Genomic DNA, 288,358 nt, shown 5'->3' with positions numbered 1-288,358 from the left:
CAACAAAAGCAAAGTCTTTGCATTCACAGAGCTTCTATTCTGCTATGTGTATAAAACAAACATTTGAGTATCAGGACAAGGCAAGCATCTTAAATTCCTTTACCCACTTACCAACACAATGTGATCCTATTTTTGTTCTGCTAAAGCAAATGCAGAATAAAAGCTAACTAATGTTCAGAATTCAGATTACAATAGTAAACTGACCAGCTAAATAAACTTTTTGTCATCTGAAATTGTCTTTTGCTCAAGCCCTTCCAATTCTAAGAGGTCAGTGATTATGTCAACATTGTGTGCAAGCACGCCCTAACTGTCTATTGAATGTTGTTTATTGAATGCTGAATGAAGAGCAGGCATAATTAATGAATAACCAAATATCACTAGAGAATCTATCCACAATCATCGAACCAATAATTTTAGTTCATTTTCATCTCCACAATGTCATCATTTGTGCCTCCCAAAGCGACCTTGTCAGGTGACCTTAACAATTATATTGAGCAGCTCATCAGGCCCTAAGTAAAAATTATAAAAGCATCTGTCATAGATTAAACTGCTACTTCTGTGTTCTTTATTTCCCAATACATCTTCACTCTCCCAAGAGGTGAATCTTTTGCTGTGACAGGCATTGAATTTGCTCTGAGTTGGGGCAAAAGAGACAAAAGACTACATACAGTAGCTGCAGGAGTAAACCAAAATATCATTTATGGTATCAAAAGAATAACTAATTTGAAAGAGTTTCTATTGTTCTGGTCTTTAGGGATCTAGCCCGCATCTGATTCACTTTCGTCTTTTACCATAACACAGTGTTCCGAGTCCTTAGGTTGGGAAATACATGTTTGTTTAACAAATGATGGCATCAATAAATCAGTAGCTACAGGAAAAAAAAAAAAGAATAACTGCCTTGTTTCTTCAAACTACAGTGTCACCATCAGGTCACTGCTGAACCCTATAAACTCTATTCCTATTTTACTAGCTTATAATGATTGCTTAATATTTTTCTTTATTTTTTTCCATTTTTTATTATTATTTTATGACACAGTTCCATAGGTTCTGGGATTTCCCTTATCCCTTCCCAAGTCGCCTCCCCTCACACACATGATTTACCCTGTGATTACAATAGCATAGTGCTTAATAAGCAGTCATAAGTCTGACATTACGGACAAGGCAGAATTGAGCATCGATTGTCAAGATATATGCCGCGGTTTCATTAGGAGTTAATCTCTGATTTGGAAGTAGACATGCACACTGTATTGTATTCTCATATCTGAGTATGATAATATCCATTACACAGTTACTGTACATCTTTTAAGAGCAAAGACACAAAATAAAATCAACAACAGGAAAAAAAAATAGAAACAATAACAGAAAGTTAAATAACATGCTACCAAATGACTAATGTATCGCTGAAGAAATGGAAAACAAAATCAAGAACCTTCCTTAAGAAAACGATGCTACAGTATGACCTATGAGTCTGTGGAGAAGCTAATTAATGGGAAAAAAAAAACTGTTTTGAAGAAATGAAGGTAAAAACAAAACCATCAAAATTCATGAGATATAGTTTTCACTGATCTTTGTTGCTGAGATGTGTCTCCTATAGGCAACAGACAAATGGGTTTTGTTTTTTTGATCCAGTCTACTAAATTATGATGTTTGATTGATTAATTAAATCCATTTACATTTGGGGTTAATATGAATAGGTGACAATTTGGTGCTGCCATTTCAGCAGTGGATTGTTCATTGTTTGCGTTACTCTTCGTTGTTATTTTACTGGGATGTTCGTCACATTTGTCTGTGCTTTTGTTGGGTGCTATTCCTTTTCTCTGTCAAGAGAACATCTTTTAAGTGTCATTTGTAGGGCAGGTCTAAAAGAGGTATATTCTTTGAGTTTTTCTTTACTGTGGAAGCATTTTACTTCATTTTCTTTTTTTTTTTCCATTTATTTTTTTAATTGGAAAGTCACAAAACAGAGAAAAGGAAAGACAGAGAGGAAGATCTTCCATCTGATGATTCACTGCCCAAGCAGCTGCAATGGCTGGTGCTGTACCAATTCGAAGCCAAGAGCCCGGAGCCTGTTCCAGGTCTCCCAGGCAGGTGCAGAGTCCCAAAGCTTTGGGCCATCCTCCACTGCTTTCCCAGGCTACAAGCAGGGAACTGGATAGGAAGCAGGGATCCCAGCACATGCAAGGCACGGACTGTAGCTCCAAGGCTACCATGTCAGGCCCTTTCATTTCATTTTCAAAGACAAAGGAAAGCTTTGCTGGGTATGTTATCCTGGGCCAGCAATTTTTTGCTTTCAGAATCTGGAATATGTTGCCCCATTCTCTTCTGACCTGTAGAGTTTCCTGTGACAGTTCTGTGAGTTTTATTGGCATTCCTTTATATATCAGTTGATTTTTTTTTCACATACACACTTAAGGATGTTTTCCTTATGTTCAATTGAAGTGAGCTTGATTATCATGTTTTGTGGAATGAAGATCACTTTTGGTCAGTCCTGTTGAGAGTTCTGTTCCACTCCTGGATGTTGTTTCCCAATTCTTTCTCTAGATTAGGGAAGTTTGCCCTTATTATTTCATTAAATACATTTATAAACCCAGCTTCTCTTAGTGCACCTTCCAGAACTCCCTAACTCTTATTTTTGGCTTTTTAATAATGTCTTTCAATTCTTGAATACTTTTTTTAGCTTGACCCAGCTCTGCTTCCAGCTTTTTGTTTGTGTCCCCCTGGTGACAAGAAATATCTTTCAATTCTTTCTTCTGCCTCATTGATTCTATTTTGGAGATCTTCCATGGAAATTTTATTTGTTCTAGTGCATCCTTCATTTCCAACAATTCAGATTGATTTTGTTTCAGTGTTACTATTTTATGTGTGACATATTCCTTAAATTCCTGCATGTGCTTCTTGTTGTTGATAAGAAGCTTTTAGCAGGTGATTTGAAATCTGTATCCCCCATTTTATCAACATATCCCTCAGTTTACTCTGAGGTTGACAAAGTCTTTGTTCCTTTGCTGGGGAGTCTTCAGCAATATCCATCTCATCTTTGGCTCTTGGTCATTGTACTTCTGATTATCAGATTCTTCTCCTTAGGACAGGTTTCTAAGCTGTGTTACCCATAGATTTACAGTTTGATTTTATTGATTAGATTTGGTATCCAGTTTTTTGAGGGTAGGCGGGGAGCAGTCACTTGTGCCACTCCCTCCAGCAAGTTTCAGCTCTGAACTTTTCTATTAGGCTTCCGTCACGGTCTCCATAACCCTACTTCCTAGCTCACCACTCCAACTCCTATGATATAGTGCTGAGTTTGCACCATTGTCTACAAGCTTTTTCCAACTTCCGGTTTGAGCAATTCCCAGGATTAGGGAGACACAAAGTGTCTTAAATGACTTGATTGTTCGTGGGGTTGATCTTGCCAGAACCTGCTAGCCAATAGGTCTGAGAGCTGCACAGACATATTTTGACCTGTACAATGCCAAACTCAGTATTATTTTCCCTGTGGGACTATTGCAATGCACTGAATTGGGAGTGGTTTTGCTCCCAACTCAGCAGATGTGCAGTTCGTTGTTGTCCCTCCAGTCTTACAGCCTTTGGCACACCGTACAAAATGGCACCTGATGTGCATCTGGTAAAGTTCTGGGTCTGCTGGCCATTAGGTCTCTGGGCCACCCGGACCTACTTCAGTTAGAACCTGTAGGATGTCCCATTGGTGCAATTCACTGAGGCAGAAATGAATTCACTTCCACTTTAGTGCATGCATAGTCTCATCCCACAGCCTTGGCTTTCCTACACAATACAGCACCTGTTGTGGCTCTGGTGATGGTCTCGGCTATGAAATCCACCCCTGTTTCTGCTCCTCCTGTTAAGGGTCTGCTGCTCTGTCTCTGCTCCTGGTTGGATCAAACAAATCAGCAGGATGGGCAATTTTTTGCATGGGTTCACCTACTGAGCTCCCAGTGAACTCCCTTTCCCTCCTGGCTGCTGGTGGAGCTCTGGCCACCAGTGTAGCCCAGATTGCCACTCACTGACTGCCACTGGAGTATCTGGTCACTGCAACACCACACCATTGCTTTCCTGTGTCCATCAGTCTCCAGGCAACCTTCTGTCATTGGCCTGTCCTCTCCTATTTCCTGGAATATGCCCTTTCTACTTCACCCTGCCTAATGATTCTGTATCTGTTTAAACATTTCCATACCCTATTCTCTCATCCTGATTCTCCAATGGTTTAATTTTTTTTAATTACAAAATCTTAAATATAGTCAAGAACCAAATTAAGATCCAACTCCAATAATTGTCCAGGAAAATCTCTTCAAGGATAATGGGAATAACTTCTACTTGATGTAAATTCTTCCTTAAGCATGAAACCGCTTTATAGTGGAAGCTTTGACTCCACCTGGGACTTTGCTGGACAGCTTCTTTGTAAAGTTGCATTTTAATTCTGACTAGAATAAAGAGATGCTTTGTAATGTCCCTTCTGGAACACCATCTCAGCCATCAATTCACCCAAGTAGGATCACAATACTTTTCTCCTGATCAGCCACACATAACAAAAGATTTCAGCATAGTGTAAACACAGCCTACTGTTGCTTCAAACTGAATTTTCTGCCACATAGTCCTTACTACAAACTTTGTTAAGATCATTTACATTCAAAACAAATTAATTAAAATGGTTATTTTACTCACACAAGATCAAATTCATTTGCCTCACTGAAGATTTCCACCACTGAAAATAAGCCAGATGTAATGCCTGGACTACACTTTAAACATAGTGAGCAATTAAATGCATGAGTTATTGATTTCCATACTGCAAGGTTTCATTTCCTCAAGTCAGACAGCTTGCTGTGTTAGACAGAAGCACAATGATTTTTCCACCTGTATTTTTAACTAGTCTAGATTTTCCCTGGAATGTGAGTTCCTTCAAGGCCGGATGTTTGACTATGTTGCTCGTCCACAGAACAACACTCCACACATGGTAGTCATTCACAAAATATTTACTGATGAATTATTTAGTCTATGATATCCTTAGGTGTAACAGATGCCACCTATAACATAAGAATGTTTCAACATAAGCAGACCTGCTAATACAAAACACAGGTCAAAACACAGATCAACTTATCCCAGAAAATTTTGAAAATTAAAATTCAAATCCTAATGTTGTAGTATGATTTCTTACTATTTTTTATTTCATCATTACATCACAAAATGAATGTAGAGCTATTTAATGTAAAGATAACATATAAAAAAACTTTTGAAGAAATCTCATTAGTAACAAATCCAGTAGATAATAGCTAAAATTTAAAAAAAAAAAGATTTAAAGGTGAGCAGTTTATGAGTGTGAAAACTCTAAGAAATCACAGACCACATATTACTTGTGTGTTGCCTGTCCATTACACAGATCCAAGCCAAATACAGTTTCACAATACATGCTAAATAAATAAAATGAATCAAAGAATAAGTGAAAATGTATTCCAATTGCCGATTTTATTCTTATTAGTCAAACTCATGTTTAAACTGGTAACATACTACTTTCAGGATCAAATTCTTGACTCTCTTTTCCTACATGCTAAAGCAAAATCACACCCCAATTTTCAATGTTAGTTATTTCAGATTCTACTGTACAACAGTGCCAAGCTACTTTAAGAATTTGGCAAATCACTAGTCTGTTTTTGACCCCTAGACAGCAATGTTAGAAAAGTTACTTTGTTTCTGTCTCCTCCACTACTGTTGGTAGGATTGCAGGGCAGTTGGTTTAATTTTCATTTTCCGCCTCCCCCACCTCCAATCCCATCACCCCTCTTAAGAAGTAAAAAGTCAAATGGCAAAGTTGATACAGCCTTAAAAGCTATAGTAGCCAAGTTTATTGTCATGGCACTGTGGATATCCTTGATTTAAGACAGCTTCTCTGAATAAATAGACCACATTCCTCATAACTTAACAGAAAAGGGTGAAGGAGGATGTTCATGGCAAGGACCTGAGAACTTGTTGGCAGGTGACTGCTTCTCTTAGGACCTTTGGATCCCCTATGGCTCAAAATATAGCCAAGCATCTATAGTATGCAGGACAGCTGGATCAATTTCTTGCTGGAATAGATTCCTCACAAACAAGGATAATCTTCTATTTGAGGCTTAGTCACTTGAACTCCTCTTCGGATTTTCTACTGCCAGGCTCTGCAGTTTTTATTTATTCTTGGTAGAATGCACTTCCTATTGTAGTGATGGCACTTCTGACTCTAAGCCCTGCTTCTCATCATTTTCAAGAAAGAAAGGTCTTTAGCTAGAATTTCCTCATGCTTGTCGGCAGTTTGGAAATGATTTCTTCTAAAAAAAGAGCAGAGGAGAAAGAAGTTGAAAAAAAAGATTCTTTATGCCACCAACTTGGAAAAGTGATTTATCAATTCATCAGAGGTTTATTGTTAGATGAAATGTGTTGTATGTCAACATTTTATTTCATGGATTTTTATCTGCAAAGAGTAATGCTAAACTGTTTTTAAAGTCTCATTAATAGAGTAAATAAAATAGATTCAGAAATTCCTTAGGCCAAAAATAATGCTGACATGCTCTCCTTCATACTGATGCAGAGAAATGGATTACCGTTATAGCAGACAGGAAACGCATGCTTAAGTGACACCACTCTACATTTACAAATGCATGTATATTTATTCATACATGTATCTATATATAACTCAATATTGATTTATTCTATTTTTTCAGATATTTTCAACACTAGCTTCACCTTGGAAAGATCCTTCCTAACAAAATTTGTCACTGTTTAAGACCTCTATGTAATATCCTGACATTTTAATCTATTGCTTTAACAAAGTGTTTGCTCTCTGGCAGTTACTGTATATATATTTACAATTAAGTTATATTGTCATTTTTGAAGCAATTATTCAACAGCAATTCAAAATGCATCTAAGTCACTCTGGGGCTCTCTGATTGTGCTACATAGAAACAAAATATTTAGACTTAATTTCTTTAGAGAATAGCAAGATTCAATTCAATTTGTTACTCTTGTCTCTTCCAAGTAGAGAAATTTTTCAAAGCAACCTTTTGCCAATTAGTTATAAGTACAACTTGGAAAAAGAAAAGAAAAAACAATGAATGACTTTGTCTAGCAGAATATTGCCTAGAAGACTTTTTGAAGTTTTCATTGTCACCTATTATATAGTAAAAAGATTATGATACAAAAGACACAGAAACTAAATCTAAAACTAAATCTATATGCTAAGAAGTTAAAGGAGATTTGCTGTTTTCTTTAAAAGATGCTAACAACAGGTTACTTATGAATCCAAAGTCCTTATCTATCCTTATTTCTGATTTTTCATTCTAAACTTGGCAACTTTACAATGAATAAAACCCACTGAGAGACTGAATGCATACACAGATAATGATTTCTTAAAAGCAATTTTTATACCAGAAAGAGAAATGGGGAAAATGTACAAATTCCATCTCAGATTTGCCATGACAAATATAAAAATAAAATAAAATGTTTTTACTTAAAATATTTGACTTAAGGAAAGGCTAAAAGAAAGCCATTACTAATTTAAATTTTTCTTCCTTCTACAGCATAGGACTGCAAACAAGACATACATTGAATGAGAGTATTTTCAGTAAATTCCCCTAAAGAAACACATAGTATCCCAAACAGGGATTGAGATTTTGTGTAAAGAATATGCTCAAGCTAGGCTCACACAAATTGGAATGGTCTTAGCTTTTATACCACAGAACACAAGCAGGAATATTTCTAAAGCATTAGAGGAAAATTGGTCTCATTTCATTCATATTCAGAATGTCACATTGATATCGCCTTCTGGGATATAAGCAGAAAACAATGACTGTTGCCAAACTTCCCAATATTGAAAACTATTACACTTATTTGAAAAATCTTTTGTCAATACAAAGGTATTACTTCTCATAAATTTGCAAATGGTCTGTAATTTTTTGTTTAATCGCACATTATGATCATTATATATAGGGAGCACAGTAGGACCATCTGTCAGGCATATTACTTGGAATACAATTCTCAGTTCTTTTTTTTTTCATAAAAGCATTATGTAAAATGCTTAGCTAAATGGTATCCAGGTACAAAATGAAAACATGCAAGAGCCATTCAGAACTTACAAATGAAAATGGAAAGCTCAGCAAAGGTCAGCAATGTCTTTCTTTCTCATTGGTTCAGCCTTTGAAATGAGCTCGGGAAATGTATGCAGGTGGTTTTTGATTAATTTGATAGAGGTATATCCATGGAAGCAATTTACAAGTGATTTGCAGACAGGCTGGCAATACTGAAATAAAAGGTGCTATTACTATGATTTATGCTACTATTCCTAACACAAATGATCAAGTGAAATTTGCACTCCTTAATTACCACCATGAAAAATTGGGAGGAAGAGAAAAGAGTGAGATTGGCAATTTGCAAACTTGTCAGTGAGGCAAGATTCAAAAATCCATTTTCTTTATTATTTTTAAAAAAGATATTGTAAAAATGGGCTTTACTATATTGTTATCAATCCATTGTGGGAGAGGAAGGGACTCAGAAAAAACAAATGATCAGCCCTAACCTTGGAATGCCAAGAAGCCTGGCTTAAGAAAGCTGCTGACAAAACAGAGCTTCTAGTCATAAAAAGCAGAGAAGTGATGAGACAGAACTGTACAATGCTTTGGTGACACATAAATCAGCTGGCTCTTCAAATCCCTTTCATTCTAATACATTATATATAATTGTTAAGTTTATTTGTTTTATTATTTTATGATACAGTTTCACAGGTTCTTGGATTTCCCTTCCTTCTACCCAAGCCCCTACTCATCAACCGATTTCCCCTATTTCGTTACAATAGTATTGTCTTTCACAAAAGATCATAAGTCCATCATTCTGCTATTTTTTTTCCTTTTTCATTTTTTTTTTTATTTCATTCTATGACACAGTGAAATAGGCTCTGGGATTCCCTCAACCCCTCCCCATGCCCTCCCCCCATGTTGGATTCCTTCACATTGTTGCAGTATTACAGTTCCTATTCAGTCATGATTCCTTCATTGCGAGCACATCATTCTGCTATTTAAGTGTATCCTGACATTGTAGGTATGGACATTGGCAGAGAGTTCAGCATCGATGGTCAAAATATACTTAAGTTTCACTGGGAGTCCATCTTTGATCAAGAATTAGAGATGAATACTGCATTGTATCTTCACATCTGGGTATGAAGATTCATAATTACTATGCATTTCCTTAAATGAAAGGCCATAAAACAAAACCAACAACAGAAAGAAAAAGTAGAAAATTAACAATAATATGAAGTTAAATAACACACTACTGAATGTCTAAGTGTCACTGGATAAATGAAAAAGAAAATCAAAAACCTTCTTGAAGCAAATGATGCTACTGTGTGACCTATGAGTCAGTGAGAGAATTAATAAGAAAACAAAACTTTTAGAATGGATGAAAATAAAAACAACAATATCAAAACTACTGATATGTAGCACAAATAGAACTGAAAATGTTACTGATATTGTATTTTGCATGAAGGTTGCCTTATATCAGAAAAAAAAAAAGCATGATATTTGTCCTTTTGGAATTTAGCAATAATGGTGGTTAGTTGGTAACATTTGGTTGCAATTGGTAGAATTTCATTCTTTTTAATGACTGAGTGTCTTTCGATGGAGTAGAGGTATCACAGTTTCTTTACTCCACTTTCAACAGGCATCTAGGTTGTTTCCATGTCTTTTTTATTATATTATTTAAAGACTTTTAATTTGAAAAGCAGATTTATGTAGAGAGAAGCAGAGACACGCACACACACAGAGCTCATTCACCCCTAGATCACTCCCTAAACAGTCAGATTGGCCAGAGCTGGGCCATTTGTTGCCAGGAGCTAGGGGCTTCTTCCAGGTCTCCCACATGGGTGTAGAGGCCCAAGTCCTTGGGCTATCTGTTTCTGTTTTCCAATAGCAGAGAGCTGGATCAGAAGTGGACCAGCCCAGACTCAAAGTATTCCACATGGAATGCTTGACCTACACACAATGGTGTCAACTCTATTTTTTTTAAATGCTTTATAACAATAAATAAATGCAAGTTTTAGGAATATTATCTGAAATTTTCATCTAAATGTTTTTCTATTCCACCATTTTGTCTACCCAGAATTCGAAGTCTTAAGGTATTCGGTTACCAAGACCTTGTTACCTATAGACTACTAACAAAGCTATATGGAGAACTGATACTGAGAAACATAGGTCAGCCTCTGTAGTTGTCTTCAGAAGTTTGGGGAGTAGAGGGAAGGCCCGTAGGCTGGGCCTGTGGCTATGCTAACTCCCATCACTCCCTGCCTGTAGAGGATGTTATGTTCTACTCCTTCTACTCCCTTATATAACCAATCCCCTGTGAAGGGATGAATGCCTGGAGTTCCAAGAGACTTTGGAATCCTTACCTGAGAGTTTTGGTCAATCAACACCAATTACCTACTGGAATCATTCACACTGTCTGCCTTTTATCAAGCAGTATCCTCCCTAGAGATCCATGTGTGGCTTTAACTGTTCCTTCCTTCTGTCAGTCCTCTGCTTTTATGTATCCCAATTATTCTGATGTCATCTTCATTGATTGAAAAATATGCATAGGATCAAGGCAGCTTAGAAAAGATCTTTAATTATCGTTAAGATGTTTATATAGTGAATCTATAATGTGAATATATATGCATTATTGATAATAAAGTCAGGAGTATACCCTTAAATAAACAGCTTAGTGTAGATTTACTGATTTCTTTTGTATTACATATACATATCTACAAATATGTACACACTCAACACAGAGTTATATATTTTAATAATACTGAACCAGCAGTATATCTACATATTAAACACTATGCAAAAAATTCATGTTGATTTCAGTATTATTGTCATTATTAAAAAGAGAGAGTTTGGGGTAGAGAGGGAGAGAAAGAGAATGTGCTTAATCTGTTGGTTCACACTCCAAATGCTCATATCAGCTGTGGCTGACCCAAAACCAGGAATCAAGAATTTCAACTTTTTTTTTTAATCTATTCATTTTTATTGGAAAGACAGATGTACAGAGAGAAGAGACAGAGAGGAAGATCTTGCATCTGATGGTTCACTCCCCCAAGCAACTGCAATAGCCAGAGCTGAGCCTATCCAAAGCCAGGAGCCAGGAGATTCTTCTGGGTCTGCCATGAGGTGCAGTGTCCCAAGGCTTTGGGCCATCGTCGACTGATTTCCCAAGCCACAGTAGGGAGCTGGATGGGAAGTGGGGCTGGCGGGATTAGAACTGGTGCCCCTATGAGATCCCAGGCCTGCAAGGTGAGGACTTTATCCTCTAGGTTATCATGCCAGGCCCAAGAATTCCATCTCAGTCTCTCATGTATGTGACAGGAACTCAGACACCCGAGCTATCATCTGCTACCTTCCCAAGAGCATCAGCAGGAAGCTGGGAAAGAAGTTAAGCAATGTGTCTGGCATTGGGGGCATCGTCAATGAAGCCCCTGCCTGCAATACTGGCATCTCCTAAGGGGGCCGATTCATATCTCAGCAGCTTCACTTCTGATACACTTCCCTGTTCATGAGAAAAGCACCTGGACCCCCCACTACCACTGTGTGTGACCTGGAAGAAGATCCTGACTTCTGACCTCAATTTGGTCCTGTCACAGCAACTAAGGCCATCTGGGGAGGGAACCAGTGCACGGAAGATCTATCTGTGTCTGTAACTCTTTTCCCAAATAAATACTTAAATAAATGCATAAATAAATAAATCATTTAAAAGAAAACTGAGAAGCTGTATAGCTATGCTTGAGCAAAACACAATGCTGGCATCTGTAATGGCAGCCTAACCCACCATGACACAATGTCCAACTTTATTGATTGGTATATCCCTTTCTTTACTGTCATGTCTGCTGTTCCAATTGTAACGCTGCTTTTATTCCTATCTTCTCAAACATGTTATACTTTGGAGCTCACTCTTATATTTAAAAGAAAAATAAAATCACAATTGCATCTCTCAGGAGTGGGGACTGTAGGGCATACAGGATGCATAAGGCCTACAGAGCCATTTGATCTGGCCCTGCCAGAGCAATAACAGGCAAAATTTGAAATGCAATAAACCTATAGCAGGACAGTTTTTAAGCTGATAATTTTGTATAGCCTATGGATATTACAAATATCATACTGGCTGAGCTGGAAAAGAGCTCAATGTTTGTGTTCTGGGTAAGCAGCAGAGGATGATCCATCGACACTGCACCCATGTGGGAGACCCAGAAGAGGTTCTTGACTCCTGGCTTGGAATCAGCTTAGCTCTGGAGTTTGCAACCATTTGGGGAGTAAACCAGCAGATGGAGGATTTTTCTTTGTTTCTCGTTCTCTCTGTAAAGTTACTTTGCAATAAAAATAAATAAACCTTTTAAAAAAATAAAGCAGAGACATGTGCACATGTGTCAGCAGAATGTATTTAAAAGATAGAATATACATCCATGTATATTGTGGGCCACAACAAATACAGATATACCTGTCATGAGGAAGCCAGAGAGCTGGTTTTCAGGAGAGGGTGAGAATGCCAGAAAAGGCACTTTAAGCAAGGTCAAGAAAAAATAAAAGTCCTTCCTACATTATGTCTCACGTGAAAGAGACGGTAGTACTTTGATTGCATATACAAATTGGGTGGAGCTTAAAATGGGTGAAGATTTCTCGGGATTTCACATGGAGTTTAACTTCCACTTGGTTGTCATGTCATCTCCTTCCTGGTCCTGGATGAGAAAGGTTAGTCATGGTAAAGCACACATACTACGTGAACAGGGAATGCAGGGCTGGCAGAAATTCTCACCCGTTACTGCTATAACCCTCCACTAGTCTTCCCATATCAGTTTGATTTTTTAAAGAAGAGATAAAGAAATGGACAGCGAGAAAGTGTTTCAGTCGGCTGGCTTCTTCCTAAATGGCTGCAACAACCTGGTAGAGAAGCCCAAGAACCTAAGCTTTCCTCATCTGTTTTCCCAGGCACATTAGCAGGGAGTAATGGAGCAACTGAATTTTGAAGCTGCACTCCTATGGATGCTATCCTTAACCTAATGGCCACAAATTTTATTATTCAAACCTGCGTCTTCCAGATATAAAGGCTTGAGGTTGAAAGTCATTGTCTTAGGTACAATTTCCCAACTATAAAGCTTTTGCCTTTTCGTTTTATTAAAGATTAAATCAATTAAAATAGACATAAACCCTCTTCCCTTTTGTAAAATTGTAATTGTAAAAACATGGCCCAAATATTGTGTTCACAATACTTTATTCATCTTTGAGAAAGCAGGGAAATTTTCAGAAAAAAAAATATGTTAGTACATTTTTAGGAGGTAAAAGTTAGATGGAGGGGAGCTAATTTATTAACCTAGAACAGCAGATATCTTGAAATTTAAATGCATGTGAAGGCAGAGGACAATGGAAAGCAAATTAATTTACAGAACCTTTGAAGGGCTGAAGCATTAGGAAGATAAAATATACTTTGAAAGACAAGGATATGTTTCAGTGCTGAACTCAGGAGTTCAGCTGAAAGAAATAGTGGTTAAATCCACAGATCTTTGTAAACTCAAGCAGCCAGAGATACTATTCCCACACCAGGAGACCAAAGCTCTCTTATTTAGAAAATTAAAGTCAAGCTCTCTTATTTAGAGAACACCAGGCTGGGAAGATGTTGAAAGTTTAAAAAATAGATGGCAAATGCAGTGGGCTAAACAAGCTTGTATACTGAATGATAGGAATCCCAGAACCATGTGTAATCTTTCATATGGTTTCAAACAGAAAGAAGTCCTGACACAGGACAAAACCAGCGCCCAGGAGTTCAATCCAGGTCTTTCACATGTTTTGCAAGGTACTAATACTTGAATCATCATGTGCTGCTTTCCCATGATGCACATTAGCAGAATCTGGGGGCGACGCAAAGGAGGCACTCTGGTACAGAATGCTGGTGTCCCAAATGTAGCCCAGTAATTTCATTATTATTGATGAGACTTGTAGTCCTATTTTAATTCATGTTGCTGTTGTTTCTAATAGTTTTTTTTCTTTTGAAAACTTTTACCATCTTCTCTTTTCTCTTGGGATACTGGAAATGTAGACCCTCTAAACCAATGTGGTTTTAATGTCATTCATAATACTGGTTACTCCAAACTCCCTCGAGTATGTTTTTCTTTCATTATTGCTTTGTCCATTTTTCTTTCCTATTTCACTTTTCTAGATACACTAGTTAGGTATAGGACTAGGAGAATCATGTGCTTCTGAAAAATATGATAGTAAATCAAGAAAGAGAATGCTCCACAATGCAGGGAATGCAACACAATAGGCACCAAAGGGAAGCTTCTGTAAGACCACTGTACAGCCCACATCACAGCGAGAGAACAGCCAATCCATCATAGCAAGAAAACTCAAACCAGTGGAGAAGAATAGAACAAAAAGTGTATTTGAAACTGAGTTTTAGGATTTGTAAAATTACTAAAATACTTATGAACAATCTGCTGAATCATTTGGAAAAAGAATCATCATAGACAAATGGAAATATAAAGCAATTGTAACCTTCAAGAAAAGGTCATTCAATAAAAGAAATATTATTGAGTACACCACTATCTGCTTTTGTAGTGAGGAATATGTTTTTCAAGATTTATTTATTCTTATTGGAAGGATAATCTCCAGAGAAAGGGAGAGATAGAGAGAAAGATCTTTCATATACTGATTTACTCCCCAAAAGACCACAACAGGCAGGGGCTGGGCAGGTCTGAAGCTGGGAACCAGGATCCTCTTCCAGGTCTCCCAAGCAGAGAAGGGTCCCATGGATTTGGACCATTTTCCACTGCTCTCCCAGGCCATAAGCAGATAGCTGGATTGGTAGCAAAGCAGCTGGGAAACAGGCAGGCACCTGTGTAGAATGTCATCTCCACAGGGTGGAGGATAAACCTGTTGAGCCACCATGCAGGCCCACAGAACAATAATTTAAAAAGTAATAGCGTCTATACTGATAACTTAATCATAATTATAGTAAGTCTTCTGAAAAGATAAGCTGAGAGAATGTGATAAAAGAGAACTAAATCCTCCGCTACCATTATAGAATGTTAAAAGATTAAGCTTGTGCTTGATAAAATAGGAAAGCCCAATGTGTGTATATTATTTAAAAACGAATAGGATAAGAGAATATAAAGGTAAAACTATTGAAAGCAGTTGCCTTTGGAACAAGATAAACCAAGGACTAATGGGACCAAAAGTGGTGCAGTTAATCCTAAGCACTCCATTTAACTTCTTAAACAATTGTGTTTTCTAAATAATTTTTAAACTTCCTTCTATGTTTAAGGATTTATGGGAATAATCTGATTGCTCTTGAAGAACATATGAATTGTACCAAAATAAAATATAGCAATTAAAGCAAAACATTGCAAAATATGACTGCAAAATATTTGGCTTTCATATATATTTGAGTATATATTACCTATCAATTTCATATAAATTTATTTACATTTTCCTAGGATTCTTTCATATATAAAAGCATCTTAGCAGTTCTTCAATCTATGAAGAAGAAAACATTGTTTCCTAAACTTTCAAAGTGTACAAGAGATAACATTTTCTGCAGATACACACCAAAAGCATGGAAATGGTGCAGATCAACTGTAGAATGGTAAGTGTGGCAAAAACTAAATAAAATGGAATGAAGGAAGACAGGAACGGAGAGAAATAGATTAAGAAGTGGTGTCTGATGTTTCCATGCCATTCTTAAAATTTTATTTAATTGTTGTTGTTTTTATTTGAATGTAGGGGAGAGAGGCTTGACGAGAGAGGGGGGAATCATTCACCCCTAGTTCACGTCCCAAATAGCCAGGTCTGGAGCAGGCAGAGCCAGGAGCCCAGAACTCCATCTCAGCCTCCCTTGTAGGTGGAAGTCATTCAAGCCCCACTGCCTCACAGGAGACTGGAAGCTGGAGTAGTGAGCAGCCAGGACTCAAACAAAGGCTGTGATATTGGTTGGGGGAATGCCATATTATTTCAGTATCTGTTAACTGTAAGCGATGAGTACGAAATGTAAATGATGGGTGTTATTATTATCTGTACCTTTCAGTCATTTTGAAATATTTGACTTTAAAAAAAAAGATTCTGCTTGTATAATGATAAATGTGTCCTTGGTTTTTGCAAGATCTTCCAATCAAAAACATACTATTCTCTGCTGTTTAGGGAACTAAGCATAAACTATTCCCAGAGAAGCAATTATCATTAGCAACTATAACATATAAGAACACATGTCAGGTGTTTAGTCTAATGAAGGGCTCATCCAAATCAACAGCTCATGATAAAACAAAACCAAAATTGATCTCACTCATGCAACCTTCACAAGTCCTCAAACTCTTGTTTTGCTTCCATTTCCCATGACCTTCCAAAAGAAAGTAAAGGTTTTAAAGCAAGTATGTAAGTGCTCAAATTTCCAAAAATATATAAATATTAGAACTCTTGAAATGTGGTTATTATAAAATAATGATCAAATCAATTATGTAAAAATTTGTGTTGCTCAATGCAAAGACTTCCCCGCCACAGGAGACAGTTGCTATCTAAGCCCACTCAAGCAAAAGAAAATCAGAAGCACAGAGCTGAAACTAGGCTGATAGCTCATGCGCTTTCAAATTAAAATGTCATCCAGTTTTTACTTTTTTCGTCTAATCCTATTCATGATTTTCTAGCAGTTTATCCTCTGGAAACAGCAGGATATTTAACTAATTGAAGCTGAGAGCAAGCAAGGGTGTGTCACAGATGATGTGCACACCAGAAGGAAGAGCTTTGTCTTTTTGCATTTTGTACAGTTTATGCATTTTTTCATTTTAATAAATGTACAACTAAAGAGGTGCTACACACTGTTCACAAATGTATATTTCATTAATAAGGAAAGTTGCTGATTAAGTAGAAGAGAACCAACTTCAGGACCAGCTGTTTGGATTCATGTGGGTTATTTTTTTTAGCATTATTATATAATGTTTAATGAAATCAAAAGGTAACAAAATTGTAGTGGTTTTAAGGGTATTTTTTTCATCTTCTACTTATATTATTTGGATAATCAATAAATTCTATCAAATAAATCATGTTTCGGTTTTGATTTTTGAGAAGGTTTTCATTGTTATTGTCCATGGTAAGGTTTTATAGGTAAGGGGATTCCCTTCTCCAGCTTCTTTTCCTCCATGCCCCCACCATGTTCCCCTGTATTATCACAATATCACAGTCCTTCAGCAACAGTCTCAAGTCTAACATTCTGCTATTTAGTCTATCTTGGCATTGTAGGTGTAGGCAAAGCTAAAAAGTTTACTCTCTTACTGTCAAGTTATTTTTGACAGTTTCATTGGCAGTCCTCCTTTTATTCAGGAATGGAAATACGTACTGCAACATACCTTCATAAACATGTTTTAGTAACAAAAGGTAAGCTTTGAACTAGTAATGATGATAACAAAAGCAAATTACATTGCAGAGTTTTGTTGCTCTATTTATTTAAATCATTATTTATCAGGCTTAAGCTTATAATAATGGGCAAAAATATGCTCAATTTAGTGTCATTTGATCTCACCATGTAAATTTCTTACAGTGAAATATATGACTTACATTTTTTTTTTGTATTTTGATACTTTAACCAAGCTTACTGATGAAAGGAGACTCTGTCCCCCCTCTAGGAGACAGTCAATTTTCAGGAATATCAAAAGGCTCAGCTGGGGAATATATGTTTGATATGCAAACGAATCAATCCAGACCTCTGCATTCCATATATGGTTCATGCACCCGGGGAGAGCAATATTCCTTGCCTTATACATCCCAGGGCCAAGTTCAAAGTTAACAGGGACTACCCTGTGGCTTACCGCCTGTTAATTCTTTATTGCAGAAATTCCAGTAAAGGCTCTGATATGGCTGTCACCTGATTCCTGTCCCTGTCGCCTTCTGACTAATACTAATGCTTTCCCACATGTCCCTGCGTGGTTTGCTGCGTCTGCTGTTTCTAGGACCTGTAAGTATAGTAAGCTTCATTTTCCTGAGCTTGTGGTTTACCTCTTGCTATGGCTGCACCTGACTCACCAATGTGAAGGTGCTTTCTTGTTTTCCACATGAGGTATTACTGTTAGTTGTCCATCAGTAACTATTATCTCCTGCTAACTTCTAATTACTGATATCATTAGAGTTAGCTGATCTATAACTTCCTGGCTATTTTGCTATTTTCTAGCCCTTCTTGCAACCAGGTAAGGTCTTGTGATAATGTTTGGTCAAACATATCACTGAAGTCAGAAATAAAATTGTTTTTCTGCTCATCTAAAAGACAAAGCAAGGAACAATATTTATCATGTATATAGGTAAATTTCTCTTAAAATTATTTCAGAAGTTTTAAATCTGCAAAGCAAAAAATTGTGAGGTGCTAAAACAAAGAATTCCTACACATCTTTTACACCATTTCACCTATTAACATCTCATACTAGTCATATTTAATTAGCTATACCCAGCTTCCTGTTTTTTAACCCAAAGACCTGTGTTTTTTTGTTTTTGTTTTTGTTTTTGTTTTTTATTCTTATTGGAAAGTCACATATAGGAGAGGAGGAGAGACAGAGAGGAAGGTATTCTGCCTGATGATTCACTCCCCAAGGAACCACAACAGCCAGAGCTGCGCCAATCTGAGGAGCTCAGAAACTCCTCCAGGTCTCCCACGCAGGTGCAGAGTCCCAAGACTGTGAGCCGTCCTCAACTGCTTTTCCAGGTCACAAGCAGGGAGCTGGATGGAAAGCAGGTCACCGGGATTAGATCCGGCACCCATATGGGATCCCAGCGTTTCAAGGCAAGGACTTCAGCTGCTAGGACCTGGGCCCAATCCAAAGAAATTTAATCTGAGCTACCCTTCCCAGTCTGTACTAATCAGCAATGCTATAGGAACATAAATTGTCTTTTCTTTTTTAGCCCCCACCTATGAGGGAGAATATGTGACCTTTAGCTTTACTCGTATGGCTTGTTTCACAGAACAACATCTTCATTTCCAACCATTTGGCTGCGAATTACAGCATTTAATTCTTTTTCAAAGATGGGTATATTTTCATTAACCATTGATCTGATGACCGACACCTTAGTTGATTCAATACTTTGGCTATTGTGAATAGCATTGCTATGAACACAGTGAAGCAGGCAGCTCCTTGAAATACACAATGAGTTCATGTCTTTTGAGTATATACCTAGGTTGGGTAGCTGCATCACATGGCAGTTCCATTTCTATTAAGATTCCTCTGCCCTGCTTTCTGAAGTGACTGCACTAATTTATATTCCTACCAATAGTGGGAAAGCATTCCCTTTTCTACACATCCTTGACAGCCTGTGTTATTCTCTTTGTGATAATAGCCATTCCTCAGGGCCAAGGTGTTATCTCACTGGAGTTTAAATTTGCACTTCCCTGATGACCAGTACTACTGGGCGTATTTTGACTTTCTCTTCTCCAATTTAGATGTCCATTCTTTCTCCTCCCTTACTGTTCTTGCTAATAATACCAGTACTGTATAAATAAGAGTGGTGAAAGTGGACATCTTTGCCTTGTTGCAGATTTAATAAAAAATGCTTTCAGTTTTATCCTGTTCAGTTTAACAGTTGCTATCAGTTTGTCATATATAACCTTTATAATTGTGAGATATGTTCCTTCTAGACCTAATTTGCTAAGGGTTTTATCCTGAAGGGAGGTTAAATCTCATGAAATGCTTTTGAATCACCCTTGCTGTTCTGAAATAAATTCCATTTCATCGACCTTTCCTATGTCTTTTTAGATTCAGTTCTCTTATGTTTTGCTGAGAATTTTTGTATTTCTGCTCATCAAGAATATTGTGGTTTGTGGCTTAAAGTACGGTGTATCCTAGGAAACTTTTTGTGGGTTGATCAGAAGACTGTGTATTCTATAGCTGTTGGGTGAGATGTTCTAAATGTCTGTTAGTTCCACTTACTCGGGAGTATAATCCAACTCCAATGTATCTTTGTTGAAAAAAAATTCTATTAACATAAAAATTGTCTTCTTCTTAAAAAAGAGAGAGAGAAGCAAAGCGAGATCTCTCATCCACTGATTTCTCTCCTCGAAAGCCATAGCATCTAAGTTTGGGCCAGTCCAAAGCCAAGAAGAGAAGATCAAGCCAAGTCTTCCACATTAATAAACAGGACCAAGCCACCTAAGCCATCTCCTGTGGCTTCTCAAAGGGCATGCCAGCAGGAAATGGAATGGAGAACACAGCTACGACTTGACCCAGGAACTCTAACATGGGATATATGCCTTCCAATTGGCTGCCTAATGCTGTGCCAAATACCCCAGTTTCCAATGCTAGCTTATCTCTGCAAACAAAAGCTGAATAATGTGTTCCACCAATGAGACGAAATAAAAGAACAGATGGCCTTTAAATTCTCTTAAAATTGTAATATTTTATGTTTCTACACCAGATAGGAAAAAAAAGTTGGAAAGGGGAGTGATAATGGGAAGCAGACCAAAAAAGCATGAAAAATGAGACAACATGAGAGAGTAAAGAACAGACCGTTGTAAAAACTAATTAATTTCTAGCCAAGAAATATATTACTAAGTTATGATTCTTAGTAATTAGGGGAAATGATTTACTCACAATTTCTTATTATATCAAGTTTCATACAACTGTATGCTTTTTAAAAAATTAAAATCACAATATTAGGATGCTGGTTTCTCCCCCTCATCTATACCTGTAATGTCATAATACACCTAAATAGCAGAAGGATGGACTTATGACTATTGCTGAAGGACTATATTATTATAATAATATAATGGAAAACAATGAGGGAGGTGGAAGCTAAAGTCCTCGCCTTGAACGCACTGGAATCCCAAATGGGTGCTGGTTCTAATCCCGGCAGCTCCACTTCCCATCCAGCTCCCTGCTTGTGGCCTGGGAAAGCAATCGAGGACGGCCCAAAGCTTTAGGACCCTGCACCCATGTGGGAGACCCAGAAGAGGTTCCTGGTTCCTGGCTTCAGATTGTCTCAGCACCAGCTGTTGTGGTCACTTGGGGAGTGAATCATCGGACGGAAGATCTTCCTCTCTGTCTCTCCTCTCTGTATATCTGACTTTGCAATAAAAAATAAAAATAAATCTTTATTTAAAAAAAGCAAAACCAAGCTATTTGTTGCCTACAGGAGACACATCTCACAACAATGATCAGCGGAAACAATATCTTATGAATTTTGGTGTTCTTGTTACTTTCATCTCTTCAAAGCGCTTTCTTCTCATTAAATTCTTCAATGACTTACACATCATAGAGTAGCATCATTTTCTTCAAGAAGGTTTTTGATTTTCTTTTTCATTTGTTCAGTGACATATTAGTCATTCAGTAGTACATTATTCAACTTCATCATTTTGTTGATTTCTTTTTTTTTTCCTGGGTGATTTTGTCTTGTGGTTTTTCACTTAAGGGGATGTATAGTAATTATGTAATGGAGACTGTCATATCCAGATGTGAGGATACAATGCAGTATGTATCTCTACTTCCAGAGTAAAGATGGATGGCCAGTGAAACTATTGCTGTCTCTTGACAATAGCCTGCCAGACTCTCTGCCATTGTCCATGCCCACAATTATGGACATATGACTGCTTATGAAGAATTATACTATAGTAATAATATAAGGGAATTCAATAAGGGTGGGAAATTGGGGCTGAGATAAGGAAATTCCAGGGCCTGTGAAACTGTATCATGTAATGATGATGATGATAATAATAAGTAAAAATTTTTAAAAGAAATTAAAAATTACAAATAATAAAATATTTCTTTTTATTAATCTCTGGAATTACTTATGACAAATGTTTTTAACAAAGAAACTTAAATACCAACAACTTCTAAGCAACATGTTTTAATATTTTCTGATATGGTGAAAGTTATTTATGTATATGCAATTTGTCTTTCTATCAGTACTGCAGAAAAAATTGCCAAAAAGATGAGTTCCTGCTTAAAAATAAGCAACATAATCAGATTTGAATATCCTACTCAAAACACATTTGGTGGTTTCTGATATATAGTGAAGAATATTTATGTATATTTATTTGTTTTTCCATTCAGTAATGCAAGGAAACAAATATTGCCAAAAAGCAGAGTTCCAGCTAGAAAAGAAGCAACAAACCAAGAATCTCATAGCAGGCAAGGATTTATGCCTAGGAATTATGTAAGGAAGGTACTGCATGTGATGAGATGCCAATGGACTCCAGTCATTTCCTTCTTTCAGCTGATAATGCTCTTTTTCTCAGAATCCTCAATATCTTAAAGTACGGCTCCTCTCCCTTTGAACTGTGTTATTCTGGCAATGCCAGCAACTAATGTGTCCCAGAGTTCTTACCTCCTTAGGTGCTGAAGTAGAAGGTGATCAAAGATAGCTACACAAGAACTGGTACATATTTTGAACTCCTCATATGAGCCCACTCACATCACCAAATGGTGGAAGCTCCTTTCTGCAGGAGGAAAGAATAGATGAAGTCACATCCACACAGATGCGGCGATCATCCATAGAGTAAACGGTGGTTATTACATGAGGATATGAGAAAGGGGCAGAGTAAAAGAGAAATATCCTTGGCATCATTTCAGTCTGGATTGAGGCAAGTTTGGGCTGTCCAGCTAATCCACTTGTAATCTAAAAACTTGAACCAACAGTTCTGTTCTTGCTCAAGTTTCTTTGAATTGTACTCCCTTCACTGATAATTAAAACAATTCTGATCAACACAGATACTTTTTTTTTACTTATTATGAAACATACACAGGGAGCCAGCTAATTTTATAAATTAGATTTCAAGTATAATTGAACATTCAAGATTTTCAACCATTGGCATTATTTTTCATTTTAAATTCATATGAGCAAAAATGCAAAACAAAGCTGGGTGTTGTGGTACCCCACCTTAAGTCACTGATTTAGATGCCAACATCTCATGTTTGAGTGCCTGCGATCAAGTTCCACTTCCTCTTCAAGCCCAGTTTCTTGAATATACACCTGGGACGCCAAAGGTTAGTTCAAGCACTCAAACTCCTGCCAACCACATAGGAGACACAGATGGAATTCCTGACTCCTAGCTTTGGCCTATCTTGGGCCTGATTGTCGTCGGCATTTAAGGAGAGAACCACTGGATGGAAAAATGGGAGATCATTGCCTTTTTCCCTCTTTGCCTTTAAAAGAAATTTAAAAATTCAAAAACAAGAATGCAGACAATTTGGCTTTTATTAATTAGAAGCATTATCTTTCAGAAGTGAATTTGTGCAAAATTAATAAACGTAAAATGGTAACTCCTTTATTTTGAAAAAATTAGCAACTCCAGCTAACATGGAGGTGGCAGGAGAGCATAAGGATTAAAGAGCATTACTCTGAAGGTGATACGGCAGGATTCAAATTTAGGCTTTATCCTCTACCAGTTGTGAGATCCTGGTCAAGTTTCTCAACCAAAATACAGAGTTCTTCCTGTATCCAATGAATTATGGAGTGTTCAAAATGTTTAAATATGGAAAGTTCCTAAACCAATCTCCAAAATAAGGCAATCATTATATTAGTGTTCATCATTGCTGTTTTTATCTGTAGCAACCAATTTTACAAAAAGCAGATTCTAGGTTTCCATAACATGTTGTGACAATAACAATATAATGTTTGCTCATCGGTTGTCTTTCTTTATCACCTCAGACTTTGCTGCAATTTGAAACACAAGGTTCACTTCTATCTGATACATGCAAAAAAGTTCAAGTGTACACGCACAAAATAATGATGCAATCCATCAATGCTAATAGTGGCAAAGCTAAAATCAGTGTAGTGACTCCCTTTGCTAATTGTCTCATTTCCTTTTGCAGAGAGCAATGCAAGGGAAGCCAAATTACCTGACTAGAAACTTGAGACAAGAAATGAAAACATAATGTTTATGAATTCTAATTTTCCATAGCAATAGAGCAATGTGCTTAAGAAATGTCCCACTGGGCCTGATGCAGTAGCTAGTAGTTAAAGTCCTTACTTTGCACACACCTGGATCCCATATGGGCATCGGTTCATGTGCCAGTGGCCCTGCTACCCATCCAGCTCCCTGCCTGTGGCCTGGGAATGCAGTCAAGGATGGCCCAAAGCCTTGGGACCCTGCACCTACATGGGAGACCTGGAAGAAGCTCCGGGCTATAGGCTTTGGATCAGCTCCCAATGTTGTGGCCAGTTGGGTAGTGAATCAGTAGACAAAAGATAATCCTCTCTGTCTCCTATTCTCTGTATATCTGGCTTTTCCATAAAAATAAATAAATCTTAAAAAGAAACGTCACACTATGATTCTAGACACAGCTTGGTCACGTATGCCCAAGATCCTGTGTATGCACTATAACTGTGTGAGCTCTCTGAACATAAGCACTGAAATTCAAATCTGTAAAAGGACACTGGAAGGTTAAGAAAATTCTGCCAGTCATATTTGGCCATTGAGATGTCCAACTGCCAATGATTTGAGTTGCCCAATTATATAGTCACAAATAAATAATTACTTTTACTGAGCAGTAGTATCACAGATGATTTTTATTTTTCTTTACCTTCTATTATTCTCTAAATGTTTCTAACACACATGATTTCCTTTTGTCATCAAAGAATAAAAACGCATAATATGTGATTTCAAAAAATTGCAGTTTAAGTGAGAACTGTACCTCATTAAGTGAATTTGTTATCTTTTGCATCTTAGAATAACAAACAGTAAGTTTTATGAGAAACAGACAAAATGAATGCGTGCTTTAAGAAACAAAAGAGAGAAATCTGTGGATGTGGCAAATTGGAGTTACACCCTTAGATGAATGCCTATTTTAAAGAAAAATCTAGGATACAATTTCAACAAGTGGAACTTACAGGGATTCAATACACCGAGCATGGTAAGTGGTATTTTATATGTGGCAAAATGGTATTAAACTATACAAAATGACTATCTAAAGAATCAGTTCTTTCTCTAAAGCTATAACTATGCAATGCATCTCCAAATCACATTCCTTAATTACCCTTCCAGGTATCAGCAGCCTTTGCTCACCACGGGCAATGTCACAGCACGCTGATGGCTCCAGCAATCCATGCCTTGCAGCGACTCTGTAGAAATGTGGGAGATGTCAGAGTTGAATACATTGCTTTCTAATTTAAAGTTTTAAAATTCAAAACATATGCTTCGGAATTCAGAGTTCATCTTCTAAGGAAATGATCTAGATTTACTGGTTTGTTGACTCAAAGACGTAGAGCCCATAAAGCTTAAAGGGTGTGTGTGTGTGTGTGTGGTGTGAATACATGTCAGAAATGTCCAAATGGGAAGTGCGAACACTGGATAGGGTCTGGCACTGTGATACAGTGATACATGCCACTACTTATAATGCTGGCACCTCATATGGATAAAGGTTTGTGTCCCAGCTACTTCATTTCCAATCTATCTCTCTGCTAAGGTGCCTGGAAGACAACAGAAGATGACCCAAATGCGGGGGTCCTGTTGCCCACATGGGACAACCCAATGAAGCTACTGGCTTTGGTCTACTCTCACCTTGACCATTGCAGGCATTTGGAAAGTGAACCAACAGATGGAAGATTCTCTCTCTGTCTCTCTTTGTGTATCTGTCTCTCCCTCTTTCTCTATAACTCTGCCTTTCAAAAAGTAAATGAATCTTTTTAAAAAGAAATAAAACTGGATAACAATGCAATACTATAAATTCTACTGCTTTGAAATTTATAAAACTAGTTTCATGAAAAGGCACCAGTCATAATGAACCTAAGTTAGAAAGTAGGTCAGCCTTAATAAAACATCAACAGCTCAGTACTGTGTGAGATTTTATATTTCAGATGAAGTGCATAGTCTCTCTAATATTCTGAATTTGGTATTATAACTATAATAATAAATATTAGTAAGACTCACATATATTATGTAAGCCAAATTCAGCGAATTTTTTTCGAGCCTGTTTGGGAAAGCAAGAAGCTTTGGGTACTTAAGGCAGAGTTCCACCTTGAGCTACTGTTCAGTTTTGCTATCCAGGAAAAATGACTAAATAACTGAATATCTAAAATGAATATCATCTTAAGAGATTTAATTTGGAAAATGTCAATAATGTAAACATGTCAAAGGTCATGCCCTAAGAAAACAAAGTCTGATATGTTACAAAATGAAAATTTTATGTTGAACATTACCACAGACTATCTTAAAAAACGCAATGTAACCTCCTCAGGAACTTATGAATATTAAATGTGAAAAGAATTAACCTATTACCCATGTGTTACATTCTGCTCCAATTGCTTCCCAAAGTGATTTCCTGGAAAAAATTAATTCCACAGAATTTGTACAGGTTGTAACATGAAACATGGGAGGCAGTTCAGAGTAGTAGTTAAGTATGAGTTTTCAGGGAAGGCTTTGGGTGCAGTGGTTAAGATGTTGCCTGGACACCAACATCCTAACCCTACTACTTGGGTTTGGATCTCAACTCCATCCAGGATTCCAGCTTTCTGCTAAGTGCACCCTGCGAGATAGCAAGTGATGGTTCAAGAAGTTGGGTCCCTGCCACCCATATGACATTGCTGAATTGAGTTGCAGGCTCCTGCTTCTCTTGACCCCAGCTGTGACAGGCATTTGGTGAGTGAACCAGCGGATAGCTGTGCTCTTTTTCTCTGTGTCTCTTTCAATTAATGAAATAAATACACAATTTTAAAAACACAAGTCAGGAGTGTACATAGAGTTTCTGGCTTCTAATGTTCACCTGGCTCTGCTCCAGTTGTTGCAGCCATTCAGGGAGAAAATCCACCACTGGAAGATCTCTGTTTCTGTTTAAACAGACAAAAAAAAAATCACTAATGATTAAAAAAAAAAAAATGGTTCTAGGTTCAAAGTATACCTGCAACCACTTATATTTCTTTGGAAAAATTTTCTGAATTATCTTATACCTTAGCTTTCTAAACTATGAAATGGGCATAACAATGGTATTTACATTATAGAGATAATGTATGAATTTCTTAAAATAGCATCTGCCGTTATGGTAAGTACTCAACAAAATGGTAGCCGCCATTGCTGCTACTAGTAATTCTATCACACTTTAAACAATTAACATGGCCAGGGCCAGCATTGTGGTACAGAAGGTTAAGCCATTGTCTGCAACACAGGCATCCCAATTGCTCTGCTTTACCATCCAGTTCCCTGCTAATGTATCTCAAAAAACAATGGAAGATGGCCCAAGTGCTTGACCCCTGCACCCATGGATGGCATTCAAGATTCTTGGCTTCAGCCTGGTCCAGTCCTAGCTTTGAGACCATTTGGGGTATAAACCAGGCAAATGAAGATATCTCTCTTTCCCTACCCCTCACTTCTCTCCTCCCTCTAGCTATCTAACTGTGCCTTTCAAATAAATAAATAAGCCCCTTTTTAAAATTACAATGATCAAATATGTTTGGATGTGTTGGGCTAATAAATCAAAGATATTTCTTCTGAAGAATTTTAGAGTTACTAATATAATACTCAGAGTGATTCTCCAAGGGATAAATAGAATTTGCAGTGTTTTCTAATCTTATCTTCACTATTAAATTTATTTTTACTCTACACATTTTTCAAATCTAATATCAATGAACAGACTTGAGGAATAGGAATAAATAAAATAGGGGTTTCAAAAATAATTTTTAGAAAAAGACTAATTCCTCTGTTTCAACTCTAGTGAAGAATATTTATGGGTGTCCCAGGGTTTTACACAATGACTTAAGTTGTGCCACTATTGCCCTGCAGGACAGAGCCACCAGTCCTGATGTTGGACACTGAAGAAGTGGAGACTTCACAAACTGTGTAGGAACAGAATGGGAAAACGAAAGAGTGTACTACCAATAGAGGAAGTAGAAAGAACGTAAGTCCAGACCATGGGGAGTGAAGGAACAGACACAAACAGCACAGGTACATGGAGTGAGAGGAGCGATGGTAGTAGGGGTGCAGATCAGGAGGGGAATACCAGCATTAAGCTGGAAGAGACAGGAAAGGATTTCAGTAACAAACTTACGGTGAGGTTTCTGTTTTAGAAAAAAAAATCATTCAGAGGAGCTATATAGAACAAAAATAACCTAAGAAATTTGAAGTCTCATTCAAAACTTGTTTTTCTATCCCATTTTTTTCCTAACTAAAGTAGTGAGCTTTTATTTTTAAAATCATGCTCTTTATTCTTAAGCTATGCCTATAGCAGAAAAAGAACTTTGAAGAATAGGGTTGAACTCAATTCAATGGAACACTTTATTCTCTCTCTACAACATAATACTCCTTGAGTCTCCTAGTGCTAGATACACTCATGCATTTGCAATTATTCATTCCTCATTGTGTAAAGAAAATTAACCAAAGGAATTCTGACTGAAGGAAAGAAAGTAAAATTTAGAGCCAAGAATAAATTACCATAAGTATTGAATGCTATATATCTAAACAGCCATTGTGAAAGCAAGCCTAGCATCAAAGGAAAAGAAAATTTCAGACACAAAAGTTTAAAAAATTTCACATATTCAGGAGTATGACTATTATTTTGTGCTGAATTTTACCAAATTGTTGCGCATTGGACTACTTTTGCTTAGAAATAATGTAGAAATAATTATTTAAATTATTATCCCCAAAATGTCCTCTTTCTTTACAAAAAAAAAATAAGCTTTTCTAATATTCCAATATGGTCAAAGGTATTTCCCTTGGAAACCACAAATTACAGTAAACGCATCACCTTTAGTAAAAATTTAAGGTGTTAAAATATTTTTTATTCTAGGGGGAAATTTCAATTGTTTTTCCATGTAGGCTAGAAATATCAGATAGTAACAAAGTTTAAACACAGTAAAATAAGTATGGACAAGTAATGCATTTGTCTTATGTTGGTATATCAATTATTTTGTCACATGAAGTTTAACTTAAGATTTATATTTTATGTATCACTTAAAAATATGTATTTATTTATTTATTTGAAACACAGACATGAAGAAACACAGAGAAAGAACACTTAGTTTTCTGTTTCACTCTCTAAGGGCCTGCAACAGCCAGGGCTGGGCCAGGCTGCTGTCAGAAAACAGGAACTGTGTTGGTTCTCTACAGGAATGAAGAACTCAGTCTTCCGCTGTCTCTCAGAATGTGCATTTGCAGGCAACTGGTAGTGGACTTGAAATTCAAACCTAAATACACAATATGGGATGCAGGTGTTCCAAACAGCAGCTTGACTGCTGTACCCAATGCCCATCCTTGACATCTCCTGCTTATTCCTAAGATGTATTTGTTTGAGAGGCACAATGATGGAGAGAGAAACAAAGTCAGAGGCAGAGAGGTATGGAGACTTTCTACCTACCGGTTCAACTCCAAATGGCTGCACTATCAAGGGCTGTAACAGTGTAAAACCAAGAGCCTGGAATACCTTGTGAGTCTCCCACATCGATGTTAAGGCCCAACCACTCAGCCCATCTCAGACTGCTTCACCAGATGCATTACCAGGGAACTGGGACTTAAACCAGTGTTAATATGGGATTCTGGCATTGCAGGCAATTGGCTTAACCCTATGTGCTGCAGCAACAGCTTGCAATTTCTATTTTATCAAACCCATGTTGTATATAAAGTAAAACTTGCGAGCAAAAACAGAAATACAGCATCCTTGGGCACTCAATGCTCAGCCAATGGTAAAACTATGTTGGCCCCTGACTAAAGTAGCTTGATACTTCTTCAACAAACATCTAAAGTCATGTTTTACTTAAAGTGTGAAATTCCTGTTTGATCCCTGTATTCCACAGAATAGGATTTGATTGGGTTAGTGAAATTTTTGGCTTCTGTTTTTACATCAGGTTTCCACAGAGGAACACTGTTCTACCTGTGGTCAGAGAGTGGAATTATTTGCCCAAAATGCTATGATCCCTGAAAGATAAAATTAAATTTCTCCACACTGGAAGAAATAAACTTCAAAATGTCAATAAAAGAGCAGATAGCACTCTTTTAATGGCTATGTTTTGTTTAGCTATATAGCCTTTTTTGTCAGATTTCTTTTGTAAAAAAAAATCACTGTAGGAAAATCACCAAATGATCTTCAAAGTTAATAATAGGAAATCAAGCTGCATTACATTTAGGGCTGAGATGTAGAAGAACTAAAGAACACTATTTCTAGATTTTCCACCTGCATCCATAAAGGCAAAGAATTACAGAGTTGTGCAATTACACTGGGTCAATACAATCAATGTAAATACTGTTTGGATAATGAGGCTAACAATTCCTTGCTATTTCATTTCCTCAATTACAGAGTATTAAATTTTTACTCTGTTTTTTTTTTTTACAAATAATTCCCTTTATTCTCCTCAGCTTTTCCTATGAATACACAGCCCTAAAAGAAAGCCAGTAATACATGCATGCTTCATGTGCCATTTTTAATCCTTTTTGTAAGTACATTTTCATACATAATACTAACAGGAGTTACAATGTTTCAAACATTTTAAGTGTAGATGGGAAGAAAAACATAAAATATAACTGAGATCATTCTTGCAGGGGAGTCAGCTTATGTTTTGTAAAGTGTAAGTATAAATTGGTAATAAAATTAAACTACTAGCTTTATCTAATGAGATCCAACATGGCTGATATCATTTTATAGGTATGTTAAAATTACCAGTATTATTGCTTTCAACTCAGGAAAATAGGCTTGAATAGCTATTGACTCAAACTTGCTTTGTGAAAGAAAAAGGTAAAGTTGTTTTTCATGTGAATATTAATTTGAAATTAAGTAGATATGTGTATTTTAGATAATCTAGAAACTAGCACAGTTTCTCACACACCTAAAATTTAAATAGCATTTATATGTGTAGCATTTATGTTTTATCAAGATATTGAATAATATTTAACTTTAGCTTTTACTTGTTATGGCATACTTGTAAGATATAAAGTGAAACAGAAAAATAAGGCTTAAATTGTAGGAAGTCTCAAAGACTTTTACTGAGAAAATTAGATAAAGTCTCATATATATTTCTAGCAATTATAATGGTGATGAAGCAGAAACAACTAACAAAGATAACAGAAAACTTGAATTTGGAAAAGAAAAAGTTATGAGATGCTCATCAAGTTATGCAAAATTGCAATACTATAAAGCTTGTCCCACTGGAGAACAAGGTGATCTCTCAAATTACAAGGCAGTGAATTCACAACTCTAAAAAGGAAATATTACTTCATAACCTTTAGCTAACCTGTAGCTACAGTTCCACAGGAGGTCATAAAATCAGAATCTGTGGCTAGATTTAAAAGCTGGATAATTTTATAGCCACACATAATATCAGGGTTCAAGCTCATTGCCTTCAGCAGCTGAAATAGAATTCTTTGATCATTCACATGAATAGACTGCTGGTTAAGAAGGTGGGTGTTACAGGTGTTGTCCTAAAGGTTAAATACTAGTTCCTTAGAGTAAAATGACCCTGTTTAGCACCTTAGCCTCCTTTCTAGTAGGTTTAAGAGCAATGAAGGAGAACAGAAGCAGCAGGGAGCTTGCCTTTGTGCGGCAGCACTCATAATTCCCTTTTGGAGTCTGCCCATCATTTTCCAGACTCAGGTGCAAGGTACACCCACCTCTGATTAAACACTGGCATCAGATGGATGCTAGGAATCCCATTTCCAGGTAATTTCCACTTATGTGATATTCCATTTCTAAACTGAAGCTTCATTTTCTGAAAACTCCCTGTCTTCCTGGCTACATGATGCATTAGCTTACAAGGCTACATCCTGTATCATCCACTTAAATAATACAAACTACAACTGAAATTTTTAAATTGCATTTTAAATGGTATTGCCCTTACATCTTTAAATATTTTTGTTTCCCTTGCTATCCCTTGCACCTATGCTTTTTTGTTGCTCATTCTGTCTCTGTCACTGGAATGCCATTCCCTGCCCTTTTGTCATCAAGCTTCTGTTGTATTTACGGTCTCATTGCAAAGTTATCGCTCATATTCTCTGGCAGAAGTGGTCCTCTAAACTACTCTCCTGACCTGCACATGTCCACAATATTGAGTCTGTTTTTTGGTATGTATACATTTCTACCTAATTCTAGAAGTATGAGTATTTGAATTTGGCTTGCCTGTTGATCAGCTCCCCTACAGAACACAAACATCTTATAAACACAGCTATATCAAAGCCATCCATTGTGCAGTCTACAGCACCTAAGCTAGTATCTTCAATGTGTCACTCACTTAGCATTTTTTAGCAAATGGTTGAATGAATAAAATTTGATGTTTATGTTGATGTGGCTATTGACAACATGTATTCTAAGAATGGCTTTGTTATTATCAATATCTTTACAACATACTTAGTTTTCATCTTCCAGGTAGAAATTGCTTTATTTCTTGATTTCTGATAATCTCAGTATTTCAAAAATCATAAAAAGAAAATCTCTCGAAAAAATACAGACTTTTAGATTCTGTGTTCATATGAAAAGAATATGACAGAAAAGAACAGATAAATAACAGAATGCTGGATTTTCATTATTTTTTAGGCAGTTTTATGGTTGTTTCTGGGTGAAGGTGAATGAAATCCTGAAAATATCGTTTTGTTAACCTGCTTCTTCCATCTAGTGGCAAAAAGCAGTAAGAAACAATGTCCCAGAATAAAACACCATGATCAAATGATTCTGAAAGCCATTTCAAGTGAGAATCCAACAGCCGAGGTTTAAGTTACAAGTCTCCAATAATTACAAAAATAATTTTAGCCGATTTTACTGTTCAGTTGGGATAGCAAAAAAAGTTACATGCAGTGTGTGTTATTTGTATGCTTCTACAAAGACTTCAGCTCTTTTTTTTTTTTACATTTATAACAGGGAACTGTGGTTTTATTATTTATAGATTGACTTCACATTTGATTTCTTTTTAATAATCACAGTGTTTAGTGAATATATTTATACTTATATATAACTATGTCCTTCAAAATGAAAGGATACTTTAAATTCTACCAGTTTCATAGGTGTTACAAATGAACTTAACTTCCTTCTTGTATTATTTTTCATGATGTGGTTGCACAGGCGCAGGGGTTGCTCCTTCCCCTTTCTATTTTCCCCCACATTAGAGTATAGTGACTCAGCAACAGACACGAGTCCAACATTCTACTATGTATCACAGTATTGTAGGTATAGACAATGGTAGATGGTCTAGTATATTATTGTCAAGGTATATTTAACAGTTCCTTGGGATACCTCCTTTGATTCAGGAGTAGAGCTTCATACTGCAATGCACTGTATCATCACTTCCTAGTGTGTTAGTCTCCATTATACAGTTCACCTATCAGAATGTACATATATACATGTTTACCTATATGTCTAATTATCTTGTATTTTGCATGGGGGTTGCATTATTTCAAAAAGAACATATATTTGCCACTTATGTTCACCTATACATCACTCCACATTAAACTGGGATAAATTTATTTAGACATACATAGTTACATATTTGGAACAAATTGATAGATAAATATTTAGAATTCTATTAGTTCCTCACCTATAGACACAGTACTACTGTTAAGCTTTAAAAGGTACAATTTAGAAACACTAAAATTGAACAAGGTCATTGGAATTTTGAATTAAAGTACTTTGGTAGGTGTGGATATGGTAGAAATGTAGGTTAAACTACTCCTTGGAATGTCAACATCTCATATAGCGCTGGTTGAAGTTCCAGCTACAGTGTGTTTGATCCAGCTTCCTGTTAGTACACCTGGGAGGCCACAGATGATGGCTCAAGTCCTTGAGTCCCTGCTGCCATGCTCCTGACTTCAGCCCGGCCCAGCCCAAGTTGTTACAGACATTTAGAATGAACTAGCAATGGAAGATCTGTGTGTGTGCCTGACGTGAAAATAAACGCATATTTATAAAATACTTTGGCAATAATGGGCAGTGCAAAACATTATGATCTGGGGTGTTAGGTCGGGTGGAGGAGGTAAAAGAAGCACAGGAGGTAGAATCAGCTGCCCTACATTATTGGAGCTGCCCCCAAACTCATTATTGAAAAACACTAGGGCCCGGCGCGGTGGCGCAAGTGGTTAAGGTCCTCGCCTAGCACGCCCGGGATCCCATATGGGCGCCGGTTCTAATCCCGGCAGCCCCGCTTCCCTTCCAGCTCCCTGCCTGTGGCCCGGGAAAGCAGTCGAGGACGGCCCAAGGCTTTGGGACCCTGCACCTGCGTGGGTGACCCGGAAGAGGCTCCTGGCTTCGGATCGGCATAGTATCGGCCCGTTGCGCTCACTTGGGGAGTGAATCATCGGATGGAAGATCTTCCTCTCTGTCTCTCCTCTCTGTATATCTGCCTTTCCAATGAGAAAATAATAAAAATAAATCTTTAAAAAAAAAGAAAAACACTAAGCAATGCACAGCATAATTGTGCATTCTATGCACTCTCAAAGGCCACCAGCTTATCCCTAATACATGAGACTGCCCTTCTAACACATTCTGTTTGCCTGACTGCAAATGTAATTAATGTTTCAAAAGTTAAATATGAGTTATGCAGAAATGCAAGAACACTCTCCAAGACACCAATTTTTTTCCCTTTCCTGCTTAAATGAACCAATGAACAAAGTGTAATGGTAACATAAATTAATAGCATCAACATATTAAAATACATTATGACTCTTAGGAGATGGGTAAGTGTTCATAAATAGCATAAATATTTCAAATTCAGTATTTTTAATTAAAAGCATCCAATTGTTTTAATTTTTAAGAAGAAAAAAATATCCTGTCCTAAAAATCATCAATCCCCTAAAGAAAAATTGAATACAATAGGGTTGTATGTTGGATTCCTCCTCCATTTCAAATGAGAACAGGCTACATTTATTTTCTGCTACATTGGACAAGGTAGTTACAAGGAGCAAGACAAATGAGGCAATGAAAAAAGAGGCTGCAGCAAAGACAAGATGGTGGGGGCAGTTCCATCTAACGAAACAGATTGGCAGGAAGTAGTTCTCCTGTCCACAAGAGTCTGCTAGTCAATTTCCCTCAACAGAGACAAGGAAACGGTACCAACCACCCAGAATATTGTTGATGCCACCATGTCAATGTCTCAACAGCCACTAGACTGACATTTATTTATTTATATAGTGCAACAATTTATTTATATGTGTAATATATGTTACATATTACATATGTATCATGCAATAATTCTTGCCATATGGCACCAGTGAGAAGAAACACGGGGACTGAATTTGGTGGCTCAGTAGGATTGCTGGCGCTTGGTTAGAACCAAGGCTGATACTGTTCATTGCATTTACTTCACAATCCTATGTCCCCACATTACATGCAACTGAAATGTACAAGTCACTTTCATGCGCTATAATGTGGTTTTACTAGAACTAGAGACCTTGAAATTTAAAAGCTTTCTCCCCATAAACCAATTTGGTTTCTGAGACGTGAAATTTTAAAAATTATATACATTGCCCCTGGAACTAATATTTTTTTCACTATGTTTTGGGAAATACTATGCAGTAACAGTTATAAGAATGTACACTGTCACCTGGTCTCCTGAACTAGATACTTGGCTATCATTTACCAACTCTGGGAGTTTTTCGAGTTTTGTAACTTCTTTCTAATAAATGGGAGATCCCTGGATCTCTCATTCTTTCTCGTTCCCCCCCTCTCTCTCTCTCCCTGTGTTTCAAATAAAATAAATACACACTACTAAAATGAAAAACAGAAAATTAAAGAAAAAAGAATACATTCATTAAAAACAAAAAAGTAGGAAGAATAAATGAGGACTAAAAACTTGTAATTGCTGGAGAATAGAGACAGTATTACAATCTATATTGTATACAAAACTATGAGATTACAACATAAGGAAAGAATCATTCTAAAACACTGAATATTTATATCCATATCTAAGACTGTGTTAAAGCAAGATTGTAATATAGCTAAAAATTATTTTGTAAAAAATATGTAGAGAACAGTGGCATGTTTTCTTTGGATGAAATTCTTATAAAAATAAATGATTACTCAGGATTTGAAGCTTTATTTTTTCTAGTGAATGAAAAAGACAAGAAAAAGTATTGTCACAGTTCACACACAACTGCATCTGGGTTGTGATCCCTACTCATGATCATTCATCTTTCTGAGTCTGAAGTCAGCTGAAAAATTAAAATTAGTCACCTCGCTATGAAATTTAAAAGATCAAATGGAATTAAATATGTTATTTGGAAAATAATGTCCTACAGGGTCAACACTGCCTGATGCAATGAGCACTACAATGAGGACTGCTTGATTTTTAAAAACTTTGAATAAAAAATATTTTGTACTTCTCAACACTTTAATATGTCTTATAAAAGTTAAGACATTAAGTTTAATTATTCACTAGATAGTTTATGATTTGTCATATTTACCGACCTTTGCTGCATTACTCTATTGATAATGATCACAGATCAATGTTGCAAATACACAGTCAGAACATGACAATTCTTGTATTACATAGCCTAACCCCAAAATGGCCATTTATAATTAATACTAGCAATGCTTATTTTGGTTAACATTCTGAGTTCTTTCAAAATAATATAAGAACATTAGGAAGGAAGGCAAACTTCTCAATGTTTGCATTAATCTAGAGAAGCATTTTTAGCACTCTTGCAATCAGCCTCCAGCTTTTAGAATGACATTTGTCACACAAACTGTACTAAAATTTGAAACAGCTTTTCATTAACTAAATTATCTTCATGTATTCACAATTCTTTTCGAGGCCTAGTAAGCGCTAAATATCCACCCTTCACTGTAGTGGGGGGAAAAGCAAGTTAGGCACAAACCATATCCCCAGGGAGCTCAGGGTTTTTAATTGAGGAACTAACTGAATAGATAATTAAGTGCAAAATGATGACATGTAGTGAAAAATACACATAGAGAATGTTTCATGGAGTTTTGGGGAGATAAATAATAATAGTAAGGAAAAGTTGAAGATTGGATAAGAGAGATGCTGGTCTAAGGAAAAAGTTTATTTATTCACTCACTTACATTTTGGTCAATTGCACTACTGGGACATTATTTACATGTACCTACATGCAGGAGAAAGCTGGGGTTGGGGGAAAGTGCAGTAGTTTCCTCCTAAACAGAATAAAACTAGGATGAGCATACAGTTAAGAGCTTCTTGACTTCTGTGTTGTATGCCGAGGGCAGAAGTTTCAAAGTCAGAATTCAACCAACTCCAGCGGGTGTGTGTGTGTGTGTGTGTGTGTGTGTGTAGCAAAGAGATAAGACAAGGCACATAAGTGTTTAAATGATCAACTTGCCAGAAAGAGGGTTTGAGAGTTTCCTGAACGGCGAGTTTCCTCACAAGTAAAATCTAGAGGATTTTGTGCAGTGCTGGGTCTTGCTTCACTCCTATTTGTAACTCTTGTATGATAACTGAACCTTTGATTCAATAGTAAGGAAACATAAAGAAGTTGAAACACAGAAGTCTTTAAGTCCAAGCTTGAGTAGGAAGCCGTGGAGTCTTGAATTCAGCAAAACACCTTGGTTTCCACAACCAGAATGTGGATAGGTCTCTGACTTGGTGCTTAAGATGCCCTTACTCCATATCCTATGCCACATCTCAAATCAGAGCACCTCAGCTCAACACCTGGCCCAACCCCAGCTTCCTGCTAATGTACCTCTTGGTCCATGCTACCCAATCAGGAGACACATTTTGAAGTTTTGTTTCCTGGATTCAGCCTCCAGCCCTGCCAGAGACCAATGTGGGTATCTAGGCACTGTACCCGTAAGTATGAGCATTCTCAGTCCACAAGCCTCACATTCTCACTCAAAAAAAATTTTTTTTAAAGAAGGCACTATTCTGTACAAAATGATCAGAGGAAGCCTATATGATCAGCAACACTTAAGCAAGTTGCATCTTAATCAGTATACAGAATATCTGTGTCCCTTGAATTTTTAAAATGAGGGGACAGGCATTGGATATACATTCCAATTCCAAAAAAGAATGAATAAAGAAGATAATAACAGACCCCAGCCAAATCTAAAATCCAAGACAGTAAACATCAAATCTTAAAGTTTGAGAATGATCTTCAGCTTCATGTCCCAATTCCAGATTCCTTCAGGGCTGCTAGTGGAGCCCAAAGGCCCTGGCGCGCTCTGTCCCAACAGCTTTGCTGAGTGTTGCTCTCATGAGCTGGGATGGATTTTCACTGTATTTCTATAGTTATGCATTCACAGAGGCAGTCCCTCTCACAACTCCACTAGGCATTGTCAATAGTAGGAACCCCCGTACTACCCCTGTTTCCACAGCTTTACTAAGCTCTGCTTTTGTGGTGGCCTGCCTGGGGAGGCCCTTATCCATGGCTGTACAAAGAATTGCCTTAGCAAGGACCCTGCCTAGACTGTACCATTCTCTAAGGCATACATTGATATCTGGGTGCACGTCCCTCATGCACTCTGCCCATCGACACAGCAGCACAGGGATTGCCACGGCTGATGTTTTGTGCCCTCCAGCAGCAGCTTGAGCTTCATCTGATCCCACTTGAGCCACAGATAGGGCAGCCAACGAGCACTGTACTGCGAAGCAACAGACTTGAGGTTGCCCTGGACAATGAGTTTTAAGCTCCCACAGGTGCCCCGGTCTCCGTCCTTGAAACATCTGCCCTGAAGATCTTGGTCGTCTAGATCTGCGGTGGGAACAAGGACTTCACAGACCTTCTGTAGTCGTCTTTGCTTTTCTGGGAAGACACCCATCCGTGCTTTTCTCCTTAGTGAGGGCAGCTGGGCCTTACCCATGGTTTTCTCTCTTAGAAACTCGCTTTTTTATTTTTTACGTATCCAGGCCAAGAATTTTTAGTATCTTTTTATATTCCTTTTTACGTTATAAATTCTGCTTTCAACCTATTTCTTACTTCTCCCATTCTACTATATGCAGTTTCAAAAGCTATGCTGCAACCTGAACAATTTGCTCACAGATGTCCTGCTCTAAAAAGCCTAGTCCATGCCTCCTAAATGCTACCTTCTAAAAATGAGGACACAGGCACAATTCAGCTAACTTGTCTGCCACTTAGTAACAAGAATGGCCTTTATTCTAGATTCTAGAATATCTTTCATGTCCATTGATGATATTTATCCGAATGGCCTTTACTCTGCATTTCTACCAATATTCTAATCATAAGTGCTAAGATAATCTCTAAGGTTAACACATGACCTCATGAGAGTGGCTCTTAATTCTTCACTCAACAATGTAGGCTTTTCCCCAATCTTCACTGCAAAACTATCCCAGCTTCTACCCATTGCTCCATTCCAAGACACTTCCATGCTTTTATGAGTGACAGCAACATTCAACAGCTCTGTCACCAATTTTAGACTTAGTCCATTTGTAGTTCTATAGCAAAATACCATCTGCTAGGTAAAGTTCAGATAATAAAAGTTTATTTTTCATGATTTTGGAAGTTCAAATTCAGATATCAGATTTCATATAAACCAAGAAGAAGAAGAACTACTATTACTACTACTACCACCACTGTCATTTTAGGGCTTTGAGGAGGCCATGAGAAACGGCAGCATTTGAGTTGTGAAAATCTGAACGTATTTCAAAATTTCACTTAACGGATTTGCTATTCAATTGGATTGAAGTCAATATTGTGTTGAATGGGAATACGCTTTTTTTCTGCCAGAGCTACAGAAGACACCATCTACAAAAATGAGAAAGTCTCCTGGAGGATCAGAATGTAGAGACTGAAAGAACTTAGCTTGGGACAAATATGAGATGATTATCCCATATTTGCATGTCTTGGATATCTTAATGACACCAACAAGACATGTTATGAGGAATATATATATACACATATATATGCACATATATACATACACACACACACACCTACCCTACAAATGATACTTCAAGATGTTCTCTTGACATAGAAGAGGAACATCACCCACCAAAACCAAATGCAAATGGGAAGAACATCCCAGTAAAATAACAACAGAAGACTAAATCAATGAACAACCCATTCCTAAAATGACAAGACCAAATTACCACCCATACATATTAAACATGAATGTAAATGGCTTAAGCTCAATCAAACATTATAGATTAGTAGATTGGATTAAAATCAAAACTCATCTATTTGTTGCCTACAGGAGACACATTTCACCAACAAAAATCAGCAGAAACTATATCTCATGGATTTTCATTTTTTTGTTTTCTGTTAGTTTCATCCCTTCAAAGCACTTTCTTCTGATTAAATTCTTCAATGACTTACACATCATAAAGTAGCATCATTTTCTTCAAGAAGGTTCTTGATTTTCTTTTTCATTTCTTCAGTGACACATTAGTCATTCAGTAGCATGTTATTTAACTTCATTGTGCTGTTAATTTCTTTTTTCTTCCTGTTGCTGATTTTGTTTTGTGTCTTCATTTAAGGGGATGAATAGTAGCTGTGTAATGGAGACTGTCATATCCAGTAACATGTTATTTAACTTCATGGCATTGTAAATTTCTTTTTTTTCTTCCTATTTTTGATTCTGTACCATGACTTTTCATTTAAGGGTATGTACAGTAACTGAAATGGAGACTAACATACCCGGATGTGAGGATACAATGTAGTATGCATCTCTGCTTCCAGACAAAGATGGACTTACAATGAAACTATTTACCGTATCTTGACAATAGGATGCTGGACTCTCTGCCATTGTCCATGCTCACAATGATGGACGTATGACTGTGTATGAAGAGTTATGCTTCAGTAACGATATAGGGGAACTAGGTGGGGGGTGGGAGGTTGGGAAAGGGATAAGGGAAATCCCAGGAGCCTCTTTAACTGCATCATAAAATGATAATAATACTAAGTAAATAAAAATTTTAAAAAAGAAAAGGAACTAACCAAGAGGGAGAACGGAGAAAAGTGTTATCCTGGAGGGAAACAAGGGAAATGCTTCAGGAATGAATGATGGGCATTGTCAAAATCTCCTGACACATGAGCAAGATAGTACCTAACTAGCTTAGAAAAGGGAGGTGCAAATGATCTGAGCCACCATTGATCACTCCAGAACAGCAAGAAGTCTCACTGGAGAAGCTGTGCCATAACAGCAATCGTCACACTATAATGGTGGAAATGTGAATTTTCCAATGAAGGGTAATTTTGTATGTTCTAACAAAATTGAACACACATTTTTTCTTTGACCAAAAAAAAATAGCTTTTTTAGAAATATATTTCAATCATGTACTGGCAAAAACAGAAAAGGTTTTGTAAAGTAAATAATTAAACAGCAACTTATGTTCTATTACATGTGTATGTCGTGGGAAAGAAAAAAAAAACAGCAAAAAATAATAATAATAGTATTTGCTAGCAGGAGAGTCCTTATCTATGGAATTCTTTTAGCAGGTATGTTTGGTTGGCTTATAATTACCTATAATAGAAAAAAGAGTCTGAATATTTATAGTATATAGTCCTTGGAAAGTATCACTTGAGATATGTAATATTCTCAATACAAAATGGAAGTGCTGATTAACTAAAATATTGCCTCTTTGGTATAAATCCTATAGTCAAAAACATGGTTCATGTTGCTTTACCCTTAGTAAAGGGAATATTAGCCAGCATTATCCTTCATCCAATTTTAATTGAGAAAACAAAAATCTTGGAATTAGCAGCTAAAATCTTCCTCTAGTAAATATTAACCAATGCAGAATTTGAAAAGGGCAAAACTGATCACTTTCTAAACTAAGAAAGTGATTTAAGATGGAAGTTTGATTTTCACTAATTCTTTTTTAATGCTGATTCTAAGTAAGATGGTGATGAGTATAGGAAATGAATAAGTTAAAAGGGAAAGGTATGTTGTCACACACTTAATTTCAATTTCAGTTTCAATCCTAGACTCAGAGTCTTGCCAAGCACAGTTTTCATTGTCATGGGATGGAAATCAATATAAAATCACAGTACTACCACAGCAATATGTAAAATCCCTGGTGAACTCCAATCTAGAGAACCAATCTAGTGAAGTTACTAACCATTAAGAGCAAGTTAGTGAACTACACGGATGCTATCAGGCTAATTTCCCCTGCAAGAAAGAGCGGTCAGGAGAAGTTAAGATACACAATAATCACCAGTCAAACGTGCAGTCCAGTCTGAGAAATGTATGGAGCAGCTGGAGCTATTCCTTAACTGTGAGAAATGAGTTACTGTTTCTTGTAGAGTAACAAGCATGAACCTCTGAGCTAACAGTGTATTTGGGTTTTAGCCAGGACTCATCACTAGTAAAGAACACTGTTGGATCCCGTCATAAAGTCAGCAAAATATGGTAGGAGCTGGTGCTATGGCTTAGGAGGCTAGTCCTAGGCCTGCAGTTCTGGCGTAACGTAAGGCTAGCCGTTCTTGTTCCTGGCTCTTCCACTTCTAATCTAGTTCCTTGCTTACAGCCTGGAAAAGCAGCACAGTACAGCTCAAGCACTTAATTCCTGCAACCTTATGGGAGATCCAAAAGAAGCTCCTGGCTCCTGGCTCCTGGCTCCTGGCTTTGGATCAGCTTACCTCTCACCATTGCGAGGATTTGGGGAAGAAAATTTCTCTGTAACTCTGCCTTTCAAATAAAAATAAATAAATCTTTAAAAACTGTCATAAACAAAGGCCTTTGGACAATCAAGCATTAAGAGTTATAGATAATGACACAGCCCACCAAGACTTCGTGATCCATCTGTTCAGATTACCTGAGAATATGTGCCCCCAGAACATTCACAGGTTTGAAACCATCCTGAGAAATGACATAGGCTGCTTAGCACAGACCTGTTGGGTTTGGGACATGAAAACTGTCTGTAAGAATTGCTCATGCCAGCCCATCTGAAAGACAATTATTAGTTTCTTCAAAACTTCCTCTACTACAGAAGAGAATCAAGTAATTCTGTGGCTAAAATCAATCATGTATTGAAAGATGTCAGACATGGAACAGAAAGAAATAGTATGGCAAAGTGTGCTGACAAAAAGGCCATGCTGCATAGATGGTCGTGTTCGGGTGGGAAATGCAAGGGGAATACACAGCATACCTGAACGAACTCTTAGAAGAAGCATCTCCTTCCCCACACTGCACTGGGGACCAAGTCATGTCATTCTTCTCCAGCCCCAACAAAGCAGATGCCTGGTCACTAATGGGAGTTGTATTACCGCTTGGAAACTGACAGTTGTTGCCTCATGAATAGAAAAAAACAAAATTGATGAGAAGGACAAGCCTGCAAATTTGGCAGGAGTGAGAGTTACTAATCAGCATTGAGAAAAGAATTAAATTCCTGATGTTGGGGTATTTATAGTCCCTGGGCTGTAGCCAGTGGCAATGGGTCCTAGATGACTAGAAAATAAAGAACATCCTATGTGATGCTAAGTTAAGAAAATCATCATTGGAATTAAGAATTAAAGTTGTGTCATGAGGGCTCATAAGGATAATTGAATTTCTAAGGCAGGTGCTTTAATTAGATTCCTGAGCCAGCTGACTACTCCTAAACCCAGCAGATAAACAGATTTAGATTAAAAAACACAGCATATCTCGCACTTTCTCAGAAGTAGATGCTACATAATGACACCTATAAAATATGTCTGTAATGTCTAATGGGATCCAGAATTTACAAATGGACTCTAACCGCCACGCCAATGGAAAGTGTGGCATTTAGGGAGAATACATGTCCATTGGAAAGAAAGAATGATCCTAAAATATTAGCTGATAGGTAATGTGTCAAACATCAATCTCTCTTCAAACCAGACACAATAGATGTTTTGTATGTTTCTTTATCCCATAAAACAAAAAGCAAGGGCCCGGCACGATAGCTGAGTGGCTAAATCCTCACCTTACATGCACCGGGATCCCATATGGGCACCAGTTTGTGTCCTGGTTGCTCCACTTCCCATCCAGCTCCCTAATTGTGGCCTGGGAAAGCAGTGGAGGATGATACAAAGTCTTGGAAATTTGCATCTCCACAGAAGACCTGGAAGAAGCTCCTGGCTCCTAGCTTCAGATTGGCTCAACTATGGCCATTGCGGTTGCTTGAGGAATGAACCAGCAGACAAAAGATCTTTCTCCCTGTCTCTGCTTCTCTTTGTAAATTTGCCTTTCCAAGAAAAATAAATAAATCGTTAAAGTCTTTTAAAAATATGGGCCTGTTGCAGTACCAAAGTGGCTGAAGTCCTCGTTTTACATGTGCAGAATCCCATTTGCCAGTTTGTATCCCAGGGGCCCCACTTCCCGTTCATCTCTCTGCTTGTGGCCAGGGAAAGCAATAGAGGATGTCCCAAAGGCTTTGGACCCTGAACCCACATGGGACACCTGAAGGAAGTTCCTGACTCATGGCCCTTATGACCACTTATGGAGTGAACCAGTGAATAGAAGATCTTTCTGTCTTTCTCTCCTCCTCTCTGTAAATCTGATTTTCCAATAAAAATAAACAAATTTATAAATAAATACAATAAAATAACTAAAAAGCAAGTCATATTGAAGAATGATTTCTCATTATAAGAAAACATTTGCGGGCCCGGAACAAGAGTGTAGGGGTTAAAGGCCTTGCCTTGAACACACGGGGATCCCGTATGGGTGCTGGTTCTAATCCTGGCAGCTCCACTTACCATCCAGCTCCCTGCCTGTGGCCTGAGAATGCAGTTGAGAATGGCCCAAAGCTTTGCTCCCACTGCACTTGCGTGGGAGACCAGAGAAAGCTCCTGGCTTCAGATGCCTCAGCCCCAACCTCTGCGGCCACAAGGGGAATGAACCATCGGATGGAAGATCTTCCTCTCTGTATAGCCACCTTTCCAATATAAATAAATCAATCCTTTTTTTTAAAAAAAAGGAAGCATTTTCAAGGTGAATTAAACATTTTACTAGATGTAATTAATACCTAGTAAAACTTGCTGGCCATAGAAGAAAGTAAATTTAGCTTTAGAAAAACATATATTCACAGAAAAATTTCTTATCAACATAGAAATTTCAAATATTTGTGGATGATGGAAGGAAAATATATTTAAATAAAAATATTAAAAATGAATGAAGTAGTATGATCATTAAGGTGGCTCTTGTAATTTTTAGAAAGAATCCTGACTCTGCATTGGATGAATTGAAATTTGATGGTTATCACATTTCACTGGTGTAGAGCTTATGAAAAATTTCACAGAAATTGTTTAGGAGCTGGTACAATAGCTCAATTGGCTAATCCTCTACCTGCAAGTGCCAGCATTCCACATGGGAGCTGCCAGTTCACATCCCAGCTGTTCTACTTCCTATCCAGTTCCCTGCTTATGGCCTGGGAAAGTATCAGACAGCCCAAAGCCTTAGAACCTGGTACCCATGTGGGAGGCCTGGAAAAGGCTCCTGCCTCCTGGCTTCAGACTGGCACAGTTCCAGTCATTTTGGTCATATGGGGAGTGAATCAGGAGATAGAAGATCTTTCTTTCTATCTATCATTGTTTCTGTAAATCTGCCTTTCCAATAAAAATAAATAAATATTTTTTAAAAAGAAATCATTGAAAAACAACTAATGACAGGTACCCAAGAAACTTATGGCAGGGCGGCTCTGACTGAAATTAGAAAGCGGATTAAGGAGAAAATTATTGAAGGCATTGGCCTGAGATTCATTCCTCTTCGATGACCAGGAAAACCTTTTCCACCTTCTGGAAAAGAGGAAATACAGGTGTCTAAGTCTGATCATTGTGAACAGACTTCCTTAGGCTAATGATATTCACCAGCAAGATCATCCTTACCTGTGGAATGTTCTTATCAATCTTGTAATGGGAATTCTATACGTGTTAGATGTGGCTCATAAGAAAATGCTTAACATGGAAAATATCAGACTCATATAAATCTGAATACAAAATAAAAATGTTTCATCACTTAACCTCCCCTTGAAATAATAGGTTCTCCACATGCTTCATTTAAAGACTGCATCTATACATTTTTCCTAGGTCAAGATTAGTGTCCAGTGCAAAAATAAAAGCAAATAAGCTATGACTAGAAGGATGATGCTAAAGACAAGAACCAATTTAGAATCCCACTGGCCAACAATGGAGCACTTAAGCATCAATTAAAAATCTGCCATAAATTGATAATCAATTTTTAAAATCTATTAGTTCGTATTATTTTTTTTAAATTTCATTGGTCATACTCAGAGTGTGCTCCAAAATCAATTCTAAAGACACTAAATAAAGAAAACAATCCATCATTTATCCTGTAAAAAAACAGTGTTTCATGATATCCTAAAAACTGACTCATGAAAGCATCTATTTAGAGAAATGCTTCAATTGAGACATGTGGACATAATTTTTAAAGTTGGATCATTTTACAAGCTGTCATAAATGTATGGATCTGTTCAATGTTCATATCAATAGTTTCCAGCATCATAAAATGAGAAAACAACCCAACATTGTATTCTGGTAGAATAAACCACCACCTATTAAATATTCTTATCAATGACTGAACTCGAAAGTTATCAAGCTTATGGATTCAATTCACTGCAAATACAAAAGACAAGTGAATGTAAGAACACATGGAAACACAGCGATCAAAACACAGATTTAAGAAAACTCCCATTTTCTAAAATATGTGGGCAATATCTAGAATGGTAGCATAACGCATAGGCTGTTTTTTCTTGTGCTCGACTTTGTGGTTCATAAGCCATAAATTAAACCTTGAACATTGATAAATATTTTGCAGCATGAAGGAAAGCTGTCTTTGGCTGAAGATGACACAACAAGAAAATCATACATAGCTGAAGCCAGAGATAAGAAGATCGTCTGTCTCTAGAATATACACAGCTGGAAGTTCACCAACCTCCTCTTATTAATTTGGTTTGAACTGGCTTTGTTTTTGCTTTAAGTTTCATTTAACTACTTGAAATATAGAATGACAAAGAGGTGGTTGCGTGCTAATTCAATCCTTAAGTGCCCACAACACCCAGAGTCAGGCCAGTCAGGAGCCAGGAACTACATCTGAGCTTTCTATGTTGCTGATAGTAACTTAGACACTTGAACCATCATGAGCTACACCTCAGGCACACTAGGATGAAGCTGGATCAGAAGCAAAGGTGGAACTAAAATCCAAGCACTCCAACATGGGATGCAGGAGTTTAAGTGGCATATGTGTGTGTGTATATATGTATACGTAATATACATATACATATTACATATATATAGACAACATACACTAATATTTTCAATTGCATTTACTTAATTGCTGATTTCAATCCATGATACAGAATCTATAATCCACTCACAAATGGGTTTATGTGTTACAGTTTGAAGAATCACTAGCAAATTTCCAAGGTGGCTGATCAGGGTGTAACCACACTAATTTAATATAAAAATACAGAATACAGAAATATTAAAAATACAAAGGAAGCATCATGTTCCCGAAGGTCTGACAAAAATTTTCAGTGCAGAAGTGGAAAACAATAACAACAATAAAGCTCAGTGGGACAGAAGACGACAGAGACCGCTGCAGCTTAGTCACACAGCACAGACAGCTCTACCTCGAAGCAGGAAGCAACTGCCTCGCATCCCACCACTCACGGTTTAAACTGGTAAGGAATTCCACAGTCACCTACTGAATTATTTCAGCCTAGAGAACTGTCTGGTGCAGGAGCCTTGGCAGGCTTGAGGCAGAGAAGCACCACGGCTTTCCTTTCTTCCCCAACCAACCCACACTCAAAGCAATATTCCACAGCAAAGAGCCTCGCAGTTCATCTCTGTACTTATCCTACCAGCACCACAGTCAAGGTCAGGGTATTGTGGTGCTGAGGACAGATCCCCTGCATCCTTTGCCTATGGGGGGTTTGGGTGTTAGCCCCAGAGTTATGCTCATGCACAGGTGAGCCAGGGCAATTCACCTTAGCTGTTGGAGGCAAACACCAGAATCAGCCCATTAAAAAAAAAAATTTGCTGCTACCTAGGTAATGACATCACTCTAACCTGAAATTTATAACTATAATAATTTAATTCTTTCTTTATGCCACAGCAATATACTCAGTGGACAGAGGGAATGACCTACCCACATTCCGCCTGTCCAGAGTCATACTCTCCATAGTAAAATCTCTTGCAAAAGTGGAACTGGACTCAGTTCATATCCCCTGGTGTGAAGACTAGGGCAGAAGGTATTATAAGTTACAGTGCAAGTTGGACTCTCCTAGCAGGACTTGAGGAAGTGTCCGTCTGCCTCACATAGCCCTAGTGCCACAGCAATTGATGCCATAGCCATGGCATCATACAGGCTTGCCAGTAGGACAAAGGGAAAGCCAGAAGCAAGGCCCTGGCTATCATATTCACCAGGAAGACCATTACAAAATTTTCTGGAGTCAAAGATACACACCCAAGGAAATCCATACTCATGCCAAAGCCACACTTCTATCTCTATAAACTATAGCAAAGCACACCATGGTGTAACTTATAGACAGAGCTAACACTAATTAAGACAAAAAATCACTCAGAAACCACACACCCTGGGCCCACCTAGAAACAAAGTCTAAGTAACAAGACAGATGATATTCCTACTAAACCATAAAACCTTCTCCAATAAAACCTTCCTAAATAAGAATAGTAGAGTGGGAGGGCAGGGATCAATATTGGGGCCCAGGGCAAATGCAGATTCCTACACTATGATGCCTCCATAAGAATATAATTGTCCACCATTTTATTAAATCTAGTAATTGGATCCTGAAAATTAGACCTGGAAATCCATGAATTGACACATATAATTCAAAATAATGATTATAAGAAAATTCAACTGGATGCAAGAGAATATAGATAAAGAAATGAGGAAACCAATGACTTCCAAGAATGATATCACTACTAAAGGGAGTCATTAAGAAGAACCAAATAAAAAACTTTGAGATGAAATCATAAATCAGTGAACTGAAACATATCACTGACAATTTTAAAAGTAAATATATCATGTGGAGGAAAGACTTTCTGACTTCAAGGATAAGAATTTTGAAACAACCCAATCAGAAAAAAAAAATAAGGAGAAAAGAATAGTAATTTTTAAAAATGAAGAAAACCCATGGAAAATATGGGATATTATTAATTGACCAAATGTTTGTACTATATGTATTCCTAAAGGGGAAGAAAGAGAAAAGAGTGTTGAGAACTTGCTAACTGAAATAATATTTACAAATTTCCCAAATCTTAGAAGAGGCATCGGTATCCAGATACAAGAAGCTGAAAGAACCCCAAGGGTACTCGATCAAAAATGTTCTTCTTCAAGGCATATTGTCATAAGTTAAATGGGAGAATCTTAAACACAGAGAAAGGCATCCAATTACATATAAAGGAAAATCAATTAAATTAACATCTGACGTCCCAGCAAAAACACTCGAGGTCATAACTGAGTGGGATGATATATTTTAGGTCTTAAAAAAAAAATAGGACCTGGCACAGTAACCCAGTGGTTAAGATCCTCTCCTTGCACACACCAGGATCCCACATGAGTATCAGTTCGTATCCCAGCTGCTCCACTTCCCTTCCAGCTCCCTGCTTACGGCCTGGGGAAATACTAGAGGACAGCCCAAAGCCTTGGGATCCTGCATCCACAGGGGAGACCTAAAGGAGGCCCAGGCTCCAGACTCCTGGCTTTGGATCATCTCTGCTCTGGCTGTTGCAGACATTTAGGGAGTGAACAGGCAGATGAAAGATCTTTCTGTCTCTGTCTCTCCTTCTCTATGTAAATCTGACTTTCAGATCAAAAATACATAAATCTTAGAAAAAGAAAAGAAAAAAATAAACTAACAAACTTCTAAGAATATTATAGTCAGCAAAGCTATCTCCTTTAAAAGTGAAGGAGACATAAAGTATTTTCCAGATAAGCAAAAATTAAAAGAATTCACCATCATCAGACAAGTCTTGCAAGAAATTCTGAAGGATTCCTGCATAAACTAAAAATCAAATGCCTTCCACTATCAAATTCACCATCAGAAAAGATAGAATCATTATGCAATCACAACAAATTACAGGCCTTAATTCTTAACTATCAATACTAAAATCAAATGTAAATGGATTAAAGTCATCAACCCAAACATGTAGAGTAAAAGAATGGATAAAAAACCGCTACCCCACTGTGTGTGGCCTACAAGAAGCTGACTTCACAGATACACACAGACACGAAGTGAAGGGTTGGAAAAAGACAACCAAACAAGTGGAAAGCAAAAGCAAGCAGGTGTATTTATCCTGATATCAGATAAGATAGACTTTAAATCAAATACTGTAACAATAGATAAAAGTTCAATTCAGTGAGCAGACAGCAACCATCAACACATTCACACTCAACACAAGGTCACCAAGATATATACAGCAAATACTATTTCACCTAAACAGGGCAATAGCCTCAGATACAATAGGAGTGGGTGACTTCAACACTCCACTGTCATCAATGGACAGGTCATTCAGACAGAAAATCAATAATGCTACAACAGAGTCCAAACTACTGAGCAAGTAACCTGAGAAGCATGTACAGGACATGTCACCTGATGGCTACAGAATACACATCCTTCGCAGCAGCACATCAAACCATTTTCTAGGATATACCATGTATTAGGCCATAAATCAAGTTTCGAGCAGTTTAAAAATATTGAAATTGTATCATGTATTTGTTCAGGTCATAAAGGAATAAAACTAGAAACCAAAAAGAAGAAAATCAGAATATGCATAAATACTTGGAAACCAAGCAGCATGCTGCTGAATGACCAACGGGCCATTAGAGAAATTTAAAAGGAAAACAAAAATGTCAAGTGAAAATGAAAACACAACATGTCAAAATCTGTGAGCTACAGCAAAATTTGTATTAATAGAGACTTTTATAACATTAAGTGCTCACATTTTTTAAAAAAAGGGAAAATATCTGAAAGATTTAATGGTGCATATTGGGAACTTAGAACAGTGATAACAAACCAAACCTTAAATCAGAAGGTAAGACATAATAAGATCAGAACAGAAATAAAGGAAATTGAAACTAAACAATATGAAAGATCAACACAACAAATAGTTGGATTTTTGAGACTATAAGCAGAGTTGAACCTCTAGCTAGATACCTAAAGAAAAAGAAATCAGAAAAAAACTCAAATAAAATTAAAGATGCAAAACATGTTACAAACTGACAGCACAGAAATACAAAGGATTGTAAGACACTACTGTTAATAAACTAGAAAATTTTGAGTGAATACATACATATTTAGATTCAACATCCTGCCAATATTAAATCTAAAAAATATATAGACAACCTAATCAGATCTATAAAAAGCAATGAGATTGAAGCAGTAATCAAAAGTTTTACATGTAGGCTGGCACGGTGACATATCAGGCTGATCTTCTGGCTGCAGCATGCCATGTCAGCACCAGTGCATGTCCTGTCTGTTCATTTCTGACCCAGATCCCTAGTTGTTGTCTGGCAAAACAGTGGACACTGATTCAAGTCACTGGGGGCCCTGCACCCACATGGGAACCTGAAAGAAGTCCTGGCACCTGGTTTCAGATCAGCTCAACTCCAGTTAATGCAGCCATTGGGGATGAACCAGCAGATGGAGGACCTCTCTCTGTGTCTTTCCTTCCTGTAAAATCTGCCCTTCAATAATAATAATAATAATAATAATAATAATAATAATAATAATAATAATAATAATAAACAATCTTTTAAAAAAGAAAGCTTTACATCAAAAATTCCAGGACCTGATGGCTTTACTACTGAGCTCTATGAAACATCCATGGAGGAAATAACTTTAATACTATTCAAACTATTTCTACATATTGAACAGAGTAGGACTATGCCAAACTTTTTATGAAACCAACATTACTTTGATACCAAAACTACACATGACATGTAAAAACTAGAGTCCTATATCCCTAATGAGCATAGATGCAAAGATCCTCACTAAGATACTAGCAAACTGAATCCACAACCACAAGCTGATGGTAGAATTATACAGTTCCTTAAGCCAAGGTAACTGATATGTTTACAGACATCACCAGCATTGATTATAGCTGAAGAAACAAATCCTACCGGGTCCAGAGGGTGCCAGACTGGGCCACTGGTCACCCACTGGTACTCATGAGAGGAAAGTTAGTTGTAGAATAGGATGGAAAAGACAGATCCATGGATGCACATGGAGGGTATGGCAGCCCATTGGGGTCTGCAGAGGACATTTGCTAATATAGCAGAGGAAGGAGAACAGAACAAATTGGACAACTAGACAGCCAAATGATGACAGCAAATATCTGGCCAAATGGAGACTCTAAGGTAGGCCATGTCAGCTAACGGACATTGGAAAGGATTCCTCATCCTTGAATCAATGAGATCAACAGCATTTCAGAACTCTAGAAACCACCCATGCAGAACCCTCAGAGCATGCACCACATCAGGATCCTGGGTTGATATTGATGGCAGTTTCCCATCCTTAGATCCTGGTGCCGTTGGGAAGCTAAGTATGGCTTCTCCCCTTATCTCCTCCCTTCCCCCAGAAACAGGAAGAAAAAAACACAAAATTTGAAAACAATGATCACACCCACTTTTCCCTAACCCCTGTTTCTTCTCACTTTCATCAACTATGCAAACATCATCAAAAATAAAATTTTTTAAAAAAGAAGTGAGTCCTAAAAAGACAAATATTATATGTTCTCTCTGATATAAGGTAACCCCATAGATGTATAGGTAAACATATATGCATATATATCCATCTAGAGGAACTGTATAATGGAGACTAGCATATCAAGAGGTGAGAATACACTGCAGGGTGCATCCTTTGGAAAGGATGGACTCCCAATGAAACTGCTGACTGTATCTTGACAACAGGATGCCAGACTTTCTGTCATTGTCTTTGACTACAAGATACACTTAAATAGAATGGTGGACTTGCAGGTGTTCTTGAAGGATTATACTTTTGTAATAGTATGGGGGAGATCAGTGGTGGGGAGAGAGAATGGGTAGAGTGGAAGGGGAAATCCCTGAGCCTATGGGACTATATCATGAGAAAAATTAAGAATTTAAAAATGAATTAAAAAAAGAAACTGAAAATATGTAAAGACAAAGAGCCCACCTTGTCTGTTTTAACAGATTACCCAGCAACACCCTAGGACACATTATCAGGATATAATCTCTGACTACAAAAGTCACCCTATAAAACGGTAACTACAATTGATCTGCAAAGTACACCAAGGTTGGAACAAAAAAAGCATGAAAAAAGCAAATAACAACAACCACAGGCTACAGAGAAGAGGAACACTGATGAACTGCCTAGAATAAAATTCAAAATAATTATTTTAAGGAATCTCAAGGAGACAAAGGAAATACAGATGGATATGTAAACAAAATCAGGAAGACAATTCTTGATATGCACAAGAAATGTGCCAAAGAACTACAGCTCATAAAAAGAACTAAAGAACCAACAAATATAAAAATATACTTGAGGGCCCGGCGCGGTGGCGCAAGTGGTTAAAGGTCCTCACCTTGCACGCCCGGGATCCCATATGGGCGCTGGTTCTAATCCCGGCAGCCCCGCTTCCCTTCCAGCTCCCTGCCTGTGGCCTGGGAAAGCAGTCGAGGACGGCCCAAAGCTTTGGGACCCTGCACCCACGTGGGAGACCCGGAAGAGGCTCCTGGCTTCGGATCGGCATAGTATCGACCCGTTGTGCTCACTTGGGGAGTGAATCATCGGATGGAAGATCTTCCTCTCTGTCTCTCCTCTCTGTATATCCGCCTTTCCAATGAAAAAATAATAAAAATAAATCTTTAAAAAAAAAAATATACTTGAGAGCCTCAAGAGTAGTCTGGATCAAGTAGAAGAAACTCCGAGCCAGAAGATAGGTCTTTTGAAACAACTCAGTCATGCAAAAGAGAAAAAAAAAAATTAAGAAATGAAGAAAGCCTACAAAACTGGTGGAATACTATTCAATAAGCATTAGGCGGTTGCACGAGCCCAGGAAGGGCTTGTGGAGGTTCCCCTGCTGGGCTACTGCTTCCACTGGTGAGCTTGGACTGGGGTCAGACTGGGCTGGGCTAGGCTACAATCACTGAATGAGGGGGAAAAACCAGGTTGGGTTAAGCAACCATATCCACTGGTGCATATATGAGCCAGAGTAAGCGCAGGCTGGCCAGCTTTTGCTGAAACATTAGCTGGCAAGTGCTGGGAATGAGTGAAAGTCCTGTCTGGATAGATCACAGTACCACCTGGATGCAAGATCTGGGGCCAGGAGTGGGCCGAGTAGAGAAAATGTGGGCACTCCTATGATGGGCTGCAGCTCTCACCAGTGAGCATGAGAGCAAGACTGGGGCTGGGACTGGCTGGACAGGTAGCAGCACCCCCCAGGATAGTGGGTAGCCTGGATAGCGGGGTTTGTCAGGCTGAGTTAGGCTACAGCACCCATCGATGTGTATGAGAGCTAAATGGGATGCAGGGTGGACTGGACCAGTCGACAGCAAATACTGACATGTGCAGGAACTGAGGCTGGGGGGCAGGCCTGCTGGGATTACTGAGGGTTGCTCCCAACTGAACTATAGTTCCTACTAGTGTGCGTGAGAGCCAAGTGTGTGGTGGGCAGGGCTGGGCTGGGCCACAGCACCTGTTGGCTTGCATAAGAGATAGCGCTAGGGACAGAACTGACCAAATGACTACAACCACCAGTGTATGTTTAGGCTGATGTGGGTGACAGACTGAGCAGACCCCATAGTAGCTGGCACACACAGAAGTCAGGTCTGGGGTCACCTCTAGTGAGGTTTCTTTGGATACTCCCTCAACTGGACCACTGGCCACAAAACCCAAAAATAGGGAAAATCTCAGGATGGTGGTCTAACCATGAAGGCATGTGTCAGAAGTGGGCCTCCTCAGTTGCTGAAATCTCTGCAGCAGACACATGCCCAGATGCATACAAGGGACACAACAGATCATTGAAGTCTGCCAAGGAAATAGAGTACCTTGGATGACAGAACAAATTCAACAACTCTTCCAGTAAGCTTTGACCGTAAGTATCTGGGTGAGTGGAGACACTAGGGTGGCTGTGTCCTTGGAAGGATTTCCTTAACCTTGGATCAATGAGATCAAAAACATCTCAGAACCATCGAACCACTATAGTAGTACTCTCGGGACATGCTCCACATCTGGGACCCTGGGAGACATCAGGTGGCCATCTCCCATCCCCAGCTATTGATGAGGTTAAGCTTCTGACTGCAGTCCTCTCCCCTTCAACACATTCTACCCCCAAATATACAAAGAAAAAAAGTTGAAAGGAAGCAATTGTCTCACCTGCTTTCCTTCATGCCTTGGCCCTTACTACCCTAATCAGTGGTCCACATGGGTATACATCCTTCTCAATTATGTAAACATCATCCAAAGTAAAGAAAATGTATTTAAAAGTAATTATAATTTTAAAATAAAATATTTAAAAACAAAAAAAGGGAAATAGGAAGTCAAATTATTACTGTTGGATCATCAGATGATTTTACATACAAAAAAACCCTGTATTCTCCACCAGAGAAATGTTAGAACTAATAAATTAACTCAATAATGTTTCAGAATATCAAATCAATATATAAAATCAGTAGCTTTTAAAAATATTTTATTTTACTTGAAAAAAATTACAGAAACAGAAGGAGAAACAGGTACAGATTTTCCATTCACTGCTTCACTCTCCAAATGGCCACTATGGCCAGAGCTGGGCCAATCTGGGAGCCAAGGACATCTTCTGGGTTTCCCACATGGGTGTAGTGGTCCAAATACTTGGGCCATTCTCTCCTGCTTTCCAAGACCATCGGCAGAGAGCCTGATCAGAAGTGGAGCAAATGTGATGCTGGTGCTTTGGGCAGAGGATTAGCATGCCATGTTACTGTCCCGGCCCCAACATCAGTAACTTTTTAAAATAGCAATGATAAAATCACTGAAAAAAAAAAACCAGGACAGCCATCATTCCATCATTCACAACAGTCATAAAATAACCAAACACTTAAGAATAAATTTAAGAAAGGTGTAAATTATCACTACAATGGACATTACAAAACACTATAGAAAATAATTTAAAATGACAAAAAAAGACCCGTGTTCATGGATTGGAACATTTTTAATGTTGTTAAAATGTCAATAATATCTGGAGTAACCTACAGATTCAACATGATTCTTACTCAAAAATGAAAAGCATTTGTCACAGTAATATTTTTGTACTTTTCATAGAACCACAAACCACCCTCATGAGTCAAAACAACTGTCACAAAACAAAACGAAATAAGCAAACAAAAAACTCAGGGCATTACAGCACCTGACTTCAAAACATACTAAAAAGATATTACACACTAAGTGTACTGCTCTATACAGCAAAGCTAATAATTAACAAAATGAAGGGACAGTCTACAAAAGGGAGGAAACATTTGCAAACTAATGATCCAACAAGTGACAAGAATGCAGGAGTAGCTCCAATGACTCAACAAAAGCAAACAATCCAATTTAAAACAGGCAATTAACCTGACTAGACATTTCCCAAAATAAGATATATCAACATCCAGCAATTATATGAAGAAATTCTCAAGAGCACTGACCATCACAGAAATGAACACCTAGGCAACAGTGAAATACCACCTGAGCTCAGCTGGAGTGGCTATTACCAGACAACAAATGCCAGAAAGGACAAAGAGAAACGGGCAACCCCATACATTGTTGGTGAGAATGTAAACGAACACAGCCATTATACATTTTTTTTAAGTATATTAGAAACACTCATAGAACTGCCATAGAACCCTGAAATCCTTCTATTAGATATACATGCAAAGGGAATGAAACCAATGTGCTAAGGAAATATCGGCACTCATGGATTTCTTGCAACACGCTTCACAGTGGTCAAAGTTTGGAAACAACCGATGTGTCCACTGGCAGATGAGCAGATCTATTGACAGATGGACATACAAAGGAAAAGTGGTAGATCTGCACAATGGAAAATTATGTAATCATAAAAAGAACAAAATTTTGCCATTTGAAGCAACATATATGAAATTGAGGGACATTACACTAAATTAAATGTTAAGCACAGGAAGACAAACACTGTACTTTCTCACAAGTGGAACTAAAAGGTTAATTTTTCAGAAGTAGAGAATGGGTGGACCTGGCACAGTAGTCTAGTGCCCAGGTCCCATATGGGTGCTATATATATATATATGACTTTCTATAAAAATAAAATAGCTCTTAAGAAAATGCTATGGGAAACTAAATGGGAAAGAAGAGAAAATCCTTGGGCTTTGAGGTGTGATTTAAGCACTGAGGGTTTGTTCTAATTGTTTCATTATCCCTTTGTTACTGATTATTTTTCTTCTTAAATATCAGATTCATTAAAACCATTGCCTTTCACCTCCCAAAAGCTGAACATGAAAAAAAGAGCATGGGGAACAATTACATAATTTTTCTGTGACAGAAAACATTTATTTAATATTAGAAGGAAATTCTCTGGAGCTAAAAATAAAACACATACATTTCTCTTTGGACCGTTAATTATACTTTGACCGAGTTGGCAAAGCATGAGAAAGCACCTGAATAAAGAACACAAACTGTGTCATCTGGTTAGGAAGTAACAGGAGAGAACCTGTTTGCTACTGCAGTGAGCAATTCCAAACAGCACCAGGAAATGCACCTGCATATTTTAAACAAAGAAATCACTGCACTTGCACGAGGCTGAAGTTGAAAAACAAATTTGAAACCATTGTTACAAACACCCACTTTCATATAATAAGTTTCTAAAAGGTGAATTATTATTTGTATCTATATAATGGAAGAACTTTGCCAAATCCTGTAGATAAACTGCATGCTCCTTTCAGAAAAAAAAATGTTTATAGAGTTTGCTTGTTTGATAGTGTAAGAAGTAAAAATAATTTTTAATCACAATGAAATAAAGCAGAAGCTTGAGAAAAATCTTTAAACAAGTAAAAGAGATAAAGTTTTAGAAGGCTCAAAAAGTATAATATTCAAATTCTGCATTATATATGATTTTAACTATGTCCATATTTGTGCATTACTTTCTTCTACATTTGAGCTATGATTGCAGCTAAAGCTGTGACTCAGATGACAGGATACTCTAAAGTGTGCCATATTATTGTTTTCATAATTTTATTTGTGCTTATAAAATTACCTCAGGTAACTTATAAATGAAATATCCCACATTATTTTAAATATGCCTTTCCTATTAAAAAAAAGCATACTGCATATACAATTATGCTATTTCATGTCTACTTTATTTTGCTTAACATAACATTATCAAGATTCATCCAGGTTTCATATGTATCAGCAGTCCCTTTTCAAATCAGTATTCTATTGTTTGACTAAATTCCAGTTTGGTTCCTTGCCTGTGGATGAAATTTGGTGGTCTATAATTTTATGCTATTATGAATAAAATTGCTCTGACTATTCCTTTATCCTAGATGTGATCTAAAAAGAAATGGCTAAACCCTAGGGTAATACAGGTCAGTCCTTTGAATGACCTTGAACAAATCTAAGCCTCCCTCTCCCCTTTCTCAAGTATATAATTTTCATGGAAAACTGTAGAATGCGCAGAGGATGTAGCCTGAGACAAGGAGCCAGTGGCGGGGATCAGCCCCAGATTCTGGTCCAGTCCCTCCTAGAAACAGAATGTCCTTTACCACCATAGACCACGAATCCCTTTTGCCCTGAAAATAAAAAATCCAAGCAAAGCAGGTTTCCCAGGATCCCTTTGCTGTCTGTCACTCAAGTTGAGCACATAAACCTGAGACTCCATCCATTCCAGGAAAATGCCTTAAGAGTTGAAAGACCAGCTTGCAATAAGACCTATTTTTCCCTTGTCCCTTGACTGCCTATTATAATAAAGCATCTTCCTGTAACTTACTCTGTGTGGAGTTCTGTCTCACCAGACTAAGAAATGCGAAATTGTTAATAACCAATATATAGGTTCCTATTTCCTGCATAGGTTTGTATCTAACTTGAAAGCTTCCAAAGTATTTGTAGCATCTTATATTTCCACCCAGTTGCTATACAACCTCATTACTGCTTTTAAACTTTCAGCCCTTTAGCCATTATATGTATTTTGTGTTTTCAGTCATGGAATGGTAACTTGTGATTTTGTGCTTGCTTGATGGGCAAATGCACAGTCTTTCCATTACTTATTGATCTGTTTGTATATTTCACCCACTGAAGTATCTAACACTTCTGCCCTTTTAAATGCCTTGTCTGACTTTTTATGGGTACACTGTAGCAGCACTTCATGATTCTGGGTAAGAATACTTTGCTAGATACATGTGTTTGAAATATTTTCTCTCCTTACATTTGGTTTGCATTTTTACTTTCTTAGTGGATGCTTTTGATGAGCACAGATGCTTTTTTTAAATATTGAAAACTTTTGATTTGTTGTCTCCTTGTGGGTGTTTTTATACCATATTTGAAAAAATCTTTTTCTTTTTAGGTTGTGCAGATTTTTTCCTAAAATTTTTGTTTTAATAATGCCAATCACGGTTAATTTACCTCTTGGTTGACAAATCAGATAAAAGTTTTCTTTTTCCTGTGTTTTCCTAGGTATTCTAACAATCTTTTCACTTACACTAACATTTTCATCCAAAATTAATTGCCCGTATTTATGTAGGTTTTCCTATCTTATCAATTGTTGTATTTGTCAATAGCAACACTGTCTTCATTACTGAGGATTAATTTCAAAAAAAAATCTTCAAGTTAGGTTATACACATAAAGAGCCTCAAATTTCATTTCCATATTTAATTTGGTTGAGATTATCAACATCTCTCCTCCCAAAAATAGTCTTTTGAGATTTTCAACAAAGATTTCTTTGAATTTCTAGACATTGGGAAATGTTAATATCATCTAATCTAATTGATATCAACTTTTCACTCACTTAGGTTAAATTTAGTCTTGGTTACCTCACAGGTTTTAAATTTTGGTTTCAAATTATTTACAATATACTGAAGTACAACTAAAATTATTTAATATACTGGCATTATAGCTATAGAAATGTCTTATACATTCCTTTCAATTATCTACACACTATAATTTCAAATGCAAATAAGACATTACAAAACCTTTTTTGCTCTTTCTGAAACTATTTTTCTTCATTGCACAATGTTGAACTGAAGTTGTACAAGTAGACGCTCTCCTGTTTCCAACCTTAAGGATAGCTGCTTACACTTCCCACCTAATTGAAAGAATAAGGTATCAGTGCTACGGTTTAGATACAAGATTGGTGTCTCCCAAAGACCCATTGTATTAGGTGATGGTACCTAATGTTCTATATTAATGGTTAATAGGTTATTAATGGCTAATGGACAAATGGTATAGACCTATTTCAACTGTACCGCCTGAAGTGTAGGGCCTTGTAGAAATGATTAGTTTAGATTACGTTGCTGAGGTGGTACCTCCATGATCAGAACATGGTGGCATTATAAAGAAAGACATATGGACATGGAAAAGACTATGTCCCTATCTGTCTGCCTCCTGGTTCGTCATGCGACCCTTCTCCTGCATTTGTCCTACCATGCATCGCATTCATCAGCTGTCACACCAACAAGATCACTCATGTGAACTTCCAAAAAGTGAGCCAAAATATATATCTTCTTCCTTCTGAAGAAGTGTTTCTTAGGTGTTTGTTGCAGAGATGCAAAACACATACAGTACATTTGCTAAATTTAATGGAAGCATGCAGTATTTTAAAAAACCTCACCCCTGTGGAACTGCAATCTCTGCTGGCTCACCCAAGAGTTGTGGATGGGATCAGGCTCTGCTGGGAAGCTAAGGGGGCATCCCAGCTTGGGTTAGGGTTCCCACTGGGGAGAACAAAAGTAGGATGGGGGACAGCAGGCTTGGCTGGACATGGTACAGACTGCACTGGCATAGGTGTGCAGTGGGATTGTGGAGTGATAGATTGGGCTAAGACTCCAGTCCCCATTGGTACTCATGAGAGATAGGTTGGGTGCAGAACAGGCCAGGATAGGTCTTGACTCCCACTAAACTACATAAATGCTGTGGCTGGGCATGATCCAGGCATCACTGGACTGCAACAATCAGCAATAAAAATCAGAATAGGTGTGGCCAGTTGAGCAAGACCACTGCTCTTGCCAGGGTAGGAGGTGAACAAAGTCAGCCTGGGCCAACGAGCCATGGGTGTGCGCAAGAACTGCAACTGGAAGGAAACTTGATGGAGAAGCTTGGGAAACTCTTTCATTGGGACACAGTCCCTGTAGGTGAACACAAGAAGCAAGGCAAGGAGCAGCCCAGACAACGCCAGGTTATAGTAACAGCCAGCATACATGAAAGTCAAGTCTAGGGACAGACCAGTCTAGGCCAGCACATAACACCCACTGGCAGATCTGAGAACCAGGGTAGGGGGCAGAAGAGGACAGATTGGGCCACAACACCAGCCAGTTCACATTAGGACCAGGACAGCAATCAGACTGAGCTGGGATAGGCTGCAGCACCCACCAGCAGGAGCTGGAACAGGGAGCAGACTAGACTACGCCAGGCTGAACAATAAGATTGAAGATGCTCAGGTGAGGCGAGTTATGTCAGGCTGGGCCCAGCAGGAGCCAGGTTCATGAGTCCCAGGGACGGAGAAATCTGACGGGACTGGGGTTGCCTGGCCCAGGTCCTGGGACCTGCCTGTGAGGTTGGTGTTGGGTTTATAAGCCTCAGGGGTGGGAGATCTGGTGATGCTTGGGACACCTGATATGGATCCTTGGACTCACCTGCAAGAACATGTCCTGTTTATGAAAAAGTGGAGCAGTAGACATTGTAAAGGGAGAATATGGCAGCCCAGATGGTGCTGTAGCAGAACAGAACTAACTGGACAACCATCCCAAACAGCAAAAAAACCTCAGTGAATGGAACCAATGGACATTGGGAGAGAAACATCATCCCAGGATCGCTCAAATTGGCAGCATTTCATATCCAAACCACTTGGCCAGAACCCTTGCAATATTTACATATTGAGACTCTGGGTTGATATGAAGTGGCGGTTCCTTATCTCAGGGTACTGGGACATGTTGAAAGTCATGAGTGGTTTCCTCCTTTGTCCTTCCCTCTCCCCCAGATATAACAAGAAGAAATAGCAAATTTGGAAGCAATGAGTTCACCTAATTTTCCCTAAACCTCGATCCTTCCCATCCTGATTAATCATGTAATCATTATAAAAAATAAAATGTCTAAATAAAAAAGAAAATATATACATAAATTAAATGTAAAAAGCTAGTATACATAAATAAATTATGTACAAACTACACTAAGTTTGTAGTTTGGCAAAACAAATATATTACAAGTATTAAGTATTCTGCTATTTGGAACCCAGCATCTGTCTTTCTACTTAGCCATCCCTGTGTTATTTCTTCATTGTCACAATGTAGTTACCATACTACCTTGACTATAAATTCTACAATTATGAAAAAGAAGAGGAGGGGCAAAGGTTTATAGCTTTATAGCAGCTGATATTCATCATTTTTAAACTATCCTTCTTGAAGTCCTAATGTTTCACTCACATACAGTCACAGATCACTTAATGATGGGATATGTCCTAGGAAATGTATCATTAGTCAATCTTATCATTACATCGATATCATACACGTATTTGCATAAACCTAGATGAGAGTAGGCCAATCATTCAACTTGGTCACATGATGCAACCAAAAGTTGTGATAAACATGAGAAGTATTAGGTTACTGTTAGTACAACACAGTGCTGTTAAAAAGTGTTTATAAGTAGGACAGTTACACTCTAAAGTAATTAAAAGTATCATATAGTAGGTACAAAATCAATAAAATTCTTATTTATCATTAAACATTATGTATTACACATGAAAGTATGTTGCTATACTTCTATTTGACATAGTAGGTGTATTTATGCCACAATCACAATAGACATGTAATGCATTGTTTCATAGCATTATAAAAGCTAATGGCACTACACAATAGAATTTCACAGCTCCATGATAATATTATGGGACCATAATGTTACATATCATCTATTGTTGATTCACACTTCATTTTGCAGTACAAGACAATACGTACAGCTTACTGGATAACCCAGTTTATAGCCTTTCTATCTAAAAAGAAAGTGAAAATTTAGATTTGAATAAAGTATCAAAATTTCAAATTTTGATAAAAAAAAAAGGTAGAGAAAGTGTACTATAAGGTAGATGACTGGGGACCTCCATAACTGCCAAAGCTGACCACCAAGACTCCTAAGCTCTGAGTTGAGAATTCTGGAGAAACACCACATTTGGTGGAAGAACTCACAGACTGTCTGTCAGACAGCTCCAGCCTCTGAAGCATGATAGCACACAAACTCAAACAAACAAACAAAACAAAACAAAAAACCTTGGAACTCAAGTCCCAACCACCTTCCTGAACCTCCCACATGGGCATGCATCCCATCCCTCTCAGCAATGTAAACAATATTAAGAAGAAATTTTTTTTTAATTGAACTGGAAATTAAAGAAGCTTGCTTTGGTGCAAAATCTTGAATTTTTTTTTAAGCCTTGAGAACTCCAGACCAGGACTACCTAATGCTTTCAAAATAAGATTGAGACTTTCTAAATTTTGTTTAATAACATTAAGAAAATGGCACTGACCTATAAATAAAAGCAGAGCCTGTTGCCTGAATCCAAATCTACCATTCAAGCAGAAATGGTCACAAAACAGAGGTACTAAGCAGTTTGAGTAACTCATCTATCTTTTTTTTAACTCTATAAGGACTTCTGATTCAACTGAAATAGATCATTATTTTCTACTAACTTAAAGAATAGTAAGAAGATTTCTGATTTTAAAGTTACTATGTATTATTACATGGAGTTCAAGAATGTTCAAATAAGCTATCCCAGTCTTAGATTGTCTGAGGTTTAAGGAAGTGGGAAGAGAAATAACGACTTTATTTGACAGAGTCAGAGACCAGAGTGATGGAAATACAGAAGGAAGGTTGAATCTATGGATACCCTGACGCCTGCGCTAAATGGCTTTTAGATACATTTGAACCTTATTAATACAATAAAGTACATTTTTATTTTCTTAACATTACATGATTTCTATAGAGAAATTATATTTTCAGTGGCCACCATGAAAACACCTTGTTGAAATGTGTTCACAGTGTCTTAAAAAAGATTGATACTTATCTTTGGCTTACCTTCAAATATATAGAGAAAAGATATTGACGTAATAATTTACTCCTTAGATATCACATTTTCCATTAGCCAAATATCTGAAGCTGGTTGTTTCCATTCCTCTCCAAGTACAGTGTTAAAAGTTAAAGGTTTAAAGTATTCTAGACGATGGCTAGTGGCAAAGAAAACAAAGGTTGGATTGAACAAACTATGCATATACAAAATAGTTACCCTCAAGGGCTATTTATTTTGTCACATGTTTGATAGGACAACATTCTATTTCAAAAAATAACAAAAGCAACACGTATTCTATATGAATGATCAAACAGTTCTGAAAACATTCATCCATATTTCAAAGCCTTTGATTCTGCAAATAGCAGCCTCATAGCTGAAGGGAGAAATAAAACTAAACTCTTAAAAACTCAACTCATTTGATGGACTTAAGGCTGTTTATCCAGAACTTTACCATTGTAGTAAATATATATATTATACTATTGTAATAAAAAAAACTATACTAGTGTAATAATAATAGGGAAAATCAGTGGGTGGTAGGGGAAAGGAATATGCTGGAGAAGCTGAACGTACAGTTGAGTGAAGAGCATGACAGGGAGGGAAAGGCGGGGAAAGGGAGAAGGACAGCACATGTCCACACTCGGACTACAAACTCCAAGGGTTGAAAGGCAGGTAGCTCAGCCTCTGTCAGGCTCTTCTAAATATTGATTCCCAATACCTCCAAAAACAGATACAGGGGAGGAATCACAGGTTGACCCCAGGACAGCATCTGGCTTTCCTCCCTAAAGGAGCAGTCTTTGTAGAAGTGCAAAAAGCCTCCCTAAGGTTGGTCAGAGAGTTAAAGTCTCTCCTGGCAACAGCTCCAGGCTTAAGGAGACAAGACTTAAATTAGCAACGTTTTGGAGATATCTTGGTTTGAATGCCTGTTGCCTTAAAGGGGGCAATATCTTCTGTAATAATCTCATAGGGATAGTCCCCAAAGAACACAACTGCTGTAGGGGAATCTCAAAGCCACTTTCCATCATGTATTTACAGTTCATTCAAAATTACTCAGTTCATGGGGCTGGTACTGCAGTGCAGCAAGTTGAGCTGCCACTTGGCAGTGCTGGAATCCCAAATCAGAGTGCAAGTGTTGAGTCCTGGCTGCTCTGTTTTTGATTTGGCTTTTTGCTGATGTGCCTGAGAAGGCAGTGCATCATGTTCCAAGAACTTGGGCCCCTGTTAACCATTTCAGAGCCCCAAATGGAGTTCCTGGCTCCCGGCTTTAGCCTGGTCCAACCTTAGCTTTTGCATTCATTTGGATAGTGAAGCACCAAATAGAGGATCTCTTATCCCTCCCTCTCCTTTCTCTCCACACCCCTCCCCCTGACTCTCCTTTCCTTCTTTCTCTCTCTCATACACACACACACTCTCTTTCTCTCTCTCTCTCTCTCTCTCTCTCTCTGTCTCTCTCCCAAAGTCTCTGTCATTCTGCCTTTCAGAGAAGTAAATAAACAAATCTTTTCTGAAAATATTTAGAAGGTAGCGGAAAAAAATCTACAATGTTTTAATTAAAAATATTTTAAATTACTATCCTGACATAATTTCCCAAATAAAGGTCAGTCATTATTTATCATATCAATGTTACCTACAAACATAGTTGATATGTTTTTCCCATGAGATTATTGAGAGAAAGAAAACTAGAAAGATAACTGAAGATAAGATTTTCTCACAGCAGGTAAAATGATTTATTACCCCTTCATTCACTCCAGGAAACTCATGTCTCTTACCATTTACTTCTAAATACTACCATGAATAAATTTGCAATTGCATTTCCACATTAGCTGTTGTAATATATACTCAACAAATCTTTTCTCATACTGATAAGGAGGAAAAAGTGTTCTAGTAGCAGTAGGAGAGGTCAGATCGGTCCATCAAAGTATTTAAGACTCTCAGAGAATGAAGGACTCCACCAGTTCTGTACACACATGGTTTTCTTTGACCATAAATGTTACCACTGCTCTACCAAGAACTAACATCCAAGGAACTCTTACAGTTGGGACACATCCTCCATTACTTACTACTTACAAATCGGGCTTTTGTCCTTCTTGCAACTCATGCTGAGGCACAGGGTACAGAGCTTCATAACTTCTTTTCTCTTTCGATCCATGAATTGCATATGAATTGAATTTTGTTACATTTGGTGGAAAATAATTCCAAGGAAGATAAGCTTTGCCTTCCCATCTTGTCTGTGCTCTGGATACTCTGAAGGATAAGGCAAGTTCTTGCTACAGAAGTGATATGTGAAACACAGAAGAAAAGTTAAAATCTCTATTTTCACATACCTACACACTCACATACAGAACTTGTGAATTTAAAAATTTTTGTCTCACACTTTTTGTACTTACTTTCCACACGTTTCTTCTTCCAGACAGTAAAAGCACTAAATGCTGTCCATGGCTGTCAAAATTAAGGTTCTTTGTGAATATTTGAAGGGAAAAAATGTCATATTCTTTCCTACTATTCTTCACATCTAGAATATGGGTGCTCACAACTAAATTTCCAAATAACCGAGAGATGTAATACACATGTGAAACAATTATAGGGAGGGCAATGTGTTCATTATTTACAGATGACCTTCTAGATTTTGCAATATTCCAAACAGTTGGCAGCATGTGCATAAGCCTTCATAACCAAGATTGCCTCTTTTTGTAGACAAGAAAGAAAGAAAGAAAGAAAAAAGAAAGAAAGAAAGAAGGAAAGAAAGAAAAGAAGGAAAGAAAGACTTAAAGTAATATTCATGTAGCTGATGATGCCAGAAAGGGATAAGTGATACATTATTTGAGGTTTTTTTATTTTATTTTATTTTTTTAATATGATTACATGGTTGATCAGGATGGGAAAGATTGAGGTTTAGGAAAATTAGAGTGAATTCATTGCTTTCAAATTTGCTATTTCTTCAGGTTTATTTTTTTCAAAAGTAAGGTTTCCTAAGCAGGGATCATTTCTAAGCCTGAATCCAACAAGTTTACTAAAGCTGTAAGTAAACTATCTTGAGGCTCAGTTGGAAGAGAGAATATATAAATACAGACTGCCTGAGACTAGTGAACAGGCCCAACACTTTGCAGGTCGATTTCCCAGTTGAAAATTAGCATGTGTATTCCCACACAACTGTCCTCAACCTGAGTCTTGTGTCTGCCTGCTTTCTATCCTTAGTTCAGGTACCATGATCACACTTGCGAAAAGAAATACATACAATTAAAAAGGAAATTCTAACAAGAGTTTTTAATTGGCCTTAGCCATGTCTGTAAGGCTCAAAGGTTCTCATGAAATAAGCTTATTGTCTCTGGAAAGAACTGTATTAAACATTCCTATACAAATGGTCTTTTATGAAATTTTCAAGGAAAATTTTCTTCAGTAAAGTATTCTAACAGAAAACAAGTAATCTTTTTCATCTCAGCCTCCTCTGATTATTTTTATTATTATTATGCAGTCCTGGGAATATCCTGGGATGAGTAACAATTCTCACAAATTAAAATTATATTCTTCCTGTTGCTTTCCTAGAGGCCTATTAAATTTTATAGGAAGTGAATGTTGGACACAAAAATCATGATTCTTGCTTATTACCTATTCTGAAGTATGTGAAACCAAATAGCCCTGAGGAGTCTAAGCACTGAAAATTTATTAATTCTATGCTCTGATCACTGTATAATTTCTTAACAAAAGAGAATCTAATTAGTCCTTCAATATTAAGTCATCACTTTAGTCATAAAGTGATTACTACTATGTAATAGAGTTACAACTGATAATCAGACTTCAGAATTCTGAGATTGAAATAATTGCAAAACAGTTGAACTTTTCTTAACTTTCAGGACGGTTCATGAAAATTTCCTACTTTTTCAAGGAAAATTTGGCACACTGGTTGAAAGACGATACATAACATTTTGTAACTACTATTTGTAAAAGGCATGTGCTGTGTTAGACACCTGACCCAGCAGTTAAGACATGACTTGTAATTTCCACCTCCCCTATCTGCGTGTACTCAGTTCCTGGCTCCACTCCTGATCCCAGCTTCTGGCTATGCACATCCCCTGGGAAACCAGCAGCTGATGACTCAAATCATCAGGTCTCTTCAACCCTCATCAGAGACCCTGACTGGGTCCTTGGTTCTTGGCTAAGACCTGGCCCAGCCTTGATTATTGTGATCATCTATAGAGTGAACCAATGGATGAGAGATATCTCCTCTTTCTCTCTCATTGTCTTTCAAGTAAAATAAAATAAGTAAATGCTAACAGCTAGATTTTTTTTTTACAGTACAATAGGAAAAAAAAGAAGGGAAAAACAAAAGGATATCTAAAATTTCACTTAAATCTACTGTTTGAGTCTTACTGGCATGCACAAGAAAACAAATGCCATTAGATATTGATATCAACAGGCATTTTCAATGAATAATAGTAGGGCACAGGTTAAGGTGACAGCTAACACATCCTACAGTGAAGTGCCTGGGTTAGCTACCTGTCTCTAGCTCCTAACTCCAGCTTCCTGCTAATGATGCCCCTTGAGGGGAGTGATGAGTTCTGCAACCCAACTGAGAGATCAAAAATGAACTCCTGTCTCTTAGTTTCAGCCCCAGCCAGGACTGTCAGGCCGGCATTTTGACAATGAACCACTGTATGGGGGGTGGCTTCTCTCATCTCTTCCTCTCTCCCCAAACTCCATTAAAAAAATTTATAGGAAAAAATTTGGGGGGAATTTTTTATTATTATTAATTGTGTTGCATTATGTGACACAGTGTTATAGGCACTGGGATTCCCCCCACCCCTCCCCGAGCCCTCTCCCCAGGGTGGATTTCTCCACCTTGTTGTATTACCACAGTTTAAATTCAGTTGAGGTTCTTTCATTGGAAGTATTTACCAAGCATAAAGTCCAGCATCTTATCATCTTGATGAGTTCAACAATTTCTTGGTGAGACCATCTCTGGTCTGAAGGTAATGCCGGCAAAGTATCATCCCAATCAATTAAAAGCTCCAACATAACATCAACAACAATTTACAACATTATGGCATAATTGACATGTTATTGATTAACAGTATGTTAATAGGAAAATGCAGGTTCTTAACTACATCCTGTGACTTCTTCATAGACATTTCAATTTTGGATTATATTCGGCTGGGTTCTATATACCTCAAAATGGCTATAGATTATTATTCAGGTGTCTCGTGTCTGTTTTCATTTTAGTATTTAGCTGTTTATCATGTTGAAGCATGATTTTGCTGAACTTGGTTGTTTTTCGGATGGTCTGAACTGGCTTATAACTCTAGCAAGACATGTGTCATCGGTTTAGGTACGGAACATTTTTTTAGGAGGGATGTGCAGAAAAATCCCCAGTATCCCAGTGAGGCGTAACTAATCTTTGTGTCCCACCTAGTGAGGTATGAGTGAATCCACGCTGGCCATTCCCTGCCTGATTGTAAGCTTTCCTTGGTGTTGTCTGTTTGTTCTAGGTTTTTTGTTTGTTTGTATGTTTGTTCAATTGTTTTGATGGGTTTCTGGAGTGATCCTAATGGTCATTGCGAGAGAGGGTGGGGACCCAGAGCTGGAGCTAGGTGAGGACCAGAGAAAGCTCCTCTCCCTAGTCCTGAAGGAAGTTTATTATTCTTCTGTTTCTGCAGACCGCTCAGGGCTCCTGGTTGTTGTTCCAATGACACTGGTTTCTGCATGGCAGAGTTTGGACTTCTTCCATTCCAGCTCCGGTTGGGGGTAGGTGACCTCAGAGTTCTCGGCTTCTGAAGGCACTCCAATTCCCCATGGTCTCCTTGGCAGTTGGGATGTAGTCCTTGGTGTCCGTACCGATAAGTCCTTGGTGAGGATCTGGGAGTCTTCAGGGTTGGGATACGAGCCTCCTCCTGTCCACCTGCTCCACTCTGGGGTCCCCCCCTGCTCTGTGCATATGACCTCCTGTTAAGAGGCTGTCAGGATTGCTCCCGATTCCCCCTTTATGCCTGTGTAGCTTTACTATTGTCAAGTGCCGACTCGAGTCTGTTGTCCATGGGTTACCAGATTTGATCCTGACAGGCTATATTTCACGTCTTCCTCACACTTTTTAGGGAAATGGAAGATTTCTCTCCATTCCCTCCCCATTACGGAATAACATAGGGTGTTAAGAGTGTTTTAGGTTTTACAGTTCTTTGATGTAGATCATAAGCATTCTGACTCATATTAATTGTTGTATTATAGGTTACAATGCATTATATTGCATTGGATACAGGCTGTCAGAGATCGCAATTACAATATACAGGTACTATTTTCCAGATTGACATATTTTCATCTCAGATTAAGGCAAACATGTGGTATTTAACCTTTTGGGATTGGTTCATTTCTCTTAGCTTATTGGATTCCAGTTGGGCCCATTTGGCCACAAAAAACTGCATTTCATTTTTTTAATAGCTGAGTAGTATTCTATGGAGTAGATGAACCATAGCTTTCTTAACCAGTCTTCTGTTGATGGGCATTTCGGTAGAAAAAATTTAAAAGGTGAGTTTTCTAAAGTAAATCTCAGCACTATGAAAGAACATGTTGATTATTATATGCCAACATAAATTTGCTATAATTTAGGTGACAGATGGGTATTAAGTTTATTTATTTCATGTCTATAGGAAAAAAGGAGTTTTTCAACCAAATAAAGAGGCTGTTCAAGGAAATTGTTAACCTGAATAAAGAAATTGAGGGTAGTATTTTTAAAAATCTGGGAAAATGCATATGTAATTTAGTTTTTATTTCTGAAACTGAATGCAATAATAATATAGAATATGCTCAATAAATGAATCATTAATAAAGGAAGGAATACACAAATATATACTATGTCAGACATAAAAATAACAATTTGTATAATGATTTTAAAATGCCATAAAAGAAATATTTTCATTGGTTATTTCTTTTTTTAAGATTAACTTATGAAATTGAAAGTCAGAAATACAGAGAGAGGGAGAGACAGAGATAGAAAGCGACCTACACACTGGCTCATTCCCCAGATTGCAATAAGGGCCACAGCCGACCCAGCCAGATCCAGGACTCAGGAGTCTCATTTGGGTCTCCCACATTGATAGCAAGGGCCTAAATACTTGAATCATTCTCTGCTTTTTCCTAGGCCATTAGCAGGAAGCTGGGTCCCAAGTGGAATGGCCAGGGTATGAGACAGAGCCCTTACTAGGTGCTGGCATCACTGCTGGCAGCCTTATCCACTACACCACAACAGAAGCTCCAATATATCAATTCATTATCTTGATGCTTCCCTTTAATCATGTAACAGCTAATATACGACAATGCAAATTTTTAGAGTAAATAATTAGGAAAAGGGCTTTGTTTTATGTTGGTTTTCATTTTTCAAAAATAATATTTATATAGGAATTAGAAAAAATAATTGAGTGAATTAAAATTAACAACAGAATATTTGCAAATGCTGAGAATATATTCTAAATATATACATTATATATGAAAGGTAAGCAATTATATAAAAGTGTATGATTCAATTATTGGTTTCTCTATTTGAAGTTAGTGATCTTTTACCAGAACCATATAATTTATCACTAGAAATAATGTGTTCAAATCATATAGTAATATTTTTTTAATATATACTTACGGACAAAGTTCAACTTCTAAATACTGCTCACTTGCATCATTCAAGAAAAATGCTTCTACAACTGTTGAAAACAGAAATGACATATTGAGACTATAATTTTGCTTCAATAATAAATCATTGATGTATTTTTAAAGGAAAATGAATTAACTAATAGTTTAAAAAAATACACACAGGGGCCCGGCGCGGTGGCGCAAGTGGTTAAAGGTCCTCACCTTGCCGCCTGGGATCCCATATGGGCGCCGGTTCTAATCCCGGCAGCCCCGCTTCCCTTCCAGCTCCCTGCCTGTGGCCTGGGAAAGCAGCAGAGGACGGCCCAAAGCTTTGGGAACCTGCACCCGCGTGGGAGACCCGGAAGAGGCTCCTGGCTTCGGATCGGCATAGTATCGGCCCGTTGCGCTCACTTGGGGAGTGAATCATCGGACGGAAGATCTTCCTCTCTGTCTCTCCTCTCTGTATATCCGCCTTTCCAATGAAAAAATAATAAAAATAAATCTTTAAAAAAAAAAAAAAATACACACAATACTATCTCTAAGAGAAAAGGGAGCAAAAACAACAGACATTTCCTCATAGAAAAAGTACACAGGAAGTAAATCATCATCAATTATCGCCCATGTCAGATTGCCATAAATTTAAAAGATTAAGAGGCTTTCTACTGAAGAAATGATAAAGAAACAGGTATCATTGCATAGACCTTGAGCCAATAATCATCTTGTAGGAATTTACCCTAAAAGAAATAATCAATTTGGAAAAGAGGTTAGTGCTATTCACCCAAGTAGTGTTTAAAAATTGAAAATGATCTAAAGGAACATCTCTTCTCCTATAAATCTATCATATAAGAGAGCTGTTGCAGAGATTATATTGTAGAATAAAATACAGACTTTAAAGTCACAGACCGAGTTATATATCTGTGGACATGGGAAGATATTTATGGTATGTGATAATTAGCCTGCACAGCAACAATGAAATGTACATGAAATTAAACTGTGCCTACGTGTCTGGGCCCAAATGTCTTCAAATTATGCACAGAAATGTTAAGACTGGCTATTTGTGATAGTGGCATAAAGGTATGTGGACTTATTTTTTTTATCATTTATAATTTGCATAATTTTCTAAGTATGTATTATTTTTAAAAATTGCTTAACCATGAAAATAGTACCTCTCTTCAAAATAATTAAAATAATACAAATACACATGAAATTAAAAATCCTTCCTCTCCTCTTTGATCTAAAATTTATCAGACTTTTCCTATGCTTCTACAATCTATTTTACTTACTTAGATTGAAAAAAAAATTAATACTGTGCCATATCTGATGATAGCTTTATTTTTTGCATAAATTTTTCAGTTGTATTCTATTTTACCTAGTTTTGCTACATATGAATAGATACTAATTTTGATTTTCTTTAATAACACTTAATTCTAGATGTTTCTATGAAGATATTTTCTTTACAAGAAATGAAGATTTAAATCAACAGACTTTTAGTAAAGCAAGCTACTCTCCATACTGTGGGTGAGTTTTATTCAATCAGTCAAAAGTCTTAATTAAAAAAAAAGACTGATCTCCAAAAGATGAATTCTGCCAGCAGTCTTCAGATTTTAACCGAAACTCAGCTCTTCCGTAGGCCTCCAGCCAGCCTCTTCTGTAGAATTTAGACTCACAGGCCTCCACAAGGAGCCAGTTCCTTAAAACCAGCCTCTCTTTCTCTCTCTCTTTTAAAGACATACACACATCCCTGTTGGTTTGTATTTTCCATAACTATTTTAGAAATGCTTTTGTATTTTTTCCATATTAAACATTGCATCAGATTCTAAGAATAAATTAACGGCTCACAATTGAATTAAACACAAAAGTGAAAAAAATTTTGGGGGGGCAGTGAATGCGAACTGCAATTAGAAAAAAAAAACCACAAGTATTGGATTAACAAAAACAGTTGAGGAAAATTATTGACTATACCTTAAAAGATGGGACCAAGTGAAATGCGAAAATGATGCAAATAGCATTCTGGGGTGAAAAAACAGCACAATCAAAAGCATACACTTAAGAAATGTTGTTGCTTATTTAAATAACCATAAGCAGCTTGGCGTTAACTCAGCCAAACTTTGAATGCAGAAATAAAAGGCAGTGCAGCAGAGAGAATGGGGGCCAGGCCATACACATTCTCATATAGAGTTCATACAAAAAAAGGCAAAACTTTTCTTGGGGCATTTAGAACCTGAGAAGTGTTTCGGTCTCTGAATGAGTTTAAACTTCTTTTAGTTAGATCACTTTGGCTTCTATGTTAACAACATACTTAAAGACAATTACACTATTTAGAAGATTATGCCCTAACCAAGGTAAACAATGATGAAAGCCTAAACTATAGCAAGGATTGCAGGAATAAAAAGGAGATATTGACTTACACAAACATTTAGAAAGTGAAACTGATAATCTTAATTTAAAAAAAAAAAGTCCAAGTCTGGAGAATGAGAGGGAAGAGTATCACAGAGAGATGTCATAATTTCTAGATGGGTGATTTGGTTAGTGTCATCAATTGAAACTGGAGGACTAGAAAAGTGACGGGTCAGCAGTAGATAAGTTCAGTTTAAGATTCATTGAAGTTGGTGTTTAAAATACTTAACAGGTAAGTCACACTGGTGTGTATACCTTTGGAAAGTTGGCCTGTACAAGTTCTGTATAAATTAAAATATCCTTTAATATGCTACAAAAAAATGTTTGTCACATTGACAAAACTTTGTGCTATACAAATGTTGCTGAAAAAGTAAATGCCAGTAATGACTTATCAGTTATCAAGGCTTCTTTGAAGAAGTAAGACGTGAACTAGACCTTGGACTAGTTGCACTAGAGTCTGGGAGAATTGAAAATTACACCCTTGAGGACATACATGAATTCTAAGATAATGAACATTTCAGAAGAGTTGTTGATGGAGGGGGCCAGCATTGTGGGCTACCAATTTTGATGCCAGCATTCCAAATCAGTGTGTTGTTTTAAGACCTGGATGCTTTGTTTCCAATTCAGCTTCCCTCTGCTACATCTGGGAAGACAGTGGGAGATGGCCCAAGGCCTTTGGCTACTGTCACCCATGTGCAAGAAGAGGATGGAGTTCTGGGCTCCAGGCGTGGTCCTGATGCAGCGCTGGCTGCTGCAGCCATTTGGGGTGCAAATCCATACATGGAATATTTCTCTCTCAGTCTCTTCTTTTTCCCTGCCACTCTGCCTTTCAGATAAATAAATAATTTTTTTTTAAGTTTTTGATATAATAAGGTGGCCTAATCCATGATTATATGGAAAACTTAGAGTAAGGGTTAGAACCTTATCTTGGTTTATGACCTGGAACTATCCTCATGGAAAACTGCATTTCATTCTGCATTTTATGATGATTTCACAATCAATAAAATACACAAGCTTCCAAAAATATGATTTAAACATTTAAAATGACAATTTCAATATAGTTGTACTAAACGGAAATGCTGAACTCTTTTTTCTCTCAAGATTTATTTATTTTTATTGGAAAGCCAGATATATATAGAAGAGACAGAGAGGAAGATCTTGTGGCTGCAACAGTCAGAGCTGAGCTGATCTGAAGCCAGGAGCCAGGAGCTTCTGGGTCTCCGACATGGGTGCAGGGTCCCAAGGCCTTGACTGCTTTCCCAGAGCAAAAGCAGAGAGCTAGATGGGAAGTGGGGCCTCTGGGATTAGAACTGGCGCATACAAGGCGAGGACTCTAGCCACTAGGCTACCGTGCTGGGTCTGAAATGCTGAACTCTTAGGACAGGTGATAGAAGTTGAGAAGGAAAGAAATATGGCAGCAATTAAAGATGTGGACTTGTAATTACCATTTTTCACTGTCTTAGTTACATAGTTGAGGTCCCATATGTAAAACAGAAAAAGTCAAAATGAGAGATTGGTAGGAAATATGAGAAACTACACATGACAGTTATGATATAGCACTTCCTAACAGCAAGATAAAATAACAGCTCTGTGAGATTATTATTACAAGATTTATCTTTGCAATAAAATACAGTTCTTCCACTTACCTTCATAATCCCACAGTTCATTGAAGGGCTTTCCTGGTTCTCCTGGAGGGGCTGGTGGATCATTGAAAAAAGGAGCACTAACTTCCAGCATCACGCCTCCCCCGTCTGGAGTCAGCCTGACAAGAACTGGCTCGTGCTTCACTGGCAAACCATCCCAGGTGTGTTCGATTTTAAAATCCATCGGAATACACTAAAGAGGAAAAAAAATGTTAACATGTTAAGCAACAAACAAATGCTTCCTTTAGTTACAAATAAAATGTTCAAAGCCAAAAAGCAGACAGGAAAGCATCAAAGTGGCCAGAACTTGGTCCTGGGAGTCAAAAGCCCCTTATGTTGTAAATCATGGACTCAGAATTCCGTTCTCAAATAGGTAGTATGACTTCCTAGGATAGGAAATTTCAGATTCAGACCCAGCTCTCATTCTCTCCTAAAGAGTATAACAAATTGATTTTTAAAAACTAGAATTAAGTCCACAGTAGGAATTATTCAGACTTAACTGCAGCTGCAAGCACCATGAGTGTAGGCATCATCTTTCATCTTTCATCGTGACATGTGCAGATGCCTGAGCTTCTCCTCTGGGAGTCAAGGTCTTTATAAGAAAGTTCAACTTGATTCTTAAAAAACAATAATTAATAAATCCATAGATAAGTAGATACAGTGTTATTAACACCTGTTCTTTCTGCTAAAAACATTTTCTGGGAAAGGGACTTCAACCTTTGAAGCTTAGTAAAGTTCAATTTCATCTTCTTTATTCCATTGTATATACCTTCTTTCCTTTTTTTTTCCTTTTTTTTTTTGTATTATAACTGATAAATGACTATCCCCAAGGTTAATTACATCTCTTTGTTAAAAATGTAGGGGCATGGACCTGGCTAAAGTCCTTGCCTTGAACACGCCGGGATCCCATAAGGGCACCAGTTCTAATCCCGGCAGCTCCACTACCATCCAGCTCCCTACTTGTGGCCTGGGAGAGTAGTTGAGGACGGTCCAAAGCTTTGGGACCCTGCACCCGTGTGGGAGATCTGGAAGAGGTTCCTGGTTCACAGCTTCGGATTGGTGCAGCACCAGCCGTTGCGCTCACTTGGGGAGTGAATCATAGGACATCTTCCTCTCTGTCTCTCTTCCTCTCTATATATCTGACTTTGTAATAAAAATAAATAAATCTTAAAAAAATGTAGGGCAAAAACTTTGAATGGAACAAGTATCCCTTAATTGTTCATTGAAAAGACACAGTGTTGTATTAATAACATTTTTTTTGCACTCATGAATGGGGAATTTTATAAACATTAACTATTTCATTACAAACCTGCAAAGAAATTATTTTTGTTCACATTAAAAATGAGACTTTACCAGGGTCACATAGCTAGTATATTAGAAAATGAATCCACATTAGCCATGTCTCCCCAGATGAAGATTCTTTAGGAACCTGCTAGGAGACGAGAGATTCATTTTGAGAGTGGTATAATCCTCAAATTATATCTTACCCAGAACAGAATATTTGTGTAAGATTTATTTATTTATTTGAAATGCAGACTAACAAAAAGAAAGGATGAGACAGAGAAAGATTGGGGGGTAGAGACCTTCCACCCATGGCTTGCTCTCCATGTGACTGTATTAGTCAAGGATAATAGGCCAGGTCAAACCCAGAAGCCAGCAAGTCCATCTGTGTGGAAGGCAGGCCCCAAGTTATTGGCCCATCACCCACTGTCTTCCAAGGCACATTAGCAAGGGGCTCGATCCAGTTCCAGAGTCCAGCAGCCAGGACCGAGACTGGCATATGGGATGCCAAAGCTATTAATCTTTAGCTTTCCTGTTTTCTTTTTAGAACAGCAAAACTAAACAGTATGGCAAGGTAGAACTCTACCTGAAAGTCTTCTTTTGAAATGCAAAGTCATTGGAATCCTGGCTCCTGGCTCCTGGCTTTGGCTAGGCCATGCCCTGGGTATTGCTGGGCATTTAGAAAATGAACCAGTGGTGAAAGATCTCCAAGTGGCTTTTCTTCTTCTCCCCACCCCCCACTTTTTGTCTCTTCCTTTCAGAGATGGAAAATCTTTGTTTCTGTCACTCTGCCTTTAGACATAAATAAATAAGGTTTTGATAATACCACACATTTGTGAAGAACCAATAGTATTTCAGAAGAAATACATAGTCGTCCTCAATAATACATAGTCCTCCCTATTGAAATACACTCACTGAGTGAAGACTGTATAAATTGAATCTGATTTATATGAAATGCAGTTTTCCTTTGTATGGAATAAAATACCTTGATAATATATTTGTTTTCTTTAGCAGAAACATTGAGGCACACTCAATAGAAGCAAATGGATAACCCTCTAGCTCAAATTTTGCTAGTACTAAAGAGATTCTTTGCAGCATATGGAAAAAAGAATAAATTAAGATGCTAAATGTGAGGAGTGACTCAAGATTGATAAGACCCCCGCCATTTTAGACCCAGCGCCATTTAAAAAAATGTGCTTCCCTTAGTTTTCTGTGTTCCCTAAGGTTTGCTTCTATAAGTTTCATGCCCTTTGGATTCAAATTTTGTTCTCCACCAACTTGCTGTAATCTCATAACCCTGTTTTCCACCAATCCGCTGCAGCCTCATGGCACTGTACCTGACGGCTCCATCCACAAGTCCCTCATCGCCCATATCCCTGGCACCTGCCATGGCCCTATCCACCAATCCCTCCAGAACCCTATTCTCAATACCCACACTTTGCCACAAAAGCATGCTCCCACATGTGTGCTTCTCTGCTCTCTCTCTCTCTGCCTTCTCTCTCTCTCTCTCTTGCCGCAGCCACTTTCCTCTCCACTGAACAAAGACCTCTTGCATGACTCACTGGCATCTGGTGTTTTGGGCTTGTGGCAAAAATTCCTAACACTAGAAATATCGATTCACGTTTAATCTGGCATCATTCGCTTGAAAGCATATAAAGAATATGCCATTCTCCTCTCTTGCAGATTGGCAATTCTTGGTAGTCCTATCAACATATGACTCAGTGAATAGGGAGTTCTGGCTGATCAGCTAATTCTTTATACAATCACCATGCTCACAAGAGGACTGCAAGCAAGGAAAAGATCCATGGCCTAGACAGTGGGCTTCCACTAGCATCTTTCCAATTCCCAGTTCATTCAGGCACCTGCTTTTAGGTAGGATGAAATAAACATTACCCAGGGAGTAGTTTAAGATTGAACTGCCAGTTGGGTGGCGTGCCAGGTTCCTATGTTGGAAGGTCTTGGTTGAAATCCCAGCTCCTCTCCCAAAGCCAGTTTTCTGCTGATCAACATCCTGGGATGCAGCAGGTGATGGCTCAAGTGGCTGGGTCATTATTACCCATTAAGAGAGATCTGGATTGAGTTCCTAGCTCCAGGCTTCACTCCACAGCTGTTCTGGCTGCTGTGGGCATTTGGGGAGTGAACCCATGGATGGCATTTCGCCAGGGCTGGCACTGTGATGAAGTTGTCAAGCCAGCATTAGGGATAGTTGTGTCCAATATTGAAGTGCCTGCATTTAAGCTTTGGCTCCACTTTCTATTTATCCTGCTAAGACACATTTTCAGAGGCAGCAGGTGCTGTCTCTGGTCCCTTCCATCCACACATGAAGCCTGAGTGGAATTCCTGGTTCCTGGATTCAGCCTGGCACAGTCCAACTGTTGTGGGCACTGAGGCAGTAAATCCGTTGATATTTCTTTCCTGCCACTCTGCCTTGCAATTATATAAACACACACACACACACACACACACACACACACAAACATTTTTAAAAGAAAGAAAAATTACCTTCAAAAGTAAAAAGTATTCAACAAAGGCTGGCGTTGTGGTGTGTCCGGTAAAACTACCTCCTACAACTCCAATATCTCACACAGGTACAGAACCTAACTGATGCACATCCAATCAAGCTTCCCACTAATGTTCTGGGAAAACCACTGCAAGACACCCAAGTGCTTGGGGTCCTGCCATCATATGAGAGCTCCTGCCTCATGGTCTCAGCCTGGCCCAGCTCTGACCACTGCAGCTATGTAGGGAGTGAATTAATGGATGGAAGACCTCTCTCTGTCCTAGCTCCACCCCTAACTCTGATGTTCAAATAAATACATCTCTTTTTCTTGACGTATCCAGTGGTATTTACCTAAACATGGTCTGCTATTTCCATGTACTAAAGATGAGTCTTGCAGTCAGAAGGAGGTATAGGTTTCAAATTATATCAAAATATAATCCTACCTGAAAGGTAGAAGCAGAGACAAAAACAGAGCCACCTACTGAGAATCAAGTAGCAAGTTGTACCGCAAACCTTTCCAATATATTTTTGTCTACCTTTCCCTCTTGGGGTGCCTTTAAGCATTGTTTGAAAAATTGCTCCCCAAGAAACAGTGGCTAGAATTCAGGAAACAGTACCGTGGTTCAAATGCCTAAGGACAGAATATAACTGGATTTTATTGTATAAAATGATTTTAGCTTCTTACTAGGATGACAAACATTGCTTAAAAAACAAACAAAAAAAGCACAGTCCTGCCCATGAGTTAACCAGATCTAAAAAAAACCATGCCCTTAGAGTTCTTCCCTCTGCCTCTTCGTTATTTGCTGAGATTTAACCCCCATTGCCTTTCCATTTCTTTGTTTGCACATTTATTCATTAAGTGGTGAGAATTTTAATTTACAATACCCTTCACCACCTGTGCTAGGGCTCGCCTCACTGCCATTGCTTCTTCTATGCTATTCCACTTCCATCCAAAGCACTTGTACCACATAATATAATTATTCACTATCTCCTCCCCACTGGCTAGAATGCTTATGGGAGAGAGTTCCCTATTTGTTTAGCAAATAAAATGTTCTAGACTCTTGATAAAAATTTCTGTAAAAAATAATTTGAGAAATCTGTGTAAGTTTAATCTTTACCTATTTTAACACTGGGAATCAACACAATGGGTAATTATAAACATGACGCAACACATCTAAAAATGTCCTTTCAATTTACTCAGGCACCACACCAGGTGCTAGGGAACCAATGTGCAAAAAGGTTATAAGGAGTTATCAAGCAGCTCACCACTGCCATTACCAATTGGTTTCTTTTACAGCTCAATTCAATATAGTAGAATCACTTTAACAAACCAAATTTTCAATAAATCATAGATTTAAACCCCAAAAATCACACAAAAACAAAGAAATTATTTTTTTTTTTAGAAAAAGATATTGGGGCCCCAGCACAGTAGTCTGGCAGCTAAGGTCCTCGCCTTGAACACACCGGGATCCCATATGAGTGCCGGTTCTAATCCCGGTGGCCCCACTTCCCATCCAGCTCCCTGCTTGTGGCCTGGGAAAGCATTTGAGGACGGCCCAAAGCCTTGGGACCCTGCACCTGTGTGGGAGACCCAGAAGAGCTCCGGGCTCCTGGCTTTTGATCAGCTGAGGTCTGGCCATTAAAGCCATTTAGAGAGTGAATCATCTGATGGAAGATCTTTCTGTCTCTGTACATCTTCCTCTCCATATCTGACTTTCCAATAAAAAAATAAAACAAATCTTTAAAAAAAAAAAAAAAGATATTGGTGGAGCAGGAACAAAATGTTAAATTTAGTTCAGTTCTCTGCTTAGATGAGGCCAGATCCTACTGTGTTTCCCACCATGTTTCTCAGTCCCAGCAGCTACAATCCCCTTCTTCCTGAGGTACCTCTCTGGTCAACACCCTGGCCCACTGAGTCAGGGTAACCTGGCCACTTTGCCTCCACGGAAGTGCTCTTCCCTGATGTCTTCCACAAACAGTAGCCCATGCCATGGAAGACACAGAGAGCAGAGCCCTGCCCCACTGCGATAGTCTCCTGCTATCTCCTCCAAGCATCCAGAATTCATCCTACCTCCTACTCATCCCCTCACTCAACTCATCATTCACCTCATCTTTGACCCCCAGAAGAAAAGAAGAAAAGAAAAAGAAAAAAAGTGCAGGCCAGCACAGCAATGGCCTTCCCCATTAGGGCCCTCAGCTGGTGTATGTAATACACACTTACATAACTCCATCCCTGCTCTCTGCCACGTGTGTATACTGCCAGCTAGCCCCTCTCAGGCTTCTGCTTCTCCGGATTAATAAGCCTTTTCTAGCTGTGAGTTTGTCTCTTGTCTCCTCTCTGTCCTACTCTTATTTCCTTACAGGTATCATAGCAGAGAAAAAAAACCTTAACAAATATAACCCAAAATTTAACTATATTAAAAATAACAAAATTGAAAACAAAATTCTCACTTGATCTTCCCACTCCTACCTTATCACTACCAATGAAAGCTACCATGAAGAAACATAAATTAAAAGTCAAGGAAAAAGTACAGATACATGCCATTCATATTTCAGAAAAAAATTTTTAATGGTTCATAGAAATAAAAAAAAAAACCCACCAAGACTCAAAAGAAGCAAAGCATTCTACCTCATTTACAGTGACAGCCATGCAGATGAAGCCGGGGTAGGACTGAGATGGTAAGACCCACCTTGGGACATCCATGGTCCAGGCTGGAATAGCTGAGTTAGAGTTCCACCTGGCTTGGAACTCTAGCTACTTGCTACTGTACACCCTGGGAAGCAGGGGTTAAGTTTCAAGCCTTTGGGCTCTGTATCCCATGGGAGGGTCAGATTGAGTTCCAAGATCCCACCTTTGGTCTGACCATGCCATGGCTATTGCAGGCTTTGGGGAGTGAATCAAGTGTATGAAGCCCTCGCTCTGTTCCTACCTTCCAAATAAACAAGTGTCTAAACAATCAATGACTGTTTTTCACTTAAACTGGTATCATAAGGTTGATATCATTTTGTGCTAATGAGAAAACTGAAGAAATAATACATGCATTACTCTAGGGACAGTATAATTGCAACAGCCTCGGTGATGAGCAATATTTCAATATCTATCACAATGAAAATGCAAATATCCCTTAACTCATTAAATCTAATTTAAGGAGCTATACCTCACCTACCCAGAATGACAATAGTATAGTGATGTTAGTGGTAGCACTATTTACAATAACATAATATCAGACGTTACTTAAATGTCCCTCAGAAATAATAAAGAAATTAAGCTATCTCACACCAATGAATGTGGCAGGTGCCTGCATGCAGGTAAAGTTGTTGCCTGCAATGCTGGCATCCCACATGGGCAGCTGTTCCTGTCTCAGCTACTCCACGTCCTATTCGGCTCCTGTGAGTGGGTCGGCAAAGCAGCAGAAAACAGGCCGAAGGTCTGGGACTCTGCCATGTGTGAGAGCTCAAAGAAGCTCCTGGCCCCTGGCTTTGGTATTGTGGAGGCCAGAGTTCCCCATGTCTCTCCTTTCTAACTCTTTAAACAAATAAATCTTCATAAATTCAAACTAATGAGACAGCTTTGTATTTATATAAAACATATTATGAAGCGAAAAGGGCACAAGAAGTCACTTACTGAACAAAAAAGATTATTTCCATACAGGCTTGTGAGATGCACAACAGGCAGCATAGGATGGAGTCAGAGGAGACAGAGATGGCTTCTCTGGAGGGAATAAAGCGGGTGAGACTTGGGGCGGAGGGAGCAGGATTATTTTTAACATTATCTTGTTTCAATGTATTTAAATTTTATATTTTGCTAGATTCACATTAAGTTCAAATGAAGGATGGGGCTCTTAAAGATTATAATGTCTGTTTTGTTCTATCATCTTTAATAATGCACATATATGCTGATCATTTTCAAAAAGACAGAATGCATATTATCAAGTCAGTCAGCCTACAATGTAACACACTCATCATCCTACAATGCAATTTTAGGGTTGGCCAGTTTCGTTTTTTTTTTTTTTTCAAGATTTACCTTTATTTACTACAAAGGACTGAGAGACAGAAAGAGATCTTGCATCCAAAGCAAGGAGTCAGGAACCGCATCTGGGTCTCCCTGGTGGCTGTCAGGGATTCAGCCCTCAGGGACTCAGCTTCAGCGGCTTTCCTAGTCACAGCAGCCGGGCTGGGTAGTAGTGGAGCCGCCAGGATGTGCAGCTCACTTCAACAGACAGGCCAGCGGCCCAAGCAGTGCCGTATCCGTGCCCCTGCTCCAGTCTAAGGTAAGAAAGCAATCCCAGAAGTTTAAAAGAAGAAAGTTTTGGAAGGTGTTTCCTCAACAAAAAGAATATTTCTAAATTCCCCTATGGAAAAAAAAAAAAAAAAAAAAAGCCTTCCTGTTGGCTCCTCCTTCCGACCCTGCCCATTTAAAAAGAACTGAAGAAGTCCGGCTCAAAATGGGAGTAAACCATGCCAGCAGGAAGCAGCTGAAAAGTACAACTTTTAAGCGTTTTGGTTTTGCTTTCAGGGAAAACGCATAAGAAGACCGGGTGACAGCGCGAGGCAGGACAGAGCAAAGAGGACAAAACAAGAGAACACAGACCAGGAAGCTCTTCCCGTCCTCACGGTCGCTGTTCCTGCAGCCAGGAGTTCCCGGGAAGCAGAGCCAGCCCGGGCCCCGCCCAGCGGCTCACGTGCCCTGGGGAGGCGCTTGGAGGACTGAAAGACTTGATTTAAGAATCATGGGATAAACACCTGAAGACTTCTAATCATTCTCCTGAACTTTGGGTGGTTTTTCTGGAAGAAGGAAGTTAATTCAGACATACAAATCAATCTGAAAATCAACTGTAAATCATTAAGGTTACAATCGAGCATACACAGTAATTATTCATTTAGCGAATTCAAGACTCCCTGACCAGAAGCAAAAACTATCAATTACATTACACTGAATTTAAATTATACTGCTAAGAGACATCTACACAGTTGTTAATGATTTTGACATGGAAAGCATATTGCCTGAATTTAAGTCCCAACTGAGCCAATTCCCAACTATGTAATCAGATTTGACCTTTGCTTAAACTTGCAAATTTCTACTGTTTATGCTACTCTGCACGTAGCACTGAATTCTCAGTGTCAACTGGTTAACAACTTGGTGAAATTTGTCACTAATTTTCAGTCTACACAATTTCCTAGGGTGGTTATTATTATTATTGCAGAAAAGTGTCTAGCAAAAAAAAAAGAAAGTATGAAATAGTGGCTTGAGAATGGTTAACTACATGTGCAGTGCTTTGCCTCCACACTTCTTATTCCTTTCACTCACTTTGTATCGGGGCTTCCCTCTCACATTCACTGAGTTATTGAATTATTTCATCACGTTTGTGTCATGCATTGGAGTGTGGACACAAACTACAAAACATGGGAGACTACAGGGAGACACACTCAACAGCACTAAAGCCACTAAAGCGGCATTTGCTGTGGGAGAAGAGGGTAGAGCATCCAGTGGGAGTTTTTACAAGGAGCAGTACTAGGGGGATACTTAAAGCATGAGTGTATTCCTCACAACTTTGTTTCCTGATGATGACATTATCTTGAAGGTATTCTGTTAAAACTCAACCAGTAAAGTCAGTTAACAAACATAAAATAACTATGGCTTTTATTGACCCTGATTATTAATTTGTATTGCAACATAGAAGTGCCCAGACACCAAATTTATGCAAAAAACACTCTTCGTTTATATTCAGAAGATGCTCCTGGCTTTCTTCATCAGCAATATATCTTAGCAACTTGGAACAGAAGTGAAAAGTTTGGGACCATTGGTTGTATGCCATGATGAATCACAACTTGGCTACACACGAGGTGCAAATTGCAGGGGAAGGTACATAGAACGATATGTCCAGCAAGTCAAAGCTAAGTGAAACCTTCTATTTATTAACGACATCTGCCGTTCATGGCCAGTCTTTCCAGGAAGGGAGTATCTTGTTGTTTTAATAGTGAGTGATATGCCTTCAATAAGCCATAATAAGCCTTCAAATGAGATGCTGAACACACTCAGCCTCAGTTTTTTTCAAACGTATAACATTCTTCTGCTTATGTAACCTTACAATCAACAAAATGTCTCAATCTGCTCAACAGAAAGCCAGCCTCAAAAGCAGCTGCCTCTGTCTTCTTACTGAAGTCTTCTTACTGGAACTTTTGTTTAAACCATAAAGACATTACCTCAAAACGAGCAGACTGGTGATTCACTTCAGACAAACTAACGTTTTCCATGGTTAGCATTGAGATTTCCTCCAATGGTTATTGTCTTTTTTTTCTTTTTTAATATGAGCTTTAGACTCATCAAAACCATTTTTCAAGAAGGAGAACTTATTCACAAAGGTCAATTTTACTGTTTGTTTTTTTCTCTTTGCAAAAAGTGTAACTTTTTCTTCCTGCTTGAGGAAACAATTTCTGAAGAAATAACTGGGGAGTTTGTACTATCCTGGGAGGATTTCCAGCCACACTCTCCCTAGCACACAGCTCACCGCCAGCCTTCTCCGGAGCCTCGAGGGGCAGGGCCCTCATAGGCTTCTGGGGAGGAGCAGACACCCTCCGGGAACAGCGCTGGAGGCGGCTCAGACCTGCCTCAGGAACCGGGCTGTCCACCCAGTGCTCACTGAAAGCACTGCACGCTCTTCTCACGTTGCATTCTTAGAGGACTTAAAAAAAAAAGATTCATACATGGTCATTTTCATCCCTGTTACAGATTAAAATATTGCAATGACTGGGGAAAAAAATCAAAGCAAACGGACTGCAGCAGATTCAAGCAGTGACAACAGATATGACTCGAGTGTTTAGGAATTAAGAACAATGCCAGGACAGAAAAGGATAAGGTTTTCTTAAAATACTCAAAAGCTTAACTTCGCTACAAGCCAAACCTAAACAAACGCTGGGCCCACCACCTGTGGACACCAGCCCGCCCACCTGCCGCTGCGCCAAGCCGGGGATTCAGCCTGCAGTCCACCCGGTCCTCCAGGGTCCGCCCATCGTTTGACAGCCAGCCAATAGCGTGCTAGGGCTCCTGGGGGCGCAATGACGCGTGGCCGACGCTCGCGCGATGACGCAGGCGGCGTCACCGTCTCCAAGGAGCGGACCGGGGCACCGGTTTCAAAGTCGCAGGGCGGGCCGAGCGGAATTGGCGGCCGACCTGCGGCTGCTCTCCGTGTCGGCGTCGGAAGCAGGGATGCCGCCTCCAGGCCGCCCGCCGGCTCCCTCGGTGCTGTCCTAGCCCGTCCGGCCCGTGGGATTCGGCTGAGCGTGGAGCGCAGTTCCCCCGGCGTGTGGCCTGGGGAGCGGGAAGGCAGCGGGCGCCTGAGCGGGCTGCGGATGACACCGCTCGCGAGCTGCACGGCCTCGCCATCCCTGCCCGAGTTGTGTTCTCCCGCAGAGCGAGAAGGTGGTGAAAGCGCCAAACTAAAACTGCCTCGACATGGCCACGGAAATTGATTTTCTGAGAGATCAAAGTAAGCTCCTTATCTCTTCTTCCCACCTTTTTTTTTTTTTTTTTCAGAATTCATACTACATATGGTTTGCTGTCGCTCTCGAGGACCAGCTAATGTTTTTCGAATGCCTGTGCGGTTCATGAGGTTTGTGAGAACTTAACGAAGTTAGGTGCCGATGAGTGTGGTGGTCCCGGGGAGGGTGTGTGTACCCTCAACCAGAGCCGTGTGCTACTTGTGTGTTCCTTAAGCTTGCAGGGGACTCTGCTAGACGCTACACGGGATTGTTATGCTGCTGTCGTGCTCTGAAGAGACGGCAGGGCTGCTGGCTGGCCAGGGTTTCCAAGCGTGCACTTAGAACCGAATCCAAAGGCACAGCTCTGCTCTTTTGTTACAGAGATGTTTACTGAGCTCATTTCTGTTATGTGCCAGGCACTGCTGGAACGTAGCTAGTGCGGTGGGCCTGGGGCTTCTCTCCCAAGGACATTTTTACCCTTCAAAGATTTCATTTGAACAGGGAAATAGATACATTTCCTCAATTACACTTAAATAGTAGTAGCAGCAACTATCAGCCTGCCTTAATTCCTAGGTCCCTCAGTTGCCAGAATGATGAAATGAGCTGGAAGATATGTGAAGGATTTAGAATAGTACTTGATGCATTGTGGCAAACAAATATAGACTTATTATTGGGCCATGATCAAGGGAAATACCATTCAGACTGAAATTTAAAGTACCAATGTCAATTTACTTTCTCTATATAGTTTTTTACATATACATCATCTATATATATATTTATAACCCTGCATGAGCATCCCAGATGGAACAGTGTTTGCAACACTGAGGCCGTTAGAAGAATCCTTTATTAGATACTTGCAGCAAGGTTGGCTAGAATGGAATGTGGAGATTTAGAGAATTGGTAAGTGAGCTGAAAGAAGCTAGAATGGTGCTGGATGGTGAAGGGTTTCATCTTATTGGTGCAAAGGAGTTTGGCCCAGCGCACAGGTTACAGGAACCATTGGAAGGAATTCAGTACGTGTGACATGATCAAATTGGGATTGGAAAGACTTGGTCTGGCTTCAAGAGGAGTTTGCCTTGTAAGAGTAGTTAGGTGGCTGTTGTTGCCTAGGGGGAGAGTGAGCTGAAGAGATTGGAGATGAAGAGGTTTGAGAGAACAGGGTAGAAGGCAGCTGGAGTTTCGGCTTGAGCTGAAAGGTAGGACAGGTAGAAAAGAGGTGCTAAGTTTCATTTTGGAATCGTTGTGGATCAGCGGCCGAGAATTCAGCCTGTGTTTAGTCTACCTGGGCGTAGAGTCATGTTCTTCTTCTTTCCAGGTCTTTGGTCTCAGGAAGTTTCTTGTCTTTTCTGTGCTTTTTCTTTTCTCTTCTTTTCTTTTCTTTTCTTTTCTTTTCTTTTCTTTTCTTTTCTTTTCTTTTCTTTTCTTTTCTTTTCTTTTCTCTTCTCTTCTCTTCTCTTCTCTTCTTTTCTTTTCTTTTCTTTTCTTTTCTTTTCTTTTCTTTTCTTTTCTCTTCTTTTCTTTTCTTTCTTATAAAGTTAGTATAGGAAAAGTTACCCTCAGAGTTACGAGGCTTACATGAGGCGATGCACATGAAACACTTAACATGGTGTGTGGTACATGTTAAAGACACGGCATATCACTGACATAGTAATGACACTTTAATAACAGCAGCATTAATTTTTAGGTTTCAGGAAGGACTAGCCCCATCCTCAGAGGTAGCTGGGCACCCTCAGTGGAATGGGACATGAATTCGGTGATAAGGAGTTGGGCTAGGGTCAGCAGTGTATGTATGACTTGGGTTTATAGAATGATCAAGCCAGAATTCTCAGATAAAACTGAGGTCCAAACACCAGAGAGCCAAGTAAGGGAGTTGAAGCACACTTACTCACTTCCTGACCAGTGAGTAGCAGTCAGTAGAGGTGACAAAAGCAGTCTCAAGCAGCAGGGGCAGAGTGAGCCAGCACAAAGGCTTGAGATTAACTGCGTGTATTCAGAAAACTGGGGCATGCAAAGGTAGGGTACACATGGAGAAAGGAGAGTGAGTGCTGGTTGCCTAGGACCCCCTCTCTTGTTCTCCAACTTGCACACCAGTTGAAAGTAGCTGGTTACTCCATCAGGTGAGCCATCTAAACATTAGCTCAGAGAAAAATGGGTTGTTTGCCATTCTCTTCATCTCTCTCTGATTTCTCCAGTGACTTTTGCTCTCGTTTGCCTCTATTCGCTTATTCTGTTTGGATCTGTAGCCTGGTCAAAATCATTTGTTTTCCTCACTCTCAGCTGGCAACTCCACATCACACCGTCTCTGCTAATTACTGTTTCAGTTCTGTATGTATTTAACTATAGGCAACTCCACACCGAGCTAGGCTTCTAGTATAGTAAATTTATAGAGTATTTGCAGTGTACCATAGTGAAAATAAGGAGATGATCGAACTATGATTTCACTAATTTCACATTCTACTACCTTGCAGGGATTTTGTAGTTTCACACTTCTCAGGGACTATACTCCTTAGACAGAGATTATTAACCACATAGTGATTCAGTTCCAAAATTATTACAATCCAATTGGTCAGTTAGGTTGGAATTGGGCTTTTGAGGGCCAACTTTATTTTGGCTTGCTCACCACCGTGGAGAGCCACAGCGGTGCTTGGAGTTGTGTGATGCTGGAAGCACCTGTTGGTTTGGAGATGGAGCGTCAGCGCTTCAAGGTCTGTTGCAGCCTAAGCCTTTGGCATGCGGAGAAGTGGTCGACATGTCAACCGAAGATGTCCTCAGGAGAAGCAGCTGGCAGTGCGACTCTGATGCGGCTTATGCCATACTAGTGGCAAAGTCTTGAGCTCATGTGTATTTTGATGCCTTGTGTTTCACCTGTGGGAGGTCCAGTAAGGTTTGAACTCAAGAAGAGTTTGAGTTCTCAGGTACGGAATCTGATGTGACATTACGGAGGGTGAGAGGGATACACAGCAAAACAAGAACATCATGTGACAGAGGAGGGATGTGCTTGGCTTGCTGTCAGAGCTCACAAGCTCCGAGGAAGAACTCATAGTCCTTTGGAACCTGTTCAAAAAGGACTTGTATGTCCTTGTATTTAAGAAAAGGTTTTTTTTGTTTGTTTGTTTCTTTCTTTCTTTGGAAGGTGGAGTTAAGAGTTAGAGATCTTCCATGTACTCATTCACTCCTTTGATGCCCACAAAAGCCAGGGCTGGGCCAGGCTCAACCAACATTCAGGTCGCCCTTGTGGGTGACAGGAACCCAAGTATTTGGGCATTCATCTACTGCTTTCATAGACACAGTAAGAGGACGTTGGATTGACTAAGACTCAAACTGTTTAAAGTGGTTGCTTGGAGCTGGTGCATTGGCTAAATAGGCTAATACTTCACTTTCAAGAGCTGGCATCCCATATGGGCGCATTTGTGTCCCAGCTGCTCCAGTTCCAAGGAAAAGCAGCAGAAGATGGCCCAAGTCCTTGGAACCCTACACCCACGCTGGAGACCCAGAAAAAAACTCCTGGTAGTTGGTTTCCGATCAGCCATTGGAGCCATTTGGGGAATGAAGCAGCCTATGAAAGATCTTTCCCTCTCTTTCTCTCTATAAATTTGTCTTTCCAATAAAAATAAATGAATGTTTAAGAAGTGGAGGCTTAACTTGCAGAAGCTCCAGAATTCATTTTTATGAAGAGGGTTATGCTAGTAGTCATGAATTTTTTCTTTTCATTCTCTTAATAATGTCTTTCATGGAGCAGAAATTTTTAATTTTGGTAAAGTTAGTTTGTTCTTTTGTAACTATTGATTTGGTGTCTAAGAAATCACTACCTCATCTGAGCTTGCAAAATGCTTTATGTTTTTTTTGAAGATGTTTTATGATTTTAGGTTTTGCATTTTAGTCTATGATTATGGATTTAATTTTGAGCAAAGTCTGAGGAAAGAGATCAAGTTTACTTTTTTTGCATATATATGCCCAATTAGAAAGATCATTCTTTTTACTTTGGATGGCATCTGTTCTTTTGTTAAAAATTAGTTGTCCATATATTAAAACCTATTTCTGAACTCTGTTCTGTTGATCCGTTGATGTTACCTGGATAGCAATCTTAAAATCAAACAAAGTTAGCTTTTTAAATTTTTTTTTTCAGAATTGTCATACTGTCTTTGACCCTTTGTGTTTCCACATGAATTTGAGATTCAGCTTCTGAATTTTTGTAAGAAATGATATAGTTTTGATTATGTATATTATAAACATAAGTCCTTTATTAATTATATGTATTGGAGGTGTCTTCTCCCTATTTATGGTTTGCAGTCTTATTTTCTTAAAGCTCTCTTGATCAACAGAACTTCTGAATTTTACTGTAGTTCAGTTTATTAGTCTTTCTTTTCTGATTAGTGCTTCCTTTGCAGTGATTAAAAAAATATTACTCTCCTGTAAGATTATGAATATGTTCTCATTTTGCTCTTTCTGAAGTCACTATTTTGGCCTTCACACATGTCTCTCCAGTTGCTCCTGAATTCTCTTTTGCGAATGATATTCCCTTTTACTCCCTGTAAGGCTATCTGTTTGACTCAGACATTGAACAAAAAGATTGTCACTGTGAGAACTCCTTTTCCCCTCTTACCCCATTTGCAGGCTTTGGATTTAACCACTAATCAACATTCACAGCTCATATACATGCACATGTGTGTTTTTCTAGATTCTGAATTCTGCTTTGCTGGTCATTTCTGTTAATTCTTTTACCGCTATGATGCTGTTTAAATTATTATAGCCTTGTGTTACATTTTGCTTTCAGATAAAGTAAATCCTCGCCCAGTTCTCTTTTTTCAAAAAATGTCTTTCTCATTGCATTTCCATGTATTTTTTTGAGTCAGCTTTTCAGTTTCCATATCCTCTTTTTTGTATTGATTTGGTTTGAGCTGAACTGTGAGATCAATTTGGGAAAAATTAACAACTTTAGAATTTTTGTTTATTCCAACCTTGGATATCCCTATTCACTTATTTCAGTCTTAATTTCTCTTCTGAATGTTTCATAGTTTTCTGTGTAAGAATCCTTTACTAGATGTCATTCTAGGCACTGATATTTTTGACGGTACTGTAAATAGCTCTTATTGTTTTGTAACTTTATGTTATCAGGATATGGAAATAGAATTCATTTTTGTCTATTGCTAAACTTCATTATTGATTTTTAAAAAAATTTTATTTATTTTTATTGGAAAGATACACAGAGAGATACATTGAGAGGAGAGACAGAAAAAAAAGATCCTCCATCCACTGGCTTACCCCCCAAGTGCCTGCAATGGCCAGAGCTGATCTACTCCGAAGCCAGGAGCCCGGAGCCTCTTCTGGGTCTCCCACACAGGTACAGGGTCCCAAGGCTTTAGGCTGTTCTCTACTGCTTTCTCAGGTCACAGGTAGGGAGCTGAATGGAAGTAGAGTATCCAGGATTTGAATCTGTGACCATATGGGATCCCTGCAAGTGCAAGGTGAGGACCTTAACCTCTGAGGTACCGTGCTGGGCCCTTCATTATTGATTTTTAAGAATTTATCTTACCCAAGGGCAGAGGAGATCGCCACCATGGCCGAGCAGTTCCGAGAAGTGACGTGCTGCCTTGTCTGTTCAGAATACATGCAGAACCCTGTGTACCTGAAGTGCTGCTACGCCTGCTGCAGGTGCTGCATGGACACTCTGCAGAGGGAGCCTGGCGGAGACAGGATCCAGTGCCCCAACTGCAATGAGGTCTTCCGGCTGGAGGACATCAAGACAGCTTTCCAGCTGGGGGCACTGGTGGAAGCCGTCCAGGCAAAGGATCCCTACCTGAAGGAGGCTCTAGAGATGGACCGGAACATCCTGAGGTTCAAAGTGGACATGATCTTAGACGTGGACACAGCCAACAATTACCTGTTCATTTCTGAGGACCTGAGGAATATGAGCTCTGTGTCTTCCACTCAAAAATGGAGGAAGTGTGCTGAGAGATTTAACTCTGTGCATGCTGGGCTACCCACACTTCAGCTCTGGCCACCATTACTGGGAGGTGGATGTCGGGAGCTGCCAGGAATGGGACGTGGGCATCTGCAGGGACTCCATAAATTGGAAAGGGTCCGTGACACTGAGCATGGAGTGTGGCTCCCGGACCTGAGAAATAAGGACAGGTTCACCCTGTCCCCATCATGCTTTGGGTGGAGCCATAGCTACAGTGGATGAGCATCTTTCTGGCCATGGAGTTGAAGAGTGTGCCCTTCTACCACACCATAGACGGAGTCACACCTTCACGTTCACCACGGTACCCACAGACAGCCCACTGTGGTCATTTTTCTCCACTGGGAAAGCACCAGACGGCCAGCAGGGCTTCCTGAGCTTGCCTCCTGTGGCGGCTGGGACACTCTGCCCGCCCCCAGCCCCTCTAGGTCAGGATGAGTCAACCTCTCCAGAAGAGCCCTCTGAGGAAACGGAAATGTGAACCATCAGACTTAAGATCTTTCTGTAAATCTGCCTTTACAATAAAAATAAAAAAAAATTAAGTGCAAAAATGAAAAAAAAGTAGTTTGTGTTAACTACTTACATGCTTATTTTATGACTATGAAAAATGGACATTTTTTTTCTTCCTTTTCAGCTTTTACATTTTTATTTGCCCTGCTGCATTACCTTAGACCTCCAGCAGTGTTGGGCAGTTTATCATTGTGCTATTCTCAATTTCCCTTAAATGTCATGTTTGTTACATGATTTCTTTTGCTGACATTTGTTATCAAATTAAGGAAGTTCCTTTGTAGTTCTGTTTCGCTAAATATTTCTCATTAAGTATATCCATATTTTAAAATAATTTTTGAGATGAACATGCTTTTTATCCTCTTTACTTGGTGTGAATATGTACTTCTTTATTTTATTAGTTTATTTTTATTATTTCCCTTATTTATCTTTCTTTGGTTATATTCCTGTTTTTTTTTTTCAAAATTTTTGGATGGGATTTATAGTTTTGTCCTTTTCTGGTATGTGCAATTAATACCATAAATTTCTCTTTAAACACATTGAAATATGCTTATTTTCATTATTGCCTATTTAAAATACAGGGATACTTTAAAGACATTGTGGGAGAATCGAATTAAAAGTTTATTTTGGTACAAAAATTGTGACATTCATGAGTAATTTTTTCATAGTAGACATTTGCTATGAGCTTTCTGAAGACCTGTGGGGAGTGGCCGACCCCACACATATGATAGGTGGTCATGGCGGCCGGCTGAGGGCCAGGAGGCGGGGTTGGTACCCCCAGTAGGCAAACAGGAAGTCACGGGGATAGGCTGATGCCCTCACTGCGAGTATGTCATTGCTACTGGCCTATCAGGTAGCGCCCAGTGGACCCACAGGGAGAAGTGATTGGTGGAGAACTGTGTATAAACAGCCCACTTTCGGCAATAAAGCCCTTTTCATTTGGCTTTTCGTTCGTTCGTTCGTTTGTTTGTGTGTGTGTTCGTGAGTTCGTTAGGTGTGCGTGTTCCGGTTCTGGTTGCGGTTCCTGTTTTTCCAGGCCCTCAAGAGTGTTCCTCGTCATTTTAGTGTTGCTGCTGGACAGCAGCAAAAACCCCATAGGATGTTTAAATGATTTCTTAAATAGCAAAGTTGTTGAATGTTTTCCTTTTATTTCTTGATTCTTGTTTCTAGCTGAAACGTGCTACTTTCAGATAGCAGGGTTTTTTTAAAGCTTAAATCCTTTGAAAGTTGTTCAGACCCTATTGCCAACAAGTAACCAATTTTAAGTATTCCAAATGATTTTGGACACAATGTAATTTTACGCTTTTTTCCAGTTGTATTGTCCGATGTATGTGTGTCTCCTGAAGTGACATCTACTTTGCTCTAGACCTTCCATTTCGTTGTCTCCAGCACACTCCTGTTCAATTTGGATTCTTTGTTTTGTGGTTTCTCCACATGACAGAGGCTTGTCCTGTAAGATTTTCAGTTATTTTTAAGAATTCTGAGGAATACAGTTATACTTTATCTTCCAACTCTTCTCTTATTAGTAGAAATTTGAAAAGTGTGTGTGTGTATGTGTTTACTTTAGAACTTTACAACTTTTTACTTCTGCTAGCCTGAAGGATAACTTGGGGAGTATGATAAGTCAAGTTTTTGAAAGTAGAAAATTAATTATTTTTAGCTGTTGTTATTCCCAGTGACAAGATTTAGGTGCATAAATGTGCCTCTTTTTAAGAGCCAAAATGATGTGTTGAAATTGATGATTCATTTTATTTTGAAAAACAATGGAAAATGCTGTTTTATATTAAATACATCAAATAATAGCCACTATATATTTTTTTATTATATTAAACTTATTTATTATTTTATGATACAGTTCTATAAGCTCTGGAATTTCCCTGCATCCCCCCCCCTCCATCCACACTCCCCACCCCTACTGATTTCCCCTGTATCATTACACTAGTATAGTCTTTCATAATCAGTCATAAATCCATCATTCTGCTATGAGGTGCATCCTGACATTGTAGGCATGGACAGTGGCAGAGTCTAGCATCCTATTGTCAAGATATATTTAACAATTTCATTGGGAGTCTGTCTTCCACTATATCAGATTATTAAAACTTAAATTGGTTTTTCTGTTACAGATCAAAGATTAAATGAAGTACTTAGGCGATATCAAATGGAAAATGTTTCCAAATATTCATCTGTACAGGTATGTAAGTAAATTAAGGTCTAACAAACAAGGTTCTACTTTTGATTTTTCATTCCTTGCCTGTCATTTTTTTTTTTAACACATTGTAGGTAGATTTTTAGCAAAAGAAGGTAACTTATTGTTGGACCCAGTTCACAGAATATTAGAAAAAGAAGTAATGAATCCTTAATTAGTAATTACTTGGTAGGCATTAAGGTAGGAACCCATGCAGGAGACCTAAGTGAAGTTTTTGCCCTTTATTTTGGCATTGTTTAGCTCTGGCTGTTGTTTCATCTGGGGGGTGATGAATACATAGAATATTCCTTTCTCTTTCTGTTTTTCCTTCTCTTTCTTTCTATCACTCTGACTTCCAACAGGTAATAAAACAAATCTTTAAAAAGCACGAGTGATGGCTTTTTAAAAAAATTTTTTTTAAAAATCTTTTTTGAAAGAGAGAGAGACAGAGAGAGACAGGCAGACAGAGAAAGATTTTCTATTTACTGGTTCATTCCCTAGATGGCCACAATGGCCAGAGCAGAGATGATATATCCTGGGAGCCAGGAGTTTTTCTGGGTCTCCCACACAGGTGCAGAGTTCCAAGGTCATGGGCCATTCTCCACTGTCTTCCCAGACTATAAGCAGGGAGCTGGATGGGAAGAGGAGCAGCCAGAACATGAATCCACACCCATATGGGATGCTGGCACCACAGGGTGGAGGAGTAGCATGTAGAACCATTACATCAGTTCATATATATTTTTTTTTTCCTTAAAAGAATTTTTAAGTAATCAGTTTGAAATGCAGAAACACACACACACACACACACACACACACACACACACGGTGGGAAGGAATAAAAGAAAGAGAGAGAGAGAGAGCCAGTGAGCCCTCTTGTCCTCTGGTTCACTCCCTGAATACTTGCATTGGCCAGGGCTGGGACTAACCAAAGCTAGAAGCTGGAAACTCCGTCCCTGTCTCCCGCGTGAATGGCAGGGACCCAACTAGTCCTGTCATCCCCTGCTGCCTCCCAGCATCTGCATTCACAGATTGCTGGGCTCAGGAGGGATACCAGGCCTAATCCAGGTGCTCTGGGGTAGGATGCATGCAAACCGGCTGGCTTCTAATCACTAGACAAATCACCTATTATTTGTCTTATTTGTATACATTCATAGCTAGCACTTGTAATCATTGACATGGTAGAAAATTTTTTCATAATCTGACATCCTCTAAGTTTTCCTCAAAATCTTTGTTTAATTCTTTTCTGGCTTGGTTTTTGGCTTTGTTTGCTTCTATTCAATATATGGGCTATGAGGGTTTTAAGACTCCAGAGGATTCAAAGCGTGGTGCTGCAGTGTATGTTCTGGATTCTATGACTGACTGGATTGTGAAAGATAGCTTTACCAGCTAGCGTAGTGACTCCAGACAGCCCTGCATTATTCACTGTGATTATGATGAATTCACCCCTGAGGGTAGTGGACCGCGTAGAGACAACTCTGTGCTATTTAGTAGCATATTCTTCAAAAAATTTAACTCCTGCTTCTGAAAGTACACCTTCTTCTATATATGTTTGCTTATAGTCAGTCAGATCTTGAGTAGTGCTATCAGCAGTGACGCTGTGTTATGGCTTCGGATTCTTCCACAGCCCTCCGTGTTACCAGAATGCTTTGCTGTTTCAGGACTCCCACATCCCTTGGACTTGCTTTTCAGTCCATTGTTTGCAGTACTGAGAGGGAGGCTGGCACCGCAGCGTCAAAGGGGGATTCATCTGCTGTCTAGCAGTCATGCCCATACTGTTGGCCATGTGTAATGCACTCCTTGGGAATTCTGCGGCCCAGAAACCTTATTTTGGTTTCTGAAATAAGCATTCAGGAGGGTTTTGTTAAGAGCTATGATGTAGGGGGCTGTTTTTTTGTAAGGGAAGTAGGAGCAAACCGTAGTCCAGGAGCATATGGGACTGCCTCGGGAGCGTGGGCTTCGGTCTCATCTCTGAACTTAATTGTGCTTCTAGTAAGAGAAATAATGGTTGCCCTTTTTACTCAGCTTTGTTAGTCAGGTGCCTAGAACAGTTTTTATCAGTAGATGCTCAATAGGTGTTTGCTGAATGAGTAAAATAGTCATGTCCTACCCCACCCCAACTACTTGCAGAATTTGAACTCAATGTCAAATATAGTGCAAATTGTAACGATATGAAAAGTCATGGTTGGCTTGGAAATACAAGAAGTTACTACTTCTTAATTTTATTTTTACTATAAATATTTATTTTTAATTTTTTAGATTTATGTATTTTCTGATTGGAAAGGCAGATTTTACAGGTAAAAGGAGAGACAAAGACCTTCCGGCCACTGTTTCACTCCCCAAGTGACTGCAATGGCCGGAGCTGAGCCAATCCGATGCCAGGAGCCAGTAACCTCATCCTGGTCTCCTATGTGGGCCATCCTCCACTGCTTTCTCAGGCCATAAGTAGGGAGCTGGACGGAAAGTGGACCAGCCAGGACACAAACGTGTGCACATATGGGATCCTGGCAGTTGCAAGGGTAGGATTTAGCCACTGTGCCATATTGCTGGGTCCCCATGATAAATATTTAAAGAAATGCTTCCCCTTCTCATTACTCTAGATACCATGAATTTGCCACAAGTTGCATTTGAATGGTCATGTTTTATGAAGCTTTTTTCTAATGTTGGAAAAACAAAGCTGCAAGAGTTTGATATTTATTTCTTAAATATTTTAAGTTGGAACTTTAAACATAGTTGGATACAGAAACTATTTTATAAATAATATAAAAAATTATTTAAGGTCTTTAGTGTGTACGTCTGTTTATGATTTTGCTTAAAAGTGCATTTTGTGAGCTCCCCAAGGAGACCATGGTGAAGAGTATTGTTCTCAGAAGAATGATTTTTTTCCTTTTTGAGAGTTGTACATAAATTCTGTAGACCTAAGCTGAGCCTTCAAATGTGGTAATACTTAAAGCTTCAAGTCATTGCAGTTTCACAATTCAATCACCTTTGGAAAACATCTGTTCTCTTCTTTATAACTACATGTAACTTTTGCAAGATATTTTAAATAAGATCTGTTTCTTGAATGGCCCTTTTGTGGTTATTTCCGGGTTGAGTGGTTGTTCTGTGATTATATGGTGTTTTCTATGTTAGTAAAAGCTATTTCAAGTGGCATTATTCTGAGTGTAGTAGTAGCTATTAGATAACAAATATTCAAAGATAAAAAAAGATATTTAATTTAATAAGGATAGTGGAACACTTCCATATTTTCCCAATTCTTTCTTACTGTTCTTCTTTTTGAAACTTGTCTTTTTAATACCCAGTCTGATTGAATCTTTGACACCAAAAGTACGCCTATGGACTGAGGGCTGAGGTCAGTGCCTTAGTTCTCCTGGTGCCTGCTGAGAAGATAGGTTTTGTTGCTAAAAATAGGTTTATTTTCTTTTAAAGCACTCCTAAGATTATTTTCCTCCTCTAGCTTGGGAATTCTCTTTCTAATCTTTGCCTTTTGTTTCCAAATTAAAGTTAAAAATGACAAGATAAATAGTATTCTGGGGAAAAAAGTGGACGTGTATAAGCTGGGTCACATATAAAAGCATAGTGTCGAAAGCATATGAGTTTGTTACGAAGGGGGCATAGCCAAATTCCAACTGTAGTCTTGTGTTCAACACATACTGATTTATTCATTTAGTGAGTTTTGTGTGCATGGCAGAGAGGATTATAAATAAGATTTCCCTACAGTAAAGAAATGAGAATAATGAATTACAATTGCAGTATTTGGGGAAGGCAGTAGCCAGCGTCCTGAAATGGAGAGGTGATGGAGGATGCAAAGACCTGTTTCCATTTGAAAGAACAGTGAAAGTCTCTCAAGGGCAGTAACATTCAAGCTGGGGCAGAAAGTGAATGGACTAACAAAGGATGAACTAACAGAATGCTCCAGGGCAAGGGAGAGCTGATTTCTCCTGCAGAATTTGGGAGTGGGTCCCAACTGTAGTCAAAAGTTATCTCACAGTTACATTGAAAGAAACAATGAGACTATTCCTGTTCCTTGTTAATTAGCAGGTATAAAACTTGAAGGTTAAGGTAGAATGATACTTTCTTTTTTATAATACACTTTCATAACCTCTGGGATTTCCCTGACCTCCTCCCCAAACACCCTCCTCCACTGATTTCCCCTATATTACTACATAAGCAGTCATAAGTCCATCATTTCTGCTGTTTTAAGTGTGTCCTGACATTGTGGGTACAGACAATCCAGTAATCTATTGTCAAGATATATTTCACAACTTAATTGGGAGTCTATCTTTAATTTAGAAATAGAGATATGCAATGCTTTAAGTTTTTGCATTTCAATATGGTATTTTATTACACAGTTACTGTACAGACCCTTAAATGAAAAGTCATAAAACAAAATCAACAATAAGAAGAACGTTTAAAAATTTCAGCACCATGAAGTTAAATAAATGCTACTGAATAACCAATGTGTTGCTGAAGAAATTTAAAAAAAAATGAAAAACCTTGCAGAAAATGATGCTACTGTATGACCTCTGAGTCAGTCAGTGAAGGATTGAATAATAAGAAAAAAAAAACTATTTCAGTACTGCTTTTGCTGCATCTCATGGGTTTTAATATTTTTGCTTTTATTTTTATTTCCTCAAAATAGCACCATACATTTATTTGTACTGTTTGATATGATTCCAGTTACTGGATTTTTACACCAGCACTGTCCAGTATGTTTTTCTCAAGTCATAAAGATGTGGTCTGATTCTGCACTGTCCGAATGATCAGCCCTAGGCTTTGAGCACTTGGACTTAGGCTGTGGTAACTGTGGAAATGTAATTTAATTTTCGCTTTAAATAGATGAAATTTAGATAGTCCTGTTTGCTGTGGCTATCATATAGCTAAGCATGCTTCTGGGCTGTCAGTCTAATTCTAAAGTGCTATTTTGCATCATGCCATGTGGTGAAGAACTGATGATTTAGCACTTTTAAAACAGTCTGTAAGAGTATGGCGATTTCCTGTACCGGCCGTTGGCCTTCATTGGTGAAAGATGAAAAATCAGTCTTTTTTTAAATGTGAATAAAAGACCTGCTGAAATATACAAAAACATCTTCAAAAATGGTATTCTACCTGTGGTTCATTCTCTGAAAAAAGTAGGAAAGAGGCTCTTTTTATATTGGATAGTCTGCAGTCAGAAACAAAATTAGAAATTGTAATCAGAATACAATAATTGCTTTTGTTAGAGAAAAAATAACATCCAGAGAATTGCATTACTTGACACATTTTTTCAGTTATCACCATCACCATTCTTTCAGAAAATTATCCTAATATTATATAGATAAATAGAATTGATTGTATAGTGTCCACTGAAATTAAAGACTGACAAAGCTGCAGCTGTTTATTTAGCATAGTTTAAATTGTTTTTGAGAATATAAAATATTTATAAATGCCTTAATAATCAATTTCAATCCTACTCCCAATTATTATGTATCTTGGGCTATTAGCTAGTGTTTTCATCCAAAACTTCACTAGCAAGTAGGAAAAGGTTGTTAAGCATGTTATTTGCTCAAGAAATTTTAAACTTTGATTTATTGTGTTTAGTCTCAGAATCTTACAACTTTTATAATCACTTTTGATGATTGGGTTATTTATTCCTAGAGCTCTGTTTTCTTACCAGCTATTTTTAGAAAATAGTTTTTAAACCATGTTTGTTTAATATTTCTTCAGCACTGCCCTTATGCAAAGACTTATGCCTGATGCTTTAGTGATATGAAGATGAACTAAATAGAATGACCAAATAGGAACTTCAAGACTAACAATGTCTAAACAGGACAAATGTTAAATAATTAGGTAAATGACATATCGTTTGTGTCATAAAAGTATTAAGAACAGAAGGTCTATTGAGGATGTCACAAGATATTTAGAGAGATTGGGAGAGGTTTCTGAAGGATCTAGCATATTGGCATGTACTAAATGGGAGGTAGAGTTTTAGAGCAATGTGCCTGGGGACTAGAATTGGAGCATTGGCATGATAAGAATTGTAGGGAGATGACACAATGGGAATTGTATTTAGGAAGTAAAACATTCTTAAGCTTATGTAATTATGTTGGGCATGTATGAGAGAAGTAATGGAAAATACTATTAGGAAGGACAACTTGTGGAGAGCTATGAATGGTTAAGTTGAGAAGTTTGGATTTAGTTGGACAAGAATTATAAAAGCAGCAAATATTTTTTCTAAGGATGACTTTCTTGGGCCTAGTATGGTAGCTAGAGACTTAAGTCCTCACCCTGCATTCACTGAGATGCCGTGGGGGCACCAGTTTTAATCCCAGCAGCCCCGCTTCCCATCCCGCTCCCTGCTTGTGGCCTGGGAAAGCAGTCGAGGATGGCCCAAAGCCTTGGGACCTTGCACCTGCATGGAAGACCTGGAAAAGGTTCTTGGCTCTGGCTTTGGGTCAGCGCAAATCTAGCCATTGCGATCACTTGGGGAGTGAATCATCAGACACTGAGTAACCAACACATGAATGACAAAAAGGAAACACAAAAGTCTCTTGGGAAAACTGATGCCACCGTGTAATCCATGAGCCAGTGATGAATTCGACAAGAGAAAAGAAATTATTTGGAATAAACAGAACTGAAATAAAAACCATCAAAACACATGGGATACAGCCAAACAAACAAAAAACAGTATGGATTGGTTTATTAAAATTACACTTCCCATGCTGGTTTCCTTATATAAGAGAGAACATATGATATTTGTTTGTTGGTGATTGACTCATTTCACTGACCATAATGGTCTCTAGTTGGGACCACCTAGTTGTAAATAGTATAATTTTATTCTTCTTAATAGCTGAATAGTATTCCATGGAGTAGATGTACCATAGTTTCTTTAACCACTCTTCTTTGGACACACATCTGGATTGTTTCCATGTCTTTGCTATTGTAGATTGTGCTGCTGCAAATATAGGATTACAGATCCCCTCATCATATGCAGACTTCACTTCCATTGGGTATATTCCTAGGGGCGGGATTAGCTGGGTCATATGGCAAGTTTATTTGCAATTCTCCAAGCACTCTCCATACTGATTTCCACAGTGGTTGTACTAGCCTACACTCCCACCAGCAGTGAAGGAGGGTACCTTTCTCCCTACATCCACGCTAGAATGTGTTCTTAGTTGAGTTCTGAATGTAGGCCAACCTCACTTGAGTTAGCTGGTACCTCAACATGGTTTTCATTTGTATATCTGTGATGGCTAGGGAGCCTGAGCATCTTTTCATATGTTTGCTAACCATTTGAATCTATTCTTTTGAAAAATGTCGGTTCATTTCCTTTGCCCATTTTGTTAGAGGGTTGTTTTTTTTTTTCCTATCCCTCAGTTTCTGAAGCTCTTTGTAAATCCTGGATATTAGTCCCCTATCACTTGTGTAGTGTACAGAAATTTTCTCCCATTCTGTTGGTTTCTTCTTCACTTTGTTAATTGTTTCTTTTGCTGTACAGAAGCTGTTTAGTTTGATGTAGTCCCATTTGTTCATTTTGGCTTTGCTTGCCTTTGCTTTTGGCATCTTTTCTAAGAAGTCTTTCCTGTTCCTCTATCTTGGAGTGTGCTTCCTGTGTTTTCCTTTAGTAGTTTGATGGTTTCTGGGTGTAGATTTAGGTCCTTGATCTGTTTAGAGCTAATTTTCGTGTAATGAGACAGGTATGGGTCTTGCTTCTTAATTCTGCATGCTGCTATCCAGTTGTTCCAACAGCATTTGTTGAAAAGACTAGGATTTTTGCCTGGATTTTTTTTTTTTTCAGTTTTCTTGTCAACGATTGGTTGACTATACATGTGTGGGCTTCCTTCTGTTGTTTCTATTCTGTTCCATTGATCTTGCTCTCTATTTCTGTTCCAGTACCAGACTGTTTTAAGAACCACTGCTCTGTAGCATGTCTTGAGGTCTGAAATTGTGTTTCCTCCTGCTTGATTTCTATTTTTCAGGATAGATTTAGCTATTTGTGGTCTTTTGTGATTCCAGATAAACTTTTATATTATCTTTCCTATTTCTGAGAAGAATGTTGTTGGGATTTTGATTGGTATTGTGTTGAATCTGTATGTTGCTTTTGGTAATATGATCATTTTGATAGTGTTGATCCTGCCAGTCCAGGAACATGGAAAGGTTTTCCATTTTTCAAAGTCTTCTTCGATTTTCTTTTAAAATGTTTTGTAGTTTTTGTCATAGAGGTCTTTCACATATTTAGTTAGGTTAATTCCTAGGTATTTATGATTCTTCTCCTCTATTTTAAAGGGTACTGTACTTACAATTTCTTTCTAATCCATGGAATAATTTGTGTACACTAGTGCCATTGATTTGTGTTCATTAATTTTGTATCCTGCTACTCTGCCATAGTCTGTTATGAGTTCCAATAGTCTCTTGACTGAGTCTTTTGGTTCTCCTATGTAGAGAATCACGTCATCTGCAAATAGCGGTAATTTCAATTCCTCATTTCCAATTTGTATTCCTTTAATTGCTTTTTCTTGCCTAATAGTTCTGGCAAGGACTTGCAATACTGTACTGAAGAGTAGTGGTGATAGTGGACATCCCTGTCTAATTCCAGATTTTAGTGGGAAGGTTTCCAATCTTTCCCCATTTAGTATGATGCTGGCATTGGGTTTTTCATATATTGCTTTGATTGTATTGTAGAATGTTCCTTCTATGCCTATCTTGCTTAGCGTTTTTAGCATGAAGTGGTGTTGGATTTTATCAGATGACTTCTCTGCATCAATTGAGAAGATCATATGGTTTTTATTTTTCAATTTGTTGATGTGATGTATCACATTTATTGTTCTGCAGATGTTGAACCATCCCTGCATGCCTGGGATGAATCCCACCTGGTCCAGGTGAATGATCTGCCTGTTGTACTGTTGGATTCTGTTGGCTAGTATTTTATTTAGGATCTTTGCTTCTAAGTTCATCAAGGATTTCAGTCTGTAGTTCTCTCTTTCTGTTGTTTCTGTATCTGACTTTTGTATTAAGGTGATATTAGCTTTATAGAGCTTGGAAGGATTGCCTCTCTTTCTATTGTTTGGAAAAGCTTGTGTAGGACTGGGGTAAGTTCCTTTTGAAATGTTTGGTAGAATTCAGCAGTGAAGCCATCTTTTCCAGGACTTTTCTTGGTTGGGAGGGCTTTTATTACTATCTCAGTGCATGCTATTGGTCTATTTATATTGTTAATTGCTTCTTGATTCAATTTTGGTGGATTGTATGTGTCCCGAAATCTATCCATCTCTTCTAGGTCTTCTGATTTGTTTGCATATAGTTGCTTGTAATAGTTCCTGATGATTCTTTGTATTTCCGAGGTATCTCTCGTTATATCTCCTTTCTCGTCTCTGATGCTATTGATGTGTATTTTCTCCCTGTTTTTTTTTTTTTTGTAAGTTGGGCTAGTGGGGAGTCTATTTTGTTGAGTTTTCTCACAGAACCAAATCTTTGATTGTTTGATCTTATGTATAGTTTTCTTGGTCTCTATTTGGTTTATTTTCTCCCTTACTTTGATTTCTTTTTTCCTACTAATCTTTGGAATGCTTTGTTGTTGTTTTTCTAATTCCTTCAGCTGTAAGATTAGCTGATTTACTTCAATGATTGTCTTTTCTAATGCTTATTATACTTCTGCTGGAAGCATAGGAACATGTCTCTGAGACTTTGCAGTTTGCTAATCATTTTCATATTGATAAATGCTCCTATTATATACCTTAGATTAGACAGTGATTTGGAAATATTTCCATATTTAACAAAACGAAAATTTTAAATTAAAGACTTGTTAAGATCGTTTTGTTATGAGTTAGGCATGTGTATATATACACATATATAATATTAAATTTTAAGATTTTACATATTGTAAGCCCATATCAAAATATAGATGATAAAACTAATACTGTTATGGCTAACACTCAGTAGTATCATTACTTGACTTTTACATATTTACTCAATTTTGTTGGTTTTTTTTTTTGTCCTAAGAAAATAAATATTATAGTAAAAATTTAATCTCCCTACCCTTTTCCTTACTTGTATGCTTCTTCTTCTCCCCAGTGGAAATCACTATCTTGGATTATTATTGCAGTCCTATTCAATTCTTAGTACCTTAAATGTGTATGGTCATATCCGAATGGCACAATTTGTAAGAAATTTTAACTCTAAGAAGCAGTTCTCTCTCTGCCTTTCAATAAAAGTTCCATTTTTCTGTTGATCATCTGGTAAGTTCTATAAAATTAAGTCATTTTCAAGGTAGATCAAAGAAAAACAAAGAGTTCTTGTATTTGAAAAAAACTACTAAATTCTGTGTTTTAATATTGATCTTCTGTCTGATGACCTAGTTTATCTTTTCAGTTCTAAAATTATTAGGTCATCTGCAAACTCAGTCAGTGGTCAGATTGCTGGAAATACTAATAACATTGTATCTTGCTTTTCAATCTTCAGATGATATCCATGACATATTACTATTGACAAAAAGCTGTAGAAAAATGATGAAGTTTAGCAGTGCAGTGGCAGGGATGAGCTTGTTATCATTGTTGGATGAAATGCGTTACTTCTGCCGATTCATTGTGAGGAGTAGCCATAGGTGGCTTTCTGGTAGATACTTTTGTCCAGTGAGTTTTTTGGTTTTTTTGGTTTTTTTTTTTTTGTATTTTTTAATTTGTCCAGAGTTTTTATGGGCACTGAAGTTACCAAATTTCAGAAACAGCTAAGATGATTCCTTTTTCCTTTCCATTTAAGTTACATCGCTGAAATTTTTAAGGTTAAAGTTTTTAGAAACTTTTAGAAATTTTAATTTGGAACCATCATTTTGATATGAGAAGCATTTTGAAATGCATATTTTCCGTTGCAGAAAGCTGTCTTCAAAGGAGATGGAGAAGATGTGTTAGAAAAGTCAGTCGTTGACCAAAGGTAAAATATTGCCAGCAAAATGCAATTTTGTTAACTATATTTGGTTATCTTTAAGATGATTCTAGTTTGAGAAATGTTTATGTTCTGGTAAATTAGCCTTAAGTGATCTGTAATGAAACTGATGAGTCAAGAAAGTATTAGGGAGTATGTAAGGCTGGTTCTCAGTTGGAGGGCAATTTGCCTCTTTTCCCCCAAAAGATATTTGGCAGTATCTGGTACCATTTGTGCTTGTCATAACTGGTGGAGAATGAGACTGTTACCAGCATGTAATAGATGGAGGTGAAGGATGTAGCTGAACTTCTTCCAATGCATAGGCCAGCTGCTCCAACATGAAGAAATTTTCAGACTGAAATATTGTGCTAAGGTTTAAACCCCTGGTTAAGGGGGGAAAACAAAAGTCAATGTAGTGTGTGATTCCTTTGGGTAAAATAAGCATTATTTTATATATATCTATATCATCCATTTTATAGATATATAAATGATGCTTATATATATATATATATATATTGCCTGCTACATAGTTATTAAACTGGATGGAACAAACTGTCATATTTTAATTCTGTTTTTTTTCTCTAGCTTTTTAGCTCCTCTCATTACTGAGTATGATAAACATCTAGAAGAATTAAATGCACAGCTGAAATATTATCAGGTATGAAATCATAGTCAGTAAAGCTTTTTGTAACATGTGAAAAAGTAAAATATATTTTCTTTCTTTTTAAAAAGATTGATAAGGAAGATTTGATAAGCTATTAATTGATTCTGGCTGCATATGTATGTATCTGATTGTGTATATGTTTAAAGATTATGTTCAGGGTTTTTTTCTTAAGATTTATGAATTTTTAATTGGAAAGTCAGATATACAGAGTGGAAGAGAGACAGAGAGGAACATCTTCCGTCCAGTGGTTCACTCCCCAAGTGGCCGCAGTGGCTGGAGCTGAGCCAATCTGAAGCCAAGAGCCAGGAACTTCTTCCAGGTCTCCCACGCAAGTATAGGGTCCCAAGGCTTTGAGCTGTCCTCAACTGCTTTCCCAGGCCACAAGCAGGGAGCGGGATGGGAAGCAGGGCCGCTGGGATTAGAACTGGCACCCATATGGCATCCCAGCACATGCAAGGCAAGGACTTTAACCACTACACCATTGCACTAGGTCCTAGTTTTTTGTTGTTTTTTTTTTTTTTAATCAAGGTATTTCCTTGCCCTTGCCATTTGACAGGATCATTTTGAGATGTATGGTAGAATTAATCCTGTTACTGTTTCCTAATACCTGGTTGGTTTGCACGATTTTTTTTTTCCCATTAAACCTTCTAAAATCCTTCTAGAGCTTTCTCCTTACCCATATTTATCCTGCATTTCTTTAAAATAGTTTTTCCTCCAATTTCAAATATATCTATCAGATGTTTTTATCTTATGCATTTTCGATGCTATTGATCTACTTTTACTATCAGCGTAAACTGAGGCCAGTTCTGTGTCATAGTAAACTAAGCCTTCACCTGCAGCGTCAGCATTCCATATGGGTGCTGGCCCACGTCCTAGCTTCTCAACTTCTGATCCAGCTTGGGCCCTTGCACCTGTGTTGGAGACCCTGAAGAAGCTCCTGGCTCCTGGCTTCAGATCAGAATGGCCATGACAGCCATTTGAGAGTCAACCAGCAGATAGAAGATCTTTATCTCTTTCTTTCTCTCACTCCCTGTAACTCTGTCCTTCCCTTAAAAAAAAAAAAAAATCTAGATTTAAGCTATTACAGCTTTTTCTCCCTGAGATATGATAGTAACTAGCTTATTTTAGGAGTGAAGGGAGTAAAGTAACTGAAAAAGCCACCTGTAGAGGCAAATTCTAGTGCAGGAATTCTAAGATGAGGAAAAATAACAGGATCCCAGAAAATTAGAATAATAACACATTTTGTTCAGGATATAGTTTAAATCTCTCTGAGGCACATTTTTAGAATAAAAACTAATATTTATAATGTACTTCTTACATCTGAAAATGCCTCTTATCTTTGCTTCCCAAATTTTGACCTTTCTGTCTGGAATAATAATACAATGGAATCTATTTCCTAAATAGAACTTAATAGGTATGTCTTAAATTAAGCACACCAGGAGGCAATTACTTTTTTTTTTTTTTTAAATTGAATGTGTCCATGATTATATTTGACCTAAATACCAATCCCATGATCAATTTAGCTGTGGCCAAATTAACTGTGGCTGGGTATCAGAGTTGACTAATCTAATGCAAATGAAAGGAAGTACCTTTTTCAAACAACTCCTAAGACTGATTTTTGAACAATAGAATTGTACTTTCTCTTCCATTCTTACATGAAAAACAGGAAAGCATGTAGTATACTTTGAAATGTGATACTTAGTAAGCCTTCAATATTTCGTGGGTGATAAACTGCCAGGACTTATAGGAACAACATTATTAGAGCTAACTTAATGTCCAATTTATCAATTAACGGGTTGATGTGCAAGTTTATTGAAAGATCACATAGTGCTTGCAACCTCTAAAAATATGAAGTTAAGTTCTTACATTGCATTTGGAGTAATTGACTTATTTTCAAGGTTATCCCACTAACGTATAAACTTTTGAAGTGATCTCAGAGACCTGAATTACTTTAAACTGCAGTTTCTGTTTTATTGTAAGTTAATTAAATGTTTTCTAGTCTTTATTATTCACTTTTTAGCCTGTGGTCATTTAACTTTGAGTGAACCACAGTTATTTCCTTTAATGTTTCTAATTGACAATTAAAGAGCAAGGGAAAGTTCCTTGCACAAATGGCATTTCACACTTATTTTTAGAACCAGTGAATCTTAGGTAACTTGACTCTTGTTTGCTTGCCTGTACGAGGTCTGGCTCAGTCTGTCACCCACATCAGCCTTTGAATACACCAGTAATTGCAATTGCTGGGTCAGTTCTGACTCCAGCCCCCTCTCTTACATAAACCAGTGGATACTGTGGCTAAGCCCAATCCTGTCCACTACACACTCGGCCCTAACATACACCAGCTAGAATTGCAGCCTAGTTGGAGCAACCCCGATAACCCACTCTGTGTTTGCCAGTATGTGCAGCGAACTGGTCCAGTCTGTCCCACATCCCATTCACATCAATGGACATTGGAGCCTACTTCTACCCAACCAACCCCACTATCCAGCCCACACTCTTGCTGGCAGATGCCACTAGGCAGTCCCTCCCCCCAGCCTGGTTCTTATACTTATCACTGGGAATTGCAGCCCATCAAAAAAAGGTGCCCACAGTTTCCCTTCTGGGAGCACTCCGATTCCTGTGTCTTTCACTCTCTACGTGGTTCTGCTGTCTAGCCTGAGAGGATTTATCACCAGTCCTAGTCCTTGCCAACTAAGGCTGCAGCAAAGTCCAACCAGCCTGCCCTTAACTCTGGCTCATGAATGCAACAGTAGATATGGTTACTTAGCCCAGCCTGGCTCTCCCCCAACCCAGTTCACATACAGGCCAAAAGGTGTTGTAGCCTGCCCAGCCTGGTCTGTCCTCAATCACAGTTCTCAAACTAACCAATGAGAGCAGTCGCCCAGTAAGGGAGCCTATGCTGCCCCGCACCAGGCTTGCATCTTCTCTTCAGGTCTGGTGGGTGCTACAGCCTAATCTGGCCCAGCCAGCCCTCATTCCTGGCCCTAATGTGAATTGGCTAGTGCTATGGCCTGACCTGGTCTGGCCTGTACCCCATATGGTTCTCATATCTGCTAGTGGGTGTTATAACTAGCCCAGCCTGACTCACCCCCAGACCTGACCTACATGTATACCAGTGGATACCATAACCTGGCCTGGTCTGGGCTGCTCTCAGGTTCAGTTCTTGCTCTTACCTGCAGGGACTATGTCCTGACAAAGTAGTTCCCCAAGCTCCTCTATCAGGTCTCCTCCCAGTGGCAGGTCTCGCACACACAGGTTGATTCTTGTCCCAGCCCAACTGGGCCACCTCCTGTCCTGGCAGGAACAGTGATCTTGCCCAACTGGCTCACACGCATTCAGATATTTATTGTTGGTTGTTGCAGCCCAACCACACCCAGTCCACCCCCAGACCCAGCTCTCTTGTGGTTCAGTGGGAGCCAAGACTTAGCCCAACCCCTCCTATTCTCACCCTGGTTCTCATGAGCACCAGTGGGTGCTGGAGTCTAGCCCAGTCTGCCATACCTCAGACCATATCCATGCACATACTGAGGGATGCTGCAGCCATATCCAGCCCAGACCATTGACCGCCTTCCGGCTCTTGCACTCACTAGTGGGAACCATAGCCCAGCTAGGGCATTGCCTTAGCTCCCCAACCAAGCCTGTTCCCAGTCACCATTCTTGCACATGCTGGTGGTTGCACTGATCACCTGTCTTGGCCTTTGCCATTGGATGCTGCTGCCTGACCTGCCCTGGCCCTCCACCAGTCCCAACTATCGCTGGTGGGTGCTGAAGCTTAGTCCTGTGTAGACTGCTGGCATCCTGTTTCATGTATACTGGTAGTTGTGGCAGCTTAGCCTGGCGAATTCCATACTTTACCCTGGCTCCTGTATATGCCAGTGTGCTAAGGTTTGGTCCAGCCCAATCTGCCTCCCTCCAGAATCAATCCACACACTTGCTAATGGGTAGAACTACCTTGCGCAGCCTGACCAACATCCAGGCCTGAATTACATGCTTATCACCAGGAACTATGACCTACCAGGGGAGTTTCCCAAGTTCCCTCACCAGGCCCAGACCTAGATCTTGCACATGCCTGCGGGTGCTAGGCTCTTACTCTGCATAGTCTGCTCCCTCTGTCCCAGCTTATGTAACAGTTTGTAGATGTTGCAGCCCAGCATGCCCACAGCCTCTTCTTGGATATGCCTGTGATTGCTGCAGCCTAGACCAGATTGGCCTCCTTCCATACCCAGTACCCATGAGTGTAAGAGGGTTCCATAATCATGCCTCGCTCAGCTGTTACCACCACCAGCTCTCAAGCAAGCCAATGGAAATTACAGTTCCACAGGGGTGGGCCCCACAGAATTTGCCCCTGGACCTGATTCTCTTGCATGTTGGATAGTGTCATGGCTCAGCCGAATATTACCCATCCCCTGTTCCAACTCTCACTGGTGGTACTATGATCTAGCCCTATGGGTAGGTCCCCAGCTGTAGCTTTAGTGTGTGCCAGTGAGTGGTATTTGGCAGTGGTCAATGCTAACTAGCCCAGCTCAGGTCTCCCACGTGGGCTGGTGTATTTTTCTGACCCTTAAAGGTCTTCCCATTTGCCCCCTCCAAACCACTTGGTCTCAGCCACTCACTTACCTACAGGTACAGTGGCCTTATTCCTCAGTAGCCATTCCTCACCTGCAAAGTGCTCCCTCAGCGTTCCTTCCTCCTGTACTTGTCCTCACCCTCTTCCTTGAACAGTCTGCCCTCCATCTTCTGCTGTGGTAGCAGATGTCCTCTGCAGGCCCCAATGGACTGCCATATCTTCTGTGTGCATCTGGGTATGCCATCCCCTGCTCTGTTAAGCCACTAAGGAGGGTCAGATCTTCAGAAACAGTATCCTTGTTAAGTCCCTCAAAGATCATTCCTCACGTGTACATAAGCACCCCCCAGGTCCTCACATGTCCCCACCTGTGTCATCCCCCAAGCTCCCTGCAAGCCTACCCTGCCAACCCCCACAAGCATGCCGCTGGGCAGCCTGTGGGTTTCACCCAATGCCATTGGTGCCCCAAGCCACCCAACCCTGTCCCTGAAGGGCTCCCTTTGGGGCTCACTGACCCAGCTCCCATTGTGCATGTGGGCCAATGGACCCAGGTCAGGCAAACCAGTCCCCCTGGGTACTCACCCCCCCTGGGGCTTACCAGCCCAGCTCTTGCTGGGCTCACAGGCCAAAGGACCCAGATCAGGCCGGTCCCCACCAGGGCCTCCTCACGGCTCACCACACATATGGATCAGAGGACCCAGATCAGGTGACCTGGTCTCCACCAGGCCCTCTCCAGGGCTCACTGGCTTGGCTGTCACCATGCATGTTTTTGTAGCTTTTAAAAATCAATTGTTAATTGAAAACTTGAAAATTGCAGTGATAAAGCACAAAAATCTTATTGTGTAATTTAAAACTTGCACTTGCCTTTCCAATTTTTTCTGCTACTGTATCACTCCATATATGTTCAAGCTCAATTATCTGGCAGTGAATATATTTTCATTTAATTGTCATTCAGGCATTACAGAGAGACAGTGTACTTTCAAACCAACTGAATATTACAATTAGCTTTTACTGATTTTCTAGGCCAGCCTGCCTGGAAGCATCCCTAGTTGACAGGAAGAATTGGAGAACTGCCTGTTCCACCTATCCTCTGCCAAGGTTTACCGCAGATTTGGCTTCTGCCTTTTAGCCTAGGGTACACAGTCAAGACTCATGGATGTATGATGAGTTCATTGCAGTTTTGTTTTCTGTGTGAGTTTACCTGTTTCATTCCTGCTTTCCATTCACCTTTCATTCTGATAGCCAATTACTTACTTTTCCCTTTTCTGCTTTGCCATATTTCTTCTTAATTGAAGTGTTATTACTTTTTCTTTTTTTTTTTAAGATTTATTTATTTTTATTGAAAGGCAGATATACAGAGAGGAGGAGAGACAGAGAAGAAGATCTTTCATCCGATGGTTCACTCCCCAAGTGACCACAACAACTGGAGCTGAGCCAATCTGAAGCCAGGAGCCAGAAGCTCTTCCAGGTCTCCCATGTGGGTGCAGGGTCCCAAGGCTTTGGGCTGTCCTCGACTGCATTCCTAGGCCACAAGCAGGGGGCTGGATGGGAAGCAGGGCCGCTGGGATAAGAACCAGTGACCATATGGGATCCCGGTGTGTGCAAAGGGAGGACTTTAACCCCTACACTATCGCGCCTGGCCCAATGAGGATTTTTCTGATCACAATGCAGTAAACCTAGAGATCAGTACCACAACTTCCTCAAATTTTTCTGTTTAATTTTGCCAGCATATAACACCAAAAAGGTAAGGTGATTCTTAAGAAACTCTACGGCTATTTAGAATTTGTTCCAAATGCTGGATGAACCTATAGTTCCTTCTCAGGATTGATTAAAAGCAAATTCTCAAAAACGTATCTACATCACTAGCAATGTACTTTAATTCTGTTTAGTAAGGAGAGTAACAAAAATGCTTTGACTTTTTGATTCAGAGAAGGCTCTGTAGAGGGAAAACTTTGAGTTTCTGGCCCTAAGTGAAACATGTCACCTTAAAATAACTATTGAAAAACATGACAAATATGTGCATTTCAGGAACTGAAACCACCAAAGTCTTTCTTTCTTTTTCTTTTTTTTCTAGGTCCTGACCTTTTTTTTTTTTTTAGTTACGCTTCATTTTGTGACACAGTTTCATAGGCTCTGGGATTCCCCCAACCCTTCTCCATGCCCTCCCCCCATGGGATTACTTTTTCTTAAAATCCCTGACAAACCTATCATTCTCTCAAAGAAAATTAATTGTATCTTCATCTCGTTTTCTTTATAGTATGTGTTTTATTCTTCACACTGTTTTTTATTTAGTGATTTTTGGAAGCCATCATTCCTACTATCATGTCAGTAATCATGTCTGTTGCTATGGCCGCTCCACACAGTGCAGACTTTAGATAGTTAATAAAGATGGTGAATCAGATTGAGTGCATGATTGCTAAACAAGATCTCTGCTTTTTCACCATTAACACTATCCCTTTTTTGTTTTTAAATACTTTATTTGTATTGAAAAGCAGAATTACAGAGAGAGAGAGAGAGAGCTTCTATCTGCTGGTTCAATTCCCAAATGGGTGGAACTCCAGGGCTGGGCTGTTTCAAAGCTGGGATCATGGAGCTTCTCCTGAATCTCCCATGTTGGTTCAGGGATCCAAAGACTGGGGCCAGCCTCTGCTGCTTTCCCAGGTTATAAGCAAAGAGCTGGATCAGAAGTGGAGTAGTCAGGATATGAACTGGCACCTACTTAGGGTGCTGGCATGGGAGGTAGAAGTTTAGCCTGTAAACATCATGCCAACCCCAACACATATGAACCCTTTGAAATATTAGATAAACACATATGTGAATATGGGTTTCACCTAAACTGTAATGAGGTATACATTCAGAATTTAGCAATCATCTGGCATTGGTTGTATTGACACACTGAGGAATATCATTCATCTTCTTCACAGCTACAAAACTTGAAACTGTATTTATTTTGCAATGTGTTAAATATTATAGATTAAACACATGTTTTGTTATATTCTGTGTATAATTAAGCTTTCCATACTTAATATTGTTTTTTCAGGAACAAGGAATAACTCATATCTGTACACTAGCTCATAGAATCTGGTTGAATGTGAATGGACTACTTAATGGAGATCTAATTGTAAGATGTATTGTTTTTTACACTGTATCTTATTCTTTCAGAAGCAGGTGGGTGAGATGAAATTACAGCTTGAAAATGTCATCAAGGAAAATGAAAGGTAGACATTGTTATTGATTTTTTTATAGTCTGAGGAAAGTTGTTTTTGTTACTTTGTGTATGAACATACACTATATTGGTTAAGAATGTGGACTCTTGGGTTGATTATCTGACTTTTGACTTATTTCTTATACTCTGTGAGACCCTACACAAGTTACTTTACTTCTTTCTGTTTAAATATCCTTATCTATGAATTGAAGATAAAAACAGAACCTATTTTATTGGCCTGACTCTAAGACAAAAAATAAGGGCTTGTGACAGGATGTGTAGTAAGCACCTCATGTACATCAGCAATAATAGTTGGAACGTTATATATAAACAGACTTACAAAATGAAACTTTTCAACTTATCATCCAGTTTAAAAGCTGCAAATGTTAACTAATACACATGACATGTATCTGTCTTTTCCTTCCATTTGTCATCCCTTTATCAGAAGTAAAATTTGTCTTGAATTGGGTGTCATTTCCTTATTTTTTCAAAATTTTTATATAGGTATCTATAACACCAAACAATGTATTATATATTTTTGTATCCTGGCAAATGGAGTCACCTAGTAGCCTGGGACTTTTTTTTTTTTTACTTGCTCTTATCATGCACAACTGAAATAGGTTTTATGAATGTTCAATTTTGAATTTTAATGTCAGCTTGGTTTCCAGAGTAGTTGTCAGTTTACATTTTTAACAGTGATATTAGTTTCTATGGATCCATATATTTAATCAGCTTCTTAAATTTTGTCATTTTGACTATTAGGAAAATTTTTTACTTTCAAACTATATTTGGCCATTTTTTATAATGTTTATTTTCCCATTTGCTTTTCTTAGCCTGTTAATTGCTTATTTTTTTCCCATTGCTTATGAGTATTTCTCCATATTTTGCTTACTAGATTCTCTCTCTCTCTCTCTCTCTCTCTCTTTTTCCTTTTAAAGATTTGTTTATTTGAAGGGCAGATTTACAGAGAAAAGGAGAACAGAGAAAGAGCTTCCATCTGCTAGTTTGCTCCCCAGTGCTGCAGTGGCTGTAGCTGAGCTGATCCAAAGCCAGGAGCTTCTTCCGAGTCTTCCACATGGATACAGGGTCCCAAGGGTTTGGGCCAACCTCCACTGTTTTCCCCAGCCACAAGCAGGGAGCTGGATGGGAAATAGAGCAGCTGGGACATGAACTGGCACGCATATGGGATCCTAGCACTTGCAAGGAAAGGATTTAGCCACTAGGCCATCATGCTGGGACTTGCTTACTAGATTTTCTAAGTATTTACTTGTTTTTGTGCTAGTCAGTTTAATGCAGTAACTAGAAACTTCAGATGAGAGGGAATGTAATTCATTTACGTTTAAATGCTAATAGGGTATTAATTTTAGGGTCATACTAAAACTAATGATTAAGAGGTCAGCAATTGACACTGCTCCTACCATTGCCTTTGTTTGTACTACAGCTTTATTTCCACAAAGCTGGGATGAATGGATAATGGGATGCTGAGTGTTGGCTACAGTATTGGTTTGCTTGCCTGCTGCCACATCAACAAAAATGGTCATAACTCACTTCTGCCTAAAGTGCTTCTAGCTAATGAAATCATTATCCCATCTGCAACTCCAGCTTTAAGAACATCTGGGGATATAATGTTTAGACTCTCAGTCTCTGATAAAGACAGGCACTTGGAAAAGTGCAGAAATGAATACATACCAGTGTTCCATACAACACACTAAATAATACATATATCAGATTATGGCATGTTTGAAAAACAAAATTTCTAAATTTTTCTTCAAATTTTATGGTGCTTGATTCTCAGTCGTTCCCTATGGTAAGTGTCCTTTGTAACCTTAAGTATTTGGAGGTGGAGGAGCATTGTGAAGTAGTGATAAAGCCATTGCCCATACCACCAGCATCCCATTTGGGCACCAGCTTGAGCCCTGGCTGCTTCCCTTCTGCTCGTTTCCTGCAAATGCTCCTGGGAAAGCAACAGAGGATGTCCCAAGAGTTTGGGCTTCTGCACTAATGTGGAGACGCAGAAAAAGCTTCTGGCTTCAGCCTGGCCCAGCTCTGGCTGGTGTAGCCATGGGATGGGAAAAATTCTCTCTCTCTCTCTCTATAACTCTACTTTCACATCTTTCAAATAAATAAAATCTTCTAAAAAATTTTTCTTATGTCACAGGGGCTTTGAGGGAGGGACGTAGGAAGGGAGGAAGTACAGTTTTCTTTCTGACCCATAACTATGAAGTAAATGAAATCTATTTATATTAATAGAAAAAATTATTTTGTAATTATTTTATTTTGATAATCTTTACATAGTTGATTAGGGCCCAAAGCGTCAAGGGCTACAGAAAAGTGGGTAAGACCATTATTTGTACATTATTATTAATTTTTTTTTCTATGTCTGGGGCAAAGAGAGAGATAAAGGGAGAAGCCCCACCTAGCCTCTACCCATCCCAGGTCCCTGATGTGGGGCATGTTCCAAGGGTCCTGCTCAAATGGTATTGACAGTTCAACAGTTCTGAATTGCTGCCAGTCTCACCATTCCAAGCACGATAAAATCTTTCAAGAATCCACTGGCTGACATAGCTCACCTTAGAGTCTCTGTTTGCTCAGATTTTCACGGCCAACACATGGCTGATGTATTTGATTGATTTGTTCTGGCCTCCATCCTCTGTTGTGGTACCAGGTGTCCTCTGCAGGTTCTGATGGACTGCCATATCCTCCATGTGCACCTGTGTATGCTGTCCACAAAATAGAAATTTTTTAAACCATTTTTTATTATATTTTTGGCAATCTTTACATAGTTAATTAGGGTAAAAAGGTTCAAGAGCTACAGGAAAGTGGGTAAGACTATTATTTCCACATTGTTTCTTTCATGTATCTGAGGTAAAGGGGATTTTAAGGGAGAAGCCCAACCCAATTACCCACCCACCCCAAGTCCCTGACGTAGGGCATGCTCTGAGGGTCTTGCTCAAGTGGTTTTGATAGTTCAACAGTTCTGAATTGCTGCCAATCTCACCACTCGAAGCATGATGAGGTCGTTGAAGAATCCACTGATTGACATAGTCCATTTTAGAGTCTCCGTTTGCCCGGTTTTTCACTGTCAACATATAGTTGAGGTGGTTGATTGACTTGTTCTGTCCTCTGTTTTTTCATGGTTAGAGTTCTGAGTCGGCAGTTTGATGGGGAGATCCCCAAAGAAACTTTGTCTGAGGTGTTCCCAGACCAGATTCTTGTGTGTACTAGGAAGTACAGGGCCCAGCACAGTCCATTGTCCCAATGCGCTGGTGGTTCCAATTGCTGGGTCAGTTCTGTTTCCAGCCCTGTCTTCCACTGGAACCAATGGATTTTGCAGTCCAGCCTGATTCTGCCCAGCACATACTCGGCCCTCACATAAACCAGTGGGAGCTGCAGCCTAGTTGGAATGACCCACAATAACCCCACCAGGCCTGCCCCCTATACTGCTTTGCCAATATGTGCAACATACTAGTCTAGTCTGTCCCACATCCCATTCAGCTCTCATACATGTCATTGGTCATTGAAGCCTAGTGCCATCTAACCAGCTCCACTGTCCAGCCCACACAGAGGTTGTTGGGTGCCTTTCTGTCTAGCCACCACAGCCCCTATCCTGGTTTTTGTGCCCTCTAGTGGGAGTGGTAACCCAAGAGGGAGGAGTCCACTATTTCCCTTCTAGGCCACTCCCACTCCCAGATTATGCGCTGTCCAGGTGGTTCTGTGATTTAACTTGACAGAATTAGCCCCCAGTGCCAGCTTCTGCCATCTGATGCTGTGGCTAAGCCCAAACAACCATCTCCCACTCTAATTTTGGTTTGCACCAGTAGGAACAATCAGTCCAGCCTGGCTTTTTCCTGATCTAGTGCACATGAGGCTCACAGGTGTTGTAGCCCTGCCTAGTGTACCCCATCCCAGCCCATGTTTTCCAGTGGGAGTAGCTGTCCAGCACTGGAGTAGCCCTATATTCCTCCTGCCGGCTCCGCTCCCTCTCTTCCTGGTTCTCACCTGTGCTGGTTGGGCACTGCGTTCCCTTCTGGTACAGATAAACTCACTTTGGCATTCCATATTGTGCACTGTTTTTTTTTTCGTGACGGAACCTGGCTTGACCCACACTCTGTTGTGGTCGGATTCACCAGTGGATGATGTGAACTGATTCAACCTGGTCTGCCACTGACCCATGCCAAATCTTTGCCAGTGGGACACTTTCCACGGCCTGTTATGGGCTGTTTCCTATCATGCTTCTTGCACTTACCTGCAGGGTCTCTGTCCTGCCAGAGGAGTTGCCCAGGCTCCTCCATCTTTCCCAGTGCCAGATTTTGTGCATACCAGTGGGTCCATGAGCCAGCCATACTCAGTTCACCTCCTGTCCTAGCAGGAACAGTGGCTTTCCTGACTGGCTTTCAAACCAATCTGTTTCTTACTGTTGGATGTTTCAGCCCAGCCACGGCTCATCCATACCCACATGTAGCTCACACATGGCTCAGTAGGGGCTGAGACCCAGCCTAGTCCGTCCCACATCTACCCTGGTCCTCCAGAACACCAGAAGGTGTTGCAGTCTGGCCTGGCATGGTGTGTCTTGTCCCAGTCCACACTTTTGCCAAGAGAAACTACAGCCATATCCTGATCAGAACGAAGCCCCTATTCTAGCCCCATGCTCCTTGATGGGAACCTCAATGCATCTAGGTTGTCCTCTTAGGTCCCCAACCGGTCCTTTGTATCGTTTTCAAACTGACATATGGAAATAGAGGTGTTTTATGAGTATTCTCTTGCTATCTGTCCTATGGTGTTTGAGAGTGGCCTTCAAAAAAAATTGTCTTGTGTATTCCAAAAGACTGATTATTAAGTTAGAAATCCTACCTTACAACCACATGGAATTGGGCGGTTTATATTGGAAGCAGAATGAACAAGGGCATTAGAAACATATGACATAAGGAGAAGCAGTAAGAATGTGGAAGCCAGAGGGTCAGTGAGGGTTAGGAGCCAGAATTTCTAAGGACAGATGTTAGGCCAAAAGTATTCAGCTTGGTCCTAGAGTTATCTGGTCCTGTAGAAGAAAATATGAACATGGTTTTGTATCTTTCTTGTTTGACCTAAAAATATTTTTGTTAAATTACTACATAGCTACTAGAGCAACGGATAGAATGTCTCACTTCCTGCTTGCCTGAGCAACCCCAGGACAGGTTGCAGGGATTCTCCCTGGGACCCATCTTGAGTTTCTTAAGGGTGAGGAAAAACACTAAATACTCTACTTCCTGACACACAAGTTGTTTTCTTCCCCTTCCCCATCCCCCCGCCCCCAGTTTTGAATATTTTTGTTTAAATTATTCTTTATTTTATTTTATTTTCCATGATGCAACTTTGTAGGTACAGGGATTCACTCTTCAACTTCCATTTCCCCTCCCCACCATTTCTCCCCGTATTATTACAATAGTATAGTACTTCCGGAACCATCTCAAATCCAACATTCTACTATTTAAGTGTGTCTGTCATAGCATTGTAGGTTTAGATAACAGTAGAAAATCTAGTATCATGTTGTCAAGGTATATTTGGAGTTCTTTTATTTGGGAGTAGAGAATCATACTGCAATATAAGTTTAATTCCTGGTATGCTAGTCTCCATTATACAGTTTAGCTATTAGAATATATTTATATACATGTTTATCTATGTATCTATTTGTCTTTTTTTTTAAAGATTTTATTTATTTTTTATTGCAAAGTCAGATATACAGAGATGAGGGGAGTGAGAGAGGAAGATCTTATGTCCGATGATTCACTCCCCAAGTGGCCACAATGACTGGACCTGAGTCCATCCAAAGCTATGAGCCCAGAGCCTCTTCCAGGTCTCCCACATGAGTACAGGATCCCAGGGCTTTGGTCTGTGCTTAACTGCTTTCCCAGGCCACAAGCAGGGAGCTGGATGGGAAGTGGGCATGCCTGGACATGAACCGGTGCCCAGATGGAATCCTGGTGCATTTAAGAAGAGGACTTTAGCTGCTAGGTTACCAAGCTGGGCCCTTGTCTTTCATTTTCATGAATGTTGCCTGATATCAAAGAGACAGCTGGTATTTGTCCTTTTGGGATTGGTTCATTTCATTGAGCATAATGGTCACCAGGTGGGAACACGTTTATGCAAAAGGTTGGGTTTCTTTCTTTTTAATGTCCGAGTAGTTTTCTATGAAATAGACATACCAGAATGTTGATCTGTTCCTCTTTCCATGGGCATCTGGGTTGTTTCCTTGTCTTTGCTGTTGTAGGTTGTGTGGCTGTAAATATAGGGCTACTAATCACTTTCTCATATGCAGATTTACTTTTGGATATATTCCAGGAGTGGGATAGCTGGGTTATATGGGAGGACAATTTTCACTTGACTGAGCACTCTTCATACTGATTTCCCTAGTGGCTGCACTAGCTTACATACCCACAAATAGCGGAGAAGCATACATTTTTCTTTATGTCAACAGATGTTATTAGTAAGTTTTTTAATGTAGGCCAATCTCACCAGAATTAGGTGGAACCTCAATGTGGTTTTTGTTTGTATTTTCCTAATAGCTTATGAGTCTGCATGTTTTTCGTATGTCTGTTAGCCATTTAACACAATGGCGATGTGATCTGGGAAGATGAGCTTCTTTAGCAACATTGGGTGAAAAATTGTAAGCTAAAATCCATTCCCATGTATCTTGCCTGGGAATGGCCTGAAAATGGTCATGTGAACCCATTTTAGTCAGCAAAGTTTAAAGGCTAACTTCCTTGTGGAACTTTTGAGAAAAATGTTTATATTTGATAAAATCAGAGATAAGAAGAAAGCTTCCTGGTGCTTGACATTCTTTTAAAGGTTTATTTATTTATTTATTTATTTGAAAGACAGAGTTAACAAAGATCTTCCAAATGGCTGCAGTAACTGGAGCTGAGCCAATCCAGCATGCAGAAGTTTCCTCCGGGTCTCCAACGTAGGTTTAGGGGTGCAAGGACTTGGAGCCATCCTCCTCTGCTTTTCCAGGGCGTTAGCAGGGATTAACAGGGAGCTGAATTGGAAGTGAAGCATCTGGAACTTGATTCATTGCCCATATAGGATGCAGGCAACTTTACCCACTGTGCCACAACACTAACTCCAAGTGCTGGTCCTTTTATGACGTGGTATGTGGAGCTTCCAAGATTCCTAACTGTGAGTCTATTTATCAGAGATACAATGACTTTGGAAGAATAGATAGATGGGGGGAGACCTTTTATCCTTTAGTCGTTATTGAACCACTCAGCAAATGTGGAACCTTTCATGTTCAGACTTACTACTAGAGGATGTAATGGAATATTCATTCACAAATATTTAATGAATGCCTATTTTGTGTCAGGCAATGTTTCAGTGCTATGGAGTATGCTATATAATAAGGCGAACAAAAATATGTGTCTTTTTTTATTGTTTAGTTTCTTGCAGCTCAAATGTACTATCTGGTGTATACTTACTTAATTTGCCATGGGTACACAAACTATGGTCTGTGTACTAAGATGGGCCTGTCACGCCTTTTTGCAAACAACAAGAACATTTTGGATCATAGCTGTGCTGTTCCTTTCTGTACCTTCTGTGTCATCAGTGGCTGCTTTGCTCTGTGACATCGAGTTCAGTCGTTGTGACTGAAACTGAGTAACACCTAAACGCTAAAATGTTTACTGTGTAGCTTTTAAGAGAAAGAACTTGCTAATCTTTGGTATATGTAGTGAGTGATCTTTATTTTCAAAATCTGTTAACCAGTCTTTAACAGCAAGAAAAAGATTTGTTTCTATTGAAAACTATCATACGATTTTTATTTAGTCATATATGTAACTTTGGAACACAGAAGTAGAAAACGTCAGCAAGAACATAAAGTTTATTTTTAATTAATTAAAAGCATGTCATATTTATTTTACTAAGTTTATTAGCCTTTGCTTTTGTAATCATTTTATATTTACCTTTTTAAACTTACGAGAGAGAGATTTCCCAACTGATTGTTCACATCCCACCCTACAACTGCCCACACTGGGCTAGTTGAGAGTAGACTCAAACCAGGAACCTAAATTCAATCCAGTTCTCCCTGGTGGGTGACAGAGACGTAATTCTTTGAACCATCACAGCTGCCGCCTATGCAATGCGAAAACATAAAGCTGGATTCAGGAGCTGGAGCTGGGGATTGAACATCGACCCTTGCATACAGGTTTCAGGGGGGTCTTAACTGCTAAGCAAAATGTCTGGACAGTACTTACTCTTTTTAGATTAAAATTGTAGTTTTATGGTGTAGAAGCTTTCAAGAGCATTATAAAGTGGTTTTATTTTTAAGCGTTTGTTTTAATTGATCTCACAATTTGATGAAAATTGAATAATATGTATCAAAGTCATAATTTTAAATTTTATTTTCCTTTTCCTAATTGTATTAGTTTATGCTGGCAGCATATTATGAATAGAACCCAGTAACTGTTGGGAAGGAGTTTATGCATGAAACAGTAATAAAACCACTCTTTTACAACTTTATGCTTTTAGTAAGAGGGAGATAGGAAACCCCTAGGATTCCATGATAAGGGCTTGTCTGGCGCCATGAGAGCGCCATTCTCCAGAGTCTGCAGAATCCTGGCAACCTGAACTGCAACTGAGACATTTTAAAAATTAATTAATTAATTTATTTATTTTTCACATTTTATTATTATTGCTATCATTTTACGATACAGTTCCATATTCCCTTGTCCCCTCCCCAATTCGCTCCCCCCCCAGTTCCTTTATATCCTTACTAACATATAGTTCTTCATACTCAGTCGTATGTTCATTATTGCGAGCATGGACAATGGCAGAGAGTCCAGAATCCTATTGTCAAAATATAATATAAACAGTTTCACTGTAAGTCCATCTTTGTCTGGAAACAGAGATGCCGACCACACTGCATCCTCACATCTGGTTGTTAGTCTCCATTACATAACTACCGTACATTCCCTTAAATGAAAAGTCATGATACAAAGTCAACAATAGAAAGAAAAATAGAAATTTACAATGCCATGAAGTTAAATGACATGTTACTAGATATGACAGTCTCCATTACACAACTACTATACCTTCCCTTAAATGAAGAGCCACCAAACAAAATCAACTTCCAGGAGAAAAAAGAAATTAACAACAACAAGAAGTTAAACAACATGCTATTAAATAACTAACGTGTAGCTGAAGAAGTGAAAATCAAGAACCTTCTTGAAGAAAATGATGCCACTGTATGATCTATGAGTCATTGAATGATTTACTCAGATGAAAGTGTTTTGAAGAGATGAAACCAACAGAAAACAACAAAACCCATGTGATATAGTTTCCGCTGATCTTTGTTGGAGTGTGTCTTCTCCCGACAATAAACAGATGGGTTTTGTTTTTTAATCCAGTCTACTAATCTATGATGTTTGATTGAGCTTAAGCAATTTACATTCAGAGTTAAATATACATAGGTGGTACTTTGGTCCTGTAATTTTAGGAATGGGTTGTTCATTGATTTAGTCTTCTGTTGTCATTTTACTGGGATGTTCTTCCCATTTGCCTTTGGTTTTGGTAGGTGCTATTCCTCTGCTCTGTCAAGAGAACATCTTTGAAGTATCATTTGTAGAGCAGGTTTGGAAGAGGCTAATTCTTTTAGCTTTTCTTTACTCTGGAAGAATTTTATTTCATTTTCAAAGACAAAAGAAAGCTTTGCAGGGTATGTTTTCCTAGGCCGACAATTTTTTTCTTTTAGACTCTGGAATATGTCACTCCATTCTCTTCTTGCATGTAGAGTTTCCTGTGAGAGATCTCCTGTGAGCTTAATTGGCCTTCCTTTATCCGGGGCAGGTCTGGGTAACCCTCGGATCTGACAGCCAGCAGATAAAGAACTGTTGTGGTAGCACGTCGGGCACCATTTTGCGCACTGTGGCAATAGCTTTGGGACTGCAGGGGACAACAGTGAACTGCACATGTGCTGAGCTCGCGAGAACTCACTGAGGTCCTGCAGGAAAATAATACCGACTGTGGCATCCTACGGGTCAAAATAGGTCCGTGTGGCACCCAGACCTAACATCCAACAAGTTCCGACAAGATCAGCACCACCAACAACCTAACTAGATAGTACACCTGGTGTCTCTTTAATTCTGGAACCCACTCCAACCAGAAGAGGGAGAAAGGTTGCAGAGACAACAGTGCAGCCTCAGCACGGTATCACAGGAGGTGGAGAGTGGTGAGCCAAGAGCTGGGGCTGTGGAGACCACAGTGGATATCTGACATAAAAAGCCAGACCTGGAACTCCCTGGAGGTTGTGGCACAAGTGGCTGCAAGCAAAAACCCGTGTTCCAACTGCAATAAGTAAAATCGCATTGTAGACCTGTGGGTGACACAGCTTAGAAACCTGCAACTGGGATATTTTAAATTTGTCTCTCTGATAGTCCTCTATAAAGCTAGAACTAAAGTAACTTCTCAGTGTGTTTCTGTTTGTAATTGGGTGTGTGTGTGTGTGTGAGTGCACATATGTGTGTATGGAGATCTCTGATCATGTTTCATTGCTAGCATTCAGTCATTCTGGCCTTCATATTTTGCTTCCTTAAACCTGGTAAACCAGAGGGACAAATTTGAATTGTGTCTTCTACCTAAAAACACCTTCTTCTGACCTGCGTGGGATGTCTCTTCCCTCTATCCAAATCGCTAATCAGGAAGGCAGCATCCAGCACTGCTGTTTCGAACCCCTCCCTCCTTTCTTTTTTATACTGTAAAATTTTATTTTACTCATATTTTATTAATGCAAGAAATTGTCTGCTTGCTTAGTGTCTGTCTTATCCATTAGAATATATCCCATACAGCCTTTATCTATGCTTTTTACCACTGTGTACCTGCTACCATTGAGGAGTGCTTCATGCATAATAAATGCTCAGTAAATAAATACTTTTTGAATGGGTTAGTTAATGTCTTAAAATTTAAATATACGTGTATATATATATATATATAGGGAGACTTAAAAAAACTTCAAAAATAGAATTAAAAGATATATTTAATTTGGTGAAAGGTAATTTGGAAATCTAGGCATAGGTTTTCCTTTAATATTTCTGTGATATTTTAGAACATCCCATGTATATTCATTCATATTTGGCTCTTTACTTCGGTAAACAGATGCTTGAGTCATTTTAACTGAATCAAAATATCTACCACTGTGAGGTCACTGGGAACATCTCCAAGCATGTGCTTCTCTGACATTCATACAGCCTTTGTGTCTCCTCTCGGGTGGCACCCCTGGCCTATGTGAAGCGGCTCATCTCACTGTTCCAGCCCAAAAGCTAGTTCTCCCCTGTCATCTGGTCTAGGACCTGAAAACACGCATTGTTGTTAATTTAGCCAAGTACCATCACTTGCATTTCTCAGAGCTTGTTGTATCAGGCAATTTATGATAGGGTTTGATAGGATTACCCCGAAAACACATGCGGTTTAATCTATTCATTGCTCTTTCCGATGCACAGAATAATCCATATGGTTTCTAAGAACTATTAGCTGTAAGCACTGATTACTTAAGTCTGGGTGTGTCAGGCATGATACATTGTCTATGTTAGCAGTAATCATGGAATAACCATCTCTGATTGGAGACATCTTAGAAACCTTAAGTTAGTGAAATTTTTGCTGACTCAGAATGTGTATGAATTCATTATCTGATTAAATATATGTGTAATAAACTACAGGTCATTTAATGTGGTGATATTTTAGTGTATATAGGGCAGTCATTCATGGTGGAAACTGGATTGATGGGAAGGGACCACAGATTTTAGAAGCTTTGCTGAGCAGCTTGAAGTCTTCCTATGCATGGCAGAGGGGGCTCCTCAAGGATTTTAAACAGGATACCGTAGAAGGCCTGCCTCCAGTTGCACTTTCAAATTAGAGAATATCAAGGATCTAGAATTGTGCCTTGGTGGATTAGGCTGCTTGCACCCTTGTAAGTACTGGTTCTTTTTCCAGTTGCTCCACTTCATAAGCAGCACCCTGCTAACACTCTTGGGAAGGCAGCAGAGAATGGCCCAGATGCTGGGCCTCTGCCACCTAACATATATATTAACAGGTTTTAGCATGGAAGACTCAGGTGAAGTTCCAGGCTTCTGGATTTTGCCCAACTCAGTTTCATTGTTAGATCATTTCGGGAGTGAATCAACATATGGAAGATCACTTTCTTTCTATCTATCCCTCTCTGTGACTTTGCATAATAAATAAGTAAACCTCACTTAGAAAAAAAAAAAGAAGAAGAAGAAGACTAGAGAATAGCAGTTCGAGAGAGAAGGACTGAAGAAAGGCAGCACTGATCCTTTTTCGGCTCATCTGTCTTACTCCCAGAAAAAAAGGCTGCACTGAGGCAGTGGTACAGATATCCTCACGAGGAGGGTGAGATTTAGGTTTAGTAGGGGAGAAGTCTGCTGGTGCCGTAGAGAGAACATGTACCGAGCATTTAAGATCTGTTTTTTTATTTGAAAAGCAGAATGATAAAGAGAGAGCTCTTCCATCTACTGGTTCACTCCCCAAGTGGCCGAAATAGCTGGGTGTGCGCTGGTCCAAACCCTGACCTGGAGCTTCTTCTGAGTCTCCCAGGTGACTGCAGGGACCCAAGGACTTGAGCCATCTTCTGCTTTTTCCCTTGACACTTTGTCAGGGAGTTAAATATAAAGTGGAGCAATCAGGACTCCCACTGGAGCCCTTTTGGGAGTGTGTCTCATGTAGCAAGCAAATAGATGAGGCTTGTTTTTTTAATCAAAACTCAATCTATATGTTTAATTGGAGAATTATGATATTTATGCATTATGAAATAGGCATAAAGGAGAGAAATTCTTTTTCAGTAAAATGGATACAACTGAAAATTAGTATATTCATTGAGATTAACCGGTTCCAAAAGAGAAATAACATGTTTTTCTCTGATATGTGGTAGTTAGTACAGAATACCAACAGATGTATAGGAAAGAAACAGAGATCTTGTGATTTGATTGTTATTTTTAGCCCTTATTTATACTCCCTTGGTCTGCCTTTTACTTATTGAATATATGGTTAGTAGTGCATTAAACCTGTTATTGTAGTGTGGATTAAAATGATGTGGTTGCAAACATGGAAGAAATATACAGAACAAAGGAGAAAGGTGGGGGAACCTGAGAAAGAGAGGGTGGGAAGGAGGGCAGTATAGTTATCTTCTTATAGTTTTACCTATGAAAAACATTAGAGCCCGGCGCAGTAACCTCATGGCTAAAGTCCTTGCCTTGACAACACCAGGATCCCATATGGGCACTGGTTCGTGTCCTGGTGGCCATGCTTCCCATCCAGCTCCCTGCTTGTGACCCGGGAAAGCAGCTGAGGACAGTCCAAGGCCTTGGGACCCTGCACCCATGTGGGAGACCCAGAAGAGACTCTGGGTTCCTGGCTTTGGATCAGTGCAACTCCTGCCACTGCAGCTACTTGGGGAGTGAGTCAACAGATAGAAGATCTTCCTTTCTGTCTCTCCTCCTCTCTATATATCTGATTTTACAAGAAAAATAAATAATTTTTTTAAAAGAAATACATTAAATTTGTACATTTCATATCTATAAGAAAGTTTAGACATGCAAGTGGTAAGAGAAAATTGATGAAAGCCATTAATAACTACTTAAATATAACTAGCATAATAATTTAGTTTAAGGCACCATCTTATAGGATACTTTATTTTGAAATATATTTTTTTCTGGCAAAACACTATATAAAAAGATCAGAAAACCTGTAGCTTTTTGTATTATCTGTGTTGTGTCTGGTGTAAGGTATAGTAAAAACCTTAGTAGTTCATAGCTTAGTAATTCTTCTGTTGTATGAGAGTCAGTAAAATGGAGAATCATGCAATATATACTTTAAAAATAGTTGCCTTTGGGCCCAGCGCAGTGGTCTAGCAGCTAAAGTCCTTGCCTTCAACATGCCAGGATCCCATATGGGCACTAGTTTAATCCCACCATCCCTGCTTCCCATCCAGCTCCCTGCTTGTATCCTGGGAAAGCAGTCAAGGATGATGCAAAGCCTTGGGACCCTGCACCTGTGTGGGAATCCAAGAAGAGGCTCCTGGCTCCCTGCTTCATATCGGTGCAGCTCCAGCTGTTGCAGTCACTTGGGGAGTGAATCATCAAATGGAAGATCTTCCCCTCTGTCTTTCCTTCTCTCTATATAGCTGACTTTGCAATAAAAATAAATAAATCTTAAAAAAAAAAAAGAATGACATTCATTCATTAGTTTTTCCATACAATGCCAAAATCTGTTTGAGTAAAGAAGTCTGTTAATTACAATTCTTTGTTATCCTTCATGGATAAGCCATATGACTATAACATATTCTTTATAATTTCCATTTCCATTTCTTTGAAGAAGCGTAGAAGTCTAAAGATCCCCTTTATTGCCATTTAATCCTTTGGGTTTTTTTTTAGTTTTTCTAACATCTTAGAATTATCTTGCCTATCTTTAATTCAACAGCAGTTAACTCATTTTCATTGTACTGCTCACATTCACTTTAGATTTTAGAGAAAAACTAATTTTATTTTTCACTTTTGTTCATATTTAATTAAACTGTGCAAGTACAATAACATGTTGTGATAGAAATGGTACATTGCGTGCCATACCTGTGGTAAGCTCCTTTTAATAACCCTTTCTGTACCATAGAACTGAAAAATCTATATCAGAACATAACTTGGGTTCCACTTTAAAAAGCGTTTGTTTGACATCTGAAGCAGGAAATAAATGGAAGGAAAGATCGTGCCTTTGGTGTCTGTTTTTGTGAGTGAGATGCTAACGAGCGTAGCATGGTTCTGGAGCACCCGGTTTAGCAGTCATTGCTCTCACAGCTAAGGCAGCGTGTTCCTGAGGGCAACAGCTGTGACAATAACGGCCTCAGCCCCAGATCTCAGCTAAAAAGTGCAGACTGAGAACCAGCAGTTGATATGGCTGCTTTCTGGTTATCCAGTTTGCCAACTGTTCCCAACGTGCCAGTTCCTGCAGCAAACAAGTGGAGTAAATTAAACCAATAAGTTTGGCTGTTTTCCCTCAAACACTCTCCCTGCAAGAATTGAGACTAGAATGAGGAGATTTGGTGTATGGTTCTGTCAGAGTTACTAATGGTAAGGATAATGTTGTTTACCCGTTGAAATCTTTATAGAATTTTCCCTATTTTTTATTTTACTTCTTTTTATTACCATTTTATGATACAGTTCCATAGGCCTTGGAATCTCCCTTATCCCCTCCTCAATGCCCTACCCCCTCAGTGAGTTCCTCTATATATCATTACTGAAGTATATTTCTTCATACACAGTCATATGTCCATCATTGTGGGCATGGACAATGGCACAGATATAGTAAACATTTTGATTGGAAGTCCATCTTTGATCTGGAAGTAGAGATGCATACTGCATTGTATCCTCACATCTGGATATGATGGTCTTCATTACACAGTTACTATAATCCCTATAAGTGAAAAGCCACAATACAAAATCAACAACAGGAAGAAAAATAGACATTTACAATGCCATACAGATAAATCACATGCTGCTAGATATGATAGTCTCGATTACACAGTCACTGTACATCAGGATTTTTCCCATTAGTTTCAAACCAAGCAGACTTTTTCCTTTTTGTTTTCTTATGGCTCTGACATTTTCACTCACTCACATGTATTTGAATAAGTACAGCTAGAATAAGAATTGACTATCCTATACATATAGCATGTGTTATTGACTGAACTTAAGTTGCTGGTGTCTGATTTTTAACATTGTTTTATCACACGGAAAACAGTGCATTAAAAATGAGAAGTTTCATAGACCTTTGTCTTACTTAAGTGTTTTCCTTAATTGTACTTCTGTGAGGGTACTTCAAAAAGTTTATAGAAAATGCATACTCTCTTTCAATTACATATTTCCATAAGCTTTATTTTCAAATTTATTTAATTTTTTATTGCAGTCAGCCATATAGGGAAGAGGAGAGACAGAAAGGAAGATCTTCTGTCTGTTGACTCACTCCCCAAGTAGCTGCAGTGGCAGGAGTTGCACTGATCCAAAGCCAGGAACCCAGAGTCTCTTCTGGGTCTCCCACATGGGTGCAGGGTCCCAAGGCATTGGACTGTCCTCAGCTGCTTTCCCGGGCCACAAGCAGGGAGCTGGATGGGAAGCGGGGCCACCAGGATTAGAATCAGCACACATATGGGATCCTGCCACATTCAAGGCAAGGACTTTAGCTATGAGGTTACTGCACTGGGCCCTCGATAAATTTTTAAAAATACTTTGTAGTATCTTTGGAGATCAGATAAAAATAAACAGCGAGTAAATCAGTATGTGTATTTATCTTTGTTTATACATACTCAGATACATATGTGGAGTCAATGGAGAATGCGCATTATCTTTTGGGAAAAGATATATTTATTTATGTGACAAGGGCAAAAGAGAGAGAGAGAGAGAGAGAAAGAGGATAGAGAGGTCCGCCATTTACTGATTCACTCCCCAATGGCTACAGCAACTGGGTTTTTCCAGGACAGAATCAGGAACCCAGAGCTCTATCTGCAGTGGTGGGGGCCTTTTTTTTTTTTTTTTTTTGCTCCCTTCCCACACATAGAAGCAGGGAACTGGGTTGGAAGCAGAACAGGTGGGACTTAGGCATGCTCTCCATTAGGAGATGCCAGCATTATAGGCAGCATCTTAACATACTGCACCACCACACTGGCTGTGCACGTTATCTTGCAATTCCATTTTTCCATAAACTTTTTGAAGTACTCACTTGTTTAAACAATGGACACATATTTACACAGACATGCACTACAAACATATATGCATACAAATTTTGATAACAGATAAATTGTACTGGGAATAAAAATCAGATTTAGACAGATGATTCCAAAAAATTTTAAGGTTTTATGGCTAGAGTCTGCAGTTTGGATTCTTTGAGCTTGGACAAATGTAGAATGACATATATTCACATGATTGTTTCATTTAGCATAATTTCTTAAAAGTTTTCTGTGCTTTGCCAATTTGTCTCTCCCACCAACTCGTATAATCACTGAGTTTCGGCTGTATGGTTTGCCTTTTTCAAAAGAGCATGTAATGCTGTAACCAAACGTTATGTAATTTTTAACCTGACTGCTATCTTTAATTTAGCAGTATGTATTTAAGGTTGCTCTGTGTTTTTGTTGGCTTAATAGCTCATTTGTTTTTGTTGTTGGAATGTTTCATTAAGAGAAAGATAATATTTCACTATCTATTCATAAGGACATCTTGGTTATTTATATTTTTTGACCATTGCAAATAAAGCTGTTATAAGTATTTCAGAGAGATTTTTACATGAGCCTAAGTTTTCAACCCCATTGGGTGACTACTAAAAAGTACAACATCTGGATTATCAGTTTGATTAACGCTTTATTTATAAAAAGAGTTGATTTTATTTATTTGAAAAGCAGAATGATAGAGACAGCGATCTTTGGTTCAATCCCCAGATGACCGCAACAGCAGTTAGCTTTTAAAGAAGCAGTGTGCTCCCAACAACAATGCAAGAGAATTCCTGTTGTTCTGTATCCTTGCTAGTGTCTGGTGGTGTTAGCATCATAGATTTTGGTGATTCTAAGGGGTGTGCAGTCAAGTCTCATTTTGTTTTCATGTAGAGATTTAAAGTGAGAAAAATGGGCACTATTCAAAAGCATAATCTTTCACTTAACAGAGAACATCATGGAAAATTTATAAAATATACTAAATAAGTATATACAAATCTTCCTATGGACATCCTGAAATGAACATTATTGGTTTATTGTTACATGGCAGTTTTCTGATGGCATAGTCTGGTTTTGTTAGTGATGTACCATACCATAAGCACATTGCTTGCATGCCTTTTTCATGAGATAGGACAAACAATTCTTTTATCATTAAATGACCTTCAAAAGGACTATTATTAATGGAACTCTAGTATTCCAGGGAATGAAATGCCACGTAAATTTACTGTGTACTTATATACACCCTTATAATAAGTTTGCCCATTATAAATAACCATGACATGTGCACTGCTTCATACATGGTAATTTCTGCATTTATGGCATAGAATAAATGTTTAAGGTCAAAACATTGTCAACATTTTGGAGTGTGATCTCTTTAAACTACATTTTCAAGTAACTAAATACAGAAGATGATTAAAAACTAAACTCGAGAAACTCTAAACTGAACATCTTCAGACTTGTGAGATACCATAGAGTTGTGTAGTTTTTTTCATTTTCAATTAGTTTAAATCATACATTGTTTACATTATTGATTTCTGAGAAAGACTAGAAAATATGTGTAAATAGCAGCAAAAATTAAGTTTGTTTGTAGAAATTAGAATCAATGACATTTTAGAAGGCAGAGACCAAGAATAAGCAAAAAATCTAAGGTTATAGCCTGATTTGGGATTGCTTTCCTTTCTCACTAGTTCAGAAGAGATGAAAAAGGCTTAAAAATGGAACACAGCTTGAACCAACTTCACTGGGTTAGGAAGACAGAAATAGAATTTCAGGCCCATCCAGCCTACAGGAATTGATTAGGGATAGCCTTGGAAGCAGAGTGAGCTAAACCCTGCTAATGGTCTGGGAAAAGCAGTGGCAGATGGCTAGCTCATATACTGCATGAAAGGAAGTAGTGACAGGATGATTGAAGATGGTTTAGTAATTTTAGAAAAATAAGAAATAATACACAATAGAAAGATCCAGGTTGTCCTTAAGGAAGAGGAGTTGGGCCCAGTATGGTAACCTAGCAACTAAAGTCCTTGCCCTGGATACACACTAGCATCCCATATGGGATTATTTATGTGATAGGCATGTTCTGGTAGCCCCACTTCCCATCCAGCTCCCTGCTTGTGGCCTGGGAAAGCAGTGGGGGACGGCCCAAAGCCTTGGGAACCTGCACCTGCGTGGGAGACTGGGAAAAAGGTCCTGGCTCCTGGTTTCAGTTGGGCTCAGCTCTGTCTGTTGCGACCACTTGGGGAGTGAGTCAATGGACAGAAGATCTTCCTTTCTGTCTCTTCTCCTCTCTATATATCTGCCTTTCCAATAAAAATAAATAAATCTTTAAGAAAAGAGGAGTTAAAATATTTTCTAGTTCTAGCATTAACCTAAAAGAAAAAGAATACTAATTTAGAGTTTGATCATTCAAGGATGCATGTTATAATCCCTGCAGTAGACACTAACAGCATAAAAGAGGATTGTACTGTCAAGCTAATGGGTGAAACAAAACAAGCAGACATAGAAAGAAAAATACCACATGATCTTACTTGTATGTGGAACCTAAAACAGTTGATTTCAAAGAAATTGACAGTAAATTGGTAGCTATCCAAGGCTGAGGAGAGAAGTGGGAGAGAGGGCTGGGGAAAGGTTAATTAGTATGCACTGAATTACAGAGAAAGAAACTGATGCTCTGTTGCATAGTAGTGACAATGACACTTTACTGTGTTATATTTTAATTATTTTCTAATTTTATTTTAACTGATATATGAAAGTTGTATATGTTTATGTGATATCATGATATTCCAATACATGTACATATCACATAATGCAAATCAGAGTAAACATAGCTGTCTCCATAAACACTATATATTTCATCATAATGAAAACATTCACAGTCCTCCTAACTTTTTAAAAATAAAAATATAAAAAGTAATCCAAAAGGAGAAAACTTTAAAAATCCAGGACAAATGGAAGGCAGATATTAAAATATAGATGTAACTCAAGTACATTATTAATTACATTAAATTTTGTGTACTCCATGCTACAATTATAGAACAGTGATTTATAAGAGGAAATTAAATAAGATAAATGCCAATTAAAAGCTTATCATAGAAAAGTTCCTAAAATATCGGAAAGCAAAATGGATAAATAATGGAAAATTGTTATACCATGTAAGTGCAAAAAGAAGGTTGAATATATCATAATTGAGTTTGATGCAAAATATTTTATTCATAATGAAATTTTAAAATGATGGAAGCCTTTTAGTTTGCCTGAAAACAACTCTTAGAGATTTGGAAAGGATTGGAATATTAAAATTATGTTCTGTGATGACAGTAAAAATTATGCTGGAAATCAATAACAAAAAGTCAACTTTAAAAGAGTCTCTTTCTAAATTAAACACTGTATTTCTAAATACCATGTATAGGTTAATGAATTCACAATAAAACTTAGAGGACATTTTCAACTGGTAAGTAGTTTTACAACTTAGTAATAATTAAAGTAACATTGAAACTTGAGAGCTGCAACTAAGTCCATTCTGAGAGGGAAATCTATCATCTTAATTGTGCAGTTAGAGAAGAATAAAGCCTAAAAAAATCAATGATCTCTAAGAATTAGCTGAAGATAGAAAAAGATAGATACTAGCTTCAGAATTATGAAACTCTGGGGAGATGAGGGCATGCTTGGCCAGAGGCCAAAGGCATTGCATTCAGCCAGGTTTCACGCCCTCTCCTCAAGTGCTTCAGCTGGAAAAGCCACCAAGATAAGTTGTACTCAATTACAGGTAGTCACTGCTTTGTGGTAGAATGCAGCCACCTCCTGTGATCCTGGCATTCCATATGGACACTCATTCGTAACTTAGCTGCTCTACTTCCAGTCCAACTCTCTACTAATGCTCTTGGGAAAGCAGTGGAAGGTGGCCTGAGTGCTTCATCCCTTGTACCCATATGGGGGGTCTGGAAGAAGTTCTGAGCTCTGGCTGCAGCCTGGCCTAGCCACAGCTGTTGCAGTAATTGTAGGAATGAACTCGTGGATGGAGGATTCTCTCATTCTTGCTCTTTTTCTCCTGTACTTCTGATTTTAAATAAATAAATATATCTTTTTTTGAGAAATGTCATTTCAAGGTGAAGCTGTAGAAACTGATATTAATAATATGGAGAGGAAATTTTGCTTGTTCTGTGACCAAAGCACTAAAAGCTAACTTAGGAGACAATCAAGATGGTAGAATAGGGTAAGGACACATTTAAACGGACAGAAAAACATTTAATCAGGATGAAGCACAGAAGACACATTCCAGGAAATAGGAAAGGACAGAACAACAGCAGAGGGGTACCTGGAGACTGACAGACACAGGAAAGCAGTGGAACAACAGTGTAGTGTTGCAGTGGCTGATACTCCAGCAGCATTTAGCTAACAGCAATCTGAATTCCACCAGCAGCTGGAGCTCCACCAGCAGCCAGGTGGGAAGGAAATTTCACTGGAAGCTTCAGAGGTGAACCCAGACTAAAACTGTTCATCCTGCTGGTCCATTTAATTTGACCAGGAGCAGAGACAACAGCAGATCCCAGATGGACAGTGCGAAAACAGGGTGGATTTCACAGCCCAGCCAGCTCCCTAGAGCTGAATTGGGTACCATTTTGCGTAAGGAGGCAAAGGCAAGGAAAAGGACTGAGCATACGCTGAGCCGGGAGTGAACACATTTATGACTCAGTGAACTGCAGCAACATGGCACTCTACAGGTTCCACCCAAGAGATGTTTGGGTAGCCCTCAGACCTGAGGGCCAGCAGATCAAGAACTCTAGTAGTGATACATCAGGCGCCATTTTGTACACCGTGGCAGTAGCTTGAGGACAAAAGAGGACAACACTGTGCATGTGCTAAACTCACAAAAACTCACTGAGTTCCGTGGTCCCACAGGAAAATAAAACCGACTGTGGCATCCTACGGGTCAAAATAGGTCCGTGTGGCACCCAGACCTAACATCCAACAGGTCCTGGCAAAACAGCACCACCAACAACCTAACTATACAGGACACCTGGTGTCTCTCTAATCCTGGGACCTGCTCCGACTGGAAGTGGGAGAAAGGTTGCAGAGACCAAGTTGCAGAGACCAAGGTGCAGCCTCAGCATGGTATCACAGGAGGTGGAGAGTGGTGAGCCAAGAGCTGGGGCTGTGGAGACCACAGCGGAAATCTGACATAAGAAGCCAGACCTGGAACTCCCTGGAGGTTGTGGCACAAGAGGCTGCAAGCAAAAAGTTGTGTACCAACTGCAATAAGTAAAATCGCATTGTAGACCTGTGAGTGACACGGCTTAGAAACCTGCCCCAAGGAGAAGACTCTGCTAACCAGAAGTACAATGATCAAGAGCAAAAGAATAGACAAAGGCACAATGAATATTACTGAAAACTCCCCTGCAAAGGAGCAAAACCCTATGCCAAGGTCAGAGTTAACTGAGGAAGACATTGAGAAAATGGGGAACACAGAATCCATAAAACTCATTTTAAAGCTTCTGATCAGAAATGAGAAGCACATGTAAGTGTTCAAAGAATTTAAGGAAGCAGTAAAGCAAATCAAGGCTGATATATCAGAAATTAAGAACACAGTAGAGCAAATTACAAGTACAGTGGAGAGTCTCCAAAATAGAATGAAGCAAGCAGAAGAAAGAATCTCAGAATTGAAAGATATTTGCTGTCATCAGAGGGAAGCAAACAAAAAGCTGGAAGCAGAGCTGGATCAGACACCAACTAGATAAATATATTTATGAATATGTCCAACAGTTGAAATAAAAACTGAAATGAGTTACTGTGCCCAAGAGTAAAAACAAACACTGTAAATTTTTAAAATTTTTTTGCGAAAATATTATACAGTTAATCTTACATGTGACATTCATTTGTAATGACCTATTAATTTTATCAAGCGATATTTTGCCAGTGAGAACAGATTTTAAGCATTTTTAGTCTGGAAACTTTTGAGATTTTCTTTAGAATATTTATGGAATTCCTGTCAATAAACGTGTTCTTTAAGAAAAAAAAAACTATTCAAGAATTGAAAGACATCAAATATAAGCGTTATGGGAGCCCCAGAAGGTGGCCGAAAGAGAAGCTGAGTTTACAAATGTATTTAATGAAATAATCAAGGAAAATTTTCCTAATCTAGAGAAAGAATTGGGAAACAAGATCCAGAAGGGGCACAGAACTCCCAACAGGCTAAACCAAAAGCAGTCTCCACCAAGACACATGATCATCAAGCTCTCTTCAATCGAACATAAGGAAAAGATCCTTAAAGGTGCACTTGAAAAAAATCAATTGACATATAAAGGAATGCCAATTAAACTCAGAGGAGATCTCTCACAGGAAACTCTACAGGCCAGAAGAGAATGGAGTGACATATTCCAGACTCTAAAAGAAAAAAAATTGTCAGCCTAAGATAACATATCCAACAAAGCTTTCTTTTGTCTTTGAAAATGAAACAAAATTCTTCCGCAGTAAAGAAAAGTTAAAAGAATTAGCCTCTTCCATACCTGCCCTACAAATGATACTTCAAGATGCTCTCTTGACAGAGAAGAGGAATAGCATCTACCAAAACCAAAGGCAAATGGGAAGAATAACCCAGTAAAATGACAACAGTAGACTAAACCAGTGAACAACCCATTCCTAAAATTACAGGACCAAAGTACCACCCACACATATTAAACTCTGAATGTAAATAGTTTAAGCTCAAACATCATAGATTAGTAGACTGGATTAAAAAACAAAACAACATTTATTTATTGTCTAGAAGAGGCACACTTCACCAACAAAGATCAGCGGTAACTGTATCGCATGCGTTTTGTTGTTTTCTGTTAGTTTCATCTCTTCAAAACACTTTCTTCTGATTAAATCCTTCAGTGACTGGTAGATCATATAGCAGCATCATTTTCTTCAGGAAGTTTCTTGATTTTCATTTCTTCAGCTACATATTAGTCATTCAATAGCATGTTATTTAACTTGTTGCTGTTGTTAATTTCTTATTTCTTCCTGGTGTTGATTTTGTTTTGTGGCTTTTTATATAAGGGATGTATAGTAGCTGTATAATGGACACTGTCATATCTAGTAACATGTTATTTAACTTCATGGCATTGTAAATTTCTATTTTTCTATTTTTGATTTTGTATTATGACTTTTTGTTTAAGGGGATGTACAGTAGCTGTGAAATGGAGACTAACATCCAGATGTGAGGATACAATGTAGTATGCATTTCTACTTCCAGACAAAGATGGGCTTACAATGAAACTGTTCACTATATCTTGACAATAGGATGCTGGACTCTCTGCCATTGTCCATGCCTGCAATGATGGACATATGACTGAGTATGAAGAACTGTTATGTTATTAATGATATAGAGGAACTATGTTGGGGAAAGGGAATTGGGGAGAGGATAAGGAAAATCCCAGGAGCCTATGGAACTGTATCATAAAATGATAATAATAATAATAATAATAATAATAATAAAATGTAAAAAAAAGCGACCTTACAGTTTTTAACCATGCTACAGCTAGTTAAAATTTTCTTGTGAAGCAATAAAACACTTAATTGTCAGTGTTTCTAATGTCTTAATTTACCTTATACTGAATAAATATTAATCTTATGAATTAGGTTGAAAGTGTTATGAAAAAGACAACATTTGGTGTGTTTTTTCCAAAACTGCTGTTTTTTCTCTTTTAAGTAAATATTTTAAATCAGAAAAGCTAAGTCACGTGCTTGAAAATAAAAGCATCTGTGTGCTTGATACTTCTCTCTTTTTTTTTTTCTGCATTTAAGGTATAGTTAGAAAACACATTTAGAGTTACTAACATTTTTACTGTTTCTAAACTAATGATCTACTTTGAATTATTTAATAAATTTTACATTTGGTAAATATGTTCTAACAATTAATCTGTGTTTTTATTCTGGTTCAGAGAAGATTAGGAATATTTGTACATAACTCTTCCCTAAGGATTTTAGGTAGATTGGTGCTAGTTTCTTGTAATTTTCATATTTAAATATATGTATAAGTAGTATTTGGTGCTTATAATATGAAACTAATGTTTTCAAGTATTTGCAGTATTACAAACCTTCTTTTTCTTTTAGGAGTGTATGAGTTTAAGTTTAAACACTTTATCATGCTCCTAAATTATACCTTTTTTTTCTGAAATAAAAATGAAGGATGAGATGTTTGCAATTTATTTTAATGTTAAGGTTAACGGCCTTAGGAATTCTGTTCAATCTTATGCAAACATATGCTTAAAAATAAAGTTTGTGATAGTCTTGGTTTCAAAATCATCATTTTGTTCTGCTCTATATGTTTACTGGAGCCAGTGAAAAGTCAAGTGAAGTGAACAAAAAGAAGTCAAATGAGTTTTTATGAAATGCAGTGAAGAAAATAAATTGCCATTTTCACTTCATTGAGTAAACATGCGTATTTAGATATTTTTCTTACTATCCTGTTTTGTCATTTAAAGCGTAACATCTGATTTTTATCTTTGAAAAAGTAAAATTTTGTAGGGCAAACTGTTATTCTTGTGATAATTATGTGAATTTGAAGCAATTAAAATTAAAATTGCTAATATTTGGTCATGTAATACAGTACCTAACGGTGATTAAATGTGTATAAACTTTATTTAAGTCTACTTTAAAATGCTTTTGTATAAAGAATATTTTTGGCTCAAATATTTACTTAATTGTTCCCCAAATGGTAATTACTGTCGCTAAAATGAATTTAATTGCTATTAAATTAACTGTTTATTCCAAAGGTTACACAGTGAGTTAAGAGATGTTGTGGAAAAGCAGTTGGAGGCCCTTCCCATTGGTGCAGATACAGAAAATGACCTATATAAAGACGACGAAATAATCAGGAATCTTCAGGAACAATTGCAACTAGCCAATCAAGTGAGTGGTATAACTATTTTGAAATTATATGCTGTATTAACAGAGCTTTTAAAAATCTGTTAGTCTTTATGAGTGATAACAGTATCAAAACTCAAACTTTGATGATTTTAGCCTATTTCAAGAATTGTAAAATAAAACTTATTAAATACCTCTATTTTTATAAGTTTGTGAAATACACATTTTATTTCAATTATACAGTTTTTGACTTGATTTTCTGTCTTATAAGAATGTTTTAGTGTGAAATGTAATTTTTTTTTTAAAAATTGTCAGTTAACTCACTACCATAAATTTACATTTTCAGTGGATGACAGCTTTCTATCTCCTTCTGAAATAACATACATTGAAAAAACTTAAATTTAAAGCTCATTTATTGTAAATATGTGCTAATTTACTAAAACTGAGAGGGTAAATTGGCTCTGACCTAGGATTTAGAAACAAGGACCTTAGAGACAAAGAGAAAAAGTTCATTTCTTTTTGACTGTCAGCTTACTGAGAGATCTTATGAAAGTGTCCTGAGCTCGGCCTTCATTTTTCTGAAAGATACCTGACTTAATACCCGTGGGGTTAGTGATGTTCACTTTTCCTGTCTTATGATCCTTGTCTTGGACACCTAAAAGTTATTTAGACCTTCAGAGAGCTTTCTTTTTCTGTGGATTATGAATCTAATGATATGGATTGTTTTACTAATTGAAAATAGATGTCAAATTCTCTTTTTCTTTAAAGGAAGTCAGACATGTGGGCAGACATCTCCCTGTCAATGGTTTACTCCCCAGATGCTTGCAACACCCAGGACTGAAACTGGGGCCTGAAGCCAAACCAGGAACTCAGTCCAGTTCTCCTGGGACATGGGCAGGGATCCAGTCACTTGAGTCATATCCCACTGACATTTTTTTTTTACAGGAAAGGGAAGTATAAACACATTACATTAGCTCTGTAAAAAATGATGACTTTTTGATAGTGTTATTTTGATAATGAGATAATGATAATATAAACTTTTGAAATTTCTACTCTGAGAGAATGAGAGTGAAAAAAAGCAATGTTCTTATGTTATTACAAGCATAAATTTGAAAAGGTATTGGTGACCCTAAGGCTACTCATACCAAAATTTAAAGGTACTGTGTTAAAATAGTTAATCTCCTGAGAAAATTTTCATTATATATTAAATGAAAATCAAAATTATAATTGGTGGAGTATATGATTTTTAATTTTGCAAAAAAAGCATAATATTTTAACCAGAATCATGCTTATGCCCTTGAACATACCCAATATTGAAAAATATTATATCTTCTTAGTGGTATTTATTGTTAGATAGAATATTATGAATGTTATTTATCTATCCTCCTCTGTTTTCCTATATTTACCTAATTTTTGCACAAAATAATGAATTCCACTGAATATTACTTTGTCAGAAAAAGATAAGAATTTTTTTTATGAGTGGATCATTTTCTTCCTTACTTTATTAATGGTAGAGTGATTTAAAACCATATAGTAAAACTTTGAATTTTAATTTTTGAAGTATTAGTAAAATATAATTTCAAAATAAGAAGTTTTCTGTCTTTAGAGTTACTCTCTAAATATCAATAATATTTGAAATGATAAAAGTATTGTAAGCATAGTATAGTTGTAAACCATATAACATGTGGATCAACAAACCACTACATAACCCCTGGTGGTTACCTAAGTTTATATTTCCTTGTAATGCCATAGATGTCTTAGTCTATGTAAATGTACTCTGTTATGTTTACACAATGATAGGATTACCCAATGACAAAATATCCTTTTCGTTTTGTGAAGTGTGATTGTACCATCCTTACACAATCTCTATTTTTGTAGGCTTACAAGAAATAATTCTATAAAATAACATGGTCTGTTTGTGCTACACAATAAGTGGCCTTCAGTTAGTTTAATGAGTTGTCAAATATTTTTGCTTTAAAGGAAAAAACTCAGGCCATAGAACTCTGGCAAACTGTTGCTCAGGAGCTGGACAGACTGCAGAAACTTTACCAGGAATATATGACCGAGGCACAGATTCATGTATTTGAGAGTCAAAAACAGAAGGTAATTGAATTTTATGGTTTTCTTGTACATAAAATGGAAAAGATACATTCTGAAAAGGCTACTTTGTGAAAGAATCCTAGGATTCTGTCATGCTATTTCTGTTAATAGTGAATAGATCTTTGGTTAGAAATCTCTTGAACATGTAACGTAATTGAAGTACTGCCCTATGCACGTTGGATTCTGCAGTGTAATTAGCATTGATGGCTGTATTTACTTCCAAGAGCTAGTTACACATTTATTTCGCCTTCATGGATGACCATCCTGCTTATTTTTGCTTTAGTTCCTACAACTTAAAACAAAACTGTTCATTAGGTCATGTTTAGCGAAGAAACATGCTCAAATATAGATAACATGTTATATAAAAAAAGTTATGTTGTTAAATGTGACCTATTACTAAAATAGCTCAAATTATGTTTGTTTATCATTAAGTGATCAAAGAAAAATTTTAACAGTAGGTAGAGAGCTCAATGTTTATACTCTGTTTATCTAAAGAGATAATCATTTTACTTTCATTCAAAGTGAACGTCTGACTTGTTTTGTTTTATGCTTCTGTTGTAAAGAAGTTCACTTTTTCACAAGATCTTCCATTCCGATGGGAAATCTTACTTTTTTAATCTTTTGGTTCATTTACCACTAGGTGTATGCAGTACTCTGAAGAAATTTCAGTTCTCACTTCTCTCCTGTGTGTCTTGAGAGGCAGCTGTTCAAATGAGTTGGTTATCATACCTTTCTTTAACTCTTTAAGTTTCAGTATAGGAATGTTCCTTTTATCTTTATAATTAGGAATTTCTACCTCAGGAAATAATATGTCACTTATCTATTTACAAAATGGCATTTCTCTCTTTTAATTTTGTGTGAAAGGCAGAGAGAGAGAGAGAGTTTTCTTCCAAAATTCCGGCAATAGCTGGACCTGGACTTGGCAGAAGGTGGGAGGCTGGAACTTAATCCCAGGCTCCCTTGTGGAAGCAGAAACATGAGTATTTAAACCATCACCTGCTGCCTCCTTGGTGGTTCCTTAACAGAAGGCTGGAAGTGGAGCAGAGCAGGACTCACTCCCTTGCCCTCCTATATAGGATTCAAGCATCCAAAGTGGGATCATCACCACTTTGTAAATCCCCATCAAAATATAATGCTGTTTCTGTGTGTGTCCTGGTTTAAAAATAACCCACATTTAGTATGATCTGTAGGAATTTTAGCTCATGAGGTATTTTTTTCCACCTGAATAGATTCATTCTTGGACTATAACTATTCAGTTATTTGCGGGGGCGGGGGTTGTGCACAAGTTATAAATAACACTTTATTCTTATTTGTCCTGTAATCTATCTTTAATTCTGTCATTCAGCATATTAACAGTTCCTCACATCTGTAGAGGTACTGCGTAATAGGATCATAATAGTTAAACAGTTGTAAGTTGTAACTGTTTTTTAAATGGGTAAGCATCCCATGTCTCCAGCAATGCAAACACTAAACCTATGGTTGCAGCTGTAGAGGCCACTAATTACCAGGGGGCCTCTATTTCAGAAACCTTGTCTCTTGCAAGTCAGTGGCCACTTTCAGCAGTGGTCATTTAAAAGCTGAGACAGCAGTTAGGTGTTAAAGAAATAAGTAGCTGGCTTGTTGCTAAAATGTGTGGAAGGGCAGATATACTGTGAAGAACAGACAAACATAGTTGAATCAATAATGAACTTTGTGAAAGAAATGCAAAGTGTAAGACACAAGTAAAACCAAGAAAATATTTTTGGGCTTTCTCCCTGTTAGCACCAAAAGGTTGTTACTTCCATATATAGCCATGTATTGAATTTATGGAACATTAAATTATTTTTAATGTGAAAAAATGGTAGAGCATAACGCTTATACAATGGTTTATATTATAGATTTTGAATAGTTTGAGTGTGGCTTTTCAGTATTGGACAAGATTTCTTATAACAGTGGGAATTTCTAGTTATTTGCGATTTTTTGGTGATAAATTGCTTTCAATTTTAAAATATTATTTACTAATTGATTTTTAGAAATATTTCATGTATCTACATTAGTTTCAGCATTGCCATCTTAATAATTTTTAATTATCTAAAATGTTTTATTTATTCAACTATTAATTTATGTACTTATAGGAAAAGCATGGTTTTTAGATGTGAATTTTTTTTAAAGACATTTCTTTTTATTGGTAAGGCAGATTTAGAGAGAAGGAAAGACAGAGAGAAAGATTTTCCATTTGCTGGTTCATTCTGCAGCTGGCCACAATGGCCAGATCTAAGTCAGTCTGAAGACAGGATCCAGGAGCTTCTTCCAGGTCTCACACATGGATGCAGGGTCCCAAGGCTTTTGGGTCTTCTGCTTTCCCAGGCCGCAAGCAGTGAGCTGGATGGGAAGTAGAGCAGCTGGGACACAGACCAGCACCGTGTGGGATGCCAGCAGCTGCAAGGCGAGGATTTAGCTATGATTTAAGTGTGGATGGGAAGCAGTGCTGATCGTGTCCTTTCACCATCCTTCCCGCTGTAGGATCAGCTGACCAGTTTTCAACAACTCACCAAGCAACTTCATGTTACTAAGGAAAACATAGAAACAGTAAGTAAAATTACCATTGAATGTATTTGTGTGTGAAAACTCAAGTTGTAATCTTATGTATTTATATTAACATAAACCAAAACCAAAAAACAATATGTGAAATTGGAGTGAGTGGAATATATTCTTTTGTTATTTTTTCCACATTCAGTAGCATGTGGTATCGCTCAGTATCTTTTATACACTGACTCACATCCATCTGAACCATATCCTAATTCTAATATGCTTATATGTAACAAAGGTAATCTAAATATGCATTTCATGAATAAATAGTTGTTTTTTTTTTAATGGGAAAATGAGAACCGTTAGTTAACTAAGCTTTAGTATTAACTTCGGTATATATAAATTTTCCTTATTTTTTACCTGTAGTGTATTAGCCTTCTGAGTTCTACTCTGCCTTTTTATTGTCTCATTTGCCTTTTGTTTTCTTTGCCTTTTGGAATTTTTACCTCATTGTTGAGTAATAGCGTTGTGACACCCCAGGTAATTCCTCTCTTTGCTTTTTCCACCCTGTTTTGTTACCCTGCTACCTCTTGTTTACTTAATAAAAATGTCTTATGAGTGGAATTATGTCACCAAAAGTAAGTTATGCAACTTTATTCTACTGTGAAAGCTTTTCTCATGTAATAAGTTATTAAGATTTCTCTCCTTTTGATTTATGTGTGCATTTACATTTCTAAACATTATGATTTCAGATACTAACAATTTCTAAGTACTAGTAAAGTACCCCATAACAAAATGGTTACTCATTTCTATTAATAAGAAAGATATTCTTTTCATTTTTAATAGTTAAGAGATTATATTCTAATAGCTGTAATTATAGTCCTTGTCAAAATGAAAACTGAAAGCAAGTGTGCAAAATTGGTTGGTTACAAATTGTGTACTGAGTGCAGAAAGAGACTCCATGACACCAAAGAAGAAGTTTCTGAGGTTTTCCACCATGATAAATTCAACAGCTCCAGCTTCTCCAGTGTTTATCAAAATACAAACTGAGAAGTGTAGGTCTTCTTTTTCTATGGCAAATCAGACTCTTGCAGGCCGAGGGAAGGAAAGCTACTTAAGGTGAAAGTGCTTCCGGGGGCTGTTTGGAGAGCAGACCAAGCCTCTCAGTTTCCATGAACCCCTCTAGTAAGACACCAAGCACCCCACCAATGTGTCTGAGCAAGTGTGTGAGTGTGTGAGTGCACCTCTCAGGTGACTGTCAACAATAGTACCAGCACAGTGTCACCATATACTAAAGTTTACTAAAATATACTAAAGTTTGTACAAAGACCAGCCCCCAAATATATATTAACAGATCTAATGTCCAGATGTGTTGAGCTCTTATCTTCATATTCCTAGAGGCCAGGTGTCAGTGCCTCAATCACTTTTCAATACTAGACAGTGGATTGATTTTACAATTTAAAAAAAAAAAATGGGTCATATTGTGAAAGAATACCAGAAACTGCCTTAGAGAAAAGAGAAACTACTTTAAATATGAAGCTGGTTGTGGGCTGCATCTGCACAAGAGCAGTGTGAGGTGACGCACACCATGACCAGCCCCACAGAGTCACAGATTTGCCATGCTAAAGGAAAGTGGAGTGGAGGAAGTGGGGGTGCAGGGTTTCATTCACTTCTGATTCCAGAGCTGCCAGTCCTGTCATTCATCAAGCCTTACCCGGCTGGTGGCACCGATGGACTCAATGTACCTGTGGCATAGGGAGCACAGCGCCAGCTTGTCCGTGATTTCAGCTGTGTATGTGACATTTGATGGACCTGCTTATTGACCAATACCAGCAGTAATGCATTTCACAACTCATCCTCAGCCAGCATCCTCATGAAGTCCTCTCACCTTGTTCCCATGTTGTCTGTCAATTGCTGTAAGCCACAAAGAACAAGCCTAGAGTATTTTGGAAATAGTAGCACCACAATGGCTGAATCTTGTCCTGGCAGCCTGTGTCCCACATGGGGAAGCTGACATTTTTGTATTCAACGGTCTCTACATTGAAGCCTGTGTGGAAATGCTGGTTACGATTTCACTGAGCTTCAGCTAGTACAGAATTGTCATCTTCACGTTGGCATCCAGAATTTTGAAGTTTTGATTTTTCTGAATATGTAATGTATATCAACAATAATACAACAGAATAGAAAAACCCACGATTCATCTGCTGCACAGAGAAGCATCAGTACTAAGAAACTAACTGTGTTTTGAGGTGAAGTGTTCAATGGACCACCCTGGAGCTCATCAGAGGAGACACGGGAAGTGCCTAGGACACAGAGCTGTTCGGCAGGAGCAGAAAGAGACAAACAAAGCACTCTGGCAAAAAAAGAGACCCTAGGTTCACAACCAGAAGGAACTCCCTACTGCAGGAAAGCGTATACAGGAGAACCTCAGCAGAATCCATATCCAACAGCACGGAGCAGTAGCAACCTCAGCTACAGCAGTAACCCAGAGCTGTGACTGACATAGATTCCAGCAAGAGGGGCTGGAATGTGCACAGTCATGTCACTTCAGAGAAGGAACTCGCTCTGACTGTCCTACAGCTGCCAGCTCACGGGCCGCTGCAGTGTGAATCCATATTGAGAAAAGTGTCACTGCTGGAATTCATCCTGGCTTACAGGCAGAAGCTTCTGCTAGCCTCATCCTCAGGGCCTCACACACCCATCACTATGCCAGCAAAAAGATTACAGCCACACAAACCCAGGTAGGTCTAGCAGCAACAGTGACCACCTCACCTCACTGAAACAATGTTCTGTACTACATAAGAGAGATTGTTTAGCATAGCAGGGAAGGCCCAACTTCAGAGGTGGGGCATTTTCCTCTGCAGGGTTGAAGATGTCCTCCTGTACCCCCTCACTCCTCACAGCCAGTGGATATCAACCTTGCATTTGGGTTAAACTCCAGCCTTACCAGAGCCTTTCCCAACCCTGCCATTGTTCTAGGGTTGTGGTTGTTCATACACAAATTATTCACACTGCTCAGCTCCTGTATCCTAGAAGACTTTAGGTTTGGTGAGCAGCCATATTCCAGCTCATTGCTCCAACACTAGTGGGCATGGTTGGTCAAACATACCCTTCCAGGCTATTTATTTCCCTTCTTTGGTAGGCCTGGCCTTGGTGAGCATCACAGACTCCTGACCAACTGTGGGCCTAAGCTGCCTTTGCTTTGGTGAGAGTGTTTGGATGAACACACTGTGGCTGTGCTGTGTGATTCCCTTCTACAACATGTGCTGATCCTGGTCAGAGTACCAGACTCTGGTCACGTAAAACTGGGGGCTGCCCTGGCTTTGGTGAGCATAGTTAGTCACTCATACCAGTCCAAGCTGTGGATTCCCTGGCTCTCTTCTACAGAAGACCCCGGTTTTGGTGAATACACCTAACTCCAGCTCTTGAACGGTATGAGTCTGTCCCAGTTGGTGTCCCACACCTATCTGGACTATGTACCTCCATTCACCAACAGGCCCACTTGGGTGAACACCATAGACTCTAGTTTCATTGTGGTCTGAAGATGTCTTTGGTCACTCATGGTATGAACTACCTGGTTCACTTCTGCAGTCACTTTGGTGAGTGCTTTGTAGTCTAGCCCAACACTGACTGAAGCCCACTCCTGGTTTGGTGGAGGTAGTTAGGTGTACACACCCATATGAGTTATGGGGCTGTTTTTTCTGGCTCACCTTTGCCATACTGAGTACTTAAAACTAACCACAACATGGTGCCAGCCCAGGGTGCTTTATGTGGGCAAAATTAGTACAGACACTCCAAACATGGGCCTGATAGAATATGTATCATTGGGGCCCACACTCTCCTGCCGAGATTGAGAAGAGCCTCCCTCCATCGCACCCCGGCCCCAAGGCACTGCTGCCAAAGCCACTGGTAACAATGGGAGAAGACATAAGGAGCTTAACTTCAGTGTTCAACCATACGTCTTAATAAGAGTACCTTTAAAGGAACCTCCAGTAGGTTGAAAGTGGGTTACTCATCAGAAACTGCTAAGAGAGAATTGAGATCCTAAAGTCCAACTCCTAAGAGGAAATATCTATATATATTTATATGTATAGTATATGTATATGTACTGTGTGAAGCTTTCATTTATTATAAAAGGGAAATAAAGGCCTTCAAAAGCCAACAAGTTGAGAGCTTTTCACCACTCAGCCTACCTTACAGGTGATATTTAAGGATATGCTATATACAAAAGCAAAGATAATCAGTACCATTAAAGAATGCAAAGGCAAAAAGCCTTGTGTTATCAGTACAGAGGGATTCTAATACAAACAATGAGAATATTGACAGAGAAATGTCAGAACAAAGTTTTCATCTATAATAATAGCCTAAATGTAAATAGCTTACATTTTCCAGTTAAAAAGGTAGAGACGGGATGAATGGATTAAAAAACAAGTAATATATATTATGCCTAACCAAAAACATCCTTACCAATAAAGATATAAAATGTTGAAAAAAATAGAAAATCAAAATGAGCAGGAGTAATCATGCTAATACCAGGCAAATAAAAGAGTGTCAAGAGACAAAAATGAGCACTATGTAGTTATTAAAGGATCAATTTATCAGGAAGATGTAATTATAACAACTGTATATGCACCCAATGCTAGGGTCACCCGGCTATTTAAGATGCATGTTGATATGTCTAAAGGGGGACATCGGCTCTAACAGTAATAATGGGGACTTTGAACACCCTACTTTCATCACTGGATAGATCAATCAGACCAAAATCAATTAAGAAACAACAGAGCTAATCTACACAATGGACTAAATGGACCTAACTGATATCTACAGAAGGTTTTGTTCCACAGTTTAAGAAGGCACATTTTTTCCTCCACCCATAGAACACTCTATAGGATAGACAAAGTCTCAAAAAAAAAGAGAACTGCCTATAAATTTTTCTGATCACAAGGGGGTGAAAACAGAAATGAACAACTTAAGAAACCTTTGAAAATAGAGAAATGTATGAAAACTAAATAATATGTGCATGAATGAATAGTACATCACAGACGAAGTAATTTAAAATTGTGGAAATGATAACACAACATATCAAAGTTTTATGTCAGTTGGTACCTAAATCATGAAATTGGAGAAATATCAAATGACCTATCAGTGCATCTCAAGGACTTAGAAAAACAAGAAGAAATATTGCAGGGTAGTTTTTGCCTGAAACTGGCACAGAAATAGACGTGTAGATCAAAGGAAGAGGGTAGAAAAACTGGAAATTAGTGCATGCATTTAAAACTGGTCTTGTACAGACGAGCTAAAATCATTCCTGGAGAGAGGACAATCTCTTCCATAAATGGTGTTGGGAAAATTGGACCATCACACACAAAAATATGAAGCAAGACCCCTGCACAAAAATCAACATACAGTGGATCAAAGATTTATACCTAAGAATTAAAACTCATCGTATTATTAGAGAAAAACTAGAGGAAGCACTGTAAGACTTTAGCCTAAGCAAAGACTTCCCGGAAAAGACCCCAGAAGCACAAGCAACTAAAAAAAAAAAAAAAAAAAAAAAAAGCATGGGATTACATCAAGCTAAGAAGCTTCTGCATAGCAAAGGAAACCCAGAACAAAGTGATAAGGCAACTGACAGAATGGGAAAATATATTTACGTGCTGTATGTCTGATAAAGAATGAACATGCAGAGTGTATAAGGAGTTGAAGAAACTTAACAACATCAGAATAAACAATGTAGTTAAGACCTGAGCTAAGCACTCAACAGTGAGAGCCGGAATGGGTCTGTGCTGGTTGGATAATTCCACTATTCCTGCCAGGACAAGAGGTGGACAAGACCCACCAATGTGTGCAACATCTGCCATTGGGAAGAGACCTGATAGAGGAGCTTGGGAAATTCCTTTGTCAGAACACAGTCCTTGCAGATGAGTGCAAGAGCGAAGGCAAGAAACAGCCAAGACCAGGTCAGGCTACAATACACCAGCATACATGTGGTCAGGTCCAGGGACAGGCCAAGCTAGAACAGTTCATAACATCTACTGGCAATCTGAGAACTGGTTGAGTCTACGGTGGGCCAGGTTTGGCAAGTTCATAACATCCACTGGCAAATCTGAACCAGGACAGGGTGCAGGAGAGGCCAGATTGGACAGTAATGACACCAATTAGTTCATGTCAGAGCTGGGACTGGGGGCTGGCTACGCTTGGCTGAGCTGCAGTACCCACCAGCATAAACTGGAAGTGGGGGCAGGCTGAACTGAGCCAGGCTATATCATCTGCTGGTGGATGCCAAAGTGAGGTGAGCAATGACAGTCAGGGGAAGGTGGTTGCTGGGACCATGAGCCCTGGGGGTGAGGAATTTGGCAGGGCCCAGGTTGACTGGCCTGGGTCCTTGGCCCACCTGTGTGGTCAGTGCCAGGTTCATGAGCCCCAGGGCCCAGGTCCTTGTCCCACCTGAGAGATGGGTGCCAGGTCCATGAGCCCAAGAGATAAGGGCTCCTGGGGGTACCAGCTCACCTGGCCCTGGTCAGTGGCCCACCTCTGTAGTGGATGCTGGGACCGTGAGCCTCAGGGGCAGGGACACGGTGCTGCAGTGGTGCTGGGGTTCCCTGGTCTGGGTCCTTAGCCTGTCTGCATGGTTCGGTCTGTGAACCTCCTGGGAGTGAGGGGACCGGAAGGACCTTTCTCCTGGCCTAGGTCCTTGGTCTGCCTATGTTGGGTGCTGGGTCTGTGAGTCTCAGGGGTGGAAGGTTCAGTGAGCTCTGGGTCACCTAGCTAGGGTCCTTAGCCCACCTGTGAGAACTAGTCCTCCTCAGTGGAAAAGACAGAGTAATGGGCAGCTGGGCAAGATCCATTGGAGGATGTGGTAGCCCATTGACCCATGCAGGGGACATCTGTACCATCCCAAAGGATGAAGACAGAATGAGCTAGACAACTACCCAACCAAATGATGACAGCAAATATCTTGACGAATGGAACTGAGGTCGGCTATGTCAGCCAATGGACACTGGAAGGGATCCCCCATCCTTGGATCAGCAAGAGTGACAACATTTCAGAACTATTGAAGCTCTCTGGGCAGAGGTCTTAGAGCATGCACCACATTGGGACCCTGGCTTGATATTGGGTGGCCATTCTTGGTCCCTGGGTACTGGAGTATGGTTGTAAGGCGGGGTATGGCTTTTCCCCTATCCCCCTCCCCAGCTCACCCCCTAAAACAAGAAGGAGAAAATTTAGAAACAAAAACAAAAAAAGAGAGAAATAGGCTAAAGATATTGATAGACATTTTTGAAAAGATGAGAAACGGAAGGCAATAGACACTTGAGAAGATGCTTAGGGTTGCTAGCATTCAGGGAAATGCAAATAAAAATCACGTTATGTTTTACCTTCTCCTAGTTAGAATGGCTATCATCCAAAAATAAAATAGCAGCCACAAATGCTGGCAAAGATATGAGGGGAAAGATGCCTTAATGTAATCTGATACAACCATTATCGCAGGCAGTACGGAGATTCCTCTGATATCTGAAAACAGATGTACTGACCAAACCAGCCCACTCTGCGGAATCTTCCTTAAGAAAATGAAATCCATATATGACAGCTGCCCACACCTGCAAGTTTATAGTAGTTCAGTTTACAAAAACTAAGATATGGTATCAGCCCAGATGTTCATCACCCAATGACTAGATAAAGAAAATGTGATACATGTAATTATGGAATACTTTCAGCTATTAAAAAAAAAAGTGCAGTTCTGTCTTTCAAAACAGAATGGATGCAATTATAGGCCACTATAAGGTGGATTCCAAAAGACAAATATTGTATTTTTTTCTGATTTGTGTCAACTAATATAGAGAATGAAATTGACATTGAATTTGAAATTGACATCTTAATATTTGATTATTATTTATAGCTTTTATCTATACTTCTGAGGAATAGTGGTCCCTTTACCCTTCACTTGTTGAATTCTTTATTTAGTGATGGGTTAAGCATAGTTATAAAATGAATTGAAAACATGTCATTGCAAAATTTTTTTAAAAATGAGAAAGAGTGGGTGATAACATGTTCTTAAAACTGTATAAATACATAAAATCTATTTCCTTTAAGTAAGCAAGTAAAGAAAAATCCCAGTAATTTCTAATTTTTTATTAGATACCAATAAGGTATGGGGGGAAAGTGAAAGGATATGTATTCCAAATTCTGAAAGAAAAGAACTGTCAGGCACAAGTACTTACTTTACCCAACAAAACTGTCTTTCATAAATGGAGAAGAATTACCAAGAGAAGCAAAAATTGAAGAAATTCATCACCATCAGATCAGCCTTACACAAGGTACTTAGAGTGTCAATACTAATAACCAAAGAGAACTGTGGTCCTAAGAGTATATGAAAGTATAAAATTCTCTAGGAAAAGCTTAATATATAATGAAAACAAAAAATGAAAAACCAACAGGATTAAACCATTACTTATTATTTTAATACCTTTATAAAAGAACTAAACTACCCAATTAAAAGCTTCATACTGGCTGAAGAGGTTTAAAAAAAGATATATTGTCTACAAATAGCCCAACTTATGTAGCATGTGAGAAGATATTCTATGCAAATGAAAAGGAAAAATGAATAAAAGTAGATATTCTAATACCCCCAAAAAATGATTTCCAGACAAACATGGCTTTTAAAAGATAAATATGCCCTACGTAATGATAAGGGAATCACTTCAACAAGGGCCTGTGACAGTTGTAAGTATCTATGCACCTAAGGTTACAGCATCAAGTTTTATGAAACAAACATCAGACGTGAGAAATAGACAAGATCCAGTACAATAATAGGGGTTGATAATGTCCTACGTTCCTCAACAGACAAATCATCCAAAGGATCAACAAGGAAATATTAGAGCTAAACTACACAGCGGATCAAATGGAGTTAATATGTTTACAGAAGACTACATCCAACAGCTGCAGAGTCCATTTTTTTATCAGTGTACAAAACCTCTAAAGCATTCTTTTTGGTAATGGATTTTGCTCCACAGCATGAGTATGCTGGGGGAAAAAGTGCTAAGTCAAAGGCAAAATGGGACAGGGTATGATTGATATTGATGTTGTCATTGGACAGGTAGATTCAGGCAAATCCATCACTACTCACCATCTCATCTGCAATTGTCATTGCTTTGACCAAAGAGCCATTGAAACGTTTGAGAAAGAGACAATTAAGATTGCAAAGGGCTCTTTCAAATATACCTGGGACTTAGATAAAATGAAAGCTGTGCACCCGGCGGTGTGGCCTAGAGGCTGAAGTCCTCGCCTTGAACACCCGGGATCCCATAGGGGCGCCGGTTCTGATCCCGGCAGCTCCACTGCCCATCCAGCTCCCTGCTTGTGGCCTGGGAAAGCAGTCAAGGACGGCCCAAAGCTTTGGGACCCTATACCCGTGTGGGATACCCGAAAGAGGTTCCTGGCTCCTGGCTTCGGATCGGCATAGCATTGGCCGTTGTGCTCACTTGGGGAGTGAATCATCGGACGGAAGATCTTCCTCTCTGTCTCTCCTCTTCTCTGTATATCTGACTTTGTAATAAAAATAAATAAATCCTTAAAAAAAAAAAAGCCGTGAGTGAGCAGGTTGTACTATTTTTTTTTAAGATTTATTTTATTTTTATTGCAAAGGCAGATATACAGAGAGGAGGAGAGACAGAGAGGAAGATCTTCCGTCCCCAAGTGAGCGCAGCGGCCAGTACTGTGCCGATCCCAAGCTGGGAACCAGGAACCTCTTCCAGGTCTCCCACGTGGGTGCAGGGTCCCAAAGCCTTGGGCTGTCTTCAACTGCTTTCCCAGGCCACTAGCAGGGAGCTGGATGGGAAGTGGGGCTGGCGGGATTAGAACCGGCTTCCATATGGGATCCCAGGACGCATACAAGGCAAGGACTTTAGCCGCTAGGCCACACTGCCAGGCCGAGCATGTTGTACTATTGATATTACTCTGTGGGCCGGGAGGAATGGGAAAGGCAAGTTGTATGTGACAACAATTGATCTTAGGACACAGAGACTTCATCAGAGTCGTAGTTAAAGGGTTAGTACAGTGGTGTGGCAGGCTAGTTCTCTGCCTGAAGGCCATCATCTCATAAAGGGGATGGTTTATGTTCCAGCTGTTCTAATTTCAATCCAGCATGCCTGGGAAATCAGTTAGGATGGTTCAAGTTCATGGGTCTCTGCATCCATGTGGGAGTCACAGAAGAGGCTCCTAACCCTTGGCTTCAGATCAGTTCAGCTACAGCCATTGCAGTCATGTGGGGAATGAACGAGCAAATTGAAGACCTCTCTCTCTCTTAAATCTGCCTTTTAAATAAAAATAATTAAATATTTTTAAAAAACATATAGTTTCAGGCACATCTCAGGCTTACTGTGATGTCCTAATTGTTGCCGCTAGTGTCGATGAATTTGAACCTGATACCTCCAAGTATAGGCAGATCTGTGAGCATGCCCTGCTGGCTTGCACACTGGTGTGAAACAACTGATTGTTAAGTCATCCTACAGCCAGAAGAGTTAAGGAAAGTCTGCAGGTACATTAGGAAAATTGATTACAACCTGACACAGTAGCATTTCTGCCAGTTTCTGATTATAATTGAGATGGTATGCTGGAGGCAAGTGTTAATATGCCTTGGTTCAAGGGTTGGAAAATCACCTGCAAAGATAGTGATGGAATGGAACCACACTGCTTGAAACCCTGGATTGCATCATTGCAGCAACTAGACCCACTGACAAGCTTTTGCATCTACTTCTACAGGATGTCTACTAATTGGGTGATATTGATACTGTTTCGGTGGGCGTTAGTAGGCACCAGTGTTCTCAGTCCTGGCATGGTAATAACCTTTGCTCCAGTCAGTGTCACTACCGAAGTTCACTGAAATGCACCGTGAAGCTTTGAATGAAGCTTTCCCTGAGGATATTGCGGGCTTCAGTGTCACACACCTGTCAGAGCTGGCATTTTGCCCTAGTGGGTAAAGCTGCCACCTACAACACTGGCATCTCATATTGATTCTCTGCTTCTGATGGATTTCCTACTAATCACATGGGGAAAGCAGAAGAAAGAAGATGGCCCAAGTGTTTAGGCTCTTGCTACCCCTGTGGGAGACCCAGATGAAGCTCCGGGCTCCTAGCTTTGGCTTGACCCAGCCCTGGCAATTAGGGGAGTGAATCAGTGAATCAAAGATCTCTCTGCATCTTTCTCTGTGTGTAACTCTGACTTTAAGTAAGTAAATAAAAATGTATGTGTGTATTCTTTTTTAAAAGTGTCTATCAAAGTTATCCATTATAGCAACAACACTGAAGAATTAAAAATGGCCCAACAATGGAAGCAGCAAATTTTACTGCTCAGAAGATTATACAGAAACATTTCAGTCAAATGATTTCTGTTCTGGCCCGTGTGTTATTAGGTTGTTACATGACTCACATTGCTTACAAATTTGTTGAGCTGAAAAAAAAAAGACTGATTGTTGTTTTAGAATGAAACTAGAATATGGCCCAAAATTATTGAAGTCTGGTGATACTGCCACTGTGGGTATGGTTCCCAGCAAGTTATTTGTGTTAGGACCTTCCCTGACTATCCTCTGGATTGTTTTCTCTGTTTAAGTATGAGGCAGTTGCTGTGGGTGTGATCAAAGCAATGGAAAGAAACAGAAAAAAATCTATACACAGATATTGCTGATGAACAGATATAAAAATTTTGAACAGAATGCTACCAAATTGCATTCAGAAACACATCGAAAAGATCATTCACCTTATTTATGACTGCTTGAAAGGGGGGACTATACTATTGTAATAATTTAGGGAAAATCAGTCAGTGGTGGGGATTTAGAGAGGGGGTAGTGAAATCCCAGACCCTATGAAATTGTACCATAAAATTCGAAATTAAAATAAGTAAATAAAATAAAAAGCTCATTCACCTTGACCAACTGGGAGTTTTCCCAATGGATACTTCAGGAAATGTAAAACTTCACATCAACAGAAGGAAGGATAGAAATCATGGTCTGAATTGACACAAGAAAGCACTTAATAAAATTCAACATCCATTCACAATAAAAATGCTGAACAGATTGTGGAAAGGAACAGTCTTCAACATAATGAAGGCTACATATGGCCAGTCCATAGCCAATATGTTAAATAGGGAAAATACGAAATCTTTTCTTGTAAGATTTTTTTTTCTTTATTAATTACATTGTATTATAAGACATAGTTCTATAGGTACTGGGATTCCCCCCTCCCCTCCCCTAACCCTCCTCCTACGGTGTATTCCTTCACCTTGTTGTGTAACCACAGTTCAAGTTCAGTTGAGATTCCTTCATTGTAAGCATATACCAAGCATAGAGTCCAGCATCTTATTGTCCAGATGAGTTCAACGGCTTCTTGAGGAGACCTTCTCTGGTCTGAAGGTAGGGCCAAAGAGTAAAATCCCGATCAATTAAAAGCCCCATCAGCAACACTATATAATGTTATGAAATTAATTGACATACTCTTGAGTAAACAATATATTAAAATTACATGTAAGTTCTTAACAGCATCCTGTGACTATTTCAATGACATTTTCACAATTGAGGTGCAAAACAGTTTTAGGAGGGATGTGCAGAGGTAAGATCTTGAAACAGATGAGGAAGTCCACTCCTACTGCTATTAGAAAGTAGTAATAGTAAAAATTCCCAGTGGCATTAGGCAAGAGAAAGAAACAAAAGTCATACAGGTGGGAAAGGAAGTAGTTAAACTAGACAAAATCAATCTACATGGGAAACTCTGAAAGAATCCACCATTGGGCTGTTAGAACTTGTGAATAAATTCAGTGAAGTTGTAGTGCACAAGATCAGCACACAAAAATCACTAATGTTTTTTATGTTTCATGAAAGATTTTATGAGAAACAATGTCAGTAATTCTATTCTCAATAACCACAAGAAATATTTCTTGAAGTTTAACTGAAAGAGCCTTAGAATGACAATTGCAAAATACTTGATGAAGGTAATTGGACAGTGTACAATATGATGCAAAGATCTCCCATGCTGATGGATTGGAAGTGTTAATATTATTAAAAGGCCCAAGCTTCCCTTAGTGATTTACAGATTTAATACAATCATCTTCAAAATACCTATACCATCCTTCACAGAAGTAGGAAAAAGAGTCTTAAAATTTCTTTGGAAACACCAAAAGTTTTCAATAGCTGACACTTTCTTGAGCTAAATAACTGCATTAATATCAAGATATATTGTAGAACTGTTGAGAACAAAATAGCATAATTCTAGCATAAAGACAGAAACCAATGGAATAGAATAGAATGTGGATAAAACTATGGCTGTTAATGGAGAGGAAGAAAGAAGTGTAACAGAGGTACAGGATGAAATATTATTCTGCTAACAAAGAATGAAATTCTGACATTTTCAGAAAAAAGAATGGAACTAGATGTCTTTATATTAAATAAGCTAGACTCAAATTCTTTCTCATGCAGAAATGTATACCTACACATATATGCATAAAATACATGTGCAGATGTTTGAAATGATTTAAAATATTCATACTAGAAGCTGGGAAAGGATTTGGGTTAGGAGAAATTAGATGAAGGGTACACATCTTCGTATATTGCACATAATAGCTTCTGATATTTTGCAGCACAGTGGGTTGGCTGAAATCCTGTATAAAGAACTAAAAGTCTGCAGACACATGGGAAAAATAGGAAATAGGCTGTTTGTCTGCTAATAGTCAATTTGAACTATACACATGCTTACATATTGCATTCCATGCCTTAAAATATGCAAACATTATTACATATTAATCCAAAATTTAAAATAAATTTAAAAGGAAGCAATCTAGGTGGTTATAAACATCTTGTATAAGTGAAAGGACATTGGGAGCATACTGCAAGTTTCAGTCAAAATTAAACTTGCTGAAAGTACCCTTAAAATTCAGTGCTTATTTTTAAGACTTACTTTGTTTATTTGAAAAGCACAGTTGGAGAGAAAGAAAAAGAGAGAGAGATTTTCCATCTTTTCACTTTTTTAAAAAAGATTATTTTTATTGCAAAGGCAGATATACAGAGAGGAGGAGAAACAGAGAGGAAGATCTTCTGTCCAATGGTTCACTCCCCAAGTGACTGCTTCAGCTGGAGCTGAGCCAATCTGAAGCTGGGAGCCACGACCTTCTTCCAGGTCTCCCACGTGGGTGCAGGGTCCCATGGCTTTGGGCCATCTTTGACTGCATTCCCAGGCCACAAGCAGGGAGCTGGATGGGAAGCAGGGTCGCTGGAATTAGAACCGGCACCCATATGGGATTCTGGCACATTTGAGGTGAGGACTTTAACCACCACACCTTCGCACCAGGCCCTCTGGTTCACTTTTCAAATGTCTGCAGTGGCTGGGTCAAGAGCCAGGAGCTTCTTCCAGATCTCCCATGTGGGTTCTGGGGCACAAGTACTTGGACCATCCTTACTGCCTTACCCAACTCATTAACAGAGTTGGTTCGAAAGATGAACAAACAGAACTCAAACTGGTGCCTATATGGGATACAGGCACTGTAATGGATGGCTTAACATGCTACACCACAGTACCTGCCCTAGTAAAATAACCTTCAGTATAATTTGAGCAACATGTTACAATAGAAAGCTCTAGACTTCTTTTCTCACAAACACTAAGCCTCAATCTCTGGACAAATTTTCTTTGTTGGAAGTCAGACATTAATCAAAAATTTATTAAATCTAAGGATGATATTATACCAGACTTGCCAAAGCTGGTAAGCACCCTTTCCAAAATAAATTTCTTGGCCCAGCACCATAGTGTAATGGCTAAAGTCCTTGCCTTGCAACCACCAGGATCCTATATGGGCACTGGTTTATATCCTAGATGCTCCACTTCCAGTTCCCTGCTTGTAGCCTGGAAAAGCAGTAGAGGACAGGCCAAAGCATTGGCACCCTGCACCCATGTGGGAGACCCAGAGGAGGTTCCAGGTTCCTAGACTTGCATCAGCTTAGCTGTGGCTGCAACTTTACCTTGCAGGTTCCTGGGGAGGAGAAATAGGGGGTCAGTGCTCTCTTTTGGCAACTGACAAAGTTTATTTCCAGGATTTCAGTTTTTAAACATTTCATGAAACAATGGTTCAAATCTAACTCAGAATTAGATCATGTCTAAGAACACAGAGAATACAAAGCTAACAAGGTGACTTAGTCAAAAAGTTATTGAAACGCAATAGATAAAGAGTACTGTCTGTCCTTGATTAACTAGACAGAGCACAGATGTCCACCTATCTTCAAGAAGAGCATGATGGCACATCCAAGGACTCACTGGGGGCAAGAACACACTGTGGGTGAGAGACCTCCTGTCTTCTCTTTCCTGGAGCCTCTTCTCAACAGGGTCCCATCGGCCTCCGCTGTCCCAGCTTTCCTACGGGCTGTGTTCCAACAGTGGCCATCGCAGCCACTTGGACAGTGAACCAGCAGACAATCTTTCTCTGTTTCTCCTTCTCTCTGTAAACCTGACTTTCCAATAAAAATAAAAATAGATCTTAAAAAAGAAAGAAAATAAACTTCTAGATTCTTTCTGGAGAAAGGGCAGAATTGATGTGTGTGGACAGCATTTCGTTTTCTGTGACCTATCCCCTAAGCAGTAAAGATAAGGAAAAGACACCCGAGGTTACATTTCACACTCAAATGTATCTAACCGTAGTCAATCATATCACTTCATGGTTTTTTTTTGTATGCTACTTATATATGAGATATAATTCATCTTTGAAGCTATGCTTTTTTTATATGTTACTAAATGCTTCTTATTATTTGCAACAGACTAACCAACACTTCCTGAACACAATTACTGAACAGAATGCAGAAATGGAAGAACTCCGAAAACAACTTAGGTATTTCAAAAATGATTCTTTTTCTTTAGAGAATTTACAGTTTTTCTCATGAACGGTTTTTTCTTTATTTTATTAAGCTTCTCTTACTACTTTTTGTAATATTTATCTGTTAGGATTGGAAGAGACTAAAGAGGAGATAACTGTAATACAACAGTTCTTAAATAAGTTCATGCAATAGGAAACTAATGATTTAATTTTCTTATAATGAAATGAGGTCATCTCTTTTAAAATATTTATTTATTTATTCATTTTTATTGGAATGGCAGATATACAGAGAGAAGGAGATAGATAGAAAGATCTTATCTGTCTGCTGGTTCACTCCCCAAGTGGCCACAATGGCTGGAACTGAGCCAATCTGAAGCCAGGAATAAGAAGTCTTCTAGGTCTCCCACACAGGTGCAGGGGCCCAGGGCTTTGAGCCATCCTACTTTCCCAGGCCACAAACAGGGAGCTGTAAGGAAAGTGGAGCATCTGGGACACAAACTGTCACCCATATGGGATCCTTTGCTTGTAAGGCAAGGACTTTATCTAATAAATGTTAGCCCTATTGCATCAAGCTGAAGGTTATCTTTAACTCAAATTTTTAATAAGATTTTTTTAAATTCCCCTTGTATTTTGGTGCTAAAATATTTTGAAACCCACACGTGACGATTTTCAGAATACATGTTTCCACAACTTTTTGATTACTCCTTGAATACATCAAAACAAGTTCCATTTTCTGTGAATTTTTGAAGTACTGTTATATGTGACATGATGTGCCATGATAACAAAAGCAGTGGTTATAGAAAAAACAATAACTTTAGAGATTTTTCTACACTACTTCATATCATTCTTCAGACACCTTTTGTAACAAGACCCTGACAGTTCCCTGGCATGTGATTGTTTTAAGCTATAATACCAGGAAACCCCAGTGGGATACTGGGATGTGAGACAGGTAAGGGAAAGAGAAGAAAACCAACATCAGTACAGATACTCATCATCTAATTATTGGGTTTTATATGGATAAACCTGTTAAAAGTTGAAACTGTCCTCAGTCAAAAATGAATTTAATATATGCAACCTACTAAGCCTCATAGCTTAGCAACTTAGTACACAGTCCTGAATTTAAAATTGTCTTAGTGTATTTTTCCTTTTTGATGACTAATTTGGATAGTAAGTATATTTTTTCTCGATGATATTTTTAGTGTGATGAGTTTATCAGGATGTAGTCCCATCCCAAGTAAGGAAGCCTCTGTGCTGCAGTGTTGGTCATTTACCTTCCTGGATGACAGAGCTGTGGCTTGCTGCCATAATCCTGTGCCAACAGAATCATATGGCATGTCACTAAAAAATCAAATTGCATAATTTGAAGTACAGTTTCTATGGAATGTTTGCTATAAAACTGAATTATGATTAGTCAGGGACTATCTGTACAGGGTTTGTAAGATTCAAACAATTTAATACTGCATTTTATGTATGGTGGTCTAGTGGTATAGTAATCATGGTATTAATAGATTTCACAGGAGAATCTCCAAATTTTTGTATTTACTTTCCTTCCTTTTGGTCACAAGTCTTACAATTCAGAAGGCTAGACATATGAAGTTTTGTCTTAGCTTGAAATCATTAGAATATAATTAAATTATATTGACTTCCTTAGGTGAACATAGGTTAATTCATTAGTAATTTATGGAATTAATAGCTGGAAGGAATGCTGAGGCAAACAAATGATGCGATTTAAAACAATGTATCATTTATCAATGCCATATTGTATGACCGTTCTACTTGCCTGAAATTTCCATGAAGTATGTTTAGCGTAATGAAATAGCAAATTTTATTGGTAACATCTTGAAATCCATTTTGACAGCCTTGATTGCACCTCATCTGTCATGTTTTCTCTCTTTCATTAATGCATAAACAAGAAGCTACAACAACGACATGAGTTGTATACATTTTGAAAATACAGTGGTGATAATTTTGAAACACCCATACATTAACCAAAATGAAGCATATGCTATTTTTTCTATGTTAAATTTAGGAGTAAATACAAGAAGTCTTTCTTCCTTGACAGTTGAATCCCTAACCAAGAATACTTTGCCAGGTAATGTGTGTTGAAATAGTGGAAGAACCTCTATGTTAGCAGGTGTTTTTGATTCAGAAGGTCACTGAGCTTTTTGAATTCTTTTTATTCTTTGCCAAAGGATGTTTCTGGAAGGCATACATAGTGGTGTGTGTGAAGGGGCAAAATTAATAGCATGGTTACATGATTTGGTTCCCTATTCCATGCAAAATGGAAAACGCTATTCCCTGTCTGTGTTTGGCTTTGTACCCCTCTTACATGGCCTTTTTTCTCCCCCTTGTGGAATTGTGATTTTCAGAATTGCAATTTTTGGATTTTAGTCTTTTGGAATTGTTGCTTTCACAGCATTTTAGACTTTAAGCATTTGATCTTCATGATTTCAGCATTAAAAAATGGCATTTAGGATTTTACCTCTCAGAATTATGATTGGTTTGAGCAGGAATAAAGCAAACGGTTCTTCTTCCCAGTGGAGCACTATCAGAGGAAATCAGTTAATAAAGTTAGCTTAAATTCTACATAGAATTTAGAATGCCTCAAATGCCCAGGTTCCAATAAAAAGAAATTATCTAGTTTGCCCAAGAATCAAGAAAATGTCATCCTCAATGAAAACGGACAACCCCTGGTGGGTCTCAGGATGGGGCGTCTCATGCCTGGATCACAGACCACAGCCGCCATGTGCACGTGGTGAGCTGTTCCCAGGCCTGCCTGGGCTCCCGGGGGCTGCTCCCTTTGGGGTGAGTACAACGAGGGGGGAGGTCTCCATGACTGGGCAGGTCCGGGACCCACCCGCCACCTTCATTGGGCAGTGAATGGGATTTGGGAGGGGCACGACCTTGGGCCTGGGAATTTAAATTTCCAGCAGCCTCCCAGCTGCTGGTGGGTCTCAGGACGGGGCATCTCATGCCTGAATCCCAGACCACAGCCGCCATGTGCACGTGGTGAGCTGTTCCCCGGGTGGCCAGTGCGCCATTAGGTGCCAGGCTCTGCCTGCTGGCCGCCAGGCCAGGGAGCTCTGGGGTTTTGGTTCTTTGTGTCGCTGCTTAATTAGCTCCAGGTTGAACCCATTGTGCTTCTAGGATCTGAAACATTCGTAAAGATTCCCACTGGCAGTAACTCTTCCTTTGTAAAACTTGTAATCAGTGAACAATGCTGACCTCCAAATTCCAGTCTATGCAGAAGCTATAGCTTGTTTGTCCTGCAGAATTATATCATGTTACCTGACATGATGATGGATCAGGAGAAGAGTCCAATTAAGCAAGCCGTTACATTAACTAGCACTCAAAAACCATAACCGGGGGTAAATTCTGTGAGGGAGGTATGGGCCACATCCTGTGAAAATTCTAGCCCCACTGGTTATCTCAAGAGTTGGAGTGGTGATGGACTAAGCTAGGTGTGACCTAGGAGCCTGCCATTAATCACTGGTAAAGGAACCCCCAATAGTCTGGACTGGTCAGGGCAGCAGCACCTGAATGTGCATCCTGATTAGGGTGTGGGGTGGGCCGGGCTGAAACGTTCACCATCTCATACAAGGCCAAATGAAAGGCCACTCTGTTCGGGGACTGGCCTAAACCCAATGGATGTATGAGAACTGGGTCTGGGAGTGGATTAAGTGGAAGAACTTGGGAAACTCCCTTGACGAGTCATAGCTCCCGCTGGTGAACATGTGGTCCACACCTGGGGATTGGACAACCTGGGAAAAGTAGCTCCAACAGCTGGCTAATGTATCAACTGGTAATGGAACAGAGTAGATCAGGCAGGACTGAGCAAACCTTAGCCCACAAGCAAAACTAGAAACCAGGAGGGAGCACAGGTCATGCCGAGCTAGGCTCTTGTACCTGCTGGTCTGTGGGAGCCAGGGACGCTAAGCCACAGTGTCTAAGGCAGAGTTCGGGACAGGTGAGGGGCTGTGCAAAGCTGAGTCAGAGCAACCACGAGCATGTGAGTGATCTATGGCTGGGAACAGGCCCGGTTGGGGAGCTAAGGGGAGTACCCTAGCTGGGTTGAGGTTCCTGCCAAGGGGCGTGTGACCTGGAATGGGGGCTGCATTCTGATCTGGAAACGGTTGTAGTCTCCCTTGGCACAAGTGTGGACTGGGATTGGATGCACCGAACCAGACCAGACCCCAATACCCCCTGGTGTCCTAGAGGACCGGGGCAGATGTGGGATGGACTAGGCAAGGTCTCAAACCCCTACTGAGCCATGTGTGAGCAATATGTGGTCATGGACAAACTATGGCTGGGCTGAAACATCCAACAGCAAGAACCAGACTGGGTTGAAGGCCAGTCAGGAAACGCCATAGTTCCTGCTATGACAGGAGGTGGACTGAGTAGGGTTGGCTCATGGACCCACTGGTAAGCGTGAAACCTGGCATTGGGAGAGGTTTTGATGGGGAGGAGCCTGGGCAACTCCTCTGGCAGGACACAGACCCGGCAGGTAAGTGCAAGAAACATGATAGGAAACAGCCCAGAACAGGCCATGGAAGGTTACCCACTGGCATACAATTGGCAGGGGTTGAGGGAAGAACAGGCTGAATCTGTCCACGTCATCCACTGGCAAATCCAAGCACCAGAACAGTGTGGGTCGAGCCAGGTTTGGTTGCACAAAGACCAGTGCCCAATACGGAATGCCAAGGTGAGGTTGCCTGTACCGGAAGGGACCGCAGCACCCAACCAGCGTGAGAACAAGGAAGGGAGGGGGCAGAGCCGGCAGGGAATAAGGCAGGGTTCATTTGCTGGACAGCTACTCCCGCAGCAGAATGTAGGCTGGGATGGGGGCAGACCAGACTAGGCAGAGCTACCACACCTGTGCGCCTCATGTGGACTAGATCAGGGAAAAGCCGGGCTGGGCTGATTATTCCTACTGGTGCAAACAAAATTAGAGTGGGTGAGGGTTGTTTGGGCTTAGCCACAGCATCAGCTGGCAGAAACTGGCACTGGGAGCTAGTTCTGTCAAGTCAAACCACAGAACTGTTTGGAGAGTGCATAATCTGGGAGTGGGAGAGGCCTTGGAGGGAAATAGTGGGCTCCTCCCTCTTGGGTTACCACTTCCTCGGGAGGACATAAAACTAGGACAGCGGCTGGGGTGGAATGGGGTATGGGACAGACTGGATTACTGCTACACATACTGGCAAACCAGTGTAGGGGCGGGCCTGGTGGGGGTTATTGTTGGTCGCTCCAACTAGGCTGCAGCTCCCACCGGTTTAAGTGAGGGCCATGTATGTGCTGGGCAGAACCAGGCTGGACTACAACACCCATTGGTTCCAGTGGAAGTCGGGGGTGAAAACAGAACCAACCCAGCAGTTACAACTACCAGCTGATCAGGGCGATGGACGGTGCCAGGCCCTGTACTTGCTAGCACATACAAGAATCTGGTTTGAGAACGCCTCAGACAAAGTTTCTTTGGAGATCTTCCTAATCTAAATGCTGGACTCAGAACCCTTACCAAGAAAAGAGAGAAGATAGAACAGGTCAACCAACCATCTCAGTTATGATGGACTATGTCAATCAGTGGATTTTTCGAAGACCTCATAGTGCTTGGAATGGCAAGATTGGCAGCGATTCATAACTATTGAAATATCAAAACCACTTTGAGCAAGTTCCTCAGAGCATGCCCTACATCCGGGACCTGTGGAGGGTGGGAAATTGGGTGGGCCTTCTCCCTTAATAGCTCCCTTTAAACATGAAGGAAACAACATGGAAAAAAAAAAAGAAGAGACTTAAAATGCTCAGGACCGAGAAGGAATAAAGTTGCTTTATGATTGCAAAAAGAAAAAAGAAAAGAAAAGAAAAAGAAAACGGACAACCCAGGTGACACAAAAAGTAATAGTATGTGACAGACTTTTTAAAAAGATATATGACTGTTTGAAATTCAATGTTGAAAGAAGGAGAAACGGAGGGAGATCTTTCATCTGTTGGCTCACTCCCAGATGGCTACAATAACCTAGGCTGGGCCATTCTGTATCCAGGAGCCAGGAGCTTCACCTGTCTCCCACGTGTCCTTTACTGCTTTTCTAGGTACTTTTGAAAGGAGCTGGCTTTAAAGAGGAGCAGCCAGAATTCTGAAAAACACTAATTTATGATGCCAGCATTAAAGGTAATGGCTTAACTTGCTGCTCCACAGAGCCAAGTCCAATAGTTTTTTTTAAAGGCCATAGTGTGTTTCTAGGAACATTTATGGTTAAGCTTGGAACACATGAAAAAAGTACAAATTCTCAGGAAAGAAATAGTTGCATGAGCTTTTGAGAAAGTAAGTGGAAAACTTAAACTGTTTAACTTCAACAGGAAGATTCAGTTCTCTAGTGTGAGATAAGTCTTGCCAAATACTTAAAATTAAAACCAATGTAAAATACCTATAGCTTTTCCTCTCCCACTCACTCTTGCTTTCTCCCTTCCTCCCATCCCCTCCTCCCTCCCTTTCTCTTCATCTCTTGGTGTATGTATGACACACTTTATAATCGAATGTTAGCTTCTTTCATTTGTAACATGTCAATTACCAAGGTTGTTCTGTAAAAGAATAAAATGCAATGTTATTTACAAGAGTGATCTTGAAGACTGAATGGAATAAACCCTCTCTATATAAATTTTGTGTATGACAAGGGTATAGTACAACACAGTAGAGAAGCAATCCTCTTTGCCTGTTGCCAATGAGAAAAATCTGCAAAGTTTTGCTTTATGCTGTTATGTACTTATTTGTTTTAGCATTACAATATGTAAGCTTAATAAATAAAAGACACTTTTTCTTATTGACAGTATGCAAGAACCTCTAATATTTACTGGGAAATATTTCTTAGTCAAGACTTAAACACAGGCTAAAAATGGAAGAGATTGATAGGTTAACCTGTTGTTCCTTTTTGAAAAGTTCCCTTGGGAAAAACAATGTAGGTCAAGTGAAAGGGGACATGCAGTCTGTGAGAAGCCATATTTTTCAAGATTTATTTTTATTGGATAGTTAGATATACAGAGAGGAGGAGAGACAAGAGATGAAGATCTTCCATGTGCCGATTTACTCTCCAAGCGGCCACAACGGCTAGAGCTAAACCGATCTGAAGCCAGGAGCCAGGATCTTCTTTTGAGACTCCCATGTAGATGCAGGTCCTAAGGCTTTGGGCCGTCCTCGACTGCTTTCCCAGGCCACAGGCAGGGAGCTGGATGTGGAAGCAGGGCCGCCGGGTTAGAACTGGCACCAATGGGCCCAGCGGCATGGCCTAGTGGCTAAAGTCCTCGCCTTGAACGCCCCGGGATCCCATATGGGTGCCGGTTCTAATCCTGGCAGCCCCACTTCCCATCCAGCTCCCTGCTTGTGGCCTGGGAAAGCAGTCGAGGATGGCCCAAAGCTTTGGGACCCTGCACCCACATGGGAGACCTGGAAGAGGTTCCTGGCTCCTGGCTTCGGATCGGCACAGCACCAGCCATTGAGCTTACTTAGGGAGTGAATCATCAGATGGAATATCTTCCTCTCTGTCTCTCCTCCTCTCTGTATATCTGAATTTGTAATAAAATAAATAAATCTTAAAATAAAAAAAGAACTGGCACCCATATGGGATCCCATTGCGTGCAGGGTGAGAACTTTAGCCACTCCGCTATCGTGTTGGACCCTTGAAAAGCCGTTTGTAGTGCATGTTACACTACAAACGCAAAAAATAAAAGTTCGCAAAAGTACGCATTAAGATTAATAACTAAAATTGTATAGAAAATTATATCAGAAGATGTGAATAGACATTTCTGAATAAAAATGCAAAATAAAATAACACCATTTAGGTTTAACATGTTGAAATACTCAGCCCAAATACCTGAAATCAGATTTTGGATTTTTCCTTTAACGTTTTGAAATAATTCAGATAATAGGATGTGTTGGGGATGAGGCCCTTCATCTAGTGAAGTTGTGTGTCAGCTGAAGCCTCTGTTGTGGCCTGAGGGAATATTTCTGTAGTCTTCTCAGTGTACCTGGATGGCAGCTGTAACCTATTCATGAGCTCAGGGGGTAATCACTGTGGCATCAGGTTGGCACTATGAACATTTTGGCATTTGGATTATTTTATATTAGATTTACAGGTTAGTAATTCCCATACTGATTGGCCAATATCAAAAGTGCATGGCTGTACTTAGGGGCTGGCTCTGTGTCATAGAGGCTCTGCCTGCGGTGCTGGCATCCTATTTGGGCACTGAGTTAAGTTCTGGCTGCTTCACATCTGATGCAGATCCCTGCAAGTGTGCCTGGGAAAGCAGCAGAAGATGGCCCAAGTGCCTGGGCCTGTGCACTGATATGGGAGATCTGGAAGAGAGTCCTGGCTCCTGGCCTCGGACTGGTCCAGCTCTGGCCTTTCTAGCCAATTGGTTAGTGACCCTGTGGATGAAAGGTCTCTCGCTCTCTGTCCTTCCTCTCTCTGTTGTAACTCCCTTTCAAATAAAAATAAAATTAAAAAAAAAATACAAGGTTTAATCACCAAGTATAAAAGATTACAGTATGATACGACCTATATATCTTTCAAGAATGTTAAACAATGTTGTATATCGATTGTGGATACATATTTGAGCTACATATGTTCATTATGTATATAGTAAAAGGATGAAATGTATATGCCTTGCATGTGTGTATGCACGTGATAAAGATAAAATAGGAACGAGAACAATGACTCAGCTCTGGCCATTGTGGCCATTTTTGGAGTAAACCAATGGATGGAAGCTTCCTTGCTCTCTCTCTTTCTCTGTAAATATATCTCTCAGATAAAAACAAAGAAATCTTCAAATAAAATAAAGTTATTTCTGGAAGCTGGGCTTTTAGCAGAGTGTTTGAGATACTGCTTGAAATGTTGTTGCCCTATGCTGCAGTGCCTGGATTCATAACCACCCACCCCTCATTGCAGCTCTTGCTAGTGCAGATCGCAGTCGATAGCAGTGATGGCTCCTGCCACCCACCCCGGATGGCTGCATGGTGTTACTGACTCTGAGTTTCAGCCCAACCCAGTCTTGGTGTTTGGGGAATTTGGAGAGTGAACTACAAATGACAGTCGTGCGTCTGTCTCTCCACTTCTTAAGTAATTTTGTGTTACTGTTTAATTGAAAGAGTATGAATCTATAGCATAAAAACATATATGTAATAACTATATCAGTAAATGTATATGTATGCATGCATCTATAACTAGTTAATGTATACATCTAATAATATATCTCAAATTATTTTATTTTAGAAGTTTTAAATCACAAAAGAGATTGAGACACAAATACTTCTCATATAAACCCCTCATCCCAGTTCCTTATTACTTCATATTTTTATGATTAATGAACCATACATAACTTCCTCTATTTTTGATCCAAACTGCTTTTATCACTCCCACCCCACTCTGCTGCTGGTGTCAACACTTTGTTCAGATTCAGTATCTTTGTTTTAGGTTCTAGATTAAGAGGAAATATGCAATATTATCCTCTGTGTGTCTGACTCATTTCACAGAACATGATGTCCTCCAGTTCCATACATTTTGCTGCAAGTGAAAGGATTAATTCTGTGAGATGTTTCCTTACCTTATTGATTGTATGATTTGCTGTGCAGTCTGCTGAGTTTGATATGATTCCATTTGTCTAGTTTTGCTTTTGTTGTCTATGCTTTTGGAATCTTATCCAAGAAGTCATCACCTACACCAGTGTCTTGATGCGTTTCCCCTAACTTTCTTCTAGCAGTTTCATAGATTGTGGTCTTAGTTTTAGATCTTTCATTTATCTTGAGTCGATTTTTATATATTCTCACTGGTAGGGATCTACTTTTATTCTGCTTAAAAATGTATGCTTTTGCCAACATCATTTACTGGAAAAACAATCCATTCTCTAGTTTATGTTCTTGGCATCCTTGATAAAAATCACACGGGTGTGTGTACATAGATTAATTTCTTGGCTCTGTATGCATTTCCTGGATCTGTGTACCAGTTTTTATGCTAATACCATGCTACTTTAGTTATGATCACTTTGTGGTATGCTTTGAAATCAGATATTGTGATTAATTTTTTTCCCGAAGTATGCTTTGGCTATTCTGGATCTCTTATGGTTTTATGTAAGTTTTAAGATTGTTTTTTTCTAATTCTGAAAAAAGTCATTGACATTTTTATAGAGATTTCTTGAATCTGTAGATTGTGTTAGGTAATGTAGACATTATAATGATGTACATTCTCCCAATTCATAAGCAAGGGATATCTCTCTAATTTTTATGTGTATCCTTGGTGATTGGTTTCTTCAGCGTTTATAACTTTTGTTGTAGAGGTCATTCAATTTTCATTACATTTATCCATAGACCTTGATTTTTTTTGTAGCTGTTATAAATGGAATTTTATTCTGATTTATCTTTAGCAAGATTACTGTCTTTGTATAAACGTGCTGTGGTATTTTGCATGTTTATTTTGTGCACTGCAGCTTTACCAAATTGGTTTCTCGGGTAAAGCCATTCTTTTGGTGGAGCATTTAAGGCTACATAATATCATCTATAAACATGGATATTTTGACTTCCTTGTGTCTAATTTCAATACCCTTTATTTTCTTCCTTCTCCATAGTTGCTCTTGCTAAAGCTTTCAATGCTGTATTGAATAAGATTAGTGAAGATGGACTTCCTTGTCTTGTTCTAGCCGTAAGAGGAAATTCTTTCAGATTTGCTTGCCATTTGCCCCATTCAGTATGATATTAGCTGTTGATTTTTTTCATATCATAATTTTCCTAATTTTGAGACATGTTCATATCCAAAGTGTTGAAACTTTTAAACATGAAAGTGTTGACTGTAATAAAATGTTTGAGGTAGTCTTACAGTTTTTTTCTTCGTTCTGTTGGTGTGTTTTATGATGTTTATTGATTTGCTAACACTGATCCACTCTTACAGTTCTAGAATAAATTCCTGATGATCGTAATGTATCTTTTTGATGTCTTGTTGGATTTAGTTTGCCAACATTTTGCTAATAATTTTATCTTATATATAATATATTTTATATCATATATTTATAATTATTATATATAATCATATATTATGTTGGAATTATATTATTATTGTATTGTAAATGTTATATTTGTGTATTGTATATTATTATATATGATTGTATAATTATTTTATTCTATATTATAATTATATATAATGTTTGCAATTACATATAATATGTGCCGTATAATATATATTATATATTAACATAATTTTATGTATGCAATAATTTTATATATTATATACCAGGCATATTTTATATCCTTGTAGAAGGATGTTTTTGTGTAGTTTTTGTATTGTGCCTTTGGATTTCAGAAAAAGGCTGTGATCATAAAAAGAGTTTGATAGAGTTCTGTCCTTTCATAATTATGGAATAGCTTGAAAAGCATCGGAGTTAATTTTTTTAAAATTCAGCTTGCAATCAGGTCCTGGAGTTTTGTGTGATGGAGACACAATTACTGTTTCAATGTAATCCCTTGCTATGGGTATGTTTAGATTTTCCTTATCTTCTTAATTTAATCTTAGTAGATTTTAGGTATCCAGGAATTTATCCATTTCTTTGAAAATTTTTAGTTTGGAAAACATACTAGTCTTATCCACTTTCCTGTAGCCCTTGAACCTTCTTACCCTAATTACCTATGTAAAGAATGTCAAAATAAAATTTTATTAAAAAAAAAAGAAAATTTTTAGTTTGTTAGCCTATAGTTATTTTTAATAGCTCTTTATGATCATTTGTATTTCTGTGGTTGTAACATCTCCTTTTTCACCTCTAATGTTGTTTATTTGAATTTTTTCTCTTTTGTTTCTATTTCATCTGTTCCTAATATTTTTTAGTCGCATTTATAGAGAAGAGAGGCATAGAGAAAAGTCTTCCACCCTCCACTTCACTTCCCAAATGGCTGCATCTGCCAGAGCTGAGTCTGTCCAAAGCCAGGAGCCAGGAATTTCTTCAAGGTCTCTCCCGTAGGGACAGAGGCCTAAGGATTTGGGCTGTTCTCCGCTGCCTTCCCAGACCACAAGCAAAGAACTGGATATGAAGTGGGACACTAAGGACAAAAACCAGTGCCCATAGGGGATGCTGGCACTTGCAGGTGGAGGATTAGCCCATTGCTGGCCCCAATTTCATATTTTTCCTTTCCTTTCTTTTCCTTTCTTTTCTTTTTCTCTTCTCTTCCTTTTAAAATTTCACGTTTCTACTCTGGCTCTTATTTTTCACCTACTGCTCATTTGGGGTCTACAGTTCTAAGAACATGCTGGGCCCAACTAAATCCTCACCTTGCATGCCTAAGATCCCAAATGAATGCCGGTTCCTGTTGTGGTTGCTCCACTTCCCATCCAGCTCCCTGCTTCTGGCCTGGGAAAGTAGAGCAGGATGGCTTTCTTCATTCTTTCAGTTCCTTTCTCTTTATTTTTGTTGACTGGACTATTTTAAAACAGTCTTTTCCCCCATATAAATACTTTCTCCCATTTGGATTATTCTGTTGTTGAGGCTCTCACTTAAATTTTTTATTTAGTTGTTTGAAGTTTTCCACCTCATAATTTGTTTGATTCTTTATAATGATCTATATAACTTTGCTGCATTTCTCATTCTTGTCATCTGTTGTTTTTTTCATTTCTTTAAACATTCTTTCTCTAGACTTGTATTTCATTCAGTTTCCTTCAGATCATTATTCATTTTCAAGTGTCTCTTAGATTTCCTTCAGATTGAAATCTATTTCCAGAGACTTGTGCTCTTTTGCTGCTGTAATGCTTATTTTCTCACGTTTCCTGTATTCCTACATTGATACCTACACATCTGGCATAATATGTCCATTTTTTATGAAGTAGGTTTCATTGAAAGAGATGTCTTTGTTTAGATGAAACATAGGCTATCATTGGAGTTGTTGCCTTGGCTTTGGTTCTATGTCAGTTCAAAACAGTAGCGTCTTAATTTCAGGACTGGGGGTCTGCTGGGCTGGGCTAGGCTGTAGCCCCACCAGCATGAGTTGGAATTGGGAATGGGTCATAAAAGAACCAAATTAGAACTCACATCCTATAATTGCTAATCCAGTGAGACTTTTAAACCTGGATCTCTGACAGAATTCAAAGTAGCAAGCATATTAATAATCGAAGTCGACTGGGAAAGAAATGTGATGAGTAGATGTTGATTTTTGACATCTGTATGGATGATTCATTTGATTAGTGGACATTTGAGACTTTAGATTCTAGAGTTGAGATTAGAGAATGATAAAGCTGCTTATCGTTTTTTGAAAGTCTAAAAGGGCCTAAAAGTGTTTAATTGTCCATGAGCTTCTCTGACACAATATTTACCGACAGTATTCCATAGCTTAACATTAAGCAGTTCAGAGTTGTACACATAAAACTATGCTTGCTTTTCCTGCCACAGATTTGAAGCAACATAAGGATTAGCAGATGCTTCTTTTAGGGAAAAAGGGTGTTGCTTTCACATTTGACAGATTCTGAATGATAGGCATATTGACATTACCAGAATTTAGGTTTTGAGATGTTCTGCATACTCCGTGCCAGGAATAAATTAGAAACTTTCAACATTAGCATTATATTTGTACTTATTCTGAAGCATATTAATTTCATTTATTTTTTAGTAAATTGTTGTAAAAATTTTAAATCATGTGAGTTTTTACCATTTTCCTTTTTGAGATTCTTGGGAAATACCCTCCCTACAGATACTCTCGCTTCTATTTCCTTAGGAATTTTCACTTCCCTGTTCTTCCCCGACCTGCCAGTTATGCACGTACTCCTCTCAACAGTCACATCACTATTTGACAGAAAATTAGTAGTTCTTTTCCTTTTGCCTTTCAGAAACATTACAGTATTCTAAATCTGGGTATAATATTCTAAACCTGGATAAAACTTACCTTCTTCACAAACACTTCTGTCATTCATCCAACCAGATTTTTACTCTTCTTGTAGATCCACTCATCACTTATTCATTTAACTTGAAATTTCTATGCTATTTTGCTTCCAGTACTTCTGACATATGTATTTGTTTACAGAATATAAATAACAGGATTGTGGAAATGATTTTTAAGTCAGATTTTACATCTGTCTTATAGAGTCTTTGAAACAAATGGTTGTCATTGATGTTTATCTTTTACGAATAATCATTATCTTTGTGAAAGAATTACTACAAAGGCTAGTGTTTGCATAGAAGTCTGTATTAACTTCTATTCAGAGTCCCATTATCAAAATTTCTGTTAAAAGCAATGATCTAATTAATAGACATTGGTACTCTTAGAACTTACCAGTTTACATTTTTTGAGAGTTTGTACATGTATGTATGTGCTCTGAGGGCATATGCAGTCTTTAAGAAGTTTGTATGGTGTGTTACATTAGCCTCAGAATCATTTTAATTTGACTCCTTGAATTTTGTGCCTGTGACTTCAGTGTCTATGGGGGTAAGATCTCATTACCGAACCCTGCTTATTGTTCTAGCTCCTGAACTTTTTCTCTGTATTTGTGAGTGGTAACATCCAATTCCTGTTTCACAAAGCGAAGGGACATCATGAATTCTTTACTTTATAAGCCACTTCTGTTTTACAAGGGTCAGATCCTTGACTTCTCTCACACTGTTACTACTTTGCTTCAGTCCCTCTCATCTGAACCACAGCAGTAACTTCCAAATTAGCTTATATTTTCACCATCTTCCTTTTTCATACTGCTATCAAAATAAACTGTATCAAATAAAATGTCATCATGTCACGCCCCTCCATGGCTACCAAGTGCCTACAAGTGATCCAAATTATTCAGATGACATATGTGACCTGAGCCCTAACTGCTTGCTCTGCATCTTCCTGTTCCTCAGTTTTCTAAAGTAATTTTAATTTTCTAAATAAGTCATGCTATTTCCTAGTTACCTACTTTTAAAAAAAAAATGTATTTATTTATTTTCACTGTCTTGAGTTACAGAGAGAAAGAGAAATAGAGAAAAAGATCTTCCAAGCACTGATTCCCTCCCCAAATAGCCACAGTGCTCATTCCTTGGCCAAGAGCTTCATCTGGATATCCCACGTGGGTGGCAGGGGCCCAAACGTTTGGACCATTAAAAACATATAAAAATTTTTTAAAAATTTAAATGCAAATAAAAGAAAGAGGAGCAGCTGAGACAAAAACTGGCACCCATGTGAACTGCTGAGATCACCTACCACAGCTTTACCCACTATACCACAAAGCTGGCCCCCGTGGTTTTTTTGTTTTGTTTTGTTTTGTTTTTGTTTTTGTTTTTTTAAGATTTACTTGTTTGTTTTGAAAAAGTTACAGAGAGCAGGGAGGAAGGAAAAAGGAGAGATTCACTCGGTACCTTCGCTCACATTGTAGGGGCCACCTTAGATGCACTTTCCTGAGCAATAGCCTGTCAGCTTCCAAGGTACAGCTCAAGTGGCACATCATCTATTAAGAGTGTTCTCAGTTTCTGAGGTACAACCGAACGTGCCTTCTTCTTCCTTTGTGCCTCAACTGTTGGCATCATAGAGTACATGTCACAGCGTTTCTGATACTTTATCGTACTTAACTGCTCTGCACCTTAGGCTCCTTGGAGACATGAGCCTGATTTGGTGATTTTTTAATCTAACCATCATCTGCCATGCTAGACACATGGCAGGTGCTCAGAAACTATTTTTGAGTGATTTAGTCAGTCAAATAATTAATTAGCTTACACTTTGTTGGAGGAATAAAGGTAAGTTGTTTACATAGATTTTTCGGTTTCTGTCCTTTTCTCTTTAAAAGACAGCTGATTTCTTTGTCATTATTTAGAAAATCATATTTTGTATTTTTCAGTGATGCGAGAATATGGTTTGATCTCTAAAACAACATACATGAAGATATTATTTTGTTATAGTTAAAGCTTTACACGATGAATTAAAAGATTTTGCAGTGTTTTATCTTTATAGACTGACATTACTGACTCAACTTGGTTTTCATTAGCAATAATCTTCAAGTTTAAATGGATAGTAAGGACATTTAAATATTTTTATGTCTAATACTCTCTGTATTTGAGTGTGCAGTAAAATCAAGAAAACCTTAAAATGAGATCATGAAATGACAAATAGTTTGTTAAGGAACATAAGAGCTGATGTGATAGGCATGTAGCTTTCAATATCATTCCAGTTAAATGCAACAAATAAAATCATATAAATAATAGCTTGTGTATTCATCTTATCAGCTTTTCACCATTTTTGCAAAGGAATATTTTTCTCCAGAAGCTTGTGTGCTGATAATTTTTACGTTATTCTTTAAATATATTTTTGCCAGGTAATAGCTTTTATTTTAGCTGAGATAACAGATTTTTCTCAGATGTTTCATGTTCCAATTTGAATAATATTGTGTCTTCTATTATAAAAATGCTATGGAAATTTGGAGTCCGTGGATCACTAGTTTTGATTCATAGTGTCTCTTGGAAACCATTCTGTATGAGAAATGGCCCTGAGCAGATGTGCTTAGTCATAGAATTGCCAGACAGTTCCTTATGTGTTGGCAGCTAGTTTGTTGAACATAGAAAACAGGTTTTAAGATAAGAAATGGGGCTTTGTTATCATTTTCTACTTCCTTATGCATTTTACTTCAGTGTTACTTAACATTCTTACACTCACCCCTTATTCGAAATTTGTTAACCTTTCCTATTAATCTTTAAAGGACAGAATGTTAGACTTTACTTTTGAAACTCATTGATCAAGAGTGGAACTGTGTCTTGAACTACAATTAATTAAGTTTCCTTTTTGGGGGCCAGTGCTGTGGTGCATCAGGATAAGGAATCAGTTCTGGCATCAGCATCGCAAATGAGCACCAAATCAGGTCCTGACTGCTCCACTTCCAATCTGGCTCCCTCTCCTTCCCCGTCGCTTCCTCTCTCCTTCCTCTTCACCGTGCCTTCCCCTCTCTGCAACTATGCCTTTCAAAATTAAAAAAAAAAAAAAACCATAAATCTCTTTTAAAAACAAAAATAAATCCTGGAAAGAGAGATTTCTCATATGGGTGTTTGACAAGAATAAAATTCATAACCTCGTGGTTAAGAACTTTTGCTTCTAGTAGTAAATTAATATTTTGTTTCAAGGAGTTTTTTATGAAAATTGATTTAATTGGAAGGCAGAGTCACAGAGGAAAATACACAGATCTTTCACCCTATGGTTTTCCCAAATGGTTCCAGTGCCCAGCGATAGGTCAGGCTGACGCCAGAAGCCACAGCTTCCTTGGGTCTCCCACAGGGTTCAGGAGCCCAGAGACTTTGGCTATCTGTCACAACCTCTGCAGACACATTAGCAGGGAGCTGCATTGCAAGTGGCATAGTTGGGAAAAAACTGGCACCTATACTACTGCAGGTATCAGCTTAGCTCACTGTGCCACAGCACTGGCCCCAGTTTCAAAGTGTTTTTACTGATATTTCTATTTTTCTTTAACAAATGCCCTGCATACACCTTTCCTGAAGGCCTAGAATGTGCTTCTTTATTGCATAAAGTATAAAAAGGATAGGTTTTAAAGTCTGCTCCAGGTCTATGTTTCTGTTCTATAGTTGTCACAATCCATTTGGACTGCTACAACAGAATATTATGATTCTGGTAACCTTAAATAGCAGAGTTGTTATGTGGGAATTATATTCATATAGATTTTCAGCATGTAAATTTTTAGGAGACACAAATATTCAGACCAGGGCAGTCATTTGCAGGTTGATTAATTTAGGCAGGTTATTTTGCTGCCTGAACTTCAATTTTCTCAGCTCCTTAATGTAAATGAAATAACTTCCTTGCTAGTGTTGGCTGTGTGGGATAACTCTAATTATCTTTGTCCACCTGCATTCTACTTTAGTATCCAGGTGGCATAACTAGTATTTATGTAGCATATATCATATTTACAAAGCGTGTGCTAATAGATATTAAAGTTGATTCATACAATTAGGGAGACAGATTATTTCAATCCCTAAGGTGTGTGAAAATATCTACATTTATTATTGCTGCTGTCACTTACTTTTTATTTATTTAGTTATTTAAGAAGCACAGGCAGTATCTCAGATTCTATAAAATTGTACCATAAAATTCAAATTAAAAATAAAAACTGAAAAAGAAAAGAAAAGTTACGCAGCACTGCAGCTGCCAGTTCATTTCCCAAATGCCCTCAACAGGGCTATGCCAGCCAGAACAGTAACATCATCTGGGTCTTCCTTATGGATGCAGGTGCCCGAGTACTTGAGCCATCTTCTGCATTTACCAGGGCAGGGTGCTGAATCAAGCATGGAGCCAGGGCTATAGGACAGGACTGTACATGCATTGAGCTGGGAGTGAACTCGTTTCTCGTTCAGTGATCTGTAACAACGTGGCATGCTAGAGGATCCACCCAAGCAAGATAGGTTCGGATAGCCCTCAGGCCTGAGAGCCAGCAGATCAAGAAATCTAGTAGTGGCATGTCAGGTGCCATTTTGTAGTGTGACAAAAGTTTTAGGACTACAGGAAGAGTGTGCTGCGTATGTGCTGAGCTTGCAAGAACTCACTGAGCTAAGTGGATTGCAACGGTTCCACAGGAAAATAATACTGACTATAGCATTGTACAGGTGAAAAGGTCCGCATGACCCTCAGACATAACAGCCAACAGGTTCCTGCGAGTGTCACCAACAACAACCTAGCTATATAGGATACGTGGTGTCTCCCTAATCCTGGTACCTGCTCAAATTGGAAGTGGGAGAAGGGTTGTAGAGACAATAGTGCAGACTCAGCACAGTATCACAGGAGGTGGAGAGTGGTCAGCCAGGAGCTGAGGCTACGGACACCATGGAGCAAGTCTAACATAAGAACCCAGACCTGGAACTCCCTGGAAGGAGTGGCACAAATGACTGCAAACAAAGAGCCATGTACCAACTGCAATAAGTAAAATCTAACTGCAGACCTGTGGGTGACACAGCTTAGAAACCTTCCCCAAGGAGAAGAATCTGATAACCAGAAGTACAATGACCAAGAGCAAAAGAAGAGACAAAGGCACAATGAATATTGCTGAAGACTCCCCTGCAAAGGAGCAAAACCCTATGCCAAGCTCAGAGTTAACTGAGGAAAACATCAAGAAGATGTGAGATACAGAATTCAAAGCACTTGTTATAAAGCCTCTTATTGGCAATGACAAGCACATAAAGTAGATGTTCAAGGAATTTAAGGAATATGTCATACTGGAAATGAATCAAATGAAAGCTGATACATTAGAAATGAAGAGTACAGTGAAACAAATTAAAAGTACAATAGAGAGTCTCCAAAAAGAATGAAGTAGAAAATAGAATCTCAGAATTAGAAGATATTTCCTGTCACCAGAGGGAAGCAAACAAAGAGCTGGAAGCAGAACTGGATCAAGCCAAAAAGGTATTCAAGAATTAAAAGATACCATTAAGAGGCCTAATATAAGAGTTATGGGAGGGCCCAGCATGATACCGTAGGGGTTAAAGTCCTCACCTTGATACCAGGAGTCCCATATGGGTTCTGGTTCTAATCTCAGCAGCCCCACTTTTCATCTAGCTCCCTACATGAAGCTAGGAATGCAGTTGAAGATGGCCCAAAGTTTTGGGACCCTGCACCTGCGTGGGAGACCTGGAAGAAACTCCTGGCTCCTGGCTTTGGATTGGCTCAGCTCCAGCCATTGCGGCCACTTGGGGAGTGAATCATTGAATGGAAGATCTTCCTCTCTGTCTCTCCTCCTCTCTGCATATCTAGCTTTCCAATAAAAATAAACGAATCTTAAAAGAAGCTACAGAAAGAGAAACTGGGATCAAAGGTGTATTCAATGAAATAATAAGGGAAAATTTCCCTAATCTAGAGAATGACTTAGGAAACAACATCTAAGATGGGCACAGAACTCCCAACAGGCTAAACCAAAAGCAATCTTCACCAAGTCACATGATCATCGAGCTCTCTTCAGTTGAACATAAGGAAAAGATCCTTAAATGTGCACGTGAAAAAAAATCAACTAACATGTAAAGGAATACCAATTAAACTCACAGGAGACCTCTCACAGGAAATTCTACAGGCAAGAAGAGAATGGAGTGACATATTCCAGACTCTAAAAGAAAAAAATCGTCGGCCTAGGATAACATATCCAGCAAAACTTTCTTTTGTCTTTGAAAATGAAACAAAATTCTTCCACAGTAAAGAAAAGTTAAAAGAATATGCCTCTTCCAAACCTGCCCTACAAATAAATGATACTTCAAGATGTTCTCTTGACGGAGAGGAGGAATAGCACCTACCAAAACCAAAAGCAAATGGGAAGAACATCCCAGTAAAATGACAACAGAAGACTAAATCAAAGAATAAACCATTGCTAAATGACAGGACCAAATTACCACCTATTTGTATTAACCCTGAATGTAAATGGCTTAAGCGCAATCAAACATCATAGATTAGTAGACTGGATTAAAAAAAACAAGACTCATCTATTTGTTGCCTAGAAGAGACACATTTCACCAACAAAATCAGCGGAATCTATATCTCATGGATTTTGATGTTTTTGTTGTTGTTGTTGTTGTTGTTAGTTCCATCTCTTTAAATACTTTCTTCTCATTGAGAAGAATACTTTCTTTTCATTGACGGGAATGAAGTAACTGTGTAATGGAAACTGTCATATCTAGCAGCATATAATTTAACCTCATGGCCTTGTAAATTTCTACTTTTCTTCCTATTGTTGTATTTGTACTGTGACTTTTCATTTAAGGGGATGTACAGTAACTGTGTAATGGAGACTGTCATATCCAGATGTGAGGATACAATGCAGTATGCATTTCTACTTCCAGACTAAAGATAGACTCCCGATGAAAGGATTTACTATATGACAATAGAATGCTGGACTCTTTGCCATTGTCCATGCCCACAATAATCAACATGTGACTGTGTATGTTTAGTAATAACATATTGAAACTCAGTGGGGTCGGGGGGAAATTAGGGAGGGGATAAGGGAAATCCCAGGGACCTGTGCAGCTGTATCATAAAATGATAATAACAATAAAAGATTAATAATAATAATAGTAAAGTGCATTGACAATTTATAAAAATTGAAAGAAAGACTAAAAGGTTATTACTGTGAAAGTCAAGATGTTGATCATCTGTAGATGAGAGGTTGTGGGTGATGACTAGGAGGGCGACGTAAGTGCTTGGTCTTCCTTTTCAAAAATGTGGGTGTTGTCATGTAACTGCTTGGTGAACGACTACTTGGGAAAAGCATATACTTCAGCTTTATGCACTTTTCTCTGTGTTTTCTATTTTCCCATTTAGAAAAGCAAAGCAAAAGAAAAAACTCAAAAAAATACTTTAGGATTTTTAATATTTAACTAATCATTTGTTTTCCAATTAATTTCCTAAAATGAAAATATTTTTACCTTCATAAAAATCATATACATAAGCAAACTTATATTTAAACCATTTGCATGTTATTCATATGAATATATTATTAATTCCTTTATAAGATGAAATCAGAATTATTTCTGTTCACATATTTGAGAAGTTGGAATATTTGAAAGACTCCTAAAACTGCTCAATTTATTTTCAAATGACTCATTCAAAGACACAGATATCATGCAACAAGAAGAGTATCATAGACTAGCAAACGTTGTGGGTCCCTATACCATCCAGGAGCCCAGTTCAAGGTAGATATACATATCTCCAGATTAAACCACTAAAATCTAATCTTGGCTTTAGAAGTACCCCAAGCAAAAGTTCCCCTCAAAGTGCGTGTGTGTGTGTATTTGCCCTTTTGCTCACATAGCTATCTATGTCAGGTAAAAATCAGCAATAAAAACAATCAGCTTTTAGGGTTGCCAGGAAATATTCAGACTTTAAGCACAACATCATAAATCCTGCTGTTCACAAAAATAGAATAAAAAAAATTCTGCTGCTCATAGATTGGCTATGAGTCAAGGCCAGATTTCTTGCATCCCTAGAGCTTTCCCAGTGCAGCTGTAAATCAAAACTATACTACACAGTTCCTGGCAACTTAATCTAATAAAAGACAAGATGATGATTATAGCTACATTTGTATAAAATACAGCGAATTGCATAAAGCACTTGCATTCAACTTATTTGAGATTCATTATCATACTGTGAGCTGTATGCTTTAATCTTCATTTTAGTGATACTGGTGTTCAAGTGATTGTCCTCGTTGACATTTTTGCTGTTAGAGCCAGGTCTAGAATGACTTTATGACTGTTGTTCTGGAGCTTCTTTAGCTAAGCTAGCAGAAATAGGTATATAAGTGTGGAACAAATTGGAATTGAATAAATCTTTGTAAGCTACCAATCATTTCCACCCACAAAATACGTATTTCTATTTTAAGGAATCTAGTGCTTTAAATACTTGGAGAGTATTTTTTTCCTCTCGTTTATGTATTATTTTGAAAAGCCCAGATAGAGAGCACTTGTGTCCTCAAATGCAGGTAACAGGCAAGGTTAGGGCAAACAAAGCCCAGACAATTGTCTGTGTCCCCATGTGGGTAATAGAAACCTAGCTCTTCAAACCATGGCCTGCTGTTTTCCTAGGTGTGCTTTATCAAGAAGCTGAGTCAGGGGCCAGAGGCAGTGTCCCGCCCCAACACTCTGACATGGGACAGGGGCTTCTCAACCAGCATCTTAAACCCTAGACCACATACACTCCTCTATTCCTTGTGATGACTTAAAAATTAAATCTAAATCCAATGCCCGATATTTATCTTGTTAGGAGATCCTTTTTGAATGAGTATTGGATGATAATGTATTTGGAAGAATTGTTCACAAAATTATTTTTCTAGAATTTTTATCTATAAATATCAAATTGAGTATACTCACTACTAAATAGAAATATTAAGACAAAGGTAAACCTATAGCTGGTTCTCATTTCCTCTCTCCCCAACCTTTTGACCTCTTTCTCATTCATGATAGATTGACTTATTTCCAATATACCAGGTACTTTTGTGTCTCCTAAGGGTTTAAAAATAAATTAAGATAAATCATTGCCTTCAGTTATTTCACATTCTTTTTTTAAAATGAATTCACAGCTCTAAGGAATTCCTACAGTAATGTTTATAATGCAGTGCCATCTGTTATAGATAAAAATCCTAATTGTAGAATTTTTTGCCCAGGAGAAGTTAATGAAAACAGAAGACAGGAGGACTTTTGAACTTGTCAGAAAAAAGAAGCAAGAACACTAGTGCTGTACCATGTGTGAAAAAAAAAATGATATGTTTAGGAAGCAGTGAGTTAGTATACTACAGACATAAATTGTCCTGGTGGTATTGGCAAAAGATGGCACTCTTTAAGGTTCTATGACTGGCCTCACATGCCAAGTAGAGAAGTATAGATTTTGTGTCAAAACAAGTAGAGAATCAAGAAATCACTTTTAAACAGGAATTTTCATTACTGAGTAGCTTTTCATGTTAACAGAAGGGATGCATTCGATAGAATCAGCTAAAGAGACCAAACGTAAATAATTCTGGGAGTGCTGATGGAGATACCATTCAGCCCTGCAAATGGAAGTGGGATATATGAGAGACAGTTCATAAGTATGCTCAGGAATATTTGGTAGAAAGGAAGGAGGGGTCTAGGGATCTATTATAGAATTTTTTTTTTTACCTTAGGTTACCTAATTCCCCTCCCTATTATTGGCTGTGAGAGCTTTGAAAACATCTAACGCGGTTGGATGAATTGCATTAGGCCACATTACACTTAGTGGTAGAGTGGCTTCCTGACTCCTGCCAGGACCTTACTGTGTATCTCCTTGATTGTGCGAGATGTGATCTTACATTCATGTATTTGTTTATAGTTTAATGAGCACTTGAATGTACATTATCTATTTTGACTTGTTGGCAACCACATGAAACAACAAGAATTAAATCATTTATGATATTTTATACATAATTTTATGAAGGTAAAAACCCAGATTGCTGTGGTTATACTTTGTCAGTTTTACTAGCATGATTTCAATATCTTGTTACTTAAGTTTTCTGTTTTAAATATGTAGGATTTTGCAACTGATAGACTCCTTTGTATGATAGATGTACTCCTGAAATTTTCTCTGAGATTCAGGTAGATTTTGCATGCTTTAGTTTGTTTTCATTTCATGATTTGGTGAATCATTTTGCAAGTAAAGAAAATGTTTTGTTTGGCGTTTTTGGTGTTTTTATAATCTGGATTTGTTTATTTAAAGCAAAGCAAAGCATTTTCTTGTAGTAAAAGACTTTAAAATACCAGCTTTGGTGGTTTTTTGCTTTTTTTTTTTTTTTTTTTTTTTTGGTAAACTCTTAAGCCTCTATCAGTCTCACTCTCTTGCGTTTCAGTTGGATGTAATAGTATTATTTAATTCACAGTTACTTTGTCAATTAACATGATTATAAGATAGTGATATTTTTAGGTATGTATTTTTTATACTATGAAGTGGTGTATTTACGAATACTGTTAAAGAGTCAAAATCAAATGAGTTAGTGTTTCCTAATTTGCATCAGATAGCTTCTGTGAGTCCAACACATTATTATTTCCTTCTAAATACATACATAAAATATAATGAAGTGAATGTGGACAGCTTCTTGTCTAAAGTAGCCTTTTCCTGAACATGCATGTTCTGTGTAAACAACAGCAGTGTTCTGTGTTCAAGCTTCTGGCTAATCTGTATGATATAAAACATCTTCTTTTTAATAAAACCATATTATTATTATTCTAAAATTGTTTTCTATGGTGTATCAAAAAGATAATAAAAACATGCTTCTATTGTCCATTATAATCACAATCTCTGAAGAATAATGATATTATTATGGGACAAATGTCTTGTTCATTTTATTAAGTGGTGACATAACATACATTCCTGGTGATAAGGCAGCGAAACTTGGGTTTATTTTCAAAGATTTGGTAGTTTTTCTCTAATGATAAATTCAAAAAATTATGGGCAAAAGATATTCTACCTAGTACATAAAAAATGTTGCTGGGTAATTTATTAAGAATATAAAGTTGTTTTTCATTGAATTACTTGTGCCAAGTATTATCTATCCAAATAAAAGCATTCTTGGTTCCTGCTTTGCACACATGTCTCTATTCAGCAGCGCATTTCCTGTATGCTCTTCCACATGCGCTTCCAAATTTGTTCCTCAGATCCATATTTAGATACACAAGAGTTAGTACTGGTCCTAAACAAATTTAACTGTCTTTTCTAATTTTGATTTTTCATTGTCTGTGAAAATATTGTTCATTAATTTACTTTTTTTCTTTGTTTTTTTCAGGAAAGCCAAGTTAGATCTTAGAGTTGCATCAGCGAAAGTGGAAGAATTAACTAAAGTGACGGAAGATCTTCAGGGACAAATGCAAAAGACGGTATTTTCTATTTCTAAGCAATTCGATGCTTGTTGCTTGATTTTTTGCATATTTTTATTGTTGATTTATTTTAATTAGGTATTAAAGGGAGTGATTAAGAAATAACTTACCATTTTATTGCTCCTGAAATAAAAAACAGTAAGCTAAATAATAATATTGGGAATAATTTTATAAAACCATATTTTGTACTGCCAATTGAGCCTAATTCAAGACATCATCATCATCAAGCCTAATCAGGTGAATGAAAGGCCAGGTGTTGGTTCGTTGGTTATATGTCGATGGACGTGAAACATTTAACACAGTACTTTAATGTTATTTTTGAAAATATTGGCATAATAGACCCTCTCCTTCTTTTATATATAATTGAGAAATTTCAGGACAATGTCAACAAAAAGTCTGGCTTTTGATTATATTTTTTATTATAATTATTGATAGATCTGTGAAACAGACGAGCCCTGCCATAAACAATTATGAAAAACGGATGATTTTTGTCTCTTTCTGTTAAAATATTTCAACTAACACAGAAAAGTATACAGAAGAGATGAATCAGCACACATAAACTTGTTACCACTTTTACATACTTGTCTCATATTAAAATTTTTTAAGATTTATTTATTTGAAAGGCAAAGTGAAAAGGAGAGAGGCAATCCATCCGTCTCTTAGTTGATTCCCCAAGTGGCCACAAGGGCCAGGGTTCAGCCAGGCTGAAGCCAGGAACTTGGAACTGCTTCCGCGTTTCCCATATGAGTCACAGAGGCCCGGGTACCTGAACCATCATTCACCGCCTTACCATGCACACTAGCAGGAAGCTGGATTGGAAGTGAAGCAGCAAGGACCAGTCAGCACTTTGATATTGGATTTGGGCATTAGTGCCTGCTCTGCATGAATTTCATAATTTTTATACCAAAAATATATACAGCTTTTTATTCTATTTTGCACACACTTTTTGAACTCATACAACTTAGTGTTTAAGTTTGCCATTTTCATAATTTGGACAACTGAAGCAGCAGAAATTGAAATCTTACGCTTTAAGTGTCAAAGGCTAGGTCTCAAATCTGGAAGATTGGCTTAACAATACAGGGAGTACTAAAGGCAAGAAAATCTCAGAGGATAAACTCTACTTTTGCCAAATCTTGAAGTGATCATCAAGTGATGATCTTTCTCTAGAAGACTGGCTATAAAAAAGAAAATAACAGAAAACCATAAAAACTTATCACAGATACCAACTGTGAGGGGAACAGATTTCAAAGTTCAAACTCAAGTAAAATACTTGCCTACTTGAACTAAACAAACAAAAGCTATAATCTTTTTAGAATACAAAATATACAATAATTGCAATGTAGTTAGCCACATTTTCCAATTTTGAACCATAAATTACTAGACTACAAAATATGAGGAATATACTTCTAAAGAATGAGGTTGAGCTGTGCAATCAATAGAAACTGTTGGATCTTAAGCCAGAGGCCTCAAATCAGCTATTAAATACCTTCAAGAGGGGTTGATGCTGTGGCACAGTAGATTAAGCCACCAGAGTGCCCTGTGGGCACTAGTTCATATCTTGGATATATACTTCTGATCCAGTTTCCTGCTAAAGAACCTGAGAAAGCAACAGAAGATGGCCTGGATCCCTGGACCACTGCCACCCATGTGCAAGGTCAGGAGGAAGCCCAACTTTGGCTTGGCTCAGCGCAAGCAATTGCCACTATTTGAGTAGTGAACCAATGGATGGAAAGTGTATGTGTGTGTGTGTGTGTGTGTGTGTGTGTGTGTGTGTGTGTGTCTTTGTCCTTTTGTAACGCTGCCTTTCACATAAATGAATAAATTTTTATAAATATACATATATAAATAATCTTCAAGCAATGCTATCTTCGTGACACATGGAGTTAAGCCAACACTTGAGTCACTGGCAATCCTTATGGACACCATAAGGTCCTGGCTGTTCCACATGCAGTTCCCTTCTGACATGCCTGGGAAAGCCATGGAGATGACACAAGTCCTTGGACCTCTGCACCCACAAGGACAATGCTGATGTAGTTCCAGGGTCCTAGCTTCAGCCTGGCATAGCCTTGGCTGTTGTGACTTTTTGGAGAGTGAATCAGAAGGTGGAGAACTTTTTGCTTTGTCTCTACTTCTCTGGGTAACTCTGGCTTTAAAATAAAGGAATAAATCATTGTTTTAAAAAAAAGAAAATTTGTTCTTAGATTAAATTAAGAAATCAATTAGAGATATTTTGGATCAAAACAATAAAATAAGTTTTAAAATGGAAATTCTAGAACTTAAAAATGTAGCAGCTATTGGGACTAACACAATGGCTCCCTGATGAATCCTCTACCTCCAGGCTCTGGGATCCCATATGGGCATTGGTTCATGTCCCAGCTGCTCCGCATCCAAGCCAACACCATGCTTTGGCATTGCAAAGCAGTAGAGATTGGCCCAAGACCTTGGGACCCTACACCCCTGTAGGGTATCAGGAATAAGCTCCTGGCTCCTGACTTTGGATTGGTTTAGCTCTAGCCATTGCAGCCATTTGGGGAGTGAACCACACGTGTCTCTCCTCTCTGTAAATCTCCCTTTCCAATGAAGATAAATAGAGCAACTGTGCTTCTGATGTCATTAAGTGTACTGAACAGTAAATTGGAAAAACAGAAAAAATAATTAACAGATCAGCAGAAATTTTCCTCTCCAAAGAAAAGACAGAAAGACAGACGATAACCACAGTTTAAAAGACTGAAGAAAAATGAACAAGACCTCAAAGATCTCTGAGACAATAAGAAGCATTCTAATACCAATGAAGCTGAAATGGCAGAAGGGAGTTGGTGGGAACATAAACACATTAAACTAGCAGTAGCTAAAAGCATTGGTGGAAAACTAACAGGAAGGATCTCAGTGAAGCCCACGTAGCTGAACAGAAAGGAAACATTTCTAATCATACTTTTATGACACTGATAGCCAATTATGAAGAGAGAAATTTGAAACAGAAAAAAATGGTCTGAGTAGATAAACAGTTATAAGAATACAAAGTTCTCATAAAAAAAAATGTTGAAATGGGCCAGTGGTTTCTTGTGAATTAAGCAGTTGCCTGTGATTCCCAGCATCCCATGTTGAAGTACCAGTTCAAGTTCTAGCTGCTCAGCTGCCAGTCTCGCTTCTTTCTGATGTAGCTGGGAAAGCAACAAATGATAGGCAGGTTAGAAGTCCTGACTCTTAGCTGCTTCAATGAAACAAACAAGCATAATCCTGGCTCAGCCCTGACTTTTGTGGGCTCTTAAGGAATGAGCCAGAACGTGGGATAGCTCTTCCTTTCACTATCTGTCCCTCTCTTTCCTTGTTGCTCTTCCTTTCAAGCAGATGTTTTTAATGCAAAAAATAATGAGCTAAAGATGAGCTTGTTTTTTTTAAACTTGAGTCATATATAATTATGCGTAATTATATAAATATGCAGTAATATATATTTTAATGTATATTATTTTACTTATAGAAATATTTACAATTATATATATATATATCTCCTGTTAAATACATCCACCTGTCTCTAACTGTGTATCTTTCTGTCTGTAGTGAAACTATCCTCTAAAAATAAAGAGAGAGCCAAAGGTAACTTTCGAATAAACAAAACAGAGAATTTTCTCCCAACAGATCTACATTTCAAAAATTTATGAATTGTGTTCTTTAGTTGCTTTCAATTTCTTTCTATATCTGCTTATAGAAGAACCTTAATCGCTAATGTAGGAGTTTGTAAATTGTGTAAATGTAATTTTTGGTAACAAAAGCATCAAGGACCTTTGTTGTAATAGAAAAACATAGTTGCAGGTTTTAACTGATTCACTGAATTAATTAAATGCTAACGAAAGAAATTAGTATAAATTACACATACATATTATGATATCTGTTATAAATACTGAGAATGATTTCTTATAGTACAGGCACAGGGGCATTAAAATGGCATCATGAAAATCAATGATTTAATACAAAGCAAGCAGGAGAAAATGAACAACACTTTTTCTGGAAAGATTATACAAATCAAAGCTATAAATATATTTCAAAGCAACATGTGGCAAAGGAGAAATTTGTGATTAATTTTATGGATAATCCGTAAGAAGGCTATCATCATTAGAATTCTTGTTATTAGACTTGCAAGATACAAATGGTTTGAGATGTTAGAAGGAACCTATATGCTAAAACTGTTTGATATTTGTCTAATATACTTTTGATGGTCCATCTATGTCCCCCCTTTTATTCACATGTATGGCTTGTTTCCAAAGAGAGATTCCTCTTTAAACTATATAATAGAATCTTAACAACATGGTAAATGTGTAGTGTGAATTGTTTTACGCTATATGATTGTGTACTGAGTCATGACATCCTTGAAGTAAGCTTTCATTTTCATTATTTTCTAGGAGGAAGATATGATGTCTGCCCAAGGAAGAGAGGAAGCCTCAGATAGGCGCTTACAGCAGTTGCAATCCAGCATAAAGCAATTAGAAACAAGGTATATAGGCCAATGTATTTAGCTTTGTCTAGATGCCTGCAAAGATACTCCAGCCCAGAGCATAAGTTTATTAATATTTATTTTATATAAATTGTATACTGATTTTATATTGATATAACAAAACTATAGTCATAACACAGGCCCAGCACAATACCCTAGCACCTAAAGTCATTGCCTTGAACACGCCAGAATCCGATACAGTTGCCGGTTCTAATCCTGGATGCTCTACTTTCCATCCAGCTCCCTACAAGTAGCCTGGGAATGCAGTTGAAGATGGCCCAAAGCCTTGGGATCCTGCACATGTGTGGAGACCTGGAGGAAGTTCCTGGCTCCTAGCTTTGGATTGGCACAGCTCCAGCCATTGCAGCCACTTGGGGAGTGAACCTTTGGATGGAAGATCTTCCTCTCTGTCTCTCCTCTCTGTATATCCACCTTTCCAATAAAAATAAAAAATAAATCTTTAACAATAAATAAATAAATAAATCTTAAAAAAACTAGTCAAGGCTTTAAAATGTGAATAATTGGCATTAATGTTATTTTTATTTGAAAGGCAGATTTTTTTGTTCTCTTAATATTTTTGTATTTTTAAAATTTATTTGTTTTTATTGGAAAGGGCAGATTTGCAGAGAGAAGAAGAAACAGAGAAAAAAAATCTTCCATCCACTGGTTCACTCCACAAATGTCCACAAATGGCATTGATGGCTGGAGCTGAGATGATCTGAAGCCAGGAGCCAGGAACTTCTTTTGATTCTTCCATGTGGGTACAGGGACCAAAAGCTTTTGGCCATCCTCCTCTGCTTTCCCAGGCTACAAGCAGGGAGCTTGCTTGGAAGTAGAACAGCTGGGACACAGACTGGAACCCACACAAGATCCCATTGCTTGCACAGGGAAGATTAGCCAATTGAACCATCACTCCAGGTCCAGAACCCAGCACTGTAACCATTACAATGTCCCCTGTGCATCTCAAATGACAGTGCCATCACAGTTGCAAACCACTGATTATAGAACACTGGTATCTCAAACTTGTTACCTCAATGCTTATTTTTGTTTGGTTTTGGTTTTTTGTTTTTATTTGTTTGTTTTCCCTTTTTTCTATATGTGATCCTGCCAACATGGTTGAAAATTAGATTGTTGGAAATATATGCTTTTCTACATAGTATAAGCAGAAATATCTTTAATACTGTCTTAAGAGAGAATTCCATATTCACTGAGGAAGCATCATTTATTCAGCATTTACTGAGCATCTACCATGTATGATCCATGTTTTAGATGCTGGATCTCTTAATTGTGACAATATTTGGTGATGCTTGATCTTTATCTCTGGGGGGATGACAGAGAAAATGCCTTAAGCCACACTATAGATATTTGCAAAGAAGAGCCCTTAAGCTACACAACACATATTTAGTTTAATAATGCAAAGGATGTCCTGAAGTTCCCTGTGTCATGCATTTTGATCATTATGTAAAATTCACCAGTGGGCACTTCAAATTAAAATAAGACTTTTGAAAGATAAGTTAAAATGTACAATTAAGTGTTATTAATAGGCATAATTTACTTGCTTCATCACTCCTGCTGCATTTTGGCTTTCATTATGCATGAGCTCAGGGAAAGAATTTTTGACATTATAATTGACTCTTGGTTGACTGCCACTATGAGCGTCAAGCTGAGTTGATGCTTGAGATAGCACCCTAATTTACTAAATGCACCAAGTTTACAAATAATCTAGTACTTACTCAAAATTCATATTGCCTTTTTTCTTCTTCTTTTTTCTTATTCCTTCTTCAGCAAATTTTCATTTTCTGGATTGAAGATATTTTAGAATCAAGGCTTTCATGATGTGAGTGAGTGAGTGAGTGTGTGTGTATGTTTCTGGGGCGGGGGGTGGGAGGATGAGAGCAAGAGAACAAACAAGCACACTTAAGAGAGAATAATTGACTGCCCTACATGGCAGAATAGGGTAAAAATTAAACAAGTAGAGAGAGCATGATCCAAGGAAATAGGAGAGGAAAGGCTGATGGCAGAAGGGCACCTGGAGACCCCAGGACATGAGGAAGCAACAGAGACAGCACAGTGGCTGAACACATACCTCAGTGGCCATCAGACCTCCCCTGGTGGTCAGCTGGGTAGAGGAAATCACCAGGAACACAGGAGGGGAATCCAGATGTGGAATTGCAGATCCTGCCAATTTTTAATCCTATCATGAACAGAAGTAGAGTGGTGAACCCTTTTGGACCAGTGTGGAATAACAATGGATTTCACAGCCCAGAACTCACCAGTGCCATATACGAAGCAGTATTGACTTCTGTGGGAAAGCCCCTGAAAGGAATAGCAGAGAACTGTGCAAATATGAAGCCTTTCTAGTTTCATTTCCAGATGAATGCATTGCATTGGTCTCACCAGGAAAATTATACCAACTTACTATCACAAGTGCTTTATACAAAATAGATTCAGGTTGCTCCCAGAGCTAACTACCAGTAGGTTCTAGCAAGAAGAGGAGAGGGAAAAAAAAATCCATGTAATTGATGTGACTGAAAGCCCTGTAATCTAGTTTAAAATCACAGCTAGTGTCTTCCCTAATCCCAGATACTGCTGGAATCTTGAGCAGGAGGTGAACAGTATTGGTAGCATTGACCTGTAAACCTGTGGACAATACAGAAACCGGCCCAAAGCAGAAGATTCTACTAATCAAAGTTTCAGTGACAAACAGGAAAAACCACAGGCACAAGGAATGAGGTTACTGCTGGCTCTCCCCAAAGTAAGAAGACTATTTCAATCTCAGAATTAACTGAGGAAAACATCGAAGAACTGCCACATGAAGAATTTTAGAAAATCATTATAAATCTTCTTAAAAACAATGAGAAACACATAGAGGAGTCCAAGGAATTTAAAGAATATGTGACTCAGGAAATAGCAACAGTGAAACAAAATCACACTGGGTTATTAGAAAAGAAGAATTCAATGTAGCAAATTAAAAATTTAGTGAGAAGAATCAAGATGGCGGAATAGGGTAAAGACACATTTAAACAGACAGAGAAGTATTAGCCAGTGTGAACCAGAGAGGACACATTCCAGGAAATAGGAGAGGACAGAGCAACTGCATAGGAGTACCTGGAGACTGACAGACATAGGAAAGCAGCGGGCACAACGGTGTGGTGTTGCAGTGACTGATACCCCAGCAGCATTCAGCAAATGGCGATCGGAACTCCACCAGCAACTAGGTAGGAAGAGACATCTACCAGTGGCTCAGTTGGTGAATCCAGAGAAAGAACCACCCATCCTGCTGCTCTGTTAGATTTGACCAAGAGCAGAGACAAAGCAGCAGATCCCACACAGTACAAGAACAGAGTAGATATCAAAACTCAGTCGGCCCCCTAGAGCCTAATCAGGCGCCTTTTTCTTTAAGGAGCAAGGGCTATGGACAGGAGTGAGCATGCACTGAGCTGGGAGTGAACTCATTTCTGATTCCGTGAGCTGCATCAACGTGGCATTCTGCAGGTTCCACCCAAGACAGTTCTTGATAGCCCTCAGACCTGACAGCCAGCAGATCAAGAACCCTAGTGGTGGCACATCAGGTGCCATTTTGTACAGTGTAACAAAGGCTTTAAGACTGCAGGAATGACAGTAAGCTGCACATGCACTGAGCTCGGTGAGAATTGCATTGGTTCCACAGGAAAATAATACTGACTACGGCATCATACAAAATAGGTCCATGTGGCCCATAGACCTAACAGCCAGCAAGTTCTAGCAAGATCACCACCACCAACAACCTAGCTATATAGGACACCTGGTGTCTCCCTAATACTTGAAACTGCTCGAACCAGAAGTGGAAGAAAGCTTGTACAGACAACAGTGCAGCCTCAGCATGGTATCACAGGAGGTAGAGAGTGGTCAGCCAGGAGCTGAGGCTACGGACACCATGGAGCAAGTCTAACATAAGAACCCAGACCTGGAACTCCCTGGAAGGAGTGGCACAAATGACTGCAAACAAAGAGTCATGTACCAACTGCAATAAGTATAATCTAACTGCAGACCTGAGGGTGACATAGCTTAGAAACCTTCCCCAAGGAGAAGAATCTGATAACCAGAAGTACAATGACCAAGAGCAAAAGAAGAGACAAAGGCACAATGAATATTGCTGAAGACTCCCCTGCAAAGGAGCAAAACCCTATGCCAAGCTCAGAGTTAACTGAGGAAAACATCAAGAAGATGTGAGATACAGAATTCAAAACACTTGTTATAAAGCTTCTTATCAGCAATGACAAGCACATAAAGTAGATGTTCAAGGAATTTAAGGAATATGTCATACTGGAAATGAATCAAATGAAATCTGACACATCTCAAAAATGAAGAATACAGTGAAACAAAAGTACAGTAGAGAGTCTCCAAAGTAAAATGAAAAAGGAAGAAGAAAGAATCTCAGAATTGGGAGAAATTTCCTGTCACCAGAGGGAAACAAACAAAAAGCTGAAAACAGCTGGATTGAGCTAAAAAAAAAAAAAAGATATTCAAGAATTGAAAGACACTATTAAAAGACCAAATATAAGAGTTATGGGAGTCCCAGAAGCTACAGAAAGAAAAGCTGGTTTTACAAATACATTTAATGAAATAATAAAGGAAAATTTCCCTAATCTAGAGAATGACTTAGGAAACAACATCTAAGATGGGCACAGAACTCCCAACAGGCTAAACCAAAAGCAATCTTCAACAAGTCACATGATCATCGAGCTCTCTTCAGTTGAACATAAGGAAAAGATCCTTAAATGTGCACGTGAAAAAAATCAACTGACATATAAAGGAATGCCAATTAAACTCACAGGAGATCTCTCACAGGAAACTCTACAGGCAAGAAGAGAATGGAGTGACATATTCCAGAGTCTAAAAGAAAAAAATCGTCGGCCTAAGATAACATATCCAGCAGAGCTTTCTTTTGACTTTGAAAATGAAACAAAATTCTTCCACAGTAAAGAAAAGTTAAAAGGATATGCTTCTTCCAAACCTGCCCTACAAATAAATGATACTTCAAGATGTTCTCTTGACAGTGAAGAGGAATAGCACCCACCAAAACCAAAGGTAAATGGGAAGAACATCCCAGTAAAATGACAACAGAAGACTAAACCAGTGAACAACCCATTCCTAAAATGACAGGACCAAAGTACCACCCATTCATATTAACCCTGAATGTAAACAGTTTTAACTCACCAATCAAATGTCATAGATTAGAAGACTGGATTTTAAAAAACATCCATTTGTTGTCTACAGGAGACATATCTCACCAACAAAGATCAGCGGAAACTGTATCTCATGGATTTTGATGGGTTTTTTTGTTGTTAGTATCATCTCTTCAAAACACTTTCTTCTCATTAAATTCTTCACTGACTCATAGATCGTAAAGTGGCATCATTTTCTGCAAGAAGGTTCTTGATTTTCATTCAGCAACACATTAGTCATTCAGTAGCATGTTACTTCATTGTATTGTTAATTTCTTTTTTTTTTTTTCCTTCCTATTGTTGATTTAGTTTTGTGGCTTTTCATTTAAGGGGATGTATAGTAGCTGTAATGGAGACTATCATACCTAGCAGCATGTAATTTAACTTCATGGCATTGTATATTTCTCTTTTTCTTCCTGTTGTTGATTTTGTATTGTGGATTTTCATTTAAAGGATGTATTGTAACTGTGTAATGGAGATGATCATATCTACATGTGAGAACACAATGCAATATGCATCTCTACTTCTGGACTCAAAATGGAGTCCCAATGAAACTGTTAACTATATTTTGATAGTAGCATGCTGGACTCTGCCATTGTTCATGCCCACAATGATGGACATATGACTGTGTATGAAGAACCATACTATACTAATGAGATAGGGGAACACAGTGGGGGAGGGGGTGGATAGAAGAAGAGATAAAGGAAATCCCAGGGCCTGTGGAACTGTATCATAAAATTATAATAGTAAAAAGAATTAGAATTTTAATTAATTCATTCATTAAAATGGTACAGTAGACCCAAACTTTCAAAAAAAAAAATTCAGTGAGAAGCCTCACTGTCCGTGGAAAATGAGAGAGATCTCAGAAAGAATCTCAGAACTGAAAGACACCTATGACAAAGCTGAACCCGAAACTGTAAGAGGAACTGAATAGAGCTAAGAAAAGCATCCAAGAATTAAGCGACACCATCAAAAGACCATACTTAAGAGGTGTGGGATTTCCTGAAGGCATGGAAAGAGAATCAGGGTGAAAAGGTTTGTTTAATGATATATAATAAAGAACTTCCCTAACTTAAAAAAAGAAATGGGGAGCCAAACATTGTAAGGACACAGAATCCCAAGTAGACTGGACCAGAATTTCTTTATAAGCAAACTCTATAAACAAACTCTTTTTGATTGAATATGAAGATATTTCAATACACACATAAAAAATCTATTTGACAAAATTTTAAAATCAGTTGAAATTTATGAAGGCATCAAAAAATATTTCAATACTTGTGGGACACCGTCAAGGCAGTGTTAAGTGGAAAGTTTATTGCAGTTAGTGCCCCTGTCCAGAAACTAGAAAGACACCAAGTAAATGGGTTGACAATGAATCTAAAGAAGCTAGAAAAACAGCAACAAAGCAACCCCAAGATTAGCAGGAAAGAAGAAATAGATAATGAAGGAAATAAACCAAATGGAAACCAAAAGGACAGTATATAAGATCAACAAATCAGAGTTAGTTCTTTGAGAAAATCAACAAAATAAATTCCTCAGTAGCCCAACTAGTCCAGGGGAAAAAAAAGAGGGAGAAAATATGAATTAATAGAATCAGAGATGAAAAAGAAAACAAAACATAACAACAGATACTTCAGACATGCATAGATTAATCAAAAATTCTTACAAGAAACTATATACCAACAAATCAGAAGACCTAGAAGAAATAGAGTTGTTTTGTTTTGTTTTGTTTTGTTTTGGGACACATGCAATTTACCAAAACTGGATCTCAAGGTAATTAAACATCTAAACAGACCTATAACTGGGAGGGAGTTTGAATCAGCAATTAAATCCCTCTCCACAAAGCATAGCTCTGGACCAGAATGCTTCACTGCTGAATTCTTTCAAATGTTTCAAGAAGACCCTACCCAACTTCCACAAGCTATTCGAAACAATAGCAGGCAATCGTTCAAATGTTTTTCTTTAATGCCAACATCACCTTAATACCAAAGCCAGACAGAGACACAACAGAGGAAAAGAACTAAAGACCAATAACCCTAATGAATGTATATGCAAAAATTCTAAACACAAAACTAGCCAACAGAATCCAATGAGACATAGATCATTAAGCTGATCCAGATGGCTTTTATGCCTGGCATACAGAACTGTTTTAACATTTGCAAATCAATAAATGTAATATACCACATCAACAAATTGAAGAATCAAAATCATGTGATCATCTCAATAGACACAAAGAAGATACATGATAAAATCCAAAACCACTTCATGATAAAAAAAAAAAAAACCTAATGAGGATTGACATAGAAGGAGCATTCTACAACACAACCAAAGCTAAAACAAAGCAGTAAAACACAACTCCAGCATTGTATTGAATGGGGAATGCCTGGAAGCTTTCCCGCTAAGATCTGAAACTAGACAGAATGTCCACATTCACCACTGCTATTCACCATGTTATTGGGAGTCCTCACCAGAGCCTTTAGACTACAAAAAGAGATAAAAGAAATTCAAATCAGAAGTGTAGAATTGAAATTATTCCTATTTTCAGATGTCACAATTCTCTACATAGAAAAACCAAAGATTTAGTCAAGAGACTACTGGAACTCATAAGTGTTTTTCAGGGTAGCAGAGTATCAACATCAATTGATGGCCATAGTATACACAGATAACTCATAAGTATAGTTACCTTTGAAATAGTGGAGGAGAACCCGAAGTACCTTAGAATAAACCTAACCAAAAATGTAGAAGACATCCATGATGAAAATTACAAAACAAAACAAAAAAAAGAAATAGTGAAAGGCATTAAAAACATGGAGAAATTCGCCATGCTCCTGGATTGGTAGAATCAATATCAAAATGTCCATATTACCAAAAGTAATATACAGTTTCAATGCAATCACAATCAAAATCGCAGCAACATTCTTCTCAGAGCTGGAAGATGATGCAAAAAATCACCTGTTAACACAGAAGACCTCAAATGGCAAAGCTTTCCTGAAGAATAAAACTGGGGGCCCAGCGCAGTGGCTTACTGGCTAAACTCCTTGCCTTGCATGTACCAGAATCCCATATGGGTTCTGGTTCATTTCTTGCTTTCCCACTTCCCATCCAGCTCCCTGCCTGAGAAAGCAGTCAAGGACAGCCCAAAGCCTTGGGGTCCTTCTCGCACCTGGGAGACCAAGAATGTGCTCCTGGCTTTGGATAGCTCAGCTCTGGCTGTTATAGCCACTTGAAGTGTGAACCAGCAGATGGAAGATATTTCTATCTCTCCTTCTCACTGTAAATCTGCCTTTCCAATAAAAATAAATACAGCTTTTAAAAAAGGTTTAACAATTAAATGAAAGGATAAAGTATTGTATCAGTTATCTAAATGGCAGTTTATATATATGTTAAATTGCTATAAATTGGCTTCAATTTTATTTTTATGAAAGGAATTATATGCACATCATTAAAAGTCATAGGATAACAAGAATTATAAGAAAAAGTTAATTTATTATATCTTTATTTTAGTTATTTATGTAAGAACTTATAAATGTGTGTAATATTAGATTATTACTAAATATTCCACGAGAGCTCTAAAATCCCTTTCAATTTAGTTCCCTGCATTGGGCCATTGCAATTCAATTCTTATCTTGGAAATGTCTGTTTTTCTCTTTGTCCTTTGCTCCAAATTAGGCTTTTCTCAAGGACTGAACCTACTGTCATATCCAACCTAAATTCACCATAATTCCAGAATTTCCTTGTTTACACTTTTTCTTTTCTTCCTGGTGGAAGCTGTGTCTGCCTAAGGAATCTGTTATTCATAGTTTTTTTTTTTTTAGGAATCTACCGAAAGCTAATGGCATGCTGGATGGATGTAAGGGAGCCTGGAGTTTGGAAGGGGTATAATATTACATTGATGCAGTAGCAGTAGGCTCATGTTTTTTCTGGAAATGCCCAGGTACTTTAATCTTAGGGTCCTTTTTCTCGGACCTATTTATCCACAGTAGGATCTGTCAGTCTTCTTCCCTGGAATAATGCAATAGTCCTTTGAGTACCCTGTAGAAACTGAAGAGTCTATGGTAGCAATATTTCACATGACAGTGTGTCTGTTCCCTCTCAGCTCTGCTTAGAATGACAGCTTGTATACAGCTATAGATCTTGGAGATGATCTAATTTAAAAGGACGTATATTTGGTAGTGTAGCATTTTGTTATCAATAATGACTCTGAACCCAGACCAGCTGAACTCAAGCTCTAATTGTGCCCACGACTTGGGTGGATAAGACCTTGGGCTCAGCCTTTCTGTGCTTTAGTTGTGCTGAGGACCTTGAGATTTATGTTTCCAATACGTATGAAGTACCTGGCACAGAGAATTCTATACAAGTGTTTATTATCCTTGCTGTTATTTTTATAAAAAGGAAACATGGCTCAATTTTAGCAAGTTGACAGAAAGTGCTGTAAGATGCGACTGTAGAACATGTAGCAGTATCTTCATAACGGTAAGAACATATACACACTTCATTAGTCTGCCTGCTGTGTCTGGCTCTCAGGAGAACATGGAGAAGGGGAAAGGATGAGCTGATGTTAAGTCAAGTGTCACATGTCCAGGGTGAAAAATGTGAAGGAGGCAGAGCATGCTTCATTTTCCACCACAGGGCATTGGCCTAATTAAGGTGATAAGGATAATGTCAAGCATACAGATCATTACATTAAAATGAGAGTATTGCATTTCGTTACAAGGCAGAGACTCACATATTTTTTAAAGTATAAGGCCAAGAAAAACTCGTAAAACACAGAATAAGTGAACTAGAACAAAGATATGAAGAAAGAAACGATACAGATGACCTCTTTCAAAATTAAGATGAAGATGTTGGTGGAGAAAGATCAACAACCATAAATAAGAAGATAACAACAATAAAAATATGAGTATCTAGCAGGGTGAAGTTTAGTGTTAAAGCCAGCAAGAGGACAAAGAAATAACCCAGGTAATGAAAAATGGTACCTTATCAAAACCAGTACAACATTAATAAACCTCGGTACAGTAAATAATTGGGCAGCTAAATATGTGGGTACTTGATTAGTTGGGTCCTTCCCAACCCACATGGGAGTCACAGACTACATTCTTGGCTGCTGACTTTGGTCTGACCTAGTCCAGCCATTGTAGACATTTGGAAAGAACCATCAGTTGGGAGATCTTGCTCTTGTTTCTCTCTCTCTCTCTCTCTGCATAGATACATGCATATATATATATATATAAAATTTTAAAAATATATTATCTATATATAAATAAAATATATTATTGATATATGAATAGTATATAACATTTAAATACAAAATGATAAAATAAAAAATTTTTCTCTCTGTACATATGTATAGCCCTAACCCTAACCTATATATAGAGAGAGAAATTTTTATTTTTTGGAAATCACATATGTGTGTGTAGGGGTGTGTGTGTGTGTTGCAAATAAATAAAAAAATTTTGAAAGGAGAAAAAATGACCATATGGGGAAAAACCTCATTCTTGGAGAATTTGTTCGGTACTTTGTAAGGACCTATAAAATAGAGTGAGATCACAGCAAGTAATAGCTATTAAAATATCCAGAATGTTCTAAACTCTACTGCTTATTAGCCACATGACCTTTTATTAAATGCTTAGCCTCTCTGAGCATGCTAATTGTGATTATCTAATTTTTAGATTATGTGTGTCACTTGAAGAAGCCAATCAGTTAAGAGCAGAAAAAACACATCTGGAAAAACAGACGAGAGAGCTACAAGCAAAGTGCAGTGAATTAGAAAATGAGAACTATGAAGCTATTCTAAGAGCCAGAAATAGCATGCAACTCTTAGAAGAAGCTAACCTTCAAAAAAATCAGGTAAGAAAATTATTAATCAAGTTCACTAATAATATGATGCCCAATATTATTCCCCATATGACCTAACAGTAGTGGAATCCGTAACTGCAGAATAAATGCATTAAAATGAGATTGCTATGCTCACAACGAGTTGACATAATGTATTCTTGAATGGAATGCCTAATGATATATGGTCAAATGTCAGTTCTCTCCCAAAACTAATATATGTATGAAACTATTTCATATTCCTATTCCCTAGATAACTTATTTTTATCTCTTATAATCATAGTTTTTAAAAACTATTAAAGTGTGCCCAGTGCAGTAGCCTAATGGCTAAATCCTAATTTGCACACCCAGGATCCTGTATGGGCACCAGTTCATGTCCCAGCTGCTCCACTTCTCTTCCTGCTCCCTGCTTGTGGTCTGGGAAAGAAGTAGAGGATGGCCCAAAACTCTGGGTCCCTGCACCCACATAGGAGACCTGGAAGAAGCTCCTGACTCCTGACTTCAGATCGATGCAGCTCTGGTCATTGCAGCCATTTAGGGTGTGAACCAGCAAATGGAAGATCTTTGTCCCTGTCTCTCTTTCTCTCTGTAAATCTGCCTTTCCAATAAAAAGATAAATCTTTTTTTTTAATCTGCTATAGTACTTTAGTGCAGTATATATGTATTTTAGTTAGTTGAACCAGGTGAAACTTACTCATCTATAACTACACTTTATAACCTACACAATTACTCAGTTGACAGACTTAAATCCAGCTTTAAAGACTTTTTGGGCTGGAGACTTCCTGTCATCACTATGTAACCTTTTAGCACTTGCAATTGCTGTGTAATCATGCACCATGCTTTTTTCTTAAGATTTATTTATTTTTATTAGAAAGGCAGATTTACAGAGAGTAGAAACGACAAGAAAGAAATCTTCCATATTCTGGTTTACTCCCCAAGTGACAACAATGGCCAGAGCTGAGCCAATCCAAAGGCAGGAGCCAGGAGCATCCTCTGGGTTTCCCATGGGGGTGCAGGCTCCCAAGGTTTTGGGCCGTCCTCAACTGCTTTCCCAGGCCACAAGCAGGGAGCTGGATCGGAAGTGGAGCATCCAAGACATGAACCCCAGTATCCATAAGGGATGCTGCACTTACAAGGGAAGGATTAGCCAATTTGAACCATCATGCTGGGTCCATGTTTTTTGTTTTAAACCACTTCCATGTGAAAATGTTATAGTATATGAAAGTCACAAAGTAGACAGATTTTTGTTTTACTATTATTGTTTTCTCTCTATGTGGAGGTCATTAAATCATTAATGTATTTACCAACATTTATTGAGTAACTGGTATTTGCAGAATATTCTGCCAGGAAACATGGGGATAAAGAAGATGCTTTGTTTTGTTTTGTGTTTACTGTTTCACACGATGGAAGAGTTCCCATACAACCTACTAAAAACAGAAAAAACTACACATTGAATGTTAAGAAATAAAAATGAGTCATCCAAAATCAAACTGTCAGAATGCTAAGATACTCGATGAACTTCAGTGCGTGCTTTGATCGCAGTACTTTAGGATAGCTAATAGACATACTTTATGCGTGCGAACTATTTTATTGACACATAGGTTATTTGAATTAAAGCAGGACAGAATTGTTTATTTCTGCTCTCTAAAGTTCAATTGAACAGTGACTCTTTTTGTCAGATCTTACGTAAAATGAACAAAAGATCTTACATAAAAATGAACATCTTATGTAAGGCACAAAGAACAGAGAAGATATTAGGAATGTTCATTTCTTATTCCCTAAACATTTTCACTCAAGGTTTAGTCAACAGGCTTCTCGGAGCTGTCCGTGGCTGTGAAAGTAGTCTCTCGGTACTTACTGCTTCACCACTAGCTGATTCACGAGTTCCAATTCCTCAGCCATTCCTGGCAACAAGAAGGAGCTCAGCCAGTGTAGTCCTCCTTTCCTCAGTATCCCATTATCGCATCCAAACAGCTGTAATACCTCACTAGCTAAGCCAGTTACCATGCAAGGTGTAATGTTAAAAAAATAGATGGAAACTATAAATGTTTTCTTTGGAAGATATTTTGAAAACTTAATCCAAGGCCCTTGCTATCTTTGTTGAGAAAAAAATAGATTTAATTTGGCCTATCTGAAAGTTTTACAAACTCAGGAAGATGTTGGGCTAAAGAAAAAAAAATTGCAATTGTTAGCATGTAAATGATGTTTCAGATCGTTCTGGCTGACAGCACCTCTAAGGGGTGGACGCTGAAATAGAAGAGGACCAAATCCCGAGACAGGCCCAGGACAGCATGGGCTGGTTCAGAAGTAGAAGACCCAACAGTGCAGGCTGCAAAGTAAAGATCAGCAAAGTAAGAGAAAACCAGCACTGTGATTTGATAAAAAGGAGAAAAAAGTAATCAACTCTCTCAGGTGTTGCTGACAAGTAAGATATGGACTGAAAACTGACTCATAGCTAATCAGTATAAGATCATGGTGGTAAAAATCCTGATTTGAGAGAGATGTAAGAGAGAATGCAAAGTAGTGTGTTGAAATGTGTCAGTTTGAGTGAAGTTTTGCTCTATCAGTAAGCAAAGGAGGAATGGGTTTTACTAACATAACAAAGAAGATGACTTTTTGTGGGAAATGGAAATGACTGTTAACTTAGAAATGCATTCTAAGTTATAAAATAGGAAGTATCTGTAATCATCAAGGTGTGGGTGAAAGGGCCATACATTGAGTACTAGCAAGTAATGGAAAAGGAGATACCCAAGAATTTTTTCCAAAAAATCTAATATCTACTCTAAAGGCTACTTTGCATATGGACTTAAAGGAGAAAAAGAATCAAAATGTTTCTAGGATTTCTGGTTATAAAGATCATAGAAGTGATGGCGGGGGGGGGCTGGAAATGGCTGAAATAAATACCAAAGAAAAAGAACAAGCTTTTACTTAGGACAGGGCAGGTGAATAAGTTAGGAGGAAAAAAAATTAGGAAAAATCATTATTGTGACTTAGGTAAAATCTTTAAGAAGAATAAGATATTACTGTAAAGAAAGTGATGAGCAGATAGATTCTTACCGTGTCATCTTCACCGATAGTAATGTGATCTGTAACTTGAAATGGTTCTTTTCTTAAGGCTCTGCTTGAAGAGAAACAAAAAGAACAAGATATAGAGAAAATGAAAGGGACAATCTCTCGACTTCTGCAAGAAGCTGCACTCAGAACCAGTAAAGAAGTAAGGGTTTTATTTTGTTTAAAATTTAGAAGTTAAGGGCCTGGCGCCATGGCCTAGCAGCTAAAATCCTCGCGTTGAACGCACCGGGATCCCATATGGGCGCCGGTTCTAATCCTGGCAGCTAAATTTCCCATCCAGCTCCCTGCTTGTGGCCTGGGAAAGCAGTCGAGGATGGCCCAAGGCCTTGGGACCCTGCACCCATGTGGGAGACACAGAAGAACTCCTGGCTCCTGGCTTCAGATCAGCTCAGTGACCATTCTGGTCACTTGGGGAGTGAATCATTGAATGGAAGATATTTCTCTCTGTCTCTCCTCCTCTCTATATATATCTTACTTTGTAATAAAAATAAATAAATCTTTTTAAAAAATCAATAAAATTCAGAAGTTAAGTCTCAACATAAGACTAACTATATCATACCATAAATGGTTAAAAATAATCAAATAGTCATCTATATATTAGAAGAACTACATATGAAATTATTGACATGAATTATGAACAATGAAAATCCCTTTTCTTACAATGACCTCCTTTAGAATATAGGAATAAACTGTATATTCCTTCACTGGGTAAATTGAAGTTGCTTGTTTTTTTTTTCTTTTTAAATATATTTTTATATGACATTATTTCTCTTGTACATGGACTGCATTTTGTAGAGTATGTGTTTGCTTGAAAGAGCCACAGGGAGAGAGGTAGAGGTCTTTCGTTCTCCGATTCTCTCTCCAGATGCCCACAGTGGGCAGGCAGGGCCAGGCCAATGTCAGGAACCGGGACCAGCAGGTTCTTCCCCATTACGCCCGTGGGCAGCAGGTGCTGGGCCCTCCTATGCTGCTTTTCCCAGGCTCCTATCAGACAGCTAGATCAGAGGTGGAGCAGCCAGGACCGCAACTGGCACCCCATGTGGGATGCTGCTATTGCAACTGGTGTTTTTACCCACTGTGCCACAGCACCAGCCCCGTGAGTCCTTTCCCTATTATGCCAGCTCTTGGTTGCAGAATTTATTGAGCATTCCCTATGTGCCAAACATTTTGCTATATCACTGCCCCTTGAAATTCCACACACTTGCCAATTTAATTTTTAAAAATAAAGGTTTTTGCTGTTGTTACAACACATGCTCATTATAACAAGAAATGGAAAATATATAAAGTCAATATAAAAGAAAGTTAAAGTAGCAAATCCAATAATGGGAGATTACTACTACTTTGAATTTTCAGTTAATACTGAATTATCCATGATATTTCTAAAGCAAAAGTACTGAGAAGAAATAAAATAGTTTGTGGGAAATATAGCTAAAGGATAAGTTTATTCTTATTTTGAAGTCCATGCAGCAGTTTTCTTCAAAATACATGTTTTCGGGCCAGACATGGTAGCTTAGCAGCTGAAATCTTACCTGGCATGTGCCAGGATCTCATATGGGTACCAGTTCTAATCCTGGTGACCCCGCTTCCCATCCAGCTCCCCGTTTGTGGCCTGGGAAAACCTAAAGCCTTGGCACCCTGCATTTGTGTGGGAGAGCCAGAAGAGGCTTCGAGCTCCTGGCTTCGAATCGGCGCAGCACCGGCCGTTTTCAGTTACTTGGGGAGTAAATCAGTGGACAGAAGGTCTTCCCTCCTCCTATCTGTATATCTGCCTTTCCAATAAAAATAAATAAAGCTTTAAAAAAGGAATATGTTTTCTGTGAACTTTTTGAAGACTCCTACGTTGGCTCTGACCTGTGACTAGTGCCAAGCCGAGAGCAGTAAGAAGCCTTGATCACTGCATTTCTGCAGTGTTTGGAATTTCACAAAACAGGTATATTTTTGTTAAAAGACATGTAATATTTTTATAACCCTGTATACTTTAAAATGTTAAATGTTTGAAGAAGTAGGTGTATTTTCCCTGACTGGATACTAAACGAAATATGCAAGAAACAAAAAACATGTGGTACTATAGATATATATGAGTTTTTTTATTGTATTAAAATTTTTAATATGTTTTGAAAAATGCCTTTGTTGAAACATTTTCCTTCTGTACTGGCAGTAGTTTTCCTTTGCATTACAATCTGATGTGTCCTCTAACTGTGTAGAATTAACTTGTTGAGGGTCAGTGTTGTGGCACAGTAGGTTCAGTCTCCACCTCTGGCACGGACATCGCATGTGGTACCGTGTTCGGATCCCAGTGGCTCCACTTCCAGTCCCGCACACAGCCCATGTGATATCTCCCCACGTCTGTAACTCTGTACCTCTCTGTACCTCTGCCTTTGAAATGAAATCAGTTTTTAAAAAAAGAATTAATTTGTTGAACTGAGGATAATTCTGCGAATGGAAGACCTCTACCTCTCTCCCTGTAACTCTTAACTTCAAACAAATTAAATATTCCACAAAATTGTAGACCACGTACAAGATAGTGCCATATGTAAATATATATAGTATTCATTTGAAAGAGGTACGGAGAGGAACAGATATCTTTCTTTAACTCTTTCAAATAAATACATCTCTTAGAAATCAATAAATAGCTATTGTAATTACTGACACATAAGTAAGGTAGAGTGATACTGAAGAAAAATCTGTATCAAATTAACTCAAATTGGATAATCAAGTAAAGCATAAAGCTACGCATTATACATCATGTTTTGGAGATAGTCCATGCTACTAGAATATCTCCAAAAGTCCTTAAATCATAAAATTTTGTTAATTATGTAACATTAGCATTGATATTATTTCTCACAGTCCTTTGGAAACATGTATAGTTATGAGAAAAAAAAAGTATCCTAAGAACTATCATGATCAGGATGATTTTTAATTAACTCTTCAAAATATCCTGTGTACATAAACTGTACTGCTTCTGAAGATGGGTCAGTGTCAATTAAAATGATCATTTTTAACGTAATTTATTTAGCAATGGGATGTGATATGCAATACAAATACTCTTATTTGCAAAACAGAGGTGCCTTTAAATGTCTGTATTCCTTCTTCAGTGTATGAATCAGCTTTACTGTTGAGCAACTCTCCGGCAGTGGTTCTCTGGGCGGTGTTGAGTCATGCTTGCCATAGGGCATTGTTGCCTGGTTCCCTTACAGTCTCCCACCAGTGTGCAGTGTTGCCTTCCAGAGGCAAGCTGAGGCGGTCAGTGCAGAAGCAGAAGCAGAAGCAGAAACGCAGCTGTCTTCCAAGTAGACACTTGGCTCTGTAAAAACATTAAATAATGCCACATTTCGAGTTCTGGAAATCATATATATTTTTTATAAAAATGGTATTTATGTTACTAGGTAATAATTTTGACTGTTGCTTTAAGGATTTAATAAAATGTAAGGGATTAATACAATTAAATATCTAAAAGATTAATATATGGGATTCATACAAATTAATATTTGAAATGTCTTATTTTCACTTTTAATATGTTAAAGAATTGATTGAAAAATAAGCAAAACATTTCCAGTTTAAGACCAAATTGCTTGTCTCCTTTGGTCTTTTTGGATAGATGGTTCTATCCACTGTCAGCGTCAGTTCTAGGCTCTTTCTTCGTACATGTGTGCTTATAAATCTTATGCTCTAAAAGTTACTATTTTATCATTATCAGAGTAATTATGTCTTTATTACATGTTATTCATTTCTACTCTAAACTTAAATAAATTACAATTATCTTAAATTACAGGTTACAAACACGAAAAAACAATATAATGTACAGATTTCTCGGCTCACAGAAGAAATTTCAGCCCTTCAAATGGTATGCTAGAAGACCACATTGGTATTTTCTTCCAAATATTGCTTAATTTAAAAACCAAGATTAATATATTATGCATTATTCATGCAAAACATATTTATTAAACCAGGACCCATTCCATGTGGTAAGAAAAAGTGAAAATCCAGATAGACACATATTCTTCACTAATATGGCCTTCTGTATAGCAGGAAAAAATAGATGACGTTTATCACATTTTACTGTAATCACTTGTCATTGACTGCAAACAGGAGCCTATTAAAACACCCAGATGTAGCTCCTAGCATATGTCGCCTTCATCTGGGACACCAGAAAGAAAGAGAAAGTATGTATGCCAGTGGAAAGGAAAAAAGAAAACTTCCTAAAATAAATGAATACTACAGGAGGAGTAGGCAAAAAGGGGAGAGGAGAAAACTTTTGATGAAATGGAATTAGAGATACTTAACTTGAAAATTTGATGAAGTGAAATTTGTAATTTCACTTATAAGAGAATGTATATACATGAATTTCCAGGAATTGAGTCCATACTCATAACTTCACAAACTCTGCTCTTTGAATTTTTGTATCCCTCCTAATCTTTATTGTAAACTTAGCAATGAATCATGTCTTGTAATAAATATGTTGAGTATCCATACTGTCTGTTGGATATTCACCATTAAAATTGTAAGTACCTCAACAGATGAACCTCACGAGCCTTTTCCTTTACTGCCTCCATTGCCACAGAGGCTGGGTAAATTGACTGGTTTAAAATTTTTGAGCACAATATTATATTTCTGGATTTTTTTTTCCCTTGGGAAAAATGATGCCATCATATACTTCCTGAGCACATGATGAATTCTACTAGAGAATAGAGATTATTTTTGGATATTTTTATTGGCTGTAAGTTTTGCAAAGAAAAAAGATACCTGCTTGAGAGTTTTTATTAGGAGTCTTCAAAAAGTTAATGGAAAGCGAGGTTACAAAAAAAAGTATATATGGATTTCAATTTTTCTCAACAAAATAAGCTTACACTTTAGTTCCATTTTTCCCAAGCTCTCTGAAGTATCCTCACGTCTCATAGACCACCAATTATCAAGTATGTGAAAAGAAACATTATAGAATGGAAGAAATTCCTTTCTACTTTTTCCTCACTATCCCTCAGTTCTGTCTCCCATATCATTGATTAGAGCTCCTTACATCTGCTACCCGGAGGCAGTCTTGGAATCCTGAGAGGTAGCTCTTGGAAAACTATTGTTTTATTTTTATCACTATGACTTTATTACATTGATAAAGTAACCATGATGTTCCTCTTATGTAAAAATGCTTTACTTTCTCCACTTTTTCACTTGAATTTATAGGAGTGTGCCGAAAAACAAGGCCAAATTGAACAAGTCATTAAGGGGAAAAAGGCAGTGGAAGAAGAACTAGAAAAGGTAAAAAGAAAAAGGACATAATAACTACCTAAAACCCAACTGCAATTTTTCAACTTTATTGTCTACTTCCATCATACTGTCTACTAAGCAAACCCTATACTTATAAGTTTTCTCCTGGTGAGTGTTTTTTATCTCTTGGGATATAGTGACAACATATATACACGTGTGTGTGTGTGTGTGTGTGTGTGTGTGTGTATTGAATGCTATGTTTAAACACAAGTATTATTTGCTTAAGTTTATTTCCAATGTATTTCTTTGGAAGTATTCTCTGAATACAGTACTTTAAGTTTTCTATTTAAAAGGAATATTTCTTCCATAAAACTTATCCTCATGTCAATTTCATTTTTCTTTATTTTCTTGTTAAATTTTATGCCAACTCTTTCTCAGCTGAGGACATCTATCAATATAGTAATTTTACATAACCCAAAATTGTAAAATTGCCATGTTTTTTACCTTTTAAAAATACAGATTTTTCCTGCAATTAAGAAAAAAAAACATTATTTTAGTGATTTTTGAGAAAAGCTACAGAGAGAAATCTGCAATTTAAAGTGTCTTTCCATTTTACACACTTTGTAAAAAATTAATTTGTATACATTGTAGAGCATTCCTAACTGCTGGTTCACTCCCTAAATGCTTACAGTAGCCAGTACTTGGCTAGCCTGAAGCAGGGGGCCAGGAACTCAGTTAACTGAGCCATGAGCCTTCCATCCCATGGTATGCATTAGCAGGAAACTGGAGTCAGGACCCAGATGTGAAATCTAGCCAGTCTGAAAGTCATTGGTTTCTTAATAGTTTAACAGCTGCCCCTACCCTGTTTGTTAGCAGTAAATAGTTTACTCTTTTAAAATATCTTGGGAAAACGAATATCAGATTTTATTGTTTTTAGGAACTGTGTTAGAAATTTTAATAGATTAAGTAACTTGCTGATTGTTAAAATCTGTATATAAATGATAGAGTTGGAATTTGATTTTCAGAGAACATCTATGTAACATAAAAATCATGTAATATATCTGTTCTTGACTTGGAAAACTCATGACAACATCAGATAGTAAAAGAGTAATTTACAAAGTAAAACCATCTAATTTGTATGGGGGTGTGTGGAATGTAGGTACCTGTTCCAAGTAGGGCCTCAGTGTTACACTTCTCTTGTAAAGTGGATCACTTCTGAGTTTGCATTGGTTATATCAGATAGGTCCCGTCCAGCTTGCCACTTGCTACATATCAGGGTTTGGATGAATTTTTTTAACATCACATAACCTAGGTTAAGGAATGGGCTTTGGGGAGGGAAGCAGTGGGAGGAGATTCTAAGATTGTATAGACAGGCAGCCATGTGTAAGCATAGCCCCTGTTCTCATGTCTCCCTACAAGCCACCATGCTGACAGAATATTAGTGCTGGGTCTCTAGTTCAGTCTTCCAATACCAGAACATTGATGTACTGATTTGGAGGGTAGTTGTGTGGACCATGTAGCCACTGGAGCCCCTGTGTCCCTTTGAGTGTTACATACATCCCCTGCCTTGTGAGAGGATACCCAGTCTCATGAGACACTAAGCAGATAGAGCACTGCTGGTGGAGAAGTAGGAAGCATAACGCCAGGTGGATCATGTTCGGGAATATTCTTGAGTCACTTTCAGTTAGTTCTGCTTATTGCACCATGGTCTCCACCATTGTTTTTGATTGTTGGAATGAAAAATTGTCTTTAAGTGTGTTCATCAAATAATTGCCAGTGATTATCATTAGGTTGGCATTTGCAGTATTTTCTTTTCAGCTTCAATTTCTTTATATTTCTCTATCATTTGAATAGGTTACAATAGGCTCAAATGATTTTACAAATCAATAATTATGTCAGTTTGCAGTCATTTTGCAAATGTGAAACAACCAAGACCAATTACTGACATGCTTTAGTAAAATAGTAGGAATAGATGAGTGCAAATGAGGGCAGCTTTTTATTCCTTACCGTCGATTTCGTTTCAGAGCTGTATAATTTATTAAGATGATTTCCGTCAGTAAGATGCTACACATGTAAGCCTCTCCCACAGGTTTACCGCGAAGGCAGAGTAAATGAAGGTGATTACAGAAAACTGGAGCAAATGCACCAAAGATGCCTGGCAGCGGAGCGTTCAAAAGATGATCTTCAGCTAAAACTGAAGAGAGCAGAAAATAAACTAAAACAACTGGAGATGAAGTAAGTTTTTCTTTTGGATTTTCTGCGATAACAGCTCAAGAATTTACAGAATCATAAATTATTTACCTGTTTTTGGTAAGAATCCATATCTAATGTTTAAAAAACATTTTAGCACTTACTATAGTTTCTCTCTAGAATCGTTGCTGAAAGCTAATTCCCTCAGGAAAAAGAATTTAATTTTAAATTTCATTTGATTTGATTTCTTCAGGAAGAAAAATGAAAGTTAAATATATTCACAAAATGGGTTTTCTTTGTAATAATCATATAGCTGTTACAATAGCTTATTTATAATTTTTGCTTTCATATTGATTATATATATAGTATTTTTGTGTTATTAAATCTGTAATGACCCACCATAGTTTTTTCTTACATAACTACAAAAATGATAGATTTGTGCTCTGGAAAATCTTTTCTGAATATTTTCCAAACTTTTCTCCCTGAGGTATTACTTAATACAGCAAAGATTATTTGACTTACCTGAAATCTTAGTCTCTGTATATATGTGTAAAAGATGTATTTTTTACATTTTTAAGTATTTAGTTAACATGTGCTTGTTATACATTCTTATGCAATAGAAGGTTTTTTAAATAAATATAATTTCATTTCTTTATGTACTAGTACCTAAGTTACATAATAAGAGGTTTTTTTTCAAAAGGAGATCCTGTATATTTGTTTCAAAAATGTATAGTTTTCAATAATGTGTGAAGTAATCTGCTCATGGGGATATTCTCAAAACAAATATGCGAGTAAAGCCAGTTTATTCTAATGCATTTTTGTTTTTACGTGGTAAGGCAATATTCATGCTTTAAGGCTTCTCCCAGTATTCTACATTCATAGGATTTCTCTTGACATGTATACCTATATGTACCTTAAGGGGAAAATATTAAATAAAAGCCTCCCCATATTGGTTTTAATTCACATGCTGTCTGTACAGTACAAATTTTTTTTTTGTATAGAAAGAGGAAAAGACAGTGAAGATTTCTTCATATTCTTTATATTCATGAAATGCTTCTCTGGTGAATTCCATACATTTCCTGAAGGTTCCAAGCATAAAATATTTCCCCCGCTTATTTTATTCATGTTGATTCTCTTGCATGTGAATGTGCATATGTCTCTTTACCATCCAGAGAAAACTGATGACTTTCCCACGAATTTTGCATTAATGGGATTTCTCTTCAGTTGTGTGTTCACATTTTTTCCCAGAGATAAGGAGAAAACTTTGATTCTATCTTAAAGTTTTCAAATTTTATAAGATTTTACTTTTTTTTTAGTTCAATCATACATTTCAAGATGCAGGTTAAACATTTCTTTATCTGAAATACATAGGCCCCGATTGTTTCAACTTTAGAACTTTTTGAGTTTACAAATATTTTCATAGACCTTATCAGTTTATCTTACTCCCCCATTCAAAAATCGAAAACTGGCCTGTCTCCAGCCCTAGCGTTTTTGCTTTCCAGAGGAAATGATAAATTAGTACGGGAGTTCCCCAAGTTCCCCTACAAGGCCTGCTGCAGGCTCAGATCCCATGAGTGCCAGCAGGGAGAGCAACCCTGCTTGGCATGGTCTGCACCCATTCCTGGCCGTTGCATGTACTGGCAGGTGCTGCAGTCTGGCCCCACCTGGCAATCTGCCAGCCCCAACTCCTGGGAGTGTCAGGTGGGTTCCTGTCAGGTGAGTTCTAAGGTGCAGCCTGACATAGTCTGTCACTGCCCCCAGCTCTGAACATAAAGCGGCAGGTTTTGCTGTCCCATGGAGACGAGCCCAAAATTCTCTTACAGAATCTACTCCTAGATCCAGTTCTCCCACATTCTAGGGGTGGGAGTGGGCAGTTGCAGCACAGGATGACATGGCCCACCCCCTGCTCTGACATTCACAGGAAGGTGCTGCAGCCTAGCTCAGCCAGGCATGGTCCCCATCCCCAACTTTTGTGTTTGCCAGTTCATGGTAGATGATGCTATTTAGCCCAGCCCAAGCCCCCCTCATGGGCAGGTGGCAGGTATCTTGGCTGACCAAGACATGCCCTCTAATTTCCCCTCTCAACTTCATTGCCTCTCTGTGAGTGCAGTATTCCAGTCTGTGGAACATCCCAGAAGTCATACCTTCTCTGGCAAGTATGCCTTCAGCCATTCCCACTCCGATATGTCACCAGGCTCCCTTTACCGGGCAATCTGCAGCCCCCCACCTGGGAGTCTGAGTGGTATGTCCCTGCCCAGAGTTCACCACCTTCCCCACCTATTGTCAAAGATAAAGAAAAGAAAAGAAACAAAGTGAATAAGTAACTATGCAGATATACTGGGATAGTTTTGCAAATTTGGCATTAACCATGCACAGAATGCCCACCAGCAACTGGCTGCTTTTCTCCCGACAGTGTAATTCTTGCCTAGGTACAAGGCAATCTAGGCAGTTATCTTCAACTGGGCCCCACTTTCCTTCTTTTCTTATAATTTCCCTCTAGTTTGATTTCTTACATGTTGCACTAGTTCTGCTATTGATAAAGAAGGCTTTCCCACAATCACTACATTAATAGATTTTCTTTTCCAGCATTCACTTTTACATACTGAATGAGGTATAAGGACTTGACGAGAGGCATTTCTATGTTCCTTGCATCCAAAAGTCTTCTCTCCAGAGTGAATTTCAATGTTTTCTAAATAAAGGCGTGAATAATATCCCTTTCCCTTCTGAAAAAAAAATATCAGAAGTATAAAAATTTTACATATTCAATGGATAGTATGTGATGTATATGTGTTGTAAACATTGTTTTCAAATAGTTGACATTTTGTTATGTCAAAATGCTTAAAATCTTATCTCCTAGTTTGTTTTATTATAGCAAAATATATCGTGTATTAATATTATTAATAATCCTCTACTATACAGTGGAACCCCAGAATTTCTTACTCTTATTCTCTTAGCCTCTTACCTGTTAATCAGCCTTTCACATCTTTCCCCCTCACTTTCATCACAAGCTTCTGGCATCTACATTGTAATTTTAAATCGTATGAGATCACATTTTTTAGACTGCATATATGGCTGAAATTCGATACTTGCTTATTGTGTTTTTATTTAACACAATGACCTCTACTTCCATTCATGTCATTGAAGATGACAAAATGTCATCTTTTTTGTGGCTAAGCAGTATTCCATTGTGTTTATATAGCATGTACCCATTGAGTATATATGTATCTTCATTTGAAAAATATCTGTTTAACAGCTACTCTATATGCTGATTTCACTGCACAAGAGGTTAAGGTGCCACTTGCAGTGTTAGCCTCCCATATCAGAATGCTGGGTCAAGTCTCTGCTACCCTGTTTCCTATCCACCTTCCTGCTAATGTGCTTCAGAAGGCAATGGAATGCGGCCCAGCACTGAGCTATGCCTGCAGTGTAGGAAGTCGGGATATGGTTCCTGGCTCCTAACTTCAGTCTGGCCCATCCCCAGGTGTTGTGGTTGTCTGGGGAGTGAACCTTGGATGGAAGATGCCTCCTTCAGTCCTTACTTGTCTCTCTGCTGTTCTGCTGTCCAAATCAGTCAGTAATTTTTTTTAACTCCCAATTTCTTAATCAGATTGTTTCATTTTTACTGTTGAGTGAGTTCCTTCTTGTATATTCTGAATACTGACTCCTTGCCAGATGAACAACTTGCAAATATTTTCCCTCCAACTCTTTCTTTCACTCAAGTATTTCCTTTGCTATTAACAAGTTTTTGGATTTTTTTCTTCATTTTAAACATTTATTTTTATTTATTAGAAAGAGTTACACAAAGTAGATACAGAGAGGTAAGGAAGAAGAAATTGAAAGGGAGAGAGGGAGGGAGGAAAGGAGACAGAGAGCGCGAGCGAGATCCTTTGTTTCCTTCCCCAAATAGTGGTGACAGAGGGAATTATTAGATTAAAGCCAAGAGCCCAGAGCTTCTTATCATGTCCTACATGGGTGCAGTGACTGCTTTCCAGGAGAATTTGCAAGGAACTGGATTGGAAATGGAGTAATCACATCTAAACTCATGCCCAGATAAGATGTTGGTGTTGCATATGATGACTGTTTTTTTTCTTAATTTCATTTTGTGACACATTTTCATAGGCTCTGGGATTCCCCCAACCCCTCCCCATGCCTTCCCTCCATGTTGGATTCCTCCACATTGTTGCAGCCGTACAGTTCATATCCAGTCATGATTCCCTCGTTGCGAGCACGTGCCATGCATAGAGTCCAGCATCTTCCTTTTTTTTTTTGAAGATTTATTTATTTTTATTGGAAAGGCAGATATACAGAGAGGAGAAGAGACAGAGAGGAAGATCTTCTGTCAGATGTTTCACTCCCCAAGTGGCCGCAATGCCTGGAGCTGAGCCAGTCGAAAGCCTGGAAGCCAGGAGCCAGGAGCTCGTCCGGGTCTCCCACGCGGTTGCAGGGTCCCAAGGTTTTGGACTGTCCTCCTCTGCTTTCTCAGGCCACAAGCAGGGAGCTGGATGGGAGCCAGGAGTAGAACCAGCGTCCATATGGGATCCTAGCACGTGCAAGGCGAGGACTTTAACCACTACACTATCTCCCAGGACCCAAATTCAGCAGTTTCATGGGGAGACCATCCCTGGTCTGAAAATAGAGCTGGCAGAATGTCATCCCCTCCAATGAAAACTCACAACACAACATCAACAGCAATTTACAACATTATGGAGTTAATTGGTATGGTATCGAATGACTAATATGTGGGAAAATAAAAGTTCTTAACCTCATCCTGTGACACTGACATCTCAAGTTTGGTTTATACACACCCAGCTGCTATATACCTTAAAATGGTTATAGGATATTATTCAGCTATCTCGTGCCTATTTTAATTTTTGTATTTAGCAGCTTATACTATTGAAGCATGGTTTTTACTGAACTTGGCAAATTTAGGATAGCCCAAACAGTCTTACAACTCTAACAAGGCATATGTTAATGATTGGTGCACAGAATAGTTTTAGCATGGGTGGGCAGAGAAATCTTCAGTAACTTGGTAAGGAGTAACTAATCTCTGTGCCCTACCTGGTAAGGTATATGTGAGTCTAAGCTGAACATTTCCTGTCTGTTCTAAGCTTTCCTTATTGGCCTCTAATCTAATCTAATCTAATCTAATCTAATCTAGGGGTTGGGGATGTCCAGAGCAACCCTGATAGTCGTTGCAAGAGAGGGTGAGGGGCCCGGCGTGGTGGCGCAAGTGGTTAAGGTCCTCGCCTTGCACGCCCGGGATCCCATATGGGCGCCGGTTCTATCCCGGCAGCCCCGCTTCCCTTCCAGCTCTCTGCCTGTGGCCCAGGAAAGCAGTCTAGGATGGCCCAAAGCTTTGGGAACCTGCACCCGCGTGGGAGACCCAGAAGAGGCTCCTGGCTTTGGATCGGCATAGTATCGACCGTTGCGCTCACTTGGGGAGTGAATCATCGGATGGAAGATCTTCCTCTCTGTCTCTCCTCTCTGTATATCCGCCTTTCCAATAAAAAAATAATAAAAATAAAAATAAATCTTTAAAAAAAAGAGAGGGTGGGGATCCAAAGTTGGAAATAAGTAAGGACCAGAGAAAGCTCCTCTCCTGAGTCCCAAAGGAAGTTTACTGTTCATCTGTTTCTGAGGACCACTCAGGGCTCCTGGCTGTTGTTCCAATGACATTAGATCCTGTGAGGAAGCATATGGGCTTCTTCCATCCCATGTGGGAGTTCTGAAGGGGGGTGGATGACCTCAAAGTTCAGGCCAACTATGAGGACATCCCAATTTCCAGTAGTCTCCTTGGCAGTTGGGATATAGCCCTTGTGTCTGTGCTGATAGTCCTAGGTGAGGATCCAGGAGTCTCCAGGGTTGGGATACAAGCTTCCTCCTGTCCTCTTGCTGCACTCTGGGGTCCCCACCTGCCCCATGCACTTGACCTCCTGTTAAGCAGCTGTCAGGATCGCTCTTGATTGTCACTCTATGTCTTTATAGTTTTGCTAATGTCTAATGCTGATTCAATTCTGCTGTCTGTAAGTTACCTGTTATATTCTTGATAGGTTATACTTAACGTCTTCCTCACACATTCTAAGAAGGAGGAAGATTTCTCTGCTCTCCCACCCCATTTCTGAGTAGCATAGAGTTTTAAAAGCAAATTAGGTTTTTCAGTTTTTTGATGTAGATCATAAGAAGTCTGATTCACATTGATTGTTGATTCATTGGTTACATCACAATATCTTGTTGCATGTGATACAGGCTGTTTCAGGTTGAAATAGTATTACAATTTACAGGTACTATTTTTCAGATTGACATCATTTTATCTTAAATTGAGGCAAACATGTGGTATCTAACCTTTTGGGATTGGCTCATTTCCCTTAGTATTATGGTTTCCAGTTGGGCCCATTTGGCCACAAAGAACTGCATTTCGTTTTTTTAATAGCTAAATAGTATTGCATGGAGTAGATGAGCCATAGCTTTCTTATCCAATCTTCTGTTGATGAGCATTTCAGTTGCTTCCAAGTTTTTGCAATTATTGATTGTGCTGCTAAGATCATAGCGATGCATGTTGGTTTCTCGTGTAACAGGTGTTTGGGATATATTCCTAGAAATGCTATTGCTGAATCATATGGTATGCAGATTGTTAGTTGTTTGAGTATTCTCCATACTGATTTCCTTAGAGGCTGTACCAACCTGTAGTCCCACCAACAGTAGAGTGGGGTTCCCTTTTCCACACATCCTCGCCAGCAGATGTTGGTGGTTTTTTGTATGTGAGCCATTCTTACTGGCATGAGGGGTACTTCATTGATGTCTTAATTTGGATTTCCCTTATTGCCAGAGAGCTTGAGCATTTTTTCGTATGTTTGTTTGCCATTTGGGTTTGTTCCTTTGTGAAGTGTCTGTCCATTTCCCATGCCCACTTCTTAAGTGGTTTGTGTTGGTGTTTTGGTTGTTCTGAAGATCTTTGTACGTTCTGGAGATTAGCCCCCTATCACTTATGTAGTGTGCAAAGATCTTCTCCCATTATGTGGGTTACTTTTTTACTTTGTTGATCATTTCCTGTGCTGTACAGAAGCTTCTTAGTTTGATGTAGTCCCATTTGTTTATTTAGGTCTTGATTGCTATTGCTATTGGTGTTTTGTTTAGGAAGTCAGGGCCTACACCTAAATGTTGCAGGGTGTTTCCAACATCTTCTTCCAAAAGTTTGAAGGTTTCTGGATGCAGGTTTAGGTCTTTTATCCACTTAGATTTGGTCTTTTTTTTTTTAAGATTTTTTTTTTATTGGAAAGTCAGATATACAGAGAGGAGGAGAGACAGAGAGAAAGACCTTCCGTCCGATGATTCACTCCCCAAGTGAGCGCAACGGCCGATGCTATGCCGGTCCGAAGCCAAGATCCAGGAACCTCTTCCAGGTCTCCCACACGGGTGCAGAGTCCCAAGGCTTTGGGCCATCCTCAACTGCTCTTCTAGGCCACAAGCAGGTAGCTGGATGGGAAGCGGGGACATCAGGGTTAGAACAGGTGACCATACAGGATCCCGGCGCGTTCAAGGCGAGGACTTTAGCTGCTAGGCCACGCCACTGGGCCCCATTTAGATTTGATCTTAGTGTATGGTGAAAGATGTGGGTCTATCTTCTTGTTTCTGCAAGCTATCAACCAGTTGTCCCAGCAGCATTTGTTGAAAAGACCTTCCCATTTGCTTGGACTGTTGTCTCTTTTTTTGTCAAAGATTATTTGGCTGTATCTGTGTGGGTTCCTTTCTGTTGCTTCTATTCTAGTCCATTGACCTTCCTCTCTATCTTTGTGCCAGTACCAGGCTGTTTTGATAACCACTGCCCTATAGTATGTCCAGAGTTCTGGAATCATGATCCCCTTTGTTAACTTCCTATTCTTCAAGATGGTTCTGGCTATTTGTCGTTTTTTGTATTTCCAGATGAACCCTTGTACCATTTTTTCCAGTTCTATGAAGAATGTTTTGGGTAATTTGATTGGGATTGTGTTGAATGTATATATTGTTTTTGGCAGTATGGACATATCCTTCACCCACTTCTTGACTAGATTGTTTTGAAGAGGTTTAGTTTCTTCGGCCCCTTAAATTTCTGCATATATCAGATGTATAGCTTGCAGATAGGTTCTATCAGTTACCTCTTTCTTTTTTGAGGGTTTCCTTTGCTGTATAAAAGCTTCTTATCATGTAATCCATTTGCATATTTGAGTGATTGTCTGTGTTTCTACGGTCTTTTCTAAGAAGCGTCTGCCTATGTCATATCTTGCAGAATGTTGCAAATGTTTTCCTCTGGTAATTTTTTGAAAAGATTTATGTATTTTTATTGGAAAGGCAGATTTACAGAGAGAAGGAGAGACACAGAGAAAGATCTTTTTTAAAAAAGATTTTTTTAAGAAAGTTAGATTTACAAAGAAAAGAAGCTAATAATTTGATGGTATCAAATTTTTTATTCAGTCCATGAATACAAAATGTCTTTCCATCTGTGTCCTCCTCAGTTTCGTTCATCAGAGACTGGTCCCGGCAAGGCACTGCCCTCGGCCTCAGGCTTGTGCGGACTCCGATATTGCATGTTCCCTTACCCCAGGAGGGCTCTGTAGAATATGGACTGAAACAGAAGGGAAACTCCAGGTGCCCTTATTGAATAAAATTATCTTTCTATTTTTAAAGATTTATTTACTTTATTTGAAAGGATGATTTACAGAGAGAGTAGAGAGAGATCTCATCCGCTGATTCACTCACCAAATGATGACAACATCCACTGCTGAGCCAATCCAAAGCTAGACGCCAGGAGCTTCTTCTGGATCTCCCATATGGATTCAGGGATGCAAGAACTTAAGCCATTCTCTTCTGCTTTCCGGGGGAATAAACTGGGAGCTAGATCAGAAGTACACCATCTAGGCCTTGAACTGGTGCCCATAGTTTTCTAATGGGATGAATGATGACTAATTCAAGCTGGCTCAAAGTGTTTTGGGAAAGCAAATAATACAAGGACAGTATTGTTATAGGTGAGCCAGTAAATGTATCCCTAAAGTAACTCCCCAAATAGCCACAATGGTTTGACAGGACTGGGCTAGGACAATACTAGGAACAAGGAATTCAGTGCAGGTCTTCCAAGTGTATGGCAGGAACCCAACCATTTGAGTCTTTACTGCTAACTTCCAGGTCTGTGATAGTAGGAGACTGGACTCAGAAGCTGGAACATGTGATGAGAGAATTGCCAAAGTTACTAAGGAGATTACCACATATCCCCTGTTTACTCATTTACTGTATCTGTGACTTCTAATTCCTCTCATGCCCTCCTACAGACTCCATCCTCTCACTGAGCCTGTTGAGTTATCAAGTGCTTTAAGAAATACTTGTTAAGTTTTTTGCAGTTACTTCATTCAAAGAGTTTCTCTTTCTGTCCACCCTATCTTCAGAAAGGCTGCACATGCTGTAGTTCTTAAGTCTCCTTCAGTCTTTTGGTATCCCCCTTTTCTATAACTTTTTCCTCCAAATAATTTGTCAAAAAGTATTTTTACTGGATACTTTGCTATGTGCATATATGTGATGTCATGTAGTTTGTTTCTCTGTCCCATGTAGTTTCTAAAAACTAGTGATTAAATGAAGAAGTTTTATCTGGCCTATACAGAGTATATTTTCTTTTTGAGAATTCTTCACAGTTAGCGATATTTTGAACTTCTTTGAAGAGGTACAATAAACTGTGATTGTTTTTTCCTAGACACCTTACTGATGCATCGTTTTATTATCATTGCTTATACACAAAACTTCATTAGAAACTTTATCAGGAAAAGAGACACAGGAAAAGTTAGGTACTTATTAAAGATTCATAGTATCCTTTTAAAAAAAAAGAAGAAGAAGAAGATCTCAAACTTTTGCTTCTAAGTACGACCTCTACAGAAATTCTTGCACAAGTACCTCAGGAGACACCAAAGTATTCACAGCAACACTTTTTTGCTATAAAATTATATTAGAAATTACCCAAATGCCAACACATAGGAGAATGTCGTAGTATATTCTAATACCTTCCATTCTAGTCTAGTTTATGCAGTAAAATAAGATTCTGTCAATAATTCATTAACTTGATTTCATGGCCACAACCTGAAGCTTGAAAACCATTGATTAAGGGATACTTATGTGTGTGGTAAAGGTATAAACAGAAGAAATGAAACATATGCAAAACAAAACAAAAAAAGAAACTTTATCAGCAAAGGTTTAGACAAGAAAATGGAGTCATCATAGGAATGAAAGATTTAGTGTAGGATTTAGAACTGACAAAAATGTGGGATCTAAAGCAACAGAGCTGATGGTTAGAAAAAAAATCAGCACACCTTCAGAAGCATTGGAAGATATGGTCAAGTCAAACTACCATTCAAAGACTATAAAGACATGGGTCATGGTACTGCCATCTGAAAGTTGTTTAAGAATTTCTCTCCTGATAAGATGGTTTTAGCTAGTAGTATTCTTTTTTTTTTCTTATTTTAAACATTATTTATACAGTATCCACAACAAAAAGTACACAGTTATGTGGAGTTGTACATAGATAGTAACTGAATACAAATTTCACAGCACAAATAATCTCAATTTGAAGAGAACATTCCAATAAACACGAGCAAATAAAGAGCTGCCACTCTACTGTCGGAGCAATAAACAGTGAGATCATCATTGCTGTAGAAATATAGATGCCTCTGTTACTAATCACTGCAGTAAAGGGTGCATCCTCCAATGTTGGTGAGTGTTAATACACATTCTTATGGGAAGGCAGCGAGGATTTTGTTAACATACAAATTAAACTGCTATATTAAGAAGAATAACTTGAATTAAAATGATTCTAGTTTTCTTCTGCCTTCCAAAATTACCAAAATGTATTATGTCATGGAAATTTGATCTCCTATTTTCTCATTTTTATTAAGCTTGGGTACTAAAAATAAGTCACAAAAATGAAAAGGGATAAAACAATGACTTTTTCTTAACCACATAAAATCATGATTCATGGAGGGCAATTGGATACATAATCCTGCTTGCCCCCATCACCAATGAAGATTGTTATAGGAAGCTATTGTTTAATGTATCCACAATATCCTTCCTTCAGAGAGCTCTCCTGGTACTTTCTCTAGCTACATACTATTTGAAGAAATTGCTAAATTATTAAGAGTTTTATTCTTTTGGTTAAAAAAAATTGTTGATACAGACATGGAATCTGACCCAAGTCCAGACAAGAAAGCTGTTCTATAGGATTTAGCTATTTCAAATCAAAGAAATCTCTAGTAACAGAACTCTGAGTCACATCTGGAGTTGAGTGGCAGGGTTACCATGTATCAGATAAATACTGAAGCACAGAAAGCAAAGTGGACATGGAAAGACAAGAGTCCTGGTTTCATTTGCATTCTGGTGAATTGTAACTCTTATTTTTAAATAAATAAATCCTGATAGCTAGTAGTATTCTTAAACCATCACAGTATTCATAGCATTTATCTATTCCCTGTGACGTATTGACCAGACAATGTTCAAAGGATTGAAAAAGATGAAATTTTTAATTTAAAAATTAGCAGTATATTGATGGATGCATGCATGGTTAGAGACTCTCTCACCCATTTTTAAGAAAGGTTAATAAATTTGATCTGTTTAATCTGTGGTTTTTAAAAAAAAGTTTACACAATGGAAAATTTACAAAAACCACTTTAACGCATATTACTCGAAAGTAGGAATCATGAATACAATTTATTAATGTAATGTATTAATTTATTAATGTAATCAGATGCTTTTTTTACCCCTGAAGTTTGTTGATGAAGTACAGGGTTTTGATTAATATCTATGTAAAATTTCTACTGTCAACTTCAGTTTGTTTCCTTTATATAAAATTATTCCCAATTCCAATAAAAACCACAGTTGCACATTGATTTTCCATAGGAGTTTAATTGAAGTTGAATGAATTTGCCTGAGAAGACATAGCATTTTCAAATCGTGTAGATTAAGCCTAAGCTTTGTTTTGTTTTTTAACTAGTTCCTCAGAAAAGATATCACATTCCCAAGAAATGATTCAGAAACTTCAAAATATGTTGGAGTCTGAGAGAGAAAACTGTGGATTTGTTAGTGATCAAAGACTGAAACTTCAGCAAGAAAATGAACAGTTACAGAAAGAGACTGAAGAATTAAGGAGGATTGCTCTGGATGCACAGAAAAAAGCCAAATTAAAGGTACTTATAAAAATGGAAGTATTAACAGTATTTAGAGACACCTACTAAAATAGTTTTAAGACCTTTTGCCCCCTTCTCATCAGATACTACTAAATCATAATTCAGAGTGCTAACCAATCATCTGTATTACTGAACTTAGCAAGCATACTTGAAAATGGCTGCTTTCTCTATCTACACACACATACAAATTCTTTTCCAACCATGAAATACACTGATATTCCTGCCAAAGCAATCTGAGAAGCACTAGCAAAGTTATAGATTAGGTAACTTTTGCTGTTGTTTAAAAAAAAAAAAAAGGCGCTTTTTCTCTCCTTGCTGTGTAACAGTTTCCCAGCAGTTGAACTTTCCTGATAATAGCAGTACGGAGCATCTTGCATCAGTGTACGCAGAGAACCTCTACATAGCTAAGAGGAAAGTGACATGCTGACAAGTGGGTCAGAGCCAAAAGTAACTCTCAAACATGTATTTCTCCCTTTTACCTCTTGTTTACCTGCTTTGAAAATAGGAACATGCTGACCTTTTTAAGGCCGTTTCAGGAAACACAGGTATCCCCAGCAAACTTGCTTACTGCCTTTCCTCATGCCTCAAAGTGCTCTGACTTTATGATAATGCTTGACATCTTTCTTTCTTCATAAGGATGTGGAACCATCATGTTTTATTTTTATTTTTGTTACCTCAAGGACATATAACAAGTCACTTTCTAGCCTAACTTCTATCGACATATATTTATTGAATGCCTTATTTTGTAATGATCAAATATAGGTTTTATATCTTAAAAAAAATAGAAAAAGCAAAAAACTAACTTGAGCTTAAAAAGTGTTATGTGATAGAAACCTATTTCTGATAATAATCTGATTTGTAACACAGGCACCACTGCAGTTCAGTGGCAGAGGAAACCGCCTCATACTAATGGTACTAGATAAACTGGGCCAACATATTTTTTTTCTTTTAATTTTTTTTTATTTTGACAATCTTTACATAGTTAATTAGGGTAAGAAGGTTCAAGGGAAAGTAGATAACACTGGTATGGTTTCCATATTGTTTCCTTCATGTTTAAAGGGGGGTATTAAGGGAGAAGGCCCACCCAATTTCCCACCCTCCCCAAGTCCCGGATGTAGGGCATGCTCTGAGGTTCTTGCTTAAGTGGATTTGATATTGCAAAAGTTATGAATCGCTGCCAATCTTGCCACTCCAAGCACTATGAGGTCTTTGAAAAATCCACTGATTGACATAGTCCATCATAGCTGAGATGGTTGGTTGACCTGTTCTGTCTTCTCTCTTTTTTTCATTAGGGTTCTGAGTCCAGCATTTAGATTAGGAAGATCTCCAAAGAAACTTCTTGTATGTGCTAGCAAGTACAGGGCCTGGCACTGTCCATCGCCCTAATCAGCTGGTGGTTGCAATTGCTGGGTTGGTTCTGTTTTCACTCCCGTCTTCCACTGGAACCAATGGGTGTTGCAGTCCAGCCTGGTTCTGCCCAGCACATACTTGGCCTTCACATAAACCAGTGGGAGCTGCAGCCTAGTTGGAGCGACCCGCAATAACCCCCACCAGGCCCCCCCCCTACACTGGTTTGCCAGTATGTGTAGCAGCAATCCAGTCTGTCCCACAACCCATTCCACCCCAGCCACTATCTTAGTTTTATGTCCTCCCGAGGAAGTGGTAACCCAAGAGGGATGAGCCCACTATTTCCCTCCCAGGCCTCTCCCACTCCCAGATTCCAGCTGATGCTGTGGCTAAGTCCAAACAACCCTCACCCACTTCAATTCTGTTTGCACCAGTAGGAATAATCAGCCCAGCCCGGCTTTTCCCTGATCTAGTCCACATGAGGCACACAGGTGTGGTAGCTCTGCCTAGTCTGGTCTGCCCCCATCCCAGCCTACATTCTGCTGCAGGAGTAGCTGTCCAGCAAAGGAGCCCTCCCTTATTCTCCTGCCGGCTCTGCCCACTTCCTTTCTTGTTCTCACGCTGGTTGGGTGCTGCGGTCCCTTCCGGTACAGGCAACCTCACCTTGGCATTCCGTATTGGGCACTAGTCTTTGTTGCGACCGAACCTGGCTCGACCCACACTGTTCTGGTGCTTGGATTTGCCAGTGGATGACGTGGACAGATTCAGCCTGTTCTTCCCTCAACCCCTGCCAATTGTATGCCAGTGGGTAACCTTCCATGGCCTGTTCTGGGCTGTTTCCTATCATGTTTCTTGCGCTTACCTGCTGGGTCTGTGTCCTGCCAGAGAGTTGCCCAGGCTCCTCCATCAGAACCTCTCCCAATGCCAGGTTTCACGCTTACCAGTGGGTCCATGAGCCAACCCTACTCAGTCCACCTCCTATCATAGCAGGAACTATGGCGTTTCCTGACTGGCCTTCAACCCAGTCTGGTTCTTGCTGTTGGATATTCCAGCCCAGCCATGGTTTGTCCATGCCCACATATGGCTCACCCATGGCTCAATACGGATTTGAGACCTTGCCTAGTCCATCCCACATCTGCCCCAGTCTTCCAGGACACCAGGGGGTATTGGGGTCTGGTCCAGTTCGGTGCATCCAATCCCAGTCCACACTTGTACCAAGGGAGACTACAACCGTTTCCAGATCAGAATGCAGCCCCCCTTCCAGGCCACGCGCCTCTTGGTGGGAGCCTCAACCCAGCTAGGGTTGTCCCCTTAGCTCCCCAACTGGGCCTGTTCCCAGCCATAGATCACTTGCCTGCCAGTGGATGCTCTGACTCAGCTTTGCACAGCCCCTCACCTGTCCCAAACTCTGCCTTAGACACTGTGACTTAGCGTCCCTGGCTCATGTGGACCAGTAGGTCCAAGAGCCTAGCTCGGCATGACCTCTACTCCCTCCTGGTTTCTAGTTTTGCTTGTGGGCTAAGGTTTGCTCAGTCCTGCCTCATCTACTCTGTTCCATTACCAGTTGACACATTAGCCAGCTGTTGGAGCTACTTTTGCAGGACAAGCCCCAAGCCATAGCTTCTGCATGGACTGGTGTTTGGTGGTCAGCATTGTTGGTGATTACAAGTTTTACAAAGGAAGAGTTACTGCCTGTTTCAGGTCCAAGAAGCACAATGGGTTCAACCTGGAGCGAACTAAGTAGCGACTCAAAGAACCAAAACCCCAGAGCTCCCCGGCCAGGCAGCCAGCAGGCGGAGCCTGGCACCTAATGACGCACTGGCCGCCCAGGAACAGCTCACCACATGCACGTGGCTTCTGTCAACTGGGATTCAGGCATGAGACGCACCAGCAGCTGGGAGGCTGCTGGAAGTTTAAATTCCCAGGCCCTAGGTTGCGCCCCTCCCAAATCCCATTCACTGCCCAATGAAGGCGGAGGGTGGGTCCCGGACCTGCCCAGTCACGGAGGCCTCCCCCCTCGGTGTACTCACCCCGAAGGGTGCAGCCCCGGGAGCCCAGGCAGGCCTGGGAACAGCTCACCACGTGCACATGGCGGCTGTGGTCTGGGATCCAGGCATGAGACGCCCCGTGCTGAGACCCACAGGGGCCAACATATTAAAGAGAAACTTTTTTACTATATCATATATGTATATAATTCACGTATATAAATTAATTTGAAATGCCTTGTAAGTTTTAATGTGAAATATAAAGTAAAAAAATTTTTTTTCAAAGATTTCATTTTTGGAAAGGTAGGTTTACAGAGAGGAAGGACAGAAAGATCTTCCATCCATTGGTTCACTCACCAGTTGGCCACCGTGGCCAGCGCTGTGTATATCAGGAGCCAGGAGCCTCTTGTAGGTCTCCCATGTGAGTGCAGGATCCCAAGGCTATGGACCATCCTCTGCTGCATTCCAGGCCTTAATCAAAGAGCTGGGCGGGAAGTGGAACATCCAGAACACGAACCAGTGGAATGCTCGCACATGTAAACAGAGAATTAGCCAATTGAGCCATTGCTCCAGCCCTAAAAGAGTAAAGTCTCTAAGGAGAAAAATCTTCATGTCCTTGCATAGGAAAATACTTTTTCAACAAAACACAGAAAGTGCTTATAGTAGCAAAAAGTTAGATAATTCTAATTAGTAATGTCTGTGTCACTAAAATTAAGGGCTTTTTTAAAGTCACCATAAAGACCCTAGGAAAAAAGCAACTAGGAAAAAGTATTTCAAATATGTATAATAAAAAAGGAATACATTCCAAAATATAAATACTACTACTAATTGAAAAGAAAATTCTTAATAAGGAAAAATAGATACCTCATTTACAAAAGACAAGTAGGTAGGTGCTTCATTAAAAAAATATGTAATATATTTGATTTTAATATTTTTAGGGAAATGTAAATAAAAACTAAATTGAGATAACAATACATATATACCACACTGGCTAAAATTTTTTAAAAAGTCAGAATATCAAGTAACTGAAACTTTCATTCAGTACTATTGGAAATGTAAATTAGTAAAACCATCATTTTGTAGTATTTTAAAACTGAACATATGTACATCGTATGCCAAATAATCCTGGCTACATTCCCAACAGATATTCATGTTTATATTCATCAAAACATATGTCCAGGAAGTCATAGAAGTCATAATAAAATCAAAACACTGGAAACTACTCAAGTGTCCATCAAAATAGAATTTCATAAATAGAGCTATATTATATTCATATAGTGGCATATGTGCAATAATGAATATAATGAACTATGTAAGCATATGAATTATGCATAGTATGCAGTAATGAAAATATGAATTATGTCTATAAGTCTCATAGGTATGATACTGAATGAAGAAGCCAGACATCAGAAGACTTACATTCTGGTATCCCATACACTGAAAGTGAAATATAGGCATAATCACATACGAGATTAGGATGAGACAACCTGTTGGCTTTTCATGGGTGAGAGTCCTGATGAGAAGCATGTATGAGGAACTCCTAGAGGGTCTAAATCTAGGATAGCTTTAGTATGTCTGTATTTATGAAGTTGAATTTTTACTCATAAGACTTACACACTGCATTGTAAATGTAAGGTGAAAATTTTTAAGATATATTTGTTATTTGAAAGGTAATTCCACAGAGAAAAGGAAAAAGAAGTACAAGAGAGATTGTCCATCTGCTGGCGCCCTCCTTAAATGGCCGCTATAACCAGGGGTAAAGCCAGAAGCTGCTTCTAGGTCTTCCTTGTAGGTTCAGGGGCCCAGGCACTTGAACCTTCTCCCACTGCTTTCCCAGCCACATTAGCATGGAACTGGATCGGACTTGGACCAGTCACTCACAAGAGTTTAACCTTCAGAAGATAATCTGAAAGGGACAAAATAAAAAACTGAGGTGTTGGTCAATCAGTGAAAACCTTTATGATTGCAAACCTTTATGATTTATTGTAGGAAATTTTCATTTGATCTTGTAACATTTCGCTGAGTCATAGTGTGTCTTGTCCTGACTCCTTCTTTCTTTCAATCAGACTTTTCATTTCTTTGTGGTCCAAATGCCCATCCTAAGTTTTCACAATTAAAAAATAGAGTGATTTGCAGCTATTCTGCTACCTACTGGTGCTTTATTCTGCAGAGGAAAGGTACAGAAAAAGAAGGGAAGGATACCACACTCATATAAGTCTCATTTTCTTAACCAGTCATCTGTATTTCATTATAAATGCTAATTTTGTATAGGAGTTCCAGTCGTTGTGATCCCTCCTCAAGCAGACTTGTCCATTTAGCAGTTGGAATTCCACTGGCTAAAGGCACTGGTGTTTAAAGACAAAATATTGTCAGGAAATAACAGTCATATATTCAGTTTGCAATTGTGTTTTGAAAGTCTTTTACTATGTTCCTGGTGCTGAATATGAAATGGCAAATAACACATATGACACCCACCCTTAAAAGTTGATAATTTGCATGGAGGTGGGCAAACAGTATGCATATAATTACAAACTAATATATGCTCTCTAGGAAAATTATAGACACTATAACAGCTTATCACAAAGGGAGTTGACTTTGCTAGATATATAATATGTTCCTGTATAAGGAATGATTGGACTGAGTTGTGAAAATTGAATAGAAATAACTCAGATAAGCAAGAGAGAAAAAAATTATTCCAGGCAAAAGAAACTACATAAAAAGGACCCAAAAATGAAAAAGCAACGAGAGGCAAAGAAAGTGGACACATGCTTGTTGAAGTAGAACAGGACCAGATTATCCTACACCCAAGCATAAGGCTCACCAAACTGTAAATAGGTTTTCAAACTGCCTCTAGGGCTGGCAGCAGAGCCAGAGACCAGGAAAGCAGGGCTGAGCCAGCGTTGTTTCCTGGAATATCTGTGTCCAGTACCAGAGTGCTGCTTTCACTTCTAGCTCTTTAACCTCCAATCCAGCTTCCTGCTAATGGGCAGCCTGGGAGGCAAAATGATTTCCCAAACACTTGGGTCTCTGCTGCCCACTTGGAGACCTGCAAGCAGTTCTACACTCTTGACTACTGCCTGGTCCAGCCCTTCATGTTGTGGAAATTTTGATAGTGAACCAGCAAATAAAAGGTATTTTCTCTCTTTCTCTCTTTCTCTCTCTCTCTCTCTCTCTCTCTCTGTACCCTACCCCTGTCCCTGTCCCTCACTCTCTGTAACTCTACCATCCAATGCATCTTTCTTATTTTTTAAAGGGGGGTTAAGGATGATTGTTGCATTAAGAAGGAGTGGTAAAGAGGATATTTGCATTTTTCCCATAGTCAGGGATTTTTGTTGAGTTTCATTGGTGTTTTTATAATTGGTTATTTTTATTCATTGTGTTTTTTTAAGTAGCCATATTTTATGAATTACCAGAAACCAAACCAGCTACAGCCTTTTGGAGCATATTACTTTAAAATATCACAAAGAAGTATTCTTTCCAGTTTTTCTTTGGTATAGCCATTTAAGAATTGCCTAAGGGTACTTCAAAGAAGTTGCATAACCTTAACAACCTTTCCCCACCAGTTTTTCATCTTAACCATAGAGACCAGAAATTATTTCAATAACTATTTTTTCAATCTTCCCAAGAAACGTACATAGGTAGTACCACTCTAAAGGCATACAAGAAGGCAATTATGTATGCTGGCTGCCTTCAGGCACTAGGACTTAAATCTCGCCCTGAGCCTCAGTTCAGAAAGCTTCTGGAATATCCAAAAAGCAGTTACTTAAATGTGAATTCTGCATTAAGATGTTTTTGCTATTATAAATTTCTAGAAATATAATAAAAACATGAGATTCTGAAAATCACTATACTGTTTTTTTCTGAAAAAGAATGTACATCACTTATTATAGTCACAACTGAATTGGTGAAGGAATTCCTACCTATAATTGACTTTGACTTTACAAAGCCCTTTGAAAACAATCTGAAATTCGGTGTATACGTCAAAAGGAATTTAAGCAAAAATCTCTTATTTTTTAAAAGCAAAAATACTTTACACAGATTCTGACAGTAAAATAAGAATAAAGATCAATTTTATTTTAGGTGTAGTATTTTTACCCTATTAGCATTTTAAGATATTGAATAAAGTGCTGTAAAAAATCATGGCATAGTATAGTATAATTCTATTTCTACTTAAAAATTGTAGTATAGTATAATTCTATTTCTACTTATTTTGTGTTCTAATATAGGATAAATCTTCATTTTGATACACATGCAGTGTAAACTTAATTTCTTTCTTTTTTAAGATTTATTTGTTTATTGAAAAGTCAGATATACAGAGAGGAGGAGAGACAGAGAGGAAGATCTTCCATCCTATGATTCACTCCCCAAGTGAGCGCAACGGCCAATGTTATGCCCATCCGAAGCCAGGATCCAGGAACTTCTTCCGGGTATCCCACGCGGGTGCAGAGTCCCAAGGCTTTGGGCCGTCCTCGACAGCACAAGCAGGCCACAAGCAGGGAGCTGGATGGGAAGTGGAACTGCCAAGATTAGAACCGGCACCTATATGGGATCCCAGCACATTCAAGGCGAGGACTTAAGCCGCTAGGCCACTGTGCCGGGCCCTAAACTTAATTTCTTATATAGATTTCTCTCTATTTTTATGATTCAGACAACATAATAAATTATTCCCTTTGTATAGATCATTGATTAGGATAACTCTGAGTAACAGGGGAAAATAAAACACTGTATTCATTTTCTTCCTTAGATCAGTACAATGGAATATGAATTTTCACTAAAGGAACGTGGATTTGAAGTTCAGTTGCGAGAGATGGAAGACAGTAATCGAAATACCACTGCTGAGCTAAGGCAGCTGTTGGCGGCTCAACAGAAGGCAGCCAGCAGGTGGAAAGAGGAAACAAAGAACCTCACTGAAAGTGCAGAAATCAGAATCAACAATCTGAAGTAAGTTCATTGTTAATTGTTTGACATTTTATAGGAGAAATTAGAGTTTACTGTTCTTACTGTAATCCCTTTGTAAGCATGTAATTTTGGACCTCATTCTTATGTAACAAGTATTTATTTATTGAACTACTGCAAAATAATTTGCAACTAAACCAAAACAAACATTTTATGTTGTATGAATTTTATACATATTCCTCAAAACAGAGTGATTTTTTTGTACGAGATGGCATCTTAGAATCTTAATGCTACTTACTTATTGTAATTGATGTCCTGTAGTTGCAAGAGAATCAATCTAGCCTGCATAGCTAGAATATTTGTTCTATGGCCCTTTGAGGAAAAGTGTTCCAACCCAACCTCAGAAAGAACTTGAGATTCTGTGCAGAATGCAACAGAAAGCTCAGTGAGAGTGGAGCGCTTTGAACAATATGACATGATCAGCCTCATGTTCAACTATGACTTTGTTTACTGTATGAAGAAAAACTACAATGAACCTAGTTCTGTTCTTTAAAAAATAAACTTTAGAACAAAGATGTAAGAGGGCAGAAGGAGACCAGTACTGTAGTAATCAAGTTTAAAATGGTAGTGCAGCTTAGACTAGATGTTTACAGGGTTGAAGATGGTCAAAAAGTCTGCTTTGGTCTGTGTTCAATATGGGCTCCCCAAAGCCTGTGAAGTCAGGATTTTAACTAGTCAGTTATGTTTTGAAGTTTGATGTTCAGTGAAACAGTCGCAAACAGGATCTGTGAATTTGGGAATCACTGACACGCATATGAGTTTTTGAAATTATAAGATGAGAACATGTGAAAAAACTATATGCAACAAGAGGAAGCTGAGAATGTCATTCCAAAATTTAAACTTTAGGAAGATGAAATTTTCACAACCCTACAAAGTATCTCATACTATCATGTTTTTCAGAAAGAGAAGCTGAGTACAAGGGAAATTAAAGAACGTTTTGAAGATCACCTACCTAAAAAAAAATATATATATATAGTGAAAAATCCTGATTTGAGGTTCACGTTGGGTGAAGACAACATACTCTTAGCCATTGAGTTTAAGAACTTGTTTCTATTTTATAATAAATACTGACTAAAGAGACTACTGATAATGGATATTTTAATTTGATACTTGTGTTAACTATACCAATGTGTCAGCATAGTTGCCTATTCTTTAAAAAAAAATTAAAAAGAAAAAAATAAAAAGAAATATGGAGGTACAGATGCCAGCATGCTTGCAGAAGGGGTCTAGGGAGTGTGTAGGTCAGGTCTGGGGTTGGGGTTGGCCCACAACATCAGCCAGTTCACATTAAGGCTGGGAGTGCAGGCAATCCAGGAGGGGCTAAGCTACAGCACTCTGGTGAATGCCAAAGTGAGGGAAGACATATCAGACTGGACTGCAGCACCCATCAGCAAATGTAAAACTCAGGTGGGGTGACGAACCAGGAAGGGGGAATTACAAGGACTCCTCTGCCGATCAACTGCTCCTGCTGGTGAGCATGAGAACTGCGACTGAGGGCCGACCAGGCTGGGCAGGGCTGCAGAATCCATTGGCTTGCATGTGAGATGGGTTAGTGAGAGAGCCACACTAGGCTAAGCAACCAAATGCACTAGTGTGTGTGTGTGCCATAGTAAGTGTGGGCTGGCCGGGCTTTGCCACAGCATTGGTCAATAGGTGCTGGTAGTAAAGGAAAGTCCTGTCAGACTAGACCACAGAACCACCTGGAAAGTACAAGATCCAGGACTTGGAGTGGACCTAGTAGAGATATTATGGGTATACCTCTGATTTACTGCAGGCTCCTACTGGTGAGCATGGAAACCAGGGCTGAGGACAGGCCTGACTAGACAGGTAATGACATCCACCAGCATGCATGTGGGCTGGATCATGGTGAGCTAGCCTCGAAAACCCAATGATGTGTATAAGAGCCACATGGGAACATGAGATAGGAGACAAACTGGGCAAGTCGGCTGCACATACCAGCAGGCTAGGACCCAGGGCTTACAGGCAGGCCTTGTGGAAGTTATTGGGAGTTACTCCAGCTAGGCTGCAGTTCCCACTGGTGTGCATAAGGGTCAAGTCTGTGGTGGGCAGAGATAGGCTGAAGTGTAGCATCCATTGGTTTGCATATGAAATGAGGCTGTGGACAGAACTGACTGGACAACTGCAGTCATCAGTGTGTGTATGATGTGATGTAGATGACAGATTGAGCCAGTCCCCACACGAGCTAGCACACACAGGAATCAGGTTGGAGTGACCTCTGATGAAGTTGCTTTGGGGACCCCCAAACTGGACCACTGGGCTCAGAATTCCAGCCATGAGGAAAATCACAGGATCTATGATCTGACTGTGAAGTGCATATGTCAGAACTAGGTATCCTCAGTTGTTGAAATCTGTGCAGTGGATGGCATGCCCAGATGCACATGGGTGGGTATGAGAATCAGTTACTTTGAGGCATGCAGAGGATATCTAGTACCATGGAGGGCAGAACAAATTGGATAGCTCTCTCGGCCAAGCTGTGACAGCAATTATCTGGGCGAGTGGAGACTAAAGTGCACTATGTCAGCCAGTGGACTTTGAAAGCATTTCCTCAACCTTGGAACAGTGAAATCAACAGCATCTGTGTACTGTCAACACCACTTGAGCAGTGTCCTGGTGCTGCACACCAGGGACCTTGGGATGACATCAGATGGCCATTCCCTGTCCCCAGGTACAGAAGGGTGGTTGGGCTGCTGGGGACAGCTCTCCCTTCATTCTCTCTCCACTTTCCCCAGATACAGGAAGAAAAACAGAGATTAGAAACGGTTGTCTTATCCACTTTCCCCCATTCCTTGACCCTCCCCACTGTCACCGCTGCTCTACATGCGCGCGTACATTCTTCTTACCTATGTATACATTATCAAAAATAAAATAAATGTATTATTAGAAATAAGAGAATGGTCATTACCAACTAATGATAATATGGGCAATTTTGATCAACCCTCTGTCACAAGTTTTAAAAATTAGATGAATTCTAAGACATCTACTTAGGGGTTTAAAAACATAAATTACCAGTTTTTCTCAAACTTGGTAATACTAGTTGGTTTAACATTAAGAAATTGACAATATTATTTACCATACATTCGGTAAAATTTAACATCTGTTCAACTCTCAAGATAATACACTGAATCCAGAAAATTGAATATTACATTTGAATTGAAATTAAATTTGATACTAAATATTGAATATTAAAATCATTGAATATTCTGAATTGTTTATTTCTGAAGTTTTCTATTTAATATTTTCAGACTTTGGTTAATCATGGCTAATGATTAATCAAGAAAGATACATCTTGGATAAGAGTGATTTTTGTATTTAAAACACATAAGTGAAAGGATTAGTATCAGAATATATAAATATTATCTACAAATTAGTAAGATGAAAGGGAACTACCCAATAGGAAAATGGGAAAAGGATAAATGAATATTTACAGAAGAGGAAACACAATTGGACAATAAATATGAGATGGTGGCTTAGTCTCAGAGTTATTGGGGAGATTTAATGGAATACCATTTTGTTCCCTTCAGATTGATAAACATATCTAATACTACTACTGTTAAACATTTCTAATACTATTACTGATCATAGAAAGCAGACTGCCTTCAGATGCAGAAAAATTGAGGGAAAGAGTATAAATAATCCTAGAACTCAAAGAACTCTGTTCAATAATATGACAAATCAAGAAAGGCATGTAAAAATTCCTCATATAATAAGTTGCATTTGTAACTAATATAACTTCTCTTTCTAAAATTCAAATAGTACCACTGAAGTAACATGTTGTGAAGGACCTAAACAATCTCTGTTAGACTAACAGCAAAAAGTAGGGTTGATTTTGAATTATTTTGGCAAACTGAAGGCAATTAAATCCAACGTTCCCAGTGTTTTCTTTGGGCAGCACACTCTACTTACTTCAGGGAGTACAAATTACATTCACTTTCAGTAACCTACTGGGAATAGTGATGTGGTTAGCTAGTGTGCAAAAGTCACATATACAATATAGCCAAGACCAAGATATCCAAAAAAGAGCATTTTAGGAGTGTAGAGAAGGAAGAGATCTCAATAGTCAAATATTTCTCTAGATAAAATTAACAGAATATTTGTTATCATGTGTCTGTGTATGTGTGTTTGGGGATGGGTGGTGATTATTCCATTGACAGCCTAATGTCAGTTCAAGCCAGATTTTGCCCTCAAAGCATGGGCTGTTCCCCCTACAGAAAGGTTATTTTCAGAGCCTTGGCACACTGGAATTGCAGATAACAAATAAGACCTGAATAAAGTTTGTGAAGTCCAGAGCTTCTGTGTTTCTGAAATAGGTATGCATGTTAATTTTGTGTCCACTTGTTTGAGGCATAGTGCCCAGATATTTGGTTAAACGTCATTTTGAATGTTTCTGTGAGGGTGTTTTTGAATGGGAGAGTTTTGAGTGAAGCAGATTGCCCTCTGTAATGTGAGTGAGTCTCATCCAAACACTTCAAAGTCTTATAGAATAAAAACTGACTTTCCCTGAGCAAAACAGGGAATCTCCCAGCAGACTGCCTGCAGACACCAGCTGGTCTACGGTCTGACGGCCTTGGACTCCTAGCCCACACGCGTGCACATGGACTGGCAGAGAAATTGCCTTTCATATAGATTTTGCGATGTTTAAATGAACACGTGAAGTATTGTGCAAAGGTTGCATACTTAACAAATTACAGTTGTCATAAATATCATCTTTAGACTGATGCTCAGCTATATCTGTTTTATATAACTTTATACTTTCTTCTGAAAAACTAAATTGCCTATCAACTGAATTCTGAATTTTGAACTAAAGTTCTGAAATCTGAGTCTGCATTGATCTGAGCATTATGTGAGCACTTACATGGCCTATTTTGGAGCACTCCAGATTTAGCAGTTGCAGACAGGGATGCTCAGCCTGGTCCTACAAAGGCTCAGTACTGCCCGTAGTTTTAGGTTTCTAACAGCTCTGTGATGGCAGATTGGGTGGAAAAGATCTTGGAATGTATTCCTTGTGGCTAAGGAGGGACTACTGTGTATTGCTTAAGCCTATGCATGCCTTCTTAAAATTGATTTTTTTAAATCAACACTGTATGTAGTTAGTACAGTATGTAGAAATATGTATACATTATGAAATGCTTCAGTCAAAGTAACTGGTATGTGCATTAACATGTATAATTTTTAGTGGTGAGAATGGCAAAAATCTGTTAGTGCTTTTTAAACTACAATACATTATTATTAATTATAATCAATGTTGGGTTTGTTTATGTATTGTTTTCATGATCTGGCCATGAAAACTAAAATAAAAAAAGATCTGGCCATGTTGTTTCAAAGGGAAAATTTTTCCTTTTTAAGACTTAATAGTATTCTGTTGAATTTATGTTGCACATTTTCTTTCTCCTCTCATCCTTTGATGAGCATGTGGACTGATTATGAATAACAGCTTTAAAAAAGCTGCAACAAACTCACAGGAGTGAAGATGCCACTTTGACATACCGATTTGATTTCCTTTGAATGCTAGGTTATATGGTACCTCTATTTTTAGTATTTGGAGCAACCTCCACATTGTTTTCCTATAAGGTTATTACACTTCATATTTGTAGTATCATTTACATGCCTGCTTTATCCACCTCTTGGTCAAAACTAGTTGTCTGTTTCCTACTAGCTGTTCTAACATAAGTGAGGTATCTCGTGAGACATATAATTGATTTATATCTTCCTGATGATTGGTAATAGTATGCACTTTTCATATACTTGGTTTTTTTTTTTTTGGTTTGTGGTTTTTTTTTTCCATTCTTATTTGTCATGATATATATAGTTCCACAGGCTCAGGGATCTCCCCTTCCATCCTCTCTATTTCCCTTCTCCCCACATTGTTTTCACCTATATTATATTAATACAATAGTATGATCCTTCAGCAACAGTCACAAATCCATCATTCTGCTGTTTTAGTGTATCATGACATTGTAGGCATAAACAATGGTAAAAGGTCCAGCATCCTATTTTCAAGATATATTTTAACAGTTTCACTGGGCGTCCATCTTTTATATTTGACCTTTTAATCAATTTCTGAATGCTTTTCTTAGCTTGACTCAATTCCTCTTTCATCTTTTTGTCCTTTTCAGAGTATCTGCCGGTGTCTTCCATTTTGAGATTCTTCCTTATGCCTCTTTCATTCTATTATTGGGACTTTCCACTGCATTGTGTTCTTCACTTCTACTAATTCAGTTTGATTTTGTTTCAATGTTGCTATTTCCTGTAAAGCAGATTCGTTAAATTCCTTGAATCCTATAGCTGCTTCTCATTTTTAATGAACTTTATAGCAAGTTTTTAAAGTTTTCTTATCCTCCATTTCCTCGATGTCTTCCTCAGTTAACACTGAGGTTGACAAAGCCTTTTTCTCTTTTGCAGGGAAGCATCAGTCTTCTTTGAGCCTCTGTCTCTTCATTTGCTTTTGGTTGCTGCACTTCTGATTAACAGATTGTTCTCCTTAGTGCTAGTTTTTAAGTTATGTTGCCCTCAGGTCCACTTTACTGATCCCATTAAGTGCCTGGTTCTTTGTGGTGATTCATGCCACTCCCTCCAGTGAGTTTTGGTCCCAGGCTCTCATGCTAGGTTTCCAACATGGTTTCCATAGCCCCAGCTTCTGGCTCACCACTTCCCTGTGAGCCTGTGCTATGGCTGCACAATTGCCTGCTCAGCCTTTCTCCCATTCCCAGTTCCTGCAGTATGCAGGATTAGGGAGATGCCGACTGTCCTAGATTACAGGGTTGTCAGTGGTGCCTGTTGTGTGGATTTTTTATCTTTCCTCTTTGTGTCACAACTTGTTAGCTGTTATGTCGGGGGGCCATCAGATCTATTTTGGGTGGAACCCATAAGATGCCAATTCAGTACTGCTTTCACAGTGGGACCAGTACAATGCATTGAGACAGAAGTGAATTTTTGGCTGCCTTAGCACATGCACAGCTCTCCATTGTTCCTCTGTCTTCACAGGCTCTGCTTCAGTACACACAATGGCAGCCGATGTGGCACTGGGTTGTGAAATCTACCCTGTTCCTACAACCAACTGCTTGGGCTGTGTCACTCTGTTTCTGCTCATGGTCAAATTAAACAAATCAGCAGGATGGACAGTTCTATGTCTGGGTTCACCTCCTGAATTCCTGGTGAACTCCCCTTGCCACCCTGGCTCAAACTGCTGACCGCCGCTGGGGTATCTGGTCAGTGCAACATTGCGCTGCTGTCTGCTGCTTCCTCGTGCCCACGGGTCTCCAGGTGTCCCTCTGCCACTGGCATGTTCTCTTCTGTTTCCTGGGATTGTATCCTCCTTGCTTCACTTCATCTAACCCTTCTCTGTCTAAGCCTGTCCTCCCTCCACTGATTTTGCTCTCTGTAAATTTAAAAGTTCTAAATAGCAAATGTTGCTATAACAAAGAATATCTGTATGTGGTTGTTAGGATACAACAGACCTCGATGATAAAAGGTAATTGAATGCTGAAATCCAAGAAAAAAATTTCACAAACAAGAATTCCTCTTTAATCATATTATGGAATTGCCTTTTCTCACAAATTGTTCTGATTTGATCTCACTGTTTAGGAGTTACATGATCAACTTGATTACTTAGCTCCTGTTCTCTTTATTCTGACATTTAGAGGAAAAAAAAATAATGATTTACGTGCCTCAAAACACTTCCTAATGCCTTTCTTTCCCTTGCACTTCACCTCCCTTTTCTTGTAGAGTTTTCAGATGCCTGTGCCAATTTTTGAAGTGACAACTATTTATCTCTTTGCATCTTCCCAGTGTCTTATTATCATGATTATTTTGTTGGCTGTTGCTGTTTTTCTTTTACTTTCTCTGTAGTCCCACACATAAACTTCAAAGACCTTCTGATCTCCTCAAATTAATTTCTTTAAAAAGATATTAATTCTTATGCTGTCATCATTGCTCTGGTGAATTCTTCACTCTATCCCCTTCAGCCCCTTTCTTTCCAGGCATTTATCTGAATTTTGTAATTATCCATGGGACATTTTTATCTTGTGACCTTAATTTCTGCATTCCAAAACCCAGTTTTACAATAATGCATCTTCCAAATATATTTCCACTTCTAATAGTCTTTTCTGTGTCACTGATACCACTATTTTCTCACTCAATAAGATAGAAAACCTTATAACTATATCTTATTTATTCTATGTTTTCTTCTTTTTCAAAAACCAAGCGCTGTGATAGACATTGGCAAACGGCTAAGATGCCACTTAGAATGCTCACATTCTTTATCAAAGAGTCTGGATTTTCAGCTTCCTAATCCAGCTTCCTGCTGCTGTGCAGGTTCAGTGGAGAGCAGATGATGGCTTAAATTCCTGGGTACTTGCTCCACACAGGGGAAACTCAGGTTGAGTTTTGGGCTCCTATTTGACCTGAACCAACTCTAGCTGTTGTATGTGTTTGTGGAGTAAACCACTGAAACAAAATTCTCTCTCTCTCTCTCTATCTCCTTCCCTCCCCCGCTTTAAACAAAATTTTTTATTTCATAATTTCATGAGTCAGCAACTCTAGGAGTGGTTCGTCCGAGTGATCCTAGCCTAGGATCTCTATGAGATCACAATCAACGTTTCATCAGAAAATGTGATGGAACTGGAATATCCTCCAGTTCCTACTCACATGACTCTTGATAAAAAGCCTACATTCCTTTCAAACTATAGTCCAACATTGCCCACACAGCCTCTCCTCAGCTGCCCTAAGGCTATGCAGCTGTCTTCCCCCAGAGCAGACAATCCGAAAGGGAACAGGGAAAAAGCCAAAATGCCTTTTATGACCTAGTCTCCTAGTGTATACTGTTACTTCCAGGTTTTTTCTATTAATTGAAGTTTGTTTTCTATGTCCAGACCATGTTTAAAGTGAGGGGTGGATTGGCAGTATTTCAAGTAATTTTGACATAAGTATCTCAAAGAAATTATAGACATATTTTATAGCCCCAACAAAACCAAGTGTATACATTTTACTCATGTACGATACTTCACTCATATTCCCCTTCCTACCTCATCGATATATTTTAGCTCTAGCTTAAGCAGCATTTTTTTCTCAAGCTTCTTGTATTTCTTCAGACTATACTCTTATTTTCTGACTCTGAAGTATTTAACGCTCTGAAATTATTTTTCTTTAATTTATTTTTAATAATTGTTTCTTGTTGACCAGGTGTGGTGGCCTAGTGGCTAGGGTCCTCGCCTTGCACGTGCCAGGATCCCATGTGGGCACAAATTTGTGTCCCAGCTGCTCTGCTTCCCATCCAGCTCCCTGCTTATAACCTGGGAAAGTGGTGGGAGACGACCCAACACCTTGGGACCCTGCACCCATTTGGGAGATGTGAGGAAGATTCTTGGCTCCTGTCTTTGTATCAACTCATCTTCAACCATTGCAGCCTCTTGGGGAGTAAACCAGCAGATGGAAAATCTCTCTCTTGTCTCTCCTCTCTGTAAATCTGACTTTCCAATAAAAATTTTAAAATAAGTCTTTAGAAAAGAAGAATTAGAAACATTGAGAATCAGAATATTTAAAAATTGTTTCTTGTTTCTCTTCTGCATTAGAGTTTATATTCATACATGTTTTAATACTTTTCATGCTACAGAATAAATGCATAAAAGAAAAGGTAGGTTGTAAACACCAGTATAACAACCTCCCAAGTCAAGAAATTCACATACTTTTCCCCCTTACAATCCTCTGCTTTGTTAAAAGTTACCACCATGATCTTATAATAATCACTTTTAAAGTTCCACAAGTTTTGTGAGGAACCCTAAAATATGACTGACTTTTCTCAATCTTGTATAAGTTGAATCGTAGTCTTTATTTACTCAACATTATTTTTTAAGACCCATCCATGTTGTGTGTGGCTGTGCTTTTGTCATATTCATTTGTATTGCTCTGTAGTATTCCCTTATCCAGTGTACTTCCAGGGAGCATCTGCATTTCCATTTAGGTGTTACCATGAACATTTCTGCAGAAATATCAGACTGTACCTAACCATTTCCTTCTCTGGCCTTCCTTTTATGCCTAAAATTGAATGTGTTGAATTTGGGGGTAAGCACATTTCCGACTCTGGTAGAAAATTCTTGCCTTATGCCCATAATGATAACTCTTAAAATTCCTACAAGTAGTACATGAGAATTCTTCATGCTGCACATCCTTCCCTATTGTGGCCAGCTTGTTAGACTGGCCTGTTCAGGTGAATTTATGCTTTGCTCATTGTATTTGAACCTACAGTCCTGTTTTACTGTTACTCAGAAAGGAATCATACTTTTTAAGGGTAAATCAAATATACAAAATCCTATTAAAGGAATAGCACAAGGGTTTTATCACATGTTGTGCTCTGTAATCCAAAAATTAGAGACATCAGCCTTTTGCAAAACAAGAGTTATGATTGTGTGACCAGAGAAAGGAGGGGGTTGTTGCTCTAAACTACCTCTCTCTCTGGCTCAGGGAAGGGGTTGATGTAGATAAAGGTGAAGCTGGTGGAATCCCAAAGGGGGCTTGGCCTCAGGTATGTCTTTGGTGCGCCTTTGCTCTTGCTGTAAATGAACAAATCCTCAGGTATGCTGGTCTTGTGATCACCACCAGATGTGTATGTCAATATCATATGGCCTTCTGTCAACAGATGTGGTCGCACCTGCCTTGTGAAATGATAGGAACTTGCTTTTGAGAAAACAACTTTCAGATTGTTCATGATTAGACCAGGGTTGGCAAACCTGATGGGAATCGAGGGTGTTGTCAAGGAAGAAGCTGAGTGTCTGAGAGGACCCTGTTACCATCCTGCTCTCAAGGAGCATGCCTTCTAATAAGGCTGAACAAGAGAAATCAAGTTGAATATGTGTTAGATGATGACAATTGCTAAAAAGAAACAGCAGAAAAGGGTAATCGGCAATGCATTTACTTTCTGAGTAGAAGCAGAACATCAGCAGAGATCATTTCTGCTGCTCTTCCTTGGCCAAACACTGCTGGAAGTCAGACAAACTCATAATAGGTAGTATCACTTTAATCTAATCAATAAATGGGTCCCTGACCCTGCCAACAATCTTCCTGTACTACTCCCCTGGGCAACCATGTCAAGCTTTCTGTTTCCTCAAATCTTTCTCTAACTGCTCCGTATCATCACTTTCAGTTATTAACTCAGTTCCTGTTTTACTGTGAAAAAGATAATAATCAAAAGAGAACTTGCATTGTTTCCACCACTGTATTTATATTCTTCAATGCATAGTGTTGCCATCTATTCTGTTGCAACAAAAATTAAAACTGTGCATGCTCCAGTAAAAGGCCAAACTCTTCATTTCCCTCTAGCTTCCACTCCACTCCACTGTAAGGCCTCTTTGGGGGATTCTCAATTAAATAAAAGAAGCTTGTTATGAAAAGAGTTTCCCGTAAAAACAGAATGCCTAACATTAGCAACTTGAAATGATCAACTGCCCTTGAGAAGAAATAAATAGAAGCAATCCATGGAATAAGCAGTTTTAAAAACAGCAACCAACCTTTTGAGGAGCTTTCCTACTCAAATTTTGGCCCATCAATGTAATTGGACTTTCCACAGGTGCTGATTAGATGTGCTCATAAATTGTGTTGGGTAACAAAGCCTTGCCTAGCCTAAACAGTGAAGATAGCTGTTGTCTCTTGACCTTAGCTCTGTACTAGAATGCATATATCTCCTAATAAACTGAAGCATGATTCCTGGTTTGGGCTTTGATTTGTTTTTCTATTTTAAAGTTTTTTTTTCTCCCCAGCCCTGTGCCACTTTTAACATCTACCTGCTGTATTGCGCCTGGATCAAGTCAGTTCCATTTTCCAGGCCAACTTCTTGCTAATCCACATAGTAAGAAAGAGAAAGTGATGACTCAGGCCTTGGGTCCCTGTCACCCTCACAAGAGACCCAAATTGAGTACTAACCTCCTGTCTTTGACCTGGACTAGCCCTGGCTGCTGCTGGCATTTAGAGGGTGACCCAACAAGTGAGAGATCTCTATGTTTCTCTCTGTCTTTTTATCTGATTTTCAAATAAAATGAAAGTAGGTGAGAAACAATCACAAAAAATTATTGGTAAATGAACCTCCAAATACTAAGTTAAAACTACCAAATTTCTAGTAATTTAATAACTTCTTTACCCCTTGGATAAAATTAAATAGAGTATTTTCTTTAAAATCACTAAAATCAAGTCAAACATGAGTAACTTTTTTTTATATTATTCAATTTTCAAAGTAATCATCAACATTAATACAGAGTGAGGAAGTATGTCCCTGCTGTCAGATATCACATTCTACGTGAAGCACCAAAGTATGATATTCTAGTGGAAGTTTTACATTATTTTAATGATTTATACTTTACTTCTAGTGAATTGATTATCTGTTTGTATAAATTTAAATTTATGTTACACTTACATGTCACTGCTAATGATTTAATTGTTCTCAAAAGTTATTAAGCATTGTTTCAGAATGAATGCAAAATTTTCAGTTCTCCATTTGGCACATGTAAATGAAGACATGTTAGTTTCATGCATACTTTCTATAACCCTAGAGGATTATATGTACTTCTAAAATACTCTCAATCTTTATAGTCTCAATGTAGAATTCTTCATTTGACAACCTTTTAGGTAAAACATGTCTTGCAGTCATACTTATCAACAACCGTAAGTGATAAACTATTAAAATAGCAGTTTTGGATTTTTTTAAGATTTATTTACTTTAATTAGAAAGTCAGATAAACAGAGAGGAGAAGAAACTGAGAGAAAGATCTTCCATGTGTTGATTCAACTCCCAAGCAGCCACAACAGCTGAAGCTGAGCTGATCCGAAGCCAGGAGCCAGAAGCCTCTTACAGGTGTCACACGTGGGCACAGGGTCCCAAGACTGGGCCATCCTCAACTGCTTTCCCAGGCCATAAGCAGGAAGCTAGATGGGAAGTGGGGCCGCCAGAATTAGAACCAGCACCCATATGGGATCCCAGCGCATGCAAGATGAGGACTTTGGCCAGATTCTAAAAGAAAAAAATTGTCGGCCTAGGATATCACATCCAGCAAAGCTTTCTTTTGTCTTTGAAAATGAAATAAAATTCTCCACAGTAAAGAAAAGTTAAAAGAATTTGTCTCTTCCAAACCTACCCTACAAATGATACTTCAAGATGTTCTCTTGACAGAAAAGAGCAATAGCACCCACCAAAACCAAAGGCAAATGGGAAGAGCATCCCAGTAAAATGACCTCAGAAGACACCAAACCAGTGAACAACCCATTCCTAAAATGACAGGACCAAAGTACCACCCATTCATATTAACCCTGCATGCAAATGGCTTAAACTCATCAATCAAACATCATAGATTAGTAGACTGGATTAAAAAAACAAAACCCATCTATTTGTTGTCTAGAAGAGACACATTTTACCAACAAAAATCAGCGAAAACTATATCACATGGGTTTTGATGTTTTCAGTTAGTTTCATCTCTTCAAAACACCCTCTTCTGATTAAATTCTTCATTGACTCATGGATCATACAGTAGCATCATTTTCTGCAAGAAGGTTCTTGATTTTCATTTCTTCAGCTACATATTAGTCATTTAATAGCATGTGATTTAAATTCTTGGTGTTGTTAATTTCTTTTTTCTTACTGATGTTGATTTTGTTTGTGGCTTTTTGCTTCCAGACAAAGATGAACTTACAATGAAACTGTTTACTATATTTTGACAATAGGATGCTGGGCTCTGCCACTGTCCATGCGCACAATGATAGACATATGACTGTGTATGAAGATCTATACTATAGTAATGATATAGAGGAACTAGGTTGGAGGGGCGAAATTGGGGCTGGAATAAGGGAAATACCAGGAGCCTATGGAACTATATAAAGAAATGATAATAATAAAAAAAATTTTGAAAAACTTAAAGATTTGTTCCTAAAAACACACTCTTCTTAAATGGTGCTGGTTTTGCTTGGTCGTTAAACTATATTGTATTTACCAACTCTTGAAAACAATTGCCTATACGTCTGTGTCCTCTACTGCGTAACAATTATGTTCTTATGAATTGTCATCTTCTTCCTTGCTCCTTTTCCATATATTTACTACAATGTTAGGGAGAAAGCAAGAAGCCACAGAAGGCTTATGATAACAGGAATCCTCTCCGGACTAGTTTTTTACCCTTGAAAACTTTTGTTCCTCCCAGCAACAAGGTGGTATGCTTACCATGTACCTGTGATTTCTTATAATAAATAACTCTAAGTGTAATTAATTATAACAAAATAGTTAAATAAAATAATTTCCTCATAGGAGACAACTTCTGATCTTGATGTCAAAGCTGAGGATCAGAAGCTTTTTGAAAAATCTGAGTTTCTATATGACATCTTCTTTCAATTTGAAGTTCGATTTGTAAAATTTTACTAATGCATATATTCCCTTTGGTTATTCCTTTATCCTGAAATCTTTCTAACACGAAGGATTTGCAATTTCCAAAAGAAAACAATTTTATTAGTTACGTTTTTTTTTTTCCGTACTCTATTCTACCTTTCATGCTAATGTCAAAAAAGCAAACACTACACTGGTCCTGCTTTTGAAGACTTGTTTTGTTGTTTCCCATAGGTTTTCCCCACTCTTCTTGTTTGTGATTTCCCTCCCCACCTCTTTCCTTCATTTTTTAATGATTTGGTAGCCACACCAAACCATTGGGCCCATGGACCAAGGGTGCTTGACCAGACCCTTGGGCATTTCAACTCATAGCCCTCACTTAGCCAACACATATTCTTTGAGCAGACACTGTTTATGAGGTAATGGGCATACAGCAAAGACTGTTTTCTGATGGTAAGATTGTTTACAGAGAAATGAAGATTACCAGTTAAATGACTCAGATAATAAAATCAAGGTATATGGTAGCAATGTAAAGTAAGTCAGTGTGACAATGAATGGTACATACCCTATGAGGAAATGAATCTCCAGGTGGAATATAATTATTAAAAGGACCCTGTCACTTAAAGATCAACAGGAAGAGTACTCCACAGCTACTTCAATGACCCCAAAAGAGGACCATATTTGTTATGTTTAGTAAAGAAATAACACATAAAATGAAAACTAGAGTGTTGCAAGATGAGATCACATTTAAGCAGTGTATTGTGTTCAGCCATAATATAAATTATGGAATCTTGGGGCTAGCCACAACAAATGGTTGTACTGCTCATAGTCCATGTCCAAGACTATTTGGCAGAACAACTATTCCGCTGGAGGTTTCCTCATCTTGCACACATAATTTTCTAAGATAGTTAGACTAGGAGGAGCCGGGTGAATTGGAATCTGGGCTCTTAACTAAGCTTTGAAGTGGGTGGAGGGGTGGATAGATAGATAGGTACATAGGTATATAGATAGATACCCATTATGACTCAATATATTCATCTCCTTTGGCCAAAATTGGTCACAGGGATCCAATGTAGCTGCATAGGAATCTAGGAAATGTACAGAGGACATAGAATGGTTGGTGGATATTAATGATCTACTGCAAACAGGGCCTGAACTTGTAGGGTTTTTTATTAGGCAGATTAGAGAGTTGTAAACGAGAAACAAAGCCATTGGTTAAACAAAACTAAAAACCACCTGCTCATTTTTTTAAAGAAAGAAAGAAAAAATTAAAAAAAAGAAACCACTGTGTCCACCCTGTGAGCACAAGACTGGGAAAGCTAGATAACCACTTAGAAGGCATTTCCAAGTCTTGGTAAATATCATACTGAAAAAAAAATAGATTTTTTAAAAGGTGATACTGTTTTAGACCAAGTAGACAAAAAGATGGATTAATTAGGACTTTTTTAAGATTAATTTTTTTTTATTGAAAAGTCAGATATACAGAGGAGAAGAGACAGAGGGGAAGATATTCACCCATTAATTCACTCCCCAAGTGGCTGCGGCTGGAGCTGTGTCAATCTGAAGCCAGGAGCCTCAAGCCTCAAGCCTCCTCTTAGTCTCCCACATGTTTACAGAGTCTCAAGGGTTTGGACCATCCTTGACTATTTTCCCAGGCCATAAGCAGGGAGCAGGATGGGAAGTGGGGTCGCTGGGGTTAGAACCTGCACCCATATGGGATCCTGGCAAGTCCCAGGCTAGGACGTTAGCCGCTAGGCTACTGCACCAGGCCTCAAGGGTTTTTTTTGTGTGTATGTATGTGTGCGTGTGTTTTTTTTTTAAAGAAGGAACAAAAGTTGCTGATGGGTTAGATGTGGCATATGAAGAGGTGAGTCCGAATTATTTGAAAGCTGGCTTTTATGCGCTGTTTCTTTCTGCGACTAGCCTTCCACAATGCCTGTCCTGAAAAATACTTCTTTCCTTCAGACAAAACTCAAGCCCTATTTTTCCTCATTTTCCTACCAGATGGAGTTTCCTCTTCCTGCACTCTTAGAGCAGCTTACCCATTCCTGGGTTTGGAGGGGCACTTACTGAATTGTGGTATTTAGCACAAACGCCATTTGTGTTTATCTCTTCTGCAAAACTAAGAGTTAGCTCTTCCCTGACTCAATAAAGATGTATTGAATAAGTATATGAACAAATGAATGTGCAGTATTATTTTTGTTTCTCTGATGCAAAGCAGAATTACAAAATCTATACATAAAGCTATCTTCAGAAAATTCATGAAAATGAAAAACTATGCATAGATTTTAAAAACTTCTGTAACACATTAATCCTTCAGTTTCACTTTTAGAATACCACATATGAATGTGTGGTGAATTGCACAGCCTTTGAGCCCCGGGAGTCCGCTGTACTCTCTATTACATTGGAAATTTTTGGCTGTACATCTGTAATGTTTGGCTGCCATAAGTGCTTTTTCAAGGTGGTTTTTTTTTTTTTTTTAATTAACAGTATGAGAGCCAGCTGCAGGTACTGGCAGATTACAAAATGCATAATTACTGAAAATAACTGAAGCATATTATAGGATAATTCAACAGAAAAAAAAAACATCTGCCACATGCTATGTTAATTTGTCATAAGAAAGCTTCGAAGACAGCACGTGCTGCAGCTGGCAAGTCCGTCATTTCCCTGAAATGAATAGTACACCTTTTGTTTTTAATTCTCACATATAACATAAAGTAAAGCCTCATGTCATTTAATCTTCAGTCATCACCAGAGGATTTCATGTGATTAGGGTATTTTCCCTTACCAAGCAAAACCTAGATGATTAGTTCTTATTTTACACTGTACCTCTGCAGTAATGGGATGATTAGAGAGAAAAAAAAAACAGATAGTTGTATCTCAGATGTTGACCCAAATTTAAATCTCTTGTCTCATGTTAAAAAACTAATTTTCTTTCTTTAATTTAAAGTGTGTGTCATGTTTGAAAAAGATAGATATACTGTAAGGAAAATCTTACCCTTAACCAAAAATAGATTTCCATTAGTGTACAAGAGGACTACATACATTGCCTGAAAATGCATGTTGTCAAAAAAGCATTTGTGGATTACAAAAAATTATTTGCACCAAAATAAATATATCCTTTTATTCAATTATTCCACAGAGTTTTTCTAGTGTCCTCAAATATGTCAGTGGTATTTAGAGTTAAAATATCTTTAAAACAGATATTCTCCATTGTCCCAGGTTAGGGTATTCATGTTTGTAGTAGAAACAAAATGGAAAGTTTTAAGTATTGTTTCAAAGCATCCTGTAGCAGACATTTAATGCGATAGTTCAAGCATACAAATATTTCCTTAAATTAGGCTTGAAGGGTTCATTTCATGCTTCCATGTACACCTGGGAGGCAACAGGTGAAGGCTCTAATAATTGGATCCCTACCTTTCACATGGAAGATTCAAATTAAGTTCCATGTGCCTAATTTTGGCCTGGCCCAACCCTAGCTTTGCAAATGTTTGGAGACTAGTAGAATCTTTCTGTTTCTGTGTGTGTGTGTGTACACACATATATGTATACTTTTTAAATAAAATGAAGATAATTTTTTTGAATGTGGGAACACAATTATTTTGGCACAGATTACTTCAAAACTTATTCATAGTTTTGTCGCAATATGCATTTTTCTATGTCTTTTCTTAACTTTCTTTTTGTTATTATTGTTATTGCCATTTTATGATACAGTTCCATAAGCCCTGGGATTTCCCTTACCCACTCCCCAAGTCCCTTCCCCCTCTACCACCAAATTCCCATATATCATTACTAGAGTATAGATCTTCATACACAGTCCTATGTCTATCATTGTGGGCATGGACAATGGCAGAGTTCAACATGCTATTGTCAAAATATAGTTAACACTTTCCTTGGGAGGCCATCTTTGATCTGAAAGTAGAGATGCATACTGCATTGTGTCCTCACATCTGGATAGGATAGTCTCCATTACACAGTTACTATATATCCCCTTAAATGAAAATCCACAATACAAAATCAACAACAGGAAGAAAAATAGAAATTAACAACACCATGAAGTTAAATAGCATGCCAATGGATATGATAGTGTCCATTGCACAGTTACTATTTATCCCCCTAAATGAAAAGCCACAAAACAAAATAAACAACAGGAAGAAAAAAAGTTTAAAAATACAAGAAGTTAAGTAACATGCTACTGAATGACTAATGTGTAGCTGAAGAAATAAAAAAGAAAAAAACCTTGAAGAAAATGATGCTACTGTATGATTTATGAGACAATGAAGAATTTAATCAGAAGAGGGTGTTTTGAAGAGATGAAACAATTTTAAAACAATCAAAATCCATGAGTTATAGTTTCCACTGATCTTTGTTGGTGAGACTTATCTTCTGTAGGCACCAAATGCGTTTTTTAATCCAGTCTACTAATCTATGATGTTTGATTGATGAGTTTAAGCCATTTACATGCAGGGTTAATATGTATGGGTCCTGTCATTTTAGGAATGGGTTGCTCATTGATTTAGTCTTCTGTTGCTATTTTACTGGGATGCTCTTCCCATTTGCCTTTGGTTTTGGTGGGTGCTATTGCTCTTCTCTGTCAAGAGAACATCTTGAAGTATCATTTGTAGGGCAGGTTTGGAAGAGGCAAATTCTTTTAACTTTTCTTTACTGTGGAGAATTTTATTTCATTTTCAAAGACAAAGGAAAGCTTTGCTGGGTATGTTATCCTGGGCCAACAATGTTTTGCTTTTAAAATCTGGAATATTTTGCTCCATTCTCTTCTGGCCTATAGAGTTTCCTGTGAGAGGTCTCCTGTGAGTTTAATTGGCATTCCTTTATATGTCAGTTGATTTTTTTCACGTGCACATTTAAGGATCTTTTCCTTATGTTCGATTGAATAGAGCTTGGTGATCATATGTCATGGCGAAGATTGCTTTTGATCAAGCCTGTTGGGAGTTCTGTGTCCATCTTAGATGTTGTTTCCTAAGTCATCCTCTAGATTAGGAAAAATTTCCTTTGTTTTTTCATTAAAGATATTTGTAAAACCAGTTTCTCTTTCTCCACCTTCTGGGACTCCCATAGCTCTTATATTTGGCCTTTTAATGGTGTCTTTCAGTTCCTCAAAACTTTTTTTGGCCTGATCCAGCTCTGCTTCCAACTTGTTTGCTTTCCTCTGGTGACAGGAAATATCTTCCAATCTAAGATTCTATTTTCTGCTTCATTCATTCTTCATTTCTGAGATATCAGCTTTCATTTGATTCATTTCCTATGCGACATGTTCCTTAAATTCCTTGAATGCTTTATGTGTTTCTCTTGATTATTGTGCTTTGGTTATCAGATTCTTCTCCTTGGGGCAAGTTTCAAAGCTGTGTCTACAGTTCGATTTTACTTATTGTAGTTAGTACATGGCTCTTTGTTTGCAGTCATTTGTGCCACTCCCTCTAGCAAGCTCCAGGTCTGTTAGAAATGCACCATAGTTTCCATAGCCCCAGTTCCTGGTTCACCAGTCTCCACCTCCTGTTATTCCATGCTGAGGCTGCATCATTGTCTGTACCAGCATTCTCCCACTTCCTATTAGAGCAGTTTCCAGGATCAGGGAGACCCCAGGTGTCCTATATAACAAGGTTGTTTATGGTGTTGATCTCACCGGAACCTGTTGGCCATTAGGTCTGAGGACCACATGGACCTGTTTTGACACATATGATGCCAAAGTTTGTATTATTTTCCATGTGGGACCAGTGCATTGCACTGAGCTGTGTGAGTTCATTTCCAGCTCAGCACATGCACACCTAACCATTGTCCTTCCTGTTTTAATGCCTTTGTCGCACTGTACAAAATGGTATCTGATGTGCCACTGCTAGAGTTCTTGATCTGCTGACCATCAGGTCTGACCGCTAACCAAACCTATCTTTGGTGGAATTTATAGGCTGCTATGTTGTTATAGATCACTGAATCAGAAATGAGTTAACTCCCAACTCAGTCCATGCTCAGTTTTGTCCCATAGCCTTTGTCTCTCTAGACAAAATGGCACCCAATCCAGCTCTAGTGGGCCAACTGGGCTGTGAAATCCACCTTGTTCCCATACCACCTGTCTGGGACCTGCTGCTCTGTCTGCTCCTCCTGGTCAAATTAAACAGACCAGCAAGATGAGCAGTTCTTTGTCTGGGTTCACCTCCTGAGCTCCCGGTGCATGCCCCTTCTGACCTTGTTGCTGGTGGAGTTCCAGATGCCAGTGTAATTCAAATCGCCGCTGGCTGAATGCCACTGGGGCATCCGTCACTGCAACACCATGCTGTTGTCTTCGTGGCTTTCTTGTGTCTGCCCTTCTACTGTTATTCTGCCCTCTCTTATTCTCCTGGATGTGCCCTCCCTGCTTCACACTGGCTAATGTTTCTACCTCTGTTTAAACATGTCCTTACCCTATTCCACCATCTTGATTCCTCCAAAAATAATTTTTAGTCTTTAACTTCTTCTTTAAAATATCCCGTGTGTTTCTAACTCTTGAACATTTGTACATATTTCTCGAACTCAGTATATTCAAAAGTGAACACATTTTTTCACCTCTAATGCAAGTCTTTATTTCATCTCCTACTTCCGATTTCCATGAATATAATATCAAATACCTAGTTGGTCAAGCAAAACTCTGAATATCATTCTGAACTACTCCTCACACCTCTACATCCAATGCTTGTAATTCTATCTCCTAAATATACCTTGAATCTGTCCATTTCTCCCCAATTACTTCCTACTGTAATTAGCAATCACATCATTTCTTAAAATACGTAAGCTCCTTTTCGGTGTATTCAGAATGCATCTTAATTTCCTATCTTGAAAAGTAAACTTCATTGTGATCCGTATTTCCCTGTATTCTAACTCCTTCATCTCTTAACTACCATCAGCATCTCTTAATAATACTCCATTTCCCATTCATCCAGAGCATATTCCAGTTTTCTAAATTTATGGTCTGTTCTACTTCCTGGCTTTCACACATGGATTTGATTGTAACACTTTTCTTTTCCTTCCTCTGCCTTTGTCTGTCTAACTTTTATTTGTCCTTCATGCATCAGTTTAAAAACCCACTTCCTCCAGAGAGACAGCTCCAAGCCCCTAATCTCCCATATGTGTTCCCATAACACCGTGAACTTTTTATCCCATTCATTTCCTACATTTTAAGCCAAGTAGCTGTCCAATATTTCTAGTGGTTCCTGAGTTTCTCCATATCAATGACTGGATTTTGTTCTCACCCTTGTCTCCCTAGTGTCTCACAGAATAGAGCAGATGACAGATACTAATCTCAGTATTTGATGAATGAATGAGTTCTGTAATTCCTCCAATCTTGTTCTAAAGTACTTAAACTAAGGTAAACTTTGAAAACTTCAATACATTACTTTATAACTGAGATATTTTTCCTTTAGAAAATCTGATGAAGTCTGTGCACCCACCTGCCATAATAAAAAAAAAACACATATACAAAATCTTTTTTTAAGGTTTCATATATGTATGTATATATGTGAAAAAGTTAAAAGGATAAGGAAAGAGAAAGATCTTCCATCCCTTTCCTGATTTATCCCCAAATGGCTGCAACAAACATCCTGGCTTCTCCAAACCAAAATTAGCAGCCAGGAAAGGTTCCACATGGGTGGCAGGGACCCAAGCACTCAGGCCATCTTTCACTGCTTTCCAGGGAGTTGGATTGGAAGCAGAGAAGCTCAGACTCAGATATGGTGCTCCAATATGAGATGCTAGTGTCACTGCTGGCAACTTGACCAACTGTACCACTACGCTGGCCCCAGCATATATGATTTCTGTTCTTTAGAACATACATGGAGATTGTCTGTGGGCCACAAATTAGGAGCTTGTCCCAGGTTCTCACCTTTTACCTACTGCCACCTTGGACTGGAGAACTGCCTGCCAATTTTAAGCCTGAGAAAGCAAAGCATGGTAAGCTACAAGCAGTCAGGGTAGTAAGATGCTTCACATGATTAATAAGTAATCCTGAAAAGAAATACGTGGTGTAATTTGATGAGTTATCAGTGTTGATTATAGGACTTTGTTTACTAAAACATAGATTTTTTTATAAATTTAATATAAACATACAGATGTTTATTATCTAAATTTTCCTCACACAGAAATTGTTTTGCAGCTATTGCTACATTATGCTTTATAGGCATGATTAGGATTTTCTGCCACTTAAATATAAATTACATAAATTAACAAACTATTTAAGACACTGATGACCTAAGTAATTCTATTCTACATGTACTTTAAAATTAGTGGAAGATAATAATTTTACATTAAATTATATAATGCATGATTTGCCAGAAACTATAGACAAATTAGGAACAATTTATGTTACATTTTTATCTAGGAGCAAGGAGTTGACCTAGCTTTAGATGTCTGTATCATGCATTTGAGCACCTGGATTCAAAATCTAATTCTAGCTCCTAACTCCAGCTTCCTGTTAATGTAAACCCTGGAAAATGACATTAGTGGGATAGATAATTGGGTTCCTGCCATCCAAATGGGAACCTAGCATAAGTTCCTGGCTGCCAGCTACAGTCTGTCCTGGCCCCATGTTAAGCCTCGAGGGCTTTAGGAAAGTGAACCAGCAGATGAGAGGGCTAGAGGGAGAGAAAATATTTATTTAGTATAAAATACCTGTAAGTACCATAATATCAAACAGAAACTTGAATTGTCATCTCTGTTTTCTGGCAGGCTACACTTATATCATTCCTAATAGGTAAAAATGTTTCTGGTTTTAAAGATTTGCAGAGAAGAAAATATGTAGTTTTACTTGGCAGGTGTTTCAACTGTAATAGCATAGTGAAACTTTCGGGAAAGTCTTATTTAATATTTATCCTAAATCACTCATAGCAAAGAGAACTCTCAATTATGTTCTCCAGTGAAGGGAAATTTCTTCTAGATATTACAGCGTCAGATCATCCTCCAGGGTCTTTCCTTTATACCTGCAGTGGAATATCCTGACAGAGAAATACAGAGTTGCAAAAGACTGACAGGAAGGCTCCAAAGAAGTCTCAGGGGATAGAATGGTGAAATTGCTTCACTGTTCACCCTTTAATACCTTCTAAAATTTCATTCAAAGACAACCATAAGACTGAAACAAATGCTGAAATGAAAAATAACCTGTAATTAAACACTTGAAATCTTTTGCAGAAGGAAGAAGAATATAAGTGAATCTAAGTAAGTAAAAATAATCCTTAAAATATATTTTCTTGTAGATTCCTCAGTGTTTATTGAGCAGGTAAAGAATAAAATTTGCTGAAGGTTTAAGGATATGGAAATTCTGTAACCTGATTTAATCATTACCCTTAAACATCACACTGAACCCATATATAAATGTGTAACTTAAACAATTTTTGAATAAATAAAGAATAAGTATTTGGCATCACAGTTCAGTTACCAGTTGGAGTACCTGCATTCTATAGCAGACTGCCTGGATTCAAGTCCTGGCTACCCTTCCAATTCAGCTTTCTGCTAGTACTCATACTGGGAGGTAACAGGTGATGGTTCACAGACAAGTCCCAGATACCCACAGGAGAGGCCCAGATTGCATTCTAGACTCCTGACTTTTGCCTAGCTCAACCCAACTGGGAACTCTGGGGAGAGTAAATCAGTAGATGGGAGATCTCTGACACTCTGTTCACTGTCTTTAAAATACAAAAGTTGTAAAAAAATGAAATTTTCTAATGGCAAGTTTTTCTGTAGAAATTTAAATGTAAAAAGGCAAATGTTTATTGAACCCCTGTATGTAAGAACTGTGATAGATACTGTGTGAAATATATTCTGTGTTTGTAGCATTCCCGTGCCACTTGGGGGAATGTGTACCTGTATGTCTAGACGTGCTCACTCATGTACATCTGTATACAGATGTGCATAAACCACTAGTAATGTCATGTCCGGGATTATACTTCCGTGCATTAAGAAAGTATCACACAGAAATAAGAGTAAAAGTGGGGTTAAAGAAGGGATATGATTTTAATGGGAAATCTAAAAATGAAGATACAGAAAATAATACAGTAATGATCCCAAATGTGGCAAATGAACAACAAACAGATAAATACTACTAAAGAACTATATTCTGAGGTGGCATTTTTCCCTGTATTTTGAATTTTGTATGTTCCTGTTTACCTTTCTATAAGTCTTTCATATCACTTCAAAGTAACTATTAATAATTTTGTAGTTTTTATACTTAAGAGATTAGTGCATTATATACCATGTTACAATATTACAGCATTCTGAATTTCCTTATATAGTTACTCTTTGCACTGAGTTTTCTTCTTTCTGAGAGTTTTCGTATTTGTTAGCATCTCTTGGTTTTAACAACTTCCTTTGGCTTTTCTTCTAAGGCAGATATAATGGTGATAAATTTTCTCAATGTGAGAATGCCTTTTTTTCTGTCATGTCTGAAAGATAGTTTGATTGGATAAAATATTCTTGACTAGGAATTGGCATCATGTCATAGAATGTTGAACCACCACTTTCAATCCCATGTGAGTCCCAGATCGTGTCCCTGCTCATCCACTTCCAATCCAGCTTCTTGCTAAGGCCTAGAAAAAGCAGCAGAAGATGCCCCAGGTGTCAGATCCCCCTGCCAGCCACATTAGAGACCCTGATGAAGCCATCAGCCTGGCCCTGCCCTGGCCACTGTGACCAGTGGAAGTGAGCCAGCAGATAGAAGACTCTCTGTCCCTTCCTCTCCTTTTCCCTTCTCCCCTCCCTCCCTCTGTTCCTATAACTCTGTCTTTCAAATAAATTAATCTTTTAAAACAAAGAAAGGTCTCATCCCATTCCCTTCTGTGCTGAAAGGTTTCTGCTGAGAGGATTACACTTATTCAAGTCAGTCTCCTATATGTGTTCCTTGCTTCTTTTCTCTGACAACTTTAAGAATCTCTAGCTTTGGGGTCTCAGGACGGGGCGTCTCATGCCTGGATCCCGGACAGCCGCCATGTGCTGAGCTGTCCCCGGGCCTGCTGGTTCCGGGGGCCGCTTCCTTCGGGGTGAGTAGACCGAGGGGGAGGCCTCCGGGACTGGGCAGGCCCGGCACCCACCCGCCGCCCTCATGGGGCGGTGAATGGGATTTGGGAGGGGCGCGACCTTGGGCCTGGGTTATTTAAACCTCCAGCCACCATGTGCTGAGCTGTCCCCGGGCCTGCTGGTTCCGGGGGCCGCTTCCTTCGGGGTGAGTAGACCGAGGGGGAGGCCTCCGGGACTGGGCAGGCCCGGCACCCACCCGCCGCCCTCATGGGGCGGTGAATGGGATTTGGGAGGGGCGCGACCTTGGGCCTGGGTTATTTAAACCTCCAGCCACCATGTGCTGAGCTGTCCCCGGGCCTGCTGGTTCCGGGGGCCGCTTCCTTCGGGGTGAGTAGACCGAGGGGGAGGCCTCCGGGACTGGGCAGGCCCGGCACCCACCCGCCGCCCTCATGGGGCGGTGAATGGGATTTGGGAGGGGCGCGACCTTGGGCCTGGGTTATTTAAACCTCCAGCCACCATGTGCTGAGCTGTCCCCGGGCCTGCTGGTTCCGGGGGCCGCTTCCTTCGGGGTGAGTAGACCGAGGGGGAGGCCTCCGGGACTGGGCAGGCCCGGCACCCACCCGCCGCCCTCATGGGCGGTGAATGGGATTTGGGAGGGGCGCGACCTTGGGCCTGGGTTATTTAAACCTCCAGCCACCATGTGCTGAGCTGTCCCCGGGCCTGCTGGTTCCGGGGGCCGCTTCCTTCGGGGTGAGTAGACCGAGGGGGAGGCCTCCGGGACTGGGCAGGCCCGGCACCCACCCGCCGCCCTCATGGGGCGGTGAATGGGATTTGGGAGGGGCGCGACCTTGGGCCTGGGTTATTTAAACCTCCAGCCACCATGTGCTGAGCTGTCCCCGGGCCTGCTGGTTCCGGGGGCCGCTTCCTTCGGGGTGAGTAGACCGAGGGGGAGGCCTCCGGGACTGGGCAGGCCCGGCACCCACCCGCCGCCCTCATGGGGCGGTGAATGGGATTTGGGAGGGGCGCGACCTTGGGCCTGGGTTATTTAAACCTCCAGCCACCATGTGCTGAGCTGTCCCCGGGCCTGCTGGTTCCGGGGGCCGCTTCCTTCGGGGTGAGTAGACCGAGGGGGAGGCCTCCGGGACTGGGCAGGCCCGGCACCCACCCGCCGCCCTCATGGGGCGGTGAATGGGATTTGGGAGGGGCGCGACCTTGGGCCTGGGTTATTTAAACCTCCAGCCACCATGTGCTGAGCTGTCCCCGGGCCTGCTGGTTCCGGGGGCCGCTTCCTTCGGGGTGAGTAGACCGAGGGGGAGGCCTCCGGGACTGGGCAGGCCCGGCACCCACCCGCCGCCCTCATGGGGCGGTGAATGGGATTTGGGAGGGGCGCGACCTTGGGCCTGGGTTATTTAAACCTCCAGCCACCATGTGCTGAGCTGTCCCCGGGCCTGCTGGTTCCGGGGGCCGCTTCCTTCGGGGTGAGTAGACCGAGGGGGAGGCCTCCGGGACTGGGCAGGCCCGGCACCCACCCGCCGCCCTCATGGGGCGGTGAATGGGATTTGGGAGGGGCGCGACCTTGGGCCTGGGTTATTTAAACCTCCAGCCACCATGTGCTGAGCTGTCCCCGGGCCTGCTGGTTCCGGGGGCCGCTTCCTTCGGGGTGAGTAGACCGAGGGGGAGGCCTCCGGGACTGGGCAGGCCCGGCACCCACCCGCCGCCCTCATGGGGCGGTGAATGGGATTTGGGAGGGGCGCGACCTTGGGCCTGGGTTATTTAAACCTCCAGCCACCATGTGCTGAGCTGTCCCCGGGCCTGCTGGTTCCGGGGGCCGCTTCCTTCGGGGTGAGTAGACCGAGGGGGAGGCCTCCGGGACTGGGCAGGCCCGGCACCCACCCGCCGCCCTCATGGGGCGGTGAATGGGATTTGGGAGGGGCGCGACCTTGGGCCTGGGTTATTTAAACCTCCAGCCACCATGTGCTGAGCTGTCCCCGGGCCTGCTGGTTCCGGGGGCCGCTTCCTTCGGGGTGAGTAGACCGAGGGGGAGGCCTCCGGGACTGGGCAGGCCCGGCACCCACCCGCCGCCCTCATGGGGCGGTGAATGGGATTTGGGAGGGGCGCGACCTTGGGCCTGGGTTATTTAAACCTCCAGCCACCATGTGCTGAGCTGTCCCCGGGCCTGCTGGTTCCGGGGGCCGCTTCCTTCGGGGTGAGTAGACCGAGGGGGAGGCCTCCGGGACTGGGCAGGCCCGGCACCCACCCGCCGCCCTCATGGGGCGGTGAATGGGATTTGGGAGGGGCGCGACCTTGGGCCTGGGTTATTTAAACCTCCAGCCACCATGTGCTGAGCTGTCCCCGGGCCTGCTGGTTCCGGGGGCCGCTTCCTTCGGGGTGAGTAGACCGAGGGGGAGGCCTCCGGGACTGGGCAGGCCCGGCACCCACCCGCCGCCCTCATGGGGCGGTGAATGGGATTTGGGAGGGGCGCGACCTTGGGCCTGGGTTATTTAAACCTCCAGCCACCATGTGCTGAGCTGTCCCCGGGCCTGCTGGTTCCGGGGGCCGCTTCCTTCGGGGTGAGTAGACCGAGGGGGAGGCCTCCGGGACTGGGCAGGCCCGGCACCCACCCGCCGCCCTCATGGGGCGGTGAATGGGATTTGGGAGGGGCGCGACCTTGGGCCTGGGTTATTTAAACCTCCAGCCACCATGTGCTGAGCTGTCCCCGGGCCTGCTGGTTCCGGGGGCCGCTTCCTTCGGGGTGAGTAGACCGAGGGGGAGGCCTCCGGGACTGGGCAGGCCCGGCACCCACCCGCCGCCCTCATGGGGCGGTGAATGGGATTTGGGAGGGGCGCGACCTTGGGCCTGGGTTATTTAAACCTCCAGCCACCATGTGCTGAGCTGTCCCCGGGCCTGCTGGTTCCGGGGGCCGCTTCCTTCGGGGTAAGTAGACCGAGGGGGAGGCCTCCGGGACTGGGCAGGCCCGGCACCCACCCGCCGCCCTCATGGGGCGGTGAATGGGATTTGGGAGGGGCGCGACCTTGGGCCTGGGTTATTTAAACCTCCAGCCACCATGTGCTGAGCTGTCCCCGGGCCTGCTGGTTCCGGGGGCCGCTTCCTTCGGGGTGAGTAGACCGAGGGGGAGGCCTCCGGGACTGGGCAGGCCCGGCACCCACCCGCCGCCCTCATGGGGCGGTGAATGGGATTTGGGAGGGGCGCGACCTTGGGCCTGGGTTATTTAAACCTCCAGCCACCATGTGCTGAGCTGTCCCCGGGCCTGCTGGTTCCGGGGGCCGCTTCCTTCGGGGTGAGTAGACCGAGGGGGAGGCCTCCGGGACTGGGCAGGCCCGGCACCCACCCGCCGCCCTCATGGGGCGGTGAATGGGATTTGGGAGGGGCGCGACCTTGGGCCTGGGTTATTTAAACCTCCAGCCACCATGTGCTGAGCTGTCCCCGGGCCTGCTGGTTCCGGGGGCCGCTTCCTTCGGGGTGAGTAGACCGAGGGGGAGGCCTCCGGGACTGGGCAGGCCCGGCACCCACCCGCCGCCCTCATGGGGCGGTGAATGGGATTTGGGAGGGGCGCGACCTTGGGCCTGGGTTATTTAAACCTCCAGCCACCATGTGCTGAGCTGTCCCCGGGCCTGCTGGTTCCGGGGGCCGCTTCCTTCGGGGTGAGTAGACCGAGGGGGAGGCCTCCGGGACTGGGCAGGCCCGGCACCCACCCGCCGCCCTCATGGGGCGGTGAATGGGATTTGGGAGGGGCGCGACCTTGGGCCTGGGTTATTTAAACCTCCAGCCACCATGTGCTGAGCTGTCCCCGGGCCTGCTGGTTCCGGGGGCCGCTTCCTTCGGGGTGAGTAGACCGAGGGGGAGGCCTCCGGGACTGGGCAGGCCCGGCACCCACCCGCCGCCCTCATGGGGCGGTGAATGGGATTTGGGAGGGGCGCGACCTTGGGCCTGGGTTATTTAAACCTCCAGCCACCATGTGCTGAGCTGTCCCCGGGCCTGCTGGTTCCGGGGGCCGCTTCCTTCGGGGTGAGTAGACCGAGGGGGAGGCCTCCGGGACTGGGCAGGCCCGGCACCCACCCGCCGCCCTCATGGGGCGGTGAATGGGATTTGGGAGGGGCGCGACCTTGGGCCTGGGTTATTTAAACCTCCAGCCACCATGTGCTGAGCTGTCCCCGGGCCTGCTGGTTCCGGGGGCCGCTTCCTTCGGGGTGAGTAGACCGAGGGGGAGGCCTCCGGGACTGGGCAGGCCCGGCACCCACCCGCCGCCCTCATGGGGCGGTGAATGGGATTTGGGAGGGGCGCGACCTTGGGCCTGGGTTATTTAAACCTCCAGCCACCATGTGCTGAGCTGTCCCCGGGCCTGCTGGTTCCGGGGGCCGCTTCCTTCGGGGTGAGTAGACCGAGGGGGAGGCCTCCGGGACTGGGCAGGCCCGGCACCCACCCGCCGCCCTCATGGGGCGGTGAATGGGATTTGGGAGGGGCGCGACCTTGGGCCTGGGTTATTTAAACCTCCAGCCACCATGTGCTGAGCTGTCCCCGGGCCTGCTGGTTCCGGGGGCCGCTTCCTTCGGGGTAAGTAGACCGAGGGGGAGGCCTCCGGGACTGGGCAGGCCCGGCACCCACCCGCCGCCCTCATGGGGCGGTGAATGGGATTTGGGAGGGGCGCGACCTTGGGCCTGGGTTATTTAAACCTCCAGCCACCATGTGCTGAGCTGTCCCCGGGCCTGCTGGTTCCGGGGGCCGCTTCCTTCGGGGTGAGTAGACCGAGGGGGAGGCCTCCGGGACTGGGCAGGCCCGGCACCCACCCGCCGCCCTCATGGGGCGGTGAATGGGATTTGGGAGGGGCGCGACCTTGGGCCTGGGTTATTTAAACCTCCAGCCACCATGTGCTGAGCTGTCCCCGGGCCTGCTGGTTCCGGGGGCCGCTTCCTTCGGGGTGAGTAGACCGAGGGGGAGGCCTCCGGGACTGGGCAGGCCCGGCACCCACCCGCCGCCCTCATGGGGCGGTGAATGGGATTTGGGAGGGGCGCGACCTTGGGCCTGGGTTATTTAAACCTCCAGCCACCATGTGCTGAGCTGTCCCCGGGCCTGCTGGTTCCGGGGGCCGCTTCCTTCGGGGTGAGTAGACCGAGGGGGAGGCCTCCGGGACTGGGCAGGCCCGGCACCCACCCGCCGCCCTCATGGGGCGGTGAATGGGATTTGGGAGGGGCGCGACCTTGGGCCTGGGTTATTTAAACCTCCAGCCACCATGTGCTGAGCTGTCCCCGGGCCTGCTGGTTCCGGGGGCCGCTTCCTTCGGGGTGAGTAGACCGAGGGGGAGGCCTCCGGGACTGGGCAGGCCCGGCACCCACCCGCCGCCCTCATGGGGCGGTGAATGGGATTTGGGAGGGGCGCGACCTTGGGCCTGGGTTATTTAAACCTCCAGCCACCATGTGCTGAGCTGTCCCCGGGCCTGCTGGTTCCGGGGGCCGCTTCCTTCGGGGTGAGTAGACCGAGGGGGAGGCCTCCGGGACTGGGCAGGCCCGGCACCCACCCGCCGCCCTCATGGGGCGGTGAATGGGATTTGGGAGGGGCGCGACCTTGGGCCTGGGTTATTTAAACCTCCAGCCACCATGTGCTGAGCTGTCCCCGGGCCTGCTGGTTCCGGGGGCCGCTTCCTTCGGGGTAAGTAGACCGAGGGGGAGGCCTCCGGGACTGGGCAGGCCCGGCACCCACCCGCCGCCCTCATGGGGCGGTGAATGGGATTTGGGAGGGGCGCGACCTTGGGCCTGGGTTATTTAAACCTCCAGCCACCATGTGCTGAGCTGTCCCCGGGCGGCCAGTGCGCCATTTGGTGCCAGGCTCTGCCTGCTGGCCGCCCGGCCGGGGAGCTCTGGGGATTTGGTTCTTTGAGTTGCTGCTTAATTCGCTCCAGGTTGAACCCATTGTGCTTCTTGGACCTTAAACAGGCAGTAACTCTTCCTTAGCAAAACTTTAAATCACTAATAATTCTGAGTACCAAATACCAGTCATGCAGAAGCTAGGGCTTGGGGCCTGTCCTGCAAAAGTAGCTCCAACAGTTGGCCAATGTGTCAACTGGTAATGGAACAGAGTAGATTAGGCACGACTGAACAAACCTTAGCCCACAAGTAAAACTAGAAACCAGGAGGGAACAGAGGTCTTGCCGAGCTAGGTTCTTGTACCTGCTGGTCTGTGGGAGCCAGGGACGCTAAGCCACAGTGTCTAAGGCAGAGGTCGGGACAGGTGAGGAGCAGTGCCAAGCTGAGTCAGAGCATCCATTGGCAGGCAAGTGATCTATGGCTGGGAACAGACCCGGTTGGGGAGCAAAGGGGACAACCCTAGCTGGGCTGAGGTTCCCACCAAGAGGCACATGGCCTGGAAGGGGAGCTGCGTTCTGATCTGGAAACAGTTGTAGTCTCCCTTGGCACAAGTGTGGACTGGGATTGGATGCACCAAACCGGGCCGGACCCCGACTCCCCCTGGTGTTCTGGAGGACCAGGGCAGATGTGGGATGGACCAGGCAGGGTCTCAAACCCCTACTGAGCCATGTGTGAGCCATATGTGGGTATAGACAAACCATGGCTGGGCTGGAACATCCAACAGCAAGAACCAGATTGGGTGGAAGGCCAGTCAGGAAAAGCCACAGTTCCTGTTATTACAGGAGGTGGACTGAGTAGGGTTGGCTCATGGACCCACTGGTAAGCGTGAAACCTGGCATTGGGAGAGGTTCTGATGGAGGAGCCTGGGCAACTCCTCTGGCAGGACACAGACCTGGCAGGTAAACGCAAGAAACATGATAGGAAACAGCCCAGAAAAGGCCATGGAAAGCTACCCACTGGCATACAATTGGCTGACGTGGGGGCAAGACCAGGCTGAATCTGTCCACATTATCCACTGGCAAATCCAGGCACCAGTGTGGGTCGACCTAGGGTTGGTCGCAACAAAGACTAGTGCACATTATGGAATGCCGAGGTGAGGTTGCCTGTACCGGAAGGGACCGCAGCGCCCTACCAGCCTGAGAACAAGAAAGGAAGTGGGCAGAGCCGGCAGGGGAATAAGGGAGGGTTCCTTTGCAGGACAGCTACTTCCGCAGGAGAGCATGGGCTGGGATGGGGGCAGACCAGACTAGGCAGAGCTACCACACCTGTGCGCCTCATGCGGACCAGATCAGGGAAAAGCCGGGCTGGGCGGATTATTCCTACTGGTGCAAGCAAAATTAAAGTGGGCAAGGGTTGTTTGGGCTTAGACGCAGCATCAACCGGAATCTGGGAGTGGGAGAGGCCTGGGAGGGAAATAGTGGGCTCATCCCTCTTGGGTTACCACTTTCACAGGACATAAAACTAAGATAACTAAGATAGCGGCTGGGGTGGAATGGGGTGTGGGACAGACTGGATTACTGCTACACTTACTGGCAAACCAGGGTAGGGAGTGGGCCTGGTGGGGGTTATTGTGGGTCGCTCCAACCTAGGCTGCAGCTCCCGCTGGTTTATGTGAGGGCCAAGTATGTGCTGGGCAGAACCAGGCTGGACTGCAACACCCATTGGTTCCAGTGGAAGTCGGGAGTGAAAACAGAACCAACCCAGCAACTGCAACCACCAGCTGATTGGAGCGATGGACGGTGCCAGGCCCTGTACTTGTTAGCACATACAAGAAGTTTCTTTGGAGATCTTCCTAATCTAAATGCTGGACTCAGAACCCTAACGAAGAAAAGAGAGAAGACAGAACAGGTCAACCAACCATCTCAGCTATGATGGACTATGTCAATCAGTTGATTTTTCAAAGATCTCATAGTGCTTGGAGTGGCAAGATTGACAGCGATTCATGACTGTGGCAATATCAAAACCACTTGAGCAAGAACCTCAGAGCATGCCCTACATCTGGGACCTGGGGAGGGTGGGAAATTGGGTGGGCCTTCTCCCTTAAATAACCCCCTTTAAACATGAAGGTAACAATATGGAAAACATACTAGTATTATCCACTTTCATGTAGCCCTTGAACCTTCTTACTCTAATTAACTTTGTAAAAAAATGTCAAAATAAAATCTTATAAACATTAAAAAAAAAAAACAAAAAAAGAAAAAAAAAAAAAGAATCTCTAGCTTTAATTTTAGAAAACCTGATTCTATTGCATCTTGAGGGTAGACACGGTTGGTGTGAATCTGACTGGTGAACTTTTACCTTCCTATAACTATGGTCGTATCTTCGGGTTTGGAAAGTTTTTTGTCAGTCTGTGAATATGCCTCCCACCTCTTGGACCTTCTTAACTTCCTCTTGAACCATAGTATTTTCTCTTTTCATCTATGCCATATTTCTAATAAGTTTTCTTTGTTCCTCTTGATTCTTTTTGCTCCTATGCTTTCTTATTTTAAAATATTTATTTGTTTGAAGGAGAGATGTAGAGAGGCCTTCTTTCTACTGGTTCATTCCCAAATGTCCGCAAAGGCTGTGAGAAACCAAAGCCAAGAGGTTGGAATTCCACACAGATCTACAACCTGATTGCAGGAGCCCACAGACTTGAGCCATCCTCTGCTGCTTTTCCAGGCACATTGACAGGGAGCCATATTGGAAGTGTAGTAGCGGAGACTCAAACAGCTGCCCATATGGGTTGCTGACATTCACAGACAGCAGCTTAACCTACTGTGCCAATTCATCAGCCACTAACTGTGTTTTCAAAGAACCTGTCTTCGAGCTTACTGACGTTTTCCCCTGCTTGATCTGTTCTGCTTTTGACGCTTTCTAATGCATTTTTATTGCACTTATTGTGTTTTTCTGTTGAAAGGTTTCTCTTTGATTTTGCTTTCATCTCTATTTATTGTGTCTGTTTGAATATTAAATCTTGTATTGGTGTTCTCTTGAAGTTGAGTTTCCTTAAAATATAGCTATTTTTAACATCTTAACCCAAACATTTAAATTTTTAGTTCCTAAATGGTTGGTTTCTGTCCCTTTATTTTGCATTTTAGGTAAGGTCATGGTTCTAAGGGAGTACTTGGCGTTTGCTGGGATATAATGTTGTCTGTGCAGTGAAGGATTAGTTTTGTGATTTGTCTTTGTTGGTGGATAGCATTATGGACATTCTAGGCAGGTGTTTATTTTCTCTGAGCCTGTAGCTGCTTCTGCTATTTCTGTTCTAGATATCACTGTGTGTCGAGGTTTGCTTCAAGTCCACTACATGCATTTACATACTTACTTACCAATTCAGTCCCACGATATACTGGAAGCTCAAATTTGTCCCATAACTGCAGTTAAGATGTTGTTTGGAATGAACTAGAAAAGCACCTAGAAAGGATTAGTCTGTCCTTATAAGTCTTCCTGGGCCTCTGGTAGGCTCAAACTCCTTGTGCTCTGTCCACTGATACCATAATCTGGATCACGTCCAGAGGTGACATTCCTAGTTTCTGGAGCTCTTCTGAAGGTCACCTGGATCACAAACAGCTATTGAAACTGGGGTTTGTGTGGGGAGGTCAGCAATGGCGTGTCCTGCTCAGCCACCTTCTTGGTTTTTTACTCTGAAGGTAATGCATAGGATTCATTCTCCAGAAACCTAACCAAAGTGAGAAGTTTCTATCAGCAGTAAAGCTGGGAAGAGAGATTAGACCAAATTTTGAAGGACTCTATATGCCATTCTTAGGAATTCGGACTATTTTTTCCAATAGCAGAGAGACACTGGAGATTATTGCTGAAGGAAGTAACTTGTTACCATGATGTTTTTGAAAGAGAAATGTGCTAGCACGGTGTGGACTAGAGAGAAAAAACAGTGATTCAGTGATTTTATGTGCACTGGGGTTGGTGTTCTCTGTCAATTTGCTCAATACTGAGGAGCATAAGCAGTTGTTACTGCGGTAAATCTAAGAATTAAGTAGTTAGAGTGAGTTGTAATGGAAGCACTGAATTGAAATAAAAAGAAGATACAAGAGACACTTTCATTTTTTAGAAAGATTTTATTTTTCTAAAGGCAGGTATTACAGAGAGAGGAGAGGCCAAGAGAAAGGTCTTCTGTCTGCTGGCTCACTCCCCAAAGGAACTCAGTGGCTAGAGCTGGGTTAATTCAGGAGATTCTTCAGGTCTCCCACAAGCCTACAGAGTCAGATGGACTCTGACCATCCTCCACTGCTTTCCCAGGCCGTAGATAGGAAGATGTGCCAAAAGTGGAACAATTGGGACACAAAACAGCACCCATGTGCTGGCAGTAACAGGATAGAAATTAGCATGCTATACCACTGCACTGCTCCCCTTCCTTCCTCCTTCCTTTCTCTCTCTCTCTCTCTCTCTGCAATTTCACAGGAAGACTTTATTTAGAGGCAAATAAGATGTTACATTAAAGACAGAATGTGAATTAGCAGTTGACTTAAGACTTTTAACCTAAAGAACTAGGACGGAGATGTGAATATGAAAATTAAGTAGCAAGATAAGAAGTAGGTTTAGGAACCATCAATGTGAACGTTTAATATTAAACAGATTTAGTTTAAATATAACAGTAGACTTTTGGGAGAGAAGTCAAAGGTAAAAATTTAACTTATCAAATTCCCAAATGTAAGAATATACTCTTAGAATGCCTAATACAGGGTTTGTTGCTGTGGCAAAATAGCCTAAGCCATGGCCTGCAGCACTGACATTTCATAAAGGCACAGGTTTGGATCCTGACTGCTCCACTTCCTATCCATTTCCCTACTAATACACTTTGGATAGCAGTGGAAGCAGTGGAAGACAGCGCAAGTGCGTGGACCCCTAAACCCACTTGAGAGATATGGAAGGAGCTCCTTGCTTTGGCCTGGCCCAGGCGCAGCCCTTGCGGCCATTCATAGTGAACCAGCAGATGGGAGACCTCTGTGTCTCTCTACCTATCTGTCTGTCCAGTCAGTTAGCCAGCTAGTTAGCTTTGTCTCTCTTCTCTCTGAAAAAAACAATGTAATACATTCACTCATGCTTGCATGTACGTGTTTGCACACACACACACACTTTTCCTTGACTTACTTAATAAATATTTAGATTGCCTGCCACATTGCATTTCAGGACAGTGGTTAAAAGCATCAACTTTTGAGGGCAGAGACCAAGGTTTTGAATCCCAACCCTATGGTTAACAAGTTCTGTGACATAAGCAGTTACTTAATTTTATTTTCAAATGTCTCTGTGTTTTCACTTTCTAATATCTAAAGATGAAGATCTCATAGGGTTCTCATGAAAAGTAAAACAAGTTAACTTATGAAAGCACCTAGGATAGTGCCTGGCCCATAGCACCAGGAAGGTGTTTTCTTATCACCATCATCATCAACTTCAATATTATTTTCCAAACTGCTCAGCAGTAGACTATAAGGATACATTGATAAATAGCAAAGGTGCTCACTGTCCAACAAGGATAACAGAGCTTGAGATATTTTGTGTATATATATACACACACACACACACACAAGCAGAAAGTAACCCAATTTCATTTAATGATTTGTATCTTTCTGATGTTTGATTTTGTATGACATTCTCATTAGAATTGTTTTGGATATACAGTAGGTATTTTCCTAAGAAGACTTTGTATGGGGTGAATGCTAGCTAACATTACAAATAGTATTATTGATTCATCTGAACTTTGTTATGTTCACGGATTATCTTTTAACCAACAATAACATGCTTATATTTTACCTTTAATTGCATTTTTTTTGGAAGTCTGATCACTGTTGTCATTTTGATTTTTGTATTTTTTCTCATGTTGTGAAATGGAAAGTTTGAACCACACATGATAATAAAAAATAAGCATGATAATTCATTTTGTGATATTATTAACACCAGAGTAAGGCTAAGATAAAATATTTAAAGTTATCTGTCATGGAAGTCGTGATAGATGCTAAAACTCCTCATAATGAAGTTGTTTGGTGAAGTCATTGAGTTAGTACTAGCAGTCTTTCTCTCAGTCTTCAAGTTTTGTGTCAACAACTGTCTTCGCCATTATATACCTGAGCCAAAGCAAGTGTTCAGTAAATGTTTGTATGGTTGACAGTGGATGGCATGACATTTTGGTCATCCCTAAAAATTTTTAACAAGTGTTTGCTAATTTTAACAGCTGTTTATTTAAAGATGGGGAATTTGAGATACTGGGCCTATTTACATGTTCATTTGAAAAAAAAATGAAGTTGAAGTTATTTGAAGCTGTTCATTTGTTATCTAAGACACATAAGCTTTTGGTGCCATGGCATACTAATCCTCTGCCTGCAGCTCTGGCATCCCATGTGGGCACCAGTTTTAGCCCTGGATGCTTCTCTGATCCAGCTCCTTGCTAACATGCCTAGAGATGCGGCACAGTATGGCCCAAATGAGTGGGCCCATGCTCCCTCGTGGAAGACCCAAATAAAGCTCCTGGCTCCTAACTTTGGACCATCCCATCTCTGGCCAGCTTGGCCATTTGGGAAGTGAACCAGTCCCAGTCATAGTCGCTCTCTCTAACTCTAACTCTTTCAAGTAAAAATAAACATTACCCAAAAAAGCACAGCCTTTTAAAGACAAAAGAACAAAAGCAAATATGGCAAAAACTAGTTTAATACTCAGAAATTGATGTGGTATTTATTCCTGTTATTCTTGAGATTATATTCTATCTTTGCTTAACTTAGGATTCTTGAAATGATCTTTGGCCAAAAATAAATAGGCTTATATAAAAGAACTTTTAAAAATTCATGAAAGTAGTATATTAAAATTTGTTTTGGTGGGAGAAAAAATTTTAAATCCATACAGAATTGTTCATAAGATACAATTTTCATGAACTTTTGGAAAACATTCATATGATAAGCAAAAAGAAAATGATAGAAGCCCCAGCTCTAGGCAGTTGACTATGTTGCCTTGTATCTAGGTAAGAGTTGCACTGCTGGGAGAAAAGCAGACAGTAGCTGGCGGGCATTCCAGGCCAGGTTAATGCCAAATTTGGGTAAACTATACCAGTGTGCCAGCGTAGTTGCTTAATTTTTTTAAGATATGTGGAGAATGTGGGGAATATCCAGCAAGGACATGGCACCCTGGACCCCAGTCTGGGGATCTGCAAATTGCCTGGGGAAGGCTGTCTGGGGACATATTGGAGTGGGAACCAGAGCAGCAGAGGGCATGTTTGCGAGGGGAGGAATGGCTTCTGGGGTGTTCCATAGACCAGGCCACTGCACTCACAGATAGACAAGGAAACTGAGATGGAGTGGTTTAGAGGGGGAAAACCCAAGGGCGTGTCTGGGTCACGCCAAGGTACCTGCCTACATAGGAGACCTGGGCCGGGCTAAATAGCAATACTCACCACCCTCTAGCAAATACAAAAGCGGGAATGGGAATCATGTTTAGCTGGGATAGGCTGCAGTATCCACCCATGAGTGTTGGAACAGAGACTGGGCCATGTCAGGCTGGCCACAGCATCCACCAGAATGCAAAAGAACCAGATCTGGGGACATACTCTGTAAGGAGAATTGTGGGCTCACCTCTATAGGATAGCAGCACACATCAGTTTATACAAAGAGCTATGGGTGATGATGGACCAAGTCAGGCTAGCCACAGAACTCACTTGACAGGAACCTGTCTGACACTTGCTGGAGCTAGGGCTGAGAGGAAGCCAGGCAGAGCCGGGCTACAGCACTCCACTGGCACATGCAAAGGCTGGGACTGAGGAAAGACCATGCCACTGCATCCACCAGTATGTATGGGATTCCGGGCTGGGAGCAAGCTTGGTAGTGGAACTTAGGGAACTTCCTTACTAGGCCACAGATCCCACTGTAGAGCAGTGGGCCAGGCAAGTGTGAAGCAATCCTCAGCATTTGTGTGAACCAGCTCTGAGGACAGGCCAGGCTGGGCCAGGTCATAACACCCACTTGCACACATGAGAGCTAGGACAAGGTATGGGCCACACCCAGCTGGTCTAGGTTGCAACATCTTCCAGTGACAGCTGAGACTGCAGATGGGCCATGCCAGGCTGGGTCAAAGCATCTATCCATATGTACAAGACTTGGGGCTGCAAATCGGGATGATAGGAGAACTCAAGGGACTCCCATGATGGGCTGCGGCACCCACTGGTGAGTGTGGAATAGGCCAGAGAGTAGGCCATGGCACCCACCAGATCACAAGAGAGCCAGGTCTGTGGTTGTGCCAGGCTTGGATGACGGTAGCACCATTGATAAGAGCCAAAATGAGTGCAAGCCTGTAGAGCGAGGCCACAGTACCCACCAGTGAGTCTCAGGACTGGGGGCAAGCCATGTCAGGCTGGACCACAGGACCCTCTGGCAGCACAAGATCCAGGGCTGGAAGCATGCCTGACAGGGGAACTGTGGGCACTCCCCTGCTAGGCTGTACCTACTACTATTGAGTATGAGAATCAGGGCGGGAGGCAGGCTAGACTGGACAAGATAGCTGCATCCCTTGGCGTACATGAGGGCCAAGTGTTGGGGTAGGTGGTCGGGCTGAGCTAAGCTGTAGCACCCATGGTTGTGCACAAGAGCCAAATGGGGTGTGGGCTGGGCTGGGCTGGGTTAGGCCAAAACAGAGGCTAACACACACACAAACTGTGGCTGGAATCAAGCCTGGTGGAGGTTATTGAAGGTCGCCCTGCCTAGACCCACTTGTATACATGGGGACCAGGCCTTCGGTGGACTGGCTGGGACAGAACTGACCAGACATTTTATATCCACTGATAAGTGCCTTGGCTGGTACAAGTGACAGACCGCACCTGACCCTGAATTTGCTCATATACAGAGGAGTCAAGTCTGAGGCCACCACAGGAGACGGTTCTTGGAGTCTGCAGATACACTAAGGTGAAGTCTGTCAACCTTAGAACTTGAAAAGATTTTCTCAAGCCTGGAGCAACAAAGCCAAAAACTTCTCAGAACTATCAAAACCACTCAAGTAACACCCTCAGAATATTATTCCCCACCTTGGGGTCTCTAGGGCCTCATCAAGTGATATCCCCCAATCCCCGGGTGCTGGTGTAGTTTAACAACAAAGAGCAGACCCTTCCCTCCTACTCTGAGGATACAGGAAGAAAAAATAACTGAAACATTTGTCCCACTTACTGTCCTCCAAACCTGTCACTCCCCACCCTAAGCAGAGTCCCACATGGGCATGCATTCCTCTCAACTATGTAAACAATTGTAACAAGAAAGTAATTGTTTAAAAAGGGAAGAAGACTGTTCTGTGTATCAGATAATTTCAGATAACGAAGCACAAAGGATATAAAAGTATAAAATATATTGCATATACAACTAAGATGTTAAGCCCAATGTGCTACATTGGAATGATGTTGAAGCATTGTGTGCATTTAGCAAAAAAGAAATGATGTCCTAATAAGGAACTGTGTTTGTCACATCAACTTGGTGTTATTGTTCAAAATATGAAAAAAATGTATATATATATATATATCACCAATAAAGGTTTTGTTTTAGATTTGTAACAATTATATTGAAGATTTTTTCCTCTCTCCATTAATAGGAGTGAGCTGAGTCGGCAGAAATTTCACACCCAAGAGCTTCTTTCTCAGCTGGAAATGGCAAATGAAAAGGTAGTTGAGGTAAGATAATGATTCCCCCAGGAACCACTTTCTGCTGCCGTTTGATAGGCATTGTAGAGAATTTTACCTGAGCCAGATTTAAATTAACTCGCTATTGAAAATAACCATGCAGAAATCAGCTGTAACTGTATCAAGTCCACGTACAACACATGTGGATAATGGCTTTGAACACTGGTGATTCATCCTATATAAGCAACCAAAGGAGAGCTGCTGTGTCAGCTCTGCCAGCATGGACTGTGCAGAGTCCAGAGAATATGTTAGAATACTCTGGATGGCTATACGTCACCAAGATTGTGGTTTTCAGCCTACTCATATTTTTAATCCGTCATAAAAGAGGTGTAGAAAATACTTCTGCCTACTGGGACAGCAGTGTTTTAAATTAAAACATTTTGATTTATGCCTTATAGCTAAATAAAGTAAGACTTTATCTTTTTTTTTTTCTTTGAGGCTTTAACAAAGGTGAGCAAGGATTACAGTTGGTGCTCCCTAGAACTCTAGTTCTTCATTTGATGTTCTAACTTGGGATGAACTTGTTGGAACATTGCTACTGCAGTATATGAGCGTCTGTCTTTGTGGTCCACTAAAGGAACCATGGTGAGGCCATTACTCTTTGCCACCGTGATACCTTAAAATTGCTATGAATTGTTTAAAAAGAAATTAAAGAATAGTTGTTAAAAACACTCCAGACACAGGTGTTTGGCCTCATGATGAAGCTGCCAGTTGGACTGCCCATATCCCAAGTTCAAGTACCTAGACTCAGGACTCTGCTCCAGCTCCTGGCTCTGGTTTCTTCTCACTCCAAATTGAGGGGAGTAAGAAGAAGGGTCCAGTAATTGGATTTGTATAGACAGTGGAGACCCAGACTGAATTCCCAGCTCCTGTCTTTGCCCAGTGCCCTCTGTGAGCCCTGGAAGACTTGCACTCATTATTCCTTATGGGCTGTCCCTAATTAAAAAATAAATAAATAAATAACACAAAGAGGAAACCTCTCTAATATAGCTTCTATTTCCAGAAGTCTAAAGAAAGCAACTTTAAAAATGTAAAGGAAGATATTCAACACAACAATGTTAACTTTGTTGGGATATCAGTAGCAACTACAGGGCCCTAGTAGCTAAATCCTTGCTTTGCATGCCCAGGATCCCAATATGGTTTGGTTCCTGTCCTGGCTGCTTTACTTCCCATCTAGCTCCCTGCTTGTGGCCTGGGAAAGCAGTCAAGGATGGCCCAAAGCCTTGGAACCCTGCACCCCTGTGGAAGACCTGGAGGAGGTTCCTGGCTCGTGGCTTCAGATCAGCTCAGCTCCAGCTGTTGCAGCCACTTGGGGAGTGAACCAGCAGATGGAAAATCTTTCCCTCTGTCTCACCTTCTCTCTGTAAATCTGAGTTTCCAATAAAAAATAAATCTAAAAAAAAATTTGCCATGGGGGACCAGCAATGTGGTGCTTCAGCATTGTGGAGCTTAGGATGCCAGCATCCCACATCTGTGGCGTGCTGGTTTAAGTTCCGGCCGCTTTGCTTCCAGTAAAGCTTCCTGCTAATGTGCCTAGGGATCAAGCAGATGATGGCCCAAAGTCTTGGGCCTCTGCCACTTTTATGATGTGGGAGACCAAATGGAGCTCCTCGTTCCTGACTTGAGCCTAAGCCCAGACACAGCTAGTACTGCCAATTGCAGGGTGAAATCAGCAAATGGAAGGTTTCTCTCTCTCTACCTTCTCTTTCTCCTTGTTCTTCCTTCTAATCACTCTGGCTTTATAAATCAGTCTCTTTTTTTTTTTAAGAGAAAAGAAAAAGCAACCATGGGTTGGCACAGTGGCAGGACAAACTAAGCCTCCATCTGTGGTGCCAGCACTCCAAATGAGTGCCAGTTTGAGTTCCAGCTGCTCTGTTTCCAATCCAGCTCTCTGCTAATGGCCTGGGAAGATAACAGAACTTCCCAAGTCACATGGGAAACCCAGAAGAAGCTCCTGGCCCCTGGCATCAGACCAGCCAGCTCTGGCTCCCGCAGCTTTTTCAGAAGTGAACCTGTAGATGGAGGATTCTCTCTGTCTGTCCTCTCTCTGCATCTCTGCCTTTCATTGAAAAAGAAGTGAATTATTTTAAAAAGCAATAAGAATAATCGCACATTATGCTTTACCCAATCTGAACCATTCCTTAACCAATATAACAATATAGGAAGTGTATATTATATATACTGTAAATAAGAAAATGACTGTTAACAAATGATGAGACTTTCCTCCAAGATTTTTTTTCCAATGTATGGTGTGAATCTTAAAATTTCAGACTATAAATAAATATCTTGGTAAATTGGAGCAACTGCTGTAGTTCTCTTGCATAATAAATATAATAAGCTTCATTTAACAAGTTGTTATTTTAATATTTTATGTTGTTAAGCATGAAATTCACTCTATTTGTATGTTAAGACACAAACTGTCTATTTCTTTACAGAAGGTATGTTTTTCTAGTTTTCCTAGTTAAGCCGATATTATCCTCTCAGTGTGTTAAGTGGCAGAAAAACTGGATAGATAGATCATTCTAGTTGCACAAAAACATTTTTTCAGATGCACCATTACTAGGCTAATAAATAAGTATGAGCAGAGCTTACTTTTTTAATTGATAAATTATTTAACCTTACCTACATATTGTGATAGGTTTGCATTCATGATGCCTGTACAGTTCCTGCTATACCAAAATATTAAAAGATGAGTGCCATAAATAATAGAAACATAGTATCTCCCCATTCTGAGGCTAGACATCCACACGGAAGCCGTAAGCAATGCTGATCCTTCCAAGGGCTGTGGGGGAGTCTGTTCTGTCCCTCGTTTCTGTCGGTCGTGGGCCTTCCCTGGCTGGTAGGTGATCTTCACGTTGTCTTCTCTGGGCACATGTCAGTCTCTGGGTCTGATTTTCCCCTTTTTATGAAGACATTATTAATATACATTATGACCATCCTAATGACCCTGTTTCCAGTAAGGTCACATGTACAAGTACTGGGGTTTAGGACTTGAACCCCATGTTGGGGAGCGTACTTCAAACCTAAACAGTGCCTGATAACTCTCTTGAGTTAATAGCATTTGGGGTCAGCAGGTGCCTTGGAGAACATGCAGAAACAGTTCGTCCTCCCCTTCCCCTCACCTGCTACTGAAACTTTGGATATTGGACCCAGCACTCTGTTGTCACAAACTTTGAAGATGATTCTACAAATAGCAACTCAAGATTAACAGATCAAAAATTGAAAGTCTTTTCCCTAACTTTTGATTCTCTTTGCTTTGTGGTATTTATATGACAATGATTTGGTGAAGGTATGAAACCAACTTTGTGTTATGAAGCTGGTAACTTGAAAACATAATTTGGATATACTCTTAAATGTTTTTTCATTTGTAAAATGATTTCCAGAGTTTCCAGAAAACACCTGCATGTCACATATGAATTTCTAGCTTGTTTCTTTTGTTTTTCTCCTTAATAGAATGAAAAATTAATTCTAGAACATCAAGAAAAGGCCAACAGACTTCAGAGGCGCCTGAGTCAGGCGGAGGAGAGAGCGGCCGCGGCCTCCCAGCAGGTACAGAAGGCCCTCCTTCTCCCGGGATAATCAACTGAGTGCTTCAAAGATAAGTCATTGGGAGTTCCCAGAACTAGTAGTGTTATTTTTACTTGGTTAAACTGTTTTAAAAAATTAGTATGTTTAATATTTGAAGTTGAAAAAGAGAACTTAGGAAATGAAAAACCAACATCAGTGTTGTCCAGTTTTCATATATGTGTAGAACTGTATTGTCCCATAGGGTAGATATTAGACACAGGCAGTTATTTACATTAGAAATAATGTAATTAAAATAAAGATTGAAATCTTCATTACCCAGATTTCAAGTTCTTAATAGCCATAGGTACCTGTGGTTATCATGTATACAGTTTAGAACATTCTTCACAAGGTCGTTCCAACAGACAACACTGCTCTGAATTATGTTTTTGTATAAAACTAGATAGGTAGATATTCTTGACAGATTTAAAGTAGACAGCATTGTTTTGAATACAATAGTTCGAGTTGCATTGCCTATTTTCCACTTTGTTTTAAAGTGGGAAAAATTAACTTGGATTAGATTACCTTCATTTAATGCACTTCTGTACGTGATCAAGTAAATTTTAAATACAGTATAAAAGTTGTTCATTAGAACATATAGTAAGAAGTGAAGAACATCATTGAAATACTAAAGAGTTAGTTTTCCTAACAAACACACATCATATAAGTGAAATGGACCATTTGAAACAGCAGTCCCTGCTGTTAGAAACAAAATGAAATCAGTTCAGAGATTATAGAGCTAAGGACTAAAAAGAGATAGCTGAAGTGGGTGGATGGACGAGTGGCTAGAGCAAGCAGACAACAAAAACAAATCAAGTGATTCTATTTTGTTTTTGGTACTGAATGTGCTGTTTTAATGTAAATTAATATTATACTTAGCTCCTACTACATTTCTCTGCCTACATACACATGATAATTATGATGTTTTAAAGAAAACCAGTAATAGCTTGTCCTCTCCAATTTCTTAGGAAGTTATGGGTTAATGTACAGAGTAACTAATGATTCAAGAATTCATGCCATTCCTTTAGATTATTGCAGAAGTCGGGATGCATTAGGCAGTGTCTCCACAGCACGTGGTCCGGGGTCTGGCAGGTCGACTAGCACCATTAAGTCATCAAGTAACTTTTGATCATTGCAGCTTCTTAAATCCTCCATTTCCGCATGATCAGCGTAGGGTAACACCTACTACATATACTCATGGAAGGATCAGCAGAATTAACATGTGTAAAGTCTTCAGTAGCAAATATATACTTACATGGATATAAAAGAAATTAAATTTGTATAACCATTATTAAGTAGATGCATTGGTGAATATATAAGAAATTAAATTGCTATGTATTTTTTTAATAATGGTAAAAAATACCAACTTAAAGTCAAGCACCTTCAGCTGTATAGTAAAAAATCAAGCTGTATGGTAGAGTAGAGTTAAGGATACTGAATTTTATACTCAAGTGATATCTAGTTAAAGTTCCATTTGACAGAATTAAACTTTAGCAATCTAGCCCTGATTTTCCTCCTGTTATTTAAGTTTTCCACTTGAAAAACTCCATTATTGTTGTTGTGAGGTTTTTTTTTAATCTTTTGTGTCCACGTCACAAATTATTCTGTAACAGATTTTTCCTTAAGCTTTATCCCTTGCATTGTGTTCTTATTTGGAGATGGAAAGTAATCATTTTACATTCTCTTTAAACACAAAGGGAACGTATTTCCCAGAGTTAGTGATTTTCTGTGTTAAAGGGACACAATGGGTATAAAATATACATGCAGTTTTGAAAGTCCTTATCTTGCCTTCACTGAGTCATTTCCAATTTTGCCCTTTTCCTCTAACACTGGAAACTGCTGTTAGAGCATCCAACTAAGGACAGGCCGCACGAGTACAAGGTGTGACATGGCACGCTTAGCGTCTTGTGCTGATTCACTCATGTTCTGAGTGCCCTATTCTGACTGACTTGTGCTGCACACTCTTCATCCAACTACCACTCAAGGCTTCTGAACCATAGTTTGTTCTTTTGATGGTGTGACACTTTGTAAAGTCAACATAACACAAAATGGGACCAGTACAGTGGATCAACAAGCTAATCTTCTACCTGCAAGTGCTTGCATCCCATATTGGTGCTGGTTCGTGTTCTGGCTCCTCCATGTCAGATCTAGTTTCCTGCTTGTAGCCTGTGAAAGCAACTGACAATGACCCAAAGTCTTGGGCCCCTGAACCCATGTGGGAGACCCAGAAAAGGCTCCTAACTCCTGGCTTCCGATCAGTGCAGCTACGCTCCAGCCATGGCAGCCATTTAGGGAGTGAACCAGCAGGTGGAGGATATTTTTCTCCCTGTCCTCTTCCTGTAAATCTCCCTTTCAAATAAAAATAAATAAATCTTTAGGAAAAAGACACAAAACCTAAAAACTATGAAAGGATTAATAAATGTGACTAGATAAGATTTTTAATTTCTACATCAAAAAATCACAGAAAATATTTACACCACTCATAACAAAAGGCTAATATGCTAAATTCATAGTGTCCAAGTCAAAAAATGTAGTCAAAGAAATAGGCAAATTCTGATATTTACAGGAAAAAATGGCAGCATGCAAACATTGAAGAAGATGGTTAGCCTCATCTGTGTATGACAAATAGAAGCTTCAGTTGTAATCATGTGTCATTTTTCATATGAGATCATGAAGTTTAATAATGTATCACACATAGTCGATAGAAGTATAGATTAATGCAATCTCTTTGAAGCAATTTTGGCAATATTTCTCTAAAAGAATAAATATGCATAGCTCTTGACCCATACTTGCACCTAGGGAAGTCTTCACAAGGAAGCAGCATGTAAAAATACTAGTTGAAGCACTGTCAGTGATTTCAAAATATTAAAAACTACCCAGATACTCAAAGTAGTAGGCCAGCTAAATTTTATAGTTGCCAGGTCTGGCATAATGGCTCAATGAATAAATCCTCTGCATGCAAGCAATGGCATCCCATTTACATGTTCATGTCCCAGCTGCTCTACTTCCCATCCAGCTCCCTGCCTGTGGCCTGGGAAAGCAGTCGAGGACGACCCAAAGCTTTGGGACCCTGCACCCACGTGGGAGACCCGGGAGAAGCTCCTGGCTCCTGGTTTCAGATCAGTTCAGCTCTGGCCATTGCAGCCATTTGGGGTATGAAATAGAGGATGAAAGATCTTCCTCTACTTCTCTCCATAAACTGATCTGACTTTCCAGTAAAAATAAATAAATCTTTTTAAAAACAAGTTTGGAATAGCCATATAGGTAAATCACCTGCAGCTGTGTGAAGTGCCTCCAATGTGGAACTACTTCTAAGGTGCAAACAAAAACCAAAATTAGGAGTATATATGCTAGTGGTGTACATGCATTTCCAGAACTTTTGTGTGAAGATCCTTTAAATCTGGTTATATGTGGAGAGAAAACTACGGAATGAAGTGCAGCAATGAGAGGGAGACCCTTCGCATTGTGTGCACTGCCTTACTGTCGCGAGCTGCTACCAAGCCTGCGCCCACATTGGGCCGGCTCCCAGTTAGTTTGGTTTTAGATACTTTTCTGATCAAGACATTTTTCATCCATCTGTGGAATATGTTTTGGAATTCTAAGTACATCACAGGAAGCTATGGAATGTCATTATGACAGGCATGTCTCTAATGTAATAAGGATATTTGAAACCATCCAAAGTAAAGAGAAATGAACACAAAAATGGCTCCTTCCAGTAAAGGTTATTTTCAATAATGGTAGGTTGTGATGCATTGTTCATTGTGTTAATCTAAGAATTTCTGTAGAAGAAGTAACTGCTTACTGATTGTTTATTTTAATTGCAGCTCAGTGTGATTACAGTGCAGAGAAGAAAAGCAGCCTCCATGATGAATCTGGAAAGTATTTAAAAATATCCCCTGCTAGTTCACTCACAGGACTTTAGCGTTGGGGAAGCTGGCGGACTAGACGTGTACTGAAACAGGAAAGCCTGCAGAGCATGGCTGGGGCTTGTGTCATTCTGCATAAGCTTCTCCCATTCTGTTATGAGGCTTGTTGGACAACAGAACAGTAACAGCTTCCTGTAAGAAAAGAAAATCCTCCATTGAGCTTCAGTGGAGAATAAAGCCAGCTGAGAAGAACCCATTGCCTTTATCAATGTGTCTATTTTTTAAATTTCCTCCCCTCCCCCATGAAGAACACAATTTTCTAACTATGCTAATCATGAGAAACAGATTTATAAGAGAATGCTAGAAGTTGATATTGCAGGTACCAATATTTCGGAATTTTACCCTTAATTGTTATTCCTAATCCCTTTTTAAAGTTCCTAAGAATCCATTTTATTATGAACTCAAAAATGTAATAAATTATTCAATTTCTAAAATGGTGCTGTCATGTATTTTATGTAAAATTGTAGTGATTCATTTCTAACTTACATGGTTCCCAGTATTTATAGAACTTGATACTCAAGATTTGGGAAAGGCTTTTTATTACTCAGTAGCAGTACTGATTAAAGAATACATGGCGTTGAACTTTGGCAGGCCTGTTGAGTGTCATAGAACCGTTTAGTGGTTCTCTGTTCCTGGACTGAGTCTGATGTATCCTGGTCTCTGGTGATTAGAGCAAATGGGTTTACATCTGAATACCCAGTCAGGAGGCTCTTACAGTCTTCTGAATAAAAGATAATGAGTCTGAGTGGGGAAGACATGAAAACATTTATGTATAGACATCCAGCCAGCGGTTAGCAGCCCAGAGATAGTGCTAACAAGCTGAAGCAGGAGTTTGCCTCCCTCCCATCTCTTTCCCCTCCATTTCTTGGGCCCCAGCCTTAACGACCTGCTCTTACTTCCCTCGGTGCATCATCTTCGCTCCCAACACCGGTGTCTGCATATGCACTTCCAGGTGCACGTTCTTCCCATGCCTGTGCAAACCTCGCTTCTTCACAAAGCCCCGGGACCGCCAGACCGCGTTGTTGACTCATTGCTGCTCTTAGCAGTGTGCTCCAGTCCTTCCTTCATCGTTATCAATATTTGCATAGCTCATGGGGCTTTTTTCCCTCCAAACAGACCGCAAGTTCCTTGAGAGTAAGATTATGGCTGCTTTCATTCACCATTATATCCTTAGCATACAACATAGTTCCTGGTGCATGCAGAATATTTAATAACTAGTCAAAATTGAGTTGTTAGGAAAGGCCTGAGAGGATGTCTAAATTTGTGCACTGAGCTCAGGGAGAATCCTCTAATACTTTTTATGTGAAAAACCCCCTTCCCAGTTGGATCGCCCTCTTGAGTACTTAGTCTCCAAAAGAAAGCTGGGCTGTCTTGTACAGATAATATGTCTTTTAAGCCCTGTGAACATGAGCAGGCTTAAACTGTACTTAGCAACATAACTAAACATAATGGTTATTTTTCAGTGGTTAATAGATTTCTCATGTAAACATGTAGTGGAGATTTTAACATTTCTCTTCTTAACCAGTCTTGATTTCATTTTGCAAAAATTAGCATCACTAATTTTGTGAGCTGTATTTTCAGAAAGAGGGAAATCAGCAGAGAAAAGGTACAAATCTAAAATTGAGGGCATTACAGGTGATTTATTTTGTTTATTTATGTGTCTTGGATCTCCATGAGAAAGGAGATATGATTGCCTTTTTCTTTATGTACAAATATGCAAATTGGGCAACCAACAATCTCCTGATTCTCCTCGGGAGTGGAAACTATTACTACCCCAAAAATGACAGAACATTAACTGTAATACAGCTATACATTTATTCAGCAAATATTGAATATTTCATAACCTCACAAACCAATTCTCAGGCAAATAATAGTGAAAAAAACACTTAAAACACTACTAGAAATTCTGGGCTTTAACTGTAATGTATTTTATCATTTTTAAAAAAATAAATTTATAATTATTATTTACTATAAAAACATTTACACACACGTTGAAAGACTAATACCTGAGATTGTATACACAAATCTGTCCCTTGCAAACCCTTAAACTGACTTTTAAAAAATTTGGCTTTATGAATGATTAGTGCTCTTAGTATTTATATGGAAAGAAAAACATGTATTTGGTAATGAAAATGGATCCTAACAGTGACTTTTTTTTTATAAGACTTCACAGAGTGTTCACTTTCACATAAACAATGCCAATGTGCAACACTACTGTTGTCATTTCTGTTCAGAAAGTAATTTAGAATGTAAGCCCATGAGATTGACCTAAGACACAGCTTTAAATGTGATCTAATGTATTTCCTTTTAAATACACAATCTTAAGGGGCAGTGCTTGATTTCTAGTAACAAATCACTTTTGATTTTTCTGCACAGCTGTTGAAGTTCACTGGGGAGGGATAACTCTCCTCCCCTGGAGGTGCCCAGTCACCTTCTCAATGGCTCTGACCATCAGAAGTCTTCCTCATCGGACTCGAGTATGTCTCCCCACCTGTGCCGCAGAGTCATTCAAAGCCATCTGGCATGTGGCAGCTGTCCAGCCTTTTGAAATTATTATCGTGTTCTCTCTGCACTTAAACGTGTCCATTTTCTCAGAGTATTCATCTTTTAGTCTGTGCTAACCAGCCAGACTCCAAACAGTTCAATCTGCAACTTGTCTTCTTTGTGCAGAACCTACGCTCCTAAGCCCAAAACAAAGCATTGTGCTCTGTGTGTGAAGTATTCATGTTCTTGTTCTGGGTCATGGCTGAGAGGCCTGGGGAGAGAGTGAATGGCAGGGGCCTAAGTATGTGGGGTTTGGAGGAGCAGCCTCTGCGTATCTCCAGCAGATGGATAGGACCTCAAACGAGGCACGCTGTCTTCTTTCCCCACCCCACAGATACCCTGCCATCCTCTTAGGAAAGCATGCTTTCAGAATCACAGTAGTTATTGATTCACAGCAAGGCACATAATAGTGTTGCTCACTAGTGTTCAGAATGAGGAAAAAGTAATCATTGTCTTAAAGTCCACATTTACATTAATACATCTTAAAATCATGTTGACTTTTTTTTTAAAGTTCAATCACATTGTTCAGCAGATAATTGAGCAGCATATTGTCAACTAAAATCCTAAGTCTTTTAAGAGGTTTGTTGCTAAGCCAAATCCTTGCCTCAGAAGCAAGACTAGTCATTTAGCCCTATTAAATTTAATCACATTAATAACCTGCTGAGGTCATTTCAGCTTTTAATTCTACCATCTAGTTTGCTGTCTCTTAGCATAAGGATCATGTCAGTTTTGTTTTAGTGCTGTATTTCTTGCACCCCAGGCAATTTTTGATTTATAGTGAATACCATGTACACGATTGATAAGCATGCTGGCCTTGTTCTCATGCAAATCATCAAAAAGATCAGGAGCACGCCAGATCTGAGTCTGGTCCGTTTAGAGCATCGCCAACCACCCATGCCCAAAGTTAATCAGCACCAGATACGGTCACTCGGCCAGTTGCTAACATCGCCAGCCATACTGCTGCTTCTACCTTGTCAGGCAGACCCAGCACCCTGCCTCACACAAACTCATTTACACCACACTGCTCGCATTTCCCCGATCTAACCTAGTCATCCCTGTTCAAGAAGAAAAGCACTGGCCTCTTTAGTAAGACTATGCACCTTAGTTCTCATCGCATGTTTCTTTTCTGCTTATTAGGATCATTTAATTATTTGAAAAGGCATCAAGGAAACTTTCACTTGGTATTCCCTTTCATTAAAAGCATTTTTTTTTTGGTCAAAGAATGAAAGCCATCACAAATTGAAAATCATGCATAAAGAAAACTATTCACCCATCTGTGAAGATTAGAACTCTAACATTAGCATCTCCTTTTACAAAAACTACAGGATTAAGCAGAATGAGAGAGTTACAATCATATTTCTGTAAACAACCAAAAGAATCCATGGAAGATGATTCCCCTGGATCTGGGATCAGTATGCTGATCTGTTGAGCATCTGTCAGGTACTATCATTTTGCATTTATTGTCTCAACCCCACCACCCTGTTAGGTAGGCTTTATTCCCTTCTCAAAGGTAGAAAGTATAGTAAAAGCTGGCATGTGTCACAGCTTGGTTGTGAACCAGATGGGTTCAGCAGAATTCTTTCTTTTGGAGACTGGTATAATAGCTCAATTTGTTAATCTCCACCTAAAAGCACCAGCATTCCATGTGGCTGTCAGTTCCTGACCTGGCTGCTCCACTGCCCTTCCAGCTCCCTGCTTGTGCCCTGGGAGAGCAGCAGAGGACAGCCCAAAGCCTTGGAGACCCAGAGGAAGCTCCTGGCTATTGGCTTCAGATTGGCTCAGCTCTGATCATTGTGTCTATTTGTGGAATGTACCAGCAAATGGAAGATCTTTCTCTGTCTCTCCTTCTTTTAGTACATCTGCCTTTTCAATGAAAAGATAAATATTTAAAAATAAATAAATTCCTTCTTCTGAGCAACACTGCATCTTTGCTTTGCCAAATCCACACTTTGGGCATCTCTCCCATTTGTTGCTGATAATCATTCTGAAGCAGCCTCGATGGATTCCGAGTGTCCTGGGATATAAATTCATCTGGCTCAGGAGGCTTGAACTCACTTACACAGCTAAATGCTTTGTGTAAGTGCTTCACACTTCCCATACGTCAGGCACGACTTACCATTGTCTTCATCCTTTTCAGCCCAAGGATCAATAATGTTCTTGGTCCAAAATGTGGATACAAAACAGGATTTGAAGAATGTTACGTCTGCTTTCTCATTCATTAGCCTTATACCAGGCCTGAACTATAAGCTGCTTTATTGCTGACTTTGTGACTAAGACAGCCCTTTTTGTTGTCGAATTGTATGTGTATGCCTAGGAAACACTTTTTTATTATTATTATTTCTTTGGAAGGCAGAGTTACAGAGACAAGAGAGAGAGATTCCATCCTCTCCCCAAATGGCCACAGCAGCTAGGGCTTGGGCAGGCCAAAACCAGAAGCGCAGAACTCTTTCTGGATCTCTAACAGAGCAGTAGGGAGCTGTTTAGGAACTGGAGCAACCAGGCCCTGGAGCCAGTGCTTTGATAGGATGCTGCCATCATCAACTTTGGTTTAATCCACTGTTCCATGACACCAATCCTTAGCATCTTCAAACCCAGTGGAATTTAACTTTTCCAACACTAGGGAAAAAATATGGCCATAACCTAATTGTAACTCAAACAACTTTGGGTTCTAGATGTCTCCTTTAATGAGTAATGATAATCTCGCCAGTTTTAAACTATAAGAAAAATCGTAATGTATGTTAAATTGGGTTCAGTAATTGTAAAGTGGTTAATATTGTGAATAGTTGAAGCAAAGACATCATAAGCATTTGATATTAAAAAATCGAGTAATAGCAAAGCTGTATATTAATTAAAAACTCAGTCATATATAAGCAAAGTAGTGAGACTATCAGGACACACTTGTAACACTAAGAATGCCAGTAAAACGGTATTTGTTTGTTTGTTTGCTTTTGTTATCTTTGCTACTTAATTTAGCTTTGCTCATTTATTTGTAACAATAAGTATTTTATATTTTAAAAATTCTGGAGGGTTCAAGTGCTGCAACTTAAAATGAAGTTCTATCATGTTCATTGAGAAACTGATTTTTTCTGTATTGTTCATTGAGAAACTAATTTTTTTAAATTCTTAACTTTTCAAACCATGTCAGGTTATAGTTATTTGAATTCTTGATAGCAATTTTATTTTCTTGGGTCACAAAGGCATATATTTTACCTCTAAAAATGCTTGTACTACATAAATGTTATGTTTAAAAAAAAAAAAAAAACTGTTCTCCCTAGAATAAGGCAAGTCTGAAAGACATTATCCATCAGGATAGCCTCATAGTGTTTAGCCAATACTTATTATGAAACAGCTATGCATTGATTTCAAAATAATAATGTTGAAGTTCTCAATAATGTTGTAGCTCCATTTTCCCATGAACATTTTGTAGCCCCATGTACACATTTTAAGGTAAGACGATTAACTTCATAGGGATTCATTGACCTAAAGTTCCTATTTAGAACCCTCAGTATGCTCAAAAACACACAAATTACTTTTTGTGAATTATTTTTATATTCTGGGGTAATAGTCTAGCGGGTCTAATTCTAGACTAGTTTAAATTGTGTGCAACATCTCCACCGCCTACTAAGTTTAAGCAAATTCTTTAATTTCTGGGTGCCTCCATTTCATGTAAAATATAGACAACTGCTTGCTACTTAATAAGCCCTTTGTAATTAATCTGAAAAAAACTAAGTTCCCCCAAAGGCTAGTTAGAATGACAAAATTGGTATTGATCCATGCTGGCCACGTGAGAGCTAATTGGAGCAGGGGATTACTTCAGCAAGACTTGAATCCAGAAAACCAGGGGCGAGGATACTGCTGCAGTCATCAAGGGAGAAATAGAGAGGTCTGAACTAGGTGGTGGGTGGTACTAGGACTAAAGAAGCCAGCAAGATTGGGGTGATGTTACTGATCTCCCTTCGGCTATGGGAGCTGAGGATGAGAGGACTCCAAGAACTGCGTTCCAGAATCTACCTGTACACATGCAAGAGGAGCTGCCCGTCAAGCGGCTTTTTAGACATTCCCAACGAGCAGCACAGCAGACAGCAGGTGTGCTTGGATCCTCTTTTTCCAACCACCAGGCCACGAAGCTGCTCGCCGTTAGCCGCTGCCAGAACACATCCTCTAGTGCAGCTCTAAGCAGTAAAGGGAACCCATACCAGGACTGGAGATTTCAACCTTGAAGTTAATTGCAAAATCTGCTGCAGATGGCTAATGTTTCAAAGGTAGAAACTGTTTTCCAAGCGATTTGGGTGAAAACACAAACCATGAGTCCCTGGTGCCCCATTTTCCATCACAGATTGCAGAAGTGCCAATGATAAGGCCCTCCCTTTGGCTCCTGGGAACTTAATTTCCCTAGGGAACCATTGTGGTTATTGAACTTGAAGGCCTTGTAGGAAGAATCACAGTTATCTCTCTCTGGGGCCTTACTCAAAGAAAGCAACATGGAAGCAAGCAGCCACCAAGGAGAAACAAGGCGAAGTAAACAAGTCCTTAGCAAAATGAATGAACAATTCACATTTTTAAGAACACATTAACCAGATTTTTATAGAAATTATAAATTAGGCTGCAGCGTAACGCTGTCTACCCTGTTGCTCCTCGTCGCATAACCAGCAAGAGAAAGCAACCTTAAGAAAGGTGCGTCTCACCGGAAGCCAACTCTGACAGGCAGTGGTTGTATACAAGACTATTCAAGGCAGGAGCAACTAGAAATTTCTGCCGAAGCCGATTGCAAT

At 39.4% G+C, this 288,358-nt stretch overlaps 2 protein-coding genes and 1 long non-coding RNA gene across 3 annotated transcripts; 2 read left to right on the top strand and 1 right to left on the bottom strand.

The window, feature by feature from the left end:
- Window positions 1–55,730: 55,730 nt before the first annotated feature.
- On the bottom strand, window positions 55,731–75,838 carry CUNH4orf33 (chromosome unknown C4orf33 homolog). Its single transcript, XM_040966822.1, has 6 exons — window positions 75,643–75,838; window positions 71,610–71,670; window positions 66,379–66,430; window positions 66,059–66,258; window positions 64,003–64,151; window positions 55,731–55,758 (listed from the first exon to the last, which is right to left on the bottom strand). Exons 1-5 carry the CDS (start codon window positions 75,821–75,823, stop codon window positions 64,040–64,042), a joined length of 606 nt encoding a protein of 201 aa, XP_040822756.1. The 5' UTR covers window positions 75,824–75,838; the 3' UTR covers window positions 55,731–55,758; window positions 64,003–64,039.
- Window positions 75,839–86,604: 10,766 nt separating this feature from the next.
- Window positions 86,605–281,435, top strand: SCLT1 (sodium channel and clathrin linker 1). The gene is made up of 21 exons (XM_040966760.1): window positions 86,605–86,907; window positions 95,489–95,556; window positions 106,391–106,449; window positions 107,026–107,098; window positions 114,831–114,886; window positions 140,347–140,482; window positions 142,418–142,540; window positions 145,040–145,105; window positions 160,830–160,900; window positions 186,115–186,205; window positions 190,603–190,694; window positions 201,571–201,748; window positions 204,849–204,947; window positions 208,578–208,649; window positions 209,981–210,055; window positions 212,094–212,239; window positions 224,193–224,385; window positions 232,462–232,658; window positions 273,465–273,543; window positions 277,006–277,101; window positions 280,941–281,435. Exons 1-21 carry the CDS (start codon window positions 86,874–86,876, stop codon window positions 281,001–281,003), a joined length of 2,067 nt encoding a protein of 688 aa, XP_040822694.1. The 5' UTR covers window positions 86,605–86,873; the 3' UTR covers window positions 281,004–281,435.
- On the top strand, window positions 164,059–169,093 carry LOC121147062. Its single transcript, XR_005882323.1, has 3 exons — window positions 164,059–164,144; window positions 168,933–168,935; window positions 169,083–169,093. It is a non-coding gene; the product is annotated as an uncharacterized LOC121147062 (long non-coding RNA).
- Window positions 281,436–288,358: the final 6,923 nt, after the last annotated feature.

The sequence above is a fragment of the Ochotona curzoniae genome, unplaced genomic scaffold (assembly GCF_017591425.1).
Source record: "Ochotona curzoniae isolate NIBS_2020 unplaced genomic scaffold, NIBS_Ocur_1.0 scaffold_4506, whole genome shotgun sequence".
NCBI classification, from domain to species: Eukaryota; Metazoa; Chordata; class Mammalia; order Lagomorpha; family Ochotonidae; genus Ochotona; species Ochotona curzoniae.
The sequence above is the reverse complement of the archived record's forward strand: the minus strand, read 5'-3'. Positions and strand labels throughout refer to the sequence as shown.

Coding starts and splice junctions, on each gene's coding strand:
- CUNH4orf33 (XM_040966822.1), bottom strand. CDS start 75,823: ATGGATTTTAAAATCGAACACACCTGGGATGGTTTGCCAGTGAAGCAC. Junction 66,259..66,378: donor GAAGAAGAAACGTGTGGAAA/GTAAGTACAAAA, acceptor TCACTTCTGTAG/CAAGAACTTGCCTTATCCTT. Junction 64,152..66,058: donor GAAGGACAAAAGCCCGATTT/GTAAGTAGTAAG, acceptor CTTTGCCACTAG/CCATCGTCTAGAATACTTTA.
- SCLT1 (XM_040966760.1), top strand. CDS start 86,874: ATGGCCACGGAAATTGATTTTCTGAGAGATCAAA. Junction 86,908..95,488: donor TGATTTTCTGAGAGATCAAA/GTAAGCTCCTTA, acceptor TTTCTGTTACAG/ATCAAAGATTAAATGAAGTA. Junction 140,483..142,417: donor AATTGCAACTAGCCAATCAA/GTGAGTGGTATA, acceptor TTTGCTTTAAAG/GAAAAAACTCAGGCCATAGA.